Source organism: Rana temporaria, chromosome 3 (assembly GCF_905171775.1).
Source record: "Rana temporaria chromosome 3, aRanTem1.1, whole genome shotgun sequence".
NCBI lineage: Eukaryota > Metazoa > Chordata > Amphibia > Anura > Ranidae > Rana > Rana temporaria.
In genome coordinates, this window is record NC_053491.1 from 452,902,174 (window position 1) to 453,190,531 (window position 288,358).

At 45.7% G+C, this 288,358-nt stretch overlaps 2 protein-coding genes across 4 annotated transcripts in view; both read left to right on the forward strand.

The window, feature by feature from the left end:
* The first annotated feature begins 15,906 nt into the window (after window positions 1-15,906).
* On the forward strand, window positions 15,907-192,378 carry LOC120933443 (complement C3-like). The gene is made up of 41 exons (XM_040346661.1): window positions 15,907-16,010; window positions 36,219-36,411; window positions 40,014-40,176; window positions 43,007-43,077; window positions 58,228-58,322; window positions 61,410-61,492; window positions 62,362-62,449; window positions 66,000-66,102; window positions 68,580-68,700; window positions 68,782-68,897; window positions 73,159-73,302; window positions 74,221-74,433; window positions 78,039-78,239; window positions 79,923-80,084; window positions 84,003-84,132; window positions 91,209-91,277; window positions 99,603-99,812; window positions 114,261-114,414; window positions 116,378-116,463; window positions 119,619-119,758; window positions 123,580-123,792; window positions 126,651-126,717; window positions 134,141-134,230; window positions 137,828-138,031; window positions 138,121-138,196; window positions 138,312-138,471; window positions 143,098-143,193; window positions 146,009-146,159; window positions 149,870-150,033; window positions 151,002-151,160; window positions 152,159-152,218; window positions 159,743-159,836; window positions 163,563-163,614; window positions 173,667-173,754; window positions 175,673-175,762; window positions 178,887-178,992; window positions 181,678-181,767; window positions 185,012-185,098; window positions 186,427-186,510; window positions 189,127-189,262; window positions 191,914-192,378. Exons 1-41 carry the CDS (start codon window positions 15,946-15,948, stop codon window positions 192,050-192,052), a joined length of 5,013 nt encoding a protein of 1,670 aa, XP_040202595.1. The 5' UTR covers window positions 15,907-15,945; the 3' UTR covers window positions 192,053-192,378.
* A 75,185-nt stretch (window positions 192,379-267,563) lies between these two features.
* The window catches only part of LOC120933444, a 74,829-nt gene continuing 54,034 nt past the window's right edge, over window positions 267,564-288,358 (forward strand). For all 3 annotated transcript variants that reach the window (XM_040346662.1, XM_040346664.1, XM_040346663.1), the window contains exons 1-2: window positions 267,564-267,660; window positions 269,537-269,683. In XM_040346662.1, coding sequence (XP_040202596.1) covers window positions 269,626-269,683 — 58 coding nt within the window. In that variant the 5' untranslated portion in view covers window positions 267,564-267,660; window positions 269,537-269,625. The remainder of the gene's footprint in view (window positions 267,661-269,536; window positions 269,684-288,358) is intronic.

The following is a 288,358-nucleotide window of genomic DNA, read 5'->3' on the forward strand; positions in this document are numbered from 1 at the left end:
GATAGGGAGGTACGTCTAGTATCCCCTAGGAGGGAGATGAGATATAGATCTCCAGAACCCACCAGTTACAATGGAGGGGAATATGGAAGACCTTATAGGGACAATCCTAATGGTCAATACCCTAATAGTCAAGGTCGATCGACAAGAAACGATCAGAATGAACCGAGGACTCCAAAACCCTGGTGGGGTAATAAAAGCAATCAAAAACCAAGGTCAAAATCACCCAAAAAGGCCTTTTGGAAAAATAAGAATAACCAAAAACAATCAAAAGCTCCACAAAATCGACCGGATCAATCAGGTGGGCATCAATATGGTTATCAACAGGAGTATCAGCACCATAGCCATGACTATAGGGATCCCAGGGATAACCACTCACAGCAACAGTTGAGAGTCCCACCCCAACAATATCAACAAGGGAGCTCAACTCCAAGGGACTATCATCAATATGATAATAGAAGAAGTCCCGTCCCAATGTACAATAAATATGAACCATTGGGTAACTATAGAGAGGAAAATGATTCTAGATCTTTTTTAGAGTATCGCCGGAGCGACAGAACACCTCCACGATACGAACAAATGACACACCCGCGAAGTCCCAACGAAAGAGAGGGTGCAGAGGTGGATACAAGATCCAAAAGAAGAAAGGTCCAGTAGGGGAAGGAATTTATAATATCAGTGGGGTAAATCTAACACGCACGGAACTTTTAACCTTGGACAAAGGACTCAAGTTTGCCCCAAAACGAAATCTGAGCAAATTTGACGTATATGTGGATATACAAAAATATACCAGGAAACTAAATATCAAGAAATATATGATGAGTCAACCCATAAAGGGAGCATTGGATCAAACCTTGTTGGGGAGAGTTCAGCATAGTCAATTAAGAAATAAGTCATTATTCAATCCTCAAGTCCATAATAATGAACATGTTCAAGTTTTTAACAAAATGGTCCTGAGAGACCTAGAGAAATTAAAAACTAAAAAAGTCCCGGATCCTAAGAATATACACAAAGGAATTAAGGAACTGGAGGAGAATAAACAAGTCATCATTAGACCTGCGGACAAAGGAGGAGCTATAGTGGTATTATCTAAAGATTACTATTTTGAAGAATTGGAAAGTCAACTGGAAGATCAAAATACATATATTGAGCTCAGGGGAAACCCTACGTGTGAATATAAGGAAGAATTAATTGATTTGATCCAAAGAGGGAGGGACAAAGGAATACTTCATAAACGAGAACAAAAATATTTGGTTCCAGAAAATTGTAGGGTGCCTATAATCTATACAATACCAAAAATTCATAAGGACCCACTCAGACCCCCAGGTAGACCCATTATTAACGGAATTCAGTCCATAAATTCAAGACTTGGACAATATGTTGATAAGTTCATTCAGCCATTAGTCCCGCAAACAAGAGCCTATCTAAGGGACACGAAACATCTGATTCAGATTTTGGATACAGTGAAGATCGATAGATCTAAGAAATATCTATTAGCCACTGCGGATGTGTCTTCGCTCTACACGGTCATCAACCATGCAGAGGCGATTCAGGCATCAAAATGGGCATTGAATGAATTTGGGTCACTTGTGTCGAAACAAAATAGGTTTGTGTTGAGATGTTTGGCATTCGGCCTACAACACAATTATTTTTGGCACAGACAGAAATATTATCGCCAACTGAATGGCATAGGCATGGGGGCTAAATATGCACCAAGTGTTGCCAATGTATTCATGGCGGAGTGGGAGGAAACTGCTATTTATGAAGACCCACCTGAGCAATTAGTTCTCTACAAGAGATTCATTGATGATTGTATTCTTATATGGAGTGGTGATGAGGGTTCTTTGATCCAATTTTTTGAAAAACTCAATATGAACCAGAAAAACATTATACTCACCCACATGATTAATGAGAAAACTATACAATTTCTGGATCTAGAAATCACACTTGAAGCTCAAAGAATTACCACTAAAACTTATTTCAAACCGGTTGAGCGAAATAGCTACATACCGGTAGACAGCTGCCATCATGACCCCTGGTTAATTAATATCCCGAAGGGACAATTGGTCAGGATTCGTAGGAACTGTACTGACCCACAAATATACATAGACCAAGCTAATATGATTGGCGAAAAGTTCGTGAACAAAGGATATGACACTGGTTTTATACAGACACAGATCCAAAAAGTACTAGAGATACCCAGAGAAACACTAATAAAAGATAAGGTCAAAAGAACAGCTTTGGATGATCAAGTGCCAATCATTCTGAATTATAACGTCCAACATAAACAGCTGGAGACCATTTTTAAAAGGCATTGGGCTATATTACAGGCGGACAAACAATTACAATGTATATTGCCAAGTATGCCAAGAATAATTTATAGACGGGCACCCACTTTAAGGGATTTAGTGGCTAAGAATGTACCGGATCCCCCTACTAAGTCCAATAGACTAACTTTTTTCCAAGGAAAAGGTTTCTTCCCTTGCAAAAGATGTTTTGCCTGCAGAAAAACTAATTTCAACGGACAAAAATGCTCCAGTTTTGTATCTAATGTTACCCAAACAGAATATCAAATCAAAGATCTAATAACATGCAGAACTGAGGGTGTAGTCTATGCCTTACAATGTCCATGCTCTCTTCAGTATATTGGCCGCACTAAAAGGCCTTTGTGGAAACGTTTGAGGGAGCATGTTCAAAATATTGAAAAGGGCTTCCCTGACCATAATGTATCACGGCATTTTTCCATGTGTCATCAAAAAAATCCCAAAGATCTTAAATTTTGGGCTATTGCCAAATATAATCCACACTGGAGGGGGAGCCATAAGGTACGGCAACTGAGTCAGACTGAATCAAGATGGATACATGAAATGAGATCATTATCACCGAATGGGTTAAATATAGAATTTGATCTCAATTGTTTCATCTCTGATTACTGATTTTTTAATTTTCATACAATTTTTCACATATTTATATATTTTATAATTATGTGTATGTTTGAGTCGACTTCCTCTCTGATTTTAAATATTAAATTTTAAATTTTAAATTTAAATCAATTTATTTTAACATGTTTTAAATATATATTCTATGTTTATATATATATATTTTATATAATTTTATTATATACGGTAAATATGGTACTGATAAATTACTGGAGTTCCCCTTTACCATTTTCCATTACAAGTGTTGTATTACTAATGTCCTGTGGGGGTTGATTCATACCCACAGTTGTCCATATAAATGGATAATGGGTTGGAGGTTATAGTGCTGTACCATTTGTAACCACTGGAGGCTGCTATGTTGAGACATATCCCCAGTGGTTGAATAATAATGATTGTTTTTAAATAATTTTAAATAATTGTACTCATTTTAATTGTACTTGTATTAAAATTATACATATGAATATATTACCAATCCTTATGAGCCTGCGATGATGTAAGATGAAACACTCCATTACTGCATATCCCGTTGGTGCCTGTGTATCTCGCTGACTATAAATAACATCAGCTGAGACCTGGCTAGCAGTTACCCATGATTAAGTCACGTGTCTAGTGACGTAACGCGTGGGGGAGAAGTTACGAGCGGGACGGATCGCAGACCCGAATGAGGAGAGCTCATCAGAGACGCTGAGCGGCTAAATTTGAAGGATTGGTGCTAGGTTATCCTAAATGCTGTTTTAACTCGGCGGATTCGTGAGTGAGACCTAGTCTGAAATTTTCTACTTATATTTGTTCATGCCATTTGCGCTATGAAGATTTTTCTCTTGTTTCTTCTATGAGCTGTATCAGTGTGGAGGAAGTGCTGCACATATGAAACAGAAGTCTGCATAGTGTGATTAGATCAAACATCTCTCAATCATTACACAGGGTGTTGTGCACGGAAGAAACTCTGGTGTATCCACTGGACTAATTGTCTTTTTTCCCTTTGTTTGTGGGTCTTGTATATATTGAATCACGTATACTTTGGGGTTTTCACATTATCTTAGTTAATACTCAGCGCAATATATTATACATAATTTTCTGCACTATTTGTTTGACTTACATCATTTTATTGCTGCGTTTATTATTTGGTTATTTTGTTAATGGCATTTTTTTTAAATATTTAACTAGCGCTGTAGTACCATTTTTCACATTTTTTACATTAGTCACTTTATCACTATTCAGCAGCTATTATGGATATATTTAAATTTATGGAAAACCGCACAGTTGATTTGAAAGATGTTTTTACCACCAAACCTGTTTCTGAAGTAGGAGATCTTGATACTACTTTTAGGAAGTTTGGCCATCTAATGGAGAAGAAGGTTAGCATATGGTGGGATTTAACCACTCATGAACAATATATTAAAGAGGGCATTGTACCCCGGAGACTTAGATGGGATGTACCAATTAATGATGGCCTCTTAGACCAGGACTCTATAGAAGAATGGTACAAGTTCTTTAATGAAAAAGGGCTTGAATTAGTGCAATTTATAATGAAACGGAAACAAAGAAAAATTGCAACAATTAACAAACAAATTGCAGAATGTAAAGTATTCTTGGAAGGACACAAGGATACTCCTTCTTTTATAACACTCACTGCTCAACTTAACAAAGTATTGGAGCAAAAGGATCTTGAGATTAAACAACGGAAGAAGCGAAAATATCTTAGGGACACATATGATTATCAACAGCACCAGACCTTTAAATGGCAGATTAATCTTAAGGATGGTAAAAGGGGATCGGTCTCATCATCCCCAGATAGGGAGGTACGTCTAGTATCCCCTAGGAGGGAGATGAGATATAGATCTCCAGAACCCACCAGTTACAATGGAGGGGAATATGGAAGACCTTATAGGGACAATCCTAATGGTCAATACCCTAATAGTCAAGGTCGATCGACAAGAAACGATCAGAATGAACCGAGGACTCCAAAACCCTGGTGGGGTAATAAAAGCAATCAAAAACCAAGGTCAAAATCACCCAAAAAGGCCTTTTGGAAAAATAAGAATAACCAAAAACAATCAAAAGCTCCACAAAATCGACCGGATCAATCAGGTGGGCATCAATATGGTTATCAACAGGAGTATCAGCACCATAGCCATGACTATAGGGATCCCAGGGATAACCACTCACAGCAACAGTTGAGAGTCCCACCCCAACAATATCAACAAGGGAGCTCAACTCCAAGGGACTATCATCAATATGATAATAGAAGAAGTCCCGTCCCAATGTACAATAAATATGAACCATTGGGTAACTATAGAGAGGAAAATGATTCTAGATCTTTTTTAGAGTATCGCCGGAGCGACAGAACACCTCCACGATACGAACAAATGACACACCCGCGAAGTCCCAACGAAAGAGAGGGTGCAGAGGTGGATACAAGATCCAAAAGAAGAAAGGTCCAGTAGGGGAAGGAATTTATAATATCAGTGGGGTAAATCTAACACGCACGGAACTTTTAACCTTGGACAAAGGACTCAAGTTTGCCCCAAAACGAAATCTGAGCAAATTTGACGTATATGTGGATATACAAAAATATACCAGGAAACTAAATATCAAGAAATATATGATGAGTCAACCCATAAAGGGAGCATTGGATCAAACCTTGTTGGGGAGAGTTCAGCATAGTCAATTAAGAAATAAGTCATTATTCAATCCTCAAGTCCATAATAATGAACATGTTCAAGTTTTTAACAAAATGGTCCTGAGAGACCTAGAGAAATTAAAAACTAAAAAAGTCCCGGATCCTAAGAATATACACAAAGGAATTAAGGAACTGGAGGAGAATAAACAAGTCATCATTAGACCTGCGGACAAAGGAGGAGCTATAGTGGTATTATCTAAAGATTACTATTTTGAAGAATTGGAAAGTCAACTGGAAGATCAAAATACATATATTGAGCTCAGGGGAAACCCTACGTGTGAATATAAGGAAGAATTAATTGATTTGATCCAAAGAGGGAGGGACAAAGGAATACTTCATAAACGAGAACAAAAATATTTGGTTCCAGAAAATTGTAGGGTGCCTATAATCTATACAATACCAAAAATTCATAAGGACCCACTCAGACCCCCAGGTAGACCCATTATTAACGGAATTCAGTCCATAAATTCAAGACTTGGACAATATGTTGATAAGTTCATTCAGCCATTAGTCCCGCAAACAAGAGCCTATCTAAGGGACACGAAACATCTGATTCAGATTTTGGATACAGTGAAGATCGATAGATCTAAGAAATATCTATTAGCCACTGCGGATGTGTCTTCGCTCTACACGGTCATCAACCATGCAGAGGCGATTCAGGCATCAAAATGGGCATTGAATGAATTTGGGTCACTTGTGTCGAAACAAAATAGGTTTGTGTTGAGATGTTTGGCATTCGGCCTACAACACAATTATTTTTGGCACAGACAGAAATATTATCGCCAACTGAATGGCATAGGCATGGGGGCTAAATATGCACCAAGTGTTGCCAATGTATTCATGGCGGAGTGGGAGGAAACTGCTATTTATGAAGACCCACCTGAGCAATTAGTTCTCTACAAGAGATTCATTGATGATTGTATTCTTATATGGAGTGGTGATGAGGGTTCTTTGATCCAATTTTTTGAAAAACTCAATATGAACCAGAAAAACATTATACTCACCCACATGATTAATGAGAAAACTATACAATTTCTGGATCTAGAAATCACACTTGAAGCTCAAAGAATTACCACTAAAACTTATTTCAAACCGGTTGAGCGAAATAGCTACATACCGGTAGACAGCTGCCATCATGACCCCTGGTTAATTAATATCCCGAAGGGACAATTGGTCAGGATTCGTAGGAACTGTACTGACCCACAAATATACATAGACCAAGCTAATATGATTGGCGAAAAGTTCGTGAACAAAGGATATGACACTGGTTTTATACAGACACAGATCCAAAAAGTACTAGAGATACCCAGAGAAACACTAATAAAAGATAAGGTCAAAAGAACAGCTTTGGATGATCAAGTGCCAATCATTCTGAATTATAACGTCCAACATAAACAGCTGGAGACCATTTTTAAAAGGCATTGGGCTATATTACAGGCGGACAAACAATTACAATGTATATTGCCAAGTATGCCAAGAATAATTTATAGACGGGCACCCACTTTAAGGGATTTAGTGGCTAAGAATGTACCGGATCCCCCTACTAAGTCCAATAGACTAACTTTTTTCCAAGGAAAAGGTTTCTTCCCTTGCAAAAGATGTTTTGCCTGCAGAAAAACTAATTTCAACGGACAAAAATGCTCCAGTTTTGTATCTAATGTTACCCAAACAGAATATCAAATCAAAGATCTAATAACATGCAGAACTGAGGGTGTAGTCTATGCCTTACAATGTCCATGCTCTCGTCAGTATATTGGCCGCACTAAAAGGCCTTTGTGGAAACGTTTGAGGGAGCATGTTCAAAATATTGAAAAGGGCTTCCCTGACCATAATGTATCACGGCATTTTTCCATGTGTCATCAAAAAAATCCCAAAGATCTTAAATTTTGGGCTATTGCCAAATATAATCCACACTGGAGGGGGAGCCATAAGGTACGGCAACTGAGTCAGACTGAATCAAGATGGATACATGAAATGAGATCATTATCACCGAATGGGTTAAATATAGAATTTGATCTCAATTGTTTCATCTCTGATTACTGATTTTTTAATTTTCATACAATTTTTCACATATTTATATATTTTATAATTATGTGTATGTTTGAGTCGACTTCCTCTCTGATTTTAAATATTAAATTTTAAATTTTAAATTTAAATCAATTTATTTTAACATGTTTTAAATATATATTCTATGTTTATATATATATATTTTATATAATTTTATTATATACGGTAAATATGGTACTGATAAATTACTGGAGTTCCCCTTTACCATTTTCCATTACAAGTGTTGTATTACTAATGTCCTGTGGGGGTTGATTCATACCCACAGTTGTCCATATAAATGGATAATGGGTTGGAGGTTATAGTGCTGTACCATTTGTAACCACTGGAGGCTGCTATGTTGAGACATATCCCCAGTGGTTGAATAATAATGATTGTTTTTAAATAATTTTAAATAATTGTACTCATTTTAATTGTACTTGTATTAAAATTATACATATGAATATATTACCAATCCTTATGAGCCTGCGATGATGTAAGATGAAACACTCCATTACTGCATATCCCGTTGGTGCCTGTGTATCTCGCTGACTATAAATAACATCAGCTGAGACCTGGCTAGCAGTTACCCATGATTAAGTCACGTGTCTAGTGACGTAACGCGTGGGGGAGAAGTTACGAGCGGGACGGATCGCAGACCCGAATGAGGAGAGCTCATCAGAGACGCTGAGCGGCTAAATTTGAAGGATTGGTGCTAGGTTATCCTAAATGCTGTTTTAACTCGGCGGATTCGTGAGTGAGACCTAGTCTGAAATTTTCTACTTATATTTGTTCATGCCATTTGCGCTATGAAGATTTTTCTCTTGTTTCTTCTATGAGCTGTATCAGTGTGGAGGAAGTGCTGCACATATGAAACAGAAGTCTGCATAGTGTGATTAGATCAAACATCTCTCAATCATTACACAGGGTGTTGTGCACGGAAGAAACTCTGGTGTATCCACTGGACTAATTGTCTTTTTTCCCTTTGTTTGTGGGTCTTGTATATATTGAATCACGTATACTTTGGGGTTTTCACATTATCTTAGTTAATACTCAGCGCAATATATTATACATAATTTTCTGCACTATTTGTTTGACTTACATCATTTTATTGCTGCGTTTATTATTTGGTTATTTTGTTAATGGCATTTTTTTAAATATTTAACTAGCGCTGTAGTACCATTTTTCACATTTTTTACATTGGCCCTGTTACAAAACACCTCTGTTGCCGTTTTTCATGTCATGGAAAAAAAAGAAATTTTTCTCGACATGATTCCTCTCAATCCTGCCTTGCATACACATGATCGTGATAAAAAATGCTCGAGCAAAGCGCGGTGACGTACAACACTTACGAAGGCACTATAAAGGGGAAGTTAGATTCGAATGGCGCCACCCTTTGGGCTGATTATGCTAATTTCCCGTCTCATAACTTGCTTCTGAGCATGCACGTTTTTTCCCCTCGTCGTTAAATCGTACAAACGACCGGTTTTCACAACGAGAAAAACGATGACGTGAAAAACTATGAGAAAAAAATAGAGCAGGTTCTACATTTTTAATGCCCATGTTTTGCTTTTGCTGATCCTCATGTTAGTAAAAGTTTGGTGAGAGACGATTCACGCTTTTCAGTCTTTGTGCCTACAGCGTGATGAATGTACTATCTCCATTACAAACGATAGTTTTACCAGAACGAATGCTTCCGTCTCATAAATTGCTTCTGAGCATGCACGTTTTTCCCCCTCGTAAAAGCGTACACACGACAACGTGAAAAACTACGAGAAAAAATAGAGCATGTTCTAAAAAAAAAAACGACCATTTAAAAAAATAGAATTTTTCTCGTCATGAAAAACGGTCGTGTGTACCCCCTTTCTCTGCCTATGTGGAAAGGGGGTGTGTGCCTTTCCCCCAATCAGCAATTTTAGCTATCTTGGATGTATACACAGACATCACACTCTGTGTTAAACAGGAAGAGAACATTTCCTAACACGATCTCAACTTTCTAAACAGTATATAAATATGAAGACAGCAGATATACATGTAAAACCTATGTAGCGCCCCCTTACTTTCAGTATGGGCACTACGCTAAAGTTAATGGGGAATGGGAGAGTTAGGCCCCTTTCACATTGGGGCGTTTTTCATGCGGTACAGCGCTAAAAATAGCGCTGCTATACCGCATGAAAAATCATGCCCTGTAGTGTTCAATGTGAAAGCCCGAAGGCTTTCACACTGAAGCGGTGCGCTAGCAGGAGCGCTCCAAAAGTCCTGCTAGCCGCATCTTTACTGCGGTATAGGAGCTCCTATACCGCGCCTTCCCATTGAGATCAATGGGAAAGTGCGGTAATACCGCCCGCAACGCGGGCGGTATTAACCCTTTTTCGGCCGCTAGCGGGGGTTAAAACCTCACCACTAGCGCCCGAATATCGCGGTAAATACGACGGTATAGCCGCGCTACAAATAGCGCGGCTATACCGTCACCGTGGCTGCACGCCTCAATGTGAAAGCAGCCTTACTTTGCTCCCATTCACAATTTGCTAAATTCTGGGCTGCTCTCATTCCTGAACTGTCCTGTAGGTCAGACTGCGCTCCAGGGGTGCTGATTCCACCCCTGGGCGACAGGTGGCGCTAGAGGGGTTCTGGCAGAGAAACTTTTTCCAGCAGCCAATGAGAGGAGTTGAGCCTCGCTGTGCATGCTGGGAGGGAGTATATCTGTGGCAGACGCCATTTTCATTGGTTCTTCGGGGTTCCTGGTTCCAGGTGCGGCACCCACCTTCAGGGTGTGCGCATCCAACAGACCCCGGCGATATGGCCTACCAGGCCGGGGTCGCATGCTACGCGGAGCTCCATGTTGCTGAAAGGGGCCCCAGTGACTTGCTGGGTCCCCGGCACTATTGAAGAGATCCCAAGCTATGTGCTGAACGGTGGGGGATCGGCTCAAGGAGAACCCAGAAGCGGGCTATCTGAGGGGCTTGGATGAACCATCGGGGATCTGGTGACCAGGATATTGACAGGTATACTTCAACTGTCACCCTGTGACCCTAACTTAATCTACTGGAAGGATTCGCTCAGTCCGTTCGGTTCACTTAAAGTACTAGGCCTGTGGCAGAGGCCCTAGAGCCAGGTCTGTGGCAAAGGCCTGTTCCTCTCAGCAATCTAAAGTGAGACTTCGGCTGCCAGACTCGTGGCAGGAGATTGTCCGGGGGCACTTCACCCACTCTGGCTAGAGTGGCGACGAACTGTATCTACTACTACTGAGAGCAGGATTGCTCTGTTCATATCCAGGCCTGATACTACAAAGTTCTCTATTGCTTCATCAACCTTTCCTCCCTATTTGATGTTGATGTTGGTCATGTTGGGCCGAAAATAAAGCATTCAGAAAACCTTTATTTACTGACTGGACATTCGCTCACTAAGTCTACTCATCAACTTCATCCCTAGACAACGGTAAGAGGTAACTTAATACGCCGATCCCAAAATAACCAGCGGCCCCTGAGGGGGTATCGCTACATGTGGGGGCTCATCCGGGATTGTCGGCTGTTACCTCTGGCAATGGAAATCGTGAGTAGCGATTTATTCAAGAGCGAAGAGTGTCGTGTATTTGGAACTGTCCGGCTGCGAGGGAGTTAACCTCACACAGCTAAGCTTGGGGTTTACGTGCAGCATAGCACGCGCCTACAACTTGTCCGGACAAGTTTTTCAAGTGGGAGGAGCCACCCTCCCCTGCGTGAGACGTATAACAGAGTTTCACGCCAAACCAGCAAAGCACCGCCCATCTGCAGGGAAGAGGGAGAACCGCATGGTGATGTCTGCCTTCTTACAACTGGGTGTTGCTGCCCCCCGATTGAGGTCTCCAACCATTTCACTGGGGGTCTTCAACATGTTTGCTCCACCGGGGGTGCTCGTGACTGATACGGGTGTTCGCTTGTCCACTCAAGGACAGTTCGTACTCTTATCCAGTGGAGGAACGGAGATGCTGGGCCTGTCCTGTCCCTGTTGCGGGGAGTTATCGGTGAAGATTCAGCCTTTTGCCCGATGCCAGCGATGCCGGGCTTATTTGTTTGTGGCCACATCACTCACGCAAGCTCCAAAGGAGTACCGGGTGAATTTCGTCACTGCCGCCGTTACCGCGGAGGAGGAGACCGTATGGCCGGAGCCATCCCCGTCGGTAGCTATCGTCTGGGATCCTGAGATAATCTCAGTATCATCCACCTTGACTCTCCCCTTGGCTGCCTCACCACCTCGCTCATTGGAGGTAAGCCCTGTGGACGACCCGGACCAAGGAGGAGACCCGTCCAGCGTGACCAGCTCAACTGAAGTAACTGGTACCCAGGCCGAAACCACATCAGAGACAACCACCTCTACAGCGGTCTCTGTGTGGTGTGCCTCTTTAGGAGCAGGACCTGCTCCAGCCTCCCGCGGCCGCGGTCGAGGCCTACCTATTCAACGCTTTTCGCCGGACTGGCCGAGAGACTCTGCAGCAGTCAAACCCTGTGGGTACCTGCCAGCGGAGGAGTTTCATTTATCGGACTTTGACCTTTTATCGGATGGTTCCTTGACTGATGACGGCGACCTTCCAGATTACCTTTTCGAGCCGCGGTTCCCTGAGTCGCAGGGCCCCGGAGGATCCCGTGTCTTTCGCAGAGCTCGAAGGAGGAAGAGGCGCTCCGGCCGGAGTGCAGCATCGCGAGGGTCCCAGCAGCCGTCCACGGACATTCCATGTCTAACCTGGGGAGTCGGTGAATTAAATGTTGTTCCTGTTACGCTTACCACCCCTGTGTCCCTTGTTGCCCCCACATTGAAAAGGGCACCGGACTCAATAGTGCTGCCAGGACGCGGGGACCCACATAATTTGCCAAGTCTGTCCAAGTTACAGCGTATGGTGATTCAGAGAGTTGCTGTTCGCCACGGGTATGAATACCCATATGTGCCACCCGAACTCCTGTACCAGATTGACCGGGAGAGAGAGGGATGGTGCCGTGATGCTGTATGGGGCTGCTTGAATGTCCCTAAGAAGGAGCGAGAGACACCCTATGCCTTTGTTTGTGTGGGGAGACGCTTCGAAGATTGCCTCAGAGCTTGGAGTTGGGGCCGTCATATTTACAGCGATCGTGTCGTGCTGAAGTTGCCTGGAAGAGAAGACCAGGTGTTTTCAACCACCATGACCATTGCCGATGGCACCGAAGTTACCTTGCCAGACCCACGCTTTTATAAGTGAGCTGTATGTCTGCATTGCTTGGCATGAACACTTGGAAGAAGTTTTGGACGAGGGTTGTCCCATTTGAGTTTGAGTTTTTCTCCCAGTTTCCCATTTCCCCCCAGCCTCTCCGGATCCACATCAGAACTATTGTGAAGAACTTTGGAGGGGTTGGGTTCAGTCAGTTAGAGTGGGACCTTGCCAACTTCTCCGCAGCAGTACAGGAAGATTCAGCAAGAAAAGAACTGTTTTAGCTTTTCACTTCTCTTTTGCTGCTATTTCTTTGCACTTGAACTAGACTGCCACAGTACCAGCGCACTGACCGCTAGGGGCAGTGTTCTGCAACATTTTAATGCAGGACAAAAATGTACATTGGTTCAGAGTTTTATATTTCTTGCAGAATAGTAATATTGTTAGCTCAGCACTTACATTTAGGACTCCTTGGGAGGAAGTGAGATTGTGCGCTTTGCCGGGAGCGTGCAGTTTCAGTTCTGACCTTGGAGATTTGTATATAGATAGAAAATTATATTAGTATATTAGGATGTATATTGTGTATGTTTTTTTTTCCTTATGCAGATTCTGGACCCACCTACTATCAACACTGCGGAGACTGGGCAGCTAGATAGCTAGGGTTGTATATGTTTGTATGTCATATGTTATTTAAATGATGTCAACATTGTAAATGATGTTACAATTGTTTTTTTTTTCTCTCTTTTTCCTACTTTTCTGTACTGTTTAGCAGGTATCAGGCCAGCATTCAGGCTTGAATGCCTTAGGACACTGGGGACAGTGTCATTTTAAGTGGGGGGAGTATGTAGCGCCCCCTTACTTTCAGTATGGGCACTACGCTAAAGTTAATGGGGAATGGGAGAGTTACTTTGCTCCCATTCATTCATGAGCTGTCCTGTAGGTCAGACTGCGCTCCAGGGGTGCTGATTCCACCCCTGGGCGACAGGTGGCGCTAGAGGGGTTCTGGCAGAGAAACTTTTCCCAGCAGCCAATGAGTGGAGTTGAGCCTCGCTGTGCATGCTGGGAGGGAGTATATCTGTGGCAGACGCCATTTTCATTGGTTCTTCGCGGGTTTCTGGTTCCAGGTGCGGCACCCACCTTCAGGGTGTGCGCATCCAACAGACCCCGGCGATATGGCCTACCAGGCCGGGGTCGCATGCTACGCATAGCTCCATGTTGCTGAAAGGGGCCCCAGTGACTTGCTGGGTCCCCGACTCTTTTGAAGAGATCCCAAGCTATGTGCTGAACGGTGGGGGATCGGCTCAAGGAGAACCCAGAAGCGGGCTATCTGAGGGGCTTGGACGAACCATCAGGGATCTGGTGACCGGGATATTGACAGGTATACTTCAACTGTCACCCGGTGACCCTAACTTAATCTACTGGAAGGATTCGCTCCGTTCGGTTCACTTAGGCCTTGTACACACGAGCGGATCTGTCCGATGAAAACGGTCCATGGACCGTTTTCATCGGACATGTCCGCTCGGAGATTTTGGTCTGATGGTTGTACACACCATCAAACCAAAATCCGCGCGGACAGAATACGCGGTGACGTGAAGGCGACGTGACGGGCGACGATGACGCGACGATGTGCGCGAACCCGGAAGTTAAATGCTTCCACGCATGCGTCGAATCACTTTGACGCATGCGAGGGCTTTCGGCCGAGCGGACATGTCCGGTGAGTCGTACAGAAGCATGCTAAGAAACATTTGTCCGCTGGAAACCTGTCCGATCCACCGGAAAATTGTCCGGTCGGCCATACACACGAACCGAACATGTCCGCGGAAACTGGTCCGCCGGACCAGTTTCAGCGGACATGTTCGGCCGTGTGTACGAGGCCTTAAAGTACTAGGCCTGTGGCAGAGGCCCTAGAGCCGGGTCTGTGAGAGAGATCTGTTCCTCTCAGCAATCTAAAGTGACATTTCGGCTGCCAGACTCGTGGCAGGGGTCTGTCCGGGGGCACTTCACCCACTCTGGCTAGAGTGGCGACGAACTTTATCTACTACTACTGAGAGCAGGATTGCTCTGTTGATATCCAGGCCTGATACTACAAAGTTCTCTATTGCTTCATCAACCTTTTCTCCCTATTTGATGTTGATGTTGGTCATGTTGGGCCGAAAATAAAGCATTCAGAAAACCTTTATTTACTGACTGGACATTCGCTCACTAAGTCTACTCATCAACTTAATCCCTAGACAACGGTAATGGGCCGTACACACGACCGAACATGTCTGCTGAAACTGGTCCGCGGACCAGTTTCAGCAGACATGTTCGGTCGTGTGTAGGCCCGAGCGGACAGGATTCCAGCATACATTTGCCCGCCGGGCCTTTTTCCAGCGGGCAAATATTTCTGGACTTGTTTTAAAACAGCCCGCTGAAATCCTGCCCGCTCGGACATGTTCGGTCGTCTGTACAGACCTACCGTACATGTCCGAGCGCCCGCCATCCCTCGCATGCGTCGAATGACTTTGACGCATGCGTGGAAGCATTGAACAGGCAGGGCCGCCCACGTCGCCGCGTCATCGTCGCGGCGACGGCGCGGACACGCCCCGCGTATTGTTTACGCGCGGATTTCTGTATGATGGTGAGTACAGCCACCATACAGAAATCCCCGGGCAGACATGTACGGTGAAAACGGTCCGACGGACCGGTTTCATCGTACATGTATGCTCGTCTGTACGCGGCCTAAGAGGTAACTTAATACGCCGATCCCAAAATAACCAGCGGCCCCTGAGGGGGTATCGCTACACCTATGTAGGGAGATTTGCTTTATCTCTGTGTATCATCTGAGGCTGTTCACTTCACTGAGTGTATGGAGGAGGGTTTACATCCACTTTAAGATTGAAATATGCAAAACCAGCTTGCAGCGCCCCTTACTTTCTCTGGAATTGCGTCGTACCGATTGGTATCACTCTAACGGTAACAGGGTGTTTAGTTGTTTTTGTGTGGGGAGTTGCACAAGTTTGTACTTTCCCCCGCTGCTGATTTTGGCTTTTGTCCCAGTTACTGATTAATGGGATTGTTTGCTGAAAGCCTTAATCCTTTATAACCTGGTCCATCGGGGACAGTGCACAGTACCTGGCTGCATCATGAAGAGAGGAGTCCTGTGCCTGACACTGTTCTCTGTACTGAGCGGAGCCTACGCACAATTACCGTAAGTGACAACACACCTACAACTGTCTACATAGAGATGAGGGCGCATTGGAGCACATTGATTCATACCAATCATAAGTGCTTTCATTCACTTTGTACTCTCCTTTTCACTCTTTGAGCTGCTTAGGGGAAATATACTCATGTTCTAACTTTCTTTAAAGTTTGATAACGTTTGGGGGTTTAGCGGTTTATTTGGGGTAGTATATTGCGTTGTATTTGGGGTCGTTTGTTTATTTCATTTAGCGTTTGTTATATTTGTGCTGGGTTTTTTTTGTGTGTTTTTTTTGTGTTTTTGATCATTATTTGTGTACTGATGCTTTAAAGGGTTGTAAGGTAAAAGTTTTCTCACCTTAATGCATCCTAAGGTGAAAAAACATCCGACAGCACGGCCCCCCCCCCCCCCTCCCAGCCCACGTTTTACTTACCTCACCCCTCGAAAGTCCCGCGCTCGTCCCCATCATCCTCTTTGGTTCCCAGCCTGGCCGTTGATTGGCTATGTTGGACGGATTGATGGCCGGCTATCTATGTCACTTCCCGGCCGAGACCATCCGAATGCCTGCTACAATGTGTTTGGGCGGCTCTGGCGGAGGCGGTTCCTGAGCATGCCCTGTGATGTCATGGTACAAGGGAGCCGAGCAGAGTCGTCAGAGCCTCGTGTGCGGGTCGGGAGCAAGGCAGGCTGGGAGCGGGACTGTCAGTGCTGTTTAGACTGGAGTGGACTGAAGGGATCACCTGGCGTAGAGAGTGACTGCCGCTGTGACTCAGGAGGGGACATGTGGCGTTGGTGATCTATGCTGCTGCACACTGCTGTCATTGTCACTGTGAGAGTTAGCTTCATATGTGTGTGCCTAATCCAATCGAATTTCTTACCCTCCTGAGTCCTGTCCCTACTTACTTACTATATCAAAAATAAAATAAGAAATATGTTTTTTGCCTTATGTATCTTAACCACTTGCTTACTGGGCACATATACCCGCTTCCTGCCCAGGCGAAATTTCAGCTTTCAGCAATGCGTCGCTTTAAATTAAAATTGCGCGGTCGTGTGACGTGGCTCCCAAACAAAATTTACGTCCTTTTTTTCCCACAAATAGAGCTTTCTTTTGGTGGTATTTGATCACCTCTGCGTTTTTTTTTTCTTGCGCTATAAACAAAAAAAAGAGCGACAATTTTGGAAAAAAAACCACAATATTTTTTACTTTTTGCTAAAATAAATATCCCGTTTAAAAAAAAAAAAACTATTTTTTTTCTCAGTTTAGGCCGATATGTATTCTACATATTTTTGGTAAAAAGAAATAATAAAAAAAATCGCAATAAGTGTATAGTGATTGGTTTGCGCAAAAGTTATAGTGGCTACAAAATAGGGGATAGAATTCTGACTTTATTTTTTTATTCTTTTTTTTTTTTACTAGTAATACGGCGATCTGCAAATTTTGTCAGGACTGCGATATTATGGCGGACACATCGGACACTTTTGACACATTTTTGGGACCATTCACATTTATATAGCGAACAGTGCTATAAAAATGCACTGATTACTGTATAAATGTGACTGTCAGGGAAGGGGTTAACACTAGGTGGTGAGGAAGGAGTTAAATGTGTATCCTGGGAGTGATTCTTGCTGTGGGGGGAGGGAACTAACTGGGGGAGGTGACCGATGCTGTGTCCCTATGTACAAGGGACACAGCATCAGTCTCCTCTCCCTGACAGGACATGGCGTCCGCCCCCCCCCCAGTGACCGGAAGACCCGAGGCCGTAAAAAGATGGCCTCCCGGATTTATGGAGCCACCTGGAGGCCGTCTTTTTACTATGGCCCGGGACTGAAGTAGTTAAATCTTATTGCTAATTGCATATTGTACGTTTGTAGTCTATATACTGAAATTTTCACTTAAAACAGTAATTTTTTACCTTTTGGAAATGCCAGTAAAAACTTGTCTGTGACAGTAAATTTTGGGTAGTTTGTCAGTAAATTTCAATCTGGTAGGTTGGCAACACTGGAGCCGAGCGATTGCTTGGCTTCGACTGCCGACATTGCGGCACCCTGGACAGGTAAGTGTCCATTTATTATAAGCCAGCAGCTGCAGTATTTTTGTAGCTGCTGGCTTTTAATATTTTTTTTTTTTAGGGGGGACCTCCGCTTTAAGGGTGGTCAGATTGTGCATGCATATGCATCCCCACCCCTGCTGGGGGCTTTAAACTGGCCATACATGGCACAGTTTGTAACAGATCTGTTGAAGCCTGATGCCGCGTACACACGACCGTTTTTCGGGTTCTAAAAAATGAAGTTTTTTTTTAATGTCATTAAAAACAATCGTGTGTGGGCTTCAGAGCATTTTTCGGGTTCTGAAAAACGGCCAATTTTTTTTTCGAACATGCTCTATTTTTTCACGACGTTTTTAACGTTGTCGTTTTTCGAGTTGTAAAAAATGGTTGTGTGTGGGCTTTAACGACGTGAAAAAGAAGCAAGTTATGAGATGGGAGCGCTCGTTCTGGTAAAACTACCGTTCGTAATGGAGTAAGCACATTCATCACGCTGTAACAGACTGAAAAGCGCGAATCGTCTTTTACTAACACGGAATCAGCTAAAGCAGCCCAAAGGGTGGCGTCATCCGAATGGAACTTCCCCTTTATAGTGGCGTCGTACGTGTTGTACGTCACCGTGCTTTGCTAGAGCATTTTTTTTTTTTCACGATCGTGTGTAGGCAAGGCCGTTTTAATGATCAAGTTGAAAAAAACTTTGTTTTTTACAACCCGAAAAATGATTGTGTGTACGCGGCATGAGTGTATCTATTTGGTCAATTGGGCACATTTTGGCAATTTCTTGTACAAAAATCAAACTCAAAAAGCTGAAAACTGGCAAATATCGTATGAAATGATTGACGACGGAAAATCTTGGTCTACGGATGGAGGTTAGGAGTAGACATGTGCACAACAAAAATTTTCGTCTTTTTTTGTTCCGTTTCGTCTCGTTACGTAGATTCGTAAAGATTCGTAATTCCGTAAGACTCAAGTTTTCCTATTCGGACCCGTTCGTATTTCGTAAGACGCAAGTTTTCCTATTCGGACCCGTTCGTATTTTCGTCAGAGCCGGTTCACACTGCGGCGGCACGACTTCGGGGGCGATTCGGCAAGGCGTCCTGAAGACGACTTCAGAGGCGACTTGCAAAATGACTTCTGTATAGAAGTCAATGCAAGTCGCCCCGGGTCGCCCCCGAAGTCGTACAAGAACCTTGCGTCGCTCCTATTAGAACGGTTCTGGTGAATAGAATGGGACGCGACTTGTCAGGCGGCTGAGTCGCCTGACGAGTCGCCCCAGTGTGAACCGGCTCTAACAGTTTTATTTTAGTTTATACTGAATGATTCGTAATTCTGTCTAATTTATTTTCGTTGATTCGAAATTCGTAATTTTGTTAGATAAAAATTGTCGTTTAATGGATTCGTAATTTTGTACTTTTTGCCAACAAACGTCAAAATTAGCGTTTTCCAAAAAATCCGACCGTGTGTACGCTCTATCGGACAAACTTTTTCAAAAGTCCGGACAACTCCCTTCAGACAAAAATCCACGGAAAAGTTGGTTTGAAGTCCGATCGTGTGTACGAGGCTTTACACTGTACAATGTGACTCAGCACAAAAGAGATAAGCTGATTGGCTAAGATATTAAGTAAGATACATCACTCACTAACTACACTGCCCACAGTGGCCATTCAAAAGAACGCTACGAGTACACAAATTTACGAACAGACAAAGAAACGGATTTACAAAACACACAAATGAAAATACGAACATACGAATGAAAATATGAACAGACAAAGGATTTAAAATACGGAATGCAAATCGTTTGTTATAGATGTCATTTTCGTTCTTTTGCTTTTTCGGTGTTTCGTAAGATTGTCCAATCGTACGTTCGTATTTTCGCTTGTTTGTTATTTTTTTCTTTAAGCATGCTCTTTTGTATACCCAGAGCTGAAGAAAGTATTTTTTTTTCTTTTTTTAAAGTGTATTTTGTGCGTGTACGCGAGAGAGGAGCCGGACTGCAGGAGTTGGGAGTAGGCAGGCCTCCCCCAGAGGCAATCTGCCACCTTTCTCCATGCCCCGGGTGGCAATGGCGAGTGCGTGAGGGGGTCCTCCCACACAGCCCGCCCTACCTGCTCCGCTTTGAAGCCCACCAGGGCAGTGGGACTCCCTATAAGGGAGTGAGAGGATCTAGCCCGCTCAACCAGCTCCGTTAATCCTTCGCCTCTCTTTTCAGAGCCCACGTGGTCAAAGTGCGTGCATGTTAACCCAATTTCGAGTGCGTGTGTAAGTGTGGTGTTTTTTTGTGGGAGGGGGGTGGGCGTACTAAGCGCAAGCTTACCTCGCATAGCACACCCACCGGGAGCCGGGCTGAGACCACCAAACTCAATTCACATGTAGCCGAGACCGGGATCCGAACCCCTAGCTGCAGAGGTGAATGGCTTGTCAGCGCAGTGCCAATCGTGTTGAGCCACCGCAGCTCCTGCGTGTTCATTATTTTGCTTATTCGTAATTCCGTAATTTTCGTATTTTGGGTCTTTCAGCTTTTTGGATGTTCGAATTGATCCGAATGTACGAATACTAACAAATTCGTACGAAAATCCATTTGTTACGAATGGGAGCGCACATGTCTAGTTAGGAGGAAATATCATCAATATGAATGCACTGGCGTTCAATTAATATAAGTGGAGGGTGGAATTGCTGTGACATTGGAGTGAAATTTGCTACACACATACGATGGGGTTGAAGAATGAATTTCAGAATAAAAAAATAAAAAAAATGCCACCAGTTGCCTGCATTTTTTATTTTTTCTGGTGGTCACAAACTCGTTCATTTAGTCAAAGATATCTTTTTCAGACTGGACAAAAGATCTGGTGTTTGACCAGGAAACTTTTGGATCTGGAGTCCTCTGTTTACTACTAAGCTGAATTCAAAGTGTCAGTAAATATTGACGGTGAGGGTTAGGACAATGCAGATTGGACATTCCAGCACGGAGGGTCTTTAGGAAGAATAGAACAGGATGGAGAGCTAATTGTTCTCACTATGGGAGGAGAAGGAAAGGGTGAGGAGACAATGGAGGGACAATGGAAGGTCCTATCACTGAAAAGGGGATTTTACATTTTAATGTGAGGGACTTAAAGTAAATCTTTCCAAAAAGAATTATAGGGGGAGAGGGGGAGGGGGATTATTGCCCGGCTGTTATGCTGACCGTTTGGCTTCATTCTTTTCTTTTCTTGGAACAAATACACAGATAAGGTAAGTCAAAGTAAAGCCAGAACTCCTTACTGCACACTCAGCTTGTTATAGCTTAACAACCACTTCAGCCCCAGACCAGGTCACTTTTTGCGATTCGGCACTGCGTCGCTTTAACTGACAATTGCGCGGTCGTGCGACGTCCTTTTTTCCCCACAAATAGAGCTTTCTTTTGGTGTTTTTTTTTTTTTTTTTGTAAAATATTTATTTTTGAACGGCATAATAGTACAGCACAACACATGTTGTCAGAAGTATCTTGCAGCAAACAATGAGCCATTAATTTTTCAACATAACATAAATACAAGATAGACTTTGAAAACAAAGATGCATATAAACACATTGGGACCTAGTACTCAAAATAGTATCACAGAGGCCCAAGGGCAGGGTAGCGAGCTGAAAGTGGAGACCTCCCCAACGCATAAAACACAAAAAACTGGAACTTAAAGCGTGGGGGCGACACCTCTCAAGTCTCTCATCTGTTGATAAAATGGGTACTTGCTGAAGGGGGGGCAAGGACCGGAGGTGAAACTAGCCAATCTACTGGACAACAGTTGAAACAGTAAATAGTGTGCAGAATAAAAGGTAAGCCAGCCGAGTGTGCGCGAGGGAAGGGAGACCTCCATTTTACCTCCCCACACGCAGCAACTCCAACCGACCCCCACAGTGGTCGACATACCCGTCCCGAGGTGGCAAAACAAGTGCCGGGACATCGAGTCTGTTCAACCAGCTGAGACCTCCAGTGCTCACCCCTCTCCCGGCACATCAGCCACCAGGTCACTCAATGTCAGTAGATCACTAGGAGAAAAGCAGATAAGAATAGGGCAAAGACGACAAGAGAGAGAAAGAGAGAAAAAGAAGAAGAGAAGAAGAAGTAGAGAGGGGTTAGAATCAGAAGGAACATACCTGAGGTCAGACGTCCAGCTCCTCCCCTGCACTACCTGCCTCCGCCACCTCGTAGTCTTTAGCAGCTGAGAAAAAAAAAGGGGGGCGAAATGGGGGGGTGGTGGTATTTGATCACCTCTGCGGTTTTTATTTTTTGCGCTATAAACAAAAATAGAGCGACAATTATGAAAAAAAAGCAATATTTTTTACTTTTTGCTATTATAAATATACCCAAAATAAAATAAAAAAAAAGATTTTCCTCAGTTTAGGCCGATACGTATTCTTCTACATATTTTTGGTAAAAAAAAAAAATCACAATAAGCGTTTATTGATTGTTTGCGCAAAAGTTATAGCGTTTACAAAATAGGGGATCGTTTTATGGCATTTTTATTAATATTTGTTTTCTTACTAGTAATGGCGGCGATCAGCGATTTTTATCGTGACTGCGACACATCGGTCACTTTTGACGCCATTTTGGGACCATTATCATTTATACAGAGATTGGTGCTATAAAAATGCACTAATTCAACATTCTTTCTTGGCCTCAGGTATTTGCTCGCATGGAAATGACCAAGCTCTCAGAAAGAATATATCACACTCTCAATGACTCTAACCATATCTATGAACAAAAATGGTTATACTGGACGGTATCTTAGTACCAACCATCTCTACTCATTCTTGACTTATATGTTGGACACAACTTTCATCTTGAGAAGTATTTCTGTCATATACTCAATCACTAAACATACCTGTATGTTATTGTTTTTATACTCATATGTTATAACTTTTGGTTCTACTGCTTAATCTCAGTACTGATATTACTCTGTTTTTGTACACGTGAACTTCCAAATAAACTTTTGTAAACAAAAAAAAAATGCACTGATTACTGTGTAAATCACACTGGCAGTGAAGGGGTTAACCACTAGCTGACTAGGAAGGGGTTAAGTGTGTCCTAGTGAGTGATTCTAACTGTCTGAGGGATGGGCTAGCAGTGACATGACAGCGATCACTGCTCCCGATGAGAGGGAGCAGACGATCAGTGTCCTGTCACTAGGCAGAACAGGGAGATGCTGTGTAAACACAGCATCTTTCCATTCTTCAGCTCCATGACACGATTGCGGACACCCGGCGAAAATGCGTGCCACTGGCGTCGCGTCTGCAGGCCGGCAAATTCAAAGTGACCTACGGGTACCTTACTTTGCGCAGCCGTGACATTTTGCTGATGTATATCTGCAGGAAGCGGTCGGCAAGCGGTTAAAGGAGAAGTCTGGTACTGTAAAAAAAATAAACACATAGTTACATAGTCAGGTTGAAAAAAGACACAAGTCCATCCAGTTCAACCAAAAAATAAATAAATTCAAACCCAAATATACACAATCCTTCACCCACATACTCATCTCCATACTACAGCATCTCCCCCCCTCTGGCTCTAGGGCCTTAGCTATTTTTATCGGGACTGCGACATTATGGCAGACACATCGGACACTTTTGACACTATTTTGAGACTATTGTCCTTTTTACAGCGATCAGTGCTATAAAAATGCACTGATTACTGTGAAAATGACACTGGCAGTGAAGGGGTTAACCACTAGGTGGGTGGCGCTGTAGGGGTTAAGTGTGACCTGGTGAGTGATTCTTACTGTAGGGGGGATGGGCTGTGTGAGACAAGATTATAAAAATGCACTGATTACTGTAAAAATGATACTGACAGTGAAGGGGTTAACCACTAGGTGGCGATGCAGGAGTTAAGTGTTCCCTAAGAAGTGATTCTTACTGTTAGGGGGCGTGGCTACACGTGACACGTCACTGATGACCGTTGCCGATCATGGGGAACAGTCATCAGTGACAGTGTCACTAGGCAGAATAGGGGAATGCCCAGGACCCATGGCTGCACTCGCACTCGCTGGGCGGCAGATTCAAATGGGCGTACCTGTACGGCAATCTGCCTGCCCGTGCCATTCTGTCGACGTAAATAGTCGTGCGGCAGTCGGCATGTGTTTAAAGCAACACAAAAATGTAACTTCAAATACAGCTGTAGCTTCTCACCTACTACTGCTCTTACCATTTGGGTAATAAAGCACAGAAAAAGACCTACAGCTCCTTCGGGGGTAGTGCTACACAAGTGAAAGTTATATCTTCTTTAAAAGTCCATAAATAAATGTGAAATCAGAAGTGCCTTCTTCCACAAGCCCCTAGGTAAACACCCTACTCACCAAACATGCATCACACCCATTACAGATAGTCTTCTTCTTGACATATGTGATATACCATACCTTTTGCCCGGTGGGTGTGCAACTTTATGGGCCGGTTTCCTTTCCCTGGAGAATTCATATCTGCTTGACATGCTGTTTATGACTAGCTGTAATGGGTGTCATGCATGTTTGGTGAGTAGGATGTTTACCTAGGGGCTGCTGGAAGAAGGCACTTCTGATTTTACATTTATTTATGGACTTTTAAAGAAGATATCACTTTCACTTGATTGAAGACATCTGGTGGCAGTGTATGGACATTGCAAATATATTTAAAGTGGATGTAAACCCTAAATAATTATTTTTTTTGATGTCACAATGTACAGTATACGATTTCCTATCATCTGTGCCCAGTCTTGCCACACAGAGTTAATCCAGCTCTGAGCAATCCTCTTTTATTGTTCAGTGAAATAAAACGGACTTACAGAGAAAAACCTTAGTTCGTTCCGCCCCCTTGCTGTGAGTGACAGGTTATTTACATATCTCATGCACTAGCCTGGAGACAGGCATTATTTTTTAATTCCCACCCCCACTCCTTTTCTGAAAAAAAAAATAGAAGTAGAAGTAAAAGTAGGGAACTCACCTTTTCTTGAAGCTTGTGCTTCCAATATTCAGAAATCACTGTCCATTCTGCAATGACCTTGGTGAACTAGTGAACAACCCTACTGGAATATTTTACCAGTTCATTGGGAAAAGCACAGACCAGTTAGTTTGACTGAATTGGTGATTAATGGGCAGTACAAGGTCAAGTGATGGTGGCACGCTTCCCATGTGGATTCTCATAATGAAGAATAAAAAACTAGGTAGTCTATCTGCAAGAGAGTGACATTGGGCTTGTGAATGGAGATACAAAGTCCAGTGAAGAAATACGGCCAGTCGGTCTCTGAGGAATGTCTTTGTATGGGAAGCCTTATCAGTCTGTCTGTCAATAATCTGGGTAGTTATAATTAACCAAGGGTACATCAGGCACTAGACAGTTTGGGGATGGCTCACACTAGTCTTTTTAATGGCCTTTTTTGACCACACAAGATTGGGGCGGGACGTTTGACTTACAGTGCCTTGCAAAAGTATTTACCCCCCATGGCTTTTTACCTATTTTGTTACATTACAGCCTTTAGTTCAATGTTTTTTTAATCTGAATTATATGTGATGGATCAGAACACAATAGTCTAAGTTGGTGAAGTAAAAGAAAAATATATACATAAAACAATTTTTCAGAAATAAAAACTGATAGGCCCAGATTCTCAAACGAGATACGACGGCGTATCTCCAGATACGCCGTTGTATCTCTAAGTTGCGCGGTCGTATCTATGCGCCTGATTCTTAGAATCAGATACGCATAGATTTCCCGTAGATCCGACTGGCGTAACTGTGTTACACCGTCGTATCGTAAATGCATATTTACGCTGGCCGCTAGGTGGCGCTTCCGTCGAATTCCGCGTTGAGTATGCAAATTAGCTAGATACGCGAACTCCCGAACATACGCCCGGCCAACGCAGTACATTTACGCCATTTACGTTAGGCTTTTCTCGACGTAAAGTTGCCCGTGCTATATGAGGCGTAACTGCGGCGTACCAATGTTAAGTATGGCCGTCGTTCCCGCGTCGAAATTTGAAAATTTTACGTCGTTTGCGTAAGTCGTCCGTGAATGGGGCTGGACGTCATTTACGTACACGTCAAAACCAATACGTCCTTGCGGCGTACTTTGCCGCAAAGCAAAGTGGGATATTCCACGGACGGCGCATGTGCCGTAAATGCAAAACGTCAATCACGTCGGGTCACAGCACATTAGCATAAAACACGCCCCCTGTTCAACATTTGAATTAGGCGGGCTTACGCCGGCCGATTTACGCTACGCCGCCGCAACTTACGGAGCAAGTGCTTTGAGAATACAGCACTTCCCCGTCTAAGTTGCGGAGGCGTAACGTAAATCGGATACGTTACGCCGCTGGAAAGATATGGCGTTCTACGAGAATCTGGCCCATAATTGACATATGCGTATTTATTCACCCCCTTTGTTATGAAGCCCATAAAAAGCCATGGTGCAACCAATTACCTTCAGACGTCACATAATTAGTGAAATGATGTCCACCTGTGTGCAATCTAAGTGTCACATGATCTGTCATTACATAGACACACCTTTTTGAAAGGCCCCCGAGGCTGCAACACCTAAGCAAGAGGCACCACTAACCAAACACGGTCATGAAGACCAAGGAACTCTCCAAACAAGTAAGGGACAATGTTGTTGAGAAGTACAAGTCAGGGTTAGGTTATAAAAATATTAGGGCTGTGGAAATTAACTATTAATTCATCGATTAATCTTTCATTTTTTTGATCGATCAAAATTTTTTTGATCGATCAAAATTATTTTGATCGATCAAAATTATTTTGATTGGTACTCACCTCTCCGCTGGCTTCCGGGCCTTCAGGAAATTCCGTCGGAGATCCGGTGACGTCGCGGACACCGGCGGGGCTTGCCGTGTCCATCTGAAGGGCTCCTTTGCTGTGCCTTCATATCTGCTCGCCGGTGGGACCTTACTATCTGCCACACGCAAGGGCTGTTACACTTACCTCTATCAACCTGGGAATCTACAACCATCCACTGGTAGTTGTGATAGTTCCCTTCACGGGACATCTACATGCCAACAGACTGATGTTAACCTCTCCTCATCTGGATTCAGCAGTGGCATCGTTGTACACATTTGTATACCAGTATCATACTTAGCTACATGTTTTTATGACTGCTATTGCCACCGTTTGGTATTACTCGCACCATTTTCACAATTTATGTAGCTACATCGATTTTATCTCCAGTGCAATATTTATTTTGTTACCAACTTAAAGACTATAAAAGTTTTAATGCTATTCCCATCGAGCGCTGCCTTTGTGTGTTTTTTGTATCCATTTTTCCAGTGGTTGGTAGCTGCACTGGGAATCAGCCTGCAAGGAGATCAGCTAAAAGTAGTTGGATCTGTATGTGCATTATAATTAATCGAAATTAGTCGATTAATCGATTTAAAAAAAAAAAAAAAAAACGATTAATCGAACACAAAATTTTTGATCAGTAACAGCCCTAAAAAATATATACAAATATTTGATGATTCCTAGGAGCACCATCAAATCTATCATAACCAAATGGAAAGAACATGGCACAACAGCAAACCTGCCAAGAGACGGCCGCACACCAAAACTCACGGACCGGGCAAGGAGGGCATTAATCAGAGAGGAAGCACAGAGACCTGAGGTAACCTGGAGGAGCTGCAGAGTTCCACAGCAGAGACTGGAGTATCTGTACATAGGACGACAATAAGCCACATGCTCCATAGAGTTGGGTTTTATGGCAGAGTGGCCAGAAGAAAGACATTATTTTTTGCAAAAAACAAAATGTCACGTCTTGAGTTTGGGAAAAGGCACGTGGGAGACTCCCAAAATGTATGGAGGAAGGTGCTCTGGTCTGATGAGACTAAAATTGAACTTTTTGGTCATCAATAAAAACGCTATGTCTGGTGCAAACCCATCACATCACCCAAAGAACACCATCCCAAATGTGAAACATGGTGGTGGCAGCATCATGCTGTGAGGATGTTTTTCAGCAGATCGGGAAACTGATCAGAGTTGAGGGAAAGATGGATGGTGCTAAATACAGGGATATTCTTGAGCAAAACCTGAACCACTCTGTGTGTGATTTGAGGCTAGGATGGAGGTTCTCCTTCCAGCAGGACAATGACCCTAAAGACACTGCTATAGCAACACTTGAGTGGTTTAAAGGTAAAACATGTAAATGTGTTGGAATGGCCTAGTCAAAGCCCAGACCTCAATCCAATAGAAAATCTGTGGTCAGACTTAAAGATTGCTGTTCACAAGCACAAACCATCCAACTTGAAGGAGCTGGGGCAGTTTTGCAAGGAGGAATGGGCAAAAATTCCAGTGGTAACATGTGGCGAGCTCATAGAGACTTATGCAAAGCGACTTGGAGCCGCAAAAGGTGGCTCTACAAAGTATTGACTTTAGGGGGGTGAATAGTTATGCACATTTAGCCAGATTCACGTATCTTTATGCCGGCGTAGCGCATCCCATTTGCACTACGCCGACGTAACATAGTGAGGCAAGTACTGTATTCACAAAGCACTTGCTCCCTAAGTTACGTTGGCGTAGCGCAAATGGCCTGGCGTAACCCCGCCTAATTCAAAGTAGGCATGTAGTGGGCGGGCTTCATTTAAATTAACCGTGACCCCATGTAAATGAGGGCCGTGGGTACGGCGCATGTGCGCGCATGCTCAGAATCACGTCGCAAATACTCATTGCTTTCAACGTGAACGTCACCTACGCCCAGCCCCATTCACGTACGCTTACGCAAACGACGTAAAATACGACAGCTGTTCCGTCGTCCATACCTTGCATGGGCTGCGCCATCTTTTTGCTGGTTTATCTTTACGCCAGCGTATGTCTTACGTAAACGGCGTATCTTACTGCGACGGGCGTACGTACGTTCGTGAATCGGCGTATCTTGCTCATTTACATATTTGACACGTAAATCCACGTACACGCCCCTAGCGGCCAGCGTAAATATGCACATAAGATACGACGGCGTAGGAGACTTACGTTGGTCGTATCTTGGCCAAATTTAAGTGTATCTGGTTTCCAGAATACGCCTAAATATACGACGGCGCGCATTCGGACTTACAACGGCGTATCTACTGATACGCCGTCGTAAGTCTCTATGAATCCGGCTAATTGACTTTTTCTGTTATTTTGTCCTATTTGTTGTTTGCTTCACAATAAAAAAACATCTTAAAAGTTGTGGGCATGTTCTGTAAATTTAAATGATACAAATCCTCAAACAATCCATGTCAATTCCAGGTTGTGAGGCAACAAAACACGAAAAATGCCAAAGGGGGGTAAATACTTTTGCAAGGCACTGTAAATAGTGCTAATACCGACATGAAGAGACAAAAATAATTTTAGAAGGTTGGGCTATTGATCTCTAGATCTCAGTAGGATTGCTCAATATATCCATAGAACTTTTAATGAAGCACAAAAAACAGCAAATGTTTCCTTGCCAGATTTCTGCTGACGCCACAGATCCAATTCCTGGCATGTTCAACTGTAAAAACGGACTTTCAAAGATTGTTGTGTAAAAGAACAAAAAAAAACTATAATGGCTACTGTATATACATAGCTGCAATATACTGTACGTTGTACATTGTGCAGTAAAATTTAGAGGCGCTAGCTGATAGTGTGTGTACACTAAATAAATAATAAAATTGTATGCATCAAATAATCAAGTATAAATGAGTGAATGAATCAATAATATGTGAATAAATAGTGACCATATATATAAAGAAACCACAATAATATTTGAAATTCAAAATGTGGAAGTGCACAAAAGGAAAAACAAGAATAATTGTGCCAAAACTAAAAATAAAGTCCATATATATATGTGATGAGTCTTCAAAACCATAGACAGAGGATCTTCCACCTTCACCAAGATAAAGAAAGACCACCAAAAGTGCTCATGGATGGCACCTTACCGCAAATAATGGACCACTTTAATTAAAAAGAGGTCAATCAGGCAGATAAAGATATTATTCCAGACCCAGATCCCTCAGTCACGGTAGTCCTGATAGAACAATACTCCACGCCACATGGGATAATTAAAGCAAAAGAGAGAAAATCGCCATAGAATAATATTGTTTTTATTGGGTAAAAACAGAGAAAACAAACGCCAAATGGTCTCTTACTTGATGGGGTGCCTAGCCCCGGCACTGAGGTTGAGGGCGTGGATGTAAATGGGAGAGTAGATGGGGTCCCGTAGCCGGCATGGAAGCCGTGCAGAGCCGCACTGAACGCTGTTGGCGTGCGTTCCACCCTCCGAGAAGAGAGAGCCAGCGGGACCAGGGAGTGGGTGGGTCGAGCGTGACCTGTAAGCCTCGACGTACGTTTCGTGATGATGTCACGTCGTCAGGAAGCATACAGCGTCGCGCTCTGGGTCTGTTTTAAAGGCCCATCAATCAACTAAAGTGGGAGGGGATCAGAGGGGCGGCAACACTCAGTCCCGGATCAAGCAACTGCACATTATACAAATAAATGTATCTGGGCCAGCAAGCAAAATAACAGCAATGAAATAATAAAACAATATTAACAACGATTGACGTAGTTTATGTATGTAAAATAGGATAGCCATAAGGACATAAAACTGAAAAAACACAAGAATGCGATTTACGCCCATATAATGGTGATCAGTTTTGTCTAATTGACAATGAACATATTCCATGTGTAAACCCATGACAGATATAAATTGTAAAATATCAAAAATATTGCCAATCTACTCCAATAAAGATCTAGAGTTAATTATATTAAATATAGACAATAATATCAAATTATTTAAAATATTTAAAATACTTAAAATATTTAAAAATTGTACATAATCAGAGGGTATATATAAATCCATCATGTAAGAAATTAGATATATTTTCTAATTAGATGTAAAAATCACAGTATTAAATTAATAATAACTGTATAATCAGGAAAATAATTTTATTCATTAGTTAAAAAACAGTTTAGGTCCAACTCGATATTTAAACCTAAAGGGCGCATAGTGCGTAATCGATGCAGCCACTGGGTCTCATTTTGGGAGACCTTCTTGGTCATATCTGTACCCCGCCAGTGGCCAGAAATTTTGTCAATACCATAAAAAATCATTTTTCTTGGATCTCTATCATGGCACTCATCAAAGTGCCTAGACACACTGTGATTAGGATACCCTTTAAGAATATTGGCCACATGCTCATTTATGCGTACCTTAAGTTCCCTTGTGGTGCGACCCACATATTGCATTTTACAAGGGCACTCCAAGACATATGTGACATACCTGGAGTGACATGTAATTAGTGGCTCTATGGTAAATTCTTAATTAGTTACATTTGATTTAAAAGTGGTTCTCTTTTTCCCTTGTCTATTGGTGGTTTTGCATGACCTGCAGCGGGTGCAATAGTGGAACCCTGAACCATCCAAAAATGTCATCGGTCTTTCCGGAGGGTCTGGTACATTAGCTGCTATTTTATTTCGTAACCCTGGTGCCCTCCTATAAATAAAGGAAGGTTTGGGCGGTAAAATTTTGGCCAAATCTCCATCTTTTAGAAGAATCGGCCAAAACTTCTTAAATATTTTCTCTACACTCCTATATTGTTGGTGAAAGCCTGAGAGGAAAGCCACTTCATCATGTCGTAACGGTTTCTCTCTAGGTACCAACAAAGATTCCCTATTCATATCAAGCACTTCTTTCTTAATATTAGATAGAACAGATGGTGAGTAACCCTTCTCCACGAATCTGTCGGTTAACAAGTCTGATTGGTCTTTGAAATCCGCAATTTAGTACATTGGCAAACAGTCTTATCTGCCAAGGGATGTGTCATTTTGTCCAGACACTTTTGGGATTCAGACACTTCTGCCAGATAGCACAGCCAGGAGGGCTATAGCAATTGATATTGATTTTTCCTATTAGAGATAAACTGGGTTCACAAATGAATGGCATTGCATTTTATCCAACGTGTGTTACCATAGCACGGCAGTGTGACAAGGCCTTTAGCGATTTTAAACCTAAGATTAAAAAAAAAACAAAAAAAATACATGTCCTACATACCTGCTCTGTGTAATGGTTTTGCACAGAGCAACCTCAGTCCTCCTCTTCTAGGGTCTTACACTAGCGCTCTTTGCTCCTCCCCCTGCCAAGTACTCAGTGTCGATCCTGACCTCCCTGGGGCCCTAAGCAAAATGACATGTCACATTAAAGTTGGGGGTGCGTTGCCGACAGTGACATGTCACATTAAGGATTAAAGTTGAGAAGCGTGGGAAGCCGTAACATTCCTAGGAGCCGAAGACATTCCTAGAAGCCATAGACATTCCTAGGAGCCATAGACATTCCTAGGAGCCGAGGACATTCCTAGGAGCCATAGACATTTCTAGAAGCCAGAGACATTCCTAGGAGCCAGAGACATTCCTAGGAGCCGTAGACATTCTTAGAAGCCAGAGACATTCCTAGGAGCCATAGACATTCCTAGGAGCCATAGACATTCTTAGAAGCCATAGACATTCCTAGGAGCCATAGACATTCTTAGGAGCCATAGACATTCCTAGGAGCCATAGACATTCTTAGGAGCCATAGACATTCCTAGGAGCCATAGACATTCCTAGGAGCCATAGACATTCCTAGGAGCCATAGACATTTCTAGAAGCCAGAGACATTCCTAGGAGCCGAGGACATTCCTAGGAGCCATAGACATTTCTAGAAGCCAGAGACATTCCTAGGAGCCAGAGACATTCCTAAGAGCCAGATACATTCCTAGGAGCCGTAGACATTCTTAGAAGTCATAGACATTCCTAGGAGTCATAGACATTCTTAGGAGCCATAGACATTCCTAGGAGCCATAGACATTCCTAGGAGCCATAGACATTCCTAGGAGCCATAGACATTTCTAGAAGCCAGAGACATTCCTAGGAGCCAGAGACATTCGTAAAAGCCAGAGACATTTCTAGGAGCCGTAGACATTCTTAGAAGCCATAGACATTCCTAGGAGCCATAGACATTCTTAGGAGCCATAGACATTCTTAGGAGCCGTAGACATTCCTAGGAGCCGTAGACATTCCTAGGAGCCGAGGACATTCTTAGGAGCCATAGACATTTCTAGAAGCCAGAGACATTCCTAGGAGCCATAGACATTCCTAGGAGCCATAGAAATTCTTAGGAGCTATAGACATTCCTAGGAGCCATAGACATTCTTAGGAGCCAGAGACATTCCTAGGAGCCGGTAGATAATACTAGAAGCCATAGACATTCCTAAAAGCCATAGACATTCATAGAAGCCATAGACATTCCTAGAAGCCATAGACATTCCTAGGAGCCATAGACATTCCTAGGAGCCATAGACATCCCTAAGAGCCAGATACATTTCTAGGAGCTGTAGACATTCTTAGAAGCCATAGACATTCCTAGGAGCCATAGACATTCCTAGGAGCCATAGACAGTCCTAGGAGCCATAGACAGTCCTAGGAGCCATAGACAGTCCTAGGAGCCATAGACAGTCCTGGGAGCCATAGACAGTCCTAGGAGCCATAGACAGTCCTAGGAGCCATAGACAGTCCTAGGAGCCATAGACATTCCTAGGAGCCATAGACAGTCCTAGGAGCCATAGACATTCTTAGGAGCCATAGACATTCCTAGGAGCCATAGACATTCTTAAAGTGGTTGTAAACTCACTTTTTCACTTTTACCTACAGGTAAGCCTATAACAAGGCTTACCTGTAGGTATAAAGAGTATCTCCTAAACCTGTACGGTTTAGGAGATATTCCCCTCGCAATGCGGGCGGCGCATGCGCAGGGGGAATCCACAGCGAAAGGCCTGGCATCCGCCGGACCCTGCCGATTTTAAATCTCCCGCGCGCACGTGCGGGAGTGACGTCATCGCCGCTCCAGCCAATCACAGCGCTGGAGCGGCGATACACGGAATACACGCTGGAGCAAGATGACATCCTGCTCGGCGTGGACCAGGTAAGTGGTGTTCACCTCGTTCAAAGGTAAGTATTTCATAATCGGCTAGTATGCGGTGCATACTAGCCGATTATGCCTTTTGCCTTGCAGGTTTGAAAAAAAAAGTTTATGCTTTAAGAGCCAGAGACATTCCTAGGAGCCGGTAGATAATATTAGAAGCCATAGACATTCCTAGAAGCCATAGACATTCCTAGAAGCTGTAGACATTCCTAGAAGCCATAGACAATACTACAAGCCACAGACAATACTACGAGCCAATGACAATACTACAAGCCACAGACAATACTACGAGCCACAGACAATACTACAAGCCACAGACAATACTAGGAGCCACAGACAATACTACGAGCCACAGACAATACTACGAGCCAATGACAATACTACGAGCCACAGACAATACTACGAGCCACAGACAATACTACGAGCCACAGACAATACTACGAGCCACAGACAATACTACGAGCCACAGACAATACTACGAGCCACAGACAATACTACGAGCCACAGACAATACTACGAGCCACAGACAATACTACGAGCCACAGACAATACTACGAGCCAATGACAATACTACGAGCCACAGACAATACTACGAGCCACAGACAATACTACGAGCCACAGACAATACTACGAGCCACAGACAATACTACGAGCCACAGACAATACTACGAGCCACAGACAATACTACGAGCCACAGACAATACTATGAGCCACAGACAATACTACGAGCCACAGACAATACTACGAGCCACAGACAATACTACGAGCCACAGACAATACTACGAGCCACAGACAATACTACGAGCCATAGACTATACTTCGAGCCATCGACAATACTACTACCCCCATAGCAAGCAGAATGCATTAAGGTTAAAAAAAAAAAACTTTTACCTTTATAACCACTTTAAGGTGTTATCTCCTCACCCCCAGCCAGCTGATTGGACAGTAAAGGAGCAGCAACACACTGACAAGTCAGCAACATTGCTCTCCTCCTATATGTATGTTCCTCGTCAGCACATGTGCACCCAGCAGAGCCTGATTGGTTGCTAGTATTTAAAGTGGTTGTAAACCCTTCTTTTTGTTATAAAAAATAACAAACATGCCTATACTTACCTCCTCTGTGCAATCGTTTTGCCCAGAGCAGCCCCAATCCTCTTCTTCTGGGGTTCCGTGCCAGCACTCCGGGCCCCTCCTCTTCATCGGGTGCCCCCAGGGAAAACCTCTTTCCCCATTGACACAGACAGCAGGACCCGGCCCTGCCCCCATGTCACAGGAATTGATTGACAGCAACAGAAGCCAATGGCTCCTGCTGCTATCAATCTGTCCAATGGGGAGAGAGACATCGGCTGGAGCCGCTGCGCTCGTGCACATCGCTGGATTGGATCGGGTTCAGGTAAATATAAGGTGAGGGGGCTGGGGGGTGCTGCAGCACAGAAGGTTTTTTATCGTAATGCATAAAATGAAAAACATTAAAGGCCAGATCCACATACATTTAGTTCCGCGCAGCGTATCAGAGATACGCTACGCCGCCGTACCTTACCTGGCGCATTTTCGAATCCTCAGCGATTTTGTGCCGTAAGTTACAGCGGCATAGTGTATTTCTGGCGGGGGATTTCAAATTGGGCGGGTTGGGGGCGGGTTTCATTTAAATGAAGCGCGTCCCCGCGCCGAATGAAATGCGCATGCGTCCTCCAGAAATTTCCCGCCGTGCTTTGCGCGAAATGACGTCGCAACAACGTAATTTTTTGAACTTAGACGTGAGTTACGTCCATCCCTATTCACGGACGACTTATGCAAAAAAAAAAAAAATTCAAATTTCGACACGGGAACGACGGCCATACTTAACATGGCAATTCTATCTATACGCCGCAAAATACCAGCTTTAATTATACGCCGGAAAAAGCCGACTACAGACGACGTTAGAAAATGCGACAGCCACGCATACGTTCGTGGATCGTCGTAAATTGCAAATTTGCATACCCGACGCGGAAAACGCCACCCAGCGGAAGCCGAAGAATTGCATCTTAGATCCGAAGGCGTACGAAGACGTACACCTGTCGGATCTAACCCAGAAGCCGTCTTATCTTGTTTTGAGGATTCAAACCAACGATACAACGCTTGAAATTTGAAAGTACGCCGGCGTATCAGTAGATACACTGGCGTACTTTGTCTGTGGATCTGGCCCTTAGGCTTTATACATCACAACGAAAATGCTCAGGATTGCAGCCTGTGAGACAGGCAATGACATGGGTCCTTTCTTTCCCAACAGATGCGCCCTGATCATACCCAGCATCCTGCGGGTGGAGACCCAGGAGACTATCATAGTGGACGCACAGTTACAGAGCACATCGTTTGATGCAGAAATTGTTATTCAGGATTTCCCACTGAAATCACGTGAATTGGCAACAGCAAAAGTTTCACTGAACAGCGTCAATGGCTTCCTTGGAAAAGTCGATATAAAGGTGAGGTTACAGCAGATGGTTGGGTTCAGAAGCAGCAGCACATAAAATATGCCGTAGACATTACTACAAATGTCCTATCAACATAACCCATTGTTTTGTTTCAAACTGCTTTGGAAGTTTAAAGGCCAAATCACATAACAAAAAGATCCAGTTAATGGACCAAAAGACATCGCACATTTGCTTCCAAAATCTTCTATAGCAGTTGTGTAGTGTGTCTAAATATGACTGGACAGTCCATTGGGCACCAGAGTTTGACAACGCTGCTCAGTATTCTCTGTAATATTAGATTTGCCTCTACCCAGATGGCAGGGGCGGACTGACAACTCATGGGGCCCCCAGGCAATAGAAGATTATGGGGCCCCTGGGCTTACAGATGGGCACCACGCCAGGAGGCAGTGCAGAGGCGGGGCAGCTAAAATCTCGGGATTTTCACATCAAAAGCATGTCGGTTTCGGACATATCACGGACAGATGTAAAAAAAAACATTGGGCTAGATTCAGGTACGGCGACGTAAATTTGTGCGGGCGTAGCGTATGTTATTTACGCTACGCCGCCACAATTTAGAGAGGCAAGTGCAGTATTCACAAAGCACTTGCTCCCTAAATCTGCCGACGTAAGCGCGCCAAATTCAAATTGTCAAGAGGTGGGCGTGTTTTATGCAAATAAAACATGACCCCACGTAAATGACGTTTCTCACGAACGGCGCATGCGCCGGCCGTGAACGTATCCCAGTGCGCATGCTCCTAATCACGTCGCAAATAGTCAATGCTTTCGACGTGAACGTAATTTACTCAAAGCCCTATTCGCGAACGACTTACGCAAACGACGTAAAATTTTCAAAATTCGACGCTGGAACGACGTCCATACTTAACATTGGCTATGCCTCATATAGCAGGAGTAACGTTACGCCTGAAAAAGCCTTAAGCAAACTACGTTAAAAAAAAATCCCCCGGGCGCACGTACGTTTCTGAATCGGCGTATCCAACTCATTTGCATATTCTACGCTGAAATCGACTGAAGCGCCACCTAGCGGCCAGCGTAAATATGCACCCTAAGATACGACGGCGTAGGAGACTTACGCCGCTCGTATCTTAGCCTAATTTAAGCGTATCTGGTTTCCAGAATACGCTTAAATTTACGACGGCGTAGATTCAGAGTTACGACCGCATAACTGTCTCTGAATCTAGCCCGAAGATTTTTACATACTGTCCCTGGTTTTACTGAGCCTGGCAACCCTGATGGGGCCCCCTAGTGGCATGGGGCCCTCGGGCAGTGCCCGAGTGACTCAATGGTCAGTCCGCCCCTGCCAGATGGGCATACACCCAAAGACAGAACAAGGCATAGTAAGTCAAGACCTCTAGCAAAGAAACATAGCAGTAGGAAAACTCACAAAGGTTCCAAATCTTGCTCTACCTAAAACCAAATAAGTAAAGTTATGGCTGGAGTTGAAGTTAAGCATTCAAGAAGGATCTTTCCTTTGATGCACACCAATAGCTCAAACTTTCTGAGATGGGAAAGAGAAAAGAAACTTGGAGAAACTCTGAAGCAGGAAATATACTTTCCCTTATGCCCTGTACACATGAGTTGAATTCCTGTCGGAAAAAAGTTGAATGGTTTTTCCGACGGAATTTCGCTCAAGCTTGGCTTGCATACACACGGTCACACAAAAGTTCTCTGAACTTTCGAGCGTTAAGAACGCGGTGACGTACAACGCTACGACAAGGCGAGAAAAATGAAGTTCAATGCTTCCGAGCATGCTTTGAATTGTTTGCGCGTCCGAAAAGCATACAGACGATCGGACTTCCCGATAGGAACTATTGGGAAAATTGAGAACCTGCTCTCAATCTTTTGCTGGCGGGAATTCTGACAGAAAAAGTCAGATGGAGCATACACACGGTCGTAATTCCCGACCAAAATCTCCCATCAGACTTTTTCTGTCGGGAATTCCGACCGTGTGTAAGAGGCTTTAGGTCTCCAGGAGAAGGGGTGCTGATGTTCGGACAGACTCATCCAAAAGTATTAGGCATGTGGGTGGAAAGGACACCACTCTTCTGACCAGCCCATGTCAGATAAAAGTAAGAAGCGGCCTCAGCCATCGCTCCTCCCCAAACCATGCCCACTGACGTGTTTCGCATTATCCACTGGGGCTTAGTCATAGAGGAAGGAGCTTGAAGCAGGACAGTGGTTCTTTTGCATCAAGCTTCTCGCAGTGGCTATTGATACATAAGAACAGCTGTCCTGCTTGATGCTCCCACCTCTATGACTAAGCCCAAGTGGGTAGGGCGAAATGCATCAGTTGGAGTGGTTTGCAGAGGAGCCAAAGTCACTTCTTACCTTTATCTCACATAGGCTGCTCAGGAGAGCTGCATCTTTTATACCCACAGGGGAAAGAAAAACACACACCAGTTATATAAATCATGACAAATTAATATGGAGAAAATAATGTCGTAAACATGTCGAAACATGTCAGTAAATGTGGTATGTGGAGGACCCTTTATGCCTTTATCTCACATGGGCTGGTTGGGAGAGCAGCGTCGTTTTCACCCACACGCAAAAGAGAAACACACATAAGAACAAACTACTGTATGTAGGCAAAAGATTCATCCCAGGCATGCCACCAGTTCCATAACTCACGACAAATTAATATGGAGAAAATAATCGGTAAAACCCACCAGTTACTTTTTTCACAACTTTTTCTATATACCAGCTTTTAAAAAAAGCAAATGCAATAATACGAAGGTTGGATAAAGGGGTTTGTGTAATATTCCTGAGCCTCTTCATCTTCTACCTTCCCTCACCCCCAGAAACCTTGGTCATCTCCTCCCCTTCCCCGTCTCCGTAACCCCTCCTCATATCCACCCCCTTCCTCCTCAACCCTATGACCTCTCCTCATCGTCTACCCCCCCCTTTCTGGATAACCCCTTATCTCAAAAACTCCTCCTTCTCTCCTCTCCATCCCTCCTCATCTCCATAACCTCTCCCTGCTAAGGCTGCATACACATGATCAGTCCATCCGATGACAACGGTCCGAAGGACCGTTGTCATCGGTTAACCGATGAAGCTGACTGATGGTCCGTTGTGCGTACACACCATCAGTTAAAAACCCAATCGTGTCAGAACGCGGTGACGTAAAACACAACAACGTGCTGAAAAAAACGAAGTTCAATGCTTCCAAGCATGCGTCGACTTGATTCTGAGCATGCGCAGGTTTTTAACCGATGGTTTTCCATACTAACGATCTGTTTTGACCTATCGGTTACCAGTCCATCGGTTCAATTTTAAAGCAAGTTCTCATTTTTTTGACCGAAGGATAACTGACCGATGGGGACTACACACGATCGGTTTGGACCGATGAAAAGGTCCTTCAGTCCATTTTCATCGGTTTTGACTGACCGCGTGTACGCGGCCTTACAGTCAGAAAGTTATCAGCTCACAAGATTTCAGACCAAATCAACTTGCATTTTCTGCATCTATGAAACAAACACAACAAAATGCTTTTATTGGTATATTTAGGAGACCAAAAAGGAGTAAATAAAAGAAGTTGGATGATAAGGTTTAAATAAACCTTAAATTAAAGATGATGATTTTTTTTTGTTCTGTAGATTCCTGGCAAAGATTTGATTAAAGACACAAATAAGAAGCAATATGTGTCTGTGGTGGTGAGGTCGAAGGAGTGCTCCCTTCAGAAAGTCGTTTTGTTGTCCTTCCACATCGGATACATCTTCATACAGACAGACAAGCCTATCTACAACCCTGGAACGCTGGGTAATATGCTATGTTGCTTAGCCATTTTGTAATAGACCTTTATCCAGAAAGAGACATTTACTCTCAGAGGCGTAGCTTGAAGCTTGTGGGCCCCGATTGCAAAAGTTGACCTCACCAGTGACATTAGTCCCATCGTAGCTATAGAACAACACTCTCCTCCTCTTAACTCACTGAGCTTGGTTACCATTCCATGTTGTCAGCACACAGCCCAGACACTTCCCCATCCTGGGCTGTTCTCACCCCGTGCTCCTCTCCATTCAGGAAATGGCTCACAGCTTCTCCCCAGCCAATGAGAACAGAGGGGTGTGGACTGTGAAAGGCAAAATGGAAGCCCAATACTGGAGCATGGCTGCGGGGCCTTAGGACAGATCAGAGCTGGACTATGTGGAGGATATGATAATATGACAGGGAGGCTGCAGGGGACCCCTGGAGCTAGGGGCGGAGTTGCAACTGTCACCCCTGCAACCCCTTATGCTACTCCCATGTTTATTCTAAAGATGACAATTGATGTATTGTTCCCTCTGCTGGGTTTATCAGCAATTTGACTTTCCAATTAACATTTTATTAAAATTATTTAATTGAGCCACACTAGTGCCTTGAAAGCCACATAGTAAGCTTTATAACGGACTAAAGACCTTCAAGACCACCATATCAAACAGTTGGTGGTCCAGCAAAAATCAAAGTCTAGACCAGTGGCAAACAACCCGAACCCCCCCGCCTGCTGGCTGCTGTAATTCATGCGTTGGGTGACCCGAAAGGGGCCATTGGCATAAATAGGGTTGGCCACGAATCTATCCATTACTCATGCAGGGGGTGGAGAGGAGAGAGGGGGCGGTGCCCGGGTGCCCCTAATGGATGGGCCGCCACTGGTCTAGACTTGAATATTTCAAGGGAACAACAAAGAACAGACATTTGCATGAATATAATGCTCTGCTTCTAAGGTCGAACTATAGTCAAACTATAAAATCACACATGCGATGTAGACTGCCCATACCAGTAAGGCCAGCCATACACGGTTCAAATTAACCGGCCGAGATTTAAACCATTAACGGGCAGGCTGAATGTACCAAGTTGATCGACCTGGGCACAGACAGCCAGCTGGATTCTCTTACGATTATCCCTAGCGGCTGCTATAGGCACTAGCGATAATCATTGTCTTCTTCCAGTGGGGATAGCTTCCCCCGCCCTCCAGCTGGGGGAAGACAATAGCTGATTCCCCTGTCAGCACTGTCTGTGTTGATGGGGAAATCGTGTGAATTCACACCGTGTTTGGCTGGCCTAAGGTTTTCTGTATACTTAAGCCATTTTGTAAATAATACTTATTATTTCCTTTGCTGCTGCTGTAGCTGCTTACATTCTGGCAACACTGATACCTGATAGCCACATCAGTGAACAGCCATACCTAGCTTGCCTGCAGTCTTTTAGATCTCAGCACATCTCAGTTTCTGCAGGGGCTTGCATGGAAATGACAAGATTGCCCTGCCTCTGTCCCTCTTTTCCTCCAGCACGTGATTCGCTTTAAGATAAAATTCAGTTTGGAAGGTATCTTTATTGCATAATTATTGAGGGATCGCTGGGTAAACTGACAATCATTGTAGTAGTTGGTGCAATTAATCTAATGAGTTATTTTGCCAAAAGAAGGGGCAGTGGCATCACAAATTCCACTTCATCCAATCAGAGAACACCTTGGCCCGGATTCAGATAGGAGATACGACGGCGTATCTCCTGATACGCCGTCGTATCTGAGTCCGGCCGTCGTTTCTATGCGCCTGATTCATAGAATCAGTTACGCATAGATATCCCTAAGATCCGACAGGTGTAAGTGTCTTACACCGTCGTATCTTAGGTTGCAATTTCACGCTGGCCGCTAGGTGGCGCTTCCGTTTGTTTACGCGCGGAATATGCAAATTACTATTTACGTTGATTCAGAAACGAACGACCGCCTGGCGCTTTTTTTTACTTCGTTTGCGTTCGGCTTTTTCCGGCGTAAAGTTACCCCTGCTATATGAGGGGTATGTGCGGCGTATCCTATGTTAAGTATGGCCGTCGTCCCCACGCCGAGTTTTGCATTTTTTACGTCGTTTGCGTATACGGCCGGACGTAATTTACGTTCACGTCGAAAGCAATGACGTTTTGCGGCGGATTTTCGAGCATGCGCACTGGGATGTTTTCACGCCGTTAAAAAAAACGTAAAATACGTGGGGTCAAGCCTAATTTAAATAAAACACGCCCCCAACATCCCCATTTGAATTACGCGGCCTTACGCCGCAACATATACGTTATGCCGCCGTAAATAAGGGCGCAAGTTCTTTCTGAATACAGAACTTGTGCCCAAAGTTACAGCGGCGTAACGTATCGGAGATACGTTACGCCGGCCTGACAGATGCGCTCAGGTATCTGAATCCGGCCCCTTGTATTTACTGAAAACAATACAAGAAGTGCTGTGAATGGTGGCGGTGTTGAGCTTGCGACCCCCTGGTGGTCAGGGTGTAGAAGGGAAGCTGCTTGGCACAGGACCTAGTCCTAGAAGATCATGGCTAAAACTGTAGTAGTACTGCATACTTACATTGGTCCAAGTTGGACCAATGCAAGGGTGCAATAAAGATCATACTTGGAGCTCAGCTTTAAAGTAGAGATGGGGTGGATAATTGTGTAGAATACTTGGAAGCCCAATACATGTCAGGGTCTTCTCCCCCTCCACTAGTCATGAGTCCTCCAACAGAATGAGTTCTTGATGAAATTACCCAAGTCCTTAAAAACTAAGGATAAAAGAACTGGCAACATGTGTGACTCTATATTGATTCTGGTCTTCTGTATTATTTGTTTTTAGTAAAATACCGTCTCTTTGTCACTGGACATTCTTTGGAGCCTGATTCCCGAACTGTGGATGTGGAGTTCATTGTAAGTACTTTTCCTTTGCTTCTGGTGGCTGAACAGAGGGACAGGGGGTGTAAGAAAGCTAATATGAATCTGTCAGGGTTGTAGATTTTTTTTTCTTGAAGGGGTTTAATCCCGGGAGGAAAATAGGAAAAATAATACATAGCCCACCAGGGCCGGCCCTACCACGGGTCCCAGTGGGTGGGTCCATTGGACCCAGGCAGCACTTTGAGAGGGGGAGCAAATTGAACCACCGCCACCTCTCCTTCTCTTCTATTTACCCAGCAAATTGACAACCAACGTTTTTTTCCCAGCAGTTTTGCATGTCATGGTGACAACTGCCTACCGCCCGCTCGGCCTGCCCCTATACTACTCTAGCCCACCCCTATACTGCCCTAGCCTGTCCATATATTACCCTAGCCTGTCCAAATACTACTCTAGCCTGTCTATATACTACCATAGCCTGTCTATATACTACCCTAGCCTGTCTAAATACTACCCTAGCCTGTCTATATACTACCCTAGCCTGTCTAAATACTACCCCAGCCTGCCCCTATACTGCCCTTGCCTATCCATATACTACCCTAGCCTGTCTATATACTACTCTAGCCTGTCTAAATACTACCCTAGCCTGTCTATATACTACCCTAGCCTGTCTATATACTACCCAAGCCTGCCCCTATACTGCCCTAGCCTGTCCATATACTACCCTAGCCTGTCTATATACTACTCTAGCCTGTCTAAATACTACCCTAGCCTGTCTATATACTACCCTAGCCTGTCTATATACTACCCTAGCCTGCCCCTATACTGCCCTAGCCCACCCCTTGGAATTGAACATAATGATACGTCATATCATTTTGCATATAAACAAGGTGCTGTAGCATGTAAATCTGACTTCCTGATTTTTGTTTTAAGTATGATATAAAATAATGGATGTGGGGGCCCCCCAACAACCAAAATACCCAAAACCTAGATACCTACAAATACAGGGCCGGAGAGCGGGAAGTTCTTCCTTCCTTGCTGACCTCCAACTGAAGCCCCACCCCCACTCAGTTACCAGACAACCCCCTTACAGCTCCACCCATCTCTGACCATAACCCAATCACCTAAACTCTTTTCTTGCTTACTTTTAAAATAGCCCCACTTCCCACAGCTATACCCAACAAGCCCCTTTAACCCCTGCCATGCTCTGGCCCTTCATTTATTGCATTGTTATTTTACTTCGGGCCTCCCTCTTCTGAAGTCGCTCTGACTTTAGAAAAGATTCCTGTACTACTTCAAGGCGACTTCTATTCTACACTTCTATCAAAGTAGTACGCAAGTCGCCAGGAAGGTGCCTGGCAAAGTCGCACTGTAAATTGCGGCAGTGTGAACCGAGCCAAATGCCTTGTACACACCATCAGTTTTCCCGATGGGAAAACTGCGAGGAGAGCTTTTGGCCGGGAATCCTGGCCGTGTGTATGCTCCTCGCAGTTTTTCCGACTGGAACTTTTCCCATCGAAAATCCCGCACGTGTTTACGGGGCATGAGTCTTCTTGGGGAGTTTGGGCTGCCTGTGGATTCTGCCAGGTCGGAGAGTTGCCATACCGTCAGCACAAACTGGATCTCAGGAGGTAGATTCAAATGCATAAAGCACCATTTGAAACAGAGCATATATATAAATATATACAGATGGGGGCTCTACATTATTATAAACAAGTATGATTTTTGTAAATACCTTTATAGAGGGGCCACACTATTTCTTTTAAATGGTAATGCGGCATTTTGATACAATTTATAGTGTTTTTACTATGTTGTTTATATGATTTGGTAACAGATTTACTGCCTAAAAGCTGACTGCCAAGCAAACAGCTGAGTACACAAATGGGAGATGTTTTATCTGCCAAAGGATTTGTATTTATGCCCATTCAGCTCTGAGATTTACACAGCTCTGCCACAAAGCACAGTGGCCTCGTACACACGACGGGACATGTCCGATGAAAACGGTCCGCGGACCGTTTTCATCGGACATGTCCGCTGCCGGATTTTGGTCTGATGGCTGTACACACCATCAGACCAAATTTCAAGCGGACAGCGAACGCGGTGACGTGGCCGCGCCGTCACCGCGACGATGATGCGGCGACGTGCGCGACCCTGGAAGGTCAATGCTTCCACGCATTCGTCTAATCACTTCGACGCATGCGAGGGCTTTCGGCCGAGCGGACATGTCCGGTGAGTCTGTACAGACGACCGAACGTGTCCGACGGACAGGCTTCCAGCGGACATGTTTCTTAGCATGCTAAGAAACATTTGTCCGCTGGAAACCTGTCCGATCCGCCGGAAAATTGTCCGGTCGGCCGTACACACGACCGAACATGTCCGCGGACCAGTTTCAGCAGACATGTTCGGTCGTGTGTACGAGGCCTTACAGGTCTTGTCCTTCTCCCACCTTGTGACTGGACAGTGAAAGGAGGAGCAGCAGATTGATGAGTTCATCCCTCTGCTCTCTCCTCCAAATTCAACATGTTCCTTGGAGCGCAGCAGAACGGTTTGGTGCCTTGGGTTTCTTCTCACTCCTCCAGTCTGAGTTTTCCTGTACATGGGTTTTTAAAAGGTTGACATGAATTCAAATTCAGGTTCTTATGCCGCGTACACGAGGTCGTTTTTCGGCATGAAAAAAAACTAAGTTTTTCAGCATGTCCAAAAAACGACGTTTTTCCAACTTAATCATTAAAAACGACGTTGCCTACACACCATAGTTTTTGAAAAATGATGAACAAAGCGCGGTGACGTACAACACGTACGACGGCACTCTAAAGGGGAAGTTCTATTCGCCTTTGGGCTGCTTTTAGCTGATTCCGTGTTAGTAAAAGACGATTCGCGCTTTTCTGTCTGTTACAGCGTGATGAATGTGCTTACTCCATTATGAATAGTAGTTTTACCAGAACGAGCGCTCCCGTCTCATAACTTGCTTCTGGGCATGCGCAGGTTTAAAATGTAATTTTTTAGCCCACACACACGATCATTTTTTACAACCCGAAAAACTACATTTTAAAAAACAACGTTAAAAAATGCAGCATGTTCGATCAGAAGCCGAAAAACGATGTGAAGCCCACACACCATGATTTTAAATAACGTTTTTAAAAACGTCTGTTTTTTTCATGCCGAAAAACGACCTTGTGTACGCGGCATCAGACTGCCTGCATTTAACTAAATGCATTTAACCGGTTCCCGACCGACTCACGTACATATACGGTGGCAGAATGGCTCCCCTTGCGCAAAACCCCATACAAGTACGGGGTTCCTTTAAGAGCCGCCACGGCGGGGGACACCATGCGCATGGCCGGCGGTCACGATCTCCACTGGCCACACGTGATCACGTGCACGAGCGCCAGCACGGGGATTTGTGTGTGTAAACACACAAATCCCTGTGCTGTCAGAGGAGAGGAGACATGTTGTTTGTTCCTACGATGTAGGAACAGCGATCTGTCATCTCTCCTACTCAGTCCTATCCCCATACAGTTAGACCACACTGAAGGAACACACATTTAACCCCTTGATCGCCCCCTAGTATTAACCCCTTCCCTACCAGTGTCATTTACACTGTAATCAGCCCAATTTTTTAGCACTGATCACTGTATAAATGTCAATGGTCCTAAAAATTTGTCAAAAGTGTCCGATCTGTCCATCGCAATGTCGCAATACCGCTAAAAATCGCAGGTCACTGCCATTACTAGTAAAAAAATAATAATAAAAATGCCATAAATCTTTCCCATAGTTTGTAGACGCTTTAACTTTTGCGCAAACCGATCAGTATACGCTTATTGCGTTTTTTTGTTTTTTTTTACCAAAAATATGTAGAAGAATATATATTGGCCTAAAATGATGAAGAAATATGTTTTTTAAAAACTTTTTGGGGTATATTTAATATAGCAAAAAGCCCCAAAAATTTTATTTTTTTTCAAAACTGTCGCTCTTTTTTTGTTAAGCCCCCGTTCACACCTAGGCGTATATGCGCCTGTAGTGCGACGCCGCTGCAGCCCCGAGACGCTGGAGGGATGATTTAACATGCACCTCTATGGAGATGGTTCACATCTCCACGCCGAACGCCGTACGCCTGCCGCCTGAAAACAAGTCCCAGACCTTTTTTTCAGGTGGCTTTCGGCGTTCGGCATAGAAGATGTAAAACCATCTCCATAGAGGTGCATGTTTAAATCATCCCTCCAGGATCCAGGCTGCATTCACAATCGCAGCGTTTTGTCGCCGCAAATCGCGGTACAAAACGCCGCAATTTGCCGTCACAATTCGCGGGACAAAACGCCGCGATTTTGTACACCAAGGTGTGAATGCAGCCTTATAGCGCAAAAAATAAAAACCGCAGAGGTGATCAAATAGCATCAAAAGAAATCTCTATTTGTGGGAAAAAAAGGACGCCAATTTTGTTTGGGTACAGCATTGCATGATCGCACAATTGTCAGTTAAAGCGATGCAGTGCCAAATTGTATAAGGTGCTCTGGTCACGAAGGGGATAAAATCTTCCAGGCTGAAATGGTTAATGATGTATTAAAGCGGAGTTCCACCTAAAAATGGAACTTCCGCTTAATCCACTCCTCACCCCCTTACATGCCACATTTGGCATGTAATTTTTTTTGGGGGGGGGAGTGGGGGCTTCAGGAGGAGTGGGACTTCCTGTCCCACTTCCTCCTTCCGCCGAGGGGCTGGTAAGACGAATAGCTTAATCGCCTTATTGCAGCCCCTCCCTGTAGGCGAGCGCCTGTCCAATTGGACGGCGCCGCACCGCTCGCGCATGCGCAGTGGGTGCCCGGCCGTGAAGCCGAAAGCTGTCACTGCCGGGTGCCCACACTAGGAATGAAGACGCCGGCCGGCGAGGGGGGGCGAGGAGCGGACCCCCCGGCCAGCGCGTCGCTGGAACCGTGGAGCAGGTAAGTGTCTGTTTATTAAAAGCCAGCAGCTACACTTTTTGTAGCTGTTGACTTTTAATAAACGTAAAAAAAAGGCTGGAACACCCCTTTAATGATTACAGATCTGCACTAATTTGTGTCTTTTATATTGGCCTGCAGTTCAGCTTTATCAAATCTTTTTAACACAAAAACTGAATTTTAAAGCTATGTTCTTCACTATACACATAGAAGCAGTGGCGGCTGGTGCTCAACATTTTTTGGGGGGGCGCAAACGAAAAAAAAAAAGAAAACAATTGCAGCCTCACTGTGCCCATCAAATGCAGCCACTGTGCCATCAATTGTCACCACTGTGCCATGCCATCAAACGCAGCCACTGTGCCATCAATTGTCACCACTGTGCCATGCCATCAAACGCAGCCACTGTGCCATCAATTGTCACCACTGTGCCATGCCATCAAACGCAGCCATTGTGCCATCAATTGTCATCACTGTGCCATGCCATCAAATGCAGTCACTATGCCATCAATTCGCACCACTGTGCCATGCCATCAAACGCAGTCACTGTGCCATGCCATCAAACGCAGCCACTGTGCCATCAATTGTCACCACTGTGCCATGCCATCAAACGCAGCCACTGTGGCATCAATTATCACCACTGTGCCATGCCATCAATTGCAGTCACTATGCCATCAATTCGCACCACTGTGCCATGCCATCAAACGCAGTCACTGTGCCATGCCATCAAACGCAGCCACTGTGCCATGCCATCAAACGCAGTCACTGTGCCATGCCATCAAACACAGCCACTGTGCCATCAATTGTCACCACTGTGCCATGCCATCAAAGGCAGCCACTGTGCCCCTCAATTGTCGCCACTGTGCCAATTGTTACCACTGTGCCCTTTAATTGTCGCCACTGTGCCCATTGTTGCCACTGTGCATGTCACTGTGCCCTTTAATTGTTGCCACTGTGCCCATTGTCACCACTGTGCCCATTGATGCCACTGTGCCCTTTGTCGCCACTGTGCCCATTGATGCCACTGTGCCCTTTGTCCCCTCTGTGCCCATTGTCGCCGCTGTGCCCTGTAAAATGCACTTACCTTTCTCCTTCCACGTCCCTCTATGTCTTCTCCTGCCTTGGTGACGCTTCAGCCAATCAGGTTACCGATAACCAGAATCGGTGAACCTGATTGGCTGAGACGGCCGTCAGTCTTATCCAAGGAACGCACCACCTGTACGTTCCGAGGATAAGCATCTGGGAGACGAGGGCTGGGAGACGAGCCGCTGGCTCTGATAGGCACTTCCGCACAGCCAACCAGCTGCCGTTATTCAGGTGGTCGGCGCTCAAGTTCCGGCCACCTGAATAGACCAGCGGCAGCTGGCAACAATAACATACATTCATGCAATGCATAAATGTATGTTATTTCAGTGGCGGTGCGGAGCCACCAGAGGGGGCGGCGCTCCAGCGGCCTCTATGGACGGACCGCCCCTGCATAGAAGCTAAAATGCCCAAAAATTATTGGCCTAGATTCAAGAAGCAATTGCGTCTGCGTAACCATAGTTACGCAGCGCAATTGCTTACTTGCGCCGGCGTTACGAATGCTCCTGATTCAGGAACCTCGTTACGCCGACGGCAGCCTAAGATATGACTAGCATAAGGCTCTTATGCCAGTCATATCGTAGGCTGCATTCTTACGTTGGCCGCTAGGGGGCTTTCCCATTGTGGTCAGCGTATAGTATGCAAATTGCATACTAACGCCGTTTCACAATGTTACGCGAGCCCTGCGTACGCAGTTTACGTTGTTTCCGTCCGTCGGGTTTCGCGTAAGGCTGCCCCTTCTAATAGCAGGGGCAGCCAATGTTAGGTATACCCGTCGTTCCCGCGTCGCAAAGTTTAAATTTTACGTTGTTTGCGTAAGTGAATCGTGAATGGCGCTGGACGCCATTCACGTTCACTTCGAAGCAAATGACGTCCTTGCGACGTCATTTGCCGCAAAGCTCCTCGGGAAAGTTTCCCGACGGAGCATGCGCCCTACGCTCGGCGCGGGAACGCGCCTAATTTAAATGATTCCCGCCCCCTACAGGATCATTTAAATTGCGCGCGCTTACGCCGGGCATTTTGCCGGAGCGCCCACGCAATTTACGGACGCTACTGTTCCGTGAATCGAGGGTAGCGCAGATAATTTGCGGGGGCGCAGGGCAAAAACGGTGCCCTGCGCCTATGTAAAAACTGCGCAAATCTTATTGAATCTACCCCACTATTTTAAAAGAAAATCTCCCACTTGTAGTATTTTTCAGGCCCGGGGGATTTTGTAACTGCTGTGTTTGCAGTTGGCGAGCGATAACCTTGCCTCTTGAGTGGTTGGCTGTTGCACAATGTGTACAGAATGGATTGTTTATATAGTAACCCCGGTGTGGAAATTGGATTGGCGTGTTTAAAGGACCAGGAAATCTAAAGAGAAAAAGGACATTGTGTAAAAGATCTGCTAATAATAGTTAGCAAACGGCCTTTACAGACAGTTCTGCTAGGGCTCATTCACTCATACACTATATTACCAAAAGTATTGGGACTCCTGCATTTACATGCACACAAACTTTAATGGCATCCCAGTCTAATGCCTCGTACACACAATCGGAATTTCCGATGAAAAAAGTCAGACGGAATTTTTTCATTGGATCTTCCGACCGTGTGTGGGCCCCATCGGACTTTTTTTCCGTCGGAGTTTAGAAATAGAACATGTTTTATTTTTTTCCGATGGAAAAAAAATCCTATCGGGAATTCCGATCGTCTGTGTGGAACTCCGACGGAGAAAAAAACACGCATTCTCAGAATGAAGGCGCGCATGCTCGGAAGCAAACTTCATTTTTCTCGGCTTGTTGTAGTGTTTTACGTCACTGTGTTTTGGACGGTCGGAATTTGGTCTGACAGTGTGTATGCAAGACAGCTTGAACGGAATTCTGACGGAAAATTCCATCGGATTTTACCCCATCGGAAATTCCGATCGTGTGTACAGGGCATTAGTCCGTAGGGTTCAATATTGAGTTGGCCCACCCTTTGCAGCTAGAACAGCTTCAACTCTTCTGGGAAGGCCGTCCACAAGGTTTAGGAGTGTGTCTATGGGAATGTTTGACCATTCTTCCAGAAGCGCATTTGTGAGATCAGGTAATGATGTTGGACGAGAAGGCCTGGCTCGCAGTCTCCACTCGTATTCATCCCAAAGGTGTTCTATTGGGTTGAGGTCAGGACTCTGTGCAGGCCAGTCAAGTTCCTCCACCCCAAACGCACTCATCCATGTCTTAATGGACCTGAATTAGAGGAATTAGAGTGGAGACTGCGAGCCAGTCCTGCTCGTGCAACATCAGTGCCTGGCCTCACAAATGCACTTCTGGAAGATTGGTCAAACATTCCCATAGACACTCCTAAACCTTGTGGACAGCCTTCCCAGAAAAGTTGAAGCTGTTATAGCTACAAAGGGTGGGCCAACTCAATATTGAACCCTACAGACTAAGACTGAGGTGCCATTAAAGTTCATGGGGTAGATCCACAAAGAAATTACGCCGGCGTATCTATTTATACGCCGGCGTAATTTCAAAATTCCCGCGTCGTATCTTTGCTTTGAATCCTCAAAACAAGATACGACGGCATCTCGGCTAGATCCGAGAGGCGTACGCCTTCGGATCTTAGATGCAATTTTTCGGCGTCCGCTAGGTGGCGTTCCCATCGTAATCTGCGTCGAGCATGCAAATTAGCTATTTCCGACGATCCACGAACGTACGAGCGGGCGTCGCATTTTTTTACGTCGTTTCCGTTCGGCTTTTTCCGGGGTATAGTTAAAGCTGCTATATGGTGGCGTACTCAATGTTAAGTATGGCCGTCGCTCCCGCGTCTAATTTTGAAAATTTTACGGCGTTTGCGTAAGTCGTCCGTGAATGGGGCTGGACGCCATTTACGTTCACGTCAAAACCAATGACGTCCTTGCGACGTCATTTTGCGCAATGCACGGCGCAAAGTTTTAGGGACAGCACATGCGCAGTTCGTTTGGCGCGGGGACGTGCTTCATTTAAATGAAACACACCCCCTACCCGCCGCATTTGAATTCCGCGCCCTTACGCCGCGAGAGATACACTACGCCGCCGTAACTTACGGCACAAATTGGTTGAGGATTCAAACTAAGCCAAAGTAAGTTACAGCGGCGTAGCGTATCTGACATACGCTGCGCCCGGCGCAGATCTATGTGGATCTGCCCCCATGTGTGTGTAAAGGCAGGTGTCCCAATACTTTTGGTAATATAGTGTATGGCTGGGGTTAGGGGGAGATAAAAATAGGCAGATGTGCCACACTTATACTGCCCCTGACCACCCCTTAACATCACACAGAGATTGTACACATGCCACAGCCATGATGCTTTGCTTGTGGCCATCTGACCCTTGTCATATACGCCAGGCTGTACCGCCGTATGACCTCATTTAGGCCTAAACCAGAAACCAGGCCAAAAAAAAAAAAGTTTAAAACCAGTAAATATAAGATGCCTTGCTATCTTTCACCAAGGTCTCATTCACACCATAAATGTGCATTAGAGCTGAAGCTTTTTTTTAGGGTTGTCCCGATACCACTTTTTTAGGACCGAGTACAAGTACCGATACTTTTTTTCAAGTAGTCGCCGATACCGAATACCGATACTTTTTTTAAATGTGTCCCCAAATGCAGCCATGTCCCCCCCATATGCAGCCATGTCCCCCACATATGCAGCCATGTCCCTCTAGCCATGTCCCTCACATATGCAGCCATGTCCCTCACATATGCAGCCATGTCCCTCTAGACATGTCCCTCACATATGCAGCCATGTCCCTCTAGCCATGTCCCTCACATATGCAGCCATGTCCCTCACATATGCAGCCATGTCCCTCACATATGCAGCCATGTCCCTCTAGCCATGTCCCTCACATATGCAGCAATGTCCCTCTAGCCATGTCCCTCACATATGCAGCAATGTCCCTCTAGCCATGTCCCTCACATATGCAGCAATGTCCCTCTAGCCATGTCCCTCACATATGCAGCCATGTCCCTCTAGCCATGTCCCTCACATATGCAGCCATGTCCCTCACATATGCAGCAATGTCCCTCTAGCCATGTCCCTCACATATGCAGCAATGTCCCTCTAGCCATGTCCCTCGATGCGGCGGCACAATGCGGCGGCAGCGGCGGGGGGGGGAAAGGGGGGGGAAGTATTCTATTTAGGTATCGGGGGTATTTGCGCGAGTACGAGTACTCCCGCAAATACTCGGTATCGGTCCCGATACCGATACTGGTATCGGTATCTGGACAACCCTACTTTTTTTGTGTTCCCGGGTCGCATGTTTCATCAATTTCATTGGGCTTCCAAATGCAAGGGAACACACATAAAGTAATACAGGCATGATTTTTTAAATCTCATCACACCAAACTGAATGGGGAGGTTTTCGAGGAAGGTCAGCATGTCCCTGCTCTTTCCCTACACGTCTGGAACCTCACCCTACCGCTAATACTGTCCCTGACACACAGGTGACCTGACCCTACACTACCCACATGCAGAATGTGCTCCAAGCCCAGGAGCCAGGGTCTTTAACCACTTAAGGACCGGACCAATATGCTGCTAAATGACCCAAGGGGTTTTTACAATTCGGCACTGCGTCGCTTTAACAGACAATTGCGCGGTCGTGCGACGTGGCTCCCAAACAAAATTTGATGTCCTTTTTTCCCCACAAATAGAGCTTTCTTTTGGTGGTATTTGATCACCTCTGCGGTTTTTATTTTTTGCGCTATAAACAAAAATAGATCGACAATTTTGAAAAAAAATGCAATATTTTTTACTTTTTGCTATAATAAATATCCCCCAAAAACATATAAAAAACATTTTTTTCCTCAGTTTAGGCCAATACGTATTCTTCTACCTATTTTTGGTAAAAAAAATCGCAATAAGCGTTTATCAATTGGTTTGCGCAAAATGTATAGCGTTATAGCGATAGTTTTATTATTTTTTTATTTTTTTTACTACTAATGGCGGCGATCAGCGATTTTTTTCGTGACTGCGACATTATGGCGAACTTTTCGGACAATTTTGACACATTTTTGGGACCATTGTCATTTTCACAGCAAAAAATGCATTTAAATTGCATAGTTTATTGTGAAAATGACAGTTGCAGTTTGGGAGTTAACCACAAGGGGGCGCTGTAGGAGTTAGGGTTCACCTAGTGTGTGTTTACAACTGTAGGGGGGTGTGGCTGTAGGACTGACGTCATCGATCGAGTCTCCCTATAAAAGGGATCACTCGATCGATACACCGCCACAGTGAAGCACGGGGAAGCCGTGTTTACATACGTCTCTCCCCGTTCTTCAGCTCCGGGGAGCGATCGCGACGCAGCGGCTATAAACGAATAGCCGCGCCGTCGTCCCGGATCGCTCCCCGCGGGTATCCGACCGCCGCATGTAGCGGGGGGGGGGGTCCCGATCGGACCCCCGACCCACGTCTAGGCAGGGACGTACAGGTACGCCAATGTGCCTGTACGTGCCATTCTGCCGACGTATATCTACATGCGGCGGCCGGGAAGTGGTTAATAGAATCTGCTTGACCCAAGATGGCCACCAGAGTCACATGCGCTGGCAGCGTCTATCCAGATAGCTTCCCCAGTGGCCCAGGAAACCATAGAGGAACCATGTTCCACATGATCTCCCCTCCCTCTTTAATGCCATTGTGGTTGAGCACCACCTGCAGTGGAGAAAGTAGACTGCACCTGCGCAGAAGCTGAATATAATGCAACTCTTATTTACTCAAAATTCAAAAGTCAGTAACAAGACGGTCAAATTAAAGGATAAGTTCACCTTTGTAATAAAAAAAAAAAAAAATTCACATCTTTTTTCAGGAAAAAAAAATATGTATTTATTATTTAAATTTTTTTTTTTTACAAGGAGCCTTCAAAGCATTGAACTGGCTCACATAAGAGCATGGGTGCAATGCAGGACTCCTGGGCCCAGATTCTCGTAGAACGGCGTATTTTTGCGGCGGCGTAACGTATCCGATTTACGTTACGCCTCCGCAACTTAGACGGGCAAGTGCTGTATTCTCAAAGCACTTGCTCCGTAAGTTGCGGCGACGTAGCATAAATCGCCCGGCGTAAGCCCGCCTAATTCAAATGTTGAACAGGGGGGCATGTTTTATGTTAATGTACTGTGACCCGACGTGATTGACGTTTTGCACTTACGGCGCATGCGCCGTCCGTGGAATATCCCAGTGTGCTTTGCGTCAAAGTACGCCGCAAGGACGTATTGGTTTCGACGTGTACGTAAATGACGTCCAGCCCCATTCACGGACGACTTACGCAAACAACGTAAAAATTTCAAATTTCGTCGCGGGAATGACGGCCATACTTAACATTGGTACGCCGCACTTACGCCACCATATAGCAGGGGTAACTATACGCCGGGAAAAGCCTAACGTAAACGGCGTAACTTTACTGCGTCGGACGGGCGTACGTTCAGGAATTCGCGTATCTAGCTGATTTACATATTTCGACGCATAAATCAGCATACACGCCCCTAGCGGCCAGCGTAAAAATGCAGTTACGATCTAACAGAAATCTATGCGTAACTGATTCTAAGAATCAGGCGCATAGATACGACGGCACAACGCAGAGATACGACGGCGTATCTGGAGATAGGCCGTCGTATCTCGGTTGTGAATCTAGGCCCTGGAGACTGTCTGTGTAAGCTGTTGGTTTGTACCCCGTACGGGCAGGCAGTTATATAATGACAGGAGGAAACAATGAACTACTGCAAAGTCTGTCGGTATTTGTAGTTTTCCTATTCACAGAACTCTGGATGAATGATGCAGAGGGGTGGGCGTAGCCATGCAAGGCCGTGTTTTTTTTTTATTATTGTGATAGCGAGTTCGGGGAGAAGATCCCCGGCTTGCTGTCACCAGAGGCGGCGGGTCAGGGAGTGGCTGCAGCAGTGGAAACATGTTACATGTGACATATTTTCCCTTTGGGATTAATAAAGTACAGCATTCGAAATCGATATCTGAATTTTCCCAAAGGTGAACTTATTCTTTAAAATCTCCAGTTTATATTAAGCAGCCAAGGAAGACGGCTCATTTGACAAAAAAACAGTCAGCCTGGGAGGAATGCAGGAAATCATTAACCTTAAAGGGGTTGAAAGGTAAAACATGTTTCCCCTAAATACCGTATAGCGCAAGCGCACCCCCAACCTGGAAGTGAAATTTCAGGAAAAAAAGAAAATACTTACAGTTTGAATGCCCCTCGTCGGTGTCTTGCCCGGCGTCCATCGGCGGCCTTGTCCGGTCCGGCGTTCGTCTGCGGCCTTGGTGGTGTCCTCCCTGCTTCTCCCGCACTCTTTTTGAGTCGATCCCCGCTTCCCGCGCTGTGTTTGAACGCCGCCGCCGTCATATACCGAGCGCAGTACACTCTGGCATGCTCGGCCACGCTCGGCTCCTCTCGCATAAAGGCTAGGAGGCAGGACAGGGCGTGACCGCGAGGGGAGCCGAGCCTGGCCGAGTGTACCCGAGTGTACTGAGCTCGGTATATGTCCGCAGCGGCGTTCAAACACAGCGCCGGAAAGCGAGGATCGGTGTATATTGCGCACCCACGATTTTCCCCTGATTTTAAAGGGGAAAAAAGTGCGCGGTATACGCCGATAAATACAGTAGCTTCCTTTACCTCAGTGCAGTCCTCCTTCGCTTACCTCATCCTTCCATTTTGCTTTTAAATGTCCTTATTCCTTCTGAGAAATCCTCACTTCCTGTTCTTCTGTCTGTAACTCCACACAGTAATGCGAGGCTTTTTCCCTGGTGTGGAGTGTCGTGCTCGCCTCCTCCCTTGAGGGGGGAGGGAGCGAGCAGGAGAGTCAGGACGCCGACTAACACACAGCTCCTTTCTCTATCTGCAATGTAGAGAGCGTCCTGACTATCCTGTAGTCCAAGGTAGGGGGCGAGCACGACACTCCACACCAGGGAGAAAGTGTTGCATTACTGTGTGGAGTTTCAGACAGAAGAACAGGAAGTGAGGATTTCTCAGAAGAAATAAGGACATTTAAAAGCAAAATGGACGGATGAGGTAAGTGAAGGAGGACTGCACTGAGGTAAAGGAAGCTATTTAGGGGATTTTATTTTTACCTTTACAACCCCTTTAACCAGTTGAGGGTCCTGGACAATGCCCTGTTGTAAACAATGGGACAGATTCACGTAGAATCTGCGGCGGCGTAGCGTAAGCCATTTACACTACGCCGCCGCAAATTACTGGAGCAAGTGCCGTATTCTCCAAGCACTTGCTCCGTAATTTGCGGCGGCGTAGTGTAAATGGCCCGGCGTAAGGCCGCGTAATTCAAAGGGGGCGGCTTGTATTTAAATTAAGCGTGCCCCCCGCGACGATCGAATTTCGCATGCGCCGGGCATAAAAATAGCCCAGTGCGCATGCTCCAGCTCACGACGGAAAAGTCATATTCGCGAACGACTTACGAAAACGACGGAAAAAGACGACGCTGACCCGACGCCATACTTAACATGCATACGACGGACCTACGTAAACTTGCTCCTCATTATAGCAGGGGCAAGTTTACGCTTACGGAAACGTCGTAAAATCACTGCGTCGTCCGCGCGTACGTTCGGGAATCTCGCGTAACTAGCTAATTTGCATAGACGACGGGGAAAACGACGATGCGACACCTAGCGGCGGGAAAAAAAATTGCATTTAAGATCTGACAGCGTAAGAGCCTTACGCCTGTCAGATCTAAGGGATATCTATGCGTAACTGATTCTAAGAATCAGTCGCATAGATACGCCGGGCCAGATTAGGACTTACGACGGCGCAAATGGCATTGCGCCGTCGTAACGCCTTTGAGAATCTGGCCCAATCACTTTTAAAGTAGTCTGGTATGCAGTTTAGAAATACACATCTGTGAATCTAGGGTGTTGATTTATACTGACCTACTGTTAAAGTCCACAAAGGTCATTTTTATTCATATTCCATAACTCCTACTATCATGGAGATACCTTTATAATAGGTTGCTACATTAAAGTGAAAGAAGAAACTCAGTTAGATACCAAACATGCCTAATTTACCAGGTTCAGAAGGCCAATAGGACACATTACACGTCCTATGAGAAAGATGCATCATAGACCAGTCATATTTGATCTCTAACAAATTACCAGGTCTCCTTGCTTTCGATGTATCCCTTATGCCTATACCACTGTTCTAACATAAACCCTTTTTCTTTTCAGAACCCTGATGGGATTGTGGTGAAAAAAGACCGTTTTTCTTCTGGTGAACATGTTGGCATTGTTGAAAAAACATTCAACATTCCAGAGATCACTAAGTAAGTCTTTATCTTGTGTAGAGATCTGTCAGACGTTCTATTGTTAGCCGTTTATCTGCTAAATACCCTTTCTCATCAGCAGTATATAGCAGTCTTGTGACTTCTATCAGTCTCTGGTTAAAACTTGTAGGAGGAGTTTTCATTCTACTCTGACTGTGCCATGAGGCTGCGTGACCCCTGACCCTCTGTCTGGACAGTGCTGATTGGCCCTGTGCTGATCACATGCACCCTCCCAAAAAAAAATTAAAATTCTAAAGCAAGACACACCAAACTGAGCATGTGCAGAGTGCCCCTGAGGCTCTGTTCTATCAGGAGATGAATTGGCGACAGTGCAAGAAGGGGTAGATCAGAGACAACAGGTTCAAACAGCCTTTTTACACAATGCAGAGGATTAACCCCTTAGGTTTCACAGTGAGTATAACATGCATGCTTTACTGCATATACAGACTGATTTTACTGTTGTGGGTTTAGTAACACTTTAATGTGTAGAAAGTAGGAGCAACTAATCTGAGTTCTCTTCTCTCTACAGATTAGACAACCAGACCCGGACTAGCTATAGGGCATACTGGGCACATGCCCGGTGGGCCGTGGCGGTCCCCGGCGGCCTGCAGGCCACATGTCACATCTCCCCCCAGTGTAACATGCAGGGGGTTCAGAACTGTTAGGGGGGTGTCTGTGTAACAAACTGTGGAGGGCTGTGTAATGTAAAGGGATCCAGAGGTGCAAGGTGCTGTGTAATGTAAAGGGGTCCAGAGGTACAAGGTGCTGGAACTCCACATCCCATCATTAACCGCCGCCGCGAAGCACCACGGCCGCCGCGAAATATTTGTGTAAGAATTTAAAAAATATTAAAAATACCTGATCACATAATCTCTGTTCTCAGCTGTATAAGGAGCTCCGACAGCTAGGGGTGGAGAAGCAGCAATACGGGAGTGGGGGGAGGGGGATATCATCACAATTGGATAGGGAATGTGATGAGAAATGGACAGAGGACTCTGCTTTGTGGGATGGGGAGGCAGAGGACACTGCTTTCAGGAGGCAAAGGACACTTTGTGGGGGGCAGAGGACACTGCTATGGGGGGGTAGAGGACACTACAGTGTGGGGAGTGTGATTTGAAGGGGGCAGAGGACACTGTTTTAGGGGGGTACAGGACACTACAAGGGGTGATGTGAAGGGGGGCAGAGGACACTGTTTTAGGGGGGTACAGGACACTACAAGGGGTGATGTGAAGGGGGGCAGAGGACACTGCGTTGAGGGAGTACAGAACACTACATCTATGCTACATCCATGTCTTTCTATTAGAAGCTCTTCTTTTTGCTTTATTTTTTGAGGGCGTCTCTCGTTCCCCCCAGGGATTTTTGCTTTCCTCCATGTTGTCCAGATAGATCTCAACCTCTGAAAGGTTGCCAACCCCTGCAGTAGTGAATACATTATATCTTTTAATCCAAATGTGAACTATGCCTTACAATAAATATGAACTTGACCAGTGGCAGCTGGTGAAGTTTTAAGATGGGGGGGCGCAAGACCTCGTCCCTCCACATTTGGTCCCTCCCACTTCTCATAAGCCACACCTCTTATAGAATCCACCCCCTCCGTCCCCTGTATTCCACTTGCTCCCACTCATAGTGTCAGGAGTTTACAGCTCAGCATCACAGGGCAGAGTATATAGCCCCAGCATCACAAATCATGGTATATAGCGCAGTCTTACAGATTGGCACAAACAAACTAAAAAAATTACACTGTTAGTAATGAAGGACTCTAAATGGGCATGAGATTATCAGAGACTGCGGACACATACTGCACGAAATTACCAAAGACTGCGGACATACTACACAAGATTACCAGAGACTGCGGACATACTGCACGAGATTACCAAAGACTGCGGACATACTGCACGAAATTACCAGAGACTGCAGACATACTGCACGAGATTACCAGAGACTGCGGACATACTGACTGCACGAGATTAACAGAGGCTGTGGAAATAACTGCATTGGGGGGGGGGGGATACGGGCACTATTTCCGCCAAACCTGTGTTACTGTATATACAGAGGAATTGACACTGTGACTGTACAGGAAAAATCTTGAATATAATACCTTTTGGAATCCTTCTAATCCATTTACAAAGTTTGAATCATGGGAGAATAAAAAGGAAAATGGTAATAGTTTCTGTGGTCAACAATCATAAAAACTCCCTACTTTACCTAAGCAGTAAGAAAAGCCTTTGTAAGTAAGAGTAATGTCCCTCCATCAAGTGTAAATGATTCCCCAGTCCTGTATCTTGACATAAATACAGCAATTCATATGTGCTCTTTCCTTACCACCGAGACTGCAGAGTACCTGAGGCAGCTTGGGCACAGTGGGAAGGAACTATTAGTCCATGAAGCTGGCTCCCGGCCGCTATTTCCGCCGAACCTAAGAAAAAAAAAGTTACGTTAAATAAGGGGGGGGGGGGGGGCGGTGGGCCGGTATTACGCCGAATCGTAAAAGTTAAGTTAAATAAGCGGGGGGGGGGGGTGCCAGCCGCTCTGGGCACAGAAATATACTGGGTGCTGTGCACGCGCCCGGCCACAAGTCCAAGTCCATCGCGCTGGAAGCTGTGGCACGATGGGCTCCGCCACAAAGGCATTTTTTTGCTGCCAATGTAGCGCCACATCTGCAATCTCGTGATTGCACAGACGTGGCGCTACTTATACTGCACTGTGCCCGACGCCCGAACACAGTGCACATAAGCACCTTTTTTCAATTTTTTTTTTTTTTAAAGGGACATGTTTAAATACATTTTTTTTTTTATTATTATAATTTTTTTTTTACTAACTTGGGGGAGGGGGGGGCATCTACCGGGCGCCCCCTATGGACGGGCCGCCACTGATTACTTGACACAAAGAGAAACATAACAAAGCAGAATGCAAAGAGCGAAGTGCGGTGATGCATAACGCCCGCCAAGAAATGTATCGTACCATAAGCCGATATCTGGTTCCCAGGGGCTACTGCTCTCTGAACATCATTGTTGTTGGGCCACAAATGAATCAGCCCACAAGGTCCCTGCTCAACCCTGTCAGTACAGACTTGTGTTTTTCTTGCAGTGAGGGATTATGGAAAATCTCCTGCAGATTCCAAGTGGCTCCTCAAGAAATCTTCAACACAGAGTTTGAGGTCAAGGAATATGGTGAGTACATCAATGTTGACAATCAATTATTTCATTTAAAAGCGATTTGAAAGAGAAAAACAAAATATGCTTTTTTTGTCCAAGCAACACTTATATTCAGATGCTGAGGTGTTAAGCCATTTCTCAGGGGCATCAGTGGGAATGGGGGTAGCATATGGAAATACAGTACCTACAGAGGACATAGGCCACCTGCCCAATTTTTTTACTTACTACTGAGCCTCCAATACTGTGAATAGGGATTCCCGAATCCCCCCACCAAAATCTTCCTTCACTTTAAAGTGGATGTAAACCCTCCATACACCCAGTGAAGTGAACAGCCTCAGATGATACACAGAGATGAAACAAATCTCCCTACATAGGTTTTACATGTATATCTGCTGTCTTCACATTTATATACAGTTTAGAAAGTTCAGATCATGTTAGGAAATGTTCTCTCCCTGGTTAACACAGAGTGTGATGTCTGGGCATACAGCCAAGATATCCAACATTGCTGATTGGAGGAAAGGCACACACCCCCTCTCATCATAGGCAGAGACTCTTAGAGGTGTTTTGTAATAGGACCTGCTCCCTGCTAATCTATTTTATCAACCTCCCCGGACTGAAGATTCAGGCTGCTTTTGTCTAAAAGTCTGAGAAATTGTCAGGAGTTATCAAGCTGATAACAGAGGAACGGTTCAGGAGAGAGCTACGGGACTTAGCTCATTGAAGAGAGATAACAAAATATTGCAGATTTTTGTGCCCAGCTCAAATTTCATGAATCAGGTTTGTAGTCCAGGATGATAGGACAGTCAAAATTAGAAGCATGTATTCTGTGAAAGAAGTATTGAATGCCAAGTTGTTGAAACATGCATGCGTTTTCTTGTTCATAGTTCTGCCGAGTTTTGAAGTCTTGTTGGAGACTCCTCAGAATCACTACTATGTGGATGACAATGACTTCACTGTGACCATTACAGCAAAGTGAGAACCTTCATTTATATTTTTTTCCCCCCATACATCTTACAATGCCTATAAAATGTACTTAAAGTGGAGTTCCACCCATAAATATAACATTACATCAGTAGTTTTAAAAAAATGTCATTAGTCCTTTACGAATTTTTTTTTTTTTTTTAGATGCCTTCAAAGTGTTGTTGCTAGTAGGCATGTGCAAAAGGGAAAATTTCGTTTCGTTTCGTTTCGTTTTAATTCGTTATTTAATTAATTTCGTTAAGTTAGGTTCGTTACATGTGTTAAATTCGTTTTCGGAACTCGTTCGTTTTCGACCGAATTTCGAAAAATCCGGTCGAATTCGAAAATTCTCTCTTCGAATATAATTTCGAAATTCGATCGGAATTCGAAAAAAAAAAAAAAAAAAAATTTCGAATTCCAAATCGAAAACCTGTGGACGAAATTCGATCGGAATTCGAAAAAAAAAAAAAAAAAAATTCGAATTCCAAATCGAAAACCTGTGGAAGAAATTCGATCGGAATTCAAAAAAAAAAAAAAAAAAAAAAAATTCGAATTCCAAATCGAAAACCCGCGGACGAAATTCGATCGGAATTAAAAAAAAAAAAAAAAATCGAATTCCGATCGAATTTCGTCCGCGGGTTTTCGATTCGGAATCGAAAACGTTCGGATTCGGTAAATTCATTAATATTGCAATTCGGGAATTCGTATGCATCCGAATGTCCGAATAATGAAAAATTCGTCCGAATTACGATTCGGAACGAAACGAAATGCACATGCCTAGTTGCTAGGCAGAATAGTTAATCTTCCCTCTTCCTGCACCTAGGTGCTTAATGCTTCCTAACCTACACCGCACAGACTCCTGGGAATGTAGTGGGTGTATCTTTCCAGGAGTCTGTGCACTCCCCAGTCTCAAAGAATCATGTGACTTGGACAGCACAGGTGCTGAAACCTGATCTGACACTGCTTGTGCAGCACTGAGCATGTGCGAGATTTGCAAGGCTGAAATCCAGGAAGTCATACAGTCTGGCTTCATGATGCCCACACTTAAGATGGCCCCAGTCAATTTCTATTTTATAAAGTGTCTAAATGCTGTAACAACCTAACAAAACGGACCTTAGTTTACAGACTAACTTTACTAGAATACATTAAGCTTGTGTATTACAGGGGTATTTATATTTAAAAAGTGTAATTGTGGCCGGAACTCCGCTTTAAGTAAAGTAGAACAATAAAAAAATACTTGGACTATTTCGCCCTTCAGGTTGGCGCGCAATCGTGTTTTTACACTTTGAGTCATTTTGGTTACCCACCGAGGGGAAAGGGGTGAAAACTAGACTGTGCTCTTATAAATACAAGTGAGATCAAATAAACAATTGACAATTGCACAAAAAGTACATCATTTACAGTTCAGATAAAAGTGCTCAGTGCAAATGAATACAAAATGATTTTCCCCAGGAAAGAAAACATTATGAATGTTCAAATTTGTATATTTAACCACTTAACCCCTGGACCATATTGCTGGTCAAAGACCAGAGCACTTTTTGCGATTCGGCACTGCGTCGCTTTAACTGACGATTGCGCGGTCGTGCGACTTGGCTTCCAAACAAAATTGGCGTCCTTTTTTCCCCTCAAATAGAGCTTTCTTTTGGTGGTATTTGATCACCTCTGCGGTTTTTAGTTTTTGCGATATAAACAAAAATAGAGCGATAATTTTGAAAAAAAATTATATTTTTTACTTTTTGCTATAATAAATATCCCCCAAAAATATATAAAAAAAAAATAAGCAATAAGCGTCTATTAATTGGTTTGCGCAAAAGTTATAGCGTTTACAAAATAGAGGGTATTTTTATGGCATTTTTATTAATATTTTTTTTTTACTAGTAATGGCGGCGATCATCGATTTTTTTTCGGCACTGCGACATTATGGCGGACACTTCGGACACTTTTGACACATTTTTGGGACCATTGGCATTTTTATAGCGATCAGTGCTATAAAAATGCATTGGATTACTATAAAATGCCACTGGCAGTATAGGGGTTAACACTAGGGGGCGGGGAAGGGGTTAAGTATGTTCCCTGGGTGTGTTCTAACTGTAGGGGGGGTGGACTCACTAGGGGAAAAGACTGATGGCTGTTCATACATTGTATTAACAGAAGATCAGCATTTCTCCCCCTGACAGGACCGGGAGCTGTGTGTTTACACACACAGCTCTCGCTCCCCGCTCTGTAACGAGCGACAGCGTGTGCCCGGCGGCGATCGTGCCCACCGGGCACGCGCACAGGAGTTGGGGGCGAGCTGGGGACGCACCCCTAGTGGCCTGCGGGAGAGCCGACGTATAGCTACGGGCTCTCACGCAGGGGAGCCGAACTGCTGCCATATAACTGCGGTGGTTGGTCGGCAAGCAGTTAATATAGAGATGCTATATGGCAGTGGTCCACTGTCCTCAGGGCCCACTAACAGGCCAGGTTTTAAGTATTACCTTGGGGAGGTGCAGACTAGAATACTGCAATCACTGAGCAGAAAATGATATCACCTGTGATGTATTTCAGTTATCTTGCAAACCTGGCCTGTTAGTGGGTCCTGAGATGTAGGATATTATTGTTTGGAAGGAGCACAGGAGAAAGATGGCAACATTATTGTATATATGTGAGAACGGATTTGTTTGGGCATGTGACCCCTAATCATGTGAGACATTGCTGACGAAACTTCCGGGACACTTTACTTCTGGTTGTTGGAACACAGGTGGCGTTTCCATTTTCTATGCTTATACATGTCTGAGTATTTTTACATTGATGAAAGTGCACGTCTATAGATTTTCCCGACTTGTTCAATTTAGTGTAAGGAATACATAGGAAAAATGCATGTTGACAAGGGGAGTGTAGAGGAGGGCGGGGAGTCTACTGACATCACGACTCCACCCACAGAGCTCCAGACAACAGATCCACCCACAGAATCTGCAGTTTTTCAGTTCATATAACAGACAGAGGGGAGACATTTGACAGGTAAGGATACATGCAGGAGGCATCTATATCCTTATAGATCAGCAATATGGCAGTAGTTTAGAAAGGATGAGAGGGGGTTTACAGCCACTTTAAGGCCCGTACACACGATCGGATATTTCCGACAACTATTGTCCGATGGACGTGTTTTGTCGGATAATCCGACCGTCTGTATGCTCCATCGGGCAATTGTTGTCGGAATTTCCGACAACAAATGTTGGATGTTCATGCTCTCAAACTGTCCGACAGCAAATGTGTTCCGTCGGATCATCCGATCGTGTGTGCACAAATCCGTCGGACTAAAATACAAAGTACAACCACGCATGTTTCGAACCAATGCTAACTATAAGACAATATTAGCATAAGTTTCCCAAAGGGTGGTGTAAAGAGCAGAAAAACCACATAGTTTCGTGAATGTTGGCTGAAAAAGTTCTGCCGTCTGTATGCAGAACAAGTTCACGGACAACGCCCTTTGGACAAAAAATCGTTGGAATTGTCCAATTTCATACCCTGTACCTTTTACTTTTGCTGACCATCAATGCCTAACAATTTCTACATATCCTAGATTTCTGCATGGGAAGGCGGTGGAAGGTTCTGGATATGTGATGTTCGGAGCGATTGATAATAATGAGAAGAAGAGCTTTCCTGACTCTCTTACTAACATTACGGTAAGAACAACGGACACCTATGGCTCAGAAAGTACAATCAAGAAGATGTCTATGTATTATAGGGTATGGCCAAGAGAAACTTTACTGAGGATGAATTCCTTCATTTGGGGAAGGAGGGAGGGCAGTAAAGTGGAGCATGGGGCTCATGGAGCCCTCTCGTCTGTTCTCCACTGATGTTCAGAGATCTTTTTTTTTTCTCTGCTATGACCATGACTGCCCTGAGTGCCCCATACATTCACACATTGGCCCAGATTCACAAAGACTTACGACGGCGTATCTCCAGATACGCCGTCATAAGTCCGAATGGCCGCCGTCGTATCTATGCACCTGATTCATAGAATCGGTTATGCATAGATTTGGCCAAGATAAGAGCGGCGTAAGTCTCCTACGCCGTTGTATCTTGGGTTGCAATAATTAAGCTGGCCGCTAGGTGGCGCTTCCTTGATTTCCGCATCAAATATGTAAATGAGCAAGATACGCCGATTCACGAACGTACGTACGCCCGTCGCAATTAGTTACGCCGTTTACGTAAGACATACGCCGGCGTAAAGATAAAGCATGTCTCTAGGTGGCGCAGCCCATGCAAAGTATGGACGTCGGAACAGGCGTATCTTTTTTCGTCGTTTGCGCAAGGGCTGTGTGTAAATGATGTTCACGTCACAGGCATTGAGCCGACGTATCTTTGGGCGTAAATACAATGTGATACTGAGCATGCGCGCGCATGCGCCGTTCGTTCGGCCATGCATCTACATGGGGTCAAGCCTCATTTAAATACAACACGCCCCCTACCAGCCTACTTTGAATTACGCGTGCTTACATTTATGCTACGCCGCCGTAACTTAGGACGTAAGTGCTTTGTGAATACAGCACTTGTCTCTCTAAGGCCCAGATTCAATACGTTACACCGCCACCAGTTTTCATCGCAAGTGCCTGATTCACAAAGCACTTGCGTGAAAACTTCCGCCGGCAGCCTCCAGCGTAAGCCCGCGTAATTCAAACGGGCGTGTGCCATTTAAATTAGGCGCGCTCCCGCGCCGGACCTACTGCGCATGCTCCCTTTTGAATTTCCCGCCGTGCTTTGCACGAAGTGACGTCATTTTTTTGAACGGCGACGTGCGTAGCGTACATTTTAAAACACTGGGAAGGGAAGCAGTACTGTCACTGGCTGCGTTCTGCTGATGATTTTCAGCCTGATTTGTGGGCAGCACAGGGGCTTAACGGGCGGCAGGGCCGCCATCAGGAATTTTGTGGCCCCTTACACAGCTTCAGGCATGGGCCCCCTGGAGCAGAGAACCAGGGGGGGGGGGGTTGCTGCTGCCTGAAATTGAGAAGCGGGGGGGGGGGGCTGCCACAAATTTAGAAGCAGGAGGCCCTTTACAAAAAAAGAAGAAATAAAGAAAAATAGGGGTGTAGCCATCCGGGGACCTCTGGGCCCTTTAATAAAAAGAAAAAAAAGAAATAAAAAATATATATATATTTTTTTTTTTTTAAAAAAGGGGGTTGCCATCAGGGGCCCTGGGGACCTCTGGGCCCTTTAATAATTTTTTTTTTTATAAAAATAAATTACAAAAAAAAAGAGGGGTTGCCATCCGGGACCTCTGGGCCCTTTAATAAAAAATAAAATAAAATAAATATATATAAAAAAGAAACATTTATAAAAAAAAGGGGGGGGGTTGCCATCCAGGGCCCTGGGGACCTCTGGGCCCTTTAATAAAAAAAAAAATACAAACAAAATATAAATATAAATAAAATAATATAAAAAAAAGGGGGTTGCCATCCGGGGCCCTGGGTCCTTTAATAATAATAATAATAATAATAATAATAATAATAATAACATTTATGTATTATATATATTTTTTTTTTTTCAAAGGGGGTTGCATGGGCCCCAAACAGTGACAGGGCCCTGGGCAGCTGACCCTGTTTGTCCTATGGTAAAGACGGCCCTGTCTATATGTGATCCAGTTGTGACAAGATAGCTGCACATTGCAGTAATAATATAATTAGCAGACTAGTGGGGAGATTTACTAAAACTGGAGCACACAGAATCTGGTGCAGCTCTGCATAGTAACCTATCAGCTTCCAGGTTTTACTGTCAAAGCTTAATTGAACAAGCCGAAGTTAGAAGCTGATTGGCTACAATGCACATATGTGCCAGATTCGGTGTGCACCCGTTTTAGTAAATCTCCCCCAATGACTCAATCCAAATGACATCCTGCAGATCACAGAAAGCTTTAATCCAAATCCTGTGCAAATCTTCACAGATGAACATCAGATAAATCAAAAAAATCTAAATGCTGTATGTATAGCTCTGGTAAAGAACCATTTATGTACACTCTCCAACCACCTTTAACCTGATTAGTCCCAACCTTCCTTTAACCGAAGGATAGATACACCCCACCTACATAACCAAATATATACAGGCTATAAAAATATACAGTATTTACAAAACCATGAATGCAGACGTTTTGTATTTTTAGCTTAAAGATGGGAAAGCAGAAGTGAAACTGCAGAGGTACATGATCACCGGACGATACTTTGATCTATCTCTCCTCCTTGGAAAGTCTCTCTATGTCGCTGCAACTGTGTTGACCAATGCAGGTAGGAAAAGTACTCAGTGTTGGTCTGGAGTTTCAGCAAAAAAAGATACTGTAGACTCTAACATTTTCATGTGTCTTTCAGGCAGTGATATGGTGGAAGCAGAGAAGACTGGGATTCCAGTGGTAAACACCGCATTCAAGATACTTTTCACCAAGACCTCCAAGTACTTCAAGCCTTCAATGCCCTATCTGGCCAAGGTAAGGCTTCCCAATGCTTACTGTGGTAAGTACGAGAAGGGCTTACACTTGCTAACCCTTGCAGATGGTTCATTTATTTTACTCTACAGAAAATGTGTCAAGAGTCTCAGTGATGCAGTAAGACATGGAGACATGGTAGAAGGCAACAAAGTGGAAAACCGGCAGAGATCTTGCTGCTATAGTCACACCAAGATAAAAAAAAAGCCAGTGGTTGAGTTAGTCCACCGACTTTCACCTCCAAAAAAAGTTTTGGTGAGCCAAACATTTAAACCTTAACTACTTGCCGACTTGCCGCCGTCATTCTACGGCGGCAGGTTGGCTCTCCTGCGTGAGAGCCCGTAGCTCTACGTCGGCTCTGTCGCAGGGAACTAGGGGTGCGCGTTACAGAGCGGGGAGCTGTGTGTGTAAACACACAGCTCCCGGTCCTGTCAGGGGGGGAAATGCTAATCCTCTGTTCATACAATGTATGAACAGAAGATCAGTGATTTCCCCTAGTGAGGCCACACCCCCTACAGTTAGAACACACCCAGGGACATACTTAACCCCTTTCCCGCCCCTAGTGTTAACCCCTTCACTGCCAGTGGCATTTTTATAGCAATCCAATGCATTTTTATAGCACTGTTTGCTATAAAAATGCCAATGGTCCCAAAAATGTGTCAAAAGTGTCCGAAGTGTCCGCCATAATGTCGCAGTACCAAAAAAAATCGCTGATCACCGCCATTACTAGTAAATATAGAGTATAAAAATGCCATAAAAATACCCCCTATTTTGTAAACGCTATAACTTTTGCGCAAACCAATCAATAAACGCTTATTGCGATTTTTTTTTTTACGAAAAATATGTAGAAGAATACGTATCGGCCTAAACTGAGGAAAAAAATAGTTTTTTTATATATATTTGTGGGATATTTATTACAGCAAAAAGTAAAAAATATTCATTTTTTTTAAATTGTCGCTCTACTTTTGTTTATAGCGCAAAAACTAAAAACCGCAGAGGTGATCAAATACCACCAAAAGAAAGCTCTGTTTGTGGGGAAAAAAGGACGCCAATTTTGTTTGGGAGCCACGTCGCACGATCGCGCAATTGTCAGTTAAAACGGCGCAGTGCCGAATCGCAAAAAGTACTCTGGTCTTTGACCAGCAATATGGTCCGGGGGTTAAGTGGTTAAGGGGGCTTTTCATTTTACATTGATTCCTGCATAATTACTCCCGCCTCTCCGCTGGGTCCCTAGCTTGGCACTCAAGATACCTCTTAAGCTTCACCCCACTGGTCCGCTTTGTCCCTGGCTTGACACACAAGGCTACTCTGCAAGTGTCGCCTCCACTGACTGGGTCCCTGGCTTGCTACCCACTGAAGTTTCCTGATTCTTCACCATCCATGGTTGGTGAGAATGCTGCAACAGTGCTTGCTTCAGTTACTCACTGTGGTCCTGGTAATAAGGTGGTTGGCCCCTTAGTGGCGACAGCTTCCCCTCTTCCTCTGACCATGGCAGGTTCTCAGGCCGGTAGAACCGTCACTTCTGTTTGGACTGCAAGCCGCAATCCCAACCCTGCGCTGCTTTCTCTTGCTTCTGGATAGGCCCTCAGACAACCTAGCAGCCAGATGTGCCCGGGATAGGCCCAAACTCCGGCCTAGCTGCCCAGGCAGTACAACCCACGTCCACCCAGACAGCCGTCCAGGTGGCACAGAACACTAATCACCTGACTCCACCCAAAATATATAGGTTCTCCCAGCAGGCCAAGGGATTTAAAGCCGTTGTATAGTGCCCTAAATAATTTTTTTGGTCACCTGTAAGGCAAAAGGCATAATGAGCTAGTATGCACCGCATACTAGCTCATTATGAAATACTTACCTTAGAATGAGTCGTCGGTAACTTACTTGGTCCACGCCGAGGTAGCTGACATGTTGCCTCGGCGTGTCTTCTGGGTATCGCGGCTCCAGCGATTTGAGTCTGGAGCCACGATGTTCGTCTCATGCATGTGACGCGGAAGACTTCTCTCCGGCAAGGTCGGTTGTCTGCTGGGCCTTCAGCCAAGAATCCCCTGTGAGCATGCACCACTGCAGTCAGCGGCTCATTGCAAGGGGAATATCTAAAGGTTTAGAAGATATTTTTTTTACCTACAGGTAAGCCTTATTACAGGCTTACCTGTAGGTCAGAGTGAAAAAAATTACTATATAACCACTTTAAGAAAACCCCTGCCCATTGGCTGGGAGACCCCATATACCCATAATCTGACCTTGCATTACCCTTCTCGTATCTAATGCCACTAGTTACCTGGCCACCTAGTGGCAAAAGAGAGAAGTGCAGCAATTGCAGACTTAGAGTGAAATCAATTGATCCCTAACAATAGGCCAATGTAGCTATACCTGGCAGGTAAATTTAGGAGTAACCCTGCCTAAACACCAGGGTACTACAATTAATTTAAGTAAAGTGTTGCATGACCGCTCAATTGTCATTCAAAATGTGACAGCGCTGAAAGCTTTAAATTGGCCTGGGCAGGAACGGGGTAAAAGCGCCCAGTATTGAAGTGGTTTTCTTTGTCCAATTTTTTTTTAAAGTAAATTTCCTTATACTCGGACTTCCCACACAGGGGTTTGAGCATTGCACAGTGTGCAACACAAAACTACAGTCTACTGGCCATAAAGCAGCCTCATGCAGGCTACACCGGCTTTCAACAAACCTATTAGATTGTGATTTCTCCAGCCAGAATATGACTGTTAACATGATGCTCTTGCAGCAACTGTATCTCCCAAGTGTTGGCCTGGTCATTGAAGAAAGTCAGAGACGCCTAGCCTGTCCATGCACCTGCTGCTCATGGGTAGCACAATCCTCTCCTCAGGAGGGTGGAGCCCTGAACTCTATTCAGCTTCCATACCATAAGACCTGAACTCCACTCAGCTTCCATACCATAAGACCTGAACTCTACTCAGCTTCCATACCATAAGACCTGAACTCTACTCAGCTTCCATACCATAAGACCTGAACTCTACTCAGCTTCCATACAATAAGACCTGAACTCTACTCAGCTTCCATACCATAAGACCTGAACTCTACTCAGCTTCCATACAATAAGACCTGAACTCTACTCAGCTTCCATACAATAAGACCTGAACTCTACTCAGCTTCCATACCATAAGGCCTGAACTCTACTCAGCTTCCATACAATAAGACCTGAACTCTACTCAGCTTCCATACAATAAGACCTGAACTCTACTCAGCTTCCATACAATAAGACCTGAACTCTACTCAGCTTCCATACCGTAAGACCTGAACTCTACTCAGCTTCCATACCATAAGACCTGAACTCTACTCAGCTTCCATAGAATAAGACCTGAACTCTACTCAGCTTCCATACAATAAGACCTGAACTCTACTCAGCTTCCATACCGTAAGACCTGAACTTCACTCAGCTTCCATACCATAAGACCTGAACTCTACTCAGCTTCCATACCATAAGACCTGAACTCTCCCCAGCTTCCATACTATAAGACCTGAACTCTACTCAGCTTCCATACAATAAGACCTGAACTCTACTCAGCTTCCATACAATAAGACCTGAACTCTACTCAGCTTCCATACCGTAAGACCTGAACTATATTCAGCTTCCATACCACAAGACCTGAACTCTACTCAGCTTCCATACCATAAGACCTGAACTCTACTCAGCTTCCATACAATAAGACCTGAACTCTACTCAGCTTCCATACCGTAAGACCTGAACTCTACTCAGCTTCCATACCTTAAGACCTGAACTCTACTCAGCTTCCATAGAATAAGACCTGAACTCTACTCAGCTTCCATACCACAAGACCTGAACTCTACTCAGCTTCCATACCAAAAGACCTGTCCAAATTTGCACAATCAATAGTTACTGGTCATCATCAAAATCTGGACCTGGATTGGGAGGCTCCTTGACAAACAATACTCTACAAAGTCTCTCGGCTCAAGAACCCATACTAGGATTTCACAATCTTGGAGAAAACTTCAAGGCTCAACTCATATTTAGTTACTATATATGTGAACTCCATTTTCTACCTGAAAATAATCATTCTCATTTACTGCTCCTTTTTATTCAGTATATGTCTAAAATTTGTGTTAGCTCTCCAATTGCACTAATTACAACCGCAAAGACCTAAACCACCATTGAATAAAATGGTCCAGTTCTCATATGCAGTTTTCATGTGGTGCTCTGTTGACCTCAACAACATATATAACGTATAAAAGAGGCCCTACTCTCATATATATTTTTTTCTTTTCCAGATTTTGCTGCAGAATCCTGATGGCTCCCCAGCCCCAGGTGTTGAGATTTGTACGGTGGATGACACATGTTCTAAAACCAGCACAGATGGCACAACTGGAATTATTATAAACACCAAATCTGAAATCCAGGAGTTAAAAATTCTTGTAAGTGCTTGAAGACAAGCCAGTAAAGGAGTAATGTACTCGGTTTTAATGTGTAATTGACATTTTGTAGCCATTGGAAACACATAGAACATATTACATTTTATATGTCTGTAGCGATTACCCCCGGAGGAGCCGCTGGTTAGATTTGGGATCGGCGTATTTAAGTTACCTCTGTGATGTGTCTAGGGGTTATGACGGCAGTGAGAGCAATGACGGAATGTCCAAACGGATGACTGACGTTTTCAATTATTTTATTAATCCTGGTCAACACGACCAACAGTCAACTTGAGGTAGACAGCATAGGTTGGTGAAAAGAGAACAACTTCACAGATTCAGGCCTTGGATAAAGAAAGCAGTCCTGCCTTCAATAGTTACACTTTCTCACGTCGCCACTCCAGCCGGAGTGGGTAAAGTGCCCCTGGACAGACCCCTCTCACAGGCCTGGCAGCCAGAGCGCCACTTAAACTTCTGGGAAAGGAACAAGTCTCTGCCACAGACTTGGCTCTAATAGAGTATAAGGTTTAAAGATGAGACCTCTGCCACAGGCCTAGTATAAGGTTTAGATAGTAGAGCAAATCCTCCCAGTATATATTACCGACGACAGTTTGCCACATACAACCTGTCAGTCTTCAAAAGGTTGGGCACCCCTGCTGTAGACCACAGGCTGAATGGAAATAATCTATAAGTGAATATCCAGCTTTAGAAAGACTGCACTTTGGACATTTATTATAATGGTTGGACACATTTAGTAAGAGATATTAAACACTGTATTAGCACAATGACATATTTTTTTATATTTCTTCCTCTCCAGAACTTTTTAAATTTTTAGACTTTTGTGAATGTGTAAAGATTTTATTTTTTTTGTTCATATCTTCATTGATCAATAAAGCTGTGGTTTGACGCTTTGTTTTACTCTAGGTGCGGACTAAGGCTGAAGATATTCCTGATCACCGGCAGACTGTAGGCTCTTTGACTGTGACAGCTTACAAGCCATTGAGCGGATCTAAAAACTACCTCCACATCGGTCTCACGGCAACCCAGGTCAATCTGGGTGAAAACTTGCAAGTTCAGTTTTATATGAAGAATGCAATCCTGAGTGTCCAAAGAAGCATCACCCACATCATCTACATGGTAGAACCTTCAAACTATCTATCCTATTGTAAAAAAATACTCTTGTTGTTTTTCAGTTACTTAACCGGTTGTGGACACTGGGCGTGATTCAAAAGCCCAAAAAACATTGAAGTACACAGGGTGTGGTACTGTATGCCCTGTCCTTCCCTGTACCTATCCTTATCATACTGGATAAAGAAATAGGAGGGCATTGCAGCAGATTAACTTTCCATCTACACTACCTCACTACCTTGATTCACTCACAGAAATACTTGGGAATACAAAACATTCCCCCTGCTTTCTTACAATTCCAATAACCGTCCCTAGTGCTGTCATGCAGAGTTGAGGAAAGGAACCCGCTTAGCCTATATAAGATTTAACAAGCTCAGAGAGCTAAAGCTTACTTAAAGTGGAGGTTCACCCGGAAATGACAATTTTTAAGATTAGATTCATGCTCATTTTGTCTAGGGGAATCGGGTAGTTTTTTTTAAATCGAAGCCGTACTTACCGTTTTAGAGATACATCTTCTCCGCTGCTTCCGGGTATGGGCTGCAGGACTGGGCGTTCCTTCTTGATTGACAGTCTTCTGACAGGCTTCCGACGGTCACATCTATCTCGTCACGATTTTCCGAAAGTAGCCGAACGTCGGTGCGCAGGCGCCGTATAGAGCCGCACCGACGTTCGGCTTCTTTCGGCTACTCGTGACGCGATAGATGCAACCGTCGGAAGCCTTTCGGAAGACTGTCATTCAAGAAGGAACGCCCAGCCCCGAAGACCATACCCGGAAGCGGCAGAGAAGATCGCTCTCTAAAACGGTAAGTACTGCTTCGTTTTTAAATAAAACTAGCCGATTCCCCTTGACAAAATGAGCATGAATCTAATCTTAAAAAAAAAAATTCGGGTGAACTCCTGCTTTAAGCTTACAGGTAGGTAGATACTCGTATGTACCTCAATAGGGGGCCTGAGATAGTGAGCGTGGTCTCTCTTACTGCTCCAGTCCAAGCACCCCTAGGTAGTAGGACAGAGAGTGCAGTGAGGAAGGAGTGGCAAAAATGTTGGTGGATGGTGATGCCACTAGTGCCACTGGAACTCGTCAAAGCTATTGTCATGTAGCTGGAAGTGACACAGAAAAGAAGAGTACAGGAGCAAGTCAGGGTCAGCATCAGCTTGACAAGGTGGCGCCAATATGGCAGGCACTGACAGAGTCGGGGTCAGCAACTTGGGACATGCCTTGACAAAGGCAGGATGAGAAACTTGAGACAGGCATTGACAGAGTCATTACCAACAACTTGGGACAGGCCTTGACAGAGACAGGATCAGAAACGTGGGACAGGCTTTGACAGAGTCATGGTCACCAGCTTGGGGTAGGCATTCATGGAGTCAGGGTCAGCAACTTGAGACAGGCCTTGACAGAGTAAGGGTCAGCAGCTTGGGGCAGGCATTCATGGAGTTAGGGTCAGCAACTTGGGACAGGCCTTGACAGAGACAGGATCAGAAATGTGGGACAGGCTTTGACAGAGTCATGGTCATCAGCTTGGGGTAGGCATTCATGGAGTCAGGGTCAGCAACTTGAGACAGGCCTTGACAGAGTAAGGGTCAGCAGCTTGGGGCAGGCATTCATGGAGTTAGGGTCAGCAACTTGGGACAGGCATTGACAGAGGCAGGATCAGCAACTTCGGAAAGGCCTTGACAGAGGCAGGATGAGCAACTTGAGACAGGCCTTGACAGAGTCAGGATCAGCAATTTGGGACAGGCCTTGAAAGAGTCAGGATCAGCAACTTTGGACAGGCCTTGACAGAGTCAGGATCAGCAACTTGGGACAGGCCTCGACAGAGTCATGGTCAGCAACTTGGGCAGGTATTGATAGAGTCAAGGTCAGCAACTTGGGGCAGGCATTCATGGAGTAAGGGTCAGCAACTTGGGATAGGTATTGACAGAGTCAGGGTCAGCAACTTGGAGCAGGCATTGACAGAGTCCGGGTTTGCCCACTTGGGGCAAGCATTGACATCAGGGGGGGGAATAAGGTTTAGGAAGGCAGTCTTTTCAATATGGAACCAAAATCAAGAACACGGGGACGTGGCCTCAAACTAACTGGAGGAAAGTTCAAAAAGGATCTTGGAAAGTATTACTTTTCTGAAAGGGTAGTTGATGACTGGAATAAACTACCAATAGAGGTAGTGAGACAGTCAATGGTAAACGGCTTCAAACATGCTTGGCATAAATTTTGATACAACAAGGTTAATTGATAAAGTTAGAGTCAGCAACTTACGACAGGCATTGACAGAGTCATAATCAGTAACTTGGGACAGGCATTGACAGAGTTAGGGTCCACAAATTGGGGCAGGCATTGACAGTCAGGATCCACAACTTGGGGCAGGCATTGAAAGAGTCAGGATCAGCAACTTGGTGCAGGCAGTGACATAGTCCGGATCCGCAACTTGGGGCAAGCATTGAAAAAGTCATGGTCAGCAACTTGGGGCAGACATTGACAGAGTCAGGGTCAGCAACTTGGGGTAGGCATTGACAGAGTCAGAATGAGCAACTTGGAGTAAGCATTGACAGAGGCAGGATCAGCAACTAGGGGCAGGCATTGACAGAGTCAAGTTCCACAACTTGGGCAGGCATTAACAGAGTCAGAATCAGCAACTTGGGGCAGGCATTGACAGAGTCAGGGTAAGCAACTTGGGGCAGGTATTGACAGAGTCAGGGTAAGCAACTTGGCGCAGGTATTGACAGAGTCAGAGTCAGCAACTTGGGGAAGGCATTGATGGTGTCAGAATCATCAACTTGGGACAGGCCTTGACAGAGACAGGATTAGCAACTGGGGGCAGGCATTGACAGAGTCAGGGTCAGAAACATGGGGCAGACATTGACAGGGTCAGCAACATGGGGCAGGCATTGACAGGGTCATCAACATGGGGCAGGCATTGACAGAGTCAGGGTTAGCAACTTGAACTAAGCATTGACAGAGTTAGGATCAGCAACTTGGGGGCAGCAAAATACCAGAGATGCAAGCAGAAGCCATAGCCAGATAACTATCCAAGGCCAATACAGGAGCAGATCGACAGACAATGGAGAACCACAGAGGAGTCAGGGAACAAGCCAGAGCAGTAATGGAGATCAGGATCAGATGCGTTTCTTACCAGTAGTCTCAATGAACATGCATGTCCAGCTGCAAACAGGACTCACCTGCACACAGAAACATAACTATGCACAGGTGCGTACGCATTTGAAAGCACTGGAGTCTGGCCACGCAGGTTCGTTGATTTTTCTGACAGATACTGTGGATAATATTTCATTTAAGACAGACATTATGGACAAAGTGCAAGTTCACTTTCATGATTCAATGACCCAGAAGAAGTTGCAGGCCAAGAGCTCAGAATTCACAGGCCGCATGCGTGTTCAAAGCCAGTGACTTGCAATGAAGGAAGAAAGGGAAGCACTGGAACTGGTATCTTCAAAATAAAGTCAGCAGTGGCAGATTTTTCATTTCAGTCCTGACAGTTTGAATTAATGGTGTTTGAACCTATTTAAATGTTTTTATTTTTTTACTCCTGTTCTATCTTTTTCAGCCTCCTCATCCTTTTTCTTAGAATAATGATCTGTAAAACACATCCTTTCCACAGATCCTCAGCAAGGGCCGGGTCATAAAAATGGAGCGCGTGCAGCGTCAGCCAGAACAGACTTTTATTGCCACATCAATTGTGATCACAGAGGAATTCATCCCATCCTTTCGTATGGTGGCCTACTACGTGGTGCCTGGGGCCCAAAAAGAGGTTGTGTCTGATTCTGTGTCAGTGGACACGGCGAATTCCTGCATAAAACAGGTGAGGCTGGCTGTAAAGGAAATGTATGGCGGGTATGTACAGTATATATTATCTTTATTAATTATAGTCTGGAAAAAGCCTGGATCGATGCATATGGCTTGGATGTGACTGATGACGTGTAATTGGTGGGGTGTAGGTTGCAGCTCATGCAGCTCTCTCACCCTGATCTACCCCTTTCTTCCCGGTTACCCTCCCTTTCCTTCTCACACTTCCCCATATTCCCCCCTACCTCATTTACAGCCTTGAGTGGAGTCTTATCCTGGTGCAACGTCTGGTTAGGGGAACAATTTGGGTGACATTTGTTTTATGTTAAGGATGCTGCATAAGCTTCATCATCCTTCTATTATGAAAACCGTATGTATACTTCCCCTATATCCTATGTATTATCTGGGGAAAATGTACCAAGACCTCATGTATTTTTATATGATTCCTATCTGTAGCTTGTGATGGGTTACACCAATTGTGATTTTTGTGCTTAACCTGGGCATTATTCAAAAAACATTTACATGTTTAAAAAAAAAAAGAGCGATACTATGGCTAGGCCTTGCAGCCTAGTAACAAAAATTGTCCAGTTTTGGCAAGAAAGCCTAGCCCGTGAGGTGTGCAGAAAAAAGCACCATTTCTCACAGTGGGGTCCCAAACCCATAGTGATACTCAGAGCACCTCCAGGTTGTCACCCCAGGGGGCGCTTACCACTACTGGCTTTCTGCCTTCCCAGCCCCTGGCCAGATGAGGTAGCATGCCTTCATCGCTTGTCTGAGCAAATAAACCTTTGGACCATGTTTTGGAGATCCTTGTTGTACTGGTGATATATTCTTCCTTCCTTCCCAGTGGTCACTGCAGCATCCACTTACCTAACCATTTCCAGGATTGTGTGCATTGGAAATATTTATATTTACTTGCATGAGGAGCCTGAAATGATGAGGGTGGCCCCTTGCACAGTTTCTGTCCAAGCACCCCTAGAAGTTGAGACGGGGTTTGCAAGGGCGACGGAATGGCACACATGCCAGGGTGCAGAAACTGAAGACTGGAACTTGGGAGTGGTGGTATCAGAGGAGCAAGGGTACAACTGGTGGGAGACCGTGAAAATGTAGAGTTCAGTTAAGGGCAGAGTCAAATCAGAAGGCAGGTCCAGTAGCAGCCAACATGTGAAATCATAAGCTGGATCAAAGTCAGGAACAGGCAGAGTTTGGCAACGTGCGGGCAGCAAGGTACCAAGTCAACAGGCAGAGTCTTGGACAAAAGTCCATGCCAAGGCCATAATTAAGTAGAGGCTCATCGATCATAGGCAGACAAGGATAATCCAAGAGCAGGTCGGGTGAAAGCTGGGTCAGTAACAAAGTCAGGCATAAGTTCAGGATCAGGAACCACAGGAGTACAGACTGGAAGACGATTTAGCACGATCCTATGAAGAACTCAGGTTTAACTAGCCCACTTGGTGCCAGTATCTGTGGTGCTATAAATCCCACCTGGCAATTAAAGGTGTTCTTGCCCATTTTTGTGTATTCCAAATCCTCCTGGTACATTCTCCATATTATAAACCAACATAAAATCCAGTAGCAAGGGTGCTCCCCAGATTCTACTAAACACTGAAATATCAATTTTGGATAACTGCTCTTGTAAGAAATGTATTGTCTTTGTGTAATCAAGTCCATTGACGCATTTGTGTTTCTTCTTTGTCAGCTTGAACTGTCTGAAGATACAAGGAATATTGTCCGGGATCCCCAGCCGGGGTCACGTGTGGTGCTGAAAATCACAGGAGAACCTGGAGCCAGTGTCGGCATGCTGGCCTTGGATAAGGGTGTCCTTGTCCTGAACAAGAAAAATCGAATGTCACAAAACAAGGTAGGTAGGAGTGTCAGTATAGATCAAGGGTGATTGAATTCCAAAACGTAATTTCTAGATCTATTATCAATAGTTTTTCTCCAACACCTTCTAAATATATTCAACAAAGTGAATATAGATTTCTCTTCACATATGATTAAATATATACAACAGAGTGAATATAGATTTATCTTCACATATGATTTTTTTTATCCCCTTTATTTAAGCGCCAGCACTATAAATGGGTCATGGTTCCAGGATTTGATAGGCAGGGCTCCCAAATTCCAATCTTTCCACACTTAGTGGCTGCACAAGGCAGACTATTGGTTACAGCTCGGTCACAGTTCAGGGGGTAGATAACAACGCATATATGTTTCCGCTGGTCGTTAAGGCCACCTGCCCTGCTGCCCCATTTATGTGCAGCGCTGTCAGGGGTTAAGGTGCCAATAATTGTAAGCAATACGTTTACGAAAAATGCGCTGAACTACAAGTTGAGGTCTGCAGGCATGGACAATAAAGTTTGTTCTTGGATAGAAAACTGGTTAAAGGGGAACGTCCAAAGGGTAGGGATAAATAACATGAACTCAGACTGGTCTGGAGTGATAAGTGGGGTACCCCAAGGTTCTGTCTTGTGACCAATTCTATTAAATTTTTTCATAAATGACTCAAGCCCCTTACACACGACTGGTTTTCCTGCCAGGAAAACTGCGGTGGAGAGCTTTTGGCCGGGAATCCCGGCCGTGTGTATGCTTCCTCGCAGTTTTCCCGAAGGAAAACTGCCGGGAATCCCGGCGGGAAAATAGAGAACCTGCTCTCTATTTTCCTGCCGGGATTCCCAGCGGTTTTAAACCCGGCAGTTTTCCTATGGGGAAACACTGCGAGGAAGCATACATATGGCCGGAATTTTCCGGCCAAAGCTCTCCCCGCAGTTTTCCCGACGGGAAACCTGGCCGTGTGTACACAGGGAAACTTACCGAGCAGGTTCTCGGGTTTCCCGTCGGGATTCCCGGCGAACATTAGACTGCCGAGAATCCGGTCGTGTGTACGAGGCTTTAGAGGAAGCTCAATCTCAGTTTTTGTAGACAATACAAAAATAAGCAGGGCAATAACTTCACATCATGATATATAAATTTTATATAAAGATCTGAACAAAATAATGGAGTGGGCAACTATATGGAAAATTAGGTTTAATGTGGAGAAATGTAAAGTAATGCACTTGGGGGCTAAGAACATAAACACAAACTACTCACTGGGGGGGGGGGGAACCTCTGGGGGAGTCAAGGATGGAAAAAGATCTGGGGGTCTTAGTGCAACTACAAGCACTAAATATATTCTCGCTAGAGAAGAGACGCTTGAGAGGGGACATGATAGGAATTTACAATTACCTCAATGGTGATCCCAGCATGGGAAAAAAAAACAATTCAATTGCAGGGAGTGTAAGGCCTCGTACACACGACCAGACATGTCCGATGAAAACAGTCCGCGGACCGTTTTCATCGGACATGTCTGCTGGGTGATTTTGGTCTGATGTGTGACCGAACATGTTTCAGCGGACATGTTCGGTCGTGTGTACAAGGCCTAAGAGAACACGGGGCCACACAATGATATTGGAGGAGAAGCGGTTTAACCTTAAGCTGCGCATGGGGATATTCACTGTCAGGGCGGTAAGAATGTGGAACTCTCTTTCACAATTGGTGGTCTCAGCGGGGATTATTGATATTTTTAAAAGACAGGATTATGGGAAATGATTATCGACACTGACACACCTACACGGGTTAAACTGGATGGACTATTGACTTTATTCAACCTTACCTACTATGTAACTATGAACGAAGCAAAATTTCCCAACAAACCTGTTCATGAGAACTTAATTGATTGATTGACTTATCCTGAAGGAGAATGGCCATACTGTACATGGACTGAAATTCATCTGGTTCCTGCTGAACTGATTGAATTTCTGAACCATGTATTGTCCAGCATTAGAATGCTTTGTTGTAACAGAGAGATTTACGTGGTTGCATTCTCCTTCTGATCCAACAGGTTGTAGCGATGAGTGGGAGAATTTTGATGTATTTCAGAAACTTTTCTTATTCAGGAGAACTCCTACATGACATCCCATAGCCGCCTCCTTGGACAAACAGTCAAACCAAGTGCGCCCAAATGTGTTGAGGGCACCTGGGATCAGGGCAGCCTTCAGACATTTTGGGACCCTTTACACAGCTTTAGGCCTGGCACCTCCTGGGCAATCTTAGAAGAAAACACTGTTAGAGTCTGCAAAAGAGGTTCACTTTACAGCAGGACTATGGACCTAAACATACAGCCAGAGCTACAATGGGAATGTTTAGATCAGGGGTGCCCAATCTTTTGAAGAGTGAGGGCCACTTAAAGGGGTTGTAAAGGAAAAAAATGTTTTCATAATAAGCATCCTTTACCTGCAGACATTCCTCTTTTCACTTCCTCATTGTTCGTTTTTGCTCAGAAGTTGCTCTATTTCTTCTCTGTTCTGTTCACTTCCTGCTTGTCCGATTTTACTGACCACCGTGAAGGGAGGCTTTACTGCGGTGGTCAGTAACGTGCTCACCCCCTCCTGGGAACTACATCTGTGCGGCAGGACGCTCTCTACGTGTTAGAGACTTCAAGGAGGTGTGAATTACTGGGCGTGCCGCAATTCATAGTGGGAAATGTAGTTCTTACATGAAAGAGCGATGCAAACCAGGAAGTGAATGAGAGAACAGAAACTAGAACGCCGGAGGTGATATAGATGAAGGAATTTAATAGGTATTTACTCGTTTTTTAACAGAATCATTACACTATTCTGTCTGTCTACCTTGCAGACATTCATTTTAGGCAAAAAAATGTTTTCCTTTACAACTCCTTTAAGTGACTTGGTTACTGGTCGTGGGCCACAATGATCTACCACTCCTTAGAGGCGAATGGTGGGTCTGATTAGGTCAGACTGATTGTGTGAAAGGGGCCTAAGGCTGCTTTCACACTGATGTATGGTTGTTTACCCGCACCACGAATGCAGCACAGTTCACCTGTGGAATTCCTGCAGGTTAGCTACACTTTGCCAAAGACTTCTATTATATCCTGTAAGTGTGGTGCACTTTCAGAAAGCACACCAAATTTGCAGGTAATAGAAGTCTAGGGCTCAGGGCAGGTAATCAGTTTAAAAGCTGCCCAGTAACCACTGCAGAACAGATATGCCCATATATACACTGTGATTTTAGTATTAAACTTACCTTTAATAACAGTATTCTATTCTATTCTATTGTATTCCATACCAGAGCAGGAGGTCGCGGGCCACATCAGAGGGCTCCACGGGCCACATGTGGCCCCCCGGGCCACTGGTTGGGCACCCTTGGTTTAGATCAAAGTACATTCATGTGTTAGAATGGCCCAGTCAAAGTCCAGACCTAAATCCAATTGAGAATCTGTGGCAAGACTTGAAATATTGCTGTTCAAGGGCGCTCTCCATCCAATCTGATAGAACTTGAGCTATTTTGAAAAGAAGAATGGGCAAAAATTTCACTCTAGATGTGCAAAGCTGGTAGAGACATCCCCAAAAAGACTTGCAGCTGTAATTGCAGGGAAAGGAGGTTCTACAAAATATTGACTCCAGGGGGTTGAATACAAATGCACGCCACACTTTTCACATATTTATTTGTAAAAAAAAAAAACAGTTAACCATTTTCCTTCCGCTTCACAATTTTGTGCCACCTTGTGTTTGTCTATCACATGAAATCCAAATAAAATACATTTACGTTTTTGATTGTAACATGGCAAAATGTGGAAAATTTCAAGGGGTATAAATACTTTTTCAAGGCACTGTATATTGCTTGACTCCCCTACTCTCATGCTTATTTCCAAATGACAGGCTTGCATTTATTGGCCAACATTACTGCGTTCATTAAAGACATTTTTTTTATTCTTTGCCAGGTCTGGGGCGAGGTGGAGCGGAGCGATCTCGGCTGTACGCCAGGAGGTGGCATCGACAGTGCTGGGGTTTTTACTGATGCCGGACTTGCTGTTGAATCCAACCTGGGCCTTACCAGTCAAACTCGGAATGGTATATTTCAAAGAGATATGGGGATGGAAATATGTATATGTACTATGTGTATGGATTTAAAATGTAAAATGAGTAGATATTACAGTTGAACCTAAGCTAAAACTTTTTATAGTTAGTTGTCTGGGTATATATACTGTGTGGGCCAGATCCACAAAAACGGGCATATATTTAGGCGGGCGTAGCGCATCTCATATGCGCTACGCCGCCGTAAATCAGAGTGGCTCGTAGGGTATCCACAAAGAACTTGCTCCCATATGTGGGCCGGCGTAACGTAAAGCTGCCGGCGTAAGCCCGCCTAATTCAAAGTAGGCTTGGAGTGGGCGTGTTATATGTTAATCTAGTATGACCCAACGTAATTGACGCTTTTTACGAACGGCGCATGCGCCGTCTGTGGACGTATCCCAGTGCGCATGCGCGAAATCACGTCGCAAATAGTCAATGCTTTCGACGTGAACGTAACTTACGCAAAGCCCTATTCACGAACGATTTACGCAAACGACGTAAACTACGGAAAATTCGACGCTGTCCCGAAGTCTACACTTAACATTGCGTACGCCTCATAGAGCAAGGGGTAACGTTACACCGAAAAAAGCCTTGCGTAAACGACATTAAAAAATTGCGCCTGGCGGACGTACGTTTGAGAATCGGCGTATCTAGCTAATTTGCATACTCTACGCGGAAATCAACGGAAGCGCCACCTAGCGGCCAGCGTAAATATGCACCTAAGATCCGACGGCGTAATAAGACGTACGTCGGTAGGATCTAGCCCACATTCAGGCATATCTTGTTTTGTGGATACAAAACAAAGATACGACGGCGCATCGTAGAACTTACTAGGCGTATCAATAGATACGCCGACGTAACTCTTTGTGGATCTGGCCCTATGAGTGCAGAGCCGAAAGTAATGCAAAAGTGGGCGTCATTTTCTTTATTAACTTACATAGGTCAGAAGAGGAGCTCCAGTCTCCCCTAAAAAATGAAAACAATATCAGAAAAACCCTCTAGTGGGACTTTAAGGGGTATAGACTCCAAAGAAAGAAGTAAAGTAGGATAAAAGTACAAAATGTATTATAACAATAGAAAGATTGATGTAGAGTGAAAACATGAACATATTGATGCAGTTACAATAAATACATGCCACATGAAAAATAAAATGAAAATAACCACAGTTAACTGTTAGTGGTGATACCAGAACCAAAATGGAACCTGACGCGTTTCTAAATGACTGCACAAATCTTCTTTTTTAGGGGTAAATGGTTATATAATATACAGTAGTATCATATGGATAAGAAATCATATCTTCAACAGCCACATCATTTTAAACCAAGGAAGAAAGCCGCCATAAGACATCAGAAGTCCAAAGGATTTGGGAGCTGCAGACCCCAACTCAGGCCACAAGGGGCACCAACAAGTTCGCCCATAAAGGATACGCCACACCGTGGGTCAGGCACCAGGGAGATCTGTGTCTACACAGTGTGATAGGCCAGATTAGTAACTTTCCGTAAGCCGCCCTCTAGATCACCCACTCTGCACCACTTAGCATTCCATGTCAAGTTTCCACTTGGATGCTATGTGTATCAATCTAGATACCATCTGAGTGAATTTAGCAGAGATATTATCCTTGAGCTATGTCCACATTTGTCTGATGACACTATACTAAATACCATAATTGAAAGTATTGTTTCAATATCTTGGTGCTCTGGAAAGTTACCAATCTGGCCTATCACACTGTGTAGACACAGATCTCCCAGGTGCCTGACTCACGGCGTGGTGTATCCTTTTTGGGCAAACTTGTTGGTGCCCCTTGTGGATAGCCTGAGTTGGGGTCTACAGTTCCCCAATCCTTTGGACTTCTGATGTCTCATGGTGGCTCTCTTCCTTGGTTTTAAATGATGTGGCTATTGAGAATATGATTTCTTATCCCTATGATACTACTGTATAATGTATAACCACTTACCCATGAAGAAGAAGAATTATGCAGTCCTTTCGAAATGTGTTGGGTTCCATTCTGGTTCTGGTTTCACCACTAACCGTTAACTGTGGTTATTTTCGTTTTACTTTTCACGTGTTATGTATTCATTGTAACCGCATCAATATGTTCATGTTTTAACTCTATATGAATCTTTCTATTGTTATGATAAATGTTGTACTTTTATACTACTTGTGATACATTTGCCTATATGTCTCAGTTTACTGCTCCCTGCTAGCCAGGTTATTGATGTGCTAATGTCCCCTCACTATTTCTAAAGGTTAATTGATCTATTGTGTTGTGTGAAGGAGAGCTGGGTTTAAGTGGCTTGTGTTAATTATTCTGATTGCTTCATTGTGGTAATTATCTCTCTATATGCGGGGTCGAGCGGTCTGGTTGATGTATTCAGTACAGCTAGTGCTCAGCGTCATTGATGTCATTGTCTAAAGAAAATGTGTTTCAGCATCGGCCCCGTCGTGTCTACCTACTCATCTGTATGGAAGCCCCAGTGTGAGGGGGGCGGAGATTTGTCATTGTAACAGTTTTGGAAATGACATATAAGCTGTGTGTGTTATAACATTAAAGTCTGTGTTGTTCTAGCAGTAAGCTGGTCTCATGTGTGGCTTTCTGGGCGATTCCAGGGATATCCCTCCTCGTGGAATATTGGGGTGATTTTCGTTATGGGAAGAAGGGAACGTTGACGGGGATATCATACCGATACCGTCACAATTGGTTGGTAGCAGTGGAATTTTTCCCTTCTATTCCCCTTCACACCCGGATTCCAAGCAGACACTGGAAGAACTACTGGAAGTTCGTGGAAGGATTGCTAGCAACAAAACCAAGCGGGTCATCATAGCGGAATCAATGGAGATAGACCAGGAGGACGGGATTGCAGCAACGCCAGCAGTACAAGAGATGGAGACACCAGTGATTCAGGAGGAGGAATCGCCAGCCAACAAGCTAATGAGAGAGAAGCTAGCGTGGTTCGGCCCAAACCCAACGCCAGATGTGGTACTGAAAGTGATGGACCTGTTAGCGAAGGAGGCTAAAGAAATAAGGGACGCAGAACTACAGTTAAAACTGGCAGCAGTCCAACAAGCAGCCGCACATTCTCCAAACAGTGAGTACAGCACAGCAGACGCAAGGAAGATTCCGTTTAGCGCTTTTAAAGCTTTTGATGAAAAGGACTGTGAGATTGATAACTTCCTGGCGGATTTTGAGCGACAATGTAACCTGCACCGAATAGCTAGAGGAGACTGGGTTGCAATATTGTCAGGCAAACTGTCAGGCAAAGCTTCTGATGCTTTCCGGACCGTGCCAGATCAGGATATTCATAGCTACGCCCAGGTTAAAGAAGTGCTCCTGGCTCGTTATGCAGTAACCCCAGAGTCCCACCGACAGAAGTTCAGGGACTCACGCAAAACCACGAAAGACTCTTATGCGGAATGGGCATGCCAATTGTCCCGGTCGGCCTCTAACTGGGCTAACAGCAGCCAGGCCACCACCGCAGAGGACATTTTGCAACTAATGCTCCTGGAGCAATTTTACAATCACATCCAGACGGACGTCAAAGATTGGGTGAGAGATCGCAGGCCCATGACTCTACCAGAGGCCGCGAAGTTGGCGGATGAATATGCAGATACTCGCAAGACGAACCAGGTCACACCACAGGAACAACCTCCACCACAAACGGTGCCCTCACACCCACCAACCGCTAGATACCAACCTCCTAACAGACCGGTGACATCTAGCCCTCGCTATCATCGCCAGGAGGACAACGAACAACGCTGCTTCCGGTGCAAACAGCTGGGTCACTTCAAGCAGAATTGCCCCATGAATGACAACACCAGGTCAAATTGGTCTCAACCTGGGTACCGCCCACCAGCAGCAGCCCATTGTGTAGACTCGGCTTGGGATCCAAAGGAGCTGGGTCAGGAAGAACCATTGGGCACCCCTTACGAAGCCCTCATGGTACAATCTGTTATTACGGACAACAGGGAACACCATTGTCAGCTGGTCATGGGCGACAGCCCTGAGCCGGAAGGGCCCTGGAGGGAGCTGGGCAGAAAGAGGCACCGCCGGCCACCCTTCAAGAAGAAGAGGTCCTGGAAGCCGTATAACAAGCTGACCTGGGAGGAGAAGAAGCGACTGGAGGAGAGGGAGTCGCAGCGGGCGTCCCAGATGCGTGCCGAGATGTTCGCCAAGGGCCCACCGGTGGCCCCTTACACCACCACCCAGTTCCTGATGATGAAGGACCACGTGGAGAGCCTGCAGGACATGAGCAAGCAGGAGCTGATCCGTGAGTACATAGAGCTGGAGGAGTGCATAAGCCGCATGGAGGAGGAGAACAACCACCTGAGGTCACAGCAGCATGAACTGGAGATGGAGCTGGAGAAGCTCCAAGAGGAGAACCGGCGGCTGCGGAGGGAGCAGGGGGTGGCTGACCTTATGGGGCTCTGATTCCCCTCCCCCCCCCCGGACTCTGAGCACCAGTGCTACAGCATTTCAACAAATATAACTTTTTCTTTTTATGAATCTCCTGGGATTGTCACTTCAGAGCCATAACCTGCCCCCTCCCATAGCGGGACACTTAGACGGCGGCGCACAGACCCATTCGCTGTCTTCACACTGACTTCTGGTGACTTTGCAGATCGCACAAAGACTTGGGGACTGACCGGCGTGTGATCTGACGACCCGGTGACATACCTGAGTCTGAAGCAGTTGCCAAGGGAGGTCAGTCATGCCAAACGGAGTTAACCTCTGACTAATAGCTCTGAACCCGTCAACCCTACTGGACCAGGGAAGGTCCAACCGGGTTTGCCGGAGCAGGGAGCAAAAGGGGGGCCATTGTGATACATTTGCCTATATGTCTCAGTTTACTGCTCCCTGCTAGCCAGGTTATTGATGTGCTAATGTCCCCTCACTATTTCTAAAGGTTAATTGATCTATTGTGTTGTGTGAAGGAGAGCTGGGTTTAAGTGGCTTGTGTTAATTATTCTGATTGCTTCATTGTGGTAATTATCTCTCTATATGCGGGGTCGAGCGGTCTGGTTGATGTATTCAGTACAGCTAGTGCTCAGCGTCATTGATGTCATTGTCTAAAGAAAATGTGTTTCAGCATCGGCCCCGTCGTGTCTACCTACTCATCTGTATGGAAGCCCCAGTGTGAGGGGGGCGGAGATTTGTCATTGTAACAGTTTTGGAAATGACATATAAGCTGTGTGTGTTATAACATTAAAGTCTGTGTTGTTCTAGCAGTAAGCTGGTCTCATGTGTGGCTTTCTGGGCGATTCCAGGGATATCCCTCCTCGTGGAATATTGGGGTGATTTTCGTTATGGGAAGAAGGGAACGTTGACGGGGATATCATACCGATACCGTCACACTACTTTACTTCTTTCTTTGGAGTCTATGCCCCTTAAAGTCCAGCTAGAGGGTTTTTCAGATTATTTGGCATTTAGGGATGTAGGCTTCCTCTTCTAGTCCCTTCCATAGCAAACAGTAACCTATATCTAAAAAAAATGAAAAGTCAGCAGCTACAAATACTGTAGCCTGTCCATTCAGCGATGTCCGCACCCATGCCAATTCTTCAAATGGCTTCGGGCGAGGGCGCCAGCATCTTAGGTAAGAGAAACTAGCAGTGAAGCCTTCTGGTTTCCTACAGCGCATATGTGAGCTGCGCTTTGTGAATGGTCCTGCATGGTCTTCTGGGACCTGTGACGGGCCAAACATCCTCGTAGATCTCTGCAGCGATCTGACCTGGAAGTGGGAGCAGGTACCTTTCAAAACCAGGTACCCACTCTCCCCTCCCCCCCAAAAAGTGCCAAATGTGGCAGTGGAGACGGGGAGGATGCAAACAAGCAGAACTTCGCCTTTTGGGTGAAGTTCCGCTTTAAATCATCTTCCCTCGTATTCTTATTCTTTTTCATTGCAGGTTAATAATGGATTCCAAGCAGAAGCAGTGTGCTGCCATTGAGTTCCTGACTAAGTAGGGCCATCCAACATTCACAGAAGGCTACAGAATTAAGAAGATGACATCCTTGACAAGAACAATGTCTTGCTATTGGTGACTCTTGTCAATGATGTAACCTCCATAAACAATCTGTAGCCTTCTGTGGATGTCAGACAGCCTGAACCCCTCCTTCATCAGGAACTCAATGGCAGCACATTGCTCCAGGTTGTAATCCAGAAGTGGAAGAGTTACTCTACCAACATGTGAAATGTTATTTGATTTGATATGTATATTCATATAAAAAGGTATGCCCACTTTTGCATAAATTTTTAGAAAATAATTTTATGACTTCTTAATGAAATGTGTAAGAAACTAAAAAAAAGGGGCCAGATCCACAGACAGAGTACGCCGGCGTATCTACTGATACGCCGGCGTACTTTCAAATTACCCGCGTCGTATCTTTGGTTTGAATCCTCAAAACAAGATACGACGGCATCTGGGTTAGATCCGACAGGTATACATCCTCGTACGCCTTTCGGATCTAAGATGCAATACTTTGGCGTCCGCTGGGTGGCGTTCACGTCGTTTTGCGCATCAGGTATGCAAATGAGCTATTTCCGACGATCCACGAACATACGCGCGGCCGTCGCATTCTCTTACGTCGTCTCTAGTTGGCTTTTTCCGGCGTATAGTTAAAGCTGCTTTTTTGCGGTGTATAGTTAGATTTGCCATGTTAAGTATGGCCGTTGTTCCCGCGTCAAAATTCTTTTTTTTCGTAAGTCGTCCGTGAATCGGGATGGACGTAAGTCACGTCTAAGTTTAAAAAATTACGTCGTTGTGACGTCATTTCGCGCAATGCACGGCGGGAAATTTAGAAACGGAGCATGCGCAGTTCATTCGGCGCGGGGACACGCTTCATTTAAATGAATCACGCCCCCTAATCGCCGATTTGAATTCCGCCGCCAGAGATACACTACGCCGCCGTAACTTACGGCGCAAATTCTTCCAGGATTCTAACCAGCCAAAAATAAGTTACAGCGGCGTAGCGTATCTCTGATACGCTGTGCCGATCGAATTCTATGTGCATCTGGCCCAAGGTTTTTATCATGATCAGTTGTTCTTTAGTGTCCGCTTATTGGTCTGTCTTCTATTTGCAGAATGGCGCTGTGAAGAATCAGCAAGAAAGAAGCGCTCTGTGGCCAATGTTGCACGAAAAAATGAAAAGGGTAATTATCTGAATGTAGTGGTCCACAATATGTCCAGCCAGATGTCTGCTAAGCGACAGAGTGTTGGGTTATGAACCAAGTCAAATCCCTTATTCCTGCACTTCACTGCTTGGCATATGCAGTAGTTGACTGTGCTGTGGAGGTGGGTTATGGGTGACTGGCCATTGGAACTACAGGGAGTTTCCCGGTGGGCCAATGGCTCAGTGGGCCGGCTTCAGTGACAGGGGACTGCCGCCCCCCTCCGCTCCTCTGTCTCTCCCTTCCCGCAGCGCTCACCTCCTCTCCCTCCTCACAGCGCTCACCTGGGGGGAACAGAGAAGCAGGGGGGACGACAGAGGAGCATAGGGGAGGGGACCGACAGCTGACTCAACAGCTATGGCCTTGGAGTTTCTCACTTCTGCCTAATCTTGTCCCATAAGGGGGGGCACCGAACTGATTCTTTGCCCCCAGTGAAATAATGTCTAGCTTCCCCACTGGTACTGCCTATAAGAGTACCAGTACCAGCCGTTCTACTCTAATAAAGTAGAACGGCTAGTGACTAGTGAAGGGGGAGATGGGGCTTGGGTGGCCGGGGGGGGGGGGGGGCAGGAGTTGTCTGGCCACCATAGGAGAGACCTGTCAAAGTGGGCCAGTCTGGATGAAGTCCAGGGCCAAATTTTTGTCCCAGTCCAACCCTGGAACAGTCCCTGCACAAAATTACATTTCTAAAGGAAAAAAAGTCATTTAAAACTACTCGCGGCTATAATGAATTGTCGGGTCCCAGCAATACAGATACAAATCATTGAAAGTCATTGAATTAAAAAAGAAAATTCCATTGCCAGACCCTGGTATGGATATTAAGGGGAACCCTGCGCCAAATTTAAAAAAAATATATTATATTGATAATAATTATTAAAATCACTGCACCCGGAACCAAATGCAGTTTTTAAAACTTTTTTTTTGCATTGATACATGTCCCCTGGGGCAGGACCCAGGTCCCCAAACACTTTTTATGACAATAACTTGCATATTAACCTTTAAATCTAGTACTTTTGATTTTTCATGTTCGTGTCCCATAGACTTTAATGGTGTTAGAACAAATTTTCTGCCTGTTCGCATGTTCTGCTGCGGACCGAACCGCAGGGCCGGACTGGGAGTAAAAACCAGCCCTGGAAAACATTTCATACCAGCCCCATAGCATTATTATACCAGCCCAACATCATAACGTCATTATTTTCTTGTGCATAAAAGAGAAAACCATACATTTTAAAGAAACATTTAAAGCGGTGGTTCCCCTAAAAATAAAATGTTAACATTGCCTTTCCCAAATAAATTACGATTAGAATCGGCCGGTTTTATAAAAAAAAAAAGCTCCGTACATACCGTTTGTTAGATTCGTTCCCACCGCCACTTCCGGGTACGATGCTGGCGGTGGGCATTCCTAATTGATTGACAGGCATCCGACCGACGCATACATCGCGTCACGAGATGCCGAAAGAAGCCGAACGTCGGTGCGCATGCGCCGTATAGAGCCGCACCGACGTTCGGCTTCTTTCGGCATCTCGTGACGCGATGTATGCGTCGGTCGGATGCCTGTCAATCAAATAGGAATGCCCACCGCCAGCATCGTACCCGGAAGTGGCGGTGGGAACGAATCTAACAAACGGTATGTACGAAGCTTTTTTTTTTAATAAAACCTGCCGATTCTAATCGTAATTTATTTGGGAAAGGCAATGTTAACATTTTATTTTTAGGGGAACCACCGCTTTAAAGAGCGTATTATATAAAGATAAGACAGATATGAAAGCACATAGGGCTAGGGAGATATCCATTCCAGGAGAATGCTCGTAATCCAAAGTACTCGCATTTCAAAGCGAGTTTCCCCATTGAAGTCAATGGAAACGAAAATTATTTGTTCCACATTGACTTCAATTGCATGCAATACCGCATGTGGCCAGAGGTAGGGGGCACAGGAGAGCATCGGAGACACTCAGAAATGTCACCTGCCACTTGTCCCTTGTCACCAGATTCAGCATGTCACGACAGCAGGGGACTGGGTGACAGAGGACTGGGCGACAGCAGGGGGACTGTGCGACAGCAGGGGGACTGGGCGACAGCAGGGGACTGGGTGACAGAGGACTTGGCGACAGCAGGGGACTGGATGACAGAGGACTTGGCGACAGCAGGGGACTGGGTGACAGAGGACTTGGCGACAGCAGGGGGACTGGGCGACAGCAGGGGGACTGGGCGACAGCAGGGGACTGGGTGACAGAGGACTTGGCGACAGCAGGGGGACTGGGCGACAGCAGGGGGACTGGGCGACAGCAGGGGACTGGGTGACAGAGGACTTGGCGACAGCAGGGGACTGGATGACAGAGGACTTGGCGACAGCAGGGGACTGGGTGACATAGGACTTGGCGACAGCAGGGGACTGGGTGACATAGGACTTGGCGACAGCAGGGGACTGGGTGACATAGGACTTGGCGACAGCAGGGGACTGGGTGACAGAGGACTTGGCGACTGGGTGACAGAGGACTTGGTGACAGCAGGGGACTGGGTAACAGAGGACATGGCGACAGAGAACTTGGCGACAGCAGGGGACTCGGTGACAGAGGGCTGGGTGACAGGGGACTGGGTGACAGAGGGCTGGGTGACAGCAGGGGACTGGGTGACAGCAGGGGACTGGGTGACAGCAGGGGACTGGGTGACTGCAGGGGACTGGGTGACACAGGGGACTGGGTGACACAGGGGACTGGGTGACAGCAGGGGGCTGGGTGACACAGGGGACTGGGTGACACAGGGGACTGGGTGACACATGGGACTGGGTGACACAGGGGACTGGATGACAGAGGGCGGGGTGACAGAGGGCTGGGTGACAGCAGGGGACTAGGTGACAGCAGGGGACTGGGTGACACAGGGCTGGGTGACACAGGGCTGGGTGACAGCAGGGGACTGGGTGACATATGGGACTGGGTGATAGAGGGCTGGGTGACACGGGGGACTGGGTGACAGCAGGGGGCTGGGTGACACAGGGGACTGGTTGACACAGAGCTGGGTGACACAGGACTGGGTGACACAGGGCTGGGTGACACAGGGGACTGGGTGACACAGGGGACTGGGTGACACAGGGCTGGGTGACACAGAGGACTGGGTGACACAGGGCTGGGTGACACAGGGGACTGGGTGACACAGGGCTGGGTGACACAGGGGACTGGGTGACACAGGGGACTGAGTGACACAGGGCTGGGTGACACAGGGGGCTGGGTGACACAGGGCTGGGTGACACAGGGCTGGGTGACACAGGGGACTGGGTGACACAGGGCTGGGTGACACAGGGGACTGAGTGACACAGGGGACTAGGTGACACAGGGCTGGGTGACACAGGACTGGGTGGCACAGGGGACTGGGTGACACAGGGCTGGGTGGCACAGGGGACTGGGTGACACAGGGCTGGGTGGCACAGGGGACTGGGTGACACAGGGGACTGGGTGACACAGGGGACTGGGTGACACAAGGCTGGGTGGCACAGGGGACTGGGTGACACAGGGCTGGGTAGCACAGGGGACTGGGTGACACAGGGGACTGGGTGACACAGGGGACTGGGTGACACAGGGCTGGGTGGCACAGGGGACTGGGTGACAGGGGGCTGGGTGACACAGGGGACTGGGTGACACAGGGCTGGGTGGCACAGGGCTGGGTGGCACAGGGGACTGGGTGACACAGGGCTGGGTGGCACAGGGGACTGGATGACACAGGGGACTGGGTGACACAGGGGACTGGGTGACACAGGGGACTGGGTGACACAAGGCTGGGTGGCACAGGGGACTGGGTGACACTGGGGACTGGGTGACACTGGGGACTGGGTGACACAGGGGACTGGGTGACACAGGGCTGGGTGACACAGGGGACTGGGTGACATAGGACTGGGTGACACAAGGATGGGTGGCACAGGGGACTGGGTGACACAGGGGACTGGGTGACACAGGACTGGGTGACACAAGGCTGGGTGGCACAGGGGACTGGGTGACACAGGGCTGGGTGGCACAGGGGACTGGGTGACACAGGACTGGGTGACACAGGGGACTGGGTGACACAGGGCTGGGTGGCACAGGGGACTGGGTGACACAGGACTGGGTGACACAGGGGACTGGGTGACACAGGGGACTGGGTGACACAGGGGACTGGGTGGCACAGGCGACTGGGTGACACAGGACTGGGTGACACAGGGGACTGGGTGACACAGGACTGGGTGACACAGGGGACTGGGTGACACAGGGCTGGGTGACACAGGGGACTGGGTGACACAGGACTGGGTGACACAGGACTGGGTGGCACAGGGGACTGGGTGACACAGGGCTGGGTGACACAGGGCTGGGTGACACAGGGGACTGGGTGACACAGGGCTGGGTGGCACAGGGGACTGGGTGACACAGGGCTGGGTGGCACAGGGGACTGGGTGACACAGGGCTGGGTGGCACAGGGGACTGGGTGACACAGGGGACTGGGTGACACAGGGCTGGGTGACACAGAGGACTGGGTGACACAGGGCTGGGTGACACAGGGGACTGGGTGACACAGGGCTGGGTGACACAGGGGACTGGGTGACACAGGGGACTGAGTGACACAGGGCTGGGTGACACAGGGGGCTGGGTGACACAGGGCTGGGTGACACAGGGCTGGGTGACACAGGGGACTGGGTGACACAGGGCTGGGTGACACAGGGGACTGAGTGACACAGGGGACTAGGTGACACAGGGCTGGGTGACACAGGACTGGGTGGCACAGGGGACTGGGTGACACAGGGCTGGGTGGCACAGGGGACTGGATGACACAGGGCTGGGTGGCACAGGGGACTGGGTGACACAGGGGACTGGGTGACACAGGGGACTGGGTGACACAAGGCTGGGTGGCACAGGGGACTGGGTGACACAGGGCTGGGTAGCACAGGGGACTGGGTGACACAGGGGACTGGGTGACACAGGGGACTGGGTGACACAGGGCTGGGTGGCACAGGGGACTGGGTGACAGGGGGCTGGGTGACACAGGGGACTGGGTGACACAGGGCTGGGTGGCACAGGGCTGGGTGGCACAGGGGACTGGGTGACACAGGGCTGGGTGGCACAGGGGACTGGATGACACAGGGGACTGGGTGACACAGGGGACTGGGTGACACAGGGGACTGGGTGACACAAGGCTGGGTGGCACAGGGGACTGGGTGACACTGGGGACTGGGTGACACTGGGGACTGGGTGACACAGGGGACTGGGTGACACAGGGCTGGGTGACACAGGGGACTGGGTGACATAGGACTGGGTGACACAAGGATGGGTGGCACAGGGGACTGGGTGACACAGGGGACTGGGTGACACAGGACTGGGTGACACAAGGCTGGGTGGCACAGGGGACTGGGTGACACAGGGCTGGGTGGCACAGGGGACTGGGTGACACAGGACTGGGTGACACAGGGGACTGGGTGACACAGGGCTGGGTGGCACAGGGGACTGGGTGACACAGGACTGGGTGACACAGGGGACTGGGTGACACAGGGGACTGGGTGACACAGGGGACTGGGTGGCACAGGCGACTGGGTGACACAGGACTGGGTGACACAGGGGACTGGGTGACACAGGACTGGGTGACACAGGGGACTGGGTGACACAGGGCTGGGTGACACAGGGGACTGGGTGACACAGGACTGGGTGACACAGGACTGGGTGGCACAGGGGACTGGGTGACACAGGGCTGGGTGACACAGGGCTGGGTGACACAGGGGACTGGGTGACACAGGGCTGGGTGGCACAGGGGACTGGGTGACACAGGGCTGGGTGGCACAGGGGACTGGGTGACACAGGGCTGGGTGGCACAGGGGACTGGATGACACAGGGCTGGGTGGCACAGGGGACTGGATGACACAGGGCTGGGTGGCACAGGGGACTGGGTGACACAGGGCTGGGTGGCACAGGGGACTGGATGACACAAGGCTGGGTGGCACAGGGGACTGGGTGACACAGGGCTGGGTGGCACAGGGGACTGGGTGACACAGGGCTGGGTGGCACAGGGGACTGGGTGACACAGGGCTGGGTGGCACAGGGGACTGGGTGACACAGGGCTGGGTGGCACAGGGGACTGGATGACACAGGGGACAGCTACATAAAAAGTAAAACATTTTTAGAGCCTTTTTTTTTTTTGTACCTCCATCCATGTTGTTCTGCCCAGAACGTGGGACCTTGCGATCATCCCTGAGGCCGGTAGCTCCGCCCCTGAGGCTGGTAGCTCCGCCCCCACGTGACAGGCGGGGCCACACCCCCTCACGAGTCCCGACCATTGTAAGTGAGGGAGGCGGGCCAGCACCTAAGCATCAGAGCCCTGAACCGCCGAATGGCTCAGCAGCTGGAGGAGCCGGGGGAGGGAACTGTCAGTGTACTGCATGCGATAGTTCCCTCCCCGCGCCCCCGCACAATCCACAGCAGACAATGACATTAATTTCCCTCTCCACCTCCGGGTACACACTGCTGTAGGTGCGCCCTGCATATAAATCGAGCTGGTCTAGGAGGGCGGGACGGACTTTTCTCACAGCAGCGCGGCAACATTTTTAACACTCGCTGCCCGAGGAGGAGGGAGCGGATCTCTGCGCTGCAGCCACAGCTTAGCCCAAAGCGGCCCAGGGCAGGCAGCCTGGCGGGAAATTTCCCGGTATCCCGGTTGGCCAGTCCGGCCCTGCCGAACCGGGGAGGGGGGGGGGGTGTTCAGCTCATCCCTAGTCAACTTAGAGTGATATTAGTGTTTTACAGCAGCTGAGTCACAGACAGACCTTTCTTAGAAAGGAGTGTGAGATATTGATCTTCATCTGAAGTATTTTTAATTGGTTTAACCACTTCCAGACCTGCGCACGACGATGTACGTCCTATTTTTAAAGACTGATATCTCGGTAACGGCAGCAACTGCTGCCACAACCGAGGTATCGATCTTTAGTGTGCGTGGTCCGGTACACGATAACGGCGGTCTCCGCCGCGAGATCGCCGTTATCGGTGGCGGGAGAGGGCCCGCGCCCTCCCGCCGCTCTCCCGCGCCCTCCGCCGCTTACCGGAGCCGTCGGTAGCGGCGGAGGAGATCGGGACCGTTCGGCTGGTGACTGGGGACGAGACTGAAGGAAAAATCTCCTTCGCCCGTCCCCATAGCTCTGCTGGGCGGAAGTGACGTCAAAACGTCAGTACCGCCCAGCCTCTTAAAGAGACAATTTTTTTTTTTTGTCATTTGAAAAAATGACAGTTTCAAATTTTTTTTTTTTGCATTTTAGTCTAAATATGAGATCTGAGGTCTTTTTGACCCCAGATCTCATATTTAAGAGGACCTGTCATGCTTTTTTTCTATTACAAGGGATGTTTACATTCCTTATAATAGGAATAAAAGTGATCCATTTTTTTATTTTATTTTTTTTCAATGTAAAAAGTAATAAAATAAATAAAAATAAATAAGAAAACAAAAAAAAATGTTTAAAGCGGCCCGTCCCGACGAGCTCGCGCGCAGAAGCGAACGCATACACGAGTAGCGCCCGCATATGAAAACGGTGTTCAAATCACACAAGTGAGGTATCGCCGCGATCGTTAGAGCGAGAGCAATAATTCTAGCCCTAGGCCTACTCTGTAGCTCAAAAAATGCAATCTCTAGAATTTTTTAAACATCGCCTATCGAGATTTTTAAGGGTAAAAGTTTGACGCCATGCCACGAGCGGACACAATTTTTAAGCGTGACATGTTGGGTATCATTCTACTCGGCGTAACATTATCTTGGGCCAAATTTATTGTTGTCTTATTTTTTAATTCAAAAAAGTGAATTTTTTCCAAAAAAAGTGCGCTTGTAAGACCGCTGCGCAAATACGGTGTGACAAAAAGTATTGGAATGACCGCCATTTTATTCTCTAGGGTGTTAGAAAAAAATATATATAATGTTTGGGGGTTTTACGTAATTTTCTAGCAGAAAAAACTGTTTTAGCCCTGCAAACACCAAATCTGAAAAACGACTAAGGTCTGGAAAGGGTTAAAATGAAAGTTTGGCTGGGCTTTAGGAAAAGCAGGTTTTTCAGGTGTGCTAAATGGATCATCCCATTGGATCCTTAATCTTATATTTTTATAGTGAGGTTTAATGTGTGGCTTATTCAGTACAGGAGGTGGGGTTAGTTTGTGCCAGGGTTGAGTTTAAAGCAGACCCGCTAGACTAGTATACCCTCAAAACTGCTCTGTAAATGTAAAAAAATAAGAAGGTTGTCCGTATTCTCCACCACTAGGGTCATGCATTGGAAAATAATTATGAATAAGTGTGCTTATAATATTTTGTTTGTAAAACCAGCACAACAGTTCCAGGATGCCAACCTACGCAAGTGCTGTGAAGATGGCATGAAGGAAAATAACATGAAATATACCTGCCAGAAGAGATCCGAGTATGTCCTGCAACAAGGAGAGTGTGCCAAGGTCTTCCTTGAGTGCTGCAAGTTCATCTTTGAGCCAAAAATCATACGGGGAAAGCCTAAGAGACCAATGTCCGCAAGGCCTGGAATCTGTAAGTACCACCTACATTTAGTCATTGTAAACCCTAGTCGAATGGCATTTAGTTTGCTATAGCACTGTGTATCATATTATTGTGCATCCTCAACAATTGCCATGTATTTTATATATATTTCTTCATTTTTTTATCTCTTTTGTGGCATCTCAGCCAGGGCCGTCTTCAATATTGATTGGACCGTGGGCAAAACAATTCTTGGGGGCCCCCATGCAATTTTGCTCTCCACCTGCTCGCCTGAGACATACAATAAATATCAGCTAGACTTAAAATCAGTTTACTGTATCAGATCAGGCAGTCATTGCGATTGTATGCCAGAGGTTACAGCATATCATTACCACTTACTGACTGGTTGCTAGAGGTTACAGCACACATTATGGCTCACTGATTAGTTGCTAGAGGTTCTAGCACATGATTTATTCTTGTTGATTGGTTGCTAGAGATTACTGTACAGTAATACTGCTCAGTTGCTAGAGGTTACAGCACATCATCTCTTTACCGCAGAGAGGCATTATATACATATGAATGCCGGCTTTCTTTACATATGAATGCTTCCGGCCTCAGCTATTTACATATGAATGCTGCCGCTATTTACATATGAATGATGCCACTATTTACATATGAATGATGCCGCTATTTACATATGAATGATACCACTATTTACATATGAATGATGCCACTATTTACATATGAATGATGCCACTATTTACATATGAATGATACCACTATTTACATATGAATGATACCACTATTTACATATGAATGATGCCACTATTTACATATGAATGATACCACTATTTACATATGAATGATGCCACTATTTACATATGAATGCTTCCGGCCTCAGCTATTTACATATGAATGCTGCCGCTATTTACATATGAATGCTGCCGCTATTTACATATGAATGATGCCACTATTTACATATGAATGATGCCGCTATTTACATATGAATGATACCACTATTTACATATGAATGATGCCACTATTTACATATGAATGATGCCACTATTTACATATGAATGATACCACTATTTACATATGAATGATGCCACTATTTACATATGAATGATGCCGATATTTACATATGAATGAAACCACTTTTTACATATGAATGATACCACTATTTACATATGAATGATGCCACTATTTACATATGAATGATGCCGCTATTTACATATGAATGATACCACTATTTACATATGAATGATGCCACTATTTACATATGAATGATACCACTATTTACATATGAATGATACCACTATTTACATATGAATGATGCCACTATTTACATATGAATGATGCCACTATTTACATATGAATGATGCCACTATTTACATATGAATGATGTCACTATTTACATATGAATGATACCACTATTTACATATGAATGATACCACTATTTACATATGAATGATGCCACTATTTACATATGAATGATACCACTATTTACATATGAATGATGCCGCTATTTACATATGAATGCCGATTATTTACATGTAAACACAAGGGGCCAGATTCTCGTACGCTCGCGTAACTTTGTGCGGGCGTAACGTATCTGATTTACGTTGCGCCTCCGCAACTTAGACGGGCAAGTGCTGTATTCTCAAAGCACTTGCTCCGTAAGTTGCGGCGGCGTAGCGTAAATCGGCCGGCGTAAGCCTGCCTAATTAAAATTTGCATCAGGGGGGCGTGTTTTATGTAAATCTTCTGTGACCCGATGTGATTGACGTTTTTCCCGAACGGCGCATGCGCCGTCCGTGGGATTTCCCAGTGTGCATTTCTCCAAGGTACGCCGCAAGGTTTCGACGTGAACGTAAATGACGTCCAGCCCCATTCACGGACGACTTACGCAAACGACGTAGCTTATTCAAATTTCGACGCGGGATAGACGGACAAAAATTGTTACGCCGCACTTACGCCACCATATAGCAGGGGTAACTATACGCTGGGAAAAGCCTAACGTAAACGGCGTAACTTTACTGCGTCGGCCGGGCGTACGTTTGGGAATTCGCGTTTCTAGCTAATTTGCATACTCGACGCGGAATTCAACGGAATCGCCACCTAGCGGCCAGCGTAAATATACAGTTACGATCCGACGGTGTAACACAGTTACGCCAGTCAGATCTACGGGAAATCTATGCGTAACTGATTCTAAGAATCAGGCGCATAGATACGACCGCGCTACGCAGAGATACGATGGCGTATCTGGAGATACGCCGTCGTATCTCCACTGAGAATCCGGGCCAGGGTCTGCAGGTGAGTCATCTGTACACAACAATAGGGCAGAGCTGGGCAGCATTAGTAGCAGCACTTTACACTGAGATATCAGGGCACAGCACAGGACTAAAACTTCAAGGGGCAAGGGAATTTAAACTGGGATAGTTGGCAAGTATGAGGCAGCTGCTTTGGGCCCCGCAACAATGACAGGGCCCAGGGCAGCTTCCCCTTTTGCCCTGCCTTAAAGACAGCCCTGATCTCAATGCTGCTGATCTTCTGCAGCTTATTTTCCGTCACTTGATGTCTATACAAACTCCAGCGATGTCTGCATGGCATTTTTCAAGAAGAATATGGAGCACCCTAAAATGAAAAAAAATAGAGCTACAAGGCTCAATCAGGTCTAAAGTCTCCCCATAACCTTACTAAATCCACATAATCATCTCCTACACCATCTACATTGAGGGGGTTACTGTAGACCTAAACTTATGGCTGTTGCACACAGACATACATTATGTATGGGCTATAGACATGCATGCCTACATATTATTATTATTATTATACAGGATTTATATAGCGCCAACAGTTTGCGCAGCGCTTTACATCAGGGAAGACAGTACAGTCACAATACAAATCGATACAGGAGGGATCAGAGGGCCCTACTCGTTAGAGCTTACAATACATATGAAGAGTCACATCTGCTGCGTTATTCTGACTAGACATGTGCAATTCGTTTCGATTCTAATTAGTTTTTTAACAAATTTTGAGAAATTTGTTAATTCCAAATCTTCGTATTTCCGAATTTTTCAATTTCAGAATTTTCGTATTTCCAAAATTTCGAATTTTCGTATTTCAGAATTTTTTATTTTCCGAATTTTCATATTTCAGAATTTCAGAAATTAGTATTTTCGGAAATTTGGATTTTCGAAATTTGGAAATTCGAGATTGTGAATTTTTAAATTTTCGAATTTTTTAATTTCCGAATTTTAAATTTCAGAATTTTTCAATTCGAAAATTCGAAGATTCAAAAATTCAAAATATTCGAAAATTCCGAAGTTCGGAAATTCGTAATTTCGAAATTCCAGATTTCCAAAAATCCGAAATTCGGAAATAAAAAACTCTGGAATTAAAAAAAAAAGGAAATTCGGAAATACAAACGTTTTTCGAATTTTAGATTTTCGAATTTTGTAATTTCGAAATTGCGAATTTTTCGAATTTCTGAAAAAGACCAAAAAAACAAACATAACATAAACGAAAAAAATAAAGAATTTATCGGCAGTGCACATGTCTAATTCTGACCATAGTCATTTATAACAGAATACACTGTGTGAAGCTAATACTTGCGTTTACATGCACATGCGTATAGACATATTTTCAAGTATGCAACAGCATATTCTGTAATGCATGTATATGGGCAGAATTACGGTACGTAGCAGATATGGCTCCTGGGTGCCGCCAGTACAGGCTTGTACACCCTACATACGCTTATGTACAAGAGCTCTTATTATGCAAATGTTAATGCATACTTTGTCCCATAAAAACAAATGTAGCACCCCTCTAGAGGTATGTGGGTACCCCAGAAATATGGTGGGCTAGCTTTTTTACAGGACTGAGGGGGTAATCCACAAAGATCCGGCGTAACTTAATTTTTCCCATTTAAGTTACACTGCCTTAAAATTTCTACCTAAGTGCCCGATCCACAAAGCACTTACCTAGAAATTTTTGGCTGTGTAACTTAAATTCCGCCGGCGCAAGGCGTTCCTCTTTTCATGGGGGCGATTCCCATTTAAATTAGGCGCGCTCCCGCGCCGGCCGTACTGCGCATGCTCGTGACGTAATTTTCCCGACGTGCATAGCGCGAAATTACGTTACGCCGAGCTTTGTGGATTGCGACGGGTCAATAAAGTTGCGTCGGAAAAAAAAAAAGATACGGCGCAAAAAAAAAAATTCAAAACAAAAAAAAAATCGCGTCGCTGGACAAAAGGGTCTGCTTTTACATGGTGTAAACAGTTTACACTTTGTAAAAGCAGCCCTAATTTTGCGTTTGCAAACTAAAACTTACGGAGAAAAAACGAAGCTGAAAAGCTTTGTGGATCTCCGTAAGTGCTAATTTGCATACCCGAGGCGGCATTTCGACACAAAATGCCCCCAGCGGCGGATGCGGTACTGCATCCTAAGATCCGGCAGTGTAAGTCCCTTACACATGTCGGATCTTCTGCCTAACTATGGAAAACTGATTCTGTGGATCAGTTCCATAGTTAGAAACAGGGATACGACGGCGTAACAGCAATTACTCCATCGTATCCCTTTTGAGGATCTGGCCCCGAGTTCTTGGCTAAAAATGTTGATTAAAGCGGTTGTAAACCCCCATCTACTCCCCTAACTAGTAACATCTTCTTAAAGCCAGTGTCCCGCTGCATCCATCGATCTTTATCTAGTAAATGTCACTATTCTTTTTATGGTTTAAATCCTTACCTTTGTGAAGTCTCTTTCTTCTACTATGCCGGCGCCATTGTTCTTGTGGTCTTCCGCGTCTTCTACAGTGAAAACTTCCGCCCACAGTTGATTACGATGGCTGTAATCCCGCACGGCAAATATTCAAGCCTCTTCTTCGTTTCCGGTTACTATGGAAACGAAGAGAAGCTCCTCACAGCGTATGCCAGGAAGCTGTTATCAGAGCTTCCGGAGCATGCTGCAGATGCTGGGTCACCAATCGTGTAGCAGCTAATCAGTAATCCAGGCTTCCCGCTCTGGAATCTTGCGCCGTCTTCCTCCTTCATACCTTGTGACGTAGGAGTCACAAGGTAAACATCCATGAGCCTGCGGGGGGCGGATCACACCGCAAACTATCGCGCGATGTCGGGGCTGACGTCAACAGCAGGAAATGACGCAGCCCCGACATGAACAGAGATTTTGTCCGGCATGGTCTCGGCTGGCCGGTCTAGCTATCAGACAGCGCATGCGCGGAGTGACGTCACCACTCGGGATATCGGCGATATCCCGAGAAGGAAGGAGGTAAGGAAAAAAACAAAGACAGCGACGCATGGGGGTGTAAATATACATGTCTTAATACAAAGTGTAACATTTGGGTTTACAACCACTTTAAGAAACATTTGGCACCAGTCACTTTAAGTGTCTTTTTAGAATTTTATTGGTAAACACACAAGGAACACAAGGAGAAAGGGATAAGTGCTGCAGATACCCCAAGCAACACTTAAAGAGCTTCTACAGAGTAAAAATGACCTTCAGGTTAACATTGGCAACACTGTACATAGCACCTCCAGCTGTCTTGCAGACCTCTCTGTGCTTCCTCCTTGACCTATGTGCATTCTCCCAAGAGATTCACCAGATCCCTACAAAAAAAAAAAAAAAACAGCCTTTTCCCAGCAGAATCTTGGTTCAACGTCCTCCTCGACCAGACAGGACAGCTCCAGAAGTCAACTTCTGGCCTAACTCAAGCTTTCAGTACAGAGCACATGGCTACAGGCCTAACAAACCAAATCATTTAGCAACACCTACCACTGCCAAAGCCCAGGGGAAAAAACGTTAACCAGACCACTTCCGAAAATATTTATATCCTCCCCCAGCATGCACAAGTAGCAATATATCTTCTATTGGTTGGCCAGAGGGAGCATATGGCTAGATTCAGGTAGGCAGGCGTATGGTTGCGGCGGCGTAGTGTATCGTGTTTACACTACGCCGCCATAAGTTAGCAAGGCAAGTACATGATTCACAAAGTACTTGCCTGCTAAGTTACGTCGGCGTAGCCTAAATCGGGCGGGCGTAAGCGCGCCTAATTCAAATTTAGCTGAGGGGGCGTGTTTTATGGTAATGGGGGGTGACCTTACGTGATTGACGTATTTTACGAACGGCGCATGCGCCGTCCGTGTACATATCCCAGTGTGCATTGCGGCAAAATACGCCGCACGGTCCTATTGGTTTCGACGTGGACGTAAATGACGTAAATCCCTATTCACGGACGACTTAGGCAAACAACGTAAAATTTTCGAATTTCGATGCGGGAACGACGGCCATACTTAACATTACTATTCCAGCTATTTGATGGAATAACTTTAGGCCTGATAATGCGTTACGTAAACGGCGTATCTGTACAGCGTCGGCCGGGCATACGTTCGTGAATAGGCGTATCTAGTGATTTACATATTCTACGCCGACCGCAATGGAAGCGCCACCTAGCGGCCAGCCTAAAAATGACACTTTAGGATACGACGGTGTAAGACACTTACACCGCTCGTATCTGAGCCTAATGTAAGCGTATCTGGTTTCCAGAATACGCTTAAATTAGCGCCGGCGGACATTCAGACTTAGGCTGGCGTATCTACTGATACGGCAGCCTAAGTCTTTCTGAATCCACCTAATACAGTCAGGTCCATAAATATTGAGACATCGACACAATTCTAATCTTTTTGGCTCTATACATCACCACAATGGATTTGAAATGAAACAAACAAGATGTGCTTTAACTGCAGACTTTCAGCTTTAATTTCAGGGTATTTACATCCAAATCAGGTGAACGTTTTTAGGAATTACAACAGTTTGTAACAGGCTGACATGCTTTTGAACTGATGTTTTTTTCTTGTTTATATCAAATATTTGTTTTACAAATTTAAAATCATAATAATAATCAATGCAAGGTGCAGTGGAGACACATCCAAGGAATTGGGAGATTTGTAAACAGAGCACAGCAGAAGCTGCTTGCCTTGATACTGTCTCTCTCTGACAAAAACTTGGCATGAAACCAAAAACAGTATGGAGGAGCTGGAGCACTGCTCTGTCTACAAATAAACAATCAATACAGGGTACATCAATGTCATGGAAATCCAAGGAATTGAGGGATTTGTAAACAGAGCACAGCAGAAGCTGCTTGCCTTGATACTGTCTCTCTCTGACAAAAACTTGGCATGAAACCAAAAACAGTATGGAGGAGCTGGAGCACTGCTCTGTCTACAAATAAACAATCAATACAGGGTACATCAATGTCATGGAAATCCAAGGAATTGAGGGATTTGTAAACAGCGCACAGCAGAAGCTGCTTGCCTCTCTCTAATTGAAACTTGTCATGAAACCAAAACCAGTATGGGGGAGATGGAACACTGCTCTGTCTACTAATAAACATTCAATACAGGGTACATCGATGACATGGAAATCCAAAGAATTAAGGGATTTGTAAACGAAGCACAGCAGAATCTGTTTTCCTTTAGACTGTCTTTCTCTGATTGAAACTAGACATGAAATCCAACAGTAGGACGGAGGGAAAGGAGCCCTGATCTGTCTAATTCACCTCTCCGTGTAAATTCAAGCTTACGCTACAGAGCTCTTTTTTGCCAAAGCCGATAAGAATAGACAGATAAACATGTGGAAATAAGCTTAACATCACTGTAGCACCCCCTGACCTCCAGTAGCAAGGCAGTGCCCCCAGAAACATGCTGGGCTGACATTTACCCCAGGGTAGATCTCTTAGGCATAATGGGACATGTTGGCAGATGGGCGCCAGTCACTTTTATGTGAACACAAAACGTTTTTTTTTTTTTACTCGAGTCCATGGGAGAAAGGTTTAGAGTTGCAGATGCTCAGTTTTTCAGCAGAATTCCATCACTTCACTTGGAACAACACCTTGATTATTTGTTTAAAGGGTTAGTAAAGGAATTTTTTTTTCCTTTAAAATAACAAATGTGTCATACTTACCTCCACTGTGCAGTTCGTTTTGCACAGAGTGGCCCCGATCAACGTCTTCAGGGGTCCCATAGCGGCTATCTCTGGTTCTCCCCGCAAGTACTGACCACAGTCATGCGAGAGAGCTCGCATGGTAGTGAGTAATTGCTGACGCGCTCCCGTGATACTGCATCACTCGGCCCCGCCCCTCGGTGCGTTGCGTCACTGGATGTGATTGACAGCAGCGCCAGCCAATAGCTGCGCTGCTCTCAATCCATCCGCTCCAGCCAATCAGCGGCCAGGCTGAGCGGCGAAGAGGATCTCGGGACCGCGCACGGGACTTTTGAGGGGTCAAGTGGGGCCGGCGTCATCAGATGTTTTTTCACCTTAATGCATAGATTGCATTAAGGTGAAAAAAATGTTTTCTTTACAACTCCTTTAAGCCTAACCTACCTGGTGGTGAGTTCTTCTAACTTTTGATGCACACCCACCCAGCGGATCCAGTGGATCCAGCGCTGTCCAGCTCAGAGCCTCTTCTTTTCTAGCAGCACTCAGTCCCGCATTGCCATGTTTCCATGTGACATCATCGCTAGGCTGCCGGCTGTCCCGGGTGACACATGGACAGGCCCGCCCCCTCCTTTTCTCAATGAAAGCCTAAGCCTCCTGGGGACATACATATCCTGGGAGACACAGTGGGCAGCATGAGCATCCTTTCTCCAGGAGAGGCACCCAGCTCCCACACATGAGGTTCCAAAGTAAAAGCCCTGATGACATCTCCAGTAGGATCCTGCTCCATCCTACTCCCGAGCTTCTGCAGAAGAGTCAACCGACCTCCATGGGACTCCATCTGCCTAGGGTTGCCACCTGTACAGGATTCACCCGGACAGTTCGGGTTTTGAATCATGTGTCCAGGTTTCAGGCGGACTGAAACCTGGACACATTATTGAATTCAGACCAGGCTGTGTCTCCCCAAGTAACTAAGATAGTCACACACAAATATGTTGCTGTCCGAGAGCTTCAGCGGCCGACTGGTGGCAGGTTTGGCATCACTGGAGGGCAGGATGATGATGTCGGGAAGAGTAATCTGGCCACACCCACCATTCGCTGCGGCACGCTATGCGCACCTCATTACTACTCTCCTTGGGACACCCAAAGGTGTCCCAGACAGCTAAAGTGTTCGGGTTTGGCTTGAAGAAAAGGTGGCAACCCTACATCTGCCTCCAGATAGGATCAGCATCACCAGGCCTCATCACATCTAGACCCCTTCAGGCTAGCAGACCTAAAGGAGAAACTCCAGTAGCCAGCCCCAAATATTTATACTCTTCCCCATAATGTACTGTACCACTGGCACAGGAAACTCTTAGTGGTTGGTTGGGAAATGATATGAATATCCATAATTCATACCTACTGTGTGATCTTTCACTAATTCCAGAGCTGACAGTGCCACCAACTGACAGAGGGGAGAACTGACAGCCAGGCTGGACTTATTAGGGAAAGCTGAACAGACTACAAATTGGCATTGGTTGACTGCAGCCATACAGAATTACATTTAGAGACATTCCTGCGTAAGGCAGGGGGGGGCTACACTACACCTGATACCTAAAAATCTGAATCCAAAATATAAATATTCATATGCAATATTTAACATCTACTCGACTGAAAAAATATTTTTTAATTGTATTTTTTAGTCAAGAGAAGAAAGAAAATTTTGCGTGCACACAGTGTTGGTGACCTGTCCCGTAAGTTATTCCAATGCAAATGCAAAGCATTTGTAGTTGATTTAATAAAGAAAATAGACTGTTCATTTTGCAAGGAAAGTTGCACTTTGCAAGGGAATGTTCTCCAGAGCTTAGTAAATGAGGTGAAGTTCTGTTGACTTCCATAATCCCATTATGTGCAGGCAAAAACGTTTTGGGTTTTTTCCTTGCATGTGATTGAGTATTCTCTGCAAAGTGAAATTGTATGTTATTTCATAAACTCGTGGGAAAATTCCCTTACAGGATGCAATTTCACTTGCTTAGGAGGCCCATCCATTAAAAGAGCATGGGTGCTGCCCCCCATCCATCCGCCGCCTCCCCTATCCATGCATCCGGCCCCTTTCAGGACACCGGACTATGGATTCCAATGTGGAGGGGTTGCTTTTTGAAGCACCTATTAGAGCCAGAGACTCTAATAGGCTTCAATATAGGATTGGCTCAGGTCGCAGACAGTGGGCTTCGATCCCACCAAGGTTTGTTACAACAGCAAATTCCGATGGAAAAAGTCTGATGGAATTTTTTTCCTTGGATATTCCGCCCATGTGTGTGTCTCATCAGAGTTTTTCCTTCCGGAAATTCCGACGGACTTAGAAAGAGAACATGTTCTTTTTTTTTTACGACGGCAAAAATTTTGGAAATTCCATTCGTCTGTATGGAACGCCGACAGAGAAAAAAACATGCATGCTCAGAATCAGGTCGACGCATGATCGGAAGCCTTGAATTTATTTTTCTCAATTCGTCGTAGTGTTGTACGTCACCGTCTTCTTGACGGTCGGAATTTAGTGTGACAGTGTGTATGTAAGACAGCTTGAACGAAATTCCGTCGGAAAAATCCGTCTGCGTTTATCCCGACGGAAATTGCAATTCTGTGTACAAGGCATTAGAGGAGGAGGGGTGGAGCTGGAAGCCACCATGCAGGAGAGCACTCGGAGCCGAGCCACTCGCCACGATGGGGTAAGTGCGGGACCGACCGGCAAACCGCACGGGGGGGGGGTGTTTGTGTTGTTTGTGTGCTGCTCAGCGGGTAGTTGTGTGCCGCTCGGAGGGTAGTTGTGTGCCGCTCGGAGGGTAGTTGTGTGCCGCTCGGAGGGTAGTTGTGTGCCGCTCGGGGAGGTAGTTGTGTGCCGCTCGGGGAGGTAGTTGTGTGCCGCTCGGGGAGGTAGTTGTGTGCCGCTCGGAGGGTAGTTGTGTGCCGCTCGGGGAGGTAGTTGTGTGCCGCTCGGGGAGGTAGTTGTGTGCCGCTCGGGGAGGTAGTTGTGTGCCGCTCGGAGGGTAGTTGTGTGCCGCTCGGAGGGTAGTTGTGTGCCGCTCGGGGAGGTAGTTGTGTGCCGCTCGGGGAGGTAGTTGTGTGCCGCTCGGAGGGTAGTTGTGTGCCGCTCGGGGAGGTAGTTGTGTGCCGCTCGGGGAGGTAGTTGTGTGCCGCTCGGGGAGGTAGTTGTGTGCCGCTCGGGGGAGTGGTGTGGCACTCGGGGGGGGGGTAGTTGTGTGCCGCTCGGGGAGGTAGTTGTGTGCCACTCGGGGGAGTGGTGTGGCACTCGGGGGGGTAGTTGTGTGCCGCTCGGGGGGGTAGTTGTGTGTCACTCAGGGGGGTGGGTGGTTGTTTGCCGCCACCCCTCCCAAAAAACACCAGCCACCACTTTTCACTTGCATAGAGAACAGTCTATTTGCATTTAGTAAATCAACCCTATTGCAATAACATGAAAAATGTACACAGCAATCCTTTTTTGTCCACGAACGTTGGAGTGAGAGCAATAATTCTGGTGCCAGAGCTCACGTTTAACTTTAAACAGAATAAGCAAAGCATTGCCTTTGGACAATTTTAGGTCAAAATTTCACAGACCTACGCATTTTTAAATCTTGACATGTTTGGTATGTATTTACTCGACACAATCTCAGATTTTATACATTACCAAAAAAGCGGGTATTGGTTTGTGTTTGTGTGCATTAAAATTCAATTCAGTATGTTTTTACATGGCTGCGCAAATATCTTGTGACATAAAAAAGTTGTAGCGCCCACCATTTCATTCTCCAGGGCCTCTGCTTTTAAGAAAATATATAATGTTTAGGGGTTCTAAGTCATTTTCTAGCAAAAAAATGCTGATTTTTAACATTTACAGTCTATGAAAAATTTCAAAATTGCCCCGGTAGACAAGCGGTTAAAGCACACATCAATCTTCCTTATTAGGTAAAATGTCCTTCCTAACCCCCAAATGGCGATGCAGCTGCGGATCAGTTGAAAGCAGCCCAGTAACCACTGCAGAACAGATATGCCCACACTGTTATTATCCCCTTAACGCCCGCCGCACGACTATTTACGTCCTTGCCTTCTAGCGGGTCGGGGGTCCGATCGAGACCCCCCCCCCCGCTGCGTGCGGCGGGCGGATTCCCACGGGGAGCGATCCGGGACAACGGCGCGGCTATTCGTCGCGATCGCTCCCCGGAGCTGAAGAACTGGGAGAGCCGTATGTAAACATGGCTTCCTCGTGCTTCACTGTGGCGGCTGCATCGATCGAGTCATCCCTTTTAGAGGGAGACTCGATCAATGACGTCAGTCCTACAGCCACACCCCCCATCAGTTGTAAACACACACTAGGTGAACCCTAACTCCTACAGCGCCCCCTGTGGTTAACTCCCAAACTGCAACTGTCATTTTCACAATAAACAATGCAATTTAAATGCATTTTTTGCTGTGAAAATGACAATGGTCCCAAAAATGTGTCAAAATTGTCCGAAGTGTCCGCCATAATGTCGCAGTCACGAAAAAAAAACGCTGATCGCCGCCAATAGTAGTAAAAAAAATGTTTTTTATAAAAATGCAAAAAAACTATCCCCTATTTTGTAAACGCTATAAATTTTGCGCAAACCAATCGATAAACACTTATTGCGATTTTTTTTTACCAAAAATAGGTAGAAGAATACGTATCGGCCTAAACTGAGGGAAAAAATGTTTTTATATATGTTTTTGGGGGATATTTATTATAGCAAAAAGTAAAAAATATTGCATTTTTTTCAAAATTGTCGCTCTATTTTTGTTTATAGCGCAAAAAATAAAAACCGCAGAGGTGATCAAATACCACCAAAAGAAAGCTCTATTTGTGGGGAAAAAAGGACGCCAATTTTGTTTGGGAGCCACGTCGCACGACCGCGCAATTGTCTGTTAAATCGACGCAGTGCCGAATTGTAAAAACGCCTTTGGGCATTTAGCAGCATATTGGTCCGGGGCTTAAGTGGTTATAGTAATAAATGTACCTGTAATAACAGTCCAATCAGGTATTGCTGGCTGTTGCTGTCCCAGGAGGAGTGGATTTGGTATCACTCCGCCTGTAACCAGAGCCAGTGCTATACTGGAAGCATCAGCTTATGTGGCTCTGCTCTGCAGCCGCTCGCTTCTTTGGCTTCATTCACAACACTGATGCTCTTGGATGGCGGATCGGCAACCCGTAACCTGGGCTTGCCAACCTGCCATCCCAAAGCAGGAGGTTGCGGGCCACATCAGAGAGCTCTGTGAGCCACATGTGGCCCCCGGACCACTGGTTGGGCACCCCTAACCTAGGCCATCTTTATGTAGAGCATGTTGAACTTGCAGTGACCAGTATGAGAGAGTGAGAGCGATAACACCAAATTTAACACACCTGCTCCCATTCACACCAGAGAGCTTGTAACACTAACGACTCACATGACACCGGGGAGGGAAAATGGCTAATTGGGGCCAATTTGGATATTTTCACTTAGGGGTGTACTCACTTTTGTTGGTTTAGACATTAATGGCTGTGTGTTGAGTTATTTTGAGGGGACAACAAATGTACACTGTTACACAAGCTGTACACTCACTACTTTACATTGTAGCAAAGTGTTATTTCTTTAGCGTTGTCACATGAAAAGATAGAATAAATTATTTACAAACATGTGAGGGTGTACTCACTTTTGTGAGATACTGGGCCAGATTCACGTAGATTCCGGCGTAAGCTATTTACACTACGCCGCCGCAACTTAGTGGAGCAAGTGCCGTATTCTCAAAGCACTTGCTCCGTAATTTTCGGCGGCGTGGTGTAAATGGCCCGGCGTATCCCCGCGTAATTCAAAGGGGGCGGCTTGTATTTAAATTAAGCGCGCCCCCGTGCCGAACGAACTGCGCATGCGCCGGCCTTAAACGTAGCCCAGTGCGCATGCTCCGTAGTACGCCGCAAATACATTGGTTTCGACGTGAACGTAATTAACGCACAGCCCTATTCGCGACGAGTTACGTAAACAACGGAAAAACCAGACGCTGTCCCGACAGCCATACTTAACATGGCATACGGCGGACCGACGTAAGGTTACCCCAGATATAGCAGGGGTAACCTTACGCTTACGGAAAAGACGTAAACTACGGCGAAGCGGCGCAAATACGTTTGGGATTTGGCGTATTTGGCTCATTTGCATATGCAACGCTAAAATCGGCGTAAAAGCCACCTAGCGGCCAGCGTAGTATTGCATTTAGGATCCGACGGTGTAAGTGACTTATCTTGTTTTGAGAATACAAAACAATGATACGCCGGCGGGATTTTCGAATTACGCCGGTGTATCTGTAGATACACCGGCGGAATTCTTTTGAGAATCTGGCCCTTAGTGTGTGTGTGTGTATGTATATATATATATATATATATATATATATACCTGTGTGCTTTGAAAAATAAGATGGCATTGACCCAAAAACGATCATAATTTCACCTTTTATTATCATTCTGCAAAATAGTAGACAATGTTCTCATTTACTGTTATTTTTGATGTCACGTTGTGCCATTTTGTCTCCTCTTTCCAGTCCGTCCCAGTTCCAATATCATAGACACAGAAAAGGCAGGGAGTCTTGACCAGGACAGCTATGAACCCATGGAGAATTTCAGGTCACGGAGTATCTTTTATGAGAGCTGGTTGTGGAAGATTGAGAGACTGCCCACTAGAGCAGACAGCAGAGGGTAAGTGTAACCGTGCATTGGCTTTACACCACCGATAACAACCCATGTTTGCCAAAGTTTGCCACTAGAACTACTCAGGACTGCTTTAACCTTAGGGGCTTATGGTGCAGCTACCCTTGCACCACTGGTATGCCCGGTACACACGATCAGTGCTCTTTTTTTGCTAGACCAGCTATAGGTAGGGGCATGGTCAGGTGATCACCTGTCCCTTATCTATTGATTAGCACTCCTGTGCGCCTACTGAGGAGACTTTAAAACTCATAGTTAGGACTGCAGTACACAGAGTGCCTTGACGGGGCCTGCAGCTTACACAGGTATTTGCAAATGCGTGCAACTAAACCCCTGTTTTTAATGCATACAGCTAGACAGGAACTCCACTTTAATGTCTGTTTAGAACATATAAAAAATATAGACTAATGTATTAGTTAACCCCCTTAGCGGTAAACCCGAGCGTGACTCGGGGTTGGTTTTCAATGTTAGGATCGGTAACCCCGAGTCACGCTCGGGGTGGACGTGTAGAGTGTGCAGCGGCGCGGCTTACCTTCTCGCTGGATCCACAGGCAAGTTACTCACCTTGTCCCTGGATCCAGCGATGCCACCCCGCTGTGTGAGCGAGCGGGACCTCCTCGCTCGATTCACAGTCCCCGTGTGCCGCCGATCTCCGTTACCTGCGATGTTACGACGCACGGGGGCGGAGAACGGCGCCAAATTCAAAAAAGTAAACAAACACAATACATACAGTATACTGTAATCTTATAGATTACAGTACTGTATGTAAAAAATACACACCCCCCTTGTCCCTAGTGGTCTGCCCAGTGCCCTACATGTAAGCGATTTTTTGCTGGCAATTTTTCTGGGCAATGGCTGGTGTTGGCACGTAAATCATCACGGCACCATGCTTGATATGGTGTCAGGGGGAATTGAAGCGCATTATTTATAGTATTACATTGTAGTAATAAATTAAATAGTTCAACTCGCCATAATGCAGAATCAGTGGGAGCCCTGAACGTGTTACTTGCCACGTTGCTTGCCACCAGATGCAGAATGTCTCCTGCCATGCTGCCTGCCACCAGATGAGGAATGCCACTTGCCACCTCACCTGCCACCAGATGCGGAATGTCACTTGCCTTGCTGCCTGCCACTAGATGTGGATTGTCACTTGCCATCAGATGTGGATTGTTACTTGCCACGCTGCCTGCTACCAGATGTGGATTGTCACTTGCCACGTCACCTGCCTTCAGATGCAGCTTGTCACCCGCTCCGTTGCTTGTCACCAGATCTGGATTGTTACTTGGCACCTTGCCTGCTACCAAATGTGAATTGTCACTTGCCACATCGCCAGCCAGTGCCAACAGATGTTAATTGTCACTGCATTGGTGGCAGCACTGGTTCATGTAGCACAGAGGCAGGCCTTGTGTCAGTGAACACTGGATATGCCGGTGACTATGTGAAACACGGACAACCCAGCATAACAAGTGATCAAGGTTCAAATATCTGGCTCCCATGCCCCAACTTCACTTGGCGCCTCTTATCCTGGAATATATATTGGCACTAACTGCACCCATTACAGAAAGGCTTTATCTAAAAGGGGACCTAACACCCAATTGCATAATTCCCTATTGCCAGTGCCACACTATTTTGGGACAGAGCCACCAAGTGGCAGACTTACTAACTGCACCTGCTTACAAGTACTCCCAGAAGAGAGAAGGGGAAATGGTGAAGGAATGGTAAGTATTATCTGGGGGGGATAAAGCATACTTGTTACCTTTGCTATAACTGGGAAAAGCACAGGTCTTCTTTAGATGTGCACTTCATGGTTTGGAGGGTTGAATGGCAGGTAGAAAGGATTCCAGAAAAGAAAAGAAGCCTATAGGACTTCCAGGAGCTTGAAAATATTACAATTGTAAATCAAATATTATACTTTGTACAGGAATATGCAATGGTTTCCATTTGTCTATCACAGGTATGCATCAAAGACTATCAATGCCAACTTACCAGAGTCCATCACTACTTGGGAATTCACAGCAATCAGCCTCTCTCCTAACTCAGGTACCACATCAAATGAAGGCGTATACTTAACCACTACATTACCGAGCCTATTTCTGAGATTTGGTGTTTACAAGTTAAAAAAAAAATGTTGCTAGAAAATTATTTAGAACTCCCAAGAGAATAAAATGGCGGTTGTTGCAATGCTGTCTGTCACATCGTATTTGCTCAGCGGTCTTACAAGTGCACTTTTTTTGGGAAAAATACACTTTTTTTAATAAAAATATAAGACAACAGTAAAGTTAGCCCATTTTTTTTTATATTGTGAAAGACAATGTTACGCCGAGTAAATTGATACCCAACATGTCACGCTTCAAAATTTAGGCCGGTTGTGGAATGGCGACAAACCTTTACCCTTTAAAATCTCCATAGGCGACGTTTAAACAATTCTACAGGTTGCATGTTTTGAGTTACAGAAAAGGTCTAGGGCTAGAATTATTGTTCTCAATCTACTGATCGCGTCGATACCTCACATGTGTAATTTGAACACCGTTTTCATATGCGGGCGCTACTCACCTATGCGTTCGCTTCTGCGCGCAAGCTCGGCGGGACGGGGCGCGTTTAAAGTTATTTTTTATTATTTATTTTACCTTTTATTTTTTCACTGTTCTTTAAAAAAATAAAATAAAATTGTGTCACTTTTATTCCTATTACAAGGAATGTAAACATCCCTTGTAATAGAAAAACACATGACAGGTCCTCTTAAATTTGAGATCTGGGGTCCAAAAGACCTCACATCTCATATTTACACTAAAATGCAATAAAAAAATAGCTATGGGCAGAAGTGAGGTTTTGACGTTGCTTCCGCCCTGCAATGACTTGGAGACGGGCAGGGGCCATCTTCCCCTCACTTGTCTCCATGTCAGGCTAGGGACAGGTCCGGATCGCCTCTGCCGTTATCGACGGCCACGGTAAGCGGTGGAGGGCACCGGAGCGTGGCGGGAGGGGGAGCCTCTCCCGCCACCGATAAAACTGATCTTGCGGCGAATCCGCCACAGAGACCACTTTTATCTGAAAGAGAACCGCCGGCTCTTGAAGAGGATACTGGGGTTATGGTAGCTAGCTGCTACCATAACAACGGTATTCCTCTTTAATATAAGACCCAGGCTTATTTTCGGGGGAAACATGGTATATTCAGATATACTGTAAAAGGTTTTCCAACATAATTCCCTCTTTTTTAGAATATACCTGTGTAGTGGCCGCCCATTATTAAATTATGTTCGAGACCAACATACATTCTCTTTAACCGCTTGCTTCCCACAGGACAGCAATAAACATCCTGTCTTTAATGTTGGCAACAAAAGACACAGTAGGGCTTATTTTCAGGGTAGGTCTTACCATGTAATGTGCTGTCTTCTCTCTCCCTGCCTGACAGGAATCCCCAGTGTGAACTGAGTTAAAATGCTTGTAAAATCCTATAATCCACTCTACTACTGTATTATATAATGTACAACGTGTGTGTTTCTGTAATATAATGGTGGCAATAACATTCGTAATAGCGCCGCTCTGCTCACTTGCCCGCAATTATATTACAGAAACACACACATTGTACAATATTTACTACTATTTACTACTAAAATAGAGTGGATTATAAGATTTTACAAGCATTTTAACTGCTTGCCGACCAGCCGCCGCAGTTATACGGCGAGAGCCCGTAGCTATACGTCCGCTCTCGCGCAGGCCACTAGGGGCGCGTGCGATCGCTCATTACAGAGCGAGGACCGGGAGCTGTGTGTGTAAACACACAAGTAGAGTCCTGTCGGTCCTGTCAGGGAGAGAAATGCTGATCTTCTGTTCATACAATATATGAACAGAAGATCAGTCATTTCCCCTAGTCAGGCCACCCCCCCTACAGTTAGAACACACCCAGGGAACATACTTAACCCCTTCCCCGCCCCCTAGTGTTAACCCCTTCACCGCCAGTGGCATTTTAATAGTAATCCAATGCATTTTTATAGCACTGATCGCTATAAAAATACCAATGGTCCCAAATATGTGTCAAAAGTGTCCGCCATAATGTCGCAGTACCGAAAAAAAATCGCTGATCGCCGCCATTACTAGTAAAAAAAAAATATTAATAAAAATGCCATAAAAATACCCCCTATTTTGTAAATGCTATAACTTTTGCGCAAACCAATCAAACGCCTATTGCGATTTTTTTTTACGAAAAATATGTAGAAGAATGCGTATCGGCCTAAACTGAGGAAAATACATTTTTTTATATATATATTTTTGGGGGATATTTATTATAGCAAAAAGTAAAAAAAAATATGTTTTTTTCAAAATTGTCGCTCTATTTTTGTTTATAGCGCAAAAATGGTCCCAAAAATGTGTCAAAAGTGTCCGATGTATACTCCATAATGTCGCAGTACCGAAAAAAATCGCTGATCGCCGCCATTACTAGTAAAAAAAATATATTAATAAAAATTACATAAAAATACCCCCTATTTTGTAAACGCTATAACTTTTGCGCAAACCAATCAATAAACGCTTATTACGATTTTTTTTACGAAAAATACGTAGAAGAATACGTCTCGGCCTAAACTGAGGAAAAAAAATGTTTTTTTATATATTTTTGGGGGATATTTATTACAGCAAAAAGTAAAAAATATTCATTTTTTTCAAAATTGTCGCTCTATTTTTGTTTGTAGCGCAAAAAATAAAAACCGCAGAGGTGATCAAATACCACCAAAATAAAGCTCTATTTGTGGGGAAAAAAGGACGCCAATTTTGTTTGGGAGCCACGCCGCACGACCGCGCAATTGTCAGTTAAAGCGGCGCAGTGCCGAATCGCAAAAAGTGCTCTGGTCTTTGACCAGCAATGTGGTCCGGGGGTTAAGTGGTTAAACTAGGGCTTATTTTCGAGGGGAGGGCTTATATTACAGTCCTCCTGGAAAATAATGTAAGGTCTTATTTTCGAGGTAGGTCTTATTTTCGGAAACACGGTATGAATATGGATGGTGGGTTACAGTACTCCACAAGGTAGTTTTTAATGTGCTGTGGGTTACATTGTAATAGCTCTGCCTTTGGCCTATAATGATGGTTTCCATCTTTCTACAGACATTAAATGATAACAAAATACCTAATAAATGGTAAAAAATTATTTGGCGGATGTCCTTCACCCATTTGTACATTGTCTCATCATCATCTCTTCATAGGTATTTGTGTCGCTAAACCCTTTGAAATGCTCGTGAGGAAAAGTTTCTTTATCGACCTGCGTCTCCCATATTCGGTTGTGCGCAACGAGCAAGTGGAGATCCGGGCCATCCTGTACAGTTATATAGACCATGAAATCGAGGTACTGGAATGGAATGTGTAAAGCTCTATTGTTTCTACGTTATATGAAAAAGATTAGCACTTGCACATCGGCACATTCAAAGGGGTTGTAAAGGTACAATTTTTTTTCCCTAAATACCGTATTTATTGGGGTATAGAGCGCTCCCGCGTATAGCGCGCACCCCTAAAGTTGCCCCGAAATTCCTGTGGAAAAAAGATTTTTGTACTTACAGTTTTGGTGTCTTGCGCGGCGTCCATCGACGGCCTCGTCGGGCCCGGCGTTCGTCTGCAGCTTCGGGTGTCCTCTTCGTCGGGTCCGGCGTCCTTCTGCGGCGTCCTCCCCGCTCGTTTCCCGCTTTCCCGCGCCGAGCTTGAATACTGCGCCGGCATATACCGAGCGCAGTACAGTCGGGCAGGCTCGGCTACTCTCGCGCTCACGTCCTGTACGTCCAGGACGTGAGCGCGAGAGGAGCCGAGACTGCCCGACTATACACCAGTGTACTGCGCTCGGTATATGCCGGCGCAGTTTTCAAACTCGGCGCGTGAAAGCGGGTATCGGCATATATCGCGCACCCACGATTTTGCCCTGATTTTCAGGGCAAAAAAGTGCGCGGTATACGCCGATAAATACGGTAGCTTCCTTTACCTTAGTGCAGTCCTCCGTCACTTACCTCATCCTTCCATTTTGCTTTTAAATGTCCTTATTTCTTCTGAGAAATCCTCACTTCCTGTTCTTCTGTCTGTAACTCCACACAGTAATGCAAGGCTTTCTCCCTGGTGTGGAGTGTCGTGCTCGCCCCCTCCCTTGGACTACAGGAGAGTCAGGACGCCCACTAACACACAGCTCCTTTCTCTATCTGCAACGTAGAGAGCGTCCTGACTCTCCTGTAGTCCAAGGGAGGGGGCGAGCGCGACACTCCACTCCATTTCGTTTTTCTGCGTTATTACTAGTCTCCTGGAAAGCATGACACTGTGCTCCCAGGAGACATAACGAAAGACTCCCAGCAAACACTCGGGCACTCACAAAGCGAAGCGACACGCCCACTCCCGCGGGAGGGAGACCAGGAAGTGGCTGCATAGAACGATAGATTAAAGGTATTTCAATGTTTTAAAAAAATTTAGATAGCGGAAATGTTTATCTACATAAAAAGATCTTCTGGATATGCTATACTTCATATTTAGGGTGAACCTCCGATTTAAGTGCAAACCAGGGGCCAGATTCACAGACCTTTACCCTGGCGCAGCGTATCAGAGATACGCTACGCCGCCATATCTTACCTGGCAGAATTTCGAATCCAGGAAGATTTTGCGCCGTAAGTTACGGTGGCGTAGTGTATTTCTCGGCGCGTATTTCAAATTGGGCGGGTAGGGGCGTGATTCATTTAAATGAAGCACGTCCCCGCGCCGTTTGAAATGCGCATACTCCGTTTCAAAATTTCCCGCCGTGCTTTGCGCGAAATGACGTCGCACCGACGTAATTTTTTGAACGTAGACGTAAGTTAAGTCCTTTCCTATTCACAGACGACTTACGCAAAAAAAAAAAATCGAAATTCGACGCAAGAACGACGGCCATACTTTAACATGGCAAGTCTATCTATACACCACGAAATAGCAGCTTTAACTTTACGCCGGGAAAAGCCGGCTAGCGACGACGTAAGAGAATGCGACGGCCGCGCGTACCTTCGTGGATCGCCGGAAAAGGCTAATTAGCATACCCGACGTGGAAAACGACGTGAACTCCACCCAGCGGGCGCCAAAGTATTGCACCTACGATCCGAAGGCGTACGAAGCTGTACGCCTGTCGGATCGAAGCCAGAAGCCGTCGTATCTTGGTTTGAGGATTCAAACTAAAGATACGATGCGGCAAATTTGAAAGTACGCCTGTGTATCAGTAGATACGCCGGCGTACTTGTACTGTGAATCTGGCCCCAGGTTTTCTTTATTGTGTGCAAAAAGGAATTTTTATGCAATCCTTAGACAAAAAAAAGTAACAAAACAAAAAAAAAAATACGAAAAACAATACGAAAATCAACACGTTACGAATCACCATACAGTTATAGAATATCCCAGAAATATAACTGTGCGGTTAATTTTATTCTGAATTTAAATTTGGATACATTTTTTGTTATTCGGAAATTCGAGTATATCTGAATTTCCAAATTACAATAGTTAAGGAAAACCCCCCCAAAAAATTTATAAAAATTTTGGACGAAATTCGAATAGTCTTCGAATCAAATTTAAGACAAAATTTGAATCAAATTCAAATTTTCAAAATTAAAATAGAATTGAAAATAAAATAATACAATTAAAAAGAGGAGGCTTAACAAGAGGAATACGACATTTGAAGCCCATGTCCAGGATCCGTCTGTGTGTGGTGCTCTTGATGCACTGACTCCAGCCTCAGTCCACTCCTTGTGAAAGTCCCCAACACTTTTAAATGGCCTTTTCCTGACAATCCTCTCCAGGCTGCGGTCATCCCTGCTGCTTGCGCACCTTTTTCTTCCGCACTTTTCCCTTTCACATAACTTTCTATTAATGTGCTTTGATACAGCACTTTGGGAACATCCAACTTCTTTTGCAATTACCTTTTGAGGTTTTCCCTCCTTTATGGAGGGTGTCAATGATGGTTTTCTGCATAACTGTCAGGTCAGCAGTCTTTCCCATGATTGTGATTCCTACTGAACCAGACTGAGAGACCATTTAAAGGCTCAGGGAACCCTTTGCCGGTGTTATGGCTTAATTATCTGATTAGAGTGGGACACTTTGAGCCTAGAATATTACACCTTTTCCCAATATTCTAATTTTCTGAGATTGTGGATTTGGGGTTTTCATGAGCTGTTAGCCATAATCATCACAATTATGAAAAATCACGGCTTGAACTATCTTGTTTTGCATGTAATGGGCCAGATTCTCAAAAGAGATACGCCGGCGTATCGCCTGATACGCCGTCGTATCTCTGAGTCTGCCCGTCGTATCTATGCGCCTGATTCATAGAATCAGTTACGCATAGATAGGCATTAGATCCGACAGGCGTAAGGCTCTTACGCTGTCGGATCTTAAATGCAATTTTTTTTTCGCCGCTAGGTGTCGCCGACGTCGTTTTCCCGATCGAGTATGCAAATTAGCAAAATATGCGAATTCCTGAACGTACGCCCGACCGAAGCAGTGAAGTTACGACGTTTACGTAAGATTTGCGACGTGTAAAGTTGCCCCTGGGTATATGAGGCGCAGTCAATGTTAAGTATGGCCGTCGTTCCCACGCCGAAATTTGAAAATTTACGTTGTTTGCGTAAGTCGTCCGTGAATGGCGCTGGACACCATTTACGTTAACGTCGAAACCAATGACGTCCTTGCGACGTCATTTACCGCAATGCACGTCGGGAAATTTTAGGGACGGCGAATGCACAGTATGTTCGGCGCGAGAACGCGCCTAATTTAAATGATCCACGCCCCCTAGCCGGATCATTTGAATTAGGCGGGCTTGCGCCGGAGGATTTACGTTACGCCGCCGCAACTTTACAGGCAAGTGCTTTGTGAATCAAGCACTTGCCCGTAAAACTTGCGGCGGCGTAACGTAAATGTTATACGTTACGCCGCCGCGATTATACGTGAATCTGGCCTCTTGAGTCGATCTCATATATTAGTTTCACCTTTTAAGTTGCATTAGTGAAATAAATAAACTTTGCACGACATTCCAATTTTTCATGTTTGCCCTGTAATTGTAGGCTTTGTGATAACTGAATTCTAATTTCTGCCAGGCTTCTATTTCTCTCTATGACCCAATAGGGAAGATTTTCCAGCACTTTCTAGCTCTGAAATGTACTATTCATCTGTCTTTTGTAGGCTGTAGTGGATCTGATCTACAATGAGAAGATGTGCAGCGCAGCAACTCGAGAAGGCAATTTCCGCCAGGTGGTCAAAATAGAACCTAGAGGGACTCTGATCCTCCCGTTTGTCATTGTTCCTCTAGTGACTGAAGATATGAACATAGAAATCAAAGCTTCAGTCAAAGATCATTTCTACACCGATGGAGTGATCAAGCAACTGAAGGTCGTGGTGAGTGTAGCAAATGATAAGGGCAAATCATTTCTGCTCAATTATGGGTGACCATTGACTTCAGGAAAGAGGCGAAGAGAAATTCCCTCTAACGGGAATCCAAAACCAATAATAATCCTCAAGATTAAGAGGAGTTGTAGAATGAGGACTGATTTCATAAGCAACCACACTTTATAAATTTGTTTTTAAATTTAAGCCTTTGTTTAATGACTAGTGTTGAGCAGAATACGCCATATTCGATTTCGCGATATATCTCGAATATATAGTCGAATATTCGAGATATATTCGCTAAATTCGAATATTCGTGATATTTTATCGAAATGAAATGATTGCGAATTTTCGCTATTGCGAATGCGAAAATAATTGCGAAATTTCGATAACTGCGGTAGGAGCACTCTGATTGGCTCAGAATATTCGTGATATTTTACAATACAAAATAATTGCGAATATTCGGCAAATGCGGAAGGAGCACTCTGATTGGCTCAGAATATTCTTGATATTTTACAATACAAAATAATTGCGAATATTCGGCAAATGCGGAAGGAGCACTCTGATTGGCTCAGAATATTCTTGATATTTTACAATACAAAATAATTGCGAATATTCGGCAAATGCAGAAGGAGCACTCTGATTGGCTCAGAATATTCTTGATATTTTACAATAGAAAATAAAAAGTGTTTTGCATTGGTGGTGATTCTTTACTCTATCCATCTGTCACAGCCGTTTGTCAATCAAACACCTTGAAGATTGAACACGTTCATGCTGCATGCTTTGGACTTTTTTTCACTTCACATATCAAAGACATTTTTATGAAAGATTATTTTTCTATTATTGGGACTATATTTCTTTATATATTTGTTTCACTGTGTATTTCACAAGTTATTTGCGCTTGCTTATTTTATAATTTGCCCACATGTCTTGTCACTAGACATATTTTTTATTCTTGTAGAGCGACTCCATTTTCTGTCTTGTATTAATTTATGTTGTATAACATTTTTGAGTTGCTGCTGTATTCTCCCCTTTTTTTAAGGTATGCGCAATTTTTTCCTTCTTACAAAAAAAAATAATATCAAACATACAAATATTCATAACAGAAACATAAACAAAGCCCCCCCCCCTTTTGCATCAGAGACAATCAGAGTTCTCCTACCACAGTTATCGAAAATTCGCAATCATTTTCGCATTCGCATTAGCGAAAATTCGCAATTTTTTTTTTTATATTCGGCAACATAAAAGGATCGCCTCAGCTTAGCTACTCGGCCCAGGGTCTCTAATCATACCAGCAATGCTTTTAGACGTCGATAGGATGTGATCTGTTTTAAAAATAAAATTGAAAAAATTTGAATATTCGGAATAGCGAATATTCACCGCGAAATTCGAAATATATCGCGAATACTCGAATATGCCATATTCGAGCCGAATATTCGCAATACGAATATTCGTGAGCAACACTATTAATGCCTACAGAAAACTCTTTCGGGTGAAGGTCAGTTTTAATACCCCGGTCTACTGTCCTTTAGCCCTGGTTCACACTGGGTACGATTTGGAACGATTTGAGATGCGATTTGACATGTCATTTTACCGCGATTTTGAATTCGCAGCAGTGTGAACCTAGGCTCTATCACCAAGGCCCAAATTCACAAAGACTTACGACGACGTATCTCCAGATATGCCGTCGTAAGTCCGAATGGCCGCCGTTGTTTCTATGCGCCTGATTCATAGAATCAGTTACGCATAGATTTGGCCAAGATACGAGTGGCGTAAGTCTCCTACGCCGTCGTATCTTGGGTTGCAATAATTACGCTGGCCGCTAGGTGGCGCTTCCTTAATTTCCGCGTTGAATATGTAAATGAGCAAGATACGCCGATTCACGAACGTACGTACGCCCGTCGCAATTAGTTACGCCGTTTATTTGAGGCCGTGTACACACGGGCAAACATGTACGATGAAACCAGTCCGCCGGACCGTTTTCACCGTACATGTCTGCCCGGGGATTTCTGTACGATGGCTGTACTAACCATCGTACAGAAATCCGCGCGTAAACAATACGCGGGGCGTGTCCGCGGTGTCGCCGCGACGATGACGCGGCGACGTGGGCGGGCCTGCCAGTTAAATGCTTCCACGCATGCGTCTAAGTCATTCGACGCATGCGAGGGATGGCGGGCGCTCGGAAATGTACGGTAGGTCTGTACAGACGACCGAACATGTCCGAGCGGGCAGGATTCCAGCGGACTGTTTTAAAACAAGTCCAGGAATATTTGTCCGCTGGGAAAAGGCCCGGCGGGCAAATCTTTGCTGGAATTCTGTCCGCTCGGTCCTACACACGACCGAACATGTCTGCTGAAACTGGCCCGCGGACCAGTTTCAGCAGACATGTTTGGTCGTGTGTACGGGGCCTGAGACATACGCCAGCGTAAGGATAAAGCTGGTCTCTAGGTGGCACAGCCCATGCAAAGTATCTTTTTACGTCATTTGCGTAAGTCGTACGCGAATAGGGCTGTGCGTAAATTACGTTCACGTCACAGGCATTGAGCCGACGTATCTTTGGGCGTAAATACGACGTGATACTGAGCATGCGCGCACATGCGCCGTTCATTCGGCCATGCATCTACATGGGGTCAAGCCTCATTTAAATACAACACGCCCCCTACCAGCCTACTTTGAATTACGCACGCTTACGCCGGCCCATTTACGCTACGTCACCGTAACTTAGGAGGCAAGTGCTTTGTTAATACAGCACTTGCCTCTCTAAGTTGCGGCGGCGTAGCATAAATACGGTACGCTACGCCCGTGCAACGTAGATCGGCCGTACGTGAATCTAGGCCCAATTGTTTATGTTCTTTTTTTTTTGCTTTCAGCCTGAAGGAGTAAAAGTTCTAAAAAGTATTCAAAGTGTCATCCTGGATCCCCAACGCTCAGAAGGCAGTGAGTTATCAATATTGGCCTTTCTTTCTTTTCCCAAGAGATAAAACGCTTAACGCATTTGCCATTGTTGTCTCGTGTTTTTGTCGGAAGGCTTCTTACATCAGAAATAGGCTCACATCAGATAAATGGATGTCCTTGGAGTTTGAATCAGTACTGAGAACATAGCAAAGGCAGTAGGGGAAAGGTTGAATATATAAAGGAGCCAGTTGGCTATGGTAAAGGAAAGGGGGGAATATACAGTTCATCTGGAAAGTTTTCATAGCGCTTCACTTTTTCCACATTTTGTTATGTTACAGCCTTATTCCAAAATAGATTAAATTCATTATATTCCTCAAAATTCTACAAACAATTCCCCATAATTGCAACGTAAAAGAAGTTTGTTTGGAATTTTTGCAAATTTTGGGATGGATTTGAAAAGCAATATCATGAATATAAGCCCCGACTGTAGGTGATAGCCACTTGGCCTGCTTGCAGCATTCTCTTTCTATGTGATATATCAGTCATGTAAAGTCTCGTACACACGATAGGTTAACCAGAGGACAACGGTCTGAAGGACCGTTGTCATAGGTTAACCGATGAAGCTGACTGATGGTCCGTCACGCCTACACATCATAGGTTAAATAACCGAACGTGTCAGAACGCGGTGACGTAAAACACAACGACGTGCTGAAAAAAACGAAGTTCAATGCTTCCAAGCATGCGTCGACTTGATTCTGAGCATGCGTGGGTTTTTAACCGATGGTCGTGCCTACTAACAATCGGTTTTGACCTATTGGTTACCAATCCATAGGTTAATTTTAAAGCAAGTTTGCTTTTTTTTAACCTATGGATAAATAACCTATGGGGCCCACACACGATCGGTTTTGACCGATGAAAACGGTCCTTCAGACCGTTGTCCTCTGGTTAACCTATTGTGTGTACGAGGCCTAAGTGTTACGATGTTCTTATTACCAATGAAAAATATTTCTCTTTCGTTCATAGACGGACACAGCCTTCATTGACATTAGGGTTATATCCGCTTCCACTGGGAGACTCTCCAGGTAGGAAGAAGCATAACCCTAATGTCAATGAAGGCTGTGTCCGTCTATGAACTCAGAGAAATGGATTTTACGGTGAGTACAAAAATCCTATTTTCTCTTCCGTTCATAGACGGACACAGCCTTCATTGACATTAGGGTTATATCTGCTTCCACTAGGAGACTCTCCTGGTAGGAAGAAGCATAACCCTAATGTCAATGAAGGCTGTGTCCGTCTATGAACTCAGAGAAATGGATTTTACGCTGAGTACAAAAATCCTATTTTCTCTTCCGTTCATAGACGGACACAGCCTTCATTGACATTAGGGTTATATCTGCTTCCACTAGGAGACTCTCCTGGTAGGAAGAAGCATAACCCTAATGTCAATGAAGGCTGTGTCCGTCTATGAACTCAGAGAAATGGATTTTACGGTGAGTACAAAAATCCTATTTTCTCTTCCGTTCATAGACGGACACAGCCTTCATTGACATTAGGATTATGCTTCTTCCTACCAGGAGAGTCTCCTAGTGGAAGAGGATATAACCCTAATGTCAATGAAGGCTGTGTCCGTCTATGAACTCAGAGAAATGGATTTTACGGTGAGTACAAAAATCCTATTTTTCAACCCTAAAAAGCAAATGTCAATCTTTATTACAAATGGGTTATCAAAATTACACCAAAGCATAGAAAATTGTGACATAATAGTACAACACATTGCATAGTCAGGAAAACTCTTATGCCCTGTACACACGATCGGTTCGTCTGATGAAAACGGACCGATGGATTTTTTCATCAGATATCCGATGAAGCTGACTTTCATCAGTCTTGCCTACACACCATCGGTTAAAAATCCGATCGTGTCCAACGCGGTGACGTAAAACACTACGACGTGCTGAGAAAAATTAAGTTCAATGCTTCCGAGCATGCGTCGACTTGATTCTGAGCATGCGTGGATTTTTGACCGATGGATTTCCCCACAGACGATCGTTTTTTTCTATCGGTTTTTTAACCGTAAGAAAAGTTTGAAACAGGTTCTATTTTTTTTCACCGTTGGGAAAAAAAACGATGGGGCCCACACACGATCGGTTCATCCGATGAAAACGGTCCGTTTTCATCAGACGAACCGATCGTTTGTACGCGGCATTGTCCAGGATATACCAAAGAAAACTTCCAAGGCTTGGTCAATCAAGGTATGATTATTAGGACAAGTCCCAAAGTGGCGGGGGGTTGCATTTGTTTCCAGGCTGAATAAATTTCCTGTAAGTACAGAAAAATTCCTCTGTCAAATATTTCACAAGCCGCGCTCCAGGTGAGATCAGGCTCCACAATGAAATCTCAAGTGCTGGCTTGGCTCGTCACCCTCGAAGCAGTCAGTGTACCAGCAAGAGGAATGCAGCACACCGAGATGCAAGATAATATTCTTCCTTTATTAAAATGGCTGGCAGGCTATGGTGACGTGTTTTGCGCTAGGCAAAGCGTTTTCTCAAACAATCTTTGAGAAAGTACTGTGCCTGTGCATATTATTGTGCATCTCATTGTGCAACATTCCTGTTGCTGGTACAATTGTTTACGGAAAAATTCTCGTTGACCAGAAATGTAGCATCTTTGGGCCAGATTCACAAAAGAGATACGACGGCGTATCTCCTGATACGCCGTCGTATCTCTGTGATCCGCCCGTCCTAACTATGCGGCTGATTCATAGAATCAGTTACGCATAGCTAGCCCTAAGATCCGACAGGTGTAATTGACTTACACCGTCGGATCTTAGGATGCAATTCTATGCCGGCCGCTAGGTGGCGAGGCCATTGCGGTCGGCGTAGAATATGCAAATGACTAGTTACGGCGATCCACGACGTCCGCGTTACCCGTCGCTCTAACTTTACGTTGTTTCCGTCGAGATACGCAGCGTAAAATTAGGGCTGAGCCCTAGGTGTTCTAAGCCATGTTAAGCATGGCCGTCGTTCCCGCGTCGAAATTTAAAAAATCACGTCGTTTGCGTAAGTCGTCCGTGAATGGCGCTGGACGCCATTTACGTTAACGTCTAAACAAATGAAGTCCGTGCGACGTCATTTAGCGCAATGCACGTCAGGTAATTTTCCCGACGGAGCATGCGCAGTACGTTCGGCGCGGGAACGCGCCTAATTTAAATGGTGCCCGCCCCATTTGAATTAGGCGGGCTTGCGCCGAGCGGATTTACGTTACACCGCCGCAAGTTTACAGGTAAGAGCTTTGTGAATCAGGCACTTACGCTGTAAACCTGCGGCTGTGTAACGTAAATGGGATACGTTACGCTGCCGTGGAGCAACGTAAATGTATCTGAATCTGGCCCTTTGTAATTTTCTTTGCATGAAACTAATATTTCAAGCAATGTAATCCGATTTCCTGGCTATTTTTTTTTTTGTTTTTACTACAAACCATCACCCTAAGTTATGGGGATGAGGAGAGAGGGAGGCGTTTTAAAATCTAAATAATAAGAGGAACCTAGGGCTGACAACAATTCTCCTCCATAGATACAGAACAATGAGTATTGTCACCCTAGGATAGGAGGTGCATTACTGCCAGGATTGTCAGGTGTAATTAAATAAAAATTAAAAAAAGGAAAATAAGGACCGGTAAAGCTGCAATATTTAAAAATTTGGATTTTAGATTTAGATCTGCTTCATGTTTGGAAACTTAGCTCATACAAGTTGAAAAATGTTGGGCCAGATTCACATACAATTGCGTTACGCTGTGGCGGCGTAACGTATCCCATTTACGTTACACCGCCGCAAGTTTACAGCGTAAGTGCTTGATTCACAAAGCACTTACTTGTAAACTTGCGGCGGCGTAGCGTAAATCCGCCCGACGCAAGCCCGCCTAATTCAAATGGGGCGGGGACCATTTAAATTAGGCGCGTTCCCGCACCGAACGTACTGCGCATGCTCCGTCCCTAAAATTTTCTGACGTGCATTGCGCTAAATGACGTCGCAAGGACGTCATTGGTTTCGATGTTAACGTAAATGGTGTCCAGCGCCATTCACGGACGACTTACGCAAACGACGTGAAATTTAAATATTCGACGCGGGACCGACGGCCATACTTAACATTGGTTAGACCACCTAGAGGGCATGCTTAGTTTTACGCGACACATCTCTACGGAAACAACGTAAATTTAGATCGACGGGCAAAGCGGACGTTCGTGAATCGGCGTAACTAGTCATTTGCATATTCTATGCCGACCGCAATGGAATCGCCACCTAGCGGCCGGCCTAGAATTGCAGCCTAAGATCCGACGGTGTAACACAATTACACCTGTCGGATCTTAGGGCTATCTATGCGTAACCTGATTCTATGAATCAGCCGCATAGATACGACAATCGTATCTCAGAGATATGACGGCGTATCAGGAGATACGCCGTCGTATCTCTTTTGTGAATCTGGCCCGTTATGTCTTAAGCCTTGTACACACGATAGGTTAACCAGAGGACAACGGTCTGATGGACCGTTGTCATAGGTTAACCGATGAAGCTGACTGATGGTCCGTCACGCCTACACACCATAGGTTAAATAACCGATCGTGTCAGAACGCGGTGACGTAAAACACAACGACGTGCTGAAAAAAACGAAGTTCAATGCTTCCAAGCATGCGTCGACTTGATTCTAAGCATGCGTGGGTTTTTAACCGATGGTCGTGCCTACTAACGATCGGTTTTGACCTATCGGCTAGGAATCCATCGGTTAATTTTAAAGCAAGTTTTTTTTTTTTTTTAACCTATGGATAAATAACCTATGGCGCCCAAACACGATCGGTTTTGACCGATGAAAACGGTCCGTTGTCCTCTGGTTAACCGATCGTGTGTGCGAGGCTTTAAAGGCTTTATAAGATAAGGGGAAATAAAATAAAAGTGTGGCGCTGATGTTCAATATTAAAATGAACCAAAATTGAATATTGTGTAGTAAACAATGAAACTTGAATAACGCATAGTCAGGGGGGTGGGCAGCTAGTGTGCTGCCCGCCTTGACCTATTGAACAAAGGATACACTGGATTGCATACTATTTGCCATACCATACGGGAGAGTATACTCAACCTGATCCTCGTCTAACCATTTTAGGGGTTACCATTGCAGAGAGCCATTTGAGGGACCATGGTAACATCTGGCTCCTAGCCAGAGGACGTTTATATGGATGCCTGCAATTTTTGCTCGTGCTGTCTATTTTCTCCACTGCATGAAGAAGTCAAGAGGAACGGGGTTTTCTCTATGGTTTCCTGGGTCACTGGGGAAGCTATCCTATTGGAAGCTGGCACCCCAGTGATAGCGGTAGAGAAGGGTTCTGTATGAGGAGGGGAAGCGTAGGGTTGCGTAGGCCGCATACTGCCCCTTTCAACAGATGCTCTCAGTTCAGCTGGTACCCGCTCTGTTCATGTGCTGGAAACTATGGGCCAAATTCAGGTGGGACTTACTCCAACGTATCTTCTTATACGCCGCGTAAGTCCACGGATGAGCCGTCGTATCTATGCGCCGTATTCTTGAAACCAGATACGCCTGAATTCTGGCTCCATCCGACCGACGTAAGTCTCCTACGCCGTCGTATCTCGGGTGCATATTTACGCTGGCCGCTAGGGGCGCTTCCATTGATTTACGCGTCGAATATGTAAATGACCTAAATACGCCGATTCACGAACGTACTTGCGCCCGTCGCAGTACGCTACGCCGTTTAAGTAAGGCGTACGTCCGGCGTATAGTTATCAGGGCTGTGGAGTCGGAGGAAATTTTGGGTATCTGGAGTCGGAGTCAGAGGAAATTTTGGGTACCTGGAGTCGGAATCGGAGTCTGCAAGCAATGCACCGACCCCAACTCCGACTCCTACTAAATTTAGATTGTCGGAACATTTAGGAGTCGAAACATTTATCTACCGACTCCACAGCCCTGATAGTTATCCCTCATAAAGCAGGGGTAAGTCATGTTAGGGTATGGACGTCGGAACAGCGTCGTATTTTACGTCGTTTACGTAAGTCGTACGTGAATGGGGCTGGACGTAGGTTACGTTCACGTCGTACGCATTGAGCCGTCGTATCTTAGGGAGGATATGCAACGTGATTCTGAGCATGCGCGCGCATGCGCCATTCGTACAGCTACGCATTTACATGGGGTCACGACTCATTTTAATACAACACGCCCACTACCTGCCTACTTTGAATTAGGCGGGCTTACGCCGGCCTATTTACGTTACGCTGGCGTATATATGGGAGCAAGTGCTTTATGAATACTCAGCTTGCCTCTCAATGTTACGTCGGCTCAAAGATGCGCCAATGTACCTGAATCTGGCCCTATGAGTGCACCCGGCTGGATAGTCTTTCCACCAGGTTTTATATTGCACCTGACAGTGTGAATTATTGTCTTCGCACCATGCTGCACCCCACCTCTATCAGTGATACAACATGGCATGAAAGAAATTTTTCCCAAAGGGTAGAGAAAAGCCATCTTTAACAGATGTTATTGAAACAGGTGTCCAGCAAAAGTGTAATGTTTGTCACTTCCGTCCTAGCAAAAATAGGCAAAAAAGACAGATAGTTATAGTAATTCTCTCCAGTGGGCATACAGACAGACCGGTGTTCTTCATTTTCATGCACCAAGGGGCAGATCCACGTACAGCGGCGCATTTATCCGCCGGGCGTAGCGTATCTAAGATACACTACGCCGCCGTACCGTACTTTTTTTTTTCAAATCCACAAAGAACGCGCGCCGTAAGTTACGGCGGCGTAGTGTATCTTTGGCGGCGTAATGGCGCGGCATTCAAATCTCTGTGATGGGGGCGTGTTTTATGTAAATATGTCATGACCCGACGTAAACAAATTTTTTTTTTAACTGCGCATGCGCCATCCATGGGGGTATCCCAGTGCGCATGCTTGAAATTAACCCGGAACAACCCAATGCTCACGACGGGGACGTCATTCTACGCAAATCCCTATTCGCGAACGACTTACGCAAACGACGTAAAAAATTCAAAATGCGAGGCGGGAACGACGGCCATACTTAACATTGAGTACGCCTCATAACAGTAGCTTTAACTATACGCCGGAAAAAGACGAACGCAAAATTGCAGCTTAGATCCGACGGCGTACTAAGACGTACGCCTGTCGGATCGAGCCGAGATTGAGTTTTATCTTGTTTTGAAGATACAAAACAAAGATACGACGCGCAAAATTTTAAATTACGCGGCGTATCAAGAGATACGCCGGCGTAATACTTTTGTGGATCTGCCCCCAAATCTTTTAGGATCTACCTGATTATAGGCAGCCTACAGGTTTTCAAAACCTTTCTTGACATCTCTCAATCTTCACTCCCTGTCCCTTATATCTATTATACCTGTTTAGCCATCTATTCACAACCAATCACTGTCTTCCCTCTCTGTAAACCCTTGCAGCACCCGGAGTCCAGGTCATCACCATTAATACTTTTCCACCAACTGATATTGTTCCGAACTCTGAAGCCCAGACCTACGTTAGTGTAAAAGGTAAGTGGTTTAATTCTGACATTGAAGGTTTGTGATGAGGCGCTCGCTCATTGTGGATTGCCAGATTTTATATGTAGCACTATTTTTCTCTCTTTCTGAAGCTACTGAGGTATGATGGTGTCACCTGTATAGTATTTAGGAGCAGAGTCTTCATAATCTATGTGATCAGGACAGGATCTTTAACCACTTAAGGACCCCTTCACGCCGATATACATCGGCAGAATGGCACGGCTGGGCACATCAACGTACGCCGCGGGCACGTGCACGTGACATGGTCCGAAGCTCCGCGGCCGCGGGACTCGCGGACCCGATCGTCACTGGAGTCCCGCGATCGGTCCCCGGAGCTGAAGAACGGGGAGAGCTGTGTGTAAAAACAGCTTCCCCGTTCTTCACTGTGGCGCCATCATCGATCGTGTGTTCCCTTATATAGGGAATCACAATCGATGACGTCACACCTACAGCCACACCCCCCTACAGTTAGAAACACAGATGAGATCATACATAACCCCATCAGCGCCCCCTTGTGGTTAACTCCCAAACGGCAATTGTCATTTTCACAGTAAACAACGCATTTTAAATGCATTTTTTGCTGTGAAAATGACAATGGTCCCAAAATGTGTCAGAATTGTCCGAAGTGTCACCCATAATGTCGCAGTCACGAAAAAAATCGCTGATCGCCGCCATTAGTAGTAAAAAAAAAAAAAATTAATAAAAATCTAATAAAACTATCCCCTATTTTGTAAACCCTATACATTTTGTGCAAACCAACCGATAAACGCTTATTGCGATTTTTTTTACCAAAAATAGGTAGAAGAATACGTATCGGTCTAAACTGAGGAAAACATTTTTTTTTTATATATATATTTTTGGGGGATATTTATTATAGCAAAAATTAAAAAATATTGCATTTTTTTTTCAATATTGTCGCTCTATTTTTGTTTATAGCGCAAAAAATAAAAACCACAGAGGTAATCAAATACCACCAAAAGAAAGCTCTATTTATGGAAAAAAAAGGACGCCAATTTTGTTTGGGAGCCACGTCGCACGACCGCGCAATTGTCAGTTAAAGCGACGCAGTGCCGAATCGCAAAAACTGGCCTGGTCCTTTAGCTGCCTAAAGGTCCGGGTCTTAAGTGGTTAACAAGCGTAGTGCCTCCACTCAATTGGGGCTTGTGAATAGCAAGTGAAATCCCAACTGAGAAATATATCTTTACATAGACAGTAATCCATACAGCATTGTATTTGAAAGTCCATGTATTGAAAAAATAAATGAACCATCTGTAGCGCCTGGTTACTTCCAAGTACTGGTGCTATTGAAATTTAGAGGGTGATCCTAGTATTACTAGACTCTGATCGAAATTGTTATGTTCAAAACAGGGTCTCTGTCTCAGCTTGGCTGTGCTGTGGTCTCATTCTGTTGTTGCTGGGGTGATGTTCCACCCCAGGACGATAGGTGGCAGCAGTGGAGCCGAGACTTGGGTGCTTTTTCCCAGCAGCCAATCAGGAGGGAGTTTCCTCGCTGGGCATGCTGGGAGAGGGTATTTATGGGACAGACGCGATTGAGTCTGGGTCTTATTCGTCCAGTGTGGCACCCACCACGGCACCCCGGCGTTATGGCCTACCTGGCCGGGGCGTGCGTGCCACGCGGTGTTCCTGGTTCCGGGACCTTGTTGGTCCGGAACATTTGAGCAAGGACGGGGACCCAGTGATCGACTGGGTTCCCATTTCTTGAAGATCCCAAGCGGTATAGCTGTTCGGTGGGGAGTCCATCTGCGGAGAGCCAATGAGAGGCTGGCGATCCAAAAGGATTACGACAAACCACCGGGGATCAAGGTAGCCGGACACTGAAGGATTGATCACCTGTCAGTCGGTACCTGGGCGACAATAAGAAGGAGATCCAGGCGTAATTCTTCAAGGAGGATTGCAATCAGTGAGGCCTGTGGCAGAGGTTTCTCCCTGAGTCCATACCAGGAGGGTCTGTGGCAGAGACTTTTCTTCGGAAAAAGGTTCGAGTGATACTCCGGCTGTCAGGTCAGTGACTGTCCGGGTACGCTAAACCCACTCTGGCAGGAGTGGTGCAGAAAGTATTCATATGGGAGCAGGACTGCTTCCAAGTACTACGCCTCAATCTGCTGTTCTCCTTCTTCCTTCAACTCTATCCTTTCATCTCCAGTTTACTGTTTTTACCCGGCTGGGTAATAAAGAGCACAGCAAAAGACACCTGTTGCGGACATTCCTTTACTATCGCTATATGCACCATACACCCCTAGAAATTCGGAGAGCCACAAGGTAAATGTGCCACCTAAAACAACCAGCAGCTCCTCCGGGGGTAGTGCTGCACATCCAACATAAAGTATTTTCCAACCAGGAACATGGAATCATTAACAGTCTCTATGTATGTCTCAGTGAGATGAATCTGCAGCACTTACACAGCCTGTGTTCTCTTAGCAGGATTTCATTGTTCTCTCTCTTCACATGTCTGTCCCTCCACCCACTTACCCACAAAACCCCTTGCCATCCTCTGCTCTTCTTAATGACCTCATCCTTGGCCAGACAGAGAGCATAGCAACCATATTGGAAAAGGGCAAACAAACACTGCATAACAAGAGTATACACTTGGTAAATGGGCAAAGAAATTATCACATCACTATGGGCCAGATTCTCGTAGATTGGAGTAAAACTGTGCGAGCGTAACGTATCTCGTTTACTCTACGCGGCCGCAAGTTTTACGGGCAAGTGCTTGATTCACAAAGCACTTGCCTGTAAAGTTGCGGCGGCGTAGCGTAAATCCTCTGGAGCAAGCCCGCCTAATTCAAATGATCCAGGTAGGGGGCGTGGATCATTTAAATTAGGCGCGTTCCCGCGCCGATCGTACTGCGCATGCGCCGTCCCTAAAATTTCCTGAAGTGCATAGCGCTAAATGACGTCGCAAGGACGTCATTGGTTTCGACGTTAACGTAAATGGCGTCCAACCCCATTCACGGACGAGTTACGCAAACGACGTAAAATTTTCAAATTTCGACGCGGTGAACGACGGCCATACTTAAAATTGGATACGCCACCTAGGGGGCTTATTATCTTTACGCCGCGTATCTCTTACGGAAACGGCGTAAATTTACTGCGACGGGCAAGCATATGTTCGTGAATCGGTGTAACGACTCATTTGCATATTCTACGCCGACCGCAATGGAAGCGCCTCCTAGCGCCCAGCGTAAATATTTCACCCTAAGATACGACAGCGCAGGCCGTCGTATCTTAGGCATGTTTAAGTGTATCTCAGTTTGAGAATACATTTAGACATACGACGGGCTTAGATTCTGAGTTATGTCGTCGCATCTGCTGATACGCCGGCGTAACTCTTTGAGAATCTGGCCCTATATATATATATATATATATATATATCATTGGTAATGTGTTAAAGGCTGAAGAGTAGATAACCGGAAGCAAAGTTGCTGGGTGGTGGTCATATCTACCCAAATGTAAACATAAATGTGGTCCTTTGACTGCTTTTTGATAGCAATTAACAAAATGACTATTAAATTACTATTTGCATACTCCATGATCTTGTAAAATATATTGTATCCTTCACATTCTAAGGCAGTCTTCTTGGAGAAACTTTGGAGAATTCCATTGATGGTGCCAAATTGAAACATCTAATCACGGTGCCCTCTGGTTGCGGAGAGCAGATTATGATGAGCATGACGCCGACTGTGATTGCCACTCGTTATCTTGACACCACCAATCAGTGGGAAAGACTTGGGGTTGAACGCAGAGCAGAGGCCATTAAAAACATTGAACAAGGTAGGCCTAGAATGTGCAAGAGTCAACTCATGCTACTCCAGTTAAAAAAAAGCTCAGCTAACATGAATCTTCATACTTATTTTTTCTAGGATACATCCAACAGATGACATATCGGAAACCTGAAAACTCCTACTCTGCATTTACTAACAGACCTGCCAGCACTTGGTAAGGCCATCAAGTCACAGTTTGGCCAAAAGTTTCCATACATCTCATCTCATTCCTTTCTTCCTTTTCATGTGTTGCCTTCCATCTCTTTTATCGGATCTCTTTCCTTCAATAGGCTCACCGCCTATGTGGTGAAGGTGTTTGCAATGGCAACAAGATTGATGAACGTAGAAAAAAACATCTTGTGTGGGGCTATGAACTGGCTCCTTTCCGAAAAGCAGTTACCCAATGGAGTGTTCAAGGAAGATGCTCCAGTCATACATGGAGAGATGGTGGTATGTTGGGAAATTTAGGGGGAAAAAAAGTTTATTCCAAGAATAAAAGCGAGGCTACCATACATGAGGATTTGTAGTTTTGAGAAACAAGGAACTTTTTGCTTCCCTTCCCTCCATTTTTCAGAGAAACGTGCCAAAATATTGTGGACCAGTAGGTAAAAAATCATACATTGGGTTAATAATGCGCTACTATCAACCTTCTAATATTGCACAGTGCTCCAATAAATTACTAATATATGATGTAAAAATATGAAGGAAATAAAATAAAACATATAGATAAGTGTCCAATAAAACATCCGCCACCAATAAAGTGATTCCAGCTACTCCCAAAGTTAAAGTGGAAGAAAACCCTTCAATTTGATAGTTACAAAAAACAGTTAACATCCCCGGCATGCCGAAAAATGCTAGCTGTCACATTTGCTTGTTCTCTCAACCAAACGGTCATACCATCCAATGGCTGGTTTCATAAAAGGTCACATGTACAGCATTATGGCAGTTACAGATTAAACAGAGGTCAAGATGGCCGCTTCCTTGGCTGAAAACGATAGGAGGGTTTACTTCCACTTTAATGAATGGGTGCCGTGATAAGACAAAAAATCCAGACGCCTCTCCTAATTGATTCAAATCAAAAGTACGATACACAGATGGTCACATCGGAGTCTCTGCTGGTATTCACATGCGCTGGACTGTTTTCAAGCCTCGAAAATATGCCGCAATTCTCAAAAGAAATAGGATAAAATTATTGTGCAGATAATATAACTAAAGACATATATGGGGTTTAAAGCGGGAGTTCACCCGAAAGTTTTTTTTTAACATTAGAATGAGGCTCATTTTGTCAAGGGGAATCGGGTAGTTTTGTTAAAAACGAAGCAGTACTTACTGTTTTAGAGAGCGATCTTCTCCGACCGCTTCCGGGTATGGTCTTCGGAACTGGCCGTTCCTATTTGATTGACAGTCTTCCGACAGGCTTCCGACGGTCGCATACATCGCGTCACGAGTAGCCGAAAGAAGCCGAAAGTCGGTGCGGCTCTATATGGTACCTGCGCACCGACGTTCGGCTACTTTCGGAAAATCGTGACGCGATAGATGCGACCGTCGGAAGCCTGGCGGAAGACTGTCAATCAAATAGGAACGCCCAGTCCCGCAGCCCATACCCGGAAGCGGCGGAGAAGATCGCTCTCTAAAACGGTAAGTACTCCTTCGTTTTTAAAAAAACTACCCGATTCCCCTAGACAAAATGAGCATCAATCTAATGTTAAAAATTAACATTTCCGGGTGAACCTCCACTTTAAATGATTGCACTCACACATATCCCACAGTTAGATCGCATATAAGTAGGTCAGTTGCATAAAAACTAGATTCTCCTTGCTCAATACACACAGAGCACTGAGGGTGACATCATAGGCTCCTCCCAACACGTTGCGTCACTAGACACACTTTTCTCATGTGACGGATTTGCTGAATATTTATGCCATAGTGTTGCCGTAGTGACAAAGGAGTTTAGTGCATCATAATGTTGTTATATGCGTTCTGAACTGAATTGACAATATGATATACACTAAGATACAACATTACACATTTTAGTTAAACATTATATAAAAACGTAGATTTCTAAAATAAATTAAAATACTAAAAAAAACTAAAAAAGTAACCTGAACCGTTGTTATTGAACCAAGATGTATATATTTAACGTGAGACTCCCTCCAGCGGTGGTCCATAATATTACAACTACTTAATGGGTCACTAAAGGCAAACTTTTTTTTTTTTAAATAACAAAAATCCACTGTGCAGCTCGTTTTGCACAGAGTGTCCCCTAACCCTGTCTTCTGGGGTCCCTCGGCGGCTGTCTCGGCTCCTCCTCGCAAAAACTTTCCACCTTCATGCGAGCGAGCTCGCATGGTGGAAAGCTTTTGCGAGCGCGCTCCCGTGATACAGCGGCAGGCATAGCCGCCGACTGTATCACTCGGCCCCGCCCCCCGGCACGCCGCGTCATCCGCTGTGATTGACAGCAGCGCCAGCCAATGGCTGCGCTGCTATCAATCCGTCCAGCCTAGCCAATCAACGGCCAGGCTGGGAACCGAAGAGGATCACGTGGACGCGCGCGGGACTTTCGAGGGGTCAGGTAAGTAAAACGGGGGTTCGGGGGGGGGGGGGGGGGCGGTACCATCGGATGTTTTTTCACCTTAATGCATAGGATGCATTAAGGTGAAAAAACATGTACCTTTACAACCCCTTAAATCACACACTAGTTTAAGGTAACAGTATTTTTTTTATATTTCTGTCGTTTCTTTGGAGCAGATTTATACATATGACTCTATAGACAGTTTATATTGTATAGAACGGCTTGCAATTAGGGGTGAGCAGAAAGCCCCCCCCCCGTTCGGTTCGCACCAGAACCTTCGAACGGACCGAACGTTCGCGCAAACATTTAGAACCCCATTGAAGTCTAATGGTCTCGAACGTTCGATTTTAAAAGTGCTAATTTTAAAGCCTAATATGCAAGTTATTGTCGTAAAACGTCTTTGAGAACCCGGGTCTTGCCCCAGGGAACATGTATCAATGGAAAAAAGTTTTAGAAACGACCGTTTTTAAAGCTTTTTTTCCATTGATACATGTTCCATCGGGCAAGACCCGGGTTCCCAAAGACGTTTTCACAGGCATACTATAGACACCCAGCAGGTACAATATTTAAAGGAATTTTTCATTTTTTAATTTTTTTTATTTAACCATCATTAAAATCACTGCTCCTGAATCTTTAGGTGCAAACTACAGAGCACACGGCCAGTACACACCAAGTAGCTTTAGGTGCAAACTGCAGAGCACACGGCCAGTACACACCAAGTAGCTTTAGGTGCAAACCACAGAGGACACAGGCAATAAACCACGTAAGAATACTGCACCTAGCACAATCACCTGCCTGCCAGTAAATTAGGAAGAACTGATCTAGCTAAACTATACAGGCCCGGATTCTCAGTGGAGATACGACGGCGTATCTCCAGATACGCCGTCGTATCTCTGCCTTGCGCCGTCGTATCTATGCGACTGATTCTTAGAATCAGTTACGCATAGATATATGTTAGATCCGACAGGTGTAAGTCTCTTACGCCGTCGGATCGTAACTGCATTTTTAGGTGGCGCTTCCGTCGAATTCTGCGTTGAGTATGCCAATTAGCTAGATACGCAAATTCCCGAACGTACGCCCGGCCGACGCAGTAAAGTTACGCCGTTTACGTTAGGCTTTTCCCGACGTATAGTTGCCCCTGCTAAATGGTGGCATAAGTGCGGCGTAACAATGTTAAGTATGGCTGTCGTTCCCGCGTCGAAATTTGAAAAAGTTACGTTGTTTGCGTAAGTCGTCCGTGAATGGGGCTGGACGTCATTTACGTTCACATCGAAACCAATGACTTCCTTGCGGCGTACTTTGGAGCTATGCACACTGGGAAATTCCACGGACGGTGCATGCGCCGTTCGGGGAAAACGTCAATCACGTCGGGTCACAGTACATTTACATAAAACACGCCCCCCTGATCCAAATTTGAATTAGGCGGGCTTACGCCGGACGATTTAGCTACGCCGCCGCAACTTACGGAGCAAGTGCTTTGAGAATACAGCACTTTCCCGTCTAAGTTGCGGAGGCGTAACGTAAAGCGGATACATTACGCCCGCACAAAATTACGCCACTGGACAAGAATCTGGCACACAGTGTATAAAAATATATGTACAACACCTGGGATGTATATATATCCCCCACACACTGTAACATTAACTGACTAGCCTGCCTGCCTGCCTGCTCTACACACTGTAACATTAACTGACTAGCCTGCCTGCCTGCTCTATCTACCTGCAAAAAATGACACTCTCTCTGTTAACTGCCGCAACACACTACACAAGGCCGCCCTGCAGGCAGCCTTTTATAGTGTGGGGCTTGTACTAAACCCCATGAGCCATAATTAGCCAAAGCCACCCTGGCTTTGGCCAATTATGGCTCTCCGTTTTTTGCGTGCTGTGATTGGCTAAGCATGCGGGTCATAGTGCATGCTTGGCCAATCATCAGCCAGCGATGCCGCAGTGAATCATGGTCTGTGAAACGTAACTCGAATTTGGCGCGAACGACTCGTTTTGTTCGTATTTCGACGAACGATCGAACATACGATGTTTGAGTCGAATATGAGTTTGACTCGAATATGAAGCTCATCCCTATTTGCAATGTGCGATTAGGAGACCGATGAACAATTTTTTTAAAGTGTGTTAACAAATAATGCAACACGTAAGCCTTGCTTTTCGTTGTGCCCATCTAGTTTACAGCTAATAATGAGATCTACCAACATGGTACAGAAAAGGTAAATTATGGTAAACATACCTTTAACTCCCCCCACGGTCCCAGTTGTACCTGCGTGGGTAATAAGCTGCCTGTCAATGCCAATGCAGCTGGTGCAGCGGTCTCTGGATTTGAAATCCCTGCTCTTCTCCCTCTTCTTTCTGAAGGGCTTCTAGGACAGATCAGAGTGGTTCTGATTGGGAAGCTCCTGCACAGAGCATCGCTCTGTGACCTGGCAGGGTGTAACAGGATAATTGTTTAGTCTGGGTAATCTGTATGGATGGTATTAAGTAATTCTACGTCTGCAGGGAGGAACTGGAAACACCGACCCTGACGCTTCTCTCACCGCATTTGTCTTCATCGCCCTAGTGGAAGCCAAGAGTTTCTGCGAAAAGGAAGTACCGGTAAGTAATGCCTTGTTTTTTGTATGTATTAGTGAATGCAATGAATTGAGTTCTGCATGTAACAAATGTCAGGGAATTCGGAAAATTCTATAAATCCTATATAACGGCCTAAACCTCTCTATAGCTATTCCCAGGACAGAGTTGCCAAGCTGCCTTTTAGTTAAACTTCTCCTATTTGACCAGTCTGTTTTCAGCTTGGGGCTTCTTATGGTACCTTGCATCATCCACAGCTGCCAGTGTTCAGCCTAGTAGTAGGGATCAGTGAATCTGCCCCGGTTTGAATCGCAAAGAGTTCAGCGGATTCTGTCTAAAATTCAGTGAACCGGAACTTAACGGCAAATTGAATTAAAGTCTGTGGGGTGTGAATCTTGCCCTTCTAGCATAGCCCTAAGTGATTTAATCTATACCCTCATTTAGGCACCTGTAGGAGAAACTTCCATTGTTATCATGTGTGTTATCTCCATAACAATCAGTGGGATCAGTACATCTGCCCAAGTTTGATTCACCAAGGGTTCAGGTGATCCTGTTTGAAATTCGGCAAGCTCGAACCTTGGGGTGATTGGAGCTGCCCAGTTCTCCAGCCCTACCAGGGCTCGGTGTGGGGCCTTCTCCATCAGCTGTTGGAGGTGGATGTCCCCTTCACCCCTAAGCTGTTCCTACTCAGCCTTCTCCCTCCCAAACTCCGGTCTAGCAAAAAAACTTGCCACACATATACTCACAGCGGCAAGGTGCTTAGTGGTGTTCAGGGGAGGGCTGGCAGGGGGGGCAGGGTGGAAATCTCCCCCCGGGCACTATGCACAGTCACCGGCCGCCACTACCAAATGCTGTTTTTGCAGAGAAGGAATATGCCTGCTGGAGCTCTGTTAACACAGGTCACGGCCGCTGCTCATCTCCCACTGTGCAGTCGTGCCTGTGTCAGCTCTGAGGTAGATGGCTGCAGAGCTGAGCTATGTCTTGTCTCACACATAGCTCAGCCTCAGCACACACCAGCACTGACATCCCCTTCTCTCTCTGCACAGACACGGGGAGAGATAGAGCTCATCTGCACCTCCTTCTTCTGAGTCTGCCCTGCCCACAGGGGAGTGTGGGCACTGGACAGGAAGTTTGAACCCAAAAAAGCATCAGACAGCCTGCCTGCGCCTCAGCCTCCATCCTGGTAAGCTCACCCTCTCTAGTCTCTCCTGCCTCCCAGCGTATACAAAGGGGTGCTCTGTTGACTTTGTTAAAGGGGAGGGGGGGCAGGCTTTGGTGAGCAGAGACCCTCTTTACACAATAGTCCACAGCATGCACCCTTAAATCAAGTTTCCCAGAACACCCCTTACATCAGATCTGATGTATATGGGGTCTGTGCGGACTCTGATGTATATGGGGTCTGTGCGGAGTCTGATGTAAGGGGAGGCTCTGTGCGGACTCTGATGTAAGGGGAGGCTCTGTGCGGTCTCTGATGTAAGGGGGGCCTCTGTGGCGGACTCTTGTGATCATGAAAAATCTTAGACTGTTTTCCTCGATCCATCACTTTTCCACGCTCTATGGGCCACTTGACTGGACTTGCCCCCCAGGCCTAAGGCTGCCAGCCCTCCCCTGGTGGTGTTACACTGGAAGAATCAACATCCCCCAACACTCTCAAACCTCTACGCCAGAATTAAAGACGTAGAGCTCATGGAGTCTATGTCTGCCCACACAGCAATATGGGAGGGATGGTACCTTCGGGTGGAACACCCTTAACTACTTGAGGCACCCCCCTCCCCACTGGTCTCATTAGGACCTAAATCTTTCCAAGGGTCTCATTGGGATAAATGTAGACATCAGGCTTCAGGCTCAAGTCAAATTCAGCATGCTTTCAAGTGCTTTTCAGATGCTTTGACTTACATTTCAGTTGCTCAGATTTTACTTTCAGTTACACAAGGAGCTGCTTCACGCTCATCCTGAGTTGCTTTTCAGTTCACCTTGAACTGAGTGGAGGAGACAGCCAGTTCAGACACAATCAAAATCCCATGTGTAATAAATCTATGAAATTCAGCAATACCAGCAGCTGTTTCATGCAAAAAGGTCTAAAGTAAGAACTAGAAACATTTGTTTAAAAATAAAGTTTAGTACAGTGAAACCTCGGATTGCGAGTAATGCGGTTAAGAGCGTTTGGCAATACGAGCACTGTATTTAAAAAAATCATGACTCGGTTTGCAAGTGTTGTCTCCCAAAACAAGCAGGATTCAAGCCACATCGGTGTGCAGTACCGCGTTTGGCCTGAGGTGGGGGGGGGGCGCCGGAGCCAAGTAGAGCCGTTCGGAAATGCTCAGAAAATCTCAGAAATACTCTGTTCCCAAGCCTTTCTGAGGTTTTCCGAGTTCAGGCGAGCTGTTTCCGGGCCTTTCCGAGTGTTTCCGAGGCTCTCCGGCACCCCCCACCTCTGGCCACATGCGGTATTGCTCGCTATTGAAGTCAATGCGGAATGAATTATTTTAGTTTCCATTGACTTCTATGGGGAAACTCGCTTTGATATGCTAGTGCTTTGGATTACAAGCATTCTCCTGGAACGGATTTAGCTCGTAATCCAAGGTTCCACTGTATATGTAACAACTTGAGATCATATTGGCCATCATTCAATCTGACAGACCACTAGTGAAATCAACTAAATCATTATTCTGGATTCTTAAACTGTATAACCCTTTAAACTCCCATCATTCACTATATGTTAGCCTTTTTCCAAGATATAGGTGGAATATGCTCAGATTGGTGGTGTCAGTAACTGGAGTCCACGATAGATTGCTGCCTTGATTTTTTGCCCTCACTTTTCCTGTTCTTTATATACTTTCAGGATCTAGAATCCAAACTGGATAAGAGCTCCACCTACTTGGTGGATCGGCTGAAGACCTTGAGGAATCCATACAGCATCTGCATTACGTCATATGCACTCTCCTTGGTGGGAAAACTTCCAGATCACAGCCAGCTCATAAAAAGTTCAACAGGTTTGTTCAAGAGTTTTCTCGTACTCCAAATTTCCAGACGGATTGTAGAAGGAGCTTTTAGGGAATCGTTTATAGATGGATTCGGCAATGGAAATGGCAAGAAGGCTGTCAGAAGCCATGAATCAGACCGAGACAGAAGTACAGTTAAATCACACTTGTTTATTATTAATAATAATAATAAAAAGATAAACAGAGTAAGCGTAGTCAAAACATAGTCAGAGTTCAAGAACCGGATCGTATAGTCAGCCAAGTCAAATGTCAGAGAGCCAGAGATATATGTAGTAGAACAGCAAGCAGGATCTGGAGCCAGAAGGAACGTCAGCCAAGCAAGTCTTCAACAGGAACGCAGGAGTTAGTCTCTGTGATGTTGACCAAGGCGAAGGCAGAGATCAAGTGAGCTGGACGGCTTAAGTAGGCAGGACTGGCAATGGAAATGGCAAGACGCCTGTCAGAAGCCATGAATCAGACGGAGACAGAAGTACAGTTAAATCACACTTGTTTATTATTAATAATAATAATAATAATAATAATAATAATAATAAAAAGATAAACAGAGTAAGCGTAGTCAAAACATAGCCAGAGTTCAAGAACCGGATCGGATAGTCAGCCAAGTCAAATGTCAGAGAGCCAGAGATATACGTAGTAGAACAACAAGCAGGATCTGGAGCCAGAAGGAACGTCAGCCAAGCAAGTCTTCAACAGGAATGCAGGAGTTAGTCTCTGTGATGTTGACCAAGGCGAAGGCAGAGATCAAGTGAGCTGGACGGCTTAAGTAGGCAAGACTGACGAGCAGGATATTATCAGCAGGCGAGTCACTGTGGAAAGATAGGCGCTGGCAATTAGCCGACAGCTGAGCACCAGCTCAGAGAAGGAAAGGCTGAGCCCATCCCTGACAAAGGCAAAGCCCAATTATACAATAAAAAAAATAATATAGCTACCCTATGTCTCTAAAATTAAAAAAATCAAGAAAGCAAGCAAGAAAATCAAAAATGAAAAAACATGGAAATTCGAAATAACCTACAGTAGCCCACTGACCTTCAAAAAAATTTTTTTGGGAGGGGGGAGAGAGGCTACCACCAAACATCCCATAAAACTCCACTATTATAAATATAGAAATGTTGTATATTATTTTACTTTTGAAGAACCTATGCACTAACCCATCCTTTAAGTTATTAATTTAACGTAATCAATATTATTAAAGGTATTCAATTTCAATCCCTTTCCTTCTATCAACAACTATTCTCACCCTTCCGTTCGGCATATATATCTCCACTGACTAGACTCAGTTATACTTCTCTGTTTTCACCCCAAAAATTCTGTACATAGAAGCAAGGATTTTATAAAACCTTAGCACATGTTGAATATATTATTAAGCTGTGGCATACCTACTGTCTAAAACAAAAATACAAATAAATATAGTAATTCGTCACAATCACCTGGATTTGTTCTGTAATGCTGAAGATGTTTAGTATGTTCTCCGTGCCACTTCGAGAAACAATGAAATGCCTTAGGCCTCGTACACACGATAGGTTAACCAGAGGACAATGGTCTGATGGACCGTTTTCATCAGTCAAAACCAATCGTGTGTGGACCTCAAAGGTTATTTAACCATCGGTTAAAAAAAAGCCAACTTGCTTTAAATTTAACCGATGGATTCCTAACCGATAGGTCAAAACCGATCGTTGGTAGGCACAACGATCAGTTAAAAATCCACGCAGAATCAAGTCGACGCATGCTTGGAAGCATTGAACTTCGTTTTTTTCAGCACGTCGTTGTGTTTTACGTCACCGCGTTCTGACACGATCGTTTTTTTTACCAATGGTGTGTAGGCGCGATGGACAATCAGTCAGCTTCATCGGTTAACCGATGACAACGGTCCTTCAGACCGCTCTCATCGAATGGACTGATCGTGTGTACGAGGCTTTAAACATTAAAGAACCTGTCCAGTTGAATGTGACTACTACTGTAATGTAACTACTACTACTAATTTAGTACATATGCCCAGGGCCATCTTACTGAGTGGGCACCCCTATCCACAGCCGGGGACCTCACGTTCACCTGGGGCCCCATCAGAGCCAGACAAATAGCACTAGCAGTGGACAAGGGAGTCGGGCTGAACAGGCACAGGCAGTCCAGCGTGCGGCGGCATTTTTGGTTCCGCCTGCAAGCTGGGCTGTCACCACCTCTTCTGAGCCTTCCTGAGTGACTGAGCGAGCTAAGACAGAGGGGAGTGTCGAAGCTCAAGTGCCAACGACAAGCGGGTCTGAAGAGAAGAAACTGTGCTGCCCCTCCCCTCTCGAGCTGACCCTGTCTGAAGAGGGCTCTATTTCTTGCCTATCCCCCTCCTTCCATCAGCAGTGGGGAGAGCAACTGTGTCTCTGGAAAGAGCAGCTGCAGGCTTCCCCCCCCCCCCTCTCCTCCCCATGCTGCTGTACTCGGGAGCGGAGCCCTCTCCTTCCCATTGGCCAAAAAAAAGGAACACAAAGGAGGATCATGGGACATGTAGTCCCGAGGACTGGCAAGCCCCATCAATCCTAAGAGGGAAACTGCAGCCCCTAGCATGCCCAGCTGAGGGAGAAGGATAGAGAGCCAGGATATAGGTGGCAAGTGACACGATGAATCTGGTGACAAGGAACCGGTGGCAAGTGACACGCTAAATCTGGTGACGGGATGGATGGTAAGTGACAGGCTAAATCTGGTGATAGGGGACGGGTGGCAAGTGACACGCTGAATCTGGTGATAGGTGACAATGGCAAGTGACAGACTGAATCTGGTGGCAGGGAACAGTAGCAAGTGACATGCTGTAAAGTAGAAATATTGGGCCAGATTCACAAAAGGGATACGATGGCGTTTCTCCTGATACGCCGTCGTATCCCTGTTTCTATCTATGCGACTGATTCATAGAATCAGTTACGCATAGATATCCCTAAGATCCGACAGGTGTAATAGTTTTACACTGTCGGATCTTAGGATGCAGTACCCCGGCCGCCGCTGGGGGGAGTTTGCGTCGTAAACCAGTGTCGGGTATGCAAATTAGGAGTTTTTTAAGCTTTTTCCCATCGTTACGTCGCCGCGAGTGTTAGTTTGCCGTCGCAAAGATAGGGCACCTTTTACAAAGTGGAAAATTACTCCACCATGTAAAAGTATACCCGTCTTTCCTGCGTCGCTTTTGAATTTTTTTTACATTTTTTCTTTTTCCCGGCGCAAGTCTTTTTTTCACGTCGCGATTCACAAAACGTTGGCGCATCGTAATTTCGCGCAAAGCACGTCGGGAAATTTGCGTCGGGAGCATGCGCAGTACGTCCGGCGCGGGAGCGCGCCTAATTTAAATGGTACCTGCCCCATTTGAATTGGCCCGCCTTGCGCCGGACGGATTTACGATACACCGCCGCAAATTTCCAGGTGAGTGCTTTGTGGATCGGGCACTTAGACAGAAAATTTGCGGCGGTGTAACGTAAATCGGTTACGTTACGCTGCGCCCGGGCTACGTGAATCTGGCCCATTGTACTTTCATTCTTGAGAGTAGGTGCGTAAGTTGGGGCAAGCTTGTAGGGGCCCCATAGAATTACTTTTCCCAGGGGACATGATGCTAAGATGGCCCTGCATGATATACCATGACCTGGATAATTGAGAACCTTCACAAACATACAAAAAAAATATATATTGCTATTACTACTATTTGTTTAAAATGTGTTTTCTTCTATGGTTAGGTGGCACCCATTGGGCAGACTATTCCTCAGATCTCTACATGATTGAAGCCACATCCTATGGCCTACTGGCCCTTCTCAACACCAAGCAGTACCTATTGGCTGAACCTGTGGCCAGATGGCTGACAGAACAAAGATTCTATGGCGGGGGCTATGGATCCACACAGGTAGAGTACACTATGCAGGTGGAAGGATGAAAGAGAAGGGGGGAGTGCAATGATCCTAGATTCACTTTCCACCGGGGGTGCATAGGTTCTCCCCATGTGCCTGCTTCCTCCATCAATCCAAAAACATAATGGTGGTTTCATTTTTATTTTATTTTACATTTTTTATAAATTCACCAGTAAATGACAAATAATTGGGACCCAAACAAATATTAAAACCTACCTGTAACTACTGTTCTTTAAAGTGTCTACGTATGCCGGAGATTTATAGAAAAACACTTGCCATTTTTTTTGCTAGCTACCAATCAGGTTTAACTTTCCCTTTATTAAACTATGAATTGTGATTGGTTGCTTAGAATCACTTTGGTCTTTGGTCTTAGTTTTGGAAGACTGACTCTGTCAGACCTTATAACCTGTTGGCTAGAGCTGCGGTGGCTCAACGTGATTGGCACTGCGCTGACAAGCCATTCACCTCTGCAGCTAGAGGTTCGGATCCCGGTCTCAGCTACATGTGAATTGAGTTTGGTGGTCTCAGCCCGGCTCCCGGTGGGTGTGCTATGCGAGGTAAGCTTGCGCTTAGTATGCCCACCCCCCTCCCACAAAAACCACCACACTTACACGCACTCGATATTGGGTTAACATGCACGCACTTTGACCACGCGGTCTCTAAAAAGAGAGGCGAAGGACTAACGGGGCTGGTTGGGCGGGCTAGATCCTCTCACTCCCTTATAGGGAGTCCCTCTGCCCCGTTGGGCTTCAAAGCGAAGCAGGTAGGGCGGGCTGTGTGGGAGGACCCCCTCACGCACCCGCCATTGCCACCCGGGGCATGGAGAAAGGTGGCAGATTGCCTCTGCGGGAGGCCTGCCTACTCCCAACTCCTGCAGTCCGGCTCCTCTCTCGAGTACACACACAAAATACACTTAAAAAAATAAAAAAAAATAACCTGTTGGCTTTGTCCCCTTTCCTTCCAGGCCACCATAATGGTGTTCCAAGCATTATCAGAGTTCCAGATTCACTTACCCCAAATGAACGAGATTGACATGGATGTGACCCTGTCTTTACCAGGGAGAAGGGAAACCTTTACATGGAAAATTAACCCAGACAACGCCCTTGTCCAACGCAGCGAGAAGGTCAGTGTGGTTTTATATGCAAAATGTCAATGTGCCTTAACGTGTATGCTTAAGCAAAAACTCTCGTCCATTGAGGGACAGAGAAAACCATAACCGTATTCTTCGCTCCATAAGACGCATCTGACCATAAGACCCACCTAGGTATTAGAGGAGGAAAACAAGAAAAAAAATATTCTGAGCCAAATGGTGTACTAAAATATTTTCCAGTGCCCATGAAATGCAGCCTGACCATTGCCATAAACACAGAGTGACCATTGTCATAAATGCAGAGTGACCAGTGCCATAAATGCAGACTGACCAGTGCCATGAATGCAGAGTGACCAGTGCCATAAATGCAGACTGACCAGTGCCATGAATGCAGAGTGACCAGTGCCATGAATGCAGAGTGACCAGTGCCATGAATGCAGAGTGACCAGTGCCATGAATGCAGAGTGACCAGTGCCATGAATGCAGAGTGACCATTGCCATGAATGCAGAGTGGTCAGTGCCATAAACACAGAGTGACCATTGTCATAAACGCAGAGTGACCATTGTCATAAACGCAGAGTGACCAGTGCCATAAACGCAGAGTGACCAGTGCCATAAACGCAGAGTGAGCAGTGCCATAAACGCAGAGTGAGCAGTGCCATAAACGCAGAGTGACCAGTGCCATAAACGCAGAGTGACCAGTGCCATAAACGCAGAGTGAGCAGTGCCATAAACGCAGAGTGAGCAGTGCCATGAATGCAGAGTGAGCAGTGCCATAAATGCAGAGTGAGCAGTGCCATGAATGCAGAGTGACCAGTGCCATGAATGCAGAGTGAGCAGTGCCATAAATGCAGAGTGAGCAGTGCCATGAATGCAGAGTGACCAGTGCCATGAATGCAGAGTGAGCAGTGCCATAAATGCAGAGTGAGCAGTGCCATGAATGCGGACTGACCAGTGCCATAAATGCAGACTGACCATTGCCCAGAGTAAGACACGTTTGTGGATAACATAAAAATTTGCATCTCCCACAGGCTGCAATGAAAGACAAGATCTCCGTGACGGCCAGAGGAAAGGGACAGGGTACGCTGACGGTGAGTGACAACATCATTATTAAAATGGCACTTAAAGGTTCTAATTATAGAAAGTTTGCTGAACAAATGTGACACATTCACACAACTCTGACGAAACTCGCTGTATTCTGTGTTATATAACTACAGTAGTACCTTGGATTACAAGCATATTCCGTTCCAGAAGAATGCTTGTAATCCAAAGCACTCCTATATCAAAGCGAGTTTCCCCATAGGAATTAATGGAAACTCAGATCATTTGTTCCAGTATCACTGCTAGTGTATGCAGTACCGCAAGTGACCAGAGGTAGGGGGGCGCCGGAGAACCTCGGAGAACGAGTGTCTCCAAACGTCACTGGCACCCCTGCACCTCTGGCCAAATGCGGTACTGCACACCCCAGAGGCTTAAAGTGGTTGTAAAGCCTTACAACACACTTTATGCCACAGGTAAACCCATAAAAAGACTTACCTGTAGCTACCCCGGATATCTCCTAAACCTGAATGGGTTAGGAGATATCCCCTGTATCAGCATGCGCCGACGTAATCGCGTTATTTGCAAGGTTTTACTGTATCTTTAATGACCATAACTGCCATCTAGTGGCGATAATGTGCCTTTTTTTTTGGTAACCACTTCAGCTCCGGAAGATTTTACCCCCTTCCTGACCAGAGCACCTTTTTCAATTTGGCATTGCGTCGCTTTAACTGACAATTGCACGGTCGTGCAATGCTGTACCCAAACAAGATTTGCGTCCTTTTTTCCCCACAAATAGAGATTTATTTTGGTGGTATTTGGTAACGTCTGCAGTTTTTAGTTTTTGCGCTATAAACAAAAAAAAGCGTACATTTTGAAAAAAATAACAACATTTTTTACTTTTTGCCATAATAAATATCCCCAAATTATTTTTTTTTTATATTTATTCATCAGTTTAGGCCGATACTTCTTCTTCTACATATTTTTGGTTAAAAAAAATCGCAATAAGTGTATATTGATTGGTTTGCACAAAAGTTATAGGGCCAGATTCACAGAAGTACGCCGGCGTATCTACTGATACAGCGGAGTACTTTCAAATTTGCCGCGTCATATCTTTAGTTTGAATCCTCAAACAAAGATACGACGGCTTCTGGGTTCGATCCGACAGGTGTGCGCCTTCGGATCGTACGTGCAATACTTCGGCACCCGCTGGGTGAAGTTTGCGTCGTTTTCCACGTCGGGTATGCTAATTAGCTTTTTCCGTCGATCCACGAAGGTACACTCGGCCGTCGCATTCTCTTACGTCGTCGCTAGTCGGCTTTTCCCGGCGTATAGTTAAAGCTACTGTTTTGTGGCGTATAGATAGACTTGTCATGTTAAAGTATGGCCGTCGTTCCCGCGTCAAATTAAAAATGTTTTTTTTTTTTTACGTAAGTCGTCCGTGAATAGGAAAGGACGTAACTCGAAGTTCAAAAAATGACATCGGTGCGACGTCATTTCGCGCAAAGCGCGGCGGGAAATTTCAAAACGGAGCATGCGCAGTTCATTCGGCGCGGGGACGCGCTTCATTTAAATGAATCACGCCCCCAACCCGCCCAATTTCAAATACGCCGCCAGAAAAACACTACGCCGCCGTAACTTACGGCGCGAATTCGCTGAGGATTCGAAATTCCGCCAGGTAAGATACGGCGGCGTAGCGTATCACTGATACGCGGCGCAAGTGCAAATGTGTGTGAATCTGGCCCATAGCGTCTACAAAATAGGGGATAGATTTATGGCATGTTTATGGCATTTTTTTACTAGTAATGGCGGCGATCTGAGATTTTTAGCGGTATTGTGACATTGCAACGGACAGATCGGACACTTTTGACACATTTTTGAGCCATTGACATTAATACAACGATCCGTGCTATAAATATGCATTGATTACTGTATAAATGTCACTGGCAGGGAAGGGGTTAACACTGGGGGCGATCAAGGAGTTAATTGTGTATTTCCCCACTGTGTTCTAACTGTGATGGAATGGGACTGACTAGGAGAGCAGACATATTGTTGTTCCTACTTAGTAGGAACAACAATATGTCTGCTCTCCACTGACAGAACAGGGATTTGTTTGTTTACACACACACACAACCGGCCACGCGCACAGGGTCTCCCACCGTGCAGCAGGCACGCGCGCGCCCTCTGGCATCTCTTAAAGCGGAGTTCCACCCAAAAGTGGAACTTCCGCTTAAACCACACCTCGCCCCCTTACATGCCACATTTGGCATGCAATTTTTTTTTTTTTGGGGGGGGGGGGGGGAGTGGGGGCTTCAGTAAGAGTGGGACTTCCTGTCCCACTTCCTTCTTCCGCCCAGGGACCGCTTAGGCGATACGTCATGTAACCTTTTGGCGGCCCCTCCCTGTAGGTCCCAGGGGATCGCCTGTCCATTCAGGTAGCGCAGCGCAGTGAGTGCCCGGACGTGAAGCCGAAAGCTGTCACGGCCGGGTGCCCACACTTAGAATGGAGGTGCCGGCAGAGAGGGGGGGGGAGGAGCGGAGCTCCGGGCGTCGCGTCGCTGGACAGTGGAGCAGGTGAGTGTCTGTTTATTAAAAGTCAGCAGCTACACTTTTTGTAGCTGCTGACTTTTAATAAACATAAAAAAAGGCTGGAACTTCGCTTTAAAGGTAACCCCGTACCTGTACAGGGTTTTTGTGCAGGGGTGCCATTCTGCTTCGTAAAAAGACGTGAGCTGGTCGGGAACCGGTTAAACATTTCAATCAGAAGAAAAAATCATTTTGTCCACTAGATGGCGCTTTTGATCATATGAGATAGTTGCACATCAAAGAACGCACTGTGGTGAGTTTTGTTGGAGCCGTGTGAACGCGTGTCAGATTTATTCAGCAAACATTTTATACATAGACCCTAAAGTGTTTTTAATTTACGTAATTGTGGATAGAGTGTAAAAAGATTGGAACCCCTGACACATTTTAATTGCTATCTGCAGCCCCACTCCAGAGATTTCCCCTTGTTTTGTCCCAGTGACTATTTTACAGTTTTCACCCAAAGCAGTAATTGAGGAGCAATGTTTCAATGATGACACCTCTTTTTATTGGCAATTGTGCCTGAGATGGGATTTTTTCTCTTGCTTTGATAAGATTTCACTCACTTCCTATGGTGTCTCCAAGACAGGTAGTGAAGGGTAATCTCTGCATTGGGACACAGAAAAAAATTCCATACTTTATCAACAAAAAAAAATTATATATATATATATATATACAGTTGTGCTCATAAGTTTACATATCCCAGGAGAATTTGATTTCTTGGCCATTTGTCAGAGAATATGAATGATAACACAAAAACATTTATTTTACTCATGGTTAGTGTTTGGCTGAAGCCATTTATTATCAATCAACTGTGTTTACTCTTTTTAAATCATAATGGCAACAGAAACTGAATGACCCTGATCAAAAGTTGACTAAGGGCTCTTTCACACTGAGCACCCGTAAAGGTCCGCCTGCCAGTTTTTTATGCGGACCTGAACGGGCGCTCCGTGCTCCTCTATGGAGCCGCGGATGTCAGCGGTGACATGCCCGCTGACATCCGACCCGCTCCGATCCGCCAAAGTGTGACGGAGGAAAAACCTACTTTTTCATCCGTCCGGCAGATCAGATCGAGTGAACACGGACAGACGGTCTGTGTTCACCCGATCCCCCCATAGGGGAGAGCGGAGAAAAGACAGGGCGGTCCCTGCGCAGTGTGCGAGGACCGCCCTGTCATCCGCCGGCTCAGCGGGGATCAACGGAGCGATCCCCGCTGAGCAAGCAGAGGTTCACGGGGCAGATCATTACTGATCCGCCCTGTGTGAAAGGGGCCATACCCTGGTGATTTTGGCCTGATAACATGCACACAAGTTGACACAAAGAGGTTTGCATGGCTATTAAAGGTAACCATCCTGACCTGTGATCTGTTTGCTTGTAATTAGTGTGTGTGTATAAAAGGTCAATGAGTTTCTGGACTCCTGACAGACCCTTGCATCTTTCATCCAGTGCTGCACTGATGTTTCTGGATTCTGAGTCATGGGGAAAGCAAAAGAATTGTCAAAAGTTCTGCGGAAAAAGGTAGTTGAACTGTATAGAACAGGAAAGGGATATACAGTATAAAGATATCCAAGGAATTGAGAATGCCAATCAGCAGTGTTCAAACTCTAATCAAGAAGAGGAAAATGAGGGGTTCTGTTGAAACTAAACCACGGTCAGGTAGACCAACTAAAATTTCAGCCACAACTGCCAGGAAAATTGTTCGGGATGCAAAGAAAAACCCACAAAAACTTCAGGTAAAATACAGGACTCTCTGAAAACATGTGGTGTGTTTTTTTTCAAGATACACAATAAGGAGGCACTTGAAGAAAGATGGGTTGCATGGTCGAGTCGCCAGAAGAAAGCCATTACTATAAAAATGCCGCAAAGTATCCCGCTTACAATACGCCAAACAGCACAGAGACAAGCCTCAAACCTTCTGGCACAAAATCATTTGGAGTGATGAGACTAAAATTTCGCTTTTTGGCCACAACCATAAACGCTACATTTGTCAACAAGGCCTATGATGAAAGGTACACCATTCCTACTGTGAAACACGGAGGTGGATCGCTGATGTTTTGGGAATGTGTGAGCTACAAAGACACAGGAGATTTGGTCGTAATTGATGGCAAGATGAATGCAGTATGTTATCAAAAAATACTGGAGGAACATTTCATTCATCAGCCAGGAAGCTGCGCATGGGACGCACTTGGACATTCCAACATGACAATGATCCAAAACACAAGGCAGAGTCCACCCGTCATTGGCTACAGCAGAATAAAGTGAAGGTTCTGGAGTGGCCATCTCAGTCTCCTGACCTCAATATCATTGAGCCACTCTGGGGAGATCTCAAATGTGCCGTTTATGCAAGGAACTGGAACTGCAGGATTTTTGTCAAGGGAAATGGGCAGCTTTACCATCCGAGAAGATAAATAGCCTCATCCACAAATACCACAAAAGACTTCAAGCTTTCATTGATGTTAAAGGGGGCAATACATGGTATTAAGAACAGGGTATGTAAACTTTTGATCAGGGTCATTTGGTTAGTTTCTGTCGTCATTATAAATTAAAAAGAGTAAACACAGTTGATTGATAATAAATGGCTTCAGTCAAACACTAACCACGAGTGAAAGAAAAGTTTTCGTGTTATCATTCATATTCTCTGAGAAATGGCCAAGAAATCATAAATTCTGCCAGGGTATGTAAACTTATGAGCATAACTTTGTGTGTATATAAATAATAAGATTATATATATATATATATATATATATATATATATATATATATATATATAGGGCTAGATTCAGAAACAACTTACGACGGCGTATCTACAGATACGCCGTCGTAAGTCTGAGGCGTCGTATTTTGGCGCCTGATTCAAAGAATCAGATACGCCTCATGGTTGCCAAGATACGAGCGGCGTAAGTCTCCTACGCCGTCGTATCTTGGGGTGCATATTTACACTGGCCGCTAGGTGGCGCTTCTATTGATTTCCGCGTAGAATATGCAAATGAGCTAGATACGCCGATTCAGAAACGTATGTGCGCCCAGCGGATTTTTTTACGTCGTTTAAGTTAGGCGTTTTCCGGCGTAAAGTTACCCCTGCTATATGAGGCGTAGCCAATGTTAAGTATGAAAATTGGTGGAAAAATTGCGCTAAACATAAATAATGTGAAACCTGTAGCGGCCAGCACCAACAAAAAACAATGTTGTGTACGAAAGGTGAGAAAGAAAAAGTGCAGCGCTAAATATTGAGTGAAGGGATTCAAACAATACGGTAAGTAGTACAATTCGATGAAACAGTTCAAATAGAATTGGACCCAGGAGACACTCACCAGATGATATGGTAAGTGAAAAAAAGGAAAAAAAAAAATTATAACTGAAACAATGTAATAGTGTGGAAAGCCACTAGGAGGTGGTGTTCCTGTAGGAAATGTGTGCAACACACTAAAGTGGGTGATGTGACACCTGTAGGTGATAACAAGTGGGGTGAACCAATCACAAAGTCCAAGCAAAAAATGTATATATATAGCAATCCGATATCGGACCGATATGTACAGTCTTTGAGAGATGGAATTGGTCGGAAATTCTTATGAAGGATGCATGCACGAACTCCTAGGCAAAGATGGTGTTGATGGGAAACGTTCCAATATGTCAAACTTTAATCCCCGGGAGTCGGTAGAATCCAAGCGGCAGAAAAAACAAATCTTGCAGGAGAAATTCACAAACAAATCTTGCAGGAGAAGTTCACAAGCATAAATATACAGTGAGCGAAGCCGTCACGGAATCATGTAAAGAAAAAAAAAGCCTTTTATTTAGGCATGGAAGGCAAGCAAATAAAACAGAAAACTGGATACAAAACATATAAAAATTGGTAGATAAAAAATAGTACAAGCCGGGTCAAGGGCAAGTACAAGTGATCACGTATTTAAAAATGGCGTCTTGAGCAGGTAGCGTATGGGCTATGTACCCGACATGTTTCGAGCAAAAGAGCTCTTCAACTGGGGCATAATGCCCATCTTTGCCTAGGAGTTCGTGCATGCCTGATCGACATACCGTCGCTGACGTGTATGTCCACATATTCTGGTAAGAGTATCCATTTATTTATCTTTTTGGATATCACTGTGAATCGTTTCTGAGGTTTTCACCATCTACACTGATCGTCTGATCGGCATACCAGAGAGGACAATCTTACATCAGTTCTTTTTGAGTGGCCGTTTTGGTTTTTCCTTCATAAGAATTTCCGACCAATTCCATCTCTCAAAGACTGTACATATCGGTCCGATATCGGATTGCTATATATATACATTTTTTGCTTGGACTTTGTGATTGGTTCACCCCACTTGTTATCACCTACAGGTGTCACATCACCCACTTTAGTGTGTTGCACACATTTTCTACAGGAACACCACCTCCTAGTGGCTTTCCACACTATTACATTGTTTCAGTTATAATTTTTTTTTTTCCTTTTTTTCACTTACCATATCATCTGGTGAGTGTCTCCTGGGTCCAATTCTATTTGAATTGTTTCATCGAATTGTACTACTTACCGTATTGTTTGAATCCCTTCACTCAATATTTAGCGCTGCACAATGTTAAGTATGGACGTCGGGACAGCGTTGAATTTTTCGTTGTTTACGTAAGTCGTACGCGAATAGGGCTGTGCGTAAGTTACGATCACGCCGAAAGCATTGACTATTTGCAACATGATTTCGAGCATGCGCACTGGGATACGTTCACGGACGGCGCATGCGCCGTTCGTTAGGAACGTCAATTACGTGGGGTCAAGGCTCTTTTTAATACAACACGCCCACTGCCTGGACAATTTGAATTAGGCGGGCTTACGCCGGCCCATTTACACTACGCCACCGTAACTTAGAGCGCAAGTTCTTTCTGAATACAGGACCTGCCGCTCTAAGTTGCGGCGGCGTAGTGTATCTGAGATATGCTACGCCCGCCTTTCTGAATCTAGCCCATATTGTATATAGATAGATAGATTGACTATTTTCTCTTCCCAGGTCATGTCCTTGTACTATGTGCCACTGGAAGAAGGAATCGCCCCATGCAAGAATTTTGAATTCAGTGTAACACTTGAAGATGTGCCAAAAGAAGGTAAGCAGCCAGCAATGTTTGACTTATGTGTGTGAAATTATATACACAAGTATTTTCTTTTTCTTTGCAACTGGGCATGCCTGCTCGGCACTGAGAGCGAAACTATTATCATTTAGTATATTAGCTGGACTATGAAACCGCATTCTGTTGTTAGGGCCCATTCACTAGACATGTGCGGTCCGTTTCATTCTGAATTGAAATTCTGACAAATTTTTCATTATTCGGAAAATAGGATGTATCCAAGTTTTTGCATTACAATAGTAACAAATTTAAACGAATCTGAATGAACAAAACAAAATTTCAGATGAAATTCCAATTCCAATTATTTTTTGAATAGAATTTGAAGTCTTTTTATTTGAATAGTTTTCAAATTCGAATTTCCAAAGAGAATAGAATAGAAAATAATAGAATATAAAAAATGTAATAGAAAATAAAAGAACAGAATAAAATAGAAAATAAAGGAATAGAATAAAATAGAAATTACGGTATTTAACCCAGGGCTTGACAAAACCCAGGCGCCAGGTCACAATGGCAACTGGAAATTGCGTCCTGGCGCCTGGGCTACACATCAGCAGCTACGACGTGGCCCCACTGTAGGTATTCGGACTTCAGCCTGGGCTGGCCAAAATTGAGGCTGTCGCTTTGTGGCCTATTGGAGAGAAAATAAATGCTTCGTACAAACCAGCGCCCTCTCGTGGACGGTGCTGTGATGAGCGCAGCTTGCTCTCGCTGCCTGCCAACTTCCGACATCATCTTCCCAGTTTGACAGCTGGGCAGGCATGTACTGGCCTTTGGAACACCCCCCCCCCATGCGGCTCTGGTCCCCTCCCCTCCTCTGTCCCCCCCCCCCCCCCCCCCAGTGCTCACCTCTCCCTGGCTTAGTTAAGCAGCGCGACTGAATGACATGCTCCTCGGGAGTCGGCACTGACAGGCTCATTATACGATCCGGAAGGAGGGCTCAGGGCAGCTGCACACAGCTGTGATATAAGCTTCCTCGTCACTCGTTCTCCTGCTATTTCTTCCCCCGTTCTCCATCCTGTCTGCTGCCGCGGAGAGTCTAGATGGAGAGCGGGGGAAGGAAATAGCAGTAGAACGAGGGCTGAGGAAGCGCAAGCCAGGGAGAGTAGGTGAGCGCTGGAAATTGACTAGAAAAGAATAGATTAGATTAGAATAGAAAATAAAGACTAAACAAGACTAAAATAGAATAGAATAGAAAAAAAGAGATAAAAACCATCTTATGAAATTTTAGTTTTGAATAGAATAGAGAGTCAAATAGAATAGAATGGAATAGAATAAAATATAGAAAATAATAAAATAGAAAGAATATATCAATATAACTTTTTACAAAAAGGGGGAACAGGTTTGGATCTTTGAATGAGGCACATAAGTGGAACAATGGATCAATTTGAAAAAACAATTTTAACCACTTGCTTACTGGGCACATAAACCCCCTTCGTTCCCAGGCGAAATTTCAGCTTCCGGCACTGCCTCGCTTTAACTGACAATTGCGCAGTCGTGCGACGTGGCTCCCAAACAAAATTGGCGTCCTTTTTTCCCCACAAATAGAGCTTTCTTTTGGTGGTATTTGATCACCTCTGCGGTTTTTATTTTTTGCGCTATAAACAAAAAAAGAGCGACAATTTAAAAAAAATATATATTTTTTTTTACTTGTTGCTATAATAAATATCCCAATTTTTTTTTTAAAAAACTCTTTTTTTTCTCAGTTAAGGCCGATACGTATTTTGACGTATTTTTGTAAAAAAAAAAAAAAATCGCAATAAGCGACTGGTTTGCGCAAAAGTTATAGCGCCTACAAAATGGGGAACAGAATTATGATTTTTTTTATTATTTTTTTTTTTACTAGTAATGGCGGCGATCTGCGATTTTTATTGGGACTGCGATATTGCGGCGGACGTTTCGGACACTTTTGACACAAATTTGGCGCCATTCACATTTATACAGCGACAGTGCTATAAAAATGCACTAATTACTGTATAAATGTGACTGGCAGGGAAGGGGTTAACACTAGGGGGTGAGGAAGGGGTTAACTGTGTAGCCTGGGTGTGTTCTAACTGTGTGGGGGGAGGGGGGTGACTGGGGGAGGTGACCGATGCTGTGTCCCTATGTACAAGGGACACAGACCGGTCTCCTCTCCTCTGACAGCACGTGGAGCTCTGTGTTTACACACAGAGCTCCACGTCCCTGCTGTCACCTGCCGTGTCACCGACGATCGCGTGTACCCGGCGGACATCGCGGCCGCCAGGTACACGCATCGGGTCTTCGGCGATGCGCCGGGACAGTTTTTACCCCCCGCGCGCCACCCAGTGGCGCGCGCGGGTAATGCACATAAAAGGCCGTGTTTAAACGGCCACTTGGCACTTGAGAGCCGCGCTGCGGACGTATTTTGTCTATAGCGCGGATCTCAAGTGGTTAATAAAATGAACACAAGTTATACACATATCTTGGCCAGCAGGCTCCATATAAAGACATAAGTTAACATCACATATAAAACATTTTTTGCTAGATCACATCATATATGATAACGTATAGCATCTAGGATGGCATTGGCACGACGCGTTTCGGCCATTATATCGCCTCATCAGGAGCGATGCATATAATCTGAAAGAGATGTTATGTATGTATAAGGGCCAATATACTATTTTTGAAACTCACCAATTGGGGTAAAAAATAAAGAATATTGGGGGAGAGGAACAATAAAGATATGGAGGAAGGAGATAATCCTGCCTTCTACTTACACATTGAAGCAAAAGTGTGCTGGTGGCGCTAAACCAGCGGAAATCACCCTGCATCCCGCCCGGGAGCTGAGGGGACTAAAAGCCCAGAGGGAACCGGACACCAACATGGAACCTCCAACGAGATGGTAACACCTCCACTGGCACTGTGGATGATGCTGGGAAGTGACCTTTGAAATGTCTGGGAAAATGAAAGAAAAGGAAAATGTGGGGAAAGTAAAAAAAAGTGTGCAGTTATATAAGCTCAAAGTGATGAGCATTGCTGCAGACTCCAGCCCTCCTCAGTTCCTCCTGCCTGCTGCAGAGCCTCCGGCCCTCCACACTGCTCCCTGCCTGCAGCAGAGCCTCCGACCCTCCACACTGCTCCCTGCCTGCAGCAGAGCCTCCGACCCTCCACACTGCTCCCTGCCTGCAGCAGAGCCTCCAGCCCTCCTCAGTTCCCCCTGCCTGCTGCAGAGCCTCCAGCCCTCCACACTGCTCCCTGCCTGCAGCAGAGCCTCCGGCCCTCCACACTGCTCCCTGCCTGCAGCAGAGCCTCCGGCCCTCCACACTGCTCCCTGCCTGCAGCAGAGCCTCCAGCCCTCCACACTGCTCCCTGCCTGCAGCAGAGCCTCCAGCCCTCCACAGAGTTCCCAAACCTTCACATGCCCCCCAGCCCCCTCCAGGGCCACCGAGTCTTATGCAAAGTCCCCTAACTTACTACACAGCCCCCATACACAATGACACCCAGCCCCCCTCAAAGCCTTCTGGAATTCTAATACATGATTTGTACTACTACTCCCATACGTTTGTTGTGGTACAAATGTCATTCTTTTACCTGGCCCTGGTCTCAAAAAGGTTGAGAATGCCTACATTACTGAATACCTCTTATATAAGGTCTGCCATGAAGATATGGTAGATCCTGCTCTGTATTACATCATGTACTGTATGTTTCCTCTTCTCTTTAATTATGTGCTCTTTTTATGTCTTGCAGTAAAAAAGCCAATAGGAGTCCTGAAATCCATGTTCATAAACATCTGCATGAAGTAAGTGTATAAGACCTTCTATACCCTAAGGCCCCTTTCCCACCAGCGGACCGATTGAGTTCATCTGTCTGTTTTTCAGGCGGACCCCATTGGACCACCCATTCTTCTCTATGGGGTGGCGGATGTCAGCGTACATGTGTCCGCTGTCACCCGCCGGCATCCGTTCCGATCTGGTCTGCTAAAAACAGACGGATAGGGATACATTCGCCATTGGTTCACCGGATTGGATGGCAATCGGATAGATACAGACATGTAGTCCGTTTTCATCTGACTGCCCCATAGAGGAGAGCGGGTTGTGTCCGTGTCTGGTGTGCATAGCAGAGCGGACACAGACCTGTCATCTGCTTGCTCAGTGGGGATCAACAGAGAGAACCCCCGCTGAGCAGGCGGATCTGATTGGATGGTTCCTGACCCGTGTGAAAGGGGCCTATAGGTATTTGTGACTTTTTTTTTAAAAAATAATAAAAATGTCATAATTACCTGCTGCTGTGATCTAATGGAAAAATTCTAAAACAAAAACATCAAATTCAGCCAACTGTGCCCATCATATGCAGCCAACTGTGGCCATCATATGCAGCCAACTGTGCCATCATATGCAGCCAACTGTGCCCATCATATGCAGCCAATGTGCCCTCAAATGCATCCACTGTGCCATCCAATACAGCCACTGGCCCGGATTCAGAAAGAAATGCCTATCTTTAGGCAGGCGTAGCGTATCTCATATACGCTACGCCGCCCTAACATTGAGAGGCAAGTCCCGTATTCAGAAAGAACTTGCGCCCGAAGTTACGGCGGCGTAGCGTATATGGGCCAGCGTAAGCCCGCCTAATTCAAAATAGGCTGGTAGGGGGCGTGTTGTATGGTAATTAATCGTGACCCCACGGAATTGACGCTCCTTACGAACGGCGCATGCGCCGTCCGTGAAAGTATCCCAGTGCGCATGCTCCTAATCACTCCGCAAATAGTCAATGCTTTAGACGTGAACGTAACTTACGCACAGCCATATTCGCGTACGACTTATGACAACGACGTAAATGAAGCAAAATTCGACGCTGTCCCGACGTCCATACTTAACATTGGCTACGCCTCATATAGCAGGGGTAACTTTACATGTACGTGCGCACGTACGTTTCTGAATCGGCGTATCTAGCTCATTTACATATTCTACGCGGAAATCAACGGAAGCGCCACCTAGCGGCCAGCGTAAATATGCACCCCAAGATACGACGGCGTAGGAGACTTACGCCGCTCGTATCTACGCAACAGTGAGGCGTATCTGATTCTATGAATCAGGCGCAGAGATGCGACGCCTCACACTCAGGCCCCATACTCACGACCAAACATGTTTGCTGAAACTGGCCCGCGGACCAGTTTCAGCATACATGTTTGGTCGTGTGTAGTTACGAGCGTACAGAATTTCACCGTACATTTGCCCGCCGGGCCGTTTTTCAGCAGACATTTATTTCCAAACTTGTTTTAAAACCGTCCGCTCAAATCCTGTCCGAACGTACATGTTTGGTGGTGAGTACACAAAACCAACGTACAAAAACCCCGCGCATGCTCAGACTAAATGAGGCCACGGGAGCGCTCGTTCAGGTAAAACTCACGTTTCTTTGGGATATGGCACATTCGTCAATAGAAAGATTAATTCTAGCAATAGAACACTGAAGCAAAACACACAATAACCAATGCTTGATGCCGTCGTTTTCTTCATTCTTCTCTTGCTATAACTAATCAGTTATTTAGCTCATGTTATTTCAACTGAGTTGTTCCATACTCAAAAGTGACATTTGTTAGCTGTGATGTAGTAAGATTTTTGCAAACTTTTATTGGCCCGACGTATCATATTTTTAGTGGTCCTCCACATTTCAATTTTTTTGCTTTTAATGTTTAATGGTTATCTTTCCCACTTTCTTTAGGTGTTTATAGTTATGTCACCATTTAGAATATTTTAATAGGAAATAGTTTTGATTTAGCTTTTGTTTGTATATTTAACATGATTTTGTTGAAGGTTGTTTAAATTGTCTACCATGTTGGCACACCAAATGACCCCCCCCCCCCCCCACATGAGTTAGTGAATATTTTAGATTAATCATTTTATTTATTTGTAATGTTTGATGCCTAAAATAATACCCACAGTATTACAAACAATAGGCACGTTTTTCAAATCAACAAAAAGGCTTTTATTTGAGCAAATTATAAAAAGGATCAAAAACAGAATGGCAGCACTTGAACAGCTAGCAACATACATGCAAACTTGCATTTCAAACATGGTGAAGGATAAACTAGCCAACCTCAGGAAGCACACAAAATAAAATCTGAAGCAGCAGCACATAACCAAAGCAACCCAAGCTGTGGTAGTCCAAACAAGATGCCATTTGTGGGGGATCAAATGGAAGGCAGGGCATCAACGTCTCCTCTTCCTTGCAACCTTCCTTCCAGGCTGCCTTCCAGCGGGTCTTCCCTGGGCCCTTGCAGGTGGGGATGATGTGGCAGCAGGAGAATGGTGTTCAGCAAGCCGGGCCGGGTCACATAGCCCAGTGTCTGGGGTCAGCAGCTCCCTCTGCATCCACCAAAGGGCCTGGTTGATGATGCCCTTGGCCAATTGCCTCTGCTCCTCCGTGCCTTTATTGAGGTCATGTGCCACGGAGGCACTGTAGGCCTCAGTGGGGTTGAGGGGGGCCCTCATGATGGCACTCGCCTCCTGAATCATTTTCAGGCTGGCTTCCTCCACTGCCCCCAATTTCTTCTTACGGCCTGGTGGCCTAATATAAAGTGGAGGAGCCTGGCTGGTGGTGGTTGTCCTGGGGAGCTGCTGAACGCCACTGGGCCCGGCCTCCTCCTGGCTGCCACTGACCCCTTCGGCCTGGCTGTCAGTGAGGAGAGGATCTGCCACCTCCTGGCTGGTCTCTTCTTCCTGTGTAAAAAAAAGGGACATGTTGTAATATATTTAGGAATATACTCACTCACATTTTCATGCTTGAATCTTATTTTTTGCCTTGAATTTAAACTTGAAAACAGACTCACCCTCTGACCCCTGCAGTTGTCATCCCTGACACCTATTTGTTTGCCCACGATTTTAGATTTTTACTTCCCAGCTTGTATTTTATTAACCAATATCAAGTCAAGAATCAAACAATAATTAATATTATTACATAAATAGTTATGAAACTACTATACCTCATCATCGTAGAGGCGCAGATCTGCCTCTCTGTCAGCCAGGCCCTCTTCATCCGACTCTGCAGGGCTGTGGTGATCTGGGGAAGTCCCGCTGGGAGGTAGCGTGGAGGAAAGGTTGGGATTCAGACTCGACATTGATGGCCTGCCTTCCAGTTGATCCCGCAAAAATGACATCTGGTTGTAATACCACAGCTTGGGTTCCTTTGGTGGTCTTGCTGCTGCTCCAGATCTTAGCTGCTTTTGGTGAGCTTTGTACGCTCTCCTATATGTGCCCCTGAGGTTGGCAAGTTTATCCTTCACCATGTTGGCACTGCATTCTGGCACCCATGTCCTCATGTATGCTGCTAGCTGTTCAAGTGCTGCCGCTCGTACGTCCTTATTGTGGTAATGGTCCTGCTTTGAATCCCACAGGATGGGCATTTCCCGAAATTTATCCAGCAAATGCTGGATAATGTCTTGGCTCTGCAGGAGATCCATTGTGAATTTATTTTTTTATTTTTTTTATTCTAGATAGAAAAAATGAAAAGAAACCAAAAACACAATTAAAAAAAGCCTCAGCATTTACATTGATAGAATATGTTGTTAAAAAAGTAGTACCTATATAGAAATACAAACACAGTGTCTCTTGTTTTGAAAATGCTGGCCAGCTCTGCCCCATTGGTTGGTTTTAGCTAACATTTTTTTTTAACATGCCGCCCCTTTGGTTACATTGCAGGAAATAATATAAATCTACAACCATACACAATTCTTACAAATGACAGCATTCATCAAGGCACTATTGCATGTGTAGATATCCTGCCCCTCAGCATTGATTACATGAAAGAAACTTCCTAATGACCTCTGTCCAACCAACACAGAACAATACTTGGCCTGATCTGAATACACCCTACATAATTACTAATGAGTCACAGCATTTTTGATCTCTCTATTTTGTGATGTCTACAAAAGCATTTGGGTATGAAAATCACATTCTGGTATCCAAGAGACATAATAGCTTAATAAAACTGTGCAACCAACAGACCAAACCCCCATCCCATTGCTCTACATTTTAGAGCCCGCTGCTGATCCCATGTTTAAATTTCTTACCTGCCTCTCTCACAATCCTCGTTTCTTCCGCTCGCTGAATTAACACGTAACCTACGTAATCACGTCAAGCGCCTTTTATCCACTCCGCGTATGTATGAAACGCCGCCCTCGTCACCTTTGCCATGCCCCTAATCAATTGAAAAAGTAAATATGGCGTTAACTGTGTAGGTTCTGGAATCGCGCGAATATTCTCCGCGTAACCTACGTCAATACGTTGTTGGCATTCGCGACACTCCGCATATGCAATAATCCCCGCCCTCATCTCCGCCCCTGACGGGACATTTCCTCGTTTCCACGCCCCTAATCTCTGTGGGAAGGAAAGATGGCGATGTCACACGAGCGGGCACGGAGCTCTCATGGCGCAAGTGAAGGGACAGAGGCTGGACCGTCCCGATCCAGGCCTAAAAGATATAAAGCCACTAATATGGCGTTCGAAGAAATGGTGGAGTTGGTTTACATCATGAGGAGGAAGGATTATGATGGTGAATGTGGGCCCTACAAAACACCGAACCGTAGGAAGTCACACATAATGGACAAGGTGGCAAGGAGAATGAGGAGAATGTTTGGTGTCACCAGGTCAAAGGAGCAACTACGGAAGCGTTGGTCCGATTTAAAATTGAGGGAGCCACATCACATGAAGAAGATCCTCAAAATTCTGCGTAAAAGTAAGTCCATATTATTTAAGGGGGGGGGGAATGTCTGCAATAATGTGTTGACATGTATTTTTTCACATCTGCCTCCTTGGCCTGCTTTTACTTTTGAACACGTGTAGATACTGTATTGTGTTTATGTCAAATAACAACCTTAAACAAATTTTGTGAAATAGTAAACACGCGTAATATGACATTGTTTAGCAAAAATGTGACGTTACTCCAGGAACAACACACCTGGACATGGCTGACTGGCCCCAAACTTGGTTTTCCAACATTGTTGAATAGCAAAATCACAGAAATTAAATTGAGTGAATGTGACAGGCAAACAAGATTCATTCTCCAAAATGCAAATAAAGCTGATGTTTTAACATCTTGAAATGCAAAGCACCTGTGTCTCAAAAATCAAAGTATATTTATTTGGAGGGTCGACGAGAATTAATGTTTTGGGGGGACATCCATTTGTGTCACTTCTTTGCAAAAAAGGGGCAGGATCAGAGCTTGGCCTAGAACTACGCCAAAAATGGAGGATTGCTGAAAGAATAAACAACCAAAAATCATCATAAATGTATCGTCTATGCAATGTGTGCGATTTATGATATCCAATATCAGTGTGCTGATGAGTATACCTTTTGTTTTTTATTATTTCTTATAGGGGAAAGAAGACGCCAGCAATTGGAGGAGGCAGAGAGGGCCAGACACCCGGAAAATCAAACACCTCCACATGTTGAGCAGGAGGAGGCTGGGGAAGGAAGAGAGGAGGATGTGGAAGGAGAAGAGGATGTGGAAGGAGAAGAGGATGTGGAAGGAGAAGAGGATGTGGAAGGAGAAGAGGATGTGGAAGGAGAAGAGGATGTGGAAGGAGAAGAGGATGTGGAAGGAGAAGAGGATGTAGAAGGAGAAGAGGATGTGGAAGGAGAAGAGGAAGGAAGAAAGGAGGAAGGAAGAGAGGAGGAAGAAGTTATTTTGGACTTAGAATTTATATCAGATGAAGGGCAAGTGGCGGAAGAACAATTTGGCAAATTGCAAGAAGGTGGATTGATGGATGAAGGAGGAGTCGAAGATGATGGGGAGGTGGTGGAAGAAGGAGGAGTGATAGAAGATGATGGGGAGGTGGTGGAAGAAGGAGGAGTGATAGAAGATGAAGAAATTGGGGATGTGGAAATTATCAGGCCATCAGGTCAGTGTCACCCCTATATTAATAGGGCCAAACATATGCAGATAGGCTGGAAATTATTTACATATTTTGAATGCCAATTTGTTTCTTTTTAGGGGATCAAGATGGAGTAGCACATTTTTCACGTGCAAGTGCTTCTATCATTATACAGCAACTAATGGAGTGCAGCACGGAAATGGACATTATGCAGGAAAGGATGCTAGTCATGGAGCAGAATGTGCGAAATGTCATTTCAGAGTGTAGCACGGAAATGGAGAACATGCGACAAAGGATGCTAGTCATCAACCAAAATTACAAAAATATCATGGACATGATGGGCCGTGTCAAAGACTGAACCACAGAATCCCATCCCCCGCCCATCCCCCGCCCACAAAACCCTTTTTAATTTTTGTACTTTATAATACGCCAAAATTTCTAAATGCACACACAGTGTGCCAATATGTGCTAGCTGCCATCACAGACTATCTATTGTCTGTGCTTTGTGGGTACAAACCCCTCCTCGATCCTCAAGTAGTTGAGAGGAAGGGTTTGCTCCCACAAAACACAGACATTGATCACCCATGATGTCAGATAGCACATGTGGCCATTTGTCTGTTTAACCAATGACATTTGGCGAGTTTTCACTGAATGTGTGCATTTAGAAATTTTGGCGTGTTCCAGTGTGAAAGCACACCATCCATATGACTGACTGCTGTTCATTTTTTAAATTTTTGTTTGGTGTTGATCTTTTTTGGTTTGTAAATGTTTCCATTTTCAGATCACAAAACGAACAATAAATCTCACCTAAAGAAAGAAGTTAACTAATTTTTGTAAAAAAAAAAAAATGTTTTGTGTTGTGTTAAAATCTTGTTAAAAAAATTAGACACAAACAAATGACAAGCCCAAAAATTCTTGCGTATAGTTTCAGTGAAATTATTCTTACATTGTGTTTCGATCATTATTATTGATAATCACTGTCAATAAAGACAAAAAAATAAATAATTAAAAGCCAATATTTTGTCTCAAGAATTTGCAGGAAATGTTTTCTGCCTAAAAATACACATTTCTTGTTAAAAAATGACTAAAATAAAAAAAAAAAATGAGACATCAAAAGCAGAAAAAAGAGTGGCTTCTTATTTCTAGACTGAATACCCAGTTAGTAGATGAGTGAATAATGTGCAAATGTGGTTAGTTAATACATCTGAGTAAGTAAATCTGGCACTAGAAGTGCACTATTTTTGGAGATAACCTGGAAGACAGAAAAATAGAGAAAAAGCAGTAATGACAAACAACTGTATAAAGTCCAATGGTCTAATTATTTATTAGTTGTGAGAATATTCCTTTCTTTGGGGGCCGAATTAGAAAGAAATATGATCTGGCATAGCAATGGCCCCCCGACCCATGAAGTACTCAACATATTTGTCGCGTACCTCACGAGCAGATTGGGGGGCCAAGCCAGCGCGACCAGTGTCCAGGCCAGGAATGTTCTCTGAGGGTAGTCCTGCCTCAGAGCCCATGGAGGCTAGGTACGTCTGGGAGTGCCTGCGTAGAAAATTGTGCAAAATGCAGCAGGCAAATATAACGGTGTTCAATTTATATTCCGCCAAATGTATCGATGTCAGGAACAGGCGGAACCGGTTGCTGAGGATCCCAAAGGCATTCTCGACTACCCTCCGAGCCCTGGACAACCGAAAATTGAACACACTCCTCTCTGAGGTGAGGGTCCTCTGGGGAAAAGGCCGCATTAGGTGAGGTCCAAGGCCAAAAGCCTCGTCCGCTAGGAACACAAACGGAAGTCCTTCCACATTATCTTCATCTGGTGGCAATGCCAGACCACCAGTTTGGAGACGATCATAGAAATCAGTCCGTGCGAACACTCCCCCATCTGACATCCGGCCGTTCTTCCCCACGTCCACATATAGAAACTCATACTGTGCCGACACCACCGCCATCAACACGATACTATGATAACCCTTGTAATTATAATAGTAGGACCCCGAGTGGGGTGGGGGCACAATGCGGACGTGTTTCCCATCTATTGCTCCACCGCAGTTAGGAAAATCCCACCGCTCGGCAAATTGGGAAGCCACAGACTGCCATTCCTGTGGTGTGGAGGGTAGCTGTGGGGACAAACAAAAAAAGAGATTTAGTACTTTGGCACATAAACATTGCAAACATAATCATACAAGCATCCTTGTGCAACTTTACATTTTTTAAATAGCATTTGCAAATTATGAAGGGAGAATTTCGGGGCACAAATATATAGGGCCAATTAATTAATAAGAGACTCCACAGCCCTCTGATGGGGACAAAAACACTTTGAAGGGGGGGTGGGGGGTGTTTAAACTGTTTTTAGAAAACCAAAAAAATAAAAAAATAGTGGCATGGTGGGGGTTGGCCCGAAGATAGCATGCTGGACAGGTTAATATTGGGTAAGATCAAAATATGCAGGTAGGCCAAAATAAAAAGAACATGTAAAAGCTGATATCAACATGCATAGTGAGAAAAGGGAACGTTAGTTAAACACACAGCATATCTGGGAAATAAAATAAAAAGTTAGTTTGCCACATTATTAAAGACACATTGTGAGGTTAAAATGAGGAAACTTACCTTCATATACTCCTCGTGCATAACTTTAATGATGGCAGCACACGTGTCCGGTATGATGACCCCAAGCGCCTGCGGAGAGATGCCTGTTGAGAACTTGAGGTCCTGCAGGCTCCTCCCAGTCGCCAGGTACCGCAACGTGGCAATAAGCCTCTGCTCGGCCGTGATGGCTTGGCGCATCACAGTGTCCTGCCTCGTGATATAGGGGGACAGAAGATCCAGCAGACTGTTGAATACGGGGTCCGTCATGCGGAGAAAATTCCTATAGTCATTAGGATTATTCTCCTGGATTTCCCTAAGCAGAGGCATATGTGAGAACTGGTCACGCTGGCGCAACCAATTCTTGGTCCAGAAACGCCTCCGCCCCCTGTTTCTGGCCAAAGTACTGGAATAATGAACATATCCAGCAGCCATCCCATAAACAGCACCAACTCGCGAAAATTGACGCTGCTGCTCCATCATGGCTTCAAACCGGCCGGCTGGTCAGTCAAGAACACACTCCAACAGAAAGCACAATCAAATCCAGTGGTACCTGCAAAGAACGCACGACACACAGATACGAACGCACAGTACGAATCTGCTAAGCAGAACGAACTGCACGCCTGTACCCGAATGCCAACTACGTACCCACAAGCACACGCACTGAACGAGAAAATACTACCTGCTAAAGCCTGGAGACCGAGAAGCGCGAATCAGCTCTAACCAAACCTTCACTAACACGAGCAAAGCCGTAACTAGCAAAAGCGGAACAGAGGGCGTCGCCATTGACTTTGGCCTTTCCCTTTATAGTGACGTCAAACGTGGATTACGTGCACGCGTTCAGGTCCGCAGGGAAATATCGTCCGCTGGTGTGTACAAGCCAGCGGGCCAAATGAAAAAACAGCCTTGTACGCCGGAAACAGCCCGTCGGACATTTCGAACGGACATGTTTGCTCGTGAGTACTCGGCCTCAGAGTTACGACGGCGTATCTGGAGATACGCCGTGGTAACTCCTGTCTGAATCCGGGCCACTGTTCATTATATGCAGCCAACTGTGTCCATAATATGCAGCCAACTGAGCCCATAATATGCAGCCAACTGTGCCCAGCAAATGCAGCCAACTGTGCCCATCATATGCAGCCAACTGTGCCCATCATATGCAGCCAACTGTGCCCATCATATGCAGCCAACTGTGCCCATCATATGCAGCCAACTGTGCCCAGCAAATGCAGCCAGCTGTGCCCAGCAAATGCAGCCAACTGTGCCCATTATATGCAGCCAGCTGTGCCGATAATATGCAGCCACTGTGCCCATCATATTCAGCCACTGTGCCCATCAAAAGTTGGGAGGTATGGGTCAACAAATGTTTTACCTTTGTCGTTTTGTTATTGCAGGTACCTTGGTGTTACGGATGCTACGATGACAGTGGTGGATTTAACGCTGCTCACAGGGTTCACCCCGGATATGGATGACCTCAGTGCGGTTAGTAATATAAGAACGCCCTGTGTTGGCAGGGTAACTTTAAAGCTTTAGGTCCCCCTAAAGTAAATCCACTGCCAGCATTAGAATTTTTCATTTAGCATAGAGTGGGGAACAGTGGCGGCTGCTCATACGGGGCGCCAGGGCGCCGACCCCCTAATCTCCATGCAGGGAGCTGGACGCATGGATTTCTATGGGGTTTGTTTTTCTTTTTTTTTGGAGGCACGTGAGGCTTTAATTGGCTTCTAAATGGGTTGGGCTCGGGGCGCAGAGAACTGCGCCCCGAGCCCACCCACTTGTGTGACAATAGCGAATCAATATTCGCTACTCTCTTCCTGCCTCTCCTCCCGGCCAATCAGGGAGGAGAAACAACCGGATTGGTCTGTAGGAGAAGCAGTGGGGAAGCCACCGAGGAGGAGAAGCAGTGGGGAAGCCACCCATGGCCTGGATGGGGTAAGTAGTGCGGGATTATCGGCCAGGGGGGCATCTGGGAGGTTTGTCTGTGGCCGCACCAGCACCACTGGTAGGGAATGGTTCAAATCCTTGTCAAGTATTGCTTGGGGGACTTTCCTTACATTCTGTCCAGGAGATACCTGCTTAGCAGAAACACCAGGGGGCAGATTCAGAAAGATCGGCATAATTTTCGGCGGGCGTAGCGCATCTCATATGCGCTACGCCGCCGTAACTTAGAGAGGCGATAACTGTATTCAGAAAGAACTTGCGCTCTAAGTTACGGCGGCGTAGGGTAAATGGGCTGGCGTAAGCCCGCCTAATTCAAATTACCAAGGCAGTGGGCGTGTTGTATTACAATGAGCCGTGACCTCATGTAAATGAGGGGCCGAACGAACGGCGCATGCGCGCGCATGCTCAGAGTCACGTCGCAAATACTCCCTAAGATAAGTCGGCTCAATGCTTTGTCGACGTGAACGTAACCTACGCCCATCCCCATTCACGTACGACTTATGCAAATGACGTAAAATACAACGCTGTTCTGACGTTTCCGACGTCCATACCTGAACATGACTTACCCGTGCTTTATGTGGGGTAAACTTACGCCGGACATATTCCCCTTTAAAGACAGGTATTTGCACCCACTTCCGGCCACACAGTTTCGGGTAAACTGCGGGCAGAACGTCACCTCCCGTCCTCCCCCCGTTGTGCTCTGGGAACACTCGGCTCCCAGAGCACAGCGGGAGCCAATCAGCGGCGCAGCGCAACTCGCGCATGCGCCGTAGGGAACCGGGTAGTGAAGCCGGAGCGCTTCACTTCCTGGTTCCCTCACTGAGGATGGCGGGGGGAGCAGCAGAGTGACGAGCGATCGCTCGTCCTCTGCTGCGGACGGCGCTGGACTCCAGGACAGGTAAGTGTCCTAATATTAAAAGTCAGCAGCTGCAGTATTTGTAGCTGCTGGCTTTTAATATTTTTTTTTCATGGCACATCCGCTTTAACGTGGAAGTAAAGTTCATTTTTGAAAAATGGCTGACAGTCACGGTATTTATGACAAAAGAGACCATATTGGTCTCTTCTGGCATAAATGCATCCTCCTGCCTGTCAGTCATCATGTACAATGAGGTGCGCATGCGTAGCTCAGCGAACATTTACAGCCACGATCCATGCTGTTGCCATGTGACACCTGTGCACATGCCCAGGAGTGATGTCATCATGGCACGGTCTATCAAACGGGCACAGACACTGGATTCGGGAAGACCAATCAAGATAGAATTCCCGGGAGGCCCATCGGATCAAGCCCACCGCAGCGCTGGAGGACACCATTTGACAGGTAAGTCTGCCATAATGTAATATGTGGTGCATACGAGCACATTATGGCATAACCCACCTGGGGGGCCTTAAAAATGTCATTTATAGTGGGCTTTACTTTCGCTTTAGATTAGCGCGGACTGATTTTCTCCTGTCTCTGCAGTTGACAAACCGGGTGGACAAATATATCTCCAAGTATGAAATGGACACGGAACGTTCTGAGCGAGGATCCCTGATTATCTACCTGGATAAGGTAGGGATTACATTTTGTCCATGGAGTGCAATATGATGTATCAAAGATAGATAGAATGCCAGCCAATCAGATTCATACTGCTCCAGTGTGGCTTTAAATCTGTTTTAATCAAAACGATTGTTATTTCAGTCATTGTGCATTTTCTGTGGTTGTCACATATTGAAAGGGGAACTCCAGAAGAAACACAAAAGGGCTGATTTACTATTCTCTGTGCGCTGCGCTGGTTCATGCCTTAATTAGTGCGCCGGGTGAAGCCTTAATTAGGCGTATGAACCAGCGTAGCAGCCGGCGCATTGCAATTGATATGTAAAGCCGCGCCAAACTCCCTATAAAGCTGCTCCTGGAACCCGCCCCCCTCTGACGCCACAAGTAAACTCATTTGAAAGTCATGTGCGTCAGAGGGGGGTGGGGTCACAGAGCGTCACACGGCGGGGGAATTCAATTTCAAGCGCGCCGTCCGGAGAAGAAGAAGCCGCCGCACTATGCAGACGAGCTTCCAATTGAAGTTCCCGCCGCGTGACGCTCATGTGACCCCGCCCCCCTCTGACGCACATATACCACACGCGGACTTTCATATGAGTTGGGGGCGGGGTCTCAGCAGCGGCACACGGCGGGGTCTTCAATTTCAAGCGCAGCGCCCAGAAGATCAAGAAGATGTGGACGAGAAGGCCTTACGTTCCAGACCAAGCCTAAGAGCCTGGTATGCACCTGGAGGGGAACTCGCACCGGTTTTTGCTTTGAAATTTGGCGCGGAGTTCCCCTTCATGGTCAGCGCAAGCTGAAAACAGGTCGGCCTTTCACGTGCGCCGACTCATGCAGCGCACAGGCTGCTACGCTGCTTGGTATTTACCAAGATTTTCCCAGCGTAGTGAGTCGGCTTGCGTGAAAGGACGTATCAGCCCCGCACGCATGCGCAGTATGCAAATAAACCTCCCGGAGGTTTATTCCTACTTGCGGCGTACGGCGCTCGATTTCACAAAAAACACTTTCACTTTCAATTCGGCCCGGAAAACTTAAAACAAACACATGTCACTACACCTCCCCACTTCACCTCACATTCCCCCCTAATAAACTCCCGCCCAAACCCCGTATATTTACATTTCTAAATGCCGTACGCCAGGTCTATACAGGCGCACCATGTGCCCTCTCCTGGGCGTACTAGGCATTTTAGTAACCAAGGAAATACACTGCACTAGCAGCGTATTTCTTTAGTAAATGTCAAAACGGCTGCTACGCCTGCCTTTGCTCCATGAGTCATGGAGCAAAGGCTTAGTAAATCAGCCCCAAAATGTATTAACACAAAAGGGCACTTCAAAGAATTTGCACCGTACCCGAGCCTGCACTTTGGCATTCTGAGTGTGCCTTGAACCGTATTTGACAGTACATGGCGTAATAGCTAAACTAAAAAGCATACTCACCCAAAGTGGAACTCCAGACTGGTTAAAATGTTCGCCCCTCCCCTAGCACATTGCTTGATTTTCCAGAGGATAATTTAAAAGTCATTACTTACTTACCGTATTCCACATTCCCGCAGTCTTCATCCCCACTTGTGATGACCAGGTCCCTGAAGGTGCTCTTCTTGCCTTTCTCCAAGTGGTCTTGTTAACATCCCTCTTACCAATGTCATTGTGTGCAATGCCGGAACAGTGATCTCCAAACTGTGGCCCTTTGCTTTCCCTTATCCAGCCCTTTGGCAGCATTATTCCTCTTACTGGTAACAACGGCAGGACACTATTCTTACCACTAACACCAATGATGGGGCACAGTGGAGTAGCGTGGGGGGGCCAGGGGGGGGGAGGTTGCCCCAGGCACAAAATTTAAAGGGGCGCAGCTGCAAGCAGCAGGTTACCTGCAGCTCTTCTTCTGTGCTGTGCAGTCTAGGAGACTGTGAGCTCTTCTGCTTCGCTATGAGAAAGAAGTTGCGGTGCAGTCTTGGCTTAGGCTCCAGAGGTGACCCTGACACAGCAGTGAATAATTGAACACTGAAGATCATCCACATGATGATCCCAGGGATTGTGACCGTGTGGAGACTGGGGGGAAGGAAGAGGGAAGGTCAGTGTAGTGGTCAGTATAGGAATCAGGTAGGTCAGTGTAGTGGTCAGTATAGGAATCAGGTAGGTCAGTGTAGTGGTCAGTATAGGAATCAGGTAGGTTAGTATAGTGATCAGGTAGGTCAGTGTAGTGGTCAGTATAGGAATCAGGTAGGTTAGTATAGTGGTCAGGTAGGTCGGTGTAGGAATCAGGTTGGTCAGTACTACTGTACTATTGGAAGGGACTCAGAGTGCTTAAAATCCACGGGTTAGGGGGCACAAATCTCTTGCCCTGCCCCGGGCGCTGACAACCCACGCTACGCCACTGACGGGGCACTATGCCTTCCCCTCATACCAACAATGCCGCAATATTCCTCCCACTGACACCAACAGCAGGACACTATTCTTCTAACTGACACCAATGATGGGGCACTATTCCTTGCCCTGATACCAACAATGGGAGAATATTCCTCCCACTGACACCAATCACAAGCCACTATTTGTCCTACTGGCACCATGGATGGGGCGCTATTGCTTCCCCTAATACCAACAATGGGGCAACTATTCTTCCCACTGACACCAAGGATGGGGCACTATTCCTTCCCCTGATACCAACAATGGGGCAATATTCCTCCTCCCAATGACACCTATGGCAGGATACTATTCTTTCCACTGACACCAATGATGGGGCACTATTTCTTCCCCTGATACTAACAATGGGACACTATTCCTCCCGCTGACACCAACGGCAGGACACTATTCTTCCACTGACACCAACAATGAGGCAAAATGTATCTGCAATCTTCTCTTCTCCATATCGGTTCAAAGTGCAGAATTTTTAAAGCTTGTCTGAGCTACCAAAAAAAGGGGCGGAGAGCCCAAAGTTTCACTTTGCAGAGCACAGTGAGCAGAGCTCTGAGATCTGATTGGAGGAAAGGGACACACCCTCCTTCAAGCAACACAGAGCTGAGGATGCATATAGTTGCATTACATTCAGTTTTTCTTCTTGGGTTAAGATACACTTTACTATCATGCATGCTCCTTTGTTACAAGCTTTGTTTCAAACTTATGAATCCATGTTTCTATTTTTGAAGGTCTCCAGATCAGATCAGGAATGTGTGAGGTTCAAGATTCACCAGAACTTTGAGGTTGGGATCCTCCAGCCGGCAATGGTTTCCATATATGAGTATTATGCCATGGGTAAGCCTCATCAGAAGGGTACCCAGAGACATGAGATGGTGGAAGAAGCCATAGCCTAACATTTGCTCTTTAGGATGATGAGGACATATGCCTCGTACACACGACCGGTTTCCCCGATGAGAAAACTGCCATTTTTTAGATTGGTCGGGAAAACCGGTCGTGTGTATGCTCCATAGCAGTTTTCCCGATGAGAAAACTGCCAGCAAAAAAATTAGAACCTGCTCTATTTTTTCCCGTCGTGTTTCCCGCCAGTCTTTTTCTCCTCGCGAAAACAGCTTGTGTGTATGCTTTTCGAGGGGAAAAAAACGCACATGCTCAGAATCAAGTATGAGACGGGAGCGCTCGTTCTGGTAAAACTAGCGTTCGTAATAGAGACAGCACATTCGTCAGCATTCTGAACAGCAGAAAACGATCTGAAAGCACAAAGACTGGAAGGGGCGAATGGTCTCTCACCAAACTTACTAACACGCGATAACACGAGATCAGCAAAAGCAGCTCAAAGGGTGGCGCCATTTGAATGGAACTTCCCCTTTATAGTGCCGTCGTACGTGTTGTACGTGACCGCGCTTTGGTCAAGCGTTTTTTTGCCTGAACGTGTGTATGCAAGGCAGGCTTGAGAGGAATCACGTCGGAGAAAAACGTTGGATTTTGGCATGTCAGGAAAACCGGTCGTGTGTAAAAGGCATTACAGTATATAGCTGAGCATGCATTCCTACTGTACCCACCATTCCAAGATCTTAGGTGTGAACCCTTCCTGGCACCAAGTAGTCCCTTCTTCAGAATGCTCTTAGTTGGGACTTGTACCTTGCGCACTGTACATACTTTCTGTTTGATTGAATGGAGGCCTCACAGTGAGTACAGAAGGCGAAGAGCCAAGATATGAAAGATTTTGAGGAAGGGGCCATAGTTTGCTAGAGAGGCAGCATGGTGAAAAACTCTGAATAGCATGGTCAGGGATATGTCCTTGCAGAAGAGAGTGGCTCAGGATCCCATTATGAGTATGCATATTATGAAGGTACATTGGGGTAGATTCAGAGAGAAGATACGACGGCGTATCTCCAGATACGCCGTTGTATCTCTGAGTCCGGCCGGTCGTATCTATGCGCCTGATTCATAGAATCAGTTACGCATAGATTTCCCTAAGATCCGACCGGCGTAAGTGTTTTACACCGTCGTATCTTAGGCTGCATATTTACGCTGGCCGCTAGTTGGCGCTTCCATAGATTTACGCGAGGAATATGCAAATGAGCTAGATACGCCAATTCAGAAACGTACGTCTGGCCGGCGCATTTTTTTACGCCGTTTACGTTAGGCTTTTTTCGGCTTATAGTTACCCCTGCTATATGAGGCATATCCTATGTTAAGTATGGCCGTCGTTCCCGCGTCGAGTTTTGAAAATTTTACGTCGTTTGCGTAAGTTGTTCGCGAATAGGGCTGGGCGTAATTTACGTTCACGTCGAAAGCAATGACGATTTGCGGCGGAATTTCGAGCATGCGCACTGGGATTTTTTCAAGAACGGCGCATGCGCCGTTTATAAAAAACGTCAAATACGCGGGGTCACAGTTAATATACATAAAACACGCCCACACCATTTGAATTAGGCGGGCTTACGCCGACACAGATACGTTACGCTGCCGTAACTAAGGGCGCAAGTTGTTTCTGAATATAGAACTTGCGCCCTAAATTATGGCGGCGTAACGTATCTGAGATACGTTACGCCGGGCGGACAGATAGACTATTCTATCGGAATCCATCCCAGACTCTTTAATTTGGACTGATGGTTGGTACTGTGCTCTGCACATTGATGTACACCTTGCACATAGGGAGTCCTGTGCATCCAATCCCAGTGTTTTAGTTTGCCCAGGAGGCACAGCTCCAGTCCCACTGCCTGCAGGCTATCATAGTCTATGGCAGGCTGAAATACACTGCGGAAGGATAGGGCTAAATGTTGTACTGAGTATTGTACGTTGTACGTGCGTTTAGGGCCCTATGTGTTCAGTAACAAATTCCTGAAAGGCAGGGGCTGGACACTCCAGGATGCACAAACATTCTGGGATTTCAAACCCTGGGGCTAGACACCCCACATACAAGGAGCCTTAGCGAAACCCTTTCAATGGTAAATAGGAGCACATGAGAGATAAATAAAATAAATCATTAGTTAGGATTTATGTACTTTAGGTAAAGCCACTAATATTGTGTAGACCAGGCCAAGGGCGTACCTACGGGGGCCGCAGGGGTCTCCAAACTACAGCCTGCAGCAACTCTCTAGGAAAATGCCCCAACTGGCTGGCAGTGGATGCGCTTATCTGTGTAACTTAATACACATACACATGGATGTAAGGAGGGGACTCTGCTGGGCATTTATGGATGTAAGGAGGGGACTCTGCTGGGCATTCATGGATGTAAAGGGGGACTCTGCTGAGCACGCATGGACGTAAAGGGGGACTCTGCTGGGCATGCATGGATGTAAAGGGGGACTCTGCCAGACATAGATAGATGTAAAGGGGCTCTGCTGGGCACACAATGCTGTAAGGAGCGACTTCGCTGGGCACTCCTGGATGTAAAGGGGGATTTTTTATATAACCTATTTTTTCAGCCTGAAATATTCGTAAAATATAGGAAGTGGCCCTCATACTGAAAAAGTTTAGAGACTAATCGCACTCTTTGTTTTTATTGATATTCAGGGAATACCTGCACCAAATTCTACCATCCCACTGAAGAAGGAGGAGAGCTGAAGAAGATCTGCAGAGAAGCCGAGTGTCACTGCATTTCAGGTGCCGTAGAAGCAATAAACAACATTTCGGGCTTAGCAATATGAATCTAAGCTACTGCTTCATTCTTTGGTTAACTTTTTGGCTGTAATGAACCTCAAGTTTTGTTGAGGGAAAAAAAACAAGAATGATCTCCAAGTCAGGTATTTAAACCCCAGTACCGTTTTTTAGAGCGGGTGATCGGCTCTTTTGAGATAACAACCAATGCAGCTAAAAGCCACTCGGCTGTTATCCTAAAGGAGCTCCCGCCGCTCTCCCCGGGCGTTTCCGATCCCACCGGGAGACCCGATCAACGATTCGCCACTTCCACCGGCTAGGTTGAGACTTGAACGAACCTGGAAACGGCTTTGTTCCAGTCTCTTATGTAAAAACACGGAAGCGACGTCACTTTCGGTTTACTCGACTGCCAATGGCGCAGATTTAAAAAAAAAATGACAGTATTTAAAATCATCGTTTTTAGCGATCTGAATTCTTTGAAGTGCAAAGGAGGGATTTGGGGTCTTTTAGACCCCCGTTTCCCTCCATAAAGAGTACCTATCACCACCTGTTACTGTCACAAGCGATGTTTAGAGCAATAAAAGTGATCTGATTTTTTTTTTAAAGTGACAAAAAAAAATAAGAAAAAGAAAATGTTAAACCGCCCTCGTCCCCGCAAGCTTGTGATGCATGTGTAAGTCGCACCCACTTATGTAAACGGTGTTAAAATCACACATGTGAGGTATCACCGCGATAATACTAGCAATGCCTATGGAGATTTTTAAGTACGAGTGTGTGCAATTGCAGTTGGAAAAGTCACTGATTGCCTTTCTCAGCCCTCTGTGTTCTGGAAGCCTCCAGAATGCAGGGGGAAGCAATCAAACCTGCAGCCTGTGAAATCTAGAACAGCCCAAAGGAATCAGTAGCTGCTCCAATGATGACAGAAAAGCCAAAAATAACTAAATGTATCTATCATCCTAGCAACCTTGCCTAGGAGGGTGCTACAGATACAATATCACGTTTGGGAGGATTGACACATTAATTGGGTTGACTCTTAAACTGCCTACTAATATTAGTCTCTGTGTTGCAATAAGAAGCACTGCATCCCATGGAAAACACTGCATCCCATGGGCCTCCCTCTAAGGCCGGGTACTCACGACCAAAAATGTATGGTGAAAGCGGTCCGTCGGACCGTTTTCACCGTACATGTCTGCCAGAGGGCTTCTGTACGATGGTTGTACACACCATCGTACAGAAGTCCGCGCGTAAACAATACGCGGGGCGTGTCCGCGGTGTCGCCGCGTCGATGACGCGGTGTCGCCGCGACAATGACGCAGCGACGTGGGCGGCCCGCCTTTAAAATGCTTCCACGCATGCGTCGAAGTCATTCGACGCATGCGAGGGACGGCGGGCGCCTGGACATGTACGGTAGGTCTGTACTGACGACCGTACATGTCCGAGCGGGCAGAATTCCAGCGGACTGTTTTAAAACAAGTCCAGGAATATTTGTCTGCTGGGAAAAGGCCCGGCGGGCAAATGTTTGCTGGAATTCGGCCCGCTCGCGCCCACACACGACCAAACATGTCTGCTGAAACTGGCCTGCGGACCAGTTTCAGCAGACATGTTTGGTCGTGAGTATGGGGCCTAAGGCTGCATTCACACCTGAGCGTTTTGTATCCTGAAGCTATAAAACGCTAGAGGGGAAAAAATCCATTATTCTCAATGGAGATGGTTCACATCTCCACTCCAAAATGCCTGAAGCCGAACGCCCGAAGCTCAAACAAGTTCTGGACCCTTTTTTGTTGCGCGAATCGGGGAGATTTGGGCGTTTTTGAACGTTTGCATTCCCATAGAAACTAATGGAAACGCTCGATTCAAGCGTCTAGCGCGACAACAAGCGTTTTGTCGCTTTAAACTGTTCTGTGAAATAGAATATTCACCCAGGAAGAAGATAAAAAAAATCTACAAACATAGCAACAAATGATGAAAGACATGAGCATTTTTCCTATTGGCTAAAATAAAAAACGACGAAGTTCAAAAACGTCGGACAACAATTCAAAGTAATGAGCTTTTACTGAATACCTCTTACACTGTATATTATGAGTTTTTCAGGGCTTTTAGGGCTTGTTTGGTGGGTGGTCAGGGGGCAGATGAGCTGTGGTTTTATTGCCCCCAGCAGCCACTCACATAAACAAAGTAATGCAGCCACTAAGGGCTCTTTCACACGGAGCGGACCGTTTCCGTCTGTTCGTCTGCATCAGTTCCGCTCCGCCGAACGGAAGAAAAATAGGGTTTCTTCCGTTCGGAAAAGCGGATCCCGACGCACGCGGACGCTAGCGGATGCTCCATCCGCTAACGGACGCGTTCCCATAGGGATTCATTACAAGTCCGTTAACGAACTTGTAATGAGCGGACGAACGGTCCGCTAGTGTGAAAGGACCCTAAGGGCCACCACTGATGAATACAGCCCATGTGAATGTGTTACCGCCCTGCATCCACATTCAATGCTCACAGTTTGGCGTTTATAGGGTTAAAGCAGGCATATCGCCTCCTCACTGCCAGTCAAACGCCACACTATCCACCATGGATGGCCTTTCAGTGGGGCGTCTGTATAGCTGCACATGTGAATGAGCCCTAATAATCATACACAAGTGAATGAATAATTTAAAAAAATAGGACCTGTCTGTAGTCACTTCTTTACTCCTCATCAGATCTTAGCTAAGTATGTCTCAATCAGTTATGAAAGAAAACTCTCAGTCCTCATGAACTTTCTGTGCTGAAAGTCTCAGTGTTATGCAATGGTGGCGAGCAAAGTGAGGTTACAGCAAACCTGTACCAGCAGAATTATGGAGGCTACCATTGCTGAACGTCTAACTGCCTGGCTGTGTCGGAAACCCCTACTCTACATTATTCTTCCAGGTCAGCTATTCAAAAGGTATTAAAAGCTAGGACTGCGATGTGGCAGCCAGGTGACTAGCATTGTCAGAAGGAGAGGTCAGCTGTGGCAACCTGGCTATTTCTTGGTACAGGAAGAGAGGGGCAACAGGGACAACCAACACCTGCTGTCTCCGCTTCAGTCGTGGAGGGGGGGGCACCGGCCTGACATCCCCCCAGTGTGTGGCACTCGGGGCGGCCTGCCCCCCGCCCCCCCCACTTAGTACGCCACTGGCCAATAGACAACCTCAGGGATCTGGTTTAAAGGTCAGATAATTCTATAACAAAGTAAAAAAAGTCCATGTACTGAGGTCCAACAGGATTGTCTCTCTTCCAGAACGATGCAATCTGAAGAATGCCTATAAAGGGAAGCTGGACTCGGTCTCTCGGGTAGACGCTGCATGCCTCTCCAGCGTGGATTTTGGTAAGAGCGCCAAGTCTTGTGTTACAAGATACTTTACAGATAGGTACATGTGGATTGTGGTGTGAAATGGAGTTTAATTAAACAATTTTTATTACTATAAGATTAAAGACCAGCTCCAGGAAACTTGAAAATAATGCCCTGCTGTGGGGCTGCACCAGCACTGCAAGGGTTAATTGCTCATTTAGGTCTAATTCGATTCCGCTGCTCCCCCATGCTTTAGACGTCTTTGCTATAAAACATAACCAATAAAATATTAAAAAAATTAAATGTCCTCAGAAATTTTGGACAAAATGTATTATGCTACATGTCTTTTGTAAAAAAAAAAATAACCTAATAAGTGTATATTAATTTGTTTGCATGAAGGTTATAGAGTTAGCAGTTGCAGCATGGTCCCATTGAATGTTTATATATGGCTTTATAGAGCAATAAATAAAATGTTCTATTCTGCCATTAATATCGCATCACTTTACTGAGGGATTTAATTTAAATGTACATTTGTTTTTCAGTTGAGATCCACTTTATAGTACAAAATTTGAATATCATCAAAAAGTTACTTTATTTCTTAATTCAATTCAAAAAGTGATATATTTTTTTTATAGATGTGTTACACACAGAGTGATGTATTCTAAGAATTTGTGTGTGTGTGTGTGTGTGTGTGTGTGTGTATATATATATATATATATATATACACACAGTAATGTGCAAAAGTTTTAGGCAGGTGTGAAAAATGCTGTAAATGAAGAATACTTTCAGAAATAGAAGTGTCAATAGTTTATTTTTCATCAATGAACAAAAAGGAAGATAAATAAACAGAAGAGAAATCCAAATCAAATCAATATTTGGTGAGACCACCCTCCGCCTTCAAAGCAGCATCAATTCATCTATTCTAGGTACACTTGCACACAGTTTTTGAAGGAACTCGGCAGGTAGATTGTTTCCTAACATCTTGGAGAACTAACCACAGATCTTCTGTGGCTGTCGGCTGCCTCAAATCCTTCCGCCTCTTCATGCAATTGCAGTCAGACTCCATGATGTTGAGATCAGGGCTCTCTGGGGGCCAAACCATCACTTCCAGGACTCCTTGTAATTCTTTACACTGAAGATAGTTCTTAATGACATTGGCTGTATGTTTGGGGTTGTAGTCTTGCTGCAGAATAAATTTGGGGCCAATCACACACCTCCCTGATGGTATGGCATGATCGATAAGTATCTGCCGTATTCCTCAGCATTGAGACTTGAGTCTTCTATGAGATCCGCGGGGGGTGTATTATGTGATGTGAGGTGGTGGCATGATAAATACTGATTTAATGTTTGACATCCCCTTCCAGTATACGAGACCAAAGTCACAAAAATTGAGAAGAAAGGTGCCTATGATGTCTTCTTCATGACAATCAGCCAAGTTGTTAAGCTCGGTAAGTGTACATATCTCCGTGGCCATTTTATTAGGTATACCTATCTAGTAACTATTACTATTATTATTTCTATTTAATATTATGTCTATTATTCTTATATTACTTCTATTATTCTTATTATTATTAATATATTATTTTTATTCTCTAATATTATTTTGATACCAGGTATACATATCTCTATTTTATATGAAAACTCAGTAGCCATTTTATTAGCTATACCTACCTAGAACCAATTACTATTATTATTTCTATTTACTATTACATATATTAATACTTCTATTATTCTATTCTTCTTCTTTTTCTTCTTGGTATTATTATAATATTTGTATTCTCTAATATTATTTTAATACAAGGGGCCAGATCCACAAACGAATTACGCCGGCGTATCTATGGATACGCCGCGTAATTTTTAAAATGCCCCGTCGTATCTCTGTTTTGTATCCACAAAACAAGATACGACTGAATCTGGGCTCGATCCGACAGGCGTACGTCTTAGTACGCCGTCGGATCATAGGTGCATATTTACGCTGGCCACTAGGTGGCGTTTTCGTAGAATTCCGCGTTGAGTATGCAAATTAGCTAGATACAGCAATCCACGAACGTACGTCCAGCCGGCGCATTTTTTTTACGTTGTTTCCGTAAGGATTTTTTCGGCGTATAGTTACCCCTGCTATATGAGGCGTATCCTATGTGAAGTATGGCCGTCATTCCCGCGTCGAATTTTGAAAATGTTACGTTGTTTGCGTAAGTCGTTCGCGAATAGGGCTTTGCGTAGAATGACGTCACCGTCCTAAGCATTGGCTTGTTCCGGTTTAATTTTGAGCATGCGCACTGGGATACCCCCACGGACGGCGCATGCGCCGGTAAAAAAAAAACGTCATTTACATCGGGTCACGACGTATTAACATAAAACACGGCCCAAGCACATACATTTGAATTGCGCGCCCTTACGCCGCCTAAGTTACACTACGCCGCCGTAACTTACGGCGGGAATTCTTTGAGGATACAAAAAAATGTAAGTTACGGCGGCGTAGTGTATCAGAGATACACTACGCCGGACGGAGAGAAGCGCTGCACTTCGTGGATCTGGCCCAAGGAGTACAAATCTCCATTTTATCTAAAAAAAAAAAAAACAGTGGCCATTTTATTAGGTACACCTCGCTAGTAGTAACTATTACTATTTCTTTTGAATAATATGTCGATTTGTGTTATATTACTGCTATTATTCTTATATTTCTTAATATATTATTTTTATTCTCTAATATTATTTTGATACCAGGTATACATATCTCTCTTTTATATAAAAACTCAGTGGCTATTTTATTAGGTACACCTACCTAGTAACTATTACTATTATTATTTCTATTTACTATTACATCTATTATTCTATTATTACTTCTATTATTCTATTCTTCTTCTTCTTGGTATTATCATAATATTTTTATTCTCCAATATTATTTTGATATGAGGTGTACATATCTCCCTTTTATATATAAAAAAAAATATCAATAGCCATTTTATTAGGTACACCTGTCTAGTAACTATTACTATTATTATTTCTATTTACTATTACTTCTATTATTCTTATTATTATTATATTCTTTTGATACTAGGTGTACATATCTCATTTTTATATAAAAAAAAATTAACAATTTTATTAGGTACACCTACCTAGTAAGTATTGTATCAAATGTACCCCTTAGGACTTTTATCTACTGTATTTATCGGGGTATAGTGCGCTCCCGCGTATAGCGCGCACCCCTAAAGTTGCCCCCATTCCTGTGGAAAAAAATAGTTTTTTGTACTTACAGTTTTGGTGTCTTGCGCGGCGTCCATCAGTGGGTCCGGCGTCCGTCTGCGGCTTCGGGTGTCCTCTTCGTCGGGTCCGGCGTCCTCGCATCCTCCCCGCTCGTTTCCCGCGCCGAGTTTGAATACTGCGCCGGCATATACCGAGCGCAGTACACTCGGGCAGGCTCGGCAACTGTCGCGCTCACGTCCTGTACGTCCAGGACGTGAGTGCGGAAGAAGCCGAGACTGGCCGACTATACCCGAGTGTACTGCGCTCGGTATATGTCGGCGCAGTATTCAAAACACGGCGTGGGAAAGCGGGTATCGGCGTATATCGCGCACCCACGATTTTGCCCTGAGAAAGAATTGTACAAATGTTACCATAAAATATAAATGAGATGGATTATTATTTCCACTGATAGTCCCATAGCTGTATATATAACATGGTGTTCTCATACTGTACATTTACCAAATGGGCTCTTTCACAGTATAAACAGGCCACTAAACCGTGTTTTTCCCGCCCGCCAGAATTCTAACAGCACAGCCTGGTAGGGCTGTACAAATGCCGTGGCTGTGGCAATTTTAACTCTGCAGAGTCTGACAGGCGGCACCGCCTATCACACTTGTCCATTGAGATCAATGAGGCCACACCACAACCACAAGCCTATAAGTTCCCGCAATACAAGTCCTATAAGAGCTGATAACATGTCTCCTTCAGTGTATATATAGACCGTGCTTTGGGTCCTATGGTGAAAAAGTGCATTGTAAAGGTTTGCTGTTCCATATTTGAGCACATCACATGACTCCTCTTCTAAAATCCTTCCCTAGGATCAGATGAAATAGGGCCTGGCACGCAGCGCCAGTTCTACAGCCACATGGGCTGCAGGGACGCCATCAAAGTCCAAGAGGGACGATCATACCTCATCTGGGGACATCGCGATGACATCTGGGAAATGAAGAAAGAGTGAGTAGAGAATCCATGGAGCAGAGGAAACTGGAGATTGGTCTTATTCTTATCTTATTCTATGTCAGCATATAGAGGGGTCAGAGCAATAATAATCTACTTAGACAAACACACGAAACACTGGGAAAGGGAAACCCAAAGAGCTAGCAATCTATAGGAGAAGAGGTACAGTACAAGTGAACATGTTCTCCATTTCTTATATTACCTCTTATGGTAACACAAAACTCTGCTATAAAAATAAAAAATTCCAATCAAGTATGTATTCTTCACTCAGAAAAGTCCTTTTCAGCCTCCTCCAAATTTCCAGATTCAGACTTACTGTTAGAGTAGGGCCCCCCATCACAGACCCCCTCTCCATCACAGAGTCCCCCATCACAGACTCCTCTCCAACACAGACCCCCCATCACAGACTCCTCTCCAACACAGACCCCCCCTCACAGACTCCTCGCCAACACAGACCCTCCATCACAGACTCCTCTTCAACACAGACCCCCCCTCACAGACTCCTCGCCAACACAGATCCCCCCTCACAGACTCCTCTCCATCTCAGATCTCCCCATCACAGATCCCCCCATTATAAAGCCCCCCATCACAGACGCCCCCATCACAGACCCACTTCCACCCAATCACAGATTCCCCCCATCATAAAGCCCCCCCATCACAGACCCCCTCTCCATCACAGAGTCCCCCATCACAGACTCCTCTCCAACACAGACCCCCCATTACAGACTCATCGCCAACACAGACCCCCCATCACAGACTCCTTTCCATCTCAGATCCCCCCATCACAGATCCCCCATTACAAAGCCCCCCCATCACAGACTCCCCCATCACAAAGCCCCCCTATCACAGACTCCCCCATCACAAAGCCCCCCATCACAGACTTACTTCCACCCAATTAAAGATTCCCCCCATCAAAAAGCCCCCCCATCACAGACTCACTTCCACCCAATCACAGACTCCCCCCAATCACAAAGCCCCCCCCCCATCATTGATCCACCCATCACAAAGCTCCCCATAACATATCCCCAAACATAGATCCCCCATCACTAAGCCCCCATCATAGATCCGACCATAAAGCCCCCCATAACAGATCTACCCATCACAGAGCCTTCCAGCGGTATTACACTGCCCTGTCCATGAGATCGCAGCACTCCCCCTCCCCTCTTCTACCTTATTCACACAAGACGGGAAGCATTGCAGGTCTAGACAAAGGGCGGGACTTTTTCAAGTGAAAGGCAGGTGATTGATTGCTGGGACCGCCCCACTGCCTAGTAACCAATCACCCGCTTCCTAATGCCAAAAGTCCCGCCCTTTGTCCGGACCTGTCATGTTTCTCGTCTTGTGAGATTAAGGTAGCAGAGGGGATGGGGAGTGCTGCGATCTCATGGACGGGGTAGTCCGTGTGCCGGGGACGTCCTCGGCTGTGTGCGGTGATATCTGAATGATGGGTGCAGCTACAGGCATCATTCAGATATCGCCGTCTTCAGCCACCGATTCTGTGCACAACAAGAATGATCAAAGCGGCAGGTTCCGCCGCTTGATCGTTCTTAGGCCGAGTACTCACAAGCAGACATGTCCGATGAAACCGGTCCGCGGACCGTTTTCATCGGACATGTCTGCCCGGGGACTTCTGTTCGATGGCTGTACACACCATCGAACAGAAGTCCACGCGTAAACAATACGCGGGGCGTGTCCGCGGTGTCGCCGCGTCGATGATGCGGTGTCGCCGCGACAATGACGCGGCGACGTGGGCGGCCTGCCTTTAAAATGCTTCCACGCATGCGTCGAAGTCATTCGACGCATGCGAGGGATGGCGGGCGGCCGGACATGTACGGTAGGTCTGTACAGACGACCGTACATGTCGGGGGGACAGGTTTCCAGTGGACTGTTTTAAAGTCCAGGAAACAGTTGTCCGCTGGAAACCTGTCCGATCCGCCCGAAAATGGTCCGCGGACCAGTTTCAGCAGACATGTTTGGTCGTGAGTACGGGGCCTAATAGGCAGCGGGAGGGGACACCCCTCCCGCCGCCATCCGGTGCTTCTCGGGGCTCTCCCGTGCCATCGGAGGGCCCGGAGAGCGAATCGGTCGGCGCTGCTGGAAAGAATCGAGATGACTGGTGACCAGATGACTGATGACTATGACCGTCGGAGGCCCGGGCGCGACGTTATGACGTCACGCCCGGTACCCGGAAGTAAACAAAGCCGCAATCGCGGCTGTCGGCATGTGATCGTGATTTTTTTTTTCACCGATTTCATGCTTGTAAGCCTGGAGGAGAGATGTGGGGTCTTATTGACCCCACATCTCTCCATAAAGAGGACCTGTCACACTGATTCCCATTACAAGGGATGTTTACATTCCTTGTAATAGGAATAAAAGTGATAAAAAAAAGTGTAAAAATAAAAACAATTAAGTAAAATAAAAATAAAATTAAAACATTTTTTTTTTCAAAACGCCCCTGTCCCCGTTATCTCGCGCGCAGAAGCGAACATGCATGCAAGTCCCGCCTACATATCTAAACGCTGTTCAAACCCCACATGTGAGGTATCGTCGCGTGCGTTAGAGCGTGTGCAACAATTCTAGCACTAGACCTCCTCTGTAACTCGAAAATAGTAACCTGTAAAATGATTTAAGTGATGTTTGTCTTCTAGGAAGTCCTACGTGATCAACGGTGGGACCTGGTTTGAGATCATCCCCACCAAGCGGGAATGTGCCACCACCAAGCAAGACATCTGTGAGGAGATCTACAAGTTCATTGAGCACCTATCACTGCTGGGCTGTAGTCACTGATCATCCGGTGACACCATGGATCACCATTATTCTTCTGTACTCTAAATAAATGGTACCTGGATGGTTCTCACCTGTCTGAGGTCTACATTCACTATAAATAAATGGTACCTGGATGGTTTTCACCTGTCTGAGGTCTACATTCACTATAAATAAATGGTACCTGGATGGTTCTCACCTGTCTGAGGTCTACATTCACTATAAATAAATGGTACCTGGATGGTTTTAACCTGTCTGAGGTCTACATTCACTATAAATAAATGGTACCTGGATGGTTTTCACCTGTCTGAGGTCTACATTCACTATAAATAAATGGTACCTGGATGGTTCTCACCTACCTGTGGTCTACATTCACTATAAATAAATGACACCTGAATGGTTTTCACCTGTGTGAGGTCTACATTCACTATAAATAGTACCTGGATGGTTTTCACCAGGGCCGCTGATAGAAATCATGGGGCCCCCCGCCTTGAAACTGTCTCTGCAGCACGTTACGGGATTGGCGGCATTGGTAGGCACCTGAAGCAGGGGGGGGGGCTGCCGTTTGAAATTGAGAAGCGGGAGGGGGGGCTGCCGCGAATTGAGAAGCGGAGGGGGGCCCTTTACAAATTATTATTAAAGATTAAAAAATAAAAATATATAAAATAAATAAATACACATTTATAAAAAAAAGGGGGGTTGCCATTCAGGGCCCTGGGGACCTCTGGGCCCTTTAATTAAAAAAAAAAGGGGGGGGGTTGCCACATGGAGACCTCATGAGCCCTTTAATATATATACATACATATATATATATATATATATATATATATGAAATAAAAAAATATATAAAAATGTATTTATTTTTTTATAAAAAAAAGGGGTGTTTTCATCCCAGGCCCTGGGGATCTCTGGGGACCCCCGTACCCCTAGGAAAAAAAAATTGTCCCTTTAATAAAAAATAAAAAAATATATATATATTAGAAAAAATATATTTTTTTTTATGAAAAATAAATTAAAAAAAGGGGGGTTGCCATCCGGGGCCCTGGGGGCCTTTGGACCCCTGGGGACCCCCGGACCTCTAAAAAAAAAAAAAAAGGCCCTTTAATAAAAATTAAAATTAAAATATATTAAAAAATATATATATATTTTTTATAAAAAATAAATAAAAAAAGGGGGAGTTGTCATCTGGGACCCTGTGGGCCTCCTGGCCCCTGGGGACCTCCGGACCCCTTAAAAAAAAATATATATATATATATTTTTTTTTAAAGGGGGTTTCCATCCGGGCCCCTGCTGGCCCGGGGCCCTCTACAACAGGGCCAGTTGTACTGGCTTATCAGCGGCCCTGGTTTTCACCTGTATGAGGTCTACATTCACTGTCTCACTCATGCCGACACGTTTCATTTATACATCATGTTTCACCTCAATTTCTAGTGTCTCTGCTCCCTATTTTTATAGCTAACTCTTGACCTTCTCTTCAGTCTTACGCAGCTGTACAGGTTCCTTTCCTGCATTGAAATTACTCACTCTGATTTCACTGCACACTGCGAACTTCTCACAGTGTGCATTAGAAGCTGCAGAAAGTCAGATAAAGCCTGCTTTGTTTCCTAGCTGTAGGCATCATCTACCTCTTTCCTACCCAGCCAGCCACTCCCTGGTCCACCCATTTCATAAATTGGATTTCAGCTCTTTCAATCAATACGCATGACAATAATATCTGTATTACCTGCACAGGGGCGTAGATAAGGAGGGGGATATGGGGGTTCAAACCCCTCCAGAGCATCCTGGCTGGTGGCAGCTTTAGGGCACTAGAGTTGCATAGTCTGGACATTATCATGTGTCCTAAGTTTATTGCCACACAAGTGGGACTTAAAGTAGATCTAATCCTAGTTACTAACATTTTCCAACTTTAAACCTGCAGCTTTTCGTTGATATAATAGCTGGTGATTGTGGCCTGAAGGTCCTTGTTATAGGATGACACCCCTCTCCAAGCTGTTCTCCTATATTGTCACCTTGTCACATGGCAGAGGCCTACATGGGCTGTGCTGGCGCACATTGCATAGGCCTAGTCCAGCCATCGGGAAGCCAGTGCAGTACAATGATATGCAGACATCACTGGAGAGCAACACTGAGATGCAAAAAAAATAATAAAAGGAAAAATAGAATGTTATATAAAAAAGGCAATGTTCAATTTTATTGTGAAAATAAGGAATGAAGATTTTACAGGGAGAATATTTGAAGAAGATGAACTTACATGTTACATGAACACTAGTACCTAAATAATAATAAAATAATAACAAAATTATAATAAAGTTTTTACAAGGAGAACTTTTGAAGAAGATAAGTGTACACGTTATAGGAACACTATTACCTAAATATTAATACAATATGAATAATATTAATAAGAATAAAGATTTTACAGGGAGAATATTTGAAGATGAGCTTACACTTTACATAAACACTAGTACCTAAATAATAATAAAATAATAACAATAATAAAAATTATAATAATGATTTTACAGGGAGAACATTTAAAGAAGATGAACTCACAGGTTACAGGAATAATATTACCCAAATAATAAAGAATTTACAGGGAGAATATTTGAAGAAGATGAACTTACACATTACAGTGGGGATGAAAAGTTTGGGCACCCCAGGTAAAAATGTGTATTAATGTGCATAACGAAGCCAAGGAAAGATGGAAAAATCTCCAAAAGGCATAAAATTACAGATTAGACATTCTTATATATCAAAAAAGTTAGATTTTATTTCCATCATTTACACTTTCAAAATGACAGAAAACAAAAAAATGGCGTCTGCAAAAGTTTGGGCACCCTGCAGAATTTATAGCATGCACTGCACACTTTGCAAAGCTGAGACCTGCCAGTGTCCTGGATTGTTCTCAATCATCGTCTGGGAAGACCAGGTGATGTCAATCTCAAAGGCCCAGACTCATCTGACCTTGCCCCAACAATCAGCACCATGAGTTCTTCTAAGCAGTTGTCTAGAAAACTGAAACTGAAAATAGTTGACGTTCACAAAGCTGGAGAAGGCTATAAGAAGATAGCAAAGCGTTTTCAGATGTCAATATCCTCTCTTCGGAATGTAATTAAGAAATGGCAGTCATCAGGAACAGTGGAAGTTAAAGCAAGATCTGGAAGACCAAGAAAAATATCAGACAGAACAGCTCACAGGATTGTGAGAAAAGCAATTCAAAACCCACGTTTGACTGCACGATCCCTCCAGAAAGATCTGGCAGACACTGGAGTTGTGGTACACTATTCCACTATAAAGAGATACTTGTACAAATATGGTCTTCATGGAAGAGTCATCAGAAGAAAACCTCTTCTACGCCCTCACCACAAAAATCAGCATTTAAATTTTGCAAATGAACATATAGACAAGCCTGATGCATTTTGGAAACAAGTTCTGTGGACCGATGAGGTTAAAATATAACTTTTTAGCCGGAATGAGCAAAGGTGCGTTTGGAGAAGAAAGGGCACAGAATTTAATGAAAAGAACCTCTGTCCAACTGTGAAGCATGGGGGTGGATCAATCATGCTTTGGGGTTGTATTGCAGCCAGTGGCGCAGGGAACATTTCACAAGTAGAAGGAAAAATTGATTCAATAACATTTCAGCAAATTTTGGATGGTAACTTGATGCCATCTGTGAAAAAGCTGAAGTTAAAGAGAGGATGGCTTCTACAAATGGATAATGATCCTAAACACACCTCAAAATCCACAGGGGATTACATCAAGAGGCGTAAACTGAAGGTTTTGCCATGGCCTTCACAATCTCCTGACCTCAACATAATTGAAAATCTATGGATAGACCTTAAAAGAGCAGTGCGTGACAGACCGCCCAGACATCTCAAAGAACTGGAAGACTTTTGTAAGGAAGAATGGGCAAAGATACCTCAAAGAAGAATGGAAAGACTCTTGGCTGGCTACAAAAAGTGTTTACAAGCTGTGATACTTGCCAAAGGGGGCAGTACAAGATATTAACTCTGCAGGGTCCCCAAACTTTTGCAGACGCCATTTTTTTGTTTTCTGTAATTTTGAAAGTGTAAATGATGGAAATAAAATCTAACCTTTTTTGACATATTAGAAGAATGTCTAATCTGTAATTTGATGCCTTTTGGAGATTTTTCCATCTTTCCTTGGCTTCGTTATGCACATTAATACAAATTTTTACCTGGGGTGCCCAAACTTTCGATCCCCACTGTACATGAACACTAGTACCTAAATAATAATAACAATAATAAAAATAACAAAAAAATTATAATAAAGTTTTTACAAGGAGAACTTTTGAAGAAGATAAATGTACACGTTATAGAAACACTATTACCCAAATAATAATACAATATAAATAATATTAATAAAAATAAAGATTTTACAGGGAGAATATTTGAAGAAGATGAGCTTACACATTACATGAACACTAGTACCTAAATAATAATAAAATAATAACAATAATAATAAATAATACCATTCTTACAGGGAGAACATTTTAAGAAGATAAACTTACAAGTTACAGGAACACTATTACCTAAATAATAAAACTAATAATACAATAATAATACAAATAATACTAGTAATAAAAAAAATAAAGATTTTACAGGGAGAATATTTGAAGAAGATGAACTTACAGATATTACCAGTGGTGGGCGGTGCTTAATATATTGGGGGAGGCGGCAAACTAACACCAAACCCCCCACGGGAAACAACTGGGAATCGCCGATCACACACACACACACACCCCCTCCAGAAACAGATGATCAAACTCACACCCCTCCTCCCCCCCCCTCTGGAGATGGACGATCGAACCCCCCCTGTCACCCACGGGAAACGGACAGGACAGTGGTGATCATGGAATTACCTTTGGAGTCAGGGGGAATGAAGAGGTGGGCCATTGATTCTCCTCCTGGGTACACAGGAAGTGTGTCCAGAGACACCATTGGCCAGGGAGTCTTAGGAACTGGCCAATGGGGTCACAGGAACTGCTTTCTGATTGGCCAGGAAGAGAATCAGGAAGACAATAGTGAATATTAATTCACTATTGTCACACAACTGGGTGGGCTCGGGGCGCAGTGCTCTGTGCCTCCAGCCCACCCTTTTTTTAAGCCAATTAAAGCCTCTGGCTCTAATGATGTGCTTAAAAAAAAAAAAACCTCATTGGAATCCATGCGTCCAGCACTCTGCATGGAGATTAGGGGCCGGGGCGCGTGGATTCACGTATAGATGTGCCGCCACTGAATATTACCCAAGTAATAATAAAATAATAAATACAAAAATAATAAAGATTTTACAGGGAGAATATTTGAAGAAGATAAAATTAGCTAAATAATAATTAGGCTACTTGCACACTGGATGCTAAAATAATGTTTAAAAACACGGCAGTAGCTGTGCAGTCAGTCTTTTTAATGTTTTTTTTATGTTTTTGCAATAGCGTTTATTAGCGTTTTGCCACGTTCGTGGGCTAGATTCAGATAGATTAGCGGATCTTTAGATCCGCGTAATCTATCTGATTTACGATCCGCCCGCGCAAGTTTTCGAGGCAAGTGCTGTATTCAGAAAGCACTTGCCTCTAAAGTAGCGCCGGCGGATCGTAAATCCCCCGGCGGAATTCAAATTCCGTGGCTAGGGGGAATATACTATTTAAATCAGGCGCGTCCCCGCGCCTATCGAACTGCGCATGCGCCGCCGGCTAAATTTCCCAGCGTGCATTGCTCCAAATGATGTCGCTAGGACGTCATTGGTTTCGACGTGAACGTAAATTACGTCCATCCGTATTCGCGACCGACTTACGCAAACGACGTAAAAAAAATTCGACCCGGGAACGACGGCCATACTTAACATAGGATACGCCGCATATAGCAAGGGTAACTATCCGCCGCAAAAAGCCGAACGCAAACGACGTAAAAAAAAAGCGCCAGGCGTTCGTTTCTGAATCGGCGAAACTCTTCATTTGCATATTTTGCGTACAAAAAACGAAACGCCACCTAGCGGCCGGCCTGGAATTGCAGCCTACAATCCGACGGTGTAAGTTACTTACACATGTCGGATCTTAGGGAAATCTATGCGGAACTGATTCTATGAATCAGTCGCATAGATACGACGGCGTATCAGGAGATACGCCGTCGTATCTCTATCTGAATCCGGGCCAGTGTTTTTAAGCATTTTTTTTGGGATGGATTTGATGGATCAAAAATGTTAAAAACCGCTGGTGAGCCACATTTTTGAGCGTTTATCAACATTTATCAGCGTTTATGAGCATTTGGCGTTTTTTGTAGTCAGAAAAACGACTCCTGAACGCGATTTTAGGGCGTTCAGAAAACAGCCTATAAACTCCACTGCTGATAAAAGTCCAAAAACTTCCATGTGTGCATGGACACATAGGATAACATAGAGTGGAGTTTGTGGGCTTTTTAAAAAAAAACTCCAAAAAACAGCCGTTTATGAACTCCAGTGTGCATGGAGCCTAAAGTTAAAGAGGAACTGCAGTCTGCTCACTCAATTTTTTTTTATAATAAAAACATCTTTGCCATTCCGAAGCTTCCCTCCAACCGCTTTGCATATTATTTTATATATACTGCGATACTGTACTTGCCAAATATGCTGCAGAAATCTCCCTCCACTAAGTCTGGCTGCGTCCATTTTAACTGTGGGCAGCTGAAGCTGCTGCCTGTTCACTTCCTGGATTTACACAGACACACAGAGGCACACCTCCAGCTCTGGAGCTCTCATTGGCCCTCGTATGACTCATTCTCCCTCCCTTCCTGGCAAACTCTCAGGAGAGTGAGAGAGAGCTGTGCTAATGACCAGGCAAGAAACAGGAAGTGGGCTGTATAAGGAATTTACTGGCAGAAAAAATATGTTTTTCAATCCAAAGTTAAAACAAACAAGAGCAGAAGATTTAATAGATGGATAGTTAAAAAAAATGACTGAAGGTCCGCTTTAATATTAATAATAAACATATAGGTAATAATAATAATAAATATTTCACAGGGAGAATATTTGAAGAAGATAAACTTATAGCTAGATTCAGGTAGGCAGGCTTATCCTTGTACATGATTCACAAAGTACTTGTCTGCTAAGTTACGGGGGCGTAGCGTAAATGCGGCGGGCGTAAGCGCGCCTAATTCAAAATAGGCTGAGGGGGCGTGTTTTATGTTAATTTGGGTTGACCTGACGTGATTGAAGTTTTTTTGGAACGGCGCATGTGCCGTCCGTGTACATATCCCAGTGTGCATTGCGGCTAAGTACGCCGCACGGTCCTATTGGTTTTGACGTGGACGTAAATGACGTAAATCCCTATTCACGGACGACTTACGCAAACGACGTAAAATTTTCAAATTTCGACGCGGGAACGATGGCCATTCTTAACATTACTGTAACTTTGGGCGCAAGTTCTGTATTCAGAAAGAACTTGCGCCCTTATTTTACGGCGGCGTAACGTATGTGTGGCGGCGTAAGCCCGACTAATTCAAATGGGGATGTTGGGGGCGTGTTTTATTTAAATTTGGCTTGACCCCGCGTATTTTATGTTTTTTTTGAACGGAGCATGCGCCGTTCGTGAAAACATCCCAGTGCGCATGCTCGAAAATCCGCCGCAAAACGTCATTGCTTTCGACATGAACGTAAATTACGTCCAGCCGTATTCCCGAATGACTTACGCAAACAACGTAAAAAATTCAAAACTCGGCGCTGGAATGACGGCCATACTTAACATAGGATACGCCGCACATACCCCTCATATAGCAGGGGTAACTTTACGCTGGAAAAAGCCGAACGCAAATGACGTAAAAAAAAAAGCGCCGGGCGGTCGTTCGTTTCTGAATCGACGTGAATAGTCATTTGTAGTGTTAGGGATATCTATGCGCCTGATTCTCTGAATCAGGCGCATAGATACGACCTCCCGCACTCAGAGATACGATGGCGTATCAGGAGATAGGCCGTTGTATCTCTTTCTGAATCCGGCCCTGTATCTTTTACTTTTTGCTATAATAAATATCCCCAATTAAAAAAAAAAAAAAACAATATTTTTTCCCTCAGTTTAGGCCGATACCCCTATGTGTAAATCACCCTGTGTCCATTAGGGGCACAGGGTAACCGAGAACCCCAGTCTGATCTGTGCTAGTCAGACTCGCTGTACAGCCACATTGGAAGTTTGTATACACAGTATGTATATATTGTGTGTTGTCTCATGCTGTTGGACTCTTTGCTGGGATCGTTTGGGGTGTGGCTGTGTCCCGTTGTTCTGTTGTGTCTATCTGCCTTAGGAGAAGTGTATTATCAGATAGAAGTTTGTATTGGTGTTCCTGGCATGTAAATCGGGGGCAGGGCAGAGAGGGGAGGGGGGAATAAGAGTCCCCTCTTACATCTAAATTAACATGAAATTCCCCCTTATATCAGAGTCCCCCCTTATATCAAGGACCTAATCAGAGTCCCCTCTTACATTAGGGTCCCCATTACAATCCCCTTACGTCAGGGTCTCCATCAGAGTCCCCATTATATCAGAGTCTTCACCAGAATCCCCCTTACATCAAGATCCCCATCTGAGTCCCTCATTACATCAGTGTCCCCCCTTACATCAAGGTCCCCATCAGAACCACCCTTAAATCAATCTTGCCTTCAGAGGCCCCCCAATACATCAGGGTCCCCTCTTATGTCAAGGTCCCCATCAGAGTCCCCCTTATATCAGGGTCCCCCTATAATCAGGGTCCTTCTTACATTAAGCTCCCTATAAGTATTCCCTCTTACATCAGAGTCACCATCAAAGTCCCCCCTTACATCAGGGTCCCCAATCAGAGCCCCCATAAGGGTCAGCATAAGAGCCCCGTCCTACATCAGAGTCATCATCAAAGTCCCCCTTATATCAGAGTCTTCCTTTACATCAGGATTATCATCAGAATCCCCCTTACATCAGGATCTGTAGCAGGCTGTAGTTTGGAGACCCCTGAGTGTCAGACAGAACAGTAGTTAGGAAACCCATGCAGCATTTGGTGTCTCCTTTGCCAAGCTATTTCTGCTACCTTCCACCTAGGGTTGCCACCTGTTCGGGATTCACCCGGACAGTTCGGGTTTGGACTCATGTGTCCGGGTTTCAGACTGTCTGAGACCCGGACACATTATTCAGACTGGACTAAGTCTCTTCCCTCCCTGTTCTCTCTCCTGCACAGGGGCGGACTGACCATTGGGACTTTCGGGTACTGCCCGAGGGCCCCATGCCACTAGGGGGCCCCATGCCACTAGGGGGCCCCATCAGGGTTGCCAGGCTCAATAAAACCAGGGACAGTATGTAAAAATCTGTGTTTTTTTTTACATCTGTCCCTGCTATGTCTTAATGTGAAAATCCTGAGATTTTAGCTGCCCTGCCTCTGCACTGCCTCCAGTGCAGGAGTCCTGCCTCTAAGTAAGTATGCTAAGGTAAATCAGGGTTCTCAGAGCACCCATTACATCAGAGCTCCCCTTTACACCAGAGACCACAGTGCTCCCACTTACATCAGAGTCCTCGCCATACACCTGAGCATCCCTTACATCAGAGTCCCCAGAGTTCTCTCTTACATCAGAGTCCCCCTTTACAGTGAAAGGGAACTCTGTGGACTCAGATGTAAAGGGGGAACTCTGCGGACTCAGATGTAAAGGGGGAACTCTGCGGACTCAGATGTAAAGGGGGAACTCTGCGGACTCAGATGGCTCGTGTTATTAACTTCATATGATTAGAAATTGTATTTAATAGCAACATCTATGCATAGTTTATGCATACTATGAAAAAAAATTGCTGTGCGACTCTGAAGTGTTCGGGTTTAGCTTGAGGAAAAGGTGGTAACCCTACTTCCACCCCACTTCACTTCCTGTCCAGGTGACAGATGTCTGACAGAACAGGAAATGGGGGGAAAGCTCCTCTTTGGGGACACAGGCGTGATTTAAAAACGGACAGCTGTTCTACGCCTTCCATGTTCTATCCTAAAGAGAAAAAGATGTTTGGCTGAAGTTGGGTTTGACGATTGTTGGAAGCGCTCAGCTTCATTCTGACAGGAAGCCATAAACCACTTTCTGGACTGAAGAGGAACCGAAGACATCACAGAAGTGGTAGAAATGTTCCCCTACGTCTGGTCTGGAAGGAACAATGATTGCATAATACTAATCGTGTCATTTATGCAATTTTGCTGTTTACTGTTTAGCCGACAATTTCCAGATTTCACTGAATGTAACCCCAATCACTAAAAAAAACTCATGTGAGCGTTTACATATTAACCACTTGCCCTCTGCAAAATTTACTCCCCTTCATGACCAGGCCATTTTTTGCGTTACGGCACTGCGTTACTTTAACTGACAATTGCGGGGCCGTGCAACACTGTACCCAAATAAAATTGACATATTTTTTCCCCACAAATAGAGATTTCTTTTGGTGGTATTTGATCACCTCTGTGGTTTTTATTTTTTGCGCTATAAACAAAAAAAGAGCAACAATTTAGAAAAAAATACTTTGTGCTGGATTCAGGTACATCCGCGCATTTTTACGGCGGCGCAGCGTATCGTATTTACGCTACACCGCCGTAAGTCAGTGAGGCAAGTGCTGTATTCACAAAGCACTCGCCTCCTAAGTTACGGCGGCGTAGCGTAAATGGGGCCGGCGTAAGCGCACGTAATTCAAATGAGGATGAGGGGGGCGTGTTTTATGTTAATTATTGGTGACCCGACTTGATTGACGTTTTTCCCGAACGGCGCATGCGCCGTCCGTGGAATTACCCAGTGTGCATTGCTCCAAAGTACGCCGCAAGGACGTCATTGCTTTCGACGTTAACGTAAATTACTTCCAGCCCTATTCGCGAACGACTTACGCAAACGACGTAAAAAAATTCAAAATTTCGAAGCGGGAACGACGTCCATACTTAACATTGCGTACGCCTCATAAGAGCAGGAGCAACCTTACGCCGAAAAAGCCTAACGTAAACAACGTAAAAAAATAGCGCCGGGCGTACGTATATTTGTGAATCGGTGTATCTAGGTCATTTGCATATTCTACGCCGAAAACGACGGAAGAGCCACCTAGCGGCCAGCGTAAATATGCACCCTAAGATACGACGACGTAAGAGACTTGCGCCAGTCGGATCTTAGCCTAATTTCGGCGTATCTTGCTTTCTGAATACAGAAAGACGATACGCCAGCGCAGCTTTGAATTTACGCTGCGTATCTATAGATCATTGCTGGATCTAGCCCTGTGTTTTAAAGCACATCCAATAAAAAATATATAAAAAAAAATTCTTGATCAATTTAGGCCAAGATGTCTTCTGTTACATATTTTTGTAAAAAAAAAAAAAAATCCCAATAAGTGTATATTGATTGGTTTGCGCAAAAGTTACAGCATCTACAAACAATGGGATATTTTTATTTATTTACTAGTAATGGTGGCGATCAGCGAATAATAGCGGGACTGCAATATTGCGGTGGACAAATCACACACCTAACTGACACTTTTGACACTTTTTTGTGGATCTGTGACATTATTACAGTGATCAGTGCTAAAAAAATATGCACTGTCACTGTACTAACGACACTGGCTGGGAAGGGGGTAAACATCAGGGGTGATCAAAGGGTTAACTGTGTGCCTTGCCTGTAGTAGTGGGGGAGGTGCTTTTACTAGTGGAAGACATAAATTGGTGTTCCTGCTTTACAGGAACATATAGCCAGATTCAGAAAGCTTTACGCCGGCGTATCAGTAGATACGCCGACGTAACTCTGAATCTACGCCGTCCTAAATTTAAGCGTATTCTGGAAACCAGATACGCTTAAATTAGGCTAAGTAACGAGCGGCGTAAGTCTTCTACGCCGTCGTAGCTTAGGGTGCAATATTTACGCTGGCCGCTAGGTGGCGCTTCCGTGGAGTTCGGCGTAGAATATGCAAATGCCTAGATACGCCGATTCAGAAACGGACGTGCGCCCGGCGCATTTCTTTTACGTTGTTTACGTATGGCTTTTTCCGGCGTAAAGTTAGTCGAACAAATAGCTGGCCTAGTCAATGTTAAGTATGGATGTCGGTCCCGCGTCGAAATTTGAAATTTTTACGTAGTTTGCGTAAGTCGTCCGTGAATGGGGCTGGACGTAATTTACGTTCACGTCGAAACCAATACGTCCTTGCGGCGTACTTTGGAGCAATGCACACTGGGATATGTACACGGACGGCACATGCGCCGTTCGTAAAAAACGTCAATCATGTCGGGTCACCAACCATTTACATAAAACACGCCCCCCTCATCCTCATTTGAATTAGGCACGCTTACGCCGGCCCCATTTACGCTGCGCCGCCGTAACTTAGGAGGCAAGTGCTTTGTGAATACAGCACTTGCCTCTCTGACTTACGGCGGCGTAGCGTAAATACAATACGCTACTAGGTGCAGGTATGTTTACCTGTCACCTGATTGGCTGAAGCGACAGGCGCTGCAGGCGTCCAATCATAGCAGAAGACGGGAAGAGAACGGGAGAAGACATCGAGGACTCGGAGCATGGAGGACAGCGCCGTGACCCAAGACAGGTAAGTGCCGGGTGGGGGGGGCACACTGGAAGTATTTGACGGGGCACACTAGCGGCGATTGATGGGGCACACTGGCGGCAATTGATAGGGCACACTGGTGGCAATTTAAGGGGCACACTGGCGGAAAATGATGGGGCACAGTAGCGGCAATTGATGGGCACAGTGGCAGCAATTGATGGGCACACTGGCAGCAATTGATGGGGGACACTGGTGGCAATTGATGGGGCACACTGGCGGCAATTGATGGGGCACACTGGCGGCAATTGATGGGGCACACTGGCGGCAATTGACGGGGGCACACTGGGGGCAATTGATGGGCACACTGGCAGCAATTGATGGGGCACAGTGGCAGCAATTGATGGGCACAGTGGCAGCAATTGATGGGCACAGTGGTGGCAATTGATGGGGACAGTAGCTGCGTTTGATGGCACAGTGGCGTTTGTTTGCTCCCCCCAAAGATTTTGAGCACCCGCCGCCCTGCGCCCAGGTCACTTTTACAGTAAAGTCAGGACCTGGCTGAACAAAACAGATACAAGCTCAGGACACCTACTGTAGACATCAGCTTGTTCTTAACCCTTCAGACTCCGGACACATTACAGAAACCCTGAGAGCTGAAGTAATTCGAGCAGACATGTGATTGAGGAAGACTCAGTACATGGAATGTTCCCGGATAATATAAAGAGGACAGACTGGAGGTCACTTTACTAATAAATACTCACTTATGACTTACACTGCTATGGCTGACAATGGATTTATGGAACGTATGAAAACAGAGAGCATATGGAATACATGTCAGGACAAGAAGAACGGATGTTTCTTTTTTTGCAGTTAATCATTTGACAAAATAATTTATTACACCAAATAGTCATGAAAAGTTTACACTCTATAGGCTCAGCACCATAAACGTTACTATTTGTTATTTGTCATACAGACTGGTCATATCAGCAGTGAGAGAGCATAGACGTCACATGGCTGGAAATAATGATTATTATAGCATTCGTTAAAGCCATATTAAACCCAAAAACCAACAATTTATGATATTGCAGCTTACCGATGTGATGGCTGCATTTGTTTTCTTTTTAAGACGTTTTCCCTTATTTTCACTTGGTGATCCTGCCAGTAAGACTGTTGTTTTTCAACTTCCTTTAACAGATCAAGCCAAATGCTGCCCCCCTGTTGATTTAATATGGCCCCCCTGGGGATTTGGATATATATATTGTTTGTGGCTCCCAGGACCACAAAAGATATATACCGTAGTTATCAGTGCTGCCTTGGAGGGGACAGGAAGGGGGCAGGACGAGCGCCGTCAGATTACATGAAGAGAATCTCCTGTTTACTCAGCAGCTTCTGAATTGGAAGTCCCGTCTCCTGGGATGCCATTGGACGACTGTTCTGTCTATCGTAGGAGGCAGAACTTTGTATTAAAGAGGCTACAGAGTAAACAAGAGATTCTCCTGTTTGTAAACTGTCAGCACTCGTCCAGACCCCCTCCCTCTGCCCTCCGAGGCTGCAGATGGGCATCGATCAGGCTGCACTGATGGCAATGGTAAGGCTGCATTCATGGCACATGTGAGGCTGCATTAATTGCAATGGTAAGGCTGCATTCATGGCACATGTGAGGCTGCATTGATTGCAATGGTAAGGCTGCATTCATGGCACATGTGAGGCTGCATTTATGGCAATGGTAAGCCTGTGCGTGTTATACGCCCATAAATACGGTATATCCAAATAACACGCCCAAGCTCATCCTTAGTCCTGAGCAGCGCTCTGGGATTCTTGTTGGGCAGTGTATTAGGCTGCATTCACACCTCGGCGTACAAAATCGCAGCGTTTTGTCCCGCGAATTGCGGCGACAAATAGCGGCATTTTGTACCGCGATTTGCGGCGACAAAACGCAGCGATTGTGAATGCAGCCCCCACCCCCTCTATGGAGATGGTTCACATCTCCTATGCCGAACGCCGAAAGCCGCCTGAAAAAAAGGTCCGGGACTTTTTTTCAGGCGGCAGGCGTACGGCGTTCGGCGTGGAGATGTGAACCATCTCCATAGAGGTGCATGTTAAATCATCCCTCCAGCGTCTCGGGGCTGCAGCGGCGTCGCACTACAGGCGTATATACGCCTAGGTGTGAACGGGGGCTTAGTGCTTGGAGGAACACCCTTAGACCGAATTTTATGGGTTCAAAGAATGTCGGGCAAAATAGTCGGCCCTCACGCATGTTCACTTCATCAAATCTGGCCCTCTTTGAAAAAAGTTTGGACACCCCTAGACTAGGTGAAAGTAGAATTGGTTCAATAGTCTCTGCCACAGACTTGTGTAACCTCGCACTGGGTTAACGTCTGCAGAAAAAAGTGTGGCTCACAGTGCCAGGATATTTCAGCCGCTCCGACAGCACTGTGAAGCAGATTTCGATCCGGATGCATCCTCCAATTGAGTCCTCAATTGCTCGGTCCCTTCCAGCAGGCAAGGTGGCACGGGATCATCCCTGGATCAGTAAGCCCATTAGTTCCTGGGCCTACTTCTCAGTAACGAAGCCTCAGGCCAATGTGGCGCAGAGGCGGGAACTGACGGCACATCCCTCAGGTCAGGAGAGCCCTCGGGTCCGGATCAGGCAACACCGATCCCACACAAAATGGTGTCTGTCCCTCAAGTACCCTCTCCCAGAATGCACAGCGGGTTGACCACGCCCCCTGAGCCACTTATGAGAAAGGAATACCCAATACATTCAACCTGTTACATTTCCAACCTTAACCAGTGGTGACAGCGACACCTACCTTCAAGTGGAAAAAACGTGCAACCCATCTGAACTGAAACAGAGCCACAATTTAAATACAATCATTCTGAGCCAAACTATTGTTCAGACAACTATACTTTTTAAACATATAGCCACCACTCATTGGGAACAGCGTGCTACAATCCGAAAATGGAAAGAGTATGGCACAACTGCAAACCTACCAAGACATGGCCGTCCACCTAAACTGACAGGCCGGGCAAGGAGAGCATTAATCAGAGAAGCAGCCAAGAGGCCCATTGGAAATCTGGAGGAGCTGCAGAGATCCGCAGCTCAGGTGGGAGAATCTGTCCACAGGACAACTATTACACACTCCACAAATCTGCCCTTTATGGAAGAGTGGCAAGAAGAAAGTCATTGTTGATAGAAAGCCATAAGTATTTCCATTTGTAGCTTGCGAGACGCCATGTGGAGGACACAGCAAATGTGGAAAAAGGTGCTCTGGTCAGATGAGACTAAAATTGTACTTTTTGGCCTAAAAGCAAAACGCTATGTGTGGCGGAAAACTAAACACTGCACATCACCCTGGACACACCATCCCCACTGTGAAACATGGTGGTGGTAGCATCATGTTGTGGGGATGCTTTACTTCAGCAGGGACAGGGAAGCTGGTCAGAGTTGATGGGAAGATGGATGGAGCCAAAAACAGGGCAATCTTAGAAGAAAACCTGTTAGAGTCTGCAAAAGACTTGAGACTGGGGTGGAGGTTCACCTTCCAGCAGGACAACGACCCTAAACATACAGCCAGAGCTACAATGGAATGGTTTTGATCAAAGCATATTCATGTGTTAGAATGGTCCAGTCACAGTCCAGAATTAAATCACATTGAGAATCTGTGGCAAGACTTGAAAATTGCTGTTCACAGACGCTCTCCATCCAATCTGAGAAGAATGAGGAAAAATGTCCCTCTCTAGATGTGCAAAGCTGGAAGAGACATCCCCAAAAAGACTTGTAGCTGTAATTGCAGTGAAAGGAGGTTCTACAATGTATTGACTCCGGAGGGCGCCATACAAATTTACACTTTTCACATATTTATCTAAAAAAAAATTGAAAACCATTTATCATTTTCCTTCCACTTCGCAATTATTAGCTGGATTCAGAGAGAGATACGTCGGCGTATCAGTAGATACGCCGACCTAACTCAGAATCTGCGCCGTCCTAAGTTTAAGTGTATTCTCAAACTGAGATACACTTAAACCTATCTAAGATACGACAGTCTGCGCCGTCGTATGTTAGGGTGCAATATTTAGGCTGGCCGCTAGGTGGTGCTTCCGTTGAGTTTGGCGTAGAATATGTAAATGACTAGATACGCCTATTCATGAACGTACGTGCACCCGTCGCAGTAAAGATACGCCATTTACCTAAGGCGTTTTCAGGCGTAAAGTTATTCCATCAAATAGCTGGACTAGTCAATGTTAAGTATGGCCGTTGTTCCCGCGTCGAAATTTGAATTTTTTTTACGTCGTTTGCGTAAGTCGTTCGTGAATAGGGCTGGACGTAATTTACGTTCACGTCGAAACCAATACGTCCTTGCGCCATACTTTGGCGCAATGCACACTGGGATATGTACACGGACGGCGCATGCGCCGTTCGTAAAAAACGTCAATCACGTCAGGTCACCCTCCATTAACATAAAACACGCCCCCTCATTCTAATTTGAATTAGGCGCTTACGCCGGCCCTATTTAGGCTACGCCGCCGTAAGTTAGGAGGCAAGTACTTTGTGAATACAGTACTTGCCTCTCTGACTTAAGGCGGTGTAGCGTAAATATGATATGCTACGCCGCCTTAAAGTTGCGGCGGCGTCTCTGAATCTAGCTATATGTGTCACTTTGTGTTGATCCATCACATAAAATCCCAATAAAATACATTTACGTTTTTGATTGTAACATGACAGAATGTGTTGAATTTCAAGGGGTATGAATACTTTTTCAAGGCACTGTACGTGACATAAAAAATTTCAATTGCCAACATTTTATTCTCTACGATGTCCGCTTTCAGAAATGATATAATGTTTTAGGGGTTTCGTGTAATCTTAGGGCCAGATTCTCGTAGACTGGCGTAAAACAGCGGTGGCGTAACGTATCTCATTTAAGTTACGCGGCCGCAAGTTTTACAGGCAAGTGCTTGATTCACAAAGCACTTGCCTGTAAAGTTGCGGCGGCGTAGTGTAAATTCTCCTTCGCAAGCCCGCCTAATTCAAATGATCCGGGTAGGGGGCGTGGATCATTTAAATTAGGCGCGTTCCCGCGCCGATCGTACTGCGCAAGCGCCGTCCCTAAAATTTCCCGACGTGCATTGCCTTAAATGACGTCGCAAGGACGTCATTGGTTTCGACGTTAACGTAAATGGCATCCAGCGCCATTCACGGACGACTTACGCAAACGACGTACTTTTTTAAATTTTGTCGCGGGAACGACGACCATACTTAACATTGGTTGCCCCTCATATAGCAGGGGCAACTTTACGTGTCGCAAAAGCTACGGAAACATCGTAAATTCTCTGCGTCGACCGCACGTACGTTCGGGAATCTCGCGTAAATAGGTAATTTGCATAGACGACGGGGAAAACGACGTCGGCGACACCTAGCGGCGGGAAAAAAAATGCATCTAATGCCCCGTACACACCATCACTTTATGTGATGAAAAAAAACGACATTTTCTGTGAAGTAAAAAATTACGTTTTTGAAACTTCAATTTTCAAAGACGAAGTTGCCTACACACCATCGTTTTTCTCACAATGTTCTAGCAAAGTGAGGTTACGTTCACCACGTTTTTCCATTGAAGCTCGCTTCATAACTAGCTTCTGGGCATGCGCGGATGAAAAAACGTCGTTTTAAACAACGTTTTTGCTACACACGGTCAATTTCTGTGAAGTAAAAGTTGACGTTTTGAAAAACGACACATAAAATTGAAGCATGCTTCAATTTTTTTTGGTCGTTTTTTAGAAGACATAAAACGTCGTTTTCCCCCCCCACACGGTCAATTAAAGTGACGTTTTTAAAAACGTCATTTTTTTTCATCACATAAAACGACCGTGTGTACGCGGCATTACGCCTGTCAGATCTAATGGATATCTATGCGTAACTGATTCTAAGAATCAGTCGCATTGATACGCCGGGCCAGATTAGGACTTACGACGGCGCAAATGGCGTTGCGCCGTCGTAAGCCATTTGAGAATCTGGCCCTTAAAGCCTAAACTGATTTTTTTTAAACATGTGTGCAAAAAAATTGCAAATACAGCTCTGACAGTAAGGGTTAATTAATAATAATTAAATTAATTAATTCATTAATTAATTAAATAAATGTAATTAATAAATTAAATGAATAATTAAATGAATAATTAATGCCCCTGGCAGCATTTTAACGCGTGTGCAAAGCATGAAAAATAAATGAATCTGTTAGAAAAGTGGTAAAATCTCCCAATTGCTAGAAATTAAAATGACTTGTGTATCTTAGTCAGTAGCCCACCGGTGTCACCGGGACAGGAAGTTAGGGGAAATGTCCCGTCTGGGGGTCGCAGATAGTAATAAAAAGCTGACAGATGTTCTTACTCTACTCTCTTCTATCCAAAATGAATAAAATACATTTGGCTGCAGTTGTTGGCAAAGCAGTGACGGGTAATATAAACTCCCCGCAGGATTCGGGATGGGCGTCCTTAGAAAGTAAAAAGAATGAACCCACGGGCGGGCGGCTCATGTTCTATAAAAGCTGGTCCCAGGTTTGAAGGGAAATCCCCTGCAGCCTTATGACAGGATAAGCCAGCTCTAAGGAGCTGCATTCCAGAAGGATGCATTGTGTTTCCTTCCAATAACGCCGGCTATTTACTGGAAACGTCTCTGGGAAGAAGAGAGACAATGAGAGTTCTCTGGAGTCATAAGAACACAGATGAGATCAGCACATGAAAAGTACCCACAAATGTACCACAAGCACGTGGCAACCACAAGAGAGGAAGGAACTGCAAAAGGGAAAAATACACGGCTGGAAATGTATGGTGACATTTATATCAGCAATAATGAAAGCAGCCAGATAAAAATAACAAGTAAACCATCTGCAACAAACTCCCCGTCTACACCGTCATGTTAGAAAAAGGCTTTTGTTAAATCTGAACTCCAAGCAAAAAAAAATGGGGAAATGTATTGATGGGACACAGCTAATTTTGTAGCTAATAAGTAACACAAACAGTAAATTTTTCCAACACTAAAATACAAATGTTGTAACAAAATATTCACACCATACAAAAAAAGTGTGTGGGGGGGTCTTAATTTAATAATATATGTTACTCTATTTGTAAAGGGGGGACTCTGATGTGATAGGGGGAGACTTCTGATGTGACTGAGAAACCCCTAATATGGGGGGAATCTGATGTGAAGATGTGACCCTGATGTGAAGGGCACAATAGGGCAGAATATGATGGGAGAACCTCTAATGTGATGGAGGCTTCTGATGTAAAGGGGAGATTCTGATGTGATAGGGGACATCTAATGTGATGGGGGCTTCTGATATAGAGGGGAGACTCTAATGTAAATGGTGGACTCTGATGCTAAGGGGGACTCTAATGTTATGTGGGGACTCTGATGTGATGGAGGAACATCTGATGTGATTAGGTACCTCTGATTTGATTGAGGAACCTCTGATGTGTAGGGGGATCTCTGATGTGATAGAGGAACCTCTGATGTGATAGAGGAATCTCTGATGTAATGAAGCAACCTCTGATGTGATAGAGGAACCTCTGATGTGATGGAGGAAACTCTGATGTGATGGAGGAACCTCTGATGTGATGGGAGACCTCTTATTGGATTGAGGGACCTCTGATGTGATGGATGAACCTCTGATGTGATGAAGGAACCTCTGATGTGATGGGCGACCTCTGATGTGATGAAGGAACCTCTGATGTGATAGGCGACCTCTGATGTGATGAAGGAACCTCTAATGTGATGGGGGACCTCTGATGTGATGGAGGAACCTCTGATGTAATGAAGGAACCTCTGATGTGATGGCGGAACCTCTGATGTAATGAAGAAACCTCTGATGTGATGAGGAACCTCTGATGTGATGGAGGAACCTCTGATGTGATGAAGGAACCTCTGATGTGATGAAGGAACCTCTGATGTAATGAAGGAACCTCTGATGTGATGGAGGAACCTCTGATGTAATGAAGAAACCTCTGATGTGATGGAGGAACCTCTGATGTAATGAAGGAACCTCTGATGTGATGGAGGAACCTCTGATGTGATGAAGGAACCTCTGATGTGATGGGGGACCTCTGATGTAATGAAGGAACCATTGATGTGATGGAGGAACCTCTGATGTGATGAAGGAACCTCTGATGTGATGGGGGACCTCTGTTGTAATGAAGGAACCTCTGATGTGATGGAGGAACCTCTGATGTGATGAAGGAACCTCTGAAGTAATGAAGGAACCTCTGATGTGATGGAGGAACCTCTGATGTAATGAAGAAACCTCTGATGTGATGGAGGAACCTCTGATGTAATGAAGGAACCTCTGATGTGATGGAGGAACCTCTGATGTGATGAAGGAACCTCTGATGTGATAGAGGAACCTCTGATGTAATGAAGGAACCTCTGATGTGATGGAGGAACCTCTGATGTGGTAGAGGAACCTCTGATGTAATGAAGGAACCTCTGATGTGATGGAGGAACCTCTGATGTGATGGAGGACGTCTGATGTAATGAAGGAACCTCTGATGTGATGGTGGTCCTCTGATGTGATGAAGGAACCTCTGATGTGATGGAGGAACCTCTGATGTGATGGTGGTCCTCTGATGTGATGAAGGAACCTCTGATGTGATGGAGGAACCTCTGGTGTAATGAAGGAACCTCTGATGTGATGGAGAAACCTCTGATGTTATGAAGGAACCTCTGACATGATTGGGGAACCTCGAATGTGATGAGAAATCCCTGATGTGATGGAGGAACCTCTCTTGTTAAGGGGGAACCTCTGTGATGAAGGAACCTCTGATGTGATGGGCGACCTCTGATGTGATGAAGGAACCTCTGATGTGATGGGCGACCTCTGATGTGATGAAGGAACCTCTAATGTGATGGGGGACCTCTGATGTAATGAAGGAACCTCTGATGTGATGGAGGAACCTCTGATGTAATGAAGGAACCTCTGATGTAATGAAGGAACCTCTGATGTGATGGAGGAACCTCTGATGTAATGAAGGAACCTCTGATGTGATGGCGGAACCTCTGATGTAATGAAGAAACCTCTGATGTGATGGGGGACCTCTGATGTAATGAAGGAACCTCTGATGTGATGGAGGAACCTCTGATGTGATGAAGGAACCTCTGATGTAATGAAGGAACCTCTGATGTAATGAAGAAACCTCTGATGTGATGGAGGAACCTCTGATGTAATGAAGGAACCTCTGATGTAATGAAGGAACCTCTGATGTGTTGAAGGAACCTCTGATGTGATGGGGGACCTCTGATGTAATGAAGGAACCATTGATGTGATGGAGGAACCTCTGATGTGATGAAGGAACCTCTGATGTGATGGGGGACCTCTGATGTAATGAAGGAACCTCTGATGTGATGGAGGAACCTCTGATGTGATGAAGGAACCTCTGAAATAATGAAGGAACCTCTGATGTGATGGAGGAACCTCTGATGTAATGAAGAAACCTCTGATGTGATGGAGGAACCTCTGATGTAATGAAGGAACCTCTGATGTGATGGAGGAACCTCTGATGTGATGAAGGAACCTCTGATGTGATAGAGGAACCTCTGATGTAATGAAGGAACCTCTGATGTGATGGAGGAACCTCTGATGTGATAGAGGAACCTCTGATGTAATGAAGGAACCTCTGATGTGATGGAGGAACCTCTGATGTGATGGAGGACGTCTGATGTAATGAAGGAACCTCTGATGTGATGGTGGTCCTCTGATGTGATGAAGGAACCTCTGATGTGATGGAGAAACCTCTGATGTTATGAAGGAACCTCTGACATGATTGGGGAACCTCTAATGTGATGAGAAATCCCTGATGTGATGGAGGAACCTCTCTTGTTAAGGGGGAACCTCTGTGATGAAGGAACCTCTGATGTGATTGAGGAACCTCTCATGTGATGAGGGACCTCTGATGTGAGGGGGGCTTCTAATGTGAAGTTCATTTCATCAAGGTAGTTGTGTGCATCATCCCAGGCTCAGGTTTTGCATTATTAACCACTTGCCGACTGCCTCACGACTATATACATCGGCAGAATGGGCAGGCAAAGCAACGTACCTGACCGTGCCCGCGGGACCTGCGGACTCAATGTCCGCCGGTGTCCCGTGATTGTGACACAGAGCTTCAGAAAGGGGAGATGTCTATGTAAACAAGGCATTTCCCTGTTCTGCCTAGTGACAGGACACTGATCGTCTGCTCCCTGTCATCGGGAGCAGTGATCAGTGTCGTGTCACTTGCCCCCCCCCCACAGTTAGAATCACTTCCTAGGACACACATAACCCCTTCCTCACCCCCTAGTGTTTAACCCATTCCCTGCCAGTGTCATTTACACAGTAATCAGTGCATTTTTATAGCACTGATTGCTGTATAAATGACAATGGTCCCAAAATAGTGTCAAAAGAGTCCAATGTTTCCGCCGCATAATCGCAGTCATGATAAATATCGCAGATCGCCGTCCATTACTAGTAAAAAAATTCTAATAATAAAAATGCCATAAAACTGTCCCCTATTTTGTTGAGGCAATAACGTTTGCGCAAACCAATCAATAAACGCTTAGTGTGATTTTTTTTACCAAAAATATGTAGAAGAATACGTATCGGCCTAAACTGAGGGAAAAAAATAATTTTTTTGGGGGGGGGATATTTATTATAGAAAAACGTAAAAAATATTGCTTTTTTTTTAAAAAAATTGTCGCTCTATTTTTGTTTATAGCGCAAAAAATAAAAACCGCAGAGGTGATCAAATATCACCAAAAGAAAACTCTATTTGTGGGAAAAAAGGACGCCAATTTTGTTTGGGTACAACGTCACACGACCGTGCAATTGTCAGTTAAAGTGACGCAGTGCCGAATCGCAAAAAAATGCCCGGTCATTGGGCAGCCAATTCTTCCGGGGCTGAAGTGGTTAACCACTTGCCGCCCGCCAATGACAAATTGACGTCGGCAAAGTGGTTGTAGAATCCTGACTGGACGTCATATGACGTCCTCAGGATTCTGAGCCGCTGCGCGCCCCCGGGGGCGCGCATCGCGGCGATCGTTGTTGCAGGGTGTCAGTCTGACACCCCGCAACACCGATCTCGGTAAAGAGTCTCTCACGGAGACTCTTTACCACGTGATCAGCCGTGTCCAACCACGGCTGATCACGATGTAAACAGGAAGAGCCGTTGATAGCTCTTCCTCACTCACGTCTGACAGACGCGAGTAGAGGAGAGCCGATCGGCGGCTCTCCTGACAGGGGGGGTTCGTGCTGATTGTTTATCAGCGCAGCCCCCCCTCGGATCGCCACACTGGACCACCAGGGAAGGGCAAAATAAAAAAAAAGAGGGGAATTTTTTTTTTGGAAAAAAATAAAAAAAAAGTCTGAAAAAAAATAAAATAAAAAGATGCCAATCGGTGCCCACAAATGGGCACTGACTGGCAACATAAGTAAATCAGTGCCGCCCCACAGTGTCCATCAGTGCCGCCCCACAGTGTCCATCAGTGCCACCCCACAGTGTCCATCAGTGCCACCCCACAGTGCCCATCTGTGCCACCCCACAGTGCCCATCTGTGCCACCCCACAGTGCCGCCCATGAGTGCCCATCTGTGCCGCCTATGAGTGCCCAGTGCCGCCCATGAGTGCCCATCAGTGCCGCCTATGTGTGCCCATCAGTGCCGCCTATGAGTGCCCATCAGTGCCGCATACCAGCGCCACCAATCAGTGCCACCTCATCTGTGCCCGTCAGTACTACCTCATCGATGTCCATCAGTGCCATCTCATCTGTGCCCATCAGTGCCGCCATATCAGTGCCCGTAATTGAAAGAGAAAACTTACTTTTTTACAAAAAAATTACAAAAAAAAATAAAAACGTTAATTTTTTTCAAAATTTTCAGTCTTTTTTTAGTTGTTGCGCAAAAAAAAAAATCGCAGAGGTGATCAAATACCACCAAAAGAAAGCTCTATTTGTGGGGAAAAAAGGACGCCAATTTTGTTTGGGTACAGTGTAGCACGACCGCGCTGAAAGCTGGAAATTGGCTTGGGCGGGAAGGTGCGTAAGTGCCCGGTATGGAAGTGGTTAAGTAACATCTACATTTTTTTACATTGTAGACTGGGGTGTCCCAAGATTTTGTATACTTTAAAAGGGTTTCGAAGCTGAACAGGTTTGCGAAATACTGGTCTAGGTGATCTCAGAAGTGAAAAGAAGGAAGCAAAACGATTTGTTTACTTTCATATAAAGCGCACTTATCCATTTTCCCTCCCACATTCTATCTAAAAAAAAAAGTTTTGGCTTTAGATATATTTTAACTGGAAGACGTTCGCATTATTGACATCCAAAGCCAACAAAAACATCGTCATGTGTTGGTTGGGAAGTCAGCTGCTGCTAGCTCATACTTGCCAACTGTCCCGTTTTTAAAGGGACAGTCCCGTTATTTGGGACCTAGTCCCAGCTAATTTAGCCTGCCGGGACTTGTCCCGGCTAGTGGGGAAGGCAGGTGCGGCTTCTGGGTCTCAGCAGGGACCTGAGCCTGCGGTGTGTGTTTCTGTCCCCTCCCCTCCCTCCAGTCTTGTGCTGTGCGGATCCTTGTTATCTCTGACTCAGCCTCCCCTCCAATCAGCAGCGAGGTTTGCTGTGAGACATGGGAGGCGGAGCTCACTGTAGCTCCTGTCGGCTGGCCAGAGGAAGGGAGGAGGTGAGTGAGCTGAACTTTTCTGGGAGAAGTTTCCTAGGGTGGATAGTAGTAGTAGTACAAACTTTCAAGGAGATTTTTTCTTAGGAGAAGAATCGGGGGAGATAGTGAGTTTGAGTGTGGGGGAGGGGAGGGGGGCGGGGTGAGGTCTGCAGCCCAAACACATTTTGGCAGATCACTTCTAAGCATGAACACTCTGTGCAAACATCATCCAATCCAATTGCTCAGACTAGATAATGTGGGGTCATTTATAGCCATTCATGTAACCTGTGTGTGTATGTGGTGAGTTCACACCTCTGATTGTACATGTATACAGGTTCTGAGTCTGTGCAATCAGAAGTGTGAACTCACCACATATATATACACAGGTTACATGAATGGCTATAAATGACTCCACATTATCTAGTCTGAGCAATTGGATTGGATGCAGAGTGCTATAAACTGGATTACATAGATCTGTACTTACATCTAGTACTGTTGTATGATTCATTGTTTTAAATGTTTTTAGTGGATGAGTTTTTTCTTTTATTATATACATCGCTATCTGACCACTTCTCAGTCCCCAACTCCCCCCAGCTTGCATCACCCCCAGATCACATCATACAGACATCACTCTGAGCTTCCTACCCCCCCTCCCCTGCTGAGGGACATCATTCCATGATCACTTACCTTCCCTTATCTTCCCAACATCACTTCCTGATTACCCCATAGACACCACAAGAAATCCCTCCCCATACTGCCACCGCCATACCCTCCAAACTCCTCTCCCGTACTAACTGTGCCCATCATACCCTCTGCACTCCTCCTCTCCTGTACATACTTCCCCAGCATACCCTCTGCACTCCTCCTCCTCTCGTGTACACACTGCCCCCATCATACCCTCTGCACTCCTCCTCTCCTGTACATACTTCCCCAGCATACCCTCTGCACTCCTCCTCCTCTCCTGTACACACTGCCCCCATCATACCCTCTGCACTCCTCCTCCTCTCCTGTACACACTGCCCCCATCATACCCTCTGCACTCCTCCTCCTCTCCTGTACACACTGCCCCCATCATACCCTCTGCACTCCTCCTCCTCCTCTCCTGTACACACTGCCCCCATCATACCCTCTGCACTCCTCCTCCTCCTCTCCTGTACACACTGCCCCCATCATACCCTCTGCACTCCTCCTCCTCTCCTGTACACACTGCCCCCATCATACCCTCTGCACTCCTCCTCTCCTGTACACACTGCCCCCATCATACCCTCTGCACTCCTCCTCCTCCTCCTCCTCTCCTGTACACACTGCCCCCATCATACCCTCTGCACTCCTCCTCCTCCTCTCCTGTACACACTGCCCCCATCATACCCTCTGCACTCCTCCTCTCCTGTACACACTGCCCCCATCATACCCTCTGCACTCCTCCTCCTCTCCTGTACACACTGCCCCCATCATACCCTCTGCACTCCTCCTCCTCCTCTCCTGTACACACTGCCCCCATCATACCCTCTGCACTCCTCCTCCTCCTCCTCCTCTCCTGTACACACTGCCCCCATCATACCCTCTGCACTCCTCCTCTCCTGTACACACTGCCCCCATCATACCCTCTGCACTCCTCCTCTCCTGTACACACTCCCCCCATCATACCCTCTGCACTCCTCCTCTCCTGTACATACTGCGGAGTGGGTGGAGATTCGGGGAAGTGAGTGTGGTAATTAATTAATAGCTGTGCTGCAAAGTGTCCCTGGAATTTTTTTTCAAATGTTGGCAACTATGCTAGCTGATAACATCGTCTCCACAATACAGCCCACGTCTTTAGCCAATCAGAGCGCTCACTGGCTGGACCTCGCTGGGATTCCATCTGTGACTTTGTGTTTTCATTAGTAATCGCCCGGAACCATAATTTACGCTTTCAAGACAATTAAGTCACTGAAGTCAATGCCAACTTTCGCTTTGTCAGTGTGTGCAGTTACAGTGCATTACAGCTTACCAATCCTTAGATGTGGTGGCTGCATTAGTTATTTTTCACCTGATGATCCTGCCAGTAACACTCTTATTGTCCTAAAGTGACAACACTCACTGTACTGTAAGATAATGCGGTGTGCTACATACAGGCACAGGCAATAAATAGGTCGTTGTGCGGTGATGCCTTCTACTGCAGGAGTAAAATAAGCCCCAGCATTGGTGTCATTGGCAGCTTTAATATAAGGTGACCAGATTTTTTAAATTAAATCCGGGGACATCTTTTTTTTTTTATTGGTAAATGGTAAGCTATTTTATACGCATATTTTCCTCAAATTCTATATGCAGTCAGTGGTGTAGCGTGGGCTGTCAGCGCCCGGGACAAGGCAAGAAATTTGCCCCCCCACCAGACTTTTAGCACTCCCTGAGTCCCTTCCACTAGTACAGTAGTACTGACCAAGTAGATTCCTACACTAACCTACCTGACCACTGCACTAACCTACCTGATTCCTACACTGACCACTGCACTAACCTACCTGATTCCTACACTGACCACTACACTGACCTACCTGATTCCTACACTGACCACTACACTGACCTACCTGATTCCTACACTGACCACTACACTAACCTATCTGATTCCTACACTGACCACTACACTGACCTACCTGATTCCTACACTGACCTACCTGACCACTGCACTAACCTACCTGATTCCTACACTGACCACTACACTGACCTACCTGATTCCTACACTGACCACTACACTGACCTACCTGACCACTGCACTAACCTACCTGATTCTTACACTGACCACTACACTGACCTACCTGACCACTGCACTAACCTACCTGATTCCTACACTGACCACTACACTGACCTACCTGACCACTGCACTGACCTACCTGATTCCTACACTGACCACTACACTGACCTACCTGACCACTGCACTAACCTACCTGATTCCTACACTGACCACTACACTGACCTACCTGATTCCTACCCTGACCACTACACTGACCTACCTGATTCTTACACTGACCACTACACTGACCTACCTGACCACTGCACTAACCTACCTGATTCCTACACTGACCACTACACTGACCTACCTGATTCCTACCCTGACCACTACACTGACCTACCTGATTCCTACACTGACCACTACACTGACCTACCTGACCACTGCACTAACCTACCTGATTCTTACACTGACCACTACACTGACCTACCTGATTCCTACACTGACCACTACACTGACCTACCTGATTCCTACCCTGACCACTACACTGACCTACCTGACACTGCACTAACCTACCTGATTCCTACACTAAACTACCTCATTCCTACACTGACCACTTCACTAAGGTGACCAGATTTTTAAAATGAAATCCGGGGACATATTCTTTCTTTCTTAGTAATGGCAACAATCAGCGACAGACTTGGTCCGGGGACGTGTCCTCAATCAGGGGACTGTCCCCTGAAACTGGGGATGTCTGGTAACCCTACTTTAATAACTTCTCTTCCCACCTGTCTAAATCAATTAATGCCATATCCCACTGTGGCACAGCTACAACCCATTACCCGTCTCTTGACTACTCCATGACTCCCAGTCTGTTTTCCAACATCACCTTGTCCAGCTGTACCTCCCCCATGAATCCCAGTCTAGCTCCCCCCTCCATCAGCACATTGTCCAGCTATGTCTCCCCCATGCCCCATGACTCCCATTCTACCCCCCCCCCCCATCATCACCTTGTTTAGCTGTGTTTTCCCCCATGAATCCCAGTCTAGCTCCCCCACCTCCATCAGCACATTGTCCAGCCATGTCTCCCCCATGACTCCCATTCTACCCCCCCCCCCCCCAATCATCAACTTGTTTAGCTGTGTTTCCCCCCATGAATCCCAGTTTACCCCCCCTTATGACCCTGTGCAGCTGTGTTTACTCTAAACTACCCAACTACCCATCATCTACATGTCCAGCTGTGTCTTACCCATGACTGCCACTCTACCCCCTAGTCCACACCCCCAATCACTATCATGTCCAGCTGTGTCTCCCCCCATGACTCCTAGTCCACACTCCCAATCACTATCATGTCCAGCTGTGTCTCCCCCATGACTCCTAGTCCACACCCCCAATCACCATCATGTCCAGCTGTGTCTCCCCCCATGACTCCTAGTCCACACTCCCAATCACTATCATGTCAAGCTGTGTCTCCCCCATGACTCCTAGTCCACACCCCCAATCACCATCATGTCCAGCTGTGTCTCCCCCATGACTCCTAGTCCACACTCCCAATCACCATCATGTCCAGCTGTGTCTCCCCCATGACTCCTAGTCCACACCCCCAATCACCATCATGTCCAGCTGTGTCTCCCCCCATGACTCCTAGTCCACACTCCCAATCACTATCATGTCCAGCTGTGTCTCCCCCATGACTCCTAGTCCACACCCCCAATCACCATCATGTCCAGCTGTGTCTCCCCCATGACTCCTAGTCCACACTCCCAATCACCATCATGTCCAGCTGTGTCTCCCCATGACTCCTAGTCCACACTCCCAATCACCACCATGTCCAGCTGTGTTTCCCCCATGACTCCTAGTCCACACCCCCAATCACCATCATGTCCAGCTGTGTCTCCCCCATGACTCCTAGTCCACACTCCCAATCACCATCATGTCCAGCTGTGTCTCCCCATGACTCCTAGTCCACACTCCCAATCACCACCATGTCCAGCTGTGTCTCCCCCATGACCCCTAGTCCACACTCCCAATCACCACCATGTCCAGCTGTGTCTCCCCCCATGACTCCTAGTCCACACCCCCAATCACCATCATGTCCAGCTGTGTCTCCCCATGACTCCTAGTCCACACTCCCAATCACCACCATGTCCAGCTGTGTCTCCCCCATGACTCCTAGTCCACACCCCCAATCACCATCATGTCCAGCTGTGTCTCCCCATGACTCCTAGTCCACACTCCCAATCACCACCATGTCCAGCTGTGTCACCCCCATGACTCCTAGTCCACACTCCCAATCACCATCATGTCCAGCTGTGTCTCCCCCATGACTCCTAGTCCACACTCCCAATCACCACCATGTCCAGCTGTGTCTCCCCCATGACTCCTAGTCCACACTCCCAATCACTATCATGTCCAGCTGTGTCTCCCCCATGACTCCTAGTCCACACCCCCAATCACCATCATGTCCAGCTGTGTCTCCCCCATGACTCCTAGTCCACACTCCCAATCACCATCATGTCCAGCTGTGTCTCCCCATGACTCCTAGTCCACACTCCCAATCACCACCATGTCCAGCTGTGTCTCCCCCATGACTCCTAGTCCACACTCCCAATCACCACCATGTCCAGCTGTGTCTCCCCCCATGACTCCTAGTCCACACCCCCAATCACCATCATGTCCAGCTGTGTCTCCCCATGACTCCTAGTCCACACTCCCAATCACCACCATGTCCAGCTGTGTCTCCCCCATGACTCCTAGTCCACACTCCCAATCACCATCATGTCCAGCTGTGTCTCCCCATGACTCCTAGTCCACACTCCCAATCACCACCATGTCCAGCTGTGTCTCCCCCATGACTCCTAGTCCACACTCCCAATCACCATCATGTCCAGCTGTGTCTCCTGCATGACCCCTAGTCCACACCCCCAATCACCATCATGTCCAGCTGTGTCTCCCCATGACTCCTAGTCCACACTCCCAATCACCACCATGTCCAGCTGTGTTTCCCCCATGACCCCAATCCACACTCCCAATCACCACCATGTCCAGCTGTGTTTCCCCCATGACTCCTAGTCCACACTCCCAATCACCACCATGTCCAGCTGTGTCTCCCCATGACTCCTAGTCCACACCCCCAATCACCATCATGTCCAGCTGTGTCTCCCCCATGACTCCTAGTCCACACCCCCAATCACCATCATGTCCAGCTGTGTCTCCCCCATGACTCCTATTCTACACCCCCAATCACCACCATGTCCAGCTGTGTCTCCCCCATGACTCCTAGTCCACACTCCCAATCACCATCATGTCCAGCTGTGTCTCCCCCATGACTCCTAGTCCACACTCCCAATCACCACCATGTCCAGCTGTGTCTCCCCATGACTCCTAGTCCACACTCCCAATCACCACCATGTCCAGCTGTGTTTCCCCCATGACCCCTAGTCCACACTCCCAATCACCACCATGTCCAGCTGTGTCTCCCCCATGACTCCTAGTCCACACTCCCAATCACCACCATGTCCAGCTGTGTCTCCCCCATGACCCCTAGTCCACACCCCCAATCACCATCATGTCCAGCTGTGTCTCCCCCATGACTCCTAGTCCACACTCCCAATCACCACCATGTCCAGCTGTGTCTCCCCATGACTCCTAGTCCACACTCCCAATCACCACCATGTCCAGCTGTGTCTCCCCCATGACTCCTAGTCCACACCCCCAATCACCATCATGTCCAGCTGTGTCTCCCCCATGACTCCTAGTCCACACTCCCAATCACCACCATGTCCAGCTGTGTCTCCCCATGACTCCTAGTCCACACTCCCAATCACCACCATGTCCAGCTGTGTCTCCCCCATGACTCCTAGTCCACACCCCCAATCACCATCATGTCCAGCTGTGTCTCCCCCATGACTCCTATTCTACACCCCCAATCACCACCATGTCCAGCTGTGTCTCCCCCATGACTCCTAGTCCACACCCCCAATCACCATCATGTCCAGCTGTGTCTCCCCCATGACTCCTATTCTACACCCCCAATCACCACCATGTCCAGCTGTGTCTCCCCCATGACTCCTAGTCCACACCCCCAATCACCATCATGTCCAGCTGTGTCTCCACCATGACTCCTATTCTACACCCCCAATCACCATCATGTCCAGCTGTGTCTCCCCCATGACTCCTATTCTACACCCCCAATCACCACCATGTCCAGCTGTGTCTCCCCCATGACTCCTAGTCCACACCCCCAATCACCATCATGTCCAGCTGTGTCTCCCCCATGACTCCTATTCTACACCCCCAATCACCATCATGTCCAGCTGTGTCTCCCCCATGACTCCTATTCTACACCCCCAATCACCATCATGTCCAGCTGTGTCTCCCCCCATGACTCCTAATCCACACCCCCAATCAACGCCATGACCAGCTATGTCTCACCCATGACTCCTATTCTACACCCCCAATCACCCACATGTCCATCTGTGTCTCCCCCATGACTCCCAGGCTACCCCCCCTCCAATCATTACCCTGTGCAGCCGTGTCTCCCCCATGACTCCTATTCTACCCCCCCGCAATCGTCACATTGTCTAGCGTTTCACTCATGAATTCCAGTTTACCCCCCTTATGACCCTGTACAGCTGTGTTCCTCCAATGACTCCCAAACTACCGATCATCTACATGTCTAGCTGTGTCTCCCCCATGACTGCCACTCTACCCCCCATCATCATATTGTCCCTCTGTGTCTCCCCCATGATTCCCAGTCTACTTCCTCTCCAATCATTACCCTGTTCAATTTTGTCTCCCCCCATGACTCCCATTCCACCCCCTCTCCCCATCATTACATTACCTCATAGCTCCCAGTTTATCCCCCCCATAATCATCTTGACCGGCTATGTATTCCCCATGACTTCAAGTCTACTCCCATCATCATCACCATGTTTAGCTGTATCTTCCCCATAACTCCCATTCTACCCAACCATCACAAACCTTTCTAGCTTTGTCTCACCCATGATTCCCACTTCCCACTCCACTCCCCCATCATTCCATTAAGATGATCCGCACAGCCAGTTGTTGTTCTTAAAACTCTTAGGGCCAGATTCACGTAGCTCAGCGGATCTATAGATCTGCTCGATCTACGTGAATTAAGATCCGCTCCCGCAAGTTTAGGAGGCAAGTGGCTAATTCACAAACCACTTACCTCCAAACTTGCGGCGGCGGATCCTAAATCCCCCAGCGGAATTCAAATTCCGCGGCTAGGGGAGTGTCATATTTAAATCAGGCGTGTTCCCGCGCCGATTTAAATGCGCATGCGTCGTCCGGGGAATTTCCCAGCGTGCATTGCTCCCACTGACGTCACTAGGACGTCAGTGGTTGCGACGTGAGCGGGACTTGCGACGCGCTTGTTCGTGAATCGGCGTACGCAAACGACGTAGGAAAATTCAAATTCGACGCGGGAACGCCGGCTATACTTAACATTGGCTGCGCCTGATAAAAGAAGGGGTAAGTATACGACGGAAAACCGCTACGGAAACGACGTAAGAACACTGCGACGGGTCCGCGTACGTTCGTGAATTTGCGTATCTCGCTGATTTACATATTATTTATCGTAAATCAGCGGGAACGCCCCCGGCGCCATTTTTAAATTGAAAAAAAGATCCGACCTAGATCTAGCCCTATCTATGCGTATCTGATTCTATGAATCAGGCGCATAGATAGGACCAGTGTAAGTCAGAGATACGATGGTGTATCTGTAGATACACCGTCGTATCTCTTTGTGAATCTGGCCCACAATGTTTATTGAAAAGCCACAGTGTACAAATGCAGATAAAACCAAATAACTGAGAGGTTTTTCAATAAACATGAAGATTTTTAAGAGCAACAACTGGCTGTGCAGATCATCTTAATGGATTGCTGCTTACAGACAAACGACTTTGGGTCAAACACTCGTTAGCTCTGCTGATATTCCTGTGTATGGGTAGTAGCAGTATATATTTTTCTTGTGTGTGTTACTCCCCCATTATTAGGCCCCTTTCAGACGGACAGATAGAATGGTGCTTTTAGCTGCGATGTTTTTCCCCGCGGTTTTGTGCGGATAGAAAAAATAGAACTGGATGCGTCCAGCTGCGAAATCCCGCAGCTATGGGCACATAACCGCAGGTAACCGCAGTGCACTGTGTCAGCTGCGTTTGGTATGAATCTTGAGGAGGAACTCCATGCCCTCCCTACAGGAGCATACCAGGCCCTTGGGTCTGCTATGGATTTTAAGGAGACACCCCCTGCGCCGAAAAAACGGCGTGGGGGGTCCCCCCAAAATCCATACCAGACCCATATCCGAGAAGCAGCCCGGCCGGTCAGGAAAGGGGTGGGGACGGGCGAGTGCCCCCCCCCTCCTTAACCGTGCCAGGCCGCATGCCCTCAACATGGGGGGGGTCGGTGCTTTGGGGCAGAAGGGCGCACTCCAAAGAACCTGTGCCCATGTTGATGAGGACAGGGCCTCTTCCCGACATCGGACGCCCGGCGCATACTGGGACTGTGACGTCATAAGAGGCCTATATAAATCGGTGCGAGGCGCCGCACACGGCATTGCAGCGGGAGGAAGCGACGTGTCAACATCGGAGAAGAAGAAGGCAGAAGCCCGGGCACCCCCCGCCGAAGACGTCGAATAAGAAGACTGGGCGGGGGCCGCTGTAAAAAAGCTAAAGAAGAAAGCGGCCCCTCGTCTCCCCCCCCCCCCCCCCCCCCCCGGCGGAAGAGAACCAGACGGCGGTGAAGACCTGCACATCCCCCTTCCACCCTGAAGACATCGAAGAAGCAGCCCCCCCTCGTAAAAGAGCTAAAGAAGAGGAGCTGACTAATAAATTACTTTAATAACCCTGTGTCGTGTTTTTTTTTACATATTTTTTTTACCCCATACTCATTCACCTAGGGTGCGGGGCCGGCATCTGGGGGCCCCCTTATTAAAGGGGGCTCCCGGATTCCGATAAGCTCCCCTCCCGCAGACCCCGACAACCAACGGCCAGGGTTGTCGGGAAGAGGCCCTGTCCTCATCAACATGGGGACAGGTGCTTTGGGGTGGGGGCCACAGGGCGCCCCCTGCTCCAAAGCACCGACCCCCCCATGTTGAGGGCATGCGGCCTGGCACGGTTAAGGAGGGGGGGCGCTCGCCCGTCCCACCCCTTTCCTGACCGGCCGGGCTGCTGCTCGGATACGGGTCTGGTATGGATTTTGGGGGACCCCCCCCACGCCGTTTTTTCGGCGCAGGGGGTGTCTCCTTAAAATCCATAGCAGACCCAAGGGCCTGGTATGCTCCTGAAGGGGGGACCCATGCCGGTTTTTAGTTGAAATTTGGTATGGAGTTCCCCCTGAAGATTCATACTAGACACAGTGCTTGGTATTGGCAGGGATCCAAGTCGGATCCCCATTCAATATAGTGCCGTGGCTAAACGCAACCGCACCTAAAAGCACTGTACAAATGCAGCTGATCGCTGTGCCTGGAGTCTTGAATTCCAGCAAAGCATAAACATGCTTTTAGCTGCGGTAAAACTGCCGTTCGTCTGAAAGGGGCCTTACCTTGTCCATCTGTGTCTTCTTCATGACTCCCAGTCTACCTCCCATCCCCATCTTCAGCTTGTCCAGCTATGTCTCCCCATGGATCCCAGTGTTAAGACCTGGGCTTGAACCTGGGACCACTGGTGTGTCAGGTGGTGACTCTGCTTGCTGAGCCACCTGGAATGCTGAACAGCTTCTTGGACAGTTCCTGGGACAGTTTCTTGGATAGTTCCTTGTATAATTCCTTGAATGATCTTGTTTTGAACCTTGTTTGCCTTGAACCTTGAACCCTTTGCTCCTCCCATGAACTTCCTGATTTAAGTCATGTGTCTGCACTTCCTGGTTGCCAGAATATTGTGTCTTCACCAGTCAATCTGTTGCTCCTGCTCCTGTCTTTGCTACCGACATTTGGCTCGTTCCTCGACTACGCTTCTGCTGAATCCCAACCTGCGACTATCTGTTACCGACTTTGGCTTGCTTCTCGACTACGCTTCTGTTTTATTCGGCTGTGTCTCCCCCATGGCACCCAGTCTACCCCCCAATAATCACCTTATCTACCTGTGTCTCCCCCATGACTCCCAGTCTACCCCTCCAATCATCACCTTATCCAGATGTGTCTCCCCCATGGCACCCAGTCTACCCCCCCCCCCCCCAATCATCACCTTATCCAGCTGTGTCTCCCCCATGACTCCCAGTCTACCCCTCCAATCATCACCTTATCCAGATGTGTCTCCCCCATGGCACCCAGTCTACCCCCCAATAATCACCTTATCTACCTGTGTCTCCCCCATGACTCCCAGTCTACCCCTCCAATCATCACCTTATCCAGATGTGTCTCCCCATGGCACCCAGTCTACCCCCTCAATCATCACCTTATCCAGCTGTGTCTCCCCCATGACTCCCAGTCTATTCCCCCCCCCCCCCCCCAATTAATCACCCTATCTAGCTGTGTTTCCCTCGGGACTCAAACGCTACTCCCCCATCCTCTCTTCCTATGCTCTGTATATCTCCACCATCCCGATGGCTCTGGCTGGAGGTGGCTAAAAAGGGCACGCTTCTGGCATCAATTGGAATTGGAATTGGTCACTTGGCAACTGGCAGCTATGGAAGGGCTAGGCCTATTCTCTATGGTTCCCTGTATAGACCATGTGGGTGGTCATAATATAATGCTATAGCTCAGAGGTTCTAAACCTTTTAGTGCCGTGACCCCTTGATAAAATTTCCTAAGTTGTGGGGACCCCTAACAGTAAAATTATTTTCGTATCGTGGCTTGTCAGCACCCAAAACAAGACAAGTAATTTGCGCCCATGGGCATCCGCTGAATTTTTTTCAGGGGGGGGGGGGCGCTTCAGCAGCGGTGATACACAGTCGCATTTAACCCTTTCTTCAAATGCTAGCGAGGGTTAAAAGCTCCCCGCTAGCAGCCAAATAGCGCAGCTAAAACGATGGTAAAGCGACACTTTTTAGCGCCGCTTTACCGATAACGTGGCCAGCTGGCAGTGTGAAATAGCTCTTCAGATAATTCAGCTTTACTCCATGCCCATATAACTATAGCCTAGAAAATGTACAGACCCCCCCTCAGCACAGATGGACCCCTCCATTAAGCACAGATGGACCCCCCCATTCTACAGAGACCCCTCCATTCAGCACAGACTCCCCCATTCCACACAAACCCCTTTATGCACAGACCCCCCTTCAGCACAGATGGACCCCTCCTTCAGCACATACCCCCTTCAGTACAGACCCCCTCTTCAGCACAGATGGACCCCCCATTCAGCACAAACCCCCCCCTTGAGCACAGACAGACCCCCCTACCCCACCCCATTCAGTACCTCAGATCAGCCATCAGCGCGGCACAGGCACAGCAGGTGGGGGAGGCGGCTTCACTCTGCTCGCTGTGCCTGTGTGACATCCGACCCGGGATCTGGACATTCTTGATTTTTCCGGGGTGGGTCAATTGCCCCCCCCCTTGCCCTATGGAGCGGACGCCCATGTTTGCGCCCCTAACCCACGGAAATTTAGCGCTCCCTGAGTCCCCTCCAATCATACAGTATTACAACCTCATATGGTACATTTTAGGATGTACCACTCTTTCTCTTTGTTCTCCTCTTTTTCCCTTTTATCTCTCGCTATCCTAATTTCTTGTTTTTCCCCCATCCCTCTCTCTAGCCGTCTTTTTTGTTTTTTCTCTTATTCTTTCTCTCCCTTTTTCTTTCTTCCTCCCCTCTTTTCCTCTCCCTTCCATGTATTCTCTATTTTAATTCCTTCTCTTACTCCTTGGTGGAGGGGGAATGGTATGAGTGGCAATGCTGGGGGGAGTTCTGATCACCCAACTTAGGTGCTCTTGATCTGCTGATCTGTAGTGGGGACTTTTAATGGCAACTATAATCACAGGTAGTGTTACTCACTGTGTCTCTAACTTTGTGGTGTCTCGTAGCAGTGACACCTATGCTGAAATCAGGAGATGGGGTCTCCTCCAGCCCCTCCCACCTTCCAATCCTCACCAATCAGCGGACCTCTAGTCTCTGCCCCCCAGCCATGCTGTGAACTGAATGGGTGGCTGCTAAGAGGCTGAGTGGGCGGCCGTGGGCTCCAGGAACAGCCCAGCTGAGCGGCCACAGGCTCCAGAGACAGCCCTGCTGAGCAGCCGCAAGAATGCTGGGAGAGTGGTGCTGGCTTCAGGAACAGCCCAGGATCTGGTGACCCCTGGCAAATCATCATTTGACCCCCGAGGGGGTCCCGACCCCCAGGTTGAGAACCACTGCTATAGCTGATCAGTGTATATAGACATATAAACTGGTGACACAGCAAGCCACGAGCTGTAGACTGGTAATGGCGGAAACATCAGACAGCTTTATTCTGGGAAGTAATGGGTGAAAAGGTGAATGTGAATGTTTAGAATATAAACAGATTACATAACATTATTATTTCCCTAATTATCTCTGTTTGTTGTATTAAGTTTGTTATAAAAGTATTTTCATTGCACACCCTAAGCACTTACTATGTTGTTTTAACCTATATAGGTAGATTCACGTAGATTGGCCTAACTTTAGGGCGGCCTAGCCTAGCCTGTTTAGGCTAAACCGCCGTAAATTAGTTAGGCTAGTAGTGATTCACAATCTACTTGCCTGCTAATTTACGGCGGTGTAGCCTAAAACGAGCGGGCGTAAGGGCGCCTAATTCAAATTGCTTGGAGGGGGGCGTGTTGTATGGAAATGAGGCTTGACCTCACGTTTCTTGACGTTTTTTGACACTGCGCATGCGCCGGGCGACTACATTTCCCAGTGTGCATTGCGGCTAAGTACGCCGTACGGGCCTATTGATTTCGACATGTACGTAAACAACGTAAATGCCGATTCGCGGATGACTTGCACAAACGACGTAAAAAATTCTAACCTTGCGGCAGGGAACAGCTGCCATACTTAACATTGTTATTCCACCTCATAGGTGGAATAACTTTAGGTGGCCTATTGCGTACGGAAACAACGTAACTCGACGGTGTAGGCCCGGCGTACGCTCGTAAATCGTCAGGAATCGGCTTATCCCCTCATTTACATAATCTAGGCCGGCCGCAATGGAAGCGCCATCTAGCGGCCAGAAGAAACATTGCAACCTAAGATAGAATGGCGCAAGCCAGCCTATCTTAGGTATGTTTAAGTGTATCTCTGTTTGAGAATACACTTAAACATAGGCCGGCTTAGATTCAGAGTTAGGTCGGCTTATCTGTAGATAAGCCGGCCTAACTATTTGTGAATCTACCTAATAGAACACAGCTACCTGCTTTAACTTTCTCTCCACTGGGGACTAAGTTAACCACTTAAGCCCCGGACCAATATGCTGGCTAAAGACCCAAGGTGTTTTTACAGTTCGGGACTGCGTCACTTTAACAGACAATTGCGCGGTCGTGCGACGTGGCTCCCAAACAAAATTGGCGTCCTTTTTTCCCCACAAATAGAGCTTTCTTTTGGTGGTATTTGATCACATCTGCGGTTTTTAGTTTTTGCGCTATAAACAAAAATAGAGCGACAATTTTGAAAAAAATGCAATATTTTTTACTTTTTGCTATAATAAATATCCCCCAAAAACATATATAATTTTTTTTTTCCCCTCAGTTTAGGCCGATGCGTATTCTTCTACCTATTTTTGGTAAAAAAAAATCGCAATAATCGTTTATCGGTTGGTTTGCGCAAAATTTATAGCGTTTACAAAATAGGGGATAGTTTTATTATTTTTTTTTATTATTTTTACTACTAATGGCGGCGATCAGCGATTTTTTTCGTGACTGCGACATTATGGTGGACACTTCGGACAATTTTGACACATTTTTGGGACCATTGTCATTTTCACAGCAAAAAATGCATTTAAATTGCATTGTTTATTGTGAAAATGACAGTTGCAGTTTGGGAGTTAACCACAGGGGGCGCTGTAGGAGTTAGGCTTCACTTTGTGAGTGTTTACAACTGTAGGGGGGTGTGGCTGTAGGTGTGACGTCATCGATCGTGTCTCCCCTATAAAGGGGATGACGCGATCGATACGCCGCCACAGTAAAGCACGGGGAAGCCGTGTTTACACACGGCTCTCCCCGTTCTTCAGCTCCGGGGACCGATCGCCGCACTTGAGCGGCGATCGGGTCCGCGGGACCCGCGGTCCCGGAGCTTCGGACCGGGTCGCGGGAGCGCGCCGCGGGCGCGTGCCCGCGACCCACGGCTGGGTACAAGTACAGGATGTTATATATACGTGCTTGTGCCCAGCCGTGCCATTCTGCCGACGTATATGTGCAGGAGGCGGTCCTTAAGTGGTTAAAGGAGTTGTAAGGGAAACATTTTTTTTTGCTCAAGTGACTGTTTACAGGGTATAGAGACATAATAGTTAACTGATTCCTTTTAAAAACGATTACAAATAGATAAAAAACAATCATATAATGTACCTTTCGTTTCAGTTTAGTTTTTGCATGTTATGCTGTCTCTGTGCTGTATAGAGCCATAGAGAAGTGAGGGTTTGAAAACGAAACTAGAAGCTCCCAGTACTGTGGTCCAAAGGAAACAGACAACCAGGAAGTGTCCAGAACAGAGCAGAATTACAGCAACATCAGAGCAAAAACAAACAATGGGGACATGAAACCAGGACTGCAATAAGGTAAAGGAAGCTGATTAGCTAAAAAAAAAATTCCTTTAGTGACCCTTGAACCCTCCAGCCCCTCCCACCTCACAATCCTCAACAATCAGCGGACCTCTAGTCTCTGCCCCCCAGCCATGCTGTGAACTGAATGGGTGGCTGCTAAGAGGCTGAGTGGGCGGCCGTGGGCTCCAGAGACAGCCCTGCTGAGCAGCCGCAAGAAGGCTGGGAAAGTGGTACGGGCTTCAGGAACAGCCCAGGATCTGGTGACCCCTGGCAAATCATCATTTGACCCCCGAGGGGGTCCCGACCCCCAGGTTGAGAACCACTGCTATAGCTGATCAGTGTATATAGACATATAAACAGGTGACACAGCAAGCCACGAGCTCTAGACTGGTAATGGCGGAAACATCAGACAGCTTTATTCTGGGAAGTAATGGGTGAAAAGGTGAATGTGAATGTTTAGAATATAAACAGATTACATAACATTATTATTTCCCTAATTATCTCTGTTTGTTATAAAAGTATTTGTATTGCACACCCTAAGCACTTACTATGTTGTTTGAACCTATAGAACCTACTGCTTTATATTTTTGTGAATCCTAATATTCTGATAAACACTTTGAACATTTTTTGATTGCTATTTTATATTTTTTTTGCTGGAGGGCTGAAACCGAATGCTGAATTTTTGCCGTACTGTAAATTGTCATTGCATGTTCCATAGCTGGTAATGGGAGATTCTGCTGACTGTATATTTGTTCTATTCCCACCCCGTGTAGGTGTCTCTTCCCACCATACTCGTTTTATCTCACACACACCTTCATAGAGGAATGTGACCTACACAAAGCCTGAGCTACAAGTGCAACTCTTCTGTTCTCTGCTGGAATAAGGAAGCCATCAGAGTCATTGTATTCGGTTATTTACATAGTGTATGCTTCATAATGGAGGCTACAGGGCAGGGGTCAAGTCCTGGGGAAAAAAGTGTGGGAACTCCCACCCAAGATCCACTTCCCCACCAAAAAAAAAAAATACGCTCATATGCATAATCACTAAACCGCAAGTTCTTTCTAAATCCCGCGATAACTCACGGCAGGCCTCCACAATGTCTCCTGGGAACAATGACAAAAGCTCCCAGGAGACATTGCGGCATCGAGGAAGTGACGGAATACTACCCGATGAATCCATATACAGGAAGCGGCCATTAACAAACGATTACTAAGGTTCGTCTGCCCCCGACAGTGACTTGAGCTGGGCATCGCCGCTCAGTGAAGGATCGGCTAGGTCGGCTCGGCTGCTAGAGGCTGCTCTAGTCCTGCAAAGGGAACTGCGTTCCTGCTGTGAAAAAAGTGCAGGGACGCCGTTCCCATGCGTTCCCGCAGGACTTGAGCCCTGCTACAGGGAAATGATTTCTTCACACATTAGGTTTAGATCACAAAGCTAACACATCAAGAGAATGATCATTTATTTTTTATTAAAAAAAATAAAGTTATTTTCACCAAACCAGTCCAATGTGATTTTTTTTTTTTTTTTAATAATCTTTATTTATATAAGACAAAACAAAGTAACATGTCTCAATAGACAATCTTGTACATGTAGAAAAAAAAAAGAAATATAAGATTTTGAAGACATATAAACACATAGGGCCAGATCCACAGTCAGCCGCCGTAACTTAAATATTCCCATTTAAGTTACACCGCCGCAAAATCTCTACCTAAGTGCCCGATCCACAAAGCACTTACCTAGAAATTTTCGGCTGTGTAACTTAAATCCGGCCGGCGCAAGGCGTTCCTATTTAAATGGGGCGAGTCCCATTTAAATTAGGCGCGCTCCCGCGCCGGACGTACTGCGCATGCTCACGACGTCATTTTCCCGACGTGCTTTGAGCGGTTTTACGTTGCGCCGGGTTTTGAGAATCGCGACGGGCGTAAAAAAAAAAATACGAGTTGCGGCGGGAAAAAAAAAATTTGAGAAAAAAAAAAGACAGCGACGCGGGATAGAAGGGTCTACTTTTACATGGTGTAAACAGTTTAGGCCTTGTACAAGCAGCCCTAATTTTGTGTTTGCAAACTAATACTTACGGAGAAAAAACAAAGCGTAAAAGCTTCGTGGAACTCCGTAAGTGCTAATTTGCATACCCGGAGCGGCATTTCGACGAGAAATGCCCCCAGGCGCCGGATGCGGTACTGCATCCTAAGATCCGACCGTGTAAGTCCCTTACACATGTCGGATCTTCTCCCTATCTATTGGAAACTGATTCTGTGGATCAGTTCCATAGATAGAAACAGGGATACGACGGCGTATCAGTAGATACGCCGTCGTATCCCTTTTGTGGATCTGGCCCATAGAACACAGCTACCTGCTTTAACTTTCTCTCCACTGGGGACTTGACTATGGTATAACAGATGTGCAATTAACCGTATTATTACCCCCAATACCCAAACCCAACCTTCTTCCCATTAAATGGAGACCACACCAGTTGTTGGGTAAAATAATAGGCCGTAGCAGCCTTATTTTTATTAAAGATAATAATTTAACAATTTTAACGTAAACAACACACCTGTCCTCTAACTAACTGACGTTGGTCTCCGCAGGCGAAAGCCTGTAACTGTAACACTATAAATATATATAAACATATATATACACAAACTCAAACCCTGTATATATATATAAACATATATATACAATTAACTCCTCAATTGCACTGCGGTCTCTCGTGACCTTCTGACAGGCCTCAAGCCGATGCGTGCTCAGAGACCCTCCCGACCGCAGTGCACCATACCGTTCCCTCCAGGTAACCTCCGTTATCTGGGCACCATCCTTTTTCCTGTCACCGACAGGTCTTAACTCCCTTATTTTCCGGCTCCTCCTTCACCCGCAGAGACCAAAACCACGCCACAGCACCCAAGGGTAAAACCTTATCCTTGGGTGCCCCTCCACACCCTAATGGCCCTCTGAATCCCGTCTTGCAAGCCTAAGAACCACATGTCTATCCCAACTGACGTAAGATGCACCCCATCCCCTCGTAAATACCTCCATGTTTCTTCCTCCAACTCCATGTGGCGCACCACCAACCCCCCGTTCCGAGCCATGAACCTGCCCACATCCCGGTTGATCTTCCTTCGGGCCCGGTTGATCCTGCTTACTGACCTTGCTAACCTCCAGGCGGTCCGAGCAACCATGTCGGACCAAACTATCACCGTACCCGGAAACTCCATCCTCAACCTTAGGATATCAAACTTAATATCCCTGGTGACCTCGAGCATCGATCTGACCCCCAGATCGTTGCCTCCGACATGTAACAGTAGTACATCGGGAGGCCGGTCCAGCCGTGCAAAACGATGCACCTCTGGTACCATTCTGCCCCAAAGCATCCCCGGGACCCCCAGCCAGCGCACACAGGCTTCTTCCCTCGGGAAGCCCAGTTGCCGGCCATCCGGCCTAACATCAGCCCGCCTCGCTCCCCATACTACATACGAGTGGCCCAGGATCCACACCAAGGCCGGGGTACCATCTGAAAGAAAGATATACAAGAAAAAAACGGGTAACTCACAGCACACCAACACACTGACCCCCAATTTCAAACATGATACACACCATCCACTTAGCCCCCCCCCCCCTATCAGGGCTTAACCATCCAAAAGGTGAGGGCGGACGTAGCTCCTAAATCTCCTGGATTCCCACCTGCCGATTTGCTTCACCACCTCTACTCCCAAACCGCATCTATGTGCTTCAGTTGCCGCACCAATACGGAAGGAGTGAGAAGAAAAACTTTTCTCATCCACTCCGACCGCACGGAGCCCTTTTTTAAAAATGGTAACAAATTGGTACCTGGAAAGGGGGGACCCATCACCATGTATCAAAAAGGAACCCTCTGCCCCCGGACGCATGTTAAGAAACGCCCGAACCGCCCCCACCGGGCACAGCGTAGACCCAGGCAGAGCAAATAGTAGAACCTCCCGTCCCTTTCCCATCTGATCCGTTTTTGACTTGCGCAGCCACAGCGACACCCTGTCTCGCCCACAACTTACCTTGTGATAACTCAGGCCGCCGGGCCTCTTCTTCGACGGGCTCACCAATTCCCCTATCCTGAAGGCCCCAAAGAACGCCAATATGAAAGCCACCTTAAATAACGCTGACTCGTACTCCGAGGAACAAATACACGGCAACTTCCCCACCAAACCTTGCAACACCGAGAACGAAACCGGGCGCCTAACATCCCGGGTCATACGAGCTTTCCTATACCCCTTGAGCGCCTGCCTAACCCAGAAATCCTTGGTGAAATCTTGGCAACCCCGCAACTTGAACAGGAACGCCAAACCCGCCATCTTCTGATTTAGTACCGATACTGACACCCCATCCTCCATGCACCTAGCTACCCAATAGAATAACAAACCTCGCACGTCCGGCCCACAAGGATCAATCGCCGCCCAGGTAGCCAAAGACTCCCAATCTTGCCATACCTTACTGTACGCCACCCATGTGGCTTCGCTCACTGACTTTCTGAGCCAACCGGAGATCACGCCAACGCAATCCTCCACAGCTCCTCTGGACAAGGCACTCCGTGTTGTTCCGATCCCGGCACCAACTCTCGGAACCTGTCCCACTGAAAACGAGGTAAGGCGTCAGCAATGACGTTCTCCACTCCCGGTATATGAACTGCATGAATAAATACATTCCTTTGCAGACATCTCAGCACCAGGTGTTGCAGCAATTGCACCACCGGTGGCGAGGATGCCGACACCCGGTTAATCGCCTGCACCACCCCCAGATTGTCACAGTGAAATCTCACTTTTTTATCCCTAAACTCTGCCCCCCACAGTTCCACTGACAGCACCACTGGAAACAATTCCAGCAGGACCAGGTTCCTTGTAAACCCTGCTTCCACCCAGCTGACCGGCCACGGGCCCGCGCTCCACCTGCCCCGGAAAAAAGCTCCGAAGCCTGTGGATCCAGCCGCATCCGTGTATAACTCCAAGTCAAAATTGCTGACAGGGCCCGTCATCCATAAAGCCCTCCCGTTAAACTCCTCCAAAAATGAGTGCCATACCCGTAAATCCTCCCTGTGTACCTTTTGCAAGCTAACAAAATGTGTAGGAGACACCACCCCCGCTGTGCTAGCCGACAGCCGCCGGCAAAAAACCCGCCCCATAGGAAAAATGCAGCACGCAAAATTCAGCTTCCCCAGTAATGACTGGAGCTCCTTAAGCCGAACCTTGCGCACCCCTACCATGCCCCTTACTTCAGCCTTAAGCGCCACTACTTTGTCTTCTGGCAACCTGCATTCCATGACTTCGGAATCCAAAGTGATCCCTAGAAAAGTCATGACCGTGCGCGGCCCCTCTGTCTTCTCAGGGGCCAGAGGAACCCCAAAACTCTCCGCCACGTGTTCCAGGGTGGCCAGGAGCACTGACGCCACCCTGGAGGAAGCCGGCCCCACGCACAGAAAGTCATCCAGATAATGGATAACCGAATTCACACCCGACACGTCCCGCACCACCAATTCCAAAAAGGAGCTAAACGTTTCAAAGAACGCACAGGAGATAGAACACCCCATGGGAAGGCACTGATCAACGTAGAACTGCCCTTCCCAGTGACATCCCAACAGCCTAAAGCTGTCCGGGTGAACCGGTAGCAGCCGAAATGCCGCCTCCACATCCGTATTTGCCATTAACGCCCCTTGCCCATATCACCCAGTGAACCGCCGCATCGAACGATGTGTAACTGACCGAACAAGCCTCCGGATCAATGGCATCATTGACCGACCCACCCTTCGGAAACGACAGGTGGTGTATTAGCCTAAACTTGTTAGGTTCTTTTTTGGGCACCACCCCCAGAGGAGAGACCACTAAGTCCACCAAAGGTGCTACCCCAAAAGGACCTGCCATGCGCCCCAGAGCCACCTCCTTCCTCAGTTTCTCAGAAACCACTTCCGGAAGAAGTAACGCAGACCGCAAATTGCGTGGCACCGGGGGAACAACCCCCAGCTCACACGGAATCAAAAACCCCACTGAAAAACCCCTCTCCAACATAGCTGCCGCCCTTCTATCCGGACATCTGCCGAGAAACGGCCGCATCCTTTCCACCTTCACCGGAGTCGTCCCTCTTGTAAGAAGACTCCCCGGTACGGCCCCTGCTCTGCTTAAAACACTTGGACTGCGGGTGGGAGCCACCGCAGCCCGAGCACTCGTGTTTGTAACGACAGGCACCCCCGAACTTGCAAGAGCCCGCATTAAATTGCCAACACACCCCTTTTGCTCTGCCGGCCGGTTGCCCCTGGGAATTGGAACCCCCGGCCCCTCCTGGAAATAACTGCCCTGGAGCCCTGGCCGCTGTCATCAAGCACAACCATAAGTTCATGTCTTTCTGATTCCAGCGCAGGTCAGGCCGGACCGCCATCCTCTGCCTAAACTGTTCGTCATACCTAAGCCACGCCGAGCCCCCATACACCCTGTGAGCCTCCCCAATGGCATTCTGGTAAATAAACAGACCCGAACAACATTCCGGCTTCTTTTCCCCTACTACACATGCCAGTATGCTAAACGCCTGCAACCAATTGGCGAACGTACGCGGGATCAGCCGGTACCTGCGCCTCTCCTCTTCCTCTTTCTTGGATTCGTCCGGTTTTCCCCTATCCAAATTAAATTTTTCTAACGGGAGCAAAGAAAAAATCTCCACATACTCACCCTTCCAAATCTTTTCTCTGACTTCAGACTTGAGATGAGTCCCTAGCGATGCCTCATAGCAAAGATATATCTCACATTTTGCCGCATCTGCCAAGCGGATGATTTCCTGCCTGGCAGTCGCTTCCCCGGCCCCTTTTCCGTCCACTCCCGTCCCAGGCGCCACCACACTGGCTTGGGCCACCACAGGGGGCACCACCGGGGGGGTTACCGAGTCACTAGACTGCAGAGCCGTCGATGTTACTGCAACAGCCGGGGACACCGTGGGGGCTACCACCGGCGGGGGCAAACTTGCCACCACCGGCGGAGCCGCCGGCGCCGCCGGAGCCACCACCACACTCGGCCCCCCCGCGGGGGCCGCCCATGCCGCCGCCGGACCTGGCACCGCCCCCCCTGCGTTCTCAAACCTGCCCACCAGTTCCTTCATGCAAGCCAAGAAACCCGCAAATCCCCCCGCCATTGCCAGGGAGCGGGGACCCGCCCCCCGCCGACACCAATACCCCGGGCACCCCTCCCCCCCCCGCAACTCTGCCCCCCCACATTCAAATCCACAGTAAGCGAATAAGGAGAAATTGACTTACCCGGCTGCCTAGGGTTAGAACCACTAGCCGACGCGAACGACTCCACCGCAGCTGCCCCCCCAGCTGGTTCCTCATCAGACTCCGAAAGCTCCCCTTCGGACCGGAGCGTAGCAGGCTCATCCGACACTTCCGACAACTCACCAGGGGAAGGATCCCTGGCGGCCGCAGGCCTGGCGTCCGACCGCCCGCCAGACCCGTTCGCCGTTTTCGCCGTCGCCTTCCGTGGGCCAGGGGGTGGGACCCCAGGCCCGTCGACCGCTACAGCGCTTTTCACTGCAGACACTGCCACATCTGGAGACAGGCCGCCGGCTGCGGAGGTATCTGGCATGGCGGTCGCGCTCCTAGGTCTCCCACGCAGAGGCGCCGACCCCCGCAGCCTCAGACTCCACTCGCCGCGCGGGCGCCCCTGGACTGGCGGAGCGGCTGCCCGCAGAACCTCGTCCGCGCAGGGGATTCCTCCCGGACCCCCCCCCCAGAATTCTTGGCTGCACGCTTCGCGGGGGGGGCCCGGAGGGGCCCGAGGATCGGGATTCCCAAATTGACGCTGGGCTCTTGGGGACGAATCCGGCGAAAAGCACTCCGGAGGCCGCGACCTCCGAGCTCGTCCCGTCACGCGTCCCCCCTCGCTTGCTGGTGCGGGAGCAACCCCCAATATGGGCCGCAGCTGATCCCGCAGCCAGTCGGGTCCATGGGCAGCTGCTTCAGCCTGCAGCTGGGCCCAAATCGCAGCAAGGTCTGACATACCTGCTCCTGTGAACTTTTCAGCGCGCTGTGCGTGCCCAGGGGCGGGAACAGCCCTTTTTATGTCCTCCTCTCTCCTCCCCCTCTACACCTAGCAGCCAATCATTAATTTCTGCTGTTCACCCAGTCATGTGGGCCCTCCTCTGAGTCACTGCGCTCCTGGCTCCGGGCCTTCTAAGTTAAAGGAGTTGTAAAGGAAACATTTTTTTTTGCTGAAATGACTGTTTACAGGGTATAGAGACATATAGCCAGATTCAGAGAGACTTAGGCTGGCGTATCAGTAGATACGCCAGCCTAAGTCTGAATGTGCGCCCGCGCTAATTTACGCGTATTCTGGTAACCAGATACGCTTAAATTAGGCTCAGATACGAGCGGCGTAAGTGTCTTACACCCTCGTATCCTAAAGTTTAATTTTTAGGCTGACCGCTAGGTGGCGCTTCCATTGCGGTCGGCGTAGAATATGTAAATCAGTAGAAACGCCTATTCACGAACGTACCCCCTAGCCGACGCGGTACAGATACGCCGTTTACGTAACGCATTAGCGGCCTAAAGTTATTCCATCAAATAGATGGAATAGTAATGTTAAGTATGGCCGTCGTTCATGCGTCGAAATTCGAAAATTTTACATTGTTTGCGTAAGTCGTCCGTGAATAGGGATTTACGTCGAAATCAATAGGCATGCGCAGTTCCAAAAAAACGTCAATCACGTCGGGTCAAGCCTAATTAACATAAAACACGCCCCCTCAGCCTATTTTGAATTAGGCGCCCTTACGCCCGCCCGCTTTAGGCTACGCCGCCGTAACTTAGCAGGCAAGTACATTGTGAATCATGTACTTTCCTCGCTAACTTACGGTGGCGTAGCCTAAATGCCATAAGCTACGCCGCCGCAAGTATGCGCTCGCCATCCTGAATCTAGCTAATAATAGTTAACTGATTCCTTTTAAAAACGATTAAAAATAGATAAAAAACAATCATATAATGTACCTTTAGTTTCAGTTTCGTTTTTGCATGTTATGCTGCCTCTGTGCTGTATAGAGCCATAGAGAAGTGAGGGTTTGAAAACGAAACTAGAAGCTCCCAGTACTGTGGTCCAAAGGAAACAAACAACCAGGAAGTGTCCAGAACAGAGCAGAATTACAGCAACATCAGAGCAAAAACGAACATTGAGGACATGAAACCAGGACTGCAATAAGGTAAAGGAAGCTATTTAGCTAAAAAAAAAAATCCTTTAGTGACCCTTTAAGCATAGCTCCCAACTGTCCCTGATTTTGAGGGACTGTGCCTAATTTGAAGCAATGTCCCTCTGTCCCTCTTTCCCCCTCATCTGTCCCTCATTTTGGTCTGATCTATATAGTTGTATATAAAAACGGCACTTGTAAACCAAAATTCAGTGATGATAAAGCAGTCGGTTCAACACAATAGTGGGAAACAAAAGTATTAATAGACGACCACAAAGCCGCTCTGCATATAACGTCAGGTGCGACATGACGTGAGGCTGCCCAAGAAGTCGAGATGCTCCGGGTTGAGTGCGCAGTCACTGCCTCTGGAGGAGCCATGCCCTTGGCTTTGTATGCCCTTTGCATGGTCTGAACTATCCAGGCTGCAATGGATCTGATTGAGGCCCATTTTCCTTAGTTCTTTGCATGAAGAAGAATGAAAAGAAAGTCCGTTTGTCTGAAAGATTCTGGGGCAGATCCACAGAGAGAGTACGCTGGTGTATCTACTGATACGCTGGCGTACTTTCAAATTTCCCGTGTCGTATCGTTGTTTTGAATCCTCAAAACAAGATACAACGGCATCTGGGTTAGATCCGACAGGCGTATGTCTTCGTACGCCTTCAAATCTAAGATGCAATTCTTCGGCGTCCGCTAGGTGGCGTTCCTGTCGTTTTCCGCGTCGAGTATGCAAATTAGCTATTTCCCGACGATCCACGAATGTACGAGCGGCCGTCGCATTCTTTTACGTCGTCTCTAGTCGGCTTTTTCCGGCATATAGTTAAAGCTGCTGTTTCGTGGCGTATAGTTAGACCTACTATGTTAAGTATGGCCGTCGTTCCCGCGTTTAATTAGAATTTTTTTTTTCGTTTGCATAAGGCGTCCGTGAATCACGGGATGGACGTAATTTACGCCCAAGTCAAAACAATGACGTCCTTGCGACGTAATTTCGCGCAATGCACGGTGGGAAATTTAGGGACGTGCATGCGCAGTTCGTTCGGCGAGGGGACGCACTTCATTTAAATAAAACACACCCCCCTACTCGCCGATTTGAATTAGGCGCCGTTACGCCGCGAGAGATACACTACGCCGCCGTAACTTACGGCGCAAATTCTTTGTGGATTCAAAGCTGCCAAAAGTAAGTTACAGCGGCGTAGCGTATCTCACATACGCTGCGCCCATCTAATTGTATGTGGATCTGCCCCTCTGTCTTTTCCAGGTGTTGACTTAATGTGTGACCCACATCAAGGGGATGAACATTTTGATCTTCAGATGTCCCAAAGGTGAGCAATACAATTTCCTGATTTTCATGAAAATGGATGTAACTTTAGGATTTGAACCCAGCATGGGAATTAATACAGAGAGGCACGGAGCAAACATAGTTTGGGGGAGGGGCGGCATGACAGGGTGGGACTGGCCGCATGCGCCGTCCGTGAAAGTATCCCAGTGCGCATGCTCCAAATTAACCCGCAAAAAGCCAATGCTTTCGACGTGAACGTAAATGACGCACAGCCCTATTCGCGAACGACTTACGCAAACGACGTAATCGACGGAAAATTTGTTGCTGGCCCGACGTCCATACTTAACATTGGCTGCGCCTCATATAGCAGGGGTAACGTTACGCCGGAAAAAGCCTAACGTAAACGGCGTATCTGTACTGCGACGGCCGGGCGTTCGTTCGTGAATTGGCGTATCTAGCTGATTTACATATTCTAGGCGTAAATCAGCGTACACGCCCCTAGCGGCCAGCGTAAATATGCAGTTAAGATACGACCGCGTAGGCGACTTACGCTGGTCGTATCTTAGCAAAATTCTGGCGTATCTTGTTTTCTGAATACAGAAAAAAGATATGCCGGATAGGGTGACCACGTGTCCCGGATTGCCCGGGACAGTCCCGCATTTTGCAGGTCCGTCCCGGGCACCTTCATTCCAGGACAATACAGTGTCCCGGAATGAAACTGACACAGCCAATGTCCAATCACTGTGCTGTGATTTCATTACAGCACAAGCTGATTTTTGGGAAGGGAGGGTGTCCCTGAATGGGAATTTGGAAATGTGGTCACCCTACCCTAACCCCTGGGGTCCTCCACACCCCGAGACCCCTAACCTGACCCCTGGTGTTTTTTTTTTCCACACCCCGAGACCCCTAACCTGACCCCTGGGGTCCTCCACCCCCCCGAGACCCCTAGGGTCCTCCGCACCCCGAGACCCCTAACCTGACCCCTGGGGTTCTTCCACACCCCGAGACCCCTAACCTAAACCCCTGGGGTCCTCCGCACCCCGAGACCCCTAACCTGACCTCTGGGATCCTCCACACCCCGAGACCCCTAACCTGACCCCTGGGGTCCTCCACACCTCGAGACCCCTTACCTGACCCCTGGGGTCCTCCACACCCTGAGACCCCTAACCTAGGGTGACCACATGTCCCGCATTTTGCGGGTCTGTCCCGGGTACATTCATTCTAAGACAATACAGTGTCCCGGAATGAAACTAACACAGCCACCCCCCCCACCAGGCCAATCTGATGCCCCAAAAAAGGTTGCCACATCACCGCTTTACTCACTGACAGTACTTGTCCTGGTCAGGAATGCCTGGAGGAGCACAATCCCGCCCCCTGCTTGTGATTGGAGAAATCATAAATCCCACCTCTTGTGTCCAATCACTGTGCTGTGATTCGTTACAGCACAAGCTGATTTTTGGGAAGGGAGGGTGTCCCTGAATGGTAGTTTGGAAATGTGGTCACCCTAATGCCGGAGCATCCTAGAAGTTACGCGGTGTATCAACGTCTTTGTGGATCTGGCCCATTATATCACCAGGGCTGACAGCCGACTAACATGCAGATGCTAGAGCAGTGTGAGTCCTCAGACAGATGATTAGAGCAAGCAGCCGACAGCGCAGTCACCAGGCTGATGGTTGGGTTGGGTGCAGACAAAGCGATCCTATACAGAGTTCCGGGTTCTAGGCAGGTAGACAGAACAATCATTGACATAAGCAGAGACAACAGACTGATGATCAGAATAAGCCCAGACAAGCCGACCACAAACGCAGTCCAAACAAGGCGCCAGAACAATGCAAGGCGTGACCCGCCAGGCAGAACTCAACTAAAGAACAAAGAGCAAAAGATTGGGCAGAAGATCATTTGAGGCCAGGTTCACACCTATGCGAATTGAGTGCGGTTTAAACCGCATCTAATTCGCAGGACATTTCAAAATACATTGCTTTCAATGAGGCTGGTTCACATATGTGCGATGCATCCGCACTGCGTATTGCCTCCAAACCGCATGCGGTTTTTATGTCTTGCGGTGCGGCTCAGGTGCGAATTCAGTCCCATTATCTTCTATGGGTACGCATCTAATTCGCACATGTGTTCAGTTCTCTGCAGGAATTTCTCTCATTCAGCTCAATACAATTCTCCCCCACTCTCCTCTCACCCGGAACTTCTCCCAGGTCTCCAAATTCGCACCTGATCTGCAGCTAAACTGCAGTTGATCTGCAGAACACCCTCTAGAGAAATTCGCAACGAGAACGCAGCTCCAAAACGCAACGCACTAGTGTGATTCCGGCCTTATAAGTAATTCATTCAAATCATATTATTCTTAGGCTTAGTTTACACTTGCTGTTGGAGGGGAGGTAAAAGCAGGCGGCCGAGCCATGGGTTTTGCACTCCTCCCCCACCCCTCCAGTCCAAACAAAACACAGTAGCCTGAAGTTATTCTACATTTGCCAAGGCTGCTATGCTTTACATCATGGCGGAGCAAAAATGAAACACCCTGGGCCGGATTCAGATACATTGCAGTATCTGTCGGCGCGGCGTAACGTATCTCAGATACGGTACGCCACCGTAACTTAGGGCGCAAGTTCCGTATGCAGAAAGAACTTGTGCCCTTACTTACGGCGGCGTAACGTATTTGGTCCGGCGTAAGCCCGCCTAATTCAAATGGGGATGATGTGGGCATGTTTTATGTATATTAACTGTGACCCCGCATAGTTGACGTATTTTACGAACGGAGCATACGCTGTTCGTGAAAAAATCCCAGTGCGCATGCTCGAAATTACGCCGCAAGTCGTCATTGCTTTAGACGTGAACGTAACTTACGTACAGCCCTATTCGCGAACGACTTACGCAAACGATGTAAAATTTTCAAAACTCGACGCGGGAACGACATCCATACATTAGCTACGCCTCATATAGCAGGGGTAACTTTACGCCGGAAAAAGCCGAACGTAAACGACGTAAAAAAATGCGCCGGCCGGACGTACGTTTCTGAATCGGCGTATCTACCTAATTAGCATATTCATTGCGTAACTATATGGAAGCGCCACCAGCGGCCAGCGTAAATATGCAGCCTAAAATACGACGGTGTAAGACACTTACGCCGGTCGGATCTTAGTCAAATCTATGCATAGATACGACCCCGCAACTCAGAGATACGATGGCGTATCCGGAGATACACCATCGTATCTTCTTTCTGAATCCGGGCCCCTGTCGTGTTTGAACTGTAATAACGCTGGCAAATGCAACCCATCCAAGTGAATGGAGCCGCGCCACAACCACGCAATACATGTGGTTGCAGCGCTGTCCCAGCCGCCCGTCAAATGCCCCTTGAGAAGCTGTGTTATGAGTTGGCAACTTCTGTTACAGGCTTTATATCCTTAAAGTGATTGGGCTAGATTCACATAGATTAGCGGATCTTTAGATCTGCGTAATTTATGTGATTTACGATCCGCCGGTGCAATTTAGCGAGGCTAGTGCAGTATTCACAAAGCACTTACCTCGAAACTTGCACCGGCGGATCGTAACTCCCCCGGCGGAATTCAAATTCCGCGGCTAGGGGGAGTGTACAATTTAAATCAGGCGCGTTCCCGCGCCGATTTAACTGCGCATGCGCCGCCGGTGAAATTTCCCAGTGCGCATGCTCCAAATGACGTCGCTAGGACGTCATTGTTTTCGGCGGCAACGTCAATTGCGGCCATCCGTATTCCAGACCGACTTACGCAAACGACGTAAAAATTTGAACAACGGCCATACTTAACATTAGCTACCCCTCATATAGCATGGGTAACTATCCGCCGGAAAAAGCCGAACGCAAACGACGTAAAAAAAAAGCGACGGGCGGGCGTTCGTTTCTGAATCAGCGGTTCTCCTCATTTGCATATCCGACGAGGCGACACCTAGTGGCCGGCGGGAGATTGCAGCCTAAGATCCAACGGTGTAAGTCACTTACACCAGTCGGATCTAAGGGAGATCAATGCGGAACTGATTCTTATGAATCAGTCGCATAGATCCGACCGTCGAATCTCAGAGATACGACGGCGGATCAAGAGATCCGCCGTCGTATCTCTTGATGAATCTGGCCCATTGTAAAGCAATCCATTTAGTTTAACCACTTCCATACTGGGCACTTACGCACCTTCCTGCCCAAGCCAATTTTCAGCTTTCAGCGCTGTCGCAATTTGAATGACAATTGCGCGGTCATGCTACATTGTACCCAAACGTTTTTTTTATCGTTTTGTTCTCACAGATAGAGCTTTCTTTTAGTGGTATTTGATCACCTCTGCAATTTTTATTTTTTGCGCAACAACTAAAAAAAGACCGACATTTTTAAAAAAAAGTTTTTATTTTTTTTCAGTAATTTTCTTTTGTAAATAAGTACATTTTCTTCTTAAATTATGGGCACTGATATGGCTGCACTGATGGGCACTGATAAGGCGGCACTGATGGGCACTCATAGGCGGCACTGATGGGTACTTATGGGTGGCACTGATGGGTACTTATGGGTGGCACTGATAGGTGGCACAGATGGGCACTGATAGGTGGGCACTGATGGGCATGGATGGTCACTGAGAGGTGGCACTGATGGACACTAAGGGGTGGCACTGATGGACACTGAGGGGTGGCACTGCTGGGCATCACTTTTTTAAATGTTTTTTATGTTGTGCCCATGTTGCCAGTCAGTGCCCATTTGTGGGCACTGATTGGCATCCATTGCAAATATTTTTTTTAACATGTGGATGGCCATGTGGTACATACCTGGCCATCCATGTTGCCCCCTTCCCTGGTGGTTCTGGTGGCTTTCCAGTGTGGGCATCCACGGGGGGGCTACGCTGATAAACAATCAGCGTATACCCCCCCTGTCAGGAGAGCCGCCGATCGGCTCTTCTCTACTCACGTCTGTCAGACGCGAGTGAGGAAGAGCTGATCAACAGCTCTTCCTGTTTACATCGTGATCAGCCATGATTGGACACGGCTGATCACGTGGTAAAGAGTCTCCGCCGGAGGCTCTTTACCGAAATCGGAGATGCTGGGTGTCAGACTGACACCCTGCATCACCGATCGCCGCGCTGCGTGCGCCGGCATGTTATCCTGCTGGACGTCAATAGACGTCCAGTCAGGATTACAGAACCACTTCCCGGACGTCAATTGTCTATTGACCGGGCAGGAAGTGGTTAAAACAGAAGTGAAAGACAAAACATTTTTTCATAGATATAAAAAAAACATTTTTTCTTCCCATTTTTCTCTAAGTGATCACATTCCCTCTCTTCTCAGCTGAATACGAGCTGGGGGAAGGAGAAGCATAGCATAGCATAGCTAGATAACTGACAAAGCTGTGCTCTCATGCCTAGTGTGCTCAGTTTTTAATAGGAACGCAAGGGGACTAGCAGGAACACGAGGGATTTCACACAAAGGAAGCAATACGAAGAAAACAGGAGACGTTTTCATTGCACAGCAGGCACATATCAGGAATATAAAAATGTTGGGGTAACAAATACTTAAATGCCCTCTGATTCCCCTGTAATCGGTATCCACTGTAAATGCTTCATATGTCAGTCCATAACGAAATAGGGGAGCCATTCACTGTAAAAAGAAAGTCAGGCAGTATGTTTATAAAAACATCTGAAGCATGATTACATCACCATGAAGCTCCAGAGCTAACGCGTTTTACTCCATGCATGGAGCTTATTCATAGAGTCAAGATATCGAAGTGTGGCAGTCCATATATCTTAATAAGACACACCTTTTTGAATTGGGGCACACGCTCTCTGATGCATTTTCCCACAGGGCTTAGTCATAGAATAGGTAGATTCAGGTAGAATTAGGTCGGCTTATCAGTAGATAAGCCGACCTAACTAAGAATCTACGCTAACTTAAAGCGGGGGTTCACCCGTACATAATACATTTTCCCCTTAGATTCCTGCTCGTTTTGTCTAGGGGAATCGGCTATTTGTTTTAAAATATGAGCTGTACTTACCGTTTACGAAATGCATCTTCTCCGCCGCTTCCGGGTATGGGCTGCGGGACTGGGCGTTCCTATTTTGATTGACAGTCTTCCGAGAGGCTTCCGACGGTCGCATCCATCGCGTCACGATTTTCCGAAAGAAGCCGAACGTCGGTGCGCAGGCGCAGTATAGAGCCGCACCGACGTTCGGCTTCTTTCGGCTACGAGTGACGCGATGGATGCGACCGTCGGAAGCCTCTCGGAAGACTGTCAATCAAGAAGGAACGCCCGCTCCCGCAGCCCATACCCGGAAGCGACGGAGAAGATGCATCTCGAAAACGGGTAAGTACAGCTCATATTTTAACACAACTAGCCGATTCCCCTAGACACAACGAGCATTCATCTAAGGGAAATTTTTTTTTTTTTAATAAATGGGTGAACTCCCGCTTTAAGTTTAAGCATATGCTCTAACAGAGATACGCTTAAACATATCTAAGATACGACGGCTTGCGCCGTCCTATCTTAGATTGCAATATTTTGGATGGCTGCTAGGTGGCGCTTCCATTGCGGTCGGCGTAGAATATGTAAATGAGGGGATGCGCCGATTCACGAACGTACGCCAGGCCGACGCAGTACTTTTACGCCGTTTACGTAAGAGATAGGCCGCGTAAAGTTAGAGCTAGGCTCTAGTGGAATAGTAATTTCAAGTATGGCCGCCGTTCCCGCCGCGAAATTCGAAATTTTTACGTCGTTTGCGTAAGTCGTCCGCGAATCGGGATTTACGTCGTTTACGTCCACGTCAAAATCAATAGGCCTGTGCGGCGTACGTAACCGCAATGCACACTGGGAAATGCAGTCGCCCGGCGCATGCACAGTGACAAAAAAACGTCAAAAACGTGAGGTCAAGCCTCATTACCATTAAACACGCCCCCCCCCCCAACCCATTTGAATTAGGTGCCCTTACGCCCGCCGCGTTTACACTACGCCGCCCTAAGTAAGGAGGCAAGTACTTTGTGAATAATGTACTTGCCTCTCTTACTTAAGGCGGCATAGTGTAAAGACGCTAGGCTACGCCGTCTTAAAATTGCGCGCCCGTACCTGAATCTACCTATAAATGCCTAAGCTCCATCGACAGGGCGAAGAACGTCAGTCCGTGGCCTAGGAGGAGCCTAGGCTGAGGTCGCTTTCTATACTAACAAACATGTGAAAAAGATCCAAGGCATCCACCTAGTGGCTGAACATGGAATTACAAAATATGCAATACTTTATTTATCGATTTGTAGGGGTGGCTCTAGCATTTTCACTGTCACAGATTTTTTGACCATTGATAATGCTGGTGCCTCTGTGGGGTTTATGATGTGCAGAGGGATTTTTAGCTAACTTAATATTACAATTTCCTTCTAACATTCAGAAAGTTTGTGAACTGATGATGAACATCATTTACTCACTATAAAGAATTACACTTGGTAGAGTTGGAAAGCCCAGCACTGCCTGCTCACTTTTGGACTGCTTCTGTCTAACTGAAACCCCATACAAGTGTGTGGATTGGAGAAAATGATTGGACAATTCATCTCAAGGATACATATTCCACCATTATTGGAGTATCCTTGTGATTGGCACTTAAATGAAATAGGACCTGTTTAGTCAGTGTGATATTTAGTTATACCAGCCTCAAGAAAGGTTTTTTTCCCCTGCAGTCTTCAGATAACAGAACTCATCTGTAGCACTGCCTAGTGGTAAGATCTGGTAGGACAGCAAAAACCATAGAAATGTAGTGACTTTCTTTGGTTCACCTAGTGACACCGCCTAGTGGTAAGATCTGGTAAAACAACACAACTGTAGAGATGTGCTATTCTTCAATAAGGATGTGGAACTCCCTTCCACAAAGGATGGTTTCACCCAGAAGTGTCGACAAATTCAAAATACTTCTAGATGGGCATCTTAGCAAACACAATATACATGGATATGGGAAATGGTAGAGGCATAGATACAGACACACACACCCACACAGGTTGAACTGGATGGAATGTAGTCTTTCTTTATTCAACCTAGCCAACTATGTAACCTAGTGGCTCCGCCTAGTGATAAGATCTGGTAAGACAGCACAACCGTAGAAGAGTGCTGATTTTATTCAGTTTATCTAGTGGAGCCGCTTCATTGTAAGATCTGGCAAGACAACACAACCATAGAGACGTGCTGATTTTCTTCAGTTCACCCTAATCTAGAGGTAACAGGGGGTCTTGTTGCTGTTTGTAATGCCGCATACACACGATCGGAAATTCCGACAAGAAAAGTCAGATGTAAGCTTTTAATCGGAAATTCCAACCGTGTGTAGGCTCCATCAGACTTTTTCTGTAGGAATTTCCATCAAGAAAAATTTGAGAGCTGGTTCTCACATTTTCCGACAAGAAAAGTTCTTGTAGGAAATTCCAATTGTCTGTATGCAATTCCGACGCGCAAAAAAACACGCATGCTCGGGATCAATTCGACGCATGCTAGGAATCATTGAACTTAATTTTTCTCAGCTTGTTGTAGTGTTGTACGTCACCGCATTCTTGGTGGTCGGAATTTGGTGTGACCGTGTGTATGCAACACGAGTTTGAGCCAGCATTCCGTCGGAAAAAAATCCACGGCTTTCTTGTCGGAATTTCCAATCGTGTGTATGTGGCATAAGGGTCATTCAGAGGTGGAGACCACCAAACAGAAAGCACATTTACATTTAAATAAAAATTCAAAGATTATATATCCAAAATGTACTAATATCAATGGGCTGGATTCAGGTAGAATTGCCCATTATTTACAGAGGCGCAGGTCAACGTTTTTGCCCTGCGCCCTCGCAAATTTGCTCCGCTGCCCTTGATTCACGGAGCTTAGGCTGCAAGAATGCAGCCTAAGATATGCGGGCATAAGAGCCTTATGCCGCGCAGATCTTAGGCTGCAGTCGGCGTAACGAGGTTCCTGAATCAGGAGCACTCGTTACGCCGGGGCAAGTAAGCAATTGCGCTGTGTAACCTATGGTTACACAGGCGCAATTGCTTCTTGAATCCGGCCCAATGTTTGTATAGCTTTCCATAGCCATGAGTCATTCACTTGATTCCTGCCAGCTCTGCCTGTTGTTGGCATTGATTCTACTGATAAGGTCCTTCAAGTACTGGGCAGAGAAAGCTTTGCTTTCACAGGGCTGATGTACAAGCAAACAACCTTCGTCTGTTATCAGTTGGGGCTTGGCATAAGTCATGGGTGAGAAGGGAATTCAGACTGGTGTCAATCTACAGTAGTTGGATGCCAGTCAACTTAGAAGTAGGAACTTGTTATGTGAGAAAACCAGGAGTACCCCAGAAAAACCGAGGAAGGACAAACATACTTCATGCAAATAAAAGTGGTAAATGAACCCATGATCCGTCGGAGGTCCGGGCGTGACGTTATGATGTCATGCCTGGTACACGGAAGTAAACAAAGCCGCAATCGCGGCTGTCGGCATTAGATCGGTGAATTTTTTTCACCAATCTAATGCTTGTAAGCCTGGAGGAGAGATGTGGGGTCTTATTGACCCCACATCTCTCCATAAAGAGGACCTGTCTGCCATTTCATTCCCTAGGGTGTCTGCTAAAAAAAGATATATAATGTTTGGGGGTTCTGATTAATTTTCTAGGGAAAAATTGTGATTTTTACATGAAGGAGAAAAGTGCCAAAATAGGCCCGGATGTCAAGTGGTTAATAATTAATATACGAATGCAAAACTCTCTCTGATTGGACAAGGTGGAGAGAGTAACATCACAGTCTGAATTTTCCACCTCGTCCAATCAAAGAACACTTTGAATTTATTCATAAAATGCAAAGTGTTCTCTGAATGGTGCCCGTGTCGAGTAAACAACCTACTGTGTTGACAATACAAGAGGCCAGCCACAGTGTGGAACCCAGAAGGTATGGGAGACCACTGGGCTAGCTGTACCTACTTCAGTGATTTCCAGCTATCAGGGGATCGGCCAGGTATGGTATATACCAAGCTGATTACAATGTTGCTTGGATGTTATTGGGCATCCAAAGCCATCTGAATCACTTCCAGCTCATGGGGACTTCAAGGGACGCAACACATAGGGCAGAGTCGGATAACACCATGTGGCGAAAATGTAGGATACATAGAGAAAGAAAGAGAATATCAGGATCCTTTATCTGGCTGTCCGCTTTGTGTATGAGTGATGGTGCAAGTAAAAATTATTTTCATTTGTTTTCATAAACATAACATTTTTAGGAAAGCACTATGATGATATTGTATTCTTTTTTCCTTGAGTTACATTGACTGGAAAGGAGACCAAAAAGCAGAAAGGCGATTGAGTGTTATACCCCAGAGGGTGTAAGGCGATATTTGACCTGTTAAGGTGAGTGCACAACCTTGGTGGAGTGTGACACAGGGTGAAAGAAGAGTTTGAGTGGTTTAACCACTTGCTTACTGGGCACATAAACCCCCTTCGAGCCCAGGCGAAATTTCAGCTTCCGGCACTGCGTCGCTTTAACTGACATTTGCGCGGTCGTGCGACGTGGCTCCCAAACAAAATTGACATCCTTTTTCCCCCACAAATAGAGCTTTATTTTGGTGGTATTTGATTTTTATTGTTTGCGCTATAAACAAAAAAAGAGCGACAATTTAAAAAAAATATATATATTTTTTACTTGTTGCTATAATAAATATCCCAATTTTTTTTTTAAAAAAATAAAAATATTTTTTTTCTCAGTTAAGGCCGATACGTATTTTTCGACGTATTTTTGTAAAAAAAAAAAAAACACCGCAATAAGCGACTGGTTTGCGCAAAAGTTATAGTGCCTACAAAATGGGGAACATAATTATGATTTTTTTTTATTATTTTTTTTTTTACTAGTAATGGCAGCGATCTGCGATTTTTATTGGGACTGCGATATTGTGGCGGACGTATCGGACACTTTTGACACAAATTTGGGACCATTCACATTTATACAGCGATCAGTGCTATAAAAATGCACTAATTACTGTATACATGTGACTGGCAGGGAAGGGGTTAACACTAGGGGGTGAGGAAGGGGTTAAATGTGTATCCTGGGTGTGTTCTAACTGTGTGGGGGGAGGGGGTGACTGGGGGAGGTGACCGATGCTGTGTCCCTATGTACAAGGGACACAGCATCAGTCTCCTCTCTTCTGACAGCACGTGGAGCTCTGTGTTTACACACAGAGCTCCACGTCTCTGCTGTCTTACCGACGATCGCGTGTACCCGGCGGACATCGCGGCCGCCAGGTACACGCATCGGCTTCCCAGCGATGCGCCGGGACAGTGTTTACCCGCTGCGCGCCCCCCAGAGGCGCGCGCAGGTAATGCACTTTAAATGACGTCCAAAGACGTCCACTTGGCACCTGAGAGCCGCGCTGTTGACGTCTTTTGTCAATAGCACGGGTCTCAAGTGGTTAAAGGATGGGGAATGGATATAGAAGAGTGTATAGAGTTTACCTTCGAAAAGAGCCGTTGATGGTTGAGTGCCCTGGTTCTGGTTTCTCAACAACCTTCCCTGTAATGCCACACCCTCTGACACACCGAGGCTGGGAGGGAATATTTATTGCAAGAATGCACAATAATTTCGACAACTGATGAATGGAAAATGGCAATAAGCACTTCAAGTATGTGAAACAGTTGTAAATGAATGTATACAATTGGTATTAAACAAGTGGACCAGTAAATGACCCATAATCTCCACACCGGGGGAAGGTCCTGTCTAATGGGCAATTCTAAGATAATAGTTTGGCAGTCTTTATAAAACCCCATCCTTTTGGCCCAGTATGTTTGGCCCCAAATCCAGTGTTGGAGTGTTCAGATGAAGTTCTCCAAACCTGGTATAGGACGCCTGCAATGTGCCCAAAACAGACAATACTGTTTCTCTAATAGGGTGTAGTGGGGTTTGGCCACAGGCCTCTCACCAACTCCTGGGATGACAGCTGGTCTCCCTCAGTCCTCTATCAGTGGCTCAGTGAAGTCAGTGGTGTTCTCCCCAATGATCAGGCAGGAAAATCAGTCACCGACAATCTCCAACGATCAGGTGGCAGCACCATTCAGCTACAGTGGCGATATGTGTTTCTTTATTGTAGGTTGGGTGTTTTAACGTGTATACTTGCACGGCGGCGGTGTTGAGAGCCCTGATCTCCTATGTGGATGGTAGGCCGGAGGTGCCGCTGCTGGTGATTGGAGACTTCAATTGTTGCTTGGACCCCACGCTGGATAGACATCCGGCCATAGGAGCCTCTGTTGCAAGAGGTGGGCTGGGTGGATGTCTGGCGACACCGGAACCCGGGGGTCAGACAATATACGTGTTTTTCTAAGTCTCATGGTAGTTTGCCTAGGATTGACCTGGGGGTGGGAAATGCACGCATGCTCCAGTACATATCCAAGATGGAATATAGGCCCCGTAGTGTATCTGATCATTCTCCATTAATAGTGCATTTGGTGGTCTCCCGGCCCACTGAGCTCCCTAGAGCTCCTTGGGAATTCAATGCCTTCTGGTTGAAGTTATTTGAGTCCCCTGAAGCCATAGAAGAGAGTGTGCGTGGGTTTTTCATTAACCAGGACCCAGAGGGAGGCTTTTAAAATGTTTTTGAGAGGGATTTTGATAACAGAAATGACCAAGGTTAAAAAGGCCTCATCTGCTTTTGTGATGGAGCTGGAGGAGAGGGTGGAGGATCTGGAGCGGCAATATGTTTTAGATCCCTCTGACTCGGCCAGGGAGGAGTGGCAGGCCGCTCAGTCTGCTTATAAGCGGGTGCTTTCCTCCAAGGTCGAAAAAATAGGTTTTTCACCAAGCAGGCATTTTTTGAGGAGGGGGAGAAAATGGAACGTATGCTTGCTCGAATAGCGAATTCACAGCAGAGGTCCCCTACCATAGGGGCAATAAAATCCAAAGTTGGGCCCATTGTTAACTCACCCGAACTTACTATGCAGGAGTTGGCGGGGTTCTATGAGGAGCTGTACTGCCCTGGCACTGCCTATGCAGGGGCGGATCTGGAGCAGTATCTGAATGGTTTGACATTTCCTAGACTAACGGCAGAGCAGAGGGTGGGGTTGGATGCACCCCTCACAGTAGAGGATCTTCAGGAGGAGGTGGGACTGTTCCCTAATTGTAAGGCACCGGGGGAGGATGGGATCCCCATGGAAGTATATAAGCAACATGCGGCTGTCTTGCTGCCGCGTTTGCTCCGGATGTTTAACGCAGCTCTGGGGGCTGGAGAGCTTCCGCCCTCCATGGCAAAAGGGAATATTGTACTGCTCCTTAAACCGGGCAAGGATCCAGTTGAACCAGGCTCTTACCGGCCAATCTCATTGCTGCAATGTGACATAAAGATCCTGGCGAAGGTGCTAGCAATGCGGTTCAATACTGTTATAACTTCCCTTATACATGGCGATCAGGCAGGGTTTATGCCGAAAAAATCCACTGCCATGAATCTGCGGCGGTTATTTTTGAATATGCAATCCGGCGTGGACAATATAGGAAGCAGGGCTCTGCTGTCATTAGATACCGCTAAGGCATTTGACAACATTGATTGGAACTACTTGTGGGCTGTGCTGGCGCGATTCGGGTTCGGTGACACTTTTATAGCATGGGTACACCTACTTTACAGTCGGCCGGAGGCTGCTATCAGGGCCTTCGGGTGTCTGTCCCATGGCTTTGCGCTGGGGAGGGGGACGAGGCAAGGCTGCCTGCTGTCCCCTCTCCTCTTCGCATTAGCCATTTAACCCCTGGCTATAGAGATTAGAGCTAGTCCGAGCATTGTGGGGTTTTGCTATGGCCCCCTGCAGGAGAAGGTGATGCTTTACGCGGACGACGCCTTGCTAATGCAGGGGGTTACTGACACGTCCCTGCGGGAGGCCATGGCAACAATTACGAGGTTTGGAGTGTACTCTGGCCTACAGATCAACTGGTCAAAATCTGCCTTATTGCTGTTGGACGGGGAGGCCACACAAACGGTAACTTCATCCTGCCCCATACCTGTCACGGCTTCCTTTAAATACATGGGGATCCATGTGACGGCCAACCCGAGAGATTTTAGCCACTTGAACATTTCCTCCCTGCTCCAGAGGTTTAGAGAACGGGTCAAATCGTGGAACAATCTCCGCATCTCGGTGACAGGCAAGGTGAATCTGGTAAAGATGATTCTAATGCCGCAATTGCTTTACTGTCTTCACTATGCCCCGGTGGTGATCCTTCTAAAAAAAAATCCGAATAGTGAACTCCATCTTCCGATCTTTGATATGGAAGAATAAGCCGTCCAGGATTAAATTGGAGCTTCTTCAGAGGCCCAAAGACAACGGCGGGCTGGCACTGCCCAACCCGTGGTTGTACTACCTGGCGGCGCAGTTGCAACACCTGGTGGGGTGCTTCGGGAGTGAGCCGGCTGGCTCCTCTTGGGCACAAATGCTCCACATGGTGGGGGATGGACCCATCCCCATGGCACTGGAAGCTTTGGCTTTTGCCAAACCGAATAAGAAATATCCTACGTACAATCTCATACAAAAAGTGTGGAATAAATGCAAGTATATTCAACAGGCTGATGGATACACTGAATATAGCCCCCTATGGCTTAATGATACTTACACAGAGCTGGCTAAACTACAGATAGGGACTTGGTGGAAACCATATGGAGTCACGCATGTCAAACATGTTTTTAGACATGGAAGGCTTAGACCGTTTGCAGATCTGCAGACGTACTATGGACTTCCGTCCTCAATAGACATGTGCAATTTGTTTAGTTTCTAATTCGTTTTTTACGGAAAATTCGTAAATTCGTTAATTTCGTTTTTTCGTTTTAACAAATTTTTTATTTCCGAATTTTCGGACTTCCGATTTTTCGGATTTCCGAATTTCCGATTTTTCGGATTTCCGAAAAATCGAATTTCCGAATTTTTCAATTTCCGAATTTCCGAATTTTTCAATTTCCGAATTTTCGAACTTTCTAATTTTCGAAATTCCAAATTTTCGAATTTTCTAAATTTTTAATTTTCGAAATTTAGAAATTTCGAATTTTCGAAATTTTTCATTTTTGAAATTTTTCATTTTAGAATTTTCGAAATTTCTAATTTTTCATTTTAGAATTTTTCATTTTCGAAATTTAGATTTTTGGAATTTTTCGATTTTTGAAAAATTCGAAAATTAAAAAAATCTGAATTTTCGAAATTGTGGAGTTTCCGAAATTGTGGAATTTCCTTTTTTTTTTAATTTTCGAATTTTAGAAATTTTTTCGTACTTCCGAATTTTTTCATTTCCGAAATTTTCCGAATTTTTTTAATTTCCGAAAATTATTTTTTTAATTTCCGTTTCATTTGGTTTTTTCGGAAATTTCGTTTTTTAGTTTTATTCGTTTTTTGCTTTTTCGGAAATCCGAAAATTCGGAATTCCGAATTTTCGAATTTCCCGAATTTACGAATTTACGAAAAAAGCAAAAAAACTAATAAAACGGAAAAAAAAAATTGGCAGTGCACATGTCTAGTCCTCAATGCTTTTTCAGTACCTGCAGCTCCAGCACGCATTGGGTACGCAGTATTGGGTGTATTGGAGGAGTATGTGGTGGAGGTGTACACACGGGAGGCTGTTCATAGCGTGCTATTCCAGGCCAGGAAGTTGATTTTGTTTTACTGGAAATCGGAGGACCCTCCGACCTCTAGGGAATGGATTGTTAAGATAGGAGATATGCTACGTATGGAGAAACTTATCTACCAACACAGTAGAGTACACGGAAATATGGGAATCTTTGGGCTCTGTGGCTGGATACGTCGGGGCTTTCCCAAGTGGACCTGGTCATGGACAGGTTGTTGGGACTGAATGTGGGATGAGTAACACAGCATGGAAATTTGAGGGTAGTAGAAGTGGTGACATTGTAGTAATAATAACACTGCTGTATTTTGTTTTTGATGGCTGTCTGTATGGTCATGTTGCTCAATGTATCGTTGTCAAACGCTGTATACCACCTTTTCATCAATAAAAAACTTTCTATTGCATAAAAAAAAAAAAAAGAATTCAAATGCTAAAAGGTATATGTGTGGAACCAAAAGATGTCACCAAAAAAAAAAAAAAAAAAATTCTCTGACACTCACAAAGATTTAGTGAGATAAAACCGAGGACTTAAAGTGGAGTTCCACCCATTTTTTTATGTTTGTCTGTGCTGCATGCTCTAATCTCATAGTGTTCAGAATGGACAATTTTTATTTAATTTGTTGCTTGTAAATACCTTTATTTTGTAGTCCTTCATTACTTCCTCCTCCTTATTTGCCTAGGCTATTTGCAAGGGTTTCTGGGATAGGCATCATGTTTCCCAGTAGTCCTTGCAAACCTGACTGAAACCTATTACATTGCTTGTGCACTGAGCATGTGCGAGATATGCAAAGCTGAAATCCAGGAAGTCATACAGTCTGGCTTCATGATGCCCACACTTAAGATGGGCACGGTCTATTTATAGATTATTTCTAGATTATAAAATCTAAATGCTGTAACAACCTAACAAAACGGACCTTAGTTTACAGACTAACTTTACTAGAATACATTAAGCTTGTGTATTACAGGGGTATTTATATTTAAAAAGTGAAATTGTGGGTGGAACTCCCCTTTAATAACCACTTAACCCCCGGACCTTATTGCTGGTCAAAGACCAGAGCGATTCGGCACTGCGTCGATTTAACTGACAATTGCGCGGTCGTGCGACGTGGCTCCCAAACAAAATTGGCGTCCTTTTTTTCCCACAAATAGAGCTTTCTTTTGGTGGTATTTGATCACCTCTGCGGTTTTTAGTTTTTGCGCTATAAACAAAAATAGAGCGACAATTTTGAAAAAAAATAATATTTTTTACTTTTTGCTGTAATATAAAATATATATATATAAAAAAAAAATGTTTTCCTCAGTTTAGGCCGATACGTATTCTTCCACATATTTTTCGTAAAAAAAAATCGCAAAAAGCGTTTATTGATTGGTTTGCGCAAAAGTTATAGCGTTTACAAAATAGGGGGTATTTTTATGGCATTTTTATTATAATTTTTTTTTTACTAGTAATGGCGGCGATCAGCGATTTTTTTCGCAACTGCGACATTATGGCGGACACTTCGGACACTTTTGACACATTTTTGGGACCATTGGCATTTTTATAGCGATCAGTGCTATAAAAATGCATTGGATTACTATAAAAATGCCACTGGCAGTGAAGGGGTTAACACTAGGGGGCGGGGAAGGGGTTAAGTATGTTCCCTGGGTGTGTTCTAACTGTAAGGGGGGGGTGGCCTCACTAGGGGAAATGACTGATCGCTGTTCATACATTGTATAAACAGAAAATCAGCATTTCTCTCCCTGACAGGACCGGGAGCTGTGAGTTTACAATCTAGATGATCCAAAAACATTCCAGACATTGAGCGATCCCAGACGGCCTCACCTTTGGCCGCGGTCCACTTGGCTTCCAGGAACCCTATGGGAATAATCAGTTCTTTGTACAAGTGTGGGAGAAAGACGGGGCTGTTCAATCCACGGCAGAGAAGAACACCGGCCAGGCAAAAAAAAGAAACACTTTACTGTGATGGCGTATGCCGAGCTTCAGGCAAATAACTCGCAATACATACTGTATATGGGGATGGTTTAAATGTCAAAAGAATTGTCATTTGGTTAAAGCGGTATTAAACCCAAAGCTAGAAATGTAGCTTACCAATCATTACATATGGTGACTGCATTCGTTTTTCTTCTTTTTTTTTTGCCCTTTACCCTTTGTTTTCATCTGATGATCTGGCCAGTAACATATCTCCTGGATTACTGTAAGCCTCATGCACACACAGGGCCGTCATCGGGAATTTTGGGGCCCCTTACACTAAGGTGACCAGATTTTTAAAATGAAATCCGGGGACATATTTTTTCTTTACTAGTAATGGCAACAATCAGCGACTCTCTGCCCGTCGCCGCCCGCCTCACAGCCTGTCAAGTCTTACTCTTCGTGCCCCGGCTACTACTGGATGGGGAGCGGAGGAAGATCACTCTGCCAGGGAAGGCAAGGAGATAGGCAGGTGGCTGGCCAGGATTTGAGCCAAGGCAGAAGAACATGCGAGCGGAGCTAAATGGGCATGTGCCCGAAACTGAAGAAATATTCCCTCCGCTCCGACCAGCACATGATCATCAGAAAGGGGCACAGATAATGGGAAAAATACAACCCCCCTATGCTAGTAGGCACGGCGGAGCGGGGGGTGTGTAATTCAAAAATTTGTATTTTAATTCTGCACTGACTGGGCCAGATTCATCAATAGATACGCCGTCGTATCTCCTGATCCGCCGTCGTATCTGTGAGACCCGACGGTCGGATCTGTGAGATCCAACGGTCGGAGCTATGCGACTGATTCATAAGAATCAGTTCCGCATAGATCTCCCTTAGATCCGACTGGTGTAAGTGACTTACACCAGTCGAATCTTAGGCTGTAATCTCCCGCCGGCCGCTAGGTGTCGTCGCTTTGTTTTACACGTCGCATATGCAAATGAGGAAAACCGCCGATTCACGTCCGTACGCCCGCCCGTCGCTCTTTTTCAACGTCGTTTGCGTTCGGCTTTTTCCGGCGGAGAGCTACTCCTGCTATATGAGGGGTAGCTAATGTTAAGTATGGCCGCCGTTCCCACGCCGAGATTCAAAAATTTTTACGTCGTTTGCGTAAGTCGATCGGGAATCCCGATGGCCGCAATTGACGTACCCGCCGCTAACAATGACGTCCTAGCGACGTCATTTGGAGCATGCGCACTGGGCTTTTTCGCCGGCGGCGCATTCGCAGTTAAATCGACGCGGGAACGCGCCTGATTTAAATTGTACACTCCCCCTAGCCGCGGAATTTGCATTCCGCCGGGGGGAGTTACGATCCAACGGTGCAATTTGCGAGGTAAGTGCTTTATGAAGCATGCACTAGCCTCGCTAAATTGCACCGGCGGATCGTAAACCAGGTAGAGGGGGGGGGGGCCTTTACTAAAAAAAGAAGAAATAGAGAAAAATATATATATAAAATAAATTATAAAAAAGGGGGGTAGCCAATCGGGGCCCTGGGGACCTCTGGGCCCTTTAATAAAAAGAAAAATGAAACCCCTTTAATAAAAAAAATATATAAACAAAAAATAAATAAATAAACATTTATAAAAAAAAAAAAAGGGGGGTTTCCACATGGGGCCCTGGGGACCTCTGAGCTCTTTAATAAAAAAATATATATAGATAAATATTAAATATATATATATATATATATATATATATATATATATATATATATATATATATATATATATATATATATATATATATTAGGGCTGCGGAAATTAACGATTAATTGTTCGATTAATCGTTAATTTCTTTGATCGACTAAAATTATTTTGATCAACGATCCGCGGAGTGAGCTCCGCGGTCTCGCCCATAGGAAAGACCGCGGCTTCGGCCTAGCTCCGGAGCCGCGGCCATCTTGGTCCACCCGGCGGCAGCCAAGTAGCGGCGCGCTGACGTCATCATCACCCGCCCGCCTGCTTGTATTATCTTCCCTTGCGCACGTGTCCATCATCTACTCTGCGGACGGGTCTGTAGGTAAGAGAGGACGACAACCATCCTTTATATTAAAGCATGGGGGCATATGTGTATGTAAAGCATGGGGGCAAATGTGTATGTAAAGCATGGGGGCAAATGTGTATGTAAAGCATGGGGGCAAATGTGTATATTCTTGCAGTATGGGGGCAGATGTGTATATTAAAGCATGGGGGCAGATGCTGTAATATACACATCTGTCCCCATGCTTTAATATACACATCTGCTCCCATACTGCAAGAATATACACATCTGCCCCCATACTGCAAGAATATACACATTTGCCCCCATGCTTTGCATACACATTTGCCCCCAATGCTTTGCATACACATTTGCCCCCATGCTTTGCATACACATTTGCCCCCATGCTTTGCATACACATTTGCCCCCATGCTTTGCATACACATTTGCCCCTATGCTTTACATACACATTTGCCCCCATGCTTTACATACACATTTGCCCCCATGCTTTACATACACATCTGCCCCCATGCTTTAATATACACATCTGCCCCCATGCTTTAATATACACATCTGCCCCCGTGCTACTGTAATGTACACATCTGCCCCCATGCTGCTGTAATGTACACATCTGCCCCCATGCTGCTGTAATGTACACATCTGCCCCCATGCTGCTGTAATGTACACATCTGCCCCCATGCTGCTGTAATGTACACATGGGGGCAGATGTGTATATTCTTGCAGTATGGGGGCAGATGTGTATATTACAGCAGCATGGGGGCAGATGTGTACATTACAGCAGCATGGGGGCAGATGTGTACATTACAGCAGCATGGGGGCAGATGTGTACATTACAGCAGCATGGGGGCAGATGTGTATATTCTTGCAGTATGGGGGCAGATGTGTATATTTCAGCATGGGGCAAATGTGTATAATCTTACAGCATCGGGGCAAATGTGTATAATCTTACAGCATCGGGGCAAATGTGTATAATCTTACAGCATGGGGGCAAATGTGTATAATCTTACAGCATGGGGGCAAATATGTATATTCTTGCGTTAATTAATCGAAATTAGTCGATTAATCGATTAAAAAAAAAAACGATTAATCGAACACAAAAATTTTAATCAGTAACAGCCCTAATATATATATGTGTGTGTATGTATGTATGTATGTGTGTGTATATATATATATATATATATATAATGTGAGGGGGTTGCCATCCGGGGGCCCTGGGGATCTCTGGGCCCTTTAATAATAATAATAAAATAATAAATAAATATATATATATATATATATATATATATATATATATAAAGTTTTTTTTTTTTAAATAAATAAAAAAAGGGGGTTGCCATCCGGGCCCCTTACAGGTGTACTTTCTGTACCCCCCTGATGGCGGCCCTGTGCACACGATCAGACTTCAAACGAATGTTTCCGTGGATTTTTGTTTGAAGGGTGTTGGCCGTGAACGCCCATAGCATACAATACTAAAGTCTGATGGACTTCTGTACGCACGATAGGACTTTGCACCGTAGGACTTTTGTTGCCGAAGTTTGTCCGTTTGCAGAGCAAACTTTTGTCCGATGAAAAGCAGAAAAGTTTGTCCGATGGAGCGTACAAACGGTCAGATTTTTTTGAAAACCTGGAAATTTAGAAGTTTAGCCCCATACACACGGTTGGACTTTTTGCCAACAAACTTCAAAATGAGCAAGTTTTACAAAAAATCCGACCGTGTGTACGCTCCATCGGACAAACTTTTTCAGTTTTCATCGGACAAAAGTTCGCTCTGCAAACGGACAAACTTTTTGGCAACAAAAGTCTGATGGTGCAAAGTCCATTTATGTGTACAGAAATCCAGAAATGCAAATACGCATGCCCAGAACCAATGTTAAAATCAACCAACAATAGCACAAGTTGACCAAAGGGTGGCGGTAAAGAGCAGAAAAACCATGTGATGTTGGCAAAGTTTTAGGAAAGTTTGCAGAAAAGTCCGAGTGTGTGTATGCTATGGGTGTGACCAGCCAACTCCCTTCGGACAAAAATCCAAGGAAAAGTTTGTTTGAAGTCCGACCGTGTGTACGAGGCTTTTGTTGTCAAAAAGTCAGACCATGTGTATGGGGCTTTAGAGGCACTGGCAGATTTAGATACACTAACAAACTGAAGTCAAACTCCAGTTTACACTTTAAAAAAGCACTTTACACTTTTGGTTAGGGGTCTCCAAACTTTCCAAAGGGCCAGTTTATTGTCCTTCAGACTTTTGGAGGGCCAGACTGTGGCCAGTGGAAGTAGAAAATGTCCCGGCATCAGTTGAAGAGAACAGTGCCCCAGACATGGTGTCAGTGGGAGGAATAGTGTACCATCGTTGGTGTCAGAGGGAGGAGTAGTGCCCCATTGTTGGTGTCAGTGAAAGGAATAATGCCCCATCATTGGTGTCAGTGGCAGTTTGGGCACCCTGCAGAGTTAATATCTTGTACTGCCCCCTTTGGCAAGTATCACAGCTTGTAAACGCTTTTTGTAGCCAGCCAAGAGTCTTTCAATTCTTGTTTGAGGTATCTTTGCCCATTCTTCCTTACAAAAGTCTTCCAGTTCTTTGAGATTTCTGGGCTGTCCGTCACGCACTGCTCTTTTAAGGTCTATCCATAGATTTTCAATTATGTTTAGGTCAGGAAATTGTGAAGGCCATGGCAAAACCTTCAGTTTACGCCTCTTGATGTAATCCCCTGTGGATTTTGAGGTGTGTTTAGGATCATTATCCATTTGTAGAAGCCATCCTCTCTTTAACTTCAGCTTTTTCACAGATGGCATCAAGTTACCATCCAAAATTTGCTGAAATGTTATTGAATCCATTTTTCCTTCTACTCGTGAAATGTTCCCTGTGCCACTGGCTGCAATACAACCCCAAAGCATGATTGATCCACCCCCATGCTTAACAATTGGACAGAGGTTCTTTTCATTAAATTCTGTGCCCTTTCTTCTCCAAGCGTACCTTTGCTCATTCCGGCCAAAAAGTTATATTTTAACCTCATCGGTCCACAGAACTTGTTTCCAAAATGCATCAGGCTTGTCTATATGTTCATTTGCAAAGTTCAAACGCTGATTTTTGTGGTGAGAACGTAGAAGAGGTTTTCTTCTGATGACTCTTCCATGAAGACCATATTTGTACAAGTATCTCTTTATAGTGGAATAGTGTACCACAACTCCAGCGTCTGCCAGATCTTTCTGGAGGGATCGTGCAGTCAAACGTGGGTTTTGAATTGTGTAAAGTGTGAAAGTGTCTGCGCTGTAGGAAACCTGGACTGGGGAAGGGGCAAGGGAGGGGTGAGTGGGCGGAAGTCCGTGGGTCAGTGGGATAATGGATGTATAAACACAGTAAAGGTGACCCACAATGAAAAGGAAATAGGTGTGGTCTGGCCTGAAAGGTGTGGCAAGAAACACATAAAAAAACTCTTGTCACTAATAAGTGAATATTTCAAACAAAAAAACTTTTGAGGTGAATGGAGAAAATCAACATATAAAATGAGCGGAGCTCAAATAAAAGTGATAAAATCTGATGAACAATGGTGAAAAACAATCAAAAAACAAGCAAAATGGAGATTGACTGATAGGTAGGTAAGTGGTTGAGTATAGGAAACGCCAAACTCCAGTGAGTCGTGGTGTGTGATCAGGTAGGTCCACACATCGTGCACCCTTCACCAGTAGTGAATCAAATGGCTTACCTCTCTACTCACATATAAACTCAGGTCAGTCACTGTACCAGCTGATTATTGAATGGATATTTGCTTGTTTCAATCGTGGTGCATACATGTAAAGACAGCGATATAGATGTTGTTGCTTTGACTTCTTGCAAACAACAAGGAGACACAATTTCCACAGTCAGGGGTGGCTGAATTGCTTTTCTCACAATCCTGCGAGCTGTTCTGTCTGATATTTTTCTTGGTCTTCCAGATCTTGCTTTAACTTCCACTGTTCCTGATGACTGCCATTTCTTAATTACATTCCGAACAGAGGATATTGACATCTGAAAACGCTTTGCTATCTTCTTATAGTCTTCTCCAGCTTTGTGAGCGTCAACTATTTTCAGTTTCAGTTTTATAGACAACTGCTTAGAAGAACTCATGGTGCTGATTGTTAGCAAGGTCAGATGAGTCTGGGCATTTAAAACCTTTGAGATTGACCTCACCTAGTCTTCCCAGACGATGATTGAGAACAATCCATGACACTGGCAGGTCTCAGCTTTGCAAAGGGGGCAGTGCATGCTATAATTTCTGCAGGGTGCCCAAACTTTTGCAGACGCCATTTTTTTGTTTTCTGTAATTTTGAAAGTGTAAATGATGGAAATAAAATCTAACTTTTTTTGACATATTATAAGAATGTCTAATCTGTAATTTGATGCCTTTTGGAGATTTTTCCATCTTTCCTTGGCTTCGTTATGCACATTAATACAAATTTTTACCTGGGGTGCCCAAACTTTCGATCCCCACTGTATATATATATATTTTTTTTTTTAAATCAGTATTTTTTTTTTAACAAAAAATAAAAACCGCAAAAAATAAAATACCAACAAAAGAAAGCTCTATTTGTGGGGAAAAAAATATTTGGGTACAGTGTTGTATGTCCACGCAATTGTCATTCAAAGGGCGTCAGCGCAGAAAGCTTAAAATTGGTCTGGGCAGGAGGGGGGGTTAAGTGCCCAGTAAGCAAGTGGTTAAGAACTGGGGTATTTAAACTTGTGATCAGGGTCATTTGGGTAGTTTCTGTTGTGATTATGATTCAAAAAGAGTAAACACAGTTGATTGATAATAAATGGCTTCAGCCAAACACTAACCATGAGTGAAAGAAATGTTTTTGTGTTATTCATATTCTCTGAAAAAAGGCCAAGAAATCATAAATTCTGTAATCTTATGAGCACAGCTGTTTAGGGTGAGAGACTGCTATGTGATCATACTGCTCTGTTCATTCCGTCATATGAAGGGGAACATAATTATATGTACTGTACATGGTGACGTGTGGTGGGAAAGTCCAAGGCAAAAGTGAAACCAAATCTTTTTTTATCAGGAAGAGAATGAAGACTGACTAATGTGTGGACAGTTCTCAACAAGCCGAGAGAGGAGAGGAGCTCAGAGACAGAGGTAAGGAGGGGGGCTGAGAGGGAGAGAAACCGAGAGAGACGGGGACATAGAGACAGAGAGAGACTGGGACATAGAGACAGAGAGAGACTGGGACATAGAGACAGAGAGAGACTGGGACATAGAGACAGAGAGAGACTGGGACATAGAGACAGAGAGAGACTGGGACATAGAGACAGAGAGAGACTGGGACATAGAGACAGAGAGAGACTGGGACATAGAGACAGAGAGAGACTGGGACATAGAGACAGAGAGAGACTGGGACATAGAGACAGAGAGAGACTGGGACATAGACGGAGAGAGACTGGGACATAGACAGAGAGAGACTGGGACATAGAGACAGAGAGAGACTGGGACATAGAGACAGAGAGAGACTGGGACATAGACGGAGAGAGACTGGGACATAGACGGAGAGAGACTGGGACATAGACGGAGAGAGACTGAGAGAGAGAGACTGAGAGGGAGAGAGAAAGACTGAGAGGGAAACACGAGGACATGAAAGAGAGGGAGAGAAAAATTAGGGATTAAAACACGAGAGAAAGAGGGAGCCTGAAAAAATAGAAACATGAGAGAGAGAGACACACACACAAGAGAAAGAGATAGAGAGAGGGACATGAAAGGGAAACATGAGATAGAGAGAAACGAGAGAGAAACATGAGATAGAGAGACATGAGAGAGAGAGAGAGAGAGAGAGAGAAGCATGAGATAGAGCAACACGAGAGAGAGAAACAGGAGAGAGAGAGAGAGAAACACAACATAGAGAGAGATATATGGGAGAGAGAAATGAGAGAGAATCATAAGATAGAGAGACACGAGAGAGAGAGAATCATGAGATAGAGAGACACGAGAGAGAGAATGATGAGATAGAGAGACACGAGAGAGAGAATCATGAGATTGAGAGACACGAGAGAGAGAATCATGAGATAGAGAGACACGAGAGAGAGAGAGAATCATGATCTAGAGAGACACGAGAGAGAAACATGAGATAGAGAGACACGAGAGAGAGAGAGAGAGAATCATGAGATAGAGAGACACGAGAGAGAAACATGATCTAGAGAGACACGAGAGAGAGAGAGAGAGAATCATGAGATAGAGAGACACGAGAGAGAAACATGAGATAGAGAGACACGAGAGAGAATCATGATCTAGAGAGACACGAGAGAGAGAGAAACATGAGATAGAGAGACACGAGAGAGAATCATGATCTAGAGAGACACGAGAGAGAGAGAATCATGAGCTAGAGAGACACGAGAGAGAGAGAGAGAATCATGAGCTAGAGAGACACGAGAGAGAGAGAATCATGAGGTAGAGAGACACGAGAGAGAGAATCATGAGATAGAGAGACACGAGAGAGAGAGAATCATGAGATAGAGAGACACGAGAGAGAGAGAATCATGAGATAGAGAGACACGAGAGAGAGAGAGAGAGAGAGAGAGAGAGAGAATCATGAGATAGAGAGACACTAGAGAGAGAAAATCATGAGCTAGAGAGACACACGAGAGAGATAAACATAGGAGAGAGAGAATGAGGGGGACTGAGAGAGAGAGAGAAACACAACACAGAGAGAGAGATACATGAGAGAGAGAGAGAGAGAGAGAGCTGAGAGAGAAACGAGGGGCAGAGAGGACTGAGAGAGAGAGAGAGAGAGAGAGAGAGAGAAACAGTAGCAAGAGACCTAGAGAGAGAGACTAGAGAGAGAGAGAGATAGATGGGAAAAAGAGACTGAAAAAGATAGAGGGGAAGAGTGAGAGAGTTATAAGTAACATGAGGGAGAAGCGGGAGCCACAGAGAAAGTGTCATGGGAAAAGGGACAAACAACCAAGAATCTTCAAAAAGTTCATATATCTGATATAAGTATCTCTGGACTTCCTTACTACAGAGTTCCACACAGCGGGCTATCTAGAGGCATGTGACACTGGAATATACCCATATTGTGTACATTTAGTGTACAGTGGATGGTGTACTACCATGAGGATTCCACCTCCGGTCCTGCTGTTCCTGGCACTGGTGCTGATTCCAGACCCCGGTATGTAATTGGCTGATCATAGACTCTGTGTATGGTCATGTATAATTTTTATAGAAATGATTTGTAATACAGATTTTAATAGTGACAATGATACAGTGCAATCATGTTCCCAGAACATAGCACGTGCATATGTGTGTATAATCATTATAAATGTTTATATATATTTATTTTTTGTGTAGAGGGAACCTAAAAAAATTTTTAGTTACTAAAAACTTTCTTTGATGAGTTTGGTGTGGAGCAGTTTTCATTTTGATGTCAAAGTTCAATTTAGTTTTAGTCATAATCTTTTGACTAAAATGCAGTTTTAGTTGCATTGTAGTTATCTGAATCGTTTTAGTTTCAGGTGTATTTTAGTCATTTTAATTGTTTTAGTGTTAGTTGTATTTTAGTCATCTGAATCGTTTTAGTTTTAGTTGTATTTTAGTTATCTGAATTCATAGTTTCATAGTAGGTAAGGTTGAATAAAGACAAAAGCCCATCCAATTTTAAGAATTGTTTTAGTTTTTGTCATGTTTTAGTCGACTAAAGTCGAATGTGTTTAGTTAAATTGTAATGCATTATTTAAGCAGAATTGCCGAACTCATTATATACTTCTGGAATAAAAATCTAACGACATATTATTATTTATGGTATTAAGGTTTGAACATGCATTACAGACACAGATTTAGATGTTGTAATTTATAACGTCTTTATAAATAAAACCAAGTTTCATAAATAAAGCGAAAACTTTGCATATTAAGAAACATAAGTGCATTTTTAAAATATAAGAAAGAAAAAAAAACTGTAAACTCCATTGGCTGTAATCCCATTGAACAAATTACCGGAATATATTACCAACATTAAGTATTAAGAAAAAAAAAATAAGAAAATCCCTTTTCTGTATTTTTTCTTAATTTTTTTCTCTTTCAACAGCTTAGTTAGTAGATGCCCCCTTCTTATTCTTATGTGGTAGTGCAATGTTAATTTTGATGTAAAATTTCGATTTAGTTTAGTTTTGGTCAAAGACTTTGGGGCAGATCCACAAAGATCTGCCCTGGCGCATCGTATATGAGATATGCTACGCCGCCGTACCTTACCTGGCTTTATTTCGAATCCAGGAAGATTTTGCGCCGTAAGTTACGGCGGCGTAGTGTATCTCAAGCGGCGCAACGGCGCGGAATTCAAATCGGCGATTAGGGGGCATGTTTCATTTAAATGAAGCGCGTCCCCTCACCGAATGAACTGCGCATGCGCCGTCCCTAAATTTCCCGCTAAATGACGTCGCAAGGACGTCATTTTTTTTAACATAGACGTGAATTACGTCCATCCCGATTCACGGACGACTTACGCAAAAAAATAAATAAAAATCAAATTAAACGCGGGAACGACGGCCATACTTAACATGGCAAGTCTAACTATACGCGATGAAATACCAGCTTTAACTATACGCCGGAAAAAGCCGACTAGAGACGACGTAAAGGAATGCGCCGGCCGCTCGTAGGTTCGTGGATCGTCGGAAATAGCTAATTTGCATACCCGAAGCGGAAAACAACGTGAACGCCACCCAGCGGACGCCGAAGTATTGCATCTTGGATCCGATGGCGTACGAAGACGTACACCTGTCGGATCTAACCCAGATGCCGTCGTATCTTGTTTTGAGGATTCAAAACAACGATACGACGCTGGAAATTTGAAAGTACGCCGGCGTATCAGTAGATATACCGGTGTACTCGCTCTGTGGATCTGCCCCTTTGACTAGAATTCCATTTTAGTTTTAGTCGTATTCTAGTCACCTGAATTGTTTTAGTTTAAGTGGTATTTTAGTCAATTAAAATAGTGTTACTTTCATCAATGAAATTAACACTGCTGTGAAGGAGTTTGAGTGGCCTTCAACCGATCCCTGACCTCAACCCTACTGAACTACTTTGGGATAAATTGGAAAGCATATTGTGAGCCAGTGTAATCGGCGCCTGGCGCCGTAATGCGTTCCACGCTGGACCGCAACGCGGCGACCACGCGATGATGTCATCGCCCGGTGCCGCGTGCGTTCCAGCCTGGAACGGGGAAGTGCCCAGCACCATTTGCGCTCTATTCGGCACACATGCCTCTCAGCCTTAAATAGAACAGCATGTTATACACACGCTGTTCTATTATTGTCAGCCGTAGCTGGCCCGCTACAAACTACTGGCACCATCGATCCCCATGCTATAGAACATGCCTTGCTTGACTCTGTGGCCATCTAGATAATGCCTTCACTGCATTCATGCTGCCTTTGCTGGGGACATCCTAAAGATACCTTCATTCCAGTGGCGGTTCGTCCATAGAGGGCGCTGGAGTGCTGCCCCCTCTGGCTCTCACCGCCACTGAGTCTAATAACATAGATTCATGCATTGCACGAATCTATGTTATTGTCGCTGCTGCACTGTTCTATTCAGATGGCCAGACATGAGGCCATGAAGTTGACCTCCTTCTTACCTGCAGTTGACTTCGGTCTAATCTGAAGTTGGCCTCCTTCTGACCTGGAGTTGACTTCATTCTAATCTGAAGTTGGCCTCCTTCTGACCTGGAGTTGACTTCGGTCTAATCTGAAGTTGGCCTCCTTCTGACCTGGAGTTGACTTCGGTCTAATCTGAAGTTGGCCTCCTTCTGACTCATAATGGACTTTTGTGTGATCTACAGTTGACCTCCTGATTTACAGTTGACTTCGGTCTAATCTGAAGTTGACCTCTTTCTGACCTATAGTGGACTTTCACGTTATCTACAGTTGACCTCCTTATGACCTGCAGTTGACTTCCATTTAATATGCTTCAAGCAGATATTGCACTCCCGTAGACTTGCATTGGTATGCAAAAACCTTGTTAACCTGTTGAAACAGGTTCTAATGGCTTATGTTTGTTTTTATCACAGTTTATTGTTTACTTTTAGGATTACGGCATCAGGGTATGTGGTTGTACTTTTAGTGATCATCCTGTTTAACCCATATGCTTCCCATATGTTTAGTTTGTAAAAAGTTCTACCAAACCTAGGTACTTCCAGTTTCCTCCCACACTCCAAAGACATGCTGGTAGGTTAATTGGCGTTAGTTATGTGAGTTCGGGACCTTAGATTTTATTCGCTTTGAGGGCGGGGACTGATGTGAATGTACACTATGGCCCAGATTCACAAAGGAGATACGACGGAGTATCTCAGATACTCCGTCGTATCTCTCAGAGTATCTATGCGACTGATTCATAGAATCAGTTACGCATAGATAGCCCTAAGATCCGACAGGTGTAATTGTTTTACACTGTCGGATCTTAGGATGCAATACCGTGGCCGCCGCTGGGGGGAGTTCGCGTCGTAAACCAGCGTCGGGTATGCAAATTAGGAGTTACGGCAATCCACGACGGTTTTTCGCGTTCGCTACGTCGCTGCTAGTCTAGTTTCCTGTCGCAAGGTTAGTCGTCGTTTTTGGTGCCCTAACTTTACACAGCACACGTATGTGCTGTATGAAGTATGGCCATCCTTCCTGCATCGAAATGTAAAAATGTTCCCTTCTTGCGTAAGACGTCCGGGAATACGGAAGTACGCTACGCACGTCGCCGTTCGAAAAAATGACGTCACTTCACGCAAAGCACGGCGGGAAATTCAAAAGGGAGCATGCGCAGTAGGTTCGGCGCCTAATTTAAATGGCACACGCCCCTTTGAATTACACGGGCTTACGCCGGAGGCCGCCGGCGTAGGTTTTCATTGCAAGTGCTTTGTGAATCAGGCACTTGCGATGAAAACTTGCGGCGGTGTAACGTATCTACGATACGTTACGCCACCGCACTTCAACAAGAATCTGGCCCTATATTTGTAAAGCGCAGCATAAATTGACAATGCTATAGAAGCACTTTACTTGGACTTTTTCACTAGTTTGGATATATTGCATCATTGGTATTTTGTACACTTTACATTTTATCTTACCTATATACATAAATATAGAATTACAATTACTGCTGATTTCTACAGTCCCTGGCAGTTGAAAATGCAATAGGATGAATACAAATACCCTAGCTTAATAATTCATGCCAATTCAAACCAACTTCAAAAATCCCTGGTAAATCTAAAATATAAAAATGCACAAATAATATTAATAATACTAACAGAATGTAAGTAAAAAAATTGTGTCTATTTTGCAAAAAAAACTTCTGTATATACCACAGAGGATACCGGGTATTTTTTTTTTAATACTTTATTAATCCAAAAGGGTCATTTAAAAAAGAGTTCACAACTGTCATTATATCCTTTCTTTTGCCATAATGTTTTACATTCATTATCAGTTGTCCAGCAAGGGGTCCAGTCATGATGTGGGGTACCTGTTCTTCATAGTGAAAGGGTCAATGAACATTCTGTGCCCTGCCAAAAAAAAAAAAAAATGCTACAAATGAGCAATGATTTGTATTCTTGTAGACATTTTTGTCGAGTTGTAAATTAGACAATGTTTTTGTGTAGATTGCTGTAGGGTATGTCACTGTGCAATGTAGACAAGGCAGGACTTGTTCAAGTACAATACCACACAGGCAGGTTTTACTTAAAGCGGAGGTTCACCGGTAAAATCCTGTTTTTACCCTTAGATGGATTGCTCATTTAGTCTAGGGGAATCGGCTAGTTGTTTTAAAATCCGAGCATTACTTACCGTTGTAGAGGGCGATCTTCTCCGCTACTTCCGGGTATGGGTCTTCGGGACTGGGCGTTCCTTCTTGATTGACAGTCTTCCGACAGGCTTCCGAAAGGCTTCCGACGGTCGCATCCATCGCGTCACGATTTTCCGAAAGTAGCCGAACGTCGGTGCGCAGGCGCAGTATAGAGCCACGCCAACGTTCGGCTTCTTTCGGGCTACTAGTGACGCGATGGATGCGACTGTCGGAAGCCTTTCGGAAGCCTGTCGGAAGACTGTCAATCAAGAAGGAACGCCCAGTCCCGAAGACCCATACCCGGAAGTGGCGGAGAAGATCGCCCTCTACAACGGTAAGTAATGCTCGGATTTTAAAACAACTAGCCGATTCCCCTAGACTAAATGAGCATCCATCTAAGGGTAAAAGAGCAAAAAACATCATTTATCGGTGAACTCCCGCTTTAAATTGCCAAACAAGGACCACCAAACATATACACTGTGTACAGTATATATATATGACATGTTGCTGCAGCACATTCCTATTCTTTAGCCCCCCCCGTTCTCACTGGTGTGGCTTTAAAATATCGATACTTCAGCGTGATTTCAAAGCCACACATCAGAGCAATTTGCACTGCAGATTTCTTTCTTTTCTTTTTATTTATCTTTATTTTTATCAAGGAAGTATGCAGAATGCACAAAACTCTGTGGGCACGATCCTGCGATGGTTTCCCCCAGCTTGAAGCGGCTCTTCATTGGAGATTGATAGCAGCGCAGCCATTGGCTCCCGCTGCTGTCAATCAAATCAATGACGTGGCACACCGGGGGGCGGGGATGAGTGATGCACTTGGCGGCTATGGCCGCCACTGTATCACACGGGAGCGCGCCCGCATGCTAAACCTCTTGGGAGAGTGCTTCCCAGAAGAAGGTTAGCTCCTGTGGGGAGGAGCTCAGACGGCCCCCGAGCATCCCTATGCAAAACGAACTGCACAGTGGAGGTAAGTACGGTATGTTTGTTGTTTTTATTTATTTTTTAAAAACCTTTACAACCCCTTTAAATGCTTGCTGTACAGTCCGAGTGATTCAGCCATTTATGCCAGTGCCTCCAGAAGGGTGCACGTTTACTGTTTTTAACTGCAAACATCAGCTCATATTGTGTGCTAGTGTTCAGGTATTGAAGAAACCGAGAACGATTAGTAGTTTCAAGGCAGCCGCTATCGTTCTTCTGGCTGCTATGATGCCACGTACGGGGAGAAGGGTTTGTGTTGAGGCCCAAGATTAGTGGTGTAGTAGGAGGAGTGCTGTTGCAGGGTTGCCTTCCACATGGACTGTTAAAACAGAGAATTGAAAGTTGAAGACATAGGGCCAGATTCACATAGAAATACGTTACGCTGCGGCGGCGTAACGTATCCCATTTACGTTACACCGCTGCAAGTTTACAGCGTAAGTGCTTGATTCACAAAGCACTTACCTGTAAACTTGCGGCGGCGTAGCGTAAATCCGCCCGGCGCAAGCCCGCCTAATTCAAATGGGGCGGGGACCATTTAAATTAGGCGCGTTCCCGCGCCGAACGTACTGCGCATGCTCCGTCCCTAAAATTTCCCGACGTGCATTGCGCTAAATGACGTCGCAAGGACGTCATTGGTTTTGACGTTAACGTAAATGGAGTCCAGCGCCATTCGGGACGACTTACGCAAATGACGTGAAATTTTAAAATTGGACGCGGGAACGACGGCCATACTTAACATTGGTTAGTCCACCTAGAGAGCATGCTTAGTTTTACGCGACGTATCTCTACGGAAACTACGTAAATTTAGAGCGACGGGCAGTATATACGGTAGCTAAAAACATACAAGCAACCCACCAAATGATTGAGCTCTGGCGTTTCCAGTGTCAGATCTGTTAATATTTAAAAAAAAAAAAAGGACATTTTAGACAATTGTGCACTTCCAACATTAAGAATACAGTTTGGTGAAGGCCTTTATCTGTTCCAGTACGGCCGTGCCCCTGTGCACAAGGCCAGCTCCATAAAGACACAGTTTCATTAGCTCGGTATAGAGGATCTTGAGTGGCCTACAGTCCCGGCCTCAACCCTACTGAACACCTTTGGGAATAACTGGAACATCAGTTGTGAGCCACGTCTCCTTGTTCCTTATCTTTAGAAGATCTCACAAATGTTCTTTTTGTTGAATGAGCCCAAATTTCCCCAGGCATGCTCCAAAAGTACATGGAAAGCCTTTCAAGAAGAGCAGAGGATGTTTTGGACTTCTCCTGTAATCACTGGGATAGACCTCACCTCTACACTTCTAGTACCTCCCTACTGGTGATGTCTACTGCTGGCAGTGAAGGCAGTAGACATCACCAGTAGGGAGGTACTAGAAGGGTAGAGGAGTGGCGCTCAACTGCAGCGGCAATGCAGAGGCAGAGGAAGTCATGGAGAACAGGGTTCCTCTATGGTTTCTTGAGTCACTGGGGCAGCGATCCTATTGGATGCTGGCCACCTATGTGACTCTAGTGGTGTGGCAGTCTATTTAAGGTCCTGACCTTTGGGTTTGGCGTGCTCTTTACAAATGGGTAGACAACCCTGCTCTGCCGATATACACGTATGTGTGTAATACCGTAATCAGGGCTTTTTTTTCTCAGAAAATAGGTGCAGGAACTCAACCACGACCCTCCTCCCCCCACGCACACACCCTCCAAACCAATTATCCAACCTCCATCAAATGGTGTGGTCAAATTTAATTTATAGTGGAAGGGTCTTAAAGGGGTATTAAATACCAGGAGTGCATTACATACAGAGGTCTGAGTTGGGGGGGGTTTACACACAGAGTGCAGAGTTCAGGTGTGTGCTACGTACATTGTGTAGCGTTAAGGGGTGCTCTGCATACATAGTGCAGAGTTGCAGAGTTCAGGGGTGCACTTCGCCTTCTTCCAAGGCTGCTTACTTCTGCATCCCCCATCTACATCTGGCTTTTACCCCTCTTCAGCTCTGGCCTCTGCATGCAACCACCCTTCCACTGCCCCCATCTTCTCCCTCCCTCCTTAGAAGTTCCATCCTCTTCCACATGTCTTACTTGTGCTGCTGTATTAAGTTGAAGCACCCAGTCGGCTCTAGTACCTCCCCACACACTGTAGGTGGCTCTGCCTCTATCACTTGTAGGGGTTTTGGAGTCTGCACTGCACCCCAGGCACCTTCATCTCCCTTGTCCCCATCCTGCACTCAGTGGGAGCCGCTCAGGAGATCAGATCTGTGGGAGCTGTTGGGAAATAAGCTGTCATTGGTAAAAAGCCTAACTTCTTTTTTTTACAAGTGATAGTGGTGACTGGTGAGAAGGGAACAATAAACCTGAGGCAGAGGTGGTGGAACTGAGTTCCACCAAGTTCCAGCTGAAAAAAAAGCCCTGACCGTAATACAATAGGCTGTGCACACCAATGTATGTATATATATATTTTGTGCACCAGCTTGACATGTATATCTAGGAAATATTTTAAAAAGTCTAGTTCCTCTTTAAAACATGGGCAGAAATCAACAGAAGCACAGACTTCGGGAACATTGCCATGTGAATGCAACCTTCGAGATCCAGCCAGTCCTAGCAACCAGTGATGTCATCTCTAGTCTAGTTTTTCATTGGTTTTTATATATAACTCTGATTCATACCTGTCTGTACAGAAATTGGGGCAGCTGCTTATAGTCTAGCAAACATCACATTTCGTTGTTTTAATAATGCATGAGTTCTGATCTGCTTTTATATCACGCTACTTGACATGAGCTTGTAAGCAGCAAGAATAATCATTAACTCTAGGCACAATAATTAAATCGATATACAAGAGCTATTTTCATAGTTTCATAGTAGGTAAGGTTGGATAAAACCTGTGTAGTTGTATGTGTGTCAATGTTGATGATCATTCCCATATCCCTGTATGTTGTGTTCACTAAGATGCATGTCCAAGAATCTTTTAACAAAAAATCCGTACTCTCCGCTGACATCACCAATTGTGGAAGAGAATTCCGCATCCTTACCGCCCTAATGCCCCATACACACTATCGGAATTTCAGATGGAAAAAGTCAGACAGACTTTTTCCCATCGGAAATTCCAACCGTGTGTATGCCCCATTGGATTATCTCCATCGGAAATTCAGAGGAATTCCGTTGGTGTTTAGATAGAGAACATGTTCTCTTTTACTCCGATGGAATTCCGTCGGAATTCCGATGTGATTTTGGTCGGACAAAGGTCCGACCGTGTGTACAGGGCTTTACAGTGAAAAATCCCTTAAGGTTGAACTGCTTCTACTCCAACCTCATTGTGTGGCCCCGTGTCTTCCTACACTCCCTGAGACTGAATAGGTTTGAACACCATTGAGGTATTTGTATACCACTATCATATCTCCTCTCAAGCGTCTCTTCTCCAGGGAGAACAAATTGAGTGCTTGTGGTCGTTCCCCATAATTGAGGTCCTCCAATCCGCCTACTAATTTAGTTGCCGCTCTCTGTACTCTCTCCAGCTCCACCACATCCCTCATGAGCACTGGCAACCAGAACAGGATGGAATACTCATGTGGCTGAACCAGAGATTTATAAAGTGGAAGGATTCTCGTTTTTTTTCTCTAGAGTATATCCCTTTTTTATACAACCTAATATTCTGCCGGATTTGCTTGCTGCAGCTTGATATTCAGTCTGTCTTTTACCAGGACCCCCAGTTCTTTCTCCATCCTTGCTTACCCCAGAGGTTCTCCCCCTAGTGAGTAGTTTGCGTTTATAGGGCCAGATTCAGGTAGGGAGCGCGTAACTCTGTGCGGGCGTAGCGTATCCTATTTACGATACGCCTCCGCAACTTTGACAGGCAAGTGCATTATTCACAAAGCACTTGCTCTGTAAGTTGCGGCGGCGTAGCGTAAATTGGCCGGCGTAAGCCCGCCTAATTCAAATGTGTAAGATGTGGGCGTGTTTTATGTAAAATGACGCTTTTTACGAACAGCGCATGCGCCGTCCGTGAAAGTATCCCTCCCAGTGCGCATGCTCCAAATTAACCCGCAAAAAGCCAATGCTTTCGACGTGAACGTAAATTACGCACAGCCCTATTCGCGAACAACGTTATCGACGGAAAAATCGACGCTGGCCCGACGTCCATACTTAACATTGGCTGCGCCTCATATAGCAGGGGTAACTTTACGCCGGAAAAAGCCTAACGTAAACGACGTATCTGTACTGCGACGGCCGGGCGTACTTTCGTGAATAGGCGTATCTAGCTGATTTACATATTCTAGGCGTAAATCAGCATACATGCCCCTATCGGCCAGCGTAAATATGCAGTCAAGATACAACGGTGAAGGAGACTTACGCCAGTCGTATCTTAGCAACATTTAAGCGTATCTCAGTTTGAGCATACGCTTAAAGTTTCGACGGCGCGGATTTGGACTTACGACGGTGTATCTACTGATACGCCCGTCGTAAGTCTTTCTGAATCCGGGCCATATTCTTTTCATTTTTCAACATTAAACCTAATTTGCCATGTAGTTGTCCACCCCATTATTTTATTTAGCTCTTTTTTGTAAAGCTTCCACATTTGGCTGGAAAGTTATTGCCCTGCTAATTTTTGTGTTGTCTGCAAAAACTGAGATTAAATAAAAAAAGGATTTCCAAAAGACTTGGAAAAACACTGCGCTAAACTGAGTGGGGAAAAAAGTAAATGCTGCCAGTACCAAAAATTGTAGATACAAATTTAAAGAAAGTGTTTAAAAAATGAAATACAGCGCATAAACAAATAATTGAGTGAAGAAATTGATAATGACACCAACAAAAATATTAAATTAATAAGATAATTAGTTAATATCCAAAATAACCCCAATGAGAGGTTGTGTAGATTATGGAAATACAGAAATAGCATGTGAATACCAAAACTTTAAAAATGAAAATGATTACTGATAAGTAAGTGATTCATAAAAATCCAAAAAGTAAATTGCTTAGTGAATAAATACGTGATCCTAATAATACAATGGCGCAGGCCACATCCTACGCGTTTCGTCACAAGCGGACGTCGTCTGGGATTGGCGAACAGCGGGTAAGGAGACTACATCTCTAAATCACTCGGGTGCCTATCTGGTGGAAGGAAGTGTATTCTTTGATGTCACTCTATCTCTGAGAAAGAAGACCCTGGATTCATACATCCACATTTGGGATCTTGTTTTTTGGACTCTTTTCACCTACACACATCCCATTGTATTATTAGGATCACGTATTTATTCACTAAGCAATTTACTTTTTGGATTTTTATGAATCACTTATCAGTAATCTTTTTCATTTTTAAAGTTTTGGTATTCACATACTATTTCTGTATTTCCATAATCTACACAACCTCTCATTGAGGTTATTTTGGATATTAACTAATTATCTTATTAATTTAATATTTTTTTGGTGTCATTATCAATTTTTTCACTCAATTATTTGTTTATGCAATGTACTTCATATTTTAAACAAAAACTGAGATTGATCGATTTATGAAGAAATTTAACATAATTGGTCCCAGTACAGAACCTTGGGGTACCCCACTCACCACTCCTGAGTACACGTTATTTATCACCACCCTTTGGACGCGCCCCCTGTAACCAGTTTTCTATCCATGAAAAAACTTGATGGTCTATGTCTACAGACCTCGGTTTGTTGATTAAGCGTTTGTGGGGAACTGTATCGAATGCTTTTTCAAAATCCAGATACACAACATCCATAGCTTCCCCTATCTAGATGTCAGCTCACTTCAACAGATTGGTCTGGCAGGAACGACCCTTCGTAAACCCATGATGATTTCTGCTGATAATGCTGTTTTCATCAGCATATTATTGGATATCGTCCCTTATCATCCCCTCCAACAGTTTACATACTATTGATGTTAGGCTGACTGGTCTGTAGTTTCCCAGGAATATGTCTCTGCCCATTTTTGAATATTGGTACCAAGTGGGCTTTTCTCCAATCAGCTGGTATCATTCCTGTCAATAGGGTAGCACAGTGGTGTAGTGGTTAGCACTTTCACCTAGCAGCAAAAGGGTGGCTGGTTCAAATCCCGACCACGACACCATGTGCCTGGAGTTTGCATGTTCTCCCTGTGTCTGCGTGGGTTTCCTCCAGGTACTCCGGTTTCCTCTCACACTCCAAAGACATGCTGGTAGGTTAATTGGATCCTGTCCAAATTGGCCCTGTATATATGTGTGTATGACTCTGTGTCCTAAGAGTGTCGAGATCCTACAGGGTAAATGACCACACCAGCCAGGAAGACACTGGCTGCAAAAAGCGCATAGAGGCGATTCAGTTTGCATGTGTAGCACTATACAAGTCACTCATTCATTCATATGCTGGCCATAAAGATTAGGAACAATGGTCTGGCTATAACCTGACTGAGTTCTTTGAGGACTCTCGGATGTAAGCCATCCTGTCCTGGTGATTTATTTGTGTTTTTCTAGTCTTTTCAGGACAATGGCTTCTGTTAGCCACAAGGGTACATCCTGCAATGCCATACTAACAATGCAGTCATGGTCGGTTTACCCCTCCTTTTCCTGTGTAAAAAAGTAGAAAGCATTTAGTATAGTTGTCTTCTCTGTGTCATCTGTAACCATCCTCCCTTCATCATCTTTTATGTGGGCAATGTGCTCTGACCTCGCTTTTTTTACTGTTAATATATAAAAAAAAATTCTGCTGTGTTATTCATAATCTTTTTTAGCCTCCCTGATTGGGTCCTTATACTTTGTATTGTATTCCTTGTAGTGTTGAAGTGCTGACGATGACCCATCCCCTTTATATTTTCTAAAGGTCATATTTTTGTCTTTAATAAGACTTTTTACAGTTTAGCCACCCAGGTTTAACCTTTGCTCTTCTATATTTATTGCCATTGGAATGCACTGTGTGATATCTTTGTTTACTATGGCCCGGATTCACAAAGCACTTACGCCGACGTATCTATAGATACGCAGCGTAAGTGCAAAGATGCGCCGTCGTATCTGTGCGCCGGACTCAGAAACCAAGATACGCCTAAAAATAGGCTTCTTCCGACCGACGTAACTTGCCTACGCCGGCGTATCGTGGGCGCATATTTACGCTGGACGCCCCATTGATTTTCGATTCAAATATGCAAATGAGGGAAATACGGCGATTCACGAACGTACTTGCGGCCGGCGCATCATATACGCGGTTTGCGTAAGTCGTACGTCCGGTGTAAAGTTATGCAACCAATGCAAAGGTATGGACCTGGGAACACAGCCGTCGTATTTTACGTCGTTTACGTAGTACGTGAATATGGCTAGGCGTAGGTTACGTTAACGTCGTAGGCAGCGATTCGACGTATCTTAAGCAGTTGTTTCGACGTGATTCTGAGCATGCGCACTGGGAGGCATCCACGGGACGGCGCATGCACCGTAGGTTTTAAGTACTTGTATGGCGCTCGGCCCATCATTTGCATGGGGTCACGCCTCATTAGCATGGCTCACGCCCACTTCCACCTACGCTGGCTTATGCAGAGGAAACCCAGCGCAGTTTGGGAGGCGAGTGGAGGCAAGTGCTTTGTGAATACTGTGCTTGCCTCTCTGCGCTGCGTCGGCATAGCGTATATTCGATACGCTGCACCGGCATTAATATGCGCCGATGTATGTGAATTCGGGCCTATGTGTTCAGTGTTTCTAGGATTTGGTCCCAATTTATGTCTTGTGTTGAGTGCAGTTCAGAAAAGTTTGCTTGTTTGAAATTTAGTGTTTTTGTACTGCCTTTTTGCCTCCTTTTCCTATGGATTATGCTAAATGTGATCATCCTGTGATCCTGCCAAAGGATATGCATTTCTGTCCACCCTGTCTTGAGATTTACAAAGCTCTGTTGCATAGCACCTCCCCCTGTCTTGCAGGGCAGGAAATCTGATCCGTGTTAACCCTAATTCATTTTTTTCATCCCTTATCGGCTCCTTAACCTAGCTTTATTTTTATTTTTCTACTGTTTATATGTAAACTTAAACTTAAAAAAATTGCATTTGTTTGTTTGGGAACACTTAGGTAGATTCACAAAGAGTTAGGCCGGCTTATTAGTAGATAAGCCGACCTAACTCTGAATCTACGCCGCCGTATGTTTAAGCGTATGCTCAAACAGAGATACGCTTAAACATATCTAAGATAGGCCGGCTTGCGCCGTTCTATCTTAGATTGCAATGTTTCTGTTGGCCGCTAGATGGCGCTTCCATTGCGGCCGGCGTAGATTATGTAAATGAGGGGATACGCCGATTCACGAACGAACGCAAACGTACGCCAGGCCTACGCCGTCGAATTACGTTGTTTCCGTAAGGGATAGGCCGCCTAAAGTTAGAGCTATGCTCTAGTGGACTAGTAATGTTAAAGTATGGCCGCCGTTCCCGCCGCAAGGTTCGAATTTTTTACGTAGTTTGCGCAGGTCCTCCGCGAATCGGGAGTTACGTCGTTTACGTCCACGTCGAAATCAATAGGCCCGTACGGCGTACTTAGTCACAATGCGGCCTGGGAAATGTAGTCGCCCGGCGCATGCGCAGTGTAAAAAAAACGTCAAAAAACTTGAGGTCAAGCCTCATTTCCATACAACACGCCCCCCTCCAAGTCATTTGAATTAGGCGCCCTTACACCCGCCGCGTTTTAGGCTACGCCGCTGTAGATTAGCAGGTAAGTAGATTGAAAATCACTACTAGCCTAACTAATTTACGGCGGTGTAGCCTAAACAGGCTAGGCTAGGCCGTCCTAACGTTAGGCCAATGTATGTGAATCTACCTAACTGTATTTAAACTGCTTTGTGCCAGAAACATCATTTCATAAAAGGGACAAATCACAGAATAAAATGTAATTTTGGATTAGTTATAAAATACTGTAGTTCAATAAGGAACGGATATTTGTTATTACTATGTTCAGGGCCAATCCTAGGGTCACAGGCGCCTGGGTGCAGAAATATTTCTGGCACCCCCACATGGGCGTTGTCCTTTTACTAACTCCTCCCCTTTACAAATGTTTTTATGGCAATGACTCAACCACAGAGGTGCTCCCCCACAAAGTCTTCATTACCCTGGGATCCTTACATGATCTCCTAACAATAAACATAATACAGGAAGAGAAGCAGAGAACTTTATTGGGACCTGGAGGGGGGTCTCTCTGATGGACACAGAGAGGGATTCTGTTAGAGAGCCTGTTAGATGTTTGGCGCCCCCACCTCTGCAGGCGCCTGGGTGCAATGCACCCTGTGCACCCTGCCTAGGATCGGCCCTGACTATGTTAAAGAAAATAAAGGTTGCTTCTGTTTCCTCATGCCCGTTATGACCAAGTTATGATAATCCAACCTGATCCTTCATCTGCCTATTGGGAATGTAATGCTGTGTCCACACTGTACAGATCATGTCTGCTTCCTAAAGCACTGGCCAAAATGTGCTACTTGGGTGGCCCTGTCGCCCGTCATCTTTCAATTAGAAAAATTGAAGGAGAAAGGTGAAAGGTTATTGGCTGAACAGCAACTGCATCCAATCATGTTGATGTATTCTGACAGGTGCCTGCTAGGGCTGTCAGCGTACAATAGCCATGGCGGGAGATTCTGCCATCACTGCTGTATAATGTGGATGGAGGAATTCGTTAGACTATTGCAGGCTGAACAAATATAATTTATTTGTTTTTATACCCTACATATGTCTGCCTAACATAATAACCGTTGTGTATTCATCCAATAAGGGCGTTTTCACAAGCAATATGCAGGTTAACACAACTTTACGTGTTGAAGCTCGGTGGGTTAGGAATCCCGTTCCGTTTACATGGACTGTCAATGCGTCTCAGAGGACAAAACTAAATAGGCCCTGAACTATTTTTATTCTCTTTTTCGTCTGTATACTGTGCTGCACAGGGCTTTTTTTCTCAGACAATAGGTGCAGGAACTCCCCTTTCCCGAGTCACTTGTTTTCTCCGCCCCTACCCACCTCCGAGCAACGTCCCTTGGTTCCATCTCCTACCCACCTCCCAGTACTGCCCCTTTTAGACAATACAGAACCAAGTATTTTGTTGTGCTAAGTAATTTGTATGGAATTTGGTTTCCCCTTCAGCCAGCAACAATAGATCCTCCTAACTATGTACCACCCACAGCAAAATCCCCCCCCCCCCCCCAGCAACAATAGACTCCCGGCAGCATCAACAGATCTCCGCACAGCCAGCATTAATAGACTCTCTGGCAGCCATCAACCATAGACCCCTCCCCCAACAATAGATCTCCTTCAGCAACAACTGACCCCCCCAGCAACAATAGGTCCCCCACCAGCAACACTAGACCTCCTCAGCAACACTAGACCCCCCTGCAAAAATAGATCCCCTCCAGCTAGAATAGATCCGCCAGCAGTGAGCATCAATACCCTGCAGCACATCCCAGCACCCCTTGACATTACATACAGTCAGTCCAGAAGGTGCCAGAACTGCGTTCCCCCCCGTTCCCCTGTTCCTGCTGAAAAAAAGCCCTGGTGCTGTACCTTCTCACTGCCGCATTTTGTACACTGCACTGTACACTGCGTATTCCACACCACTTCCTCCTATAAACTGTACATTCCCTATTCCACATCTCCCCATTCTGTACACTGCGCTGTACATTCCCTATTCCACACCCCCTCATTATGTACACTGCGCTGTACATTCCCTATTCCACACCCCCTCATTATGTACACTGCGCTGTACATTCCCTATTCCACACCCCCTTATTCTGTACACTGCACTGTACATTCCCTTTCCAACACTCCCTCTATTTGTTTACGGCACTGTACATTCCCTATTCCTTTCCAACCGATTCTGTACACTGTACTGTACATTCCCTATTCCATACCACCTCCTTTTGTACACTGCACTGTACATTCCCTATTCCACACCTCCTTCTGTACTGGGAAATAACATTTGTATCTGTACAAAACAAATAGCAAGACTCTGACACATCCAGTTACTGGATTACTAATTAACAGAATAGGTCTGACTTGTCTATTTAGGAATGTGAATTTGTGTTATCAAGTTATTTTATTATTTAAGGGTATTTTCGCTTCTACCGAAAAGGTGACATTCTCCTACAGCCAGGGAGCAACGTCCACCACTCTGTCCAAACCCCAAAAGAAATGCGTCCTGAAGACACAACATAAAGTGTGATGGGATCTCTCCAAAGTGAGTGGCCGGACCCTCTCAGATGGTGGTCACTGGAATGGGTGTCCCCATTAAATGTTTCCCCCCTCACTTCCTATTTTGGTGACAACTGTAAGATATTGGGGTTCCCATAAATTATTGTCCCAGTGACTGTGGTCACCAGGACAAATATAGAGGGACAACAATAAAATCCAGACAGAGATTCTAACCCCCTTTCCATGACATTTGCCCCCTAAAAATAGTTTAGCTAGATTCAGGTAGAGTTAGGTCGGCGTATCAGTAGATACGCCGACCTAACTCAGAATCTGCGCCGACTTATGTTTAAGTGTATTCTCAAACAGAGATACGCTTAAACATATCTAAGATACGACGGCTTGCGCCGTCCTATCTTAGATTGCAATATTTAGGCTGGCCGCTAGGTGGCGCTTCCATTGCGGTCGGCATAGAATATGTAAATCACTAGATACGCCTATTCACGAATGTACGCCCGGCCGCCGCAGTACATTTACGCCGTTTACGTAACGCATTAGCAGGCCTGAAGTTATTCCATCAAATAGATAGTAATGTTAAAGTATGGCCGCCGTTCCCGCTTCGAAATGCGAAATTTTTACGTCGTTTGCGTAAGTCGTCCGCGAAAATGGATTTACGTTGTTTACGTCCACGTCAAAATCAATAGGCCTCAATAGGACTTAGCCGCAATGCACACTGGGAAATGTAGGCACCTGGCCCATGCGCAGTTAAAAAAAGCGTCAATCACGTTGGGTCAAGCCTTATTATCATAAAACACGCCCCCCTCAGACAAATTTGAATTAGGCGCCCTTACGCCCGCCTGCTTTAGGCTACGCCGCCGTAACTTAGCAAGCAAATACTTTGAGAATCAAGTACTTGCCTCGCTAACTTACGGCGGCGTAGCCTAAACACGCTAAGCTGCGCCGCCGCAAAGTTAAGGCAATCTTGCTGAATCTAGCTACGTTGTGTCTACTGATGCACTTTAACCTGTTCCTGCTGTGGCTGCTGGGCAGTTGGGCTTTAACACTGAGCGGACACATATATGGGAAGGTTGGGGAAAGAGGAAGGATAGCAATGGACCTGTAGGTTTATTTTTCTGGTTATGTTATCTTAAGGTATTAATGTTGGTGTAAATGATTCCGGGCAAGCGGCTTCTACACCCCAGAGGATCTCCAGCCTCCTTGGCTTATAGAGTAATGTAAGAAAGGGTTGAAATGTAGGCGCCACACCACTGCTAAGAGGTTCAGATACAACTTTATTCCATTAAAGGTCAGGGGTACAATGCAAGAAATGTCCAACGTGTTTCGTGCCCCCTTCATCAGGGCTTGACTGCCAACCAAGTGAACAAACCAGAAGTGACAATGGTATTTATTCCAGTGTGAGTTGAAAGCACAGGTGTTTGGGAGCCTCCGATCATGTGACCACTGTGACAGCCAAAAAAAAGATCTGTCTGCACCTCTTGCCATTTTGATCCTCTTACATAGTTACATAGTAGGTGAGGTTGAAAAAAAGACACAAGACCATCAAGTCCAACCTATGTGTGTGATTATATGTCAGTATTACATTGTATATCCCTGTATGTTGTGGTAGTTCAGGTGCATATCTAATAGTTTCTTGAAACCATCGATGCCCCCCGCTGAGACCAACGCCTGTGGAAGGGAATTCCACATCCTTGCCGCTCTTACAGTAAAGAACCCTCTACGTAGTTTAAGGTTAAACCTCTTTTCTTCTAATTTTAATGAGTGGCCACGTGTCTTGTCAAACTCCCTTCTGGGAGGGATGCTGGGAGGGATGCTGGGAGGGATGCTGGGAGGGATGCTGGGGGGGATGCTGGGGGGGGGATGCTGGGGGGGATGCTGGGAGGGATGCTGGGGGGGATGCTGGGAGGGATGCTGGGGGGGATGCTGGGAGG

What these genes read in the sequence shown, in the direction of transcription:
- LOC120933443 (XM_040346661.1), top strand. Translation starts at nt 15,946, where the DNA reads ATGAAGAGAGGAGTCCTGTGCCTGACACTGTTCTCTGTACTGAGCGGA. An exon ending in AACTGTGTTGACCAATGCAG is followed by an intron (nt 68,701 to 68,781) that starts GTAGGAAAAGTA and finishes TGTGTCTTTCAG; the next exon opens with GCAGTGATATGGTGGAAGCA. An exon ending in CAGCCAAGTTGTTAAGCTCG is followed by an intron (nt 186,511 to 189,126) that starts GTAAGTGTACAT and finishes ATCCTTCCCTAG; the next exon opens with GATCAGATGAAATAGGGCCT.